General features: G+C 42.9%; 1 protein-coding gene across 1 annotated transcript; it reads left to right on the plus strand.

Moving 5' to 3' along the window:
* The first annotated feature begins 4,758 nt into the window (after positions 1-4,758).
* Positions 4,759-211,486, plus strand: CEP192 (centrosomal protein 192). Its single transcript, XM_073329624.2, has 58 exons — positions 4,759-5,129; positions 7,631-7,681; positions 9,560-9,706; positions 11,359-11,570; positions 13,785-13,883; positions 15,291-15,431; positions 15,797-15,954; positions 16,767-16,917; positions 20,179-20,365; positions 26,455-26,686; positions 27,803-27,878; positions 29,851-30,039; positions 32,833-32,958; positions 40,674-40,831; positions 49,376-49,425; positions 50,514-50,646; positions 57,796-57,950; positions 69,841-69,987; positions 70,267-70,411; positions 82,198-82,388; positions 85,633-85,990; positions 86,657-86,821; positions 89,789-89,853; positions 89,947-90,150; positions 91,447-91,567; positions 92,380-92,507; positions 102,570-102,630; positions 102,779-103,008; positions 108,035-109,124; positions 109,223-109,349; positions 111,271-111,445; positions 114,790-115,690; positions 118,359-118,507; positions 120,830-121,060; positions 124,104-124,229; positions 124,673-124,816; positions 125,415-125,478; positions 125,838-125,977; positions 126,088-126,180; positions 139,246-139,364; positions 143,360-143,536; positions 148,026-148,116; positions 148,618-148,794; positions 150,019-150,279; positions 150,538-150,659; positions 155,078-155,187; positions 164,544-164,694; positions 178,256-178,428; positions 178,809-178,932; positions 186,736-186,841; positions 193,558-193,759; positions 196,611-196,690; positions 197,339-197,434; positions 200,550-200,669; positions 207,604-207,725; positions 209,496-209,619; positions 210,224-210,282; positions 211,069-211,486. Exons 1-58 carry the CDS (start codon positions 5,019-5,021, stop codon positions 211,292-211,294), a joined length of 10,071 nt encoding a protein of 3,356 aa, XP_073185725.2. The 5' UTR covers positions 4,759-5,018; the 3' UTR covers positions 211,295-211,486.
* The last annotated feature ends 26,983 nt before the right edge of the window (positions 211,487-238,469 follow it).

The raw sequence follows: 238,469 nt of genomic DNA on the forward strand, positions 1-238,469 counted from the left end.
AACGACGGAACCACACTTCTGAAGGACAACAAAGCCATCAATTCTCGCTGGAAAGAACATTTTGAAGATCTCCTTAACTGTAATTCTATGGTTGCAGATGAAGTCCTTGAGCAAATCCCTCAACGGCCATTTTGGGATGAGCTCAGAGACCCTCCCAATTTGTATGAGGTACACAATGCCACCAAGCAGATGAAGAACAACAAGGCAGCAGGTCTAGATGGGATCCCCGCTGAAATCTTTAAAGACGGTGGACCAGAGCTAATTTGGCAGCTTTACCTGCTTATCCTTCTCATGATCTAGACTAGAGCACAATATTACCATGGGCTGATGAGACAATCACCATCACAGAGCATACAGAAGTCACAGCAGAATCAAGCCAGTGGTCCAACAGGGCCAGACAATATGAAACCTAAAGAGAAAACAAAAGTGAATTATAAACTGATGCACTGAGAATTCCTCTTAACCTGCTTATTAGGTACATTAAATATGCATTGCCATAACAGAGTGTTTTGTAGATTGAATTTTGTCAATAATCACCTACTGGCATCTAGTGTTATATAATATCCACATATAATTTATATTTTATAAATATAATTAAAGTTACCTTTTAATGTTTTAAATAGGCCTGTATAAAAACACAAAGGGTGATATTCCCCTGGTGCAGAAGACAAGACGATAAATGTACAGCTTTCAGTATTGTCAGGAAAACATCCCAGATTTCCCATGAAATTCTATCCTGGTATTTAAACAGAATGGAATACTGTTTTTTTCTAATCTAACTTTGAGTCATTAATGTGAGTAGATTCAGTTAGACATTATTTGGTATTCATTATTTTGTGCTTTTGTATGATCCATTCATAATTTTATACAGCTGTTGGTTTGTCTGTGTGCAGTTGTGAAACTCAATCAGCAACATCCATTGACATCTTTTTTTTTTGTAAAGATATTTCTGTGGGGAAGGGTGTAGGCTTTTTTAGGTTCAGGAGAGGCCTATAAGATGCAACAGAACAGATCCAAACTTGGAGCAGTCCATTTGTCCAGAACCATCAAAAAGGTTGTTTAAATCTATAGCATGGTTGAAAAATTACTGGTTATAACTAGGGGACTGGACACTTGGTGGCTTATTTAGTCTGAATTTATTGCACACACCAGGAGCTCCTTCCATTCCTCCATAAAGTTTGCAGATTACACAAAAATTGGGAGAAGCGTTAAAAAATGAAAAGGATATATCACTGATTCAGAGCAGTGTGGATCGCTTGGTAAACTGGGTGCAAGCAAACAATATGCATTTTAATATGGCTAAATGTGAATCTATATATATATAGGAATTAAGAATATAGGCCATAATTACAGGATGGGGGACCCTATCTTGGGAAGCAGCAACTCTGAAAAAGATTTGGGGATCATGGCGAATAATCATCTGAACATGAGCTGACAATGTGACACTGGCCAACAGAGCAAATGTGATCCTGAGACGCATAAAACAGGGGAATTTCAAATAGGAGTAGAGGGGTTATTTTACCTCTGTATTTGGCATTGGTGCTACTGCTGCTGGAATACTGTATCCAGTTCTAGTGCCCACAGTTCAAGAAAGATGTTGATAAATTGTAGAGGGTTCAGAGAAGAGCTAGAAGTATGATAAATGGATTAGAAAATATGCCTTATAGTGATAAACCTAAGGAGCTCAATCTATTTAGCTTAATAGACAGTTAAGGGTGACTTAATTACAGTTGATAAGTACCTATATGGGGAACAATTATTTAATAATGGGTTCTTCAGTCTAGCAATTAAAGGTATAATACCATCTAATGGCTAGGAAGTGAAGCTAGACAATTCAGACTGGAAATAAGGTGTACACTTCTGTCAGTGAGGGTAATTAACCATTTGAACAACTTACCGAGGGTCATGGTGGAATCTCCATTACAGGAAATTTTGAAATTAAGATTGTATGTTTTTCTAAATTGATGTGTGTACGAATTCTTTTGGGATAGTTACAGCTTGTGTTACATAGGTCAGGCCAGATGATTACAATTGTCACTTCTGGTCTTGGACTATAGGAACATCATTCACCCCAAGCTCCATGTGCCACCCTCCCATCCTCCTTTATTTTGGGGGCTCTCTGCAACTTGTCCCACCCCCTTCCTCAAGACTTGGGCTTTGTGTGGCCCCCATTTTTCCCTCCCCTTATAGCAGAATCCCCCATTCTTCCCATCCTATCAATGGTTGTGTGCATATCCACATTACTCCTAAACCATTATTCTGCTTTCTGTCAGGTGATAAATAATTCAGCATGTCAGCATATGAAACTCTGTTGTGAGGATGAGAAGATATGAGGAGTTATGCTAGAAAACAGTAACTGGTGTTCTCAACCTGTTCTTTGAGCTAGACTATTGCAAGTGCTTAAATCCTGTTGTGCTAATTCAGGGGTTCTCAAACTGGGGGTTGGGACCCCTCAGGGGTCACAAGGTTATTACATGTGGGGTCGTGAGCTGTCAGCCTCCACCCCAAACCCCACTTTGCCTCCAGCATTTATAATGGTGTTAAATATGTAAAGAAATGTTTTTAATTGAAAAGGGGAGTCACACTCAGAGTCTTGCTATGTGAAAGGAGTCACCAGTACAAAAGCTTGAGAACCACTGTGCTAATCAGAGGGCAGGGGCTCCATGTGTCCACCACTTTTCCCCTTTCAGTTTTCCAGTGGCCCCCCAAATCAATGGGATTCTGACCATTGATACTTTGAACAATCCCTGACCATTTGGAATTGGTCAGATGTGGTGCTAAAAAGTCACCGCATTACAGACAATTACTGCGGAGTCTAAGGCCTTCGGGAGCTAGGCCACTTATGTTAACAATAAGCTTTGAGATGGAAGATGCATCCTTGGGCTGGTGCCTGGGCAAGGGTCAGTGGCGACACAACCCTGGTGTGAATGTAATGGGCCACATCCACCCTGATTGAATTGGCCTCATTAGCCCTACAAAAAGCAATTTTCCCTCTATTGATATTCACCCCTTCTTGTCAGCTGTTGGGAACGGGCCACATCAACCCTGATTGAACTGGCCTCAACCCCCCACACTTGGTAAGGCAACTCCTATCTTTTCATGTGCTGTATATTTATACCTGCCTACTGTATTTTTCATTCCATGCATCTGATGAAGTGAGTTATAGCCAGTGGTGCAAGCAGAAATCATTTCTTGCTGGTACTGCACTCATGGGAGGAACACGGTGGGGGACACGTGACCCTCCATGTGACTGCTTCCCACCCCGGGGCCCTCACGCTCTCCCTGTCCCCTCCGACATGCCTTACCTGTCTAAAATTTTAACAGATGCAGTTGTAAAATGATGCTTTGGGCCCCTGGAGCCATCGGTACTTCCTGGATTTGATGGAAAAGAGGCATAGAACAGTGTGTGCCATATGCATCTTGACAGAACTTTAGCCAAATTGTTTTTTTATTTTCCTCAACATGATATACAGGAGGGGCAATCAAAATCAGCCTGGCAGAATGCGCATGAGAACTGTCTCTTCAGGACAAATCTTGTTCCCATTGAAATAAAAAAAAAGTTTTGCTGTTGAGTTCAATGGGAACAGGCTTTGACATTTGGAGAGGAAAGAACAAAACCACACAAGCAAGGGCTATGTTGCTTATACCACAGATCTCAAAGGCTGCTGACTTATATGAGAAAATCAGACGATATCTGATCTTTGTCCATTGCAAGGGACAAATCAGCAATCAATGAGGCTAGAACAGTCTGTGTACCTATCAAACTCGTAAGTCCATCTGCAAAGGATCAAGGAAATATGAAGGCTCCAGATTACCTTGAAGTCCTCAGTCCCTTGGTTAGAATGCTTCCATCAGTCTATGTTAATAGTCCCAAGCAGGTGTGGACAAGCTGTGGCTCCAGAGCCACATGCAGCTCTTCAGAAGATAATACGCGTCTCCTTGTACAGGCACCAATTCCAGGGCTAGAGCTACAGGCACCAACTTTCCAATGTGCTGTGGGGGGGGGGGGGCGGTGCTCACTGCTCAACCCCTAGCTCTGCCCCAGGCCCTGCCCCCACTCCACCCCTTCCCACCCCCTCCTCTGAGCCTGCCATGCCCTTGCTCCTCCCCCTCCGTGGCCCCCCCCCAGCCTCCTGCACCCCAGGAAACAAGTGATTGGGAGGCAGGGGGAGGCGCTGATTGGCGGGGCTGCCCGTGAGTGGGAAGCGCTAGGAGAGGGGTGGGGAGGGGAGCTGCTGACATATTACTGTGGCTCTTCGGCAATGTACATTGGTAAATTCTGGTTCCTTCTCAGGCAAAGGGTGGCCACCCCTGGTCCAGAGGCTTGAGCAGGAATCAAAACCTGCCTTTTAAACACCTTCCGTCCCCGCACGGCTTCTCTCGAGGACTCCTGGCCACTTTAACAGCACAATACATACGCTAACAAACTTTAAAAAAGGGTTCAAGCTTGTTAGCATATGTAGTGTGCCGTGAAACCCATATAAAGAATGAATGCCCTCCCTAGCCACATTCTGCTCCTCTAAAGACTGAGTGCAGCTCCGGCCCCCGCGGGGGCTAGCCTCTCCCAGTCCTTCCAGTACCCCGTACCCGCTAAAACCCTCTTGCTGGTACTGCATACCGGAGGGTACCCCCCACCCGCACTCCTGGTGCTCGCCCACGAACGCTTGGGCCCAAATAAATGTGTTAGTCCCTAAGGTGCCACAAGGCCTCCTCGTGGTGTTCGCCTTAGACCCGCGCAGCCGCAGTAGGAGGCGGCGGGGCAGGGCCACGCTGCGCTCGCGCAGATTCCCAAGGGCTTGGCAACAGCCTTCCCGGCGCCGCGCGCGACGCCTCGGCTCGCCCCTGGTGGAGCGCGAGGGACGCTCCCTGGTGCGCACGCGCTGGGAGCAGATGCACGCGCGAGCCACCCTCGCTCTGGCGCGGGGCTGAGAGCGAGGCGCGCTTGCCCCGCGCCAGGGGAAGCCGTAGCGGCGCGCTCGGAGGGAAGCTGCCGCCGTCGCCGCCGCCCAGGCTGGGGGATGTTCGTGGCGCGCAGCATCGCGGCCGATCACCGCGACCTCATCCACGATGTCTCCTTCGACTTCCACGGGCGGCGCATGGCGACCTGCTCCAGCGACCAGAGCGTCAAGGTGCGGGGGCCCCGCCGCTGCGTTCCTGCCGGGCGTCAGGGCGCGCCAGCCGCTCAGTCCCGGGGAGGGCGGGAAGCGGGGTCCCGGGCGGCGGGCGGGAAGCACCAGGCTCAGCCGTGCCGTGGGAGCTCCCGCTCCCCCCCGCACCCGCCGTGTGCGGCCCTGAGGCGCGGCCAGGACTGGGCCGCCACGCGTTCCCAGTGCGGCGAGATCGCCTCTGCCGCCCTGGGCCGGGCCTGCCGCTCCCCGCCACGGCCTCCGCGGGGAGGTGCCCAGCGTTGATGTTTTGTTCGTCTCCGCCTGGCAGCTCCCTCAGAGCCACGGTGAGGGGGGCAGCCAGCCAGCCTTTAACCCCCGGCACGTGTGTCGCGCACCAACTAACTAGCGAGCCCTTAGTCCTGGTCAAAGCGTCAAAGGCAGCCGGTGTGAGAGTCTGCGGGCAAAAGAAAGGTAGTGTCCGAGCACCTTACTGCGTTATTAGCAGAGCAGTGAGGAGGAAGCCACAGTGAGGAAGGTTTTGTTGTATTTACTGTAATAAGTAAACGTACGAATTGTCAATTGTTAAAACTAAGAAATCAAACACACAAGTCAAGAAATGGCAAGTAGTCAGGGTTCTCCTGCCCAGGTTTAACCACAGTGCACTATGATGCTGTATTCTATTTGCGATTTTCTACCTTGCCCTAATATATTATGAATGATACATATTATTACACATACCCTAAAATATACACTATAAAAAGACTAAGTTTTACACTTTGCAGAGGAAACAAGAATAGAAAATATTTTGCATGTTGTTGTGTTCATATTGCTTTTGGAACTGTCAACTTTTGGCATTTCCTGACTTGCAAATACATGATTTTTCAGGCTTTCTTTTATATAGTTAAGATTAACATATTGCATTTACCTTTATTCTTCTTAAAGAAAAGAAAATGTTAACAGGTTCCTGTAGAGGATGGATGTGACAGTAAACTTAACTTTTCTATATTGTTTGGAAGATTTAATAGTACTACTATATGTGATTTAAAATTAAGCTGAGGTAACATAAAATAATGAGTTAAATGTTCTATCATGTATGCTCAGACAGGTACTTTTATAATTCCCACAATTTTAAAAAAATACTCAACTTTCACATTTAATTTGCTTTTTCCTCCCTAAGTGAGGATTAAAATCATGGCAAATTGGAAATGTATAGTATCAGTTGCTTTTAAGTTATGTGAAGTTAATGGAATGCTGGTCAAAGTCTTGAAGTCATATGCTTTTGCTGCTCAAAAATAACTTGACCAGTTTACCTCAAACTTAAAAAAACAACCAACCTTTGATCTGAGAACAAGTTTGTAAAACTTCTGCCTGAAGAAAATGCGCTTGAGGAAGTTACAGGTGATTGATAAAAGTGGGAAATATGCTTGAGAATAGAACAGGGTTCTCAGGGTTCACTAAGAGGGTGGTGAAACACTGGAATGTGTTACCTAGGGAGGTGGTAGAATCTCCTTCCTTAGAGGTTTTTTAAGGTCAGGCTTGACAAAGCCCTGGCTGGGATGATTTAACTGGGAATTGGTCCTGCTTCGAGCAGGGGGTTGGACTAGATGACCTTCTGGGGTCCCTTCCAACCCTGATATTCTATGATTCTATGAAACCGTGGGTCGGGATCCCTCAGGGGTCGCAAGGGTTATTACATGGGGGGTCATGAACTGTCAGCCTCCAACCCAAACCCTGCTTTGTCTCCAGCATTTATAATGGTGTTGAATATATTTTAAAATGTTTTTAATTTATTAAGGGGGGGGCCGCACTCAGAGGCTTGCTATGTGAAAAGGGTCACCAGTACAAAAGTTTGAGAACCACTGGAATAGAAGATTTAGCTCTAGAGTTCATTGCGTGAACACTAAAATACTACTTTCCATTTATAATAGTACCTCTTTATCAATGTTAAGCTACAACTTTCAGCACTGTATTTGGAATGCTAAGATTTTGCCATTTTAAAGTTTTGTTTACAGTTATATAGTTATCTTTCTGCTTGGACACAGTGGAACATTTTGGATTTTTCTTTGCACAAAGTAGCCTTACAGTAGTAACCTTTAATTATAATATAATTTTACACACATGAAGGCAGTCATAATTTCACATCTTAGTAGTTATAAGCTTTTTACCCTGAGTGTAACAGTGTGTGAAACTAAGATTTTTTGGAATTCTCATGCTCTTCTCAGATTAAGATGAAGTGAGCAGGCTGTGTACCTTTATTAATAAATTCTTTTATACAAAAATAAATAAGGCTCCTATTTTTCAAATGGCTTTTATGACCTTAGTCCTGCAACTGCCTCCATGTAGATGCAAGGGTATGTAGGAATGGGCAGGGTTTTCAGGGGGAAAAGGTTACTACCTGGTATATGTGGATTGTGCCTCTGTGTACAAGGACTGTCTTGTAAGCTTTGCTTACTTTCCATTTCTTGCAGGAAGAAAATGCTTAGATTAACAAAGTAGATGTTTGCATTTTGGTTTCTTAATAGGTTTGGGACAAAAGTGAAAATGGGGATTGGCACTGTACTGCCAGCTGGAAGGTAAGCATTATTATTTCAGTATAACTATGAATGTTTATGCCAGTATTTTGTCAGTAAATCATTTTACTGAAGTATTTGCTGGCTCATAGTTTTGTACAGTAGAAACTCCCTGATTATCATCTTGCTAATCTGCAAATCCAGTTGTTCTCATTTTAAAAAGTCCACCAGTCTCACCTCACTTCTCAAAGTTTTAAAGAGCAGAAGCTGTAGTGAGGTCTTTTACTATAGACTTTATTACATTTACAGATATGTTTAGTAAATGTGCAGTACCTTCAGGAGCCAGAAGGGAGAAAATACAATAGAGAGTTTTGGTTATTGTTGCTCAGACTTTGCAGTGTGTCGCTGGGACTGTTTTCTAGTTCAGGGGAGGGCAAACTATGGCCTGCGGGCCGGATTGCCAGTCCTTTGGCGCATCAGGGCTCAGGCAGGCTCCCTGGCCCCACGCCGCTCCTGGAAGCGACCGGCACCATGTCCCTGTGGTCCCTGGGGCCGGAGGGGGTTGGGGGCAGAGGGTTCAGCGCGCTGCCCTCGCCTGCAGGTACTGCCCCCTGCAGCTCCCATTGGCTGGGAACGGGGAACCGTGGCCACTGGGAGCTTTGGGGGAGGTACCTGCAGGTGAGGGCAGTGCATGGAGCCCTCTGGCCACCTGCCTGGGCTGTAGGGATGTGGTGCTGGCCACTTCTGGGAGCGGCGGGGGGCTAGGGCAGGCAGGGAGCCTGCCTTAGCCCTGTTGTGCGCCGCTGCCACCCTGCAGCTGCTCAGGGTAAGTGATGCTGGGTCGGAGGCCGCACCCTGAGCCCTCTGCCACACCCTGCACCCCTCCTGCATCCCAACCCCCTGCCCTGAGCCCCCACCTGGACCCCCTCCCGCACCTCTACCCCAGCCCTATATTCATGGCCCTGCATGCAATTTTCCCACCCAGATGTGGCCCTTAGGCCAAAAAGTTTGCCTACCCCTGTTCTAGTCTCATTATGGGTCATGAAAATGAAAGTGGCAAAAAGTCATTTTATCAACTCTTATCTCTTATAGGTAGAGAGCCCTGCGGAGATACAAAATTTATCTCCACATCCAATCTGCAAAAATGGTCTGCGGGTGTCCGCATCCACAGATGTATTGCAGATATCCATGGATTTGAAGGAGTCTAGTATTAGGACATGACTTTTCCGTATTTTTTTTCTGAGAAGAGCTTCTCAGTGAGGCCAATCCACATAGTTACACAAGAGTACTGAGGTGGTCAACTTTTGAGTTGTACTGTAGTTTGTATAATAGGAATTAGTGTATCAAAATCTTGTAATTCTAAAGTTGGAAATCCAAGTGAAGCTTTTGGAGTCCTTTCCTCTTAAGAAAAGAAGTAGGCAGTCAGAGAGACTTGAAAAAGGAGCAGCACGCAGGCAGTAAAATCAGCTGTATTCAGTATGGACTTTGGAGAAGTGCCCATGAAGTCAGAGATGATGGCAGCAGCATATGGCAGTTTAAAATATAGCTTTAATTTCTATGTTAAGACATATTCTTTAGCTTCTTAACCACTTCTTCAAATTTAGGGATATAGTAGTAATTTCTAAACTTGAGAAATAAACCCATATACCTTATTGGTTAACTTATAGTAGTTAATCTTTCCAGATATTAAGGAATTTTGAACATGGTTTTCAATAAGTAGTGTAGCTGATGTAGAATTTGGAGCCTTGTCAGTGAGGATTCACTTCAAAGAAGTACTCTAAAAGCCTTTTAGATTTGTTACTTTTTGCTTTTATAGCTGTAATTTCTTACCTCCCTAGAAAACTTGATATACTTAAAAATAAGATATTAACTTTAAATTTCCCATGATTGCAAGTGAAATACGCATTCTGTAGGCTACAATGTTTTTTTTTTATTTCCCAGACACACAGTGGGTCCGTGTGGCGTGTGACATGGGCTCATCCTGAGTTTGGACAGGTCCTGGCCTCCTGCTCTTTTGACAGAACTGCTGTAGTGTGGGAAGAGATAGTGGGAGAGTCGAATGATAAACTTCGAGGGCAGAGTCACTGGGTGAGACCTGAAATGTTGTTGTTAGTTTTGAGATGCACATACTTTAATTCTCCTATATTTTATGCCTCATCTATTGATTGTTAAGTATTAAGGACCACAGATTTCAGCTGCTAAAACTCCAGAATTAAATAGAGGACTGAACTTGGCTAAATTAGAAATTGTTCCAAACTGCAAGTTATTGTAATCTGGTGGGAGTTTTCTTTTCTTCAACCCATTTTTGATTCCCAAATAGAGCTAGAGAAAGTTTGTCCTTTTCTATGGAGCTTTTCTGTTAATATAAAATAGTAGTCATTTATTTGACAGTTTCCCTTGTTAATTTAGGATTGTACTTTGTCTAGGCTCGTTTTAAATGACTGGCATGGTTTTCAGCATGCAACCTGACAAATAGATGTCGCTATTAAGTGTTTCCTAACATCAAGCGAAAATGTTTCCTTTTGTCAGCTTCGTTATAGAGTGATGTCTGCAGCTCTAAATTTGGAATCTTTTTATATTATACATTTTACTTTGGTATCCCGTCTCTCTGTTCAAAAAATATCCACTGAGGAAAAAGTGTTTACCTCAAAATTCTAATGTTCTGTATTGCACAATAGACCCTTTCTATGCAGCAGGAATCCCAGAATTATGTAGGACTGTTCCCACCTACCCCCACAGTCAGTGCAGCATGTAACAATAAGTATGGTATCCTTTATTATGATATTCAGCCCATTTTAGGCTGTTACCAATTTTATCGTGCAAAATTTTTGTATTGAAAATGTATAATTACACTAAATATGATGGGCGGGGATAAAGTTGAAGGTTTGACTTCTGCATAGGGGATATTTATGGCTTTTGGCACTCAAAAACAGGGGTGGAAGCTGATTTTGGTGGTTTTTTGGTGCACAGGAAACAGGCTTTGATACAGGTGAGGAAATGTATCTCTGTGTGCATGCATATGCTCTCTCACCTTTTTGGCAGAAGGGGTGATTACTCTAAATATGGGGGAAGGAATTGAAATTTCTCATCCCAATAAACCTTAACAAATTATCTGCCCCACTGTAGCTACCTGAAACTATCTCCAAGAACAAAGTAGTATATTATCTTGATGTTTCTGCTGAAATGATCAACAGTGAAATAGTTAACAATATTGATATTTGAAAGCATCATCATTAGACCTCAGAGTCAACATATGAACAGAGCATTTCACGTCTCCCGGACATATGGTTTCAAGATGTCTGCAAATTCAGGCATATATACTTGTCAGTGCACATTTGTTCCACATTTTCAAGATTGTTTCCAAACTTAGAGCTTGACGGTATTTGCTGGCCTACATACATAGTTCATACACTGATTTAACTATTTGGTTAGAAACTGGTTTTGGTAAACTTGCCAAATCAAGCTATATCAATATTAACACTTTTATATGGATATAACTGTGCCTACAATAGATTTGACTAATTTAACTGTATATGTTTCTTAACCAGTATAGTTACACTGGTGCTGAAGGTGTCTGTAGGCAAGCCATTAGGGTTTTTTAAGATTAAACTCTAGACCTTGGAGCACTAGTATATGACAATTTATATGGCCACATAATTGCATCCTAAACTGGTGACTAAATAATTGATGGACGCTCAGAAGCATTTTTTTTCTTTAACGATTACTGCATTTACTTTCAGGTAAAAAGGACCACTCTGGTAGACAGTAGGACATCTGTTACAGATGTGAAGTTTGCTCCCAAGCATATGGGTCTTATGTTAGCAACCTGTTCGGCAGATGGCGTAGTGAGGATATATGAAGCTCCAGATGTTATGAATCTCAGTCAGTGGTCACTGCAGCATGAAATCTCATGTAAGCTAAGCTGCAGTTGCATTTCTTGGAATCCATCAAGGTAAGTTATACAGTATCACTTAAACAGGTTTAAAGAATGAATGGAAGAAAAGTCCAAAGATTAGTTTGTCTAAAACTTATTAATGCAGAAAAAATACAAAAGATTTTGTCAGGTCTAGAAGAAAACTTTACTAAAGACTTTGACCTAGTTTGGTTGGATCAAATCATAAGTGTCTGAGAGTTTGAGAATGAATGATAATTGTGGGGTTGGGGGTGTAGTGACCCCTACATTAAGCTTGCCTAATTTTGTTATAAAGGATTCTTGAGAGCTTTCTTTGAGAAACTCTCCTTTGTTGTTTTCAGCAGGCTGTTGATATTTAACAGGAGGAATCTGTTTGGGCTACAGAAGTCTTTTCTTTGTTTCATGAAACAGCATTCAGATTTGCCTGAGATACAGTGTTAAATATTACCATTTCCTTTCTGTCACTTGTATTCTTCAGGAAAATGTTATAAGACTTCCCAAGTCACTGAACATTGAGGCCAGGTTGATGCTACTGCTAAAGCAGTAACACATGCTGAACAGGGAATACCCAGTGACCTGTCAAAGCCGCCTTTGGGGAACGAGGGGAACTTAAAAGAGACGTGGTCTGGGCTCACTCCGTAAACCCTATATAGTTTATATAGTTTCCCATGGGGGAAGCGGCTCCTCCATCTCTTAGGGAGGGACGGAATGGAAGACAGGATGGGTCCCTACCAGTCTACTCCTAGACCCAGTGCATGACACCAGTCTCCTCTATGGGGGGGAAACACTTGGGACAAGAGTTCCCCCAACACCAGGAATGGGGCAAGGGGACACAGACAGGGCTACAGTTCCTTGGATTTTTCACCTTTGGACCTGGCAACCCACCCCTTCTTTTGAAACAATAGTCTTCTCCTGGAGACAGCGAATGTGTTTAGCTCACATAGTAGTAATCTGTGCTTCAGTACTGAAGGTTCAGGTTCAGACATTCCTGATTCATTATGTGAGGTGGAAGCTGTTAAAAGTTATACAGTTTATTTTACCTTTGACTTTACTTAAAAACACTAAGAAATTACACATCAAATTAGTAGTTAAAAATGTTATTTAGGTTGCAAAGACAAACACTTGCAAGTTAGGAAATGCCCAATTTATGATTACAACCCCAATTCTATCTCCATGTTTATATGCATTTGTCATAAATATAAAGGGAAGGGTAACCACCTTTCTGTATACAGTGCTATAAAATCCCTCCTGGCCAGACGCAAAACCCATTCACCTGTAAAGGGTTAAGAAGCTAAGGTAACCTCACTGACCCAAAATGACCAATGAGGGGACAAGATACTTTCAAATCTTGAGTGGGGGGTGGAACAAAGGATCTATCTGGTGATGCTTTTGCCTGGAACAGATTAGAAATGCAGCCTTTCAACTCCTGTTTAGTAAGTAAGTAATCTAGCTAGAACATGCCTTAGATTTCCTTTCGTTTAATGGCTGGTAGAATAAGCTGTGCTGGATGGAATGTATATTCCTGTTTGTGTCTTTTTGTAACTTAAGGTTTTGCCTAGAGGGATTCTCTATGTTTTGAATCTGATTACCCTGTAAGGTGTTTACCATCCTGATTTTACAGAGGTGATTCTTTTATCTTTTCTTTAATTAAAATTCTTCTTTTAAGAACCTGATTGATTTTTCGTTGTTCTTAAGATCCAAGGGTTTGGGTCTGTGTTCACCTGTACAAATTGGTGAGGATTCTTATCAAGCGTTCCCCAGGAAGGGGAGTGTAGGGCTTGGGGGTATATTTTGCGGGAAGACGTCTCCAAGTGGGCTCTTTCCCTGTTCTTTGTTTAAAACGCTTGGTGGTGGCAGCATACGGTTCAAGGACAGGGCAAAGTTTGTACCTTGGGGAAGCTATTTAACCTAAGCTGGTAAGAATAAGCTTAGGGGGTCTTTCATGCAGGTCCCCACATCTGTACCCTAGAGTTCAGAGTGGGGAAGGAACCTTGACAGCATTATATGATAGTCTTCAGTTTCATGCTGTTTTTTCCACAGTCTCATTCACTGAGGAGGATGGTCATTCTGGGGGACGGAATGATGGTTGCACGGCCAGCTGAAAATCTTGCCATTTCTTAACTTTCGAGTGCTTGACTTTGCAATCTAATTAACATTTTTAATTTTTTAAATCTGTAATACTTAAAATAGCTTAAATTGTGTTACACATGATAGTAATTTGTAAATGTAATGGCACTTATTTTTCACTTGCAGCTCTCGAGCTCATTCTCCGATGATAGCTGTAGGAAGTGATGACAACAGTCCAAATATACTGGCTAAGGTTCAGATTTATGAATACAATGAAAACACCAGGTAAACTAAGGAATTAACCAATACAGTAGTACTTCAGAGTTACAAACCGACCAGTCAACCACACACGTCCTTTGGTACCAGAGGTACAGGATCAGGCAGCAGCAGAAACCAAAAGAGAAAAAAAGCAAATACAGTACTGTTAAAAGTAAACTACTAATAAAATGGAAAGCTTTTTTCTTCTGTATTGTAGAGTTTCAAAGCTGTATTAAGTTAATGTTCAGTTGCAAACTTTTGAAAGAACGACCATAACGCTTTGTTTAGAGTTACAACACATTTATGAACGGCCTCCATTCCCAAGGTGTTCGTAACTCTGAGGTTGTACTGTATAATCTTTATAATGGGTTTAGAATGGCTATTTGCTGGTTTATAACAACATGGTGATTAAATAATTCTTACTATTGTGCATGGATAGAAGTATAAAATATACTTTTGAGTAATAAAACATGTACATTGTGAGAAGTTTGAAATGATGTTTGAAATACTGCCTCATTGTAGTTGCTGCATATATTCCTGTATCATGGAATGGGTAGAAGGAGAAGAATCTCAGAATGTTGGCTGAGGTTGCATCTCATGGTTATGGACCATGGCTAGTGGTGCCATTCCGAACACACAAACCCAATGAGTGTCGCTAGGATTTTCACGCAGAGATCTGAGGACCCAGTCCCATGGCCCCAATCCTGCAAAGATTTACTTAATGTGCTTAAAGTTAAGCATATATATATATATATAACTCTTAGCAGGATTGGGGCCAAGGTTGGTACAGTCCAGTGTTCATTGTGCTTGAATACCATTTTTTAAATGCTAATATGAACAATGATTGTTACTCCATGACCTTTTAAAAAATTTATTTACCTGTAAAATATTTTCAAAGTTGATGGTAGAAAATCCTGTGAATCATCAGCATTCTTTGAAATCTATTAAGAAAGCATTAGATTTGTTAAATTTATGCACTCCAGTAAGAAAATGCACAGATGTGCGTATGAAACCTTAATTTTATGATAAACTATTTAATTATGTGATCAGATAAGAATCCTGCTTTATTCAGTGTGCCTGTTGAATAGTGCATGAGGCAGGAAAATCCTGAGGATTCATACCTCATTCTGGGCCAGATTCTGTCTGCAATGACAGTAGAGCAAATCTAATATAATTTACTCTGATAAAGCAGAATTGGACTATAGTACAAAAGATGCTTATTATATAGCAAAGGAGGCAGACAATTGAACACAGATTACATGAATTAAAAGATATTATTTTGTAACTATAAAATTAATAATTTTTCTTTTTAATTTATATTTGATTGCTGGACCCTTCTCTGTACAGTAATTCCCTCTGTCTACTCCATTTATTTGCATCACTGGCTATGATGTCGGCACTCATCAAACGAATAACCTGTCTGTTGCTCCTCAGGAAGTATGCAAAAGCAGAAACTCTTATGACAGTCACTGATCCTGTACATGATATTGCATTTGCTCCGAACCTGGGAAGATCCTTCCATATTTTAGCTGTAGCTACCAAAGATGTACGAATTTTCACACTGAAACCCGTAAGGTGAGCTTTTGAAGCAGATTTCTTAACATGAAACCATATAGTTGTGTAGTTTTATGCTAATATGCTCTGGAGATAAAACAAAACATTATCAGTGCTTAATACTTTAATAAGCCTATCCAGAAAGGGTTGCTCTTAGCAGCCTATTAAAGGCAACCAATGAACTAGCACAACAAAATTTTCTTTCACCATCATTTACTATTAGTTGTTTGAGAAAATACTGTCACAAACCTTCTTGGAAAACATAGCTCCCCTTTGTTGTTGCACATTCAAGACAATTTGTATTTTCTTTGGTCAGAATTAGTAATGTTTGTTGTCTTCAAATACAGATGCATGTAGAAATTTTACCTGCTTTTTTTTCTTAACAGGAAAGAATTGACTTCTTCTGGAGGACTAACAAAATTTGAAATTCAGATAGTAGCTCAGTTTGATAATCACAATTCCCAGGTCTGGCGAGTGAGTTGGAACATTACAGGCACAGTGCTTGCATCATCTGGTGATGATGGCTGTGTTAGACTATGGAAAGGTAAGAGTTCTGTGGGGCACACATTAAGCTATTTTAGGTTGCTCTGTCAATGCTGAAAGATTAAAGATTGACCTGTACTTACGGGAAAACTTAATTGTTTTCTGGAATGCAAGTTCCTTTGAATTGGTTCGTGGACTGTAAGACTTTCTGTTGCTGCATGCGTTTGGAAAAGAAAAGAAATCTTTTGTTTGCTGGCCCTCAGAGGGCACTTGCTTTGTTTGATTTAGAATACAGTAATAGCCAACAGAACTTGTCTTCTGAATTGTTCAGTTTGTTCTAACTAAGGTAGTAGAAGTTAATGTGACCTTTTCTCATGAACATGTCTACTGCAGTCAGGAATAAATGTGAGATGTACACAAAACTCTAAAATACCAAAGTTACAATTTCTGTCTTCGCCTCATGGCAGAAGAGTGAAAAATCTACAATCCCCAGATCCTGCTCAGGGAACAGTACAGATACTTACTTAATCTTTAATGTGTCCAACTAATACTTTGTAATGTTATCAGTACTAACATTTTTGTACGTAATTACTTACAGGAAGGTTGAACTTTACAACTTTGTATTTTACTGATTTACTGTACAGTGAAGTTTTCAAGCTTAATAAAGAGGAAATTGCAAAAAATAGTGTGGGAAGAGAATGTCAACAGTTAAAGAGCAAGATCCTCAGCTGTCTGAAATTGTCTCCTTTGACTTTGGTGGCATTTCACTGACTTATACCAGCTGAGAATCTGTCCAAAATGTTGTAACCTTATCAAATGTTCTTGGAGATTAGGGATGGAAATAAAAACTATTTTTTTTTGGTAATTTTGCAGCTAATTACATGGACAACTGGAAGTGTACTGGTATACTGAAAGGTAATGGGAGTCCAGTCAATGGTAGTGCTCAGCAGGGAATGTTTAATGCTTCTCTAGGTTCAGCCAATACAAGCCTACAGAATTCATTAAATGGATCAGCTGTTGGCAGGTAGGCTAATTTATACATAGTGTATTCAAAATTCCTAGAGTCTATCTTTTGTGTACCTATTTCACTCTTAGTTTCACTCAGTTCTGATGCGTCTCTTATGGTTTTTAGGTGTGGTAATATTTGTTTTTTATTATTGCACTAGTGTTTTTTCCTGTTATGCTAAAATTTAGAAAAGTGCTTACTAAATTCTTCAATTTTGCATTTGTAAGGCAATCATAGATTCCAGCATATAGCAGGTACCCTTTTTCAGGGCTCTGTGTACTCTGCAGCACAATGGGACCAAATTCCACAGCAGAAATTTCCAAATTCTTCAGCAAACATTATTTTATACTATCATTGTGAAATAACTTTCATTTCCATTCTTAAGCAAATACAACTGTGGTTCATAGTTCAAAATATTCATTCACATAAAATTCAGTAATTATTTTTATGGCGATTATTTTTGAGGATGGGTATCTTTCCTGTGCTCTCCAGGTGGCCTGGCTCCACAACCCAAGCCTTGGCTCCCGCGATGTTGTCCAGGAGGCCCAGCTCAGAAGCTCCTTCCCTTGTGTGTACGAGGGAAGGGGGAAGCTTGTAGCCGGCTTCAGCCGGTTATCTCCCTGATTTCCCAAGTGTCGGCTGCTACTCTGCTATCCTGGCAGCCCAGCTGGCCAGCCTATGCTTCTGGCTCCTCCTTCTCTTGGCTGTAAGCTGAACTCCAGCTCTGGCCCTCAATGGAACAGTGCAGGGATCATGCACTATAACCTAATTAACTCTCCTTTGTGGGGAAAGCTAGAGAGCCAAGAGGCAGCTGCAGACCAAATCCCAGGAGGACAGGAAGACAAAAGTCAGCTGGTTGCAGCAAAAATGTTGAACTCGATATCATCTTGCAAAAATGCTGTATTCTACAGCTGTGGAATTGTAGACGCCACAGGGCCCTGACTGTGATGGATGGGACAGTTTACACCTCTTAGAGCTATTGTTTCAGGCTCTCGGCAGACTCAGGCAGCCACCACTTCATTGATGTATGTTTCCAAGGTTATCTCCACAATTCTAAGGACTAGAAACATACTTTTAAAAAAAGAGAAATGTAAGATACTTGTTCACAATTCTGCAGCAGGGGTGAATTCCACTGTGAAGTCTTCGGCCATGGAATCTCTGACTATACTGGGTCCTGTCCTTTATGATAGAGCCTTACTGTGTGAGAAAGTATTTACCTACCTATTTTGCTTTGTGATTACATTGGTTTGAAAGTTAGTGTAAAAATCATAGCTATAATGTGCTTTAGTGGATTTTAAGTTTAAAACAAAGCTTCTATTAACTATTGACCAAATAGGATTGGACCACCATTAGATTGCTTTTTAGGCTGATGTTCAATGCATTGTACATTTAAGCAGCTAAGGGACAATTAAACTATAATAAGATTTCAATCTTTGGAAAATCAAATTTATCAGAATAAGTACATCATACCACTTATGCTTTCCAAACTGTGGGTTAGTGATAAAAATAGTTTTGGAATGATTGAAACATGAAAATAAATAACTAGAAACACTCAGTAGTGCTGTGTTCTTATTGTGCTGATAACCACGTGTGCCTAGATTTGTGATGCATTTTCCCTTCTCCATTTGTATTATGTCCTTTTTAACAGAAAACAGAGCTGATATCAACCTAACTGGAGTAACTTTGCTGTTTTGCTGCTTGTTGCATGCACACAGGAATGGAAAGAGAACTTTTTTCCCCTCCCCAACGCCGTTTGACCTCTCCCAAGACACCAGCAGCTTGATAACTACTAAACGCAATTCAAAAGGCCTTTTAAAAAATACACTGTATACCTTTTTGTACTAGCCATTGCAGTTCGACACTGTTGGAACTTCTGAAAGAAGGATAACTGGAGAGGGTTCTTGTTGAGACAGATTTCCACAAAAATAGGTTCTCTCCCTCCCCTCCCTCCCAGAAAGCTCATGAAACTAATGGACTAGTATATGGGTTAAGAGGATTTGTTGTCCTTAGCTGGGGTGTGAGGAGGGAAAAGACTGCTTAATGACCATTAAAGTCAATTAATTTTCATTAAAATTGTTTTGAGTGTTGATTTGTTTTCCATTTTGTAGTGTTCAAATATATAATTGATTCCTAAACATTACAGCTTTGTAATTACTTTGTAATATACTGAAACTGTTAATCTTAAAGGAATAAGAGAACAGTGTGATTTGACAACTGTACAGATAATAGCTTTAACTTAGTGTGGTGTTACAAAACATTTCTTTGAAATGAAGCAAGTGCTGTCATTCTTTCTTCTGATATGTGCTTGTATGTTCCTGTGGTGTAATTCCAGGGAGTAGTTATGATTCCCTCTGAGCACAACATTCTGAAATTGACAGTAATCTAGAAAACACACAAATTCAGATAAACATGCATCTTTAAATATGGATTGTCCCAGGATTTTATTAATTACTTGGCCATGCCATTCTGTAAATATTCTCAGAGCAAAAAGTAAGATAGATAATGTCTACAAATATTTTAATAGTTCTATTAAAATGCATAAATGTTACGGGTAAGTCTTAATAGAAGTTGGCAAAACAATTACATGAAATGGCATACTCTGAGCATTGTGTTGAACAGAAATCTTAAGCTTGTTCTGAGGTTTCTGCAGAAATATGTAAATACATACAAAGATTGTATTTAATTGAAAAGAGTAGTCCTTCCTTGTAAATGTATATTGTGATATCTAAATATTATAAAAACAATCTCATGTTTTTACATCTGATCTAGAAACTTGCAGTAAAATTGATCTGAGTTGGATGCAAATGCTGCATGTGTACTTGCATAATATTTAATGTCTGCCTGGTGTTGCAAATGAAGCATTATTAAAGTCTCTGTTAATAAGTTGCATGAAATTCTAGGAGAACTGTGTGAATCAAAGATGTTGATAGCTGTGTTAGAAAATCCTTTTAATTTACAAAGTAACTTGTTTCTGTGTAAAATGCATATTAGGAATGTATTTATAATCTTTTTTATGAGGCTTTCAGTGGAAAAGAGTATACTTTTTTTCCTTAAAGAACAGTTTCCAGACTTGTTCAATCAATCTTGTTTTCAATGAGGGCCTTGATTTCTGCTGTTATGTTTCATTGGTTTTGGCATGGATATACTGAAGCTTTTTTTTTCCAGCATGTCTTTTCTCCCCTTTGGTTCTCCTTGTATTTACTACTTTTCTCTTTTTCTTCTGTTTTTTTTTTGTTTGTTTTTTGTTTTGGTGTTTTGTTCCTGTCTTAATTGTTTCAGGTATTTCTTTCCCCCTCTGGATTCCCCACGGGCTGGATCGAGATGGTCCAGTTATGCCCAGCTCCTACCTCCTCCTCCTCTGATAGAGCACTCTTGCGATGCTGACACTGCCAACCACCAGTATCCTCACCCAAGCAGACGATATATCTCTCAGCCTCTTAACCTTTTACCTGAGAACGAAGGGGTTTAATATACGTATTTAAAATAAATCCTAAAGGGCCTTACTCAGATGATTGTAAATGCTTCAGTTTTTGGCTGCTTTCATTTTTCACTTTTCCTCCAAAAGATTTTCAAAAATCAGGGCTTTCTTGCATGTTTTGCAAACACCACAGTATTTGGAACCTAATGTTTGTGCTTGTGCATCAAAGGGATATTCGCTCTACTGTTTTGTATCCTTTGACGAACTGTGACTACACACAAGCAGCATTAACTGTGAGCTCTCTCTCTATATGTATATATATATAGAGAGAGAGAGGGTTGACTTTAAAGTGCCTATCTAAAAGTTGGGGGTTTTTTGTATTCTGTTTATTGTGGTGGTGAGTTTGTTATACAGTATATCACATCGATAAATGTGTCATCAAAGTTCAACATGCCTTCAAGAAACTGTTCTAGAGCTCTAACAGATAATTGGAATTGACATCTAAAATAAAAGAAAATATTCCTGTATATACTACAGTAGAAGTTTAATTAGGCATGTTTGGTCACGTAGAATTTTCCACCTCATTGCATAAAATAAATTTTATAATTAGGTAGATCAATTAAACTTATTTTAAAAGATTTGTATTTGCTTTTTTTATCAAAAGGAATACTATTATGATGATAGAGCCTTTCTGATGCAAATGTCTAATCTAATACACACTTACAGTAGGGCACATGGGGGTGAATTAAGCAACTTTTTCTTCAGAAGGCTTAAAACTCAAATTTAGTGTATTGTTTCCTTTGAATACATACTAACAGTCAAATCTTGTTTAAAAATAAGACAGCTTGCTGATTGTGACTTCTATAGTTGAGTGACCACGAAAAGTCTTATCTGGTACACTGTTACTGGCTTACGATATATAAAGACTGAAAGTAAGTTTTTTTTTTTCCCCCTCCATTTTTAAATTGGAAGTACAGGTTTTGTATGAAATTACATCAAAAGGGGCCAAATGTTTGAAAGGTAAGGAAGTGAGAGGGGAACTTTTTAAAATGATTGTCACTGACTTTTGTATACTCAGTGATAAGCATTTTACATCACAGATGTCTTAAGATTCAATGCCTCCTGCCCTTTCAGTTGAGGTGCAAGGCATTGATACACATTCTCAGAGCCCCTGCTGTGTTCACGAGCAAAAGAACAGCAGAGCCTGGTGTTGCCATTCCCCATATCGAAAATTTTTTAAAAAGCAGAAAAAAAAGTTAGACCTTTGTGCTAAATACCAAAAATGGTCCAAGCCCAATTGCTCAAAAATCAATAACAGATTATCTTTAAGACTGCAAAACAGTTGCTGTTCTACCCCTTATTTTAACATACTACAACTTTACGCAAGATTTGAATTGAAATTTCCCAATATTCTGCAACACTCAAGCACATGCTTTAACAGTGTGAGAGTATTCCCATTCACTTCAGAGGGTCTGCTCCCCTTTTAAAGTTAACCACGTGCAGGAGTGTTGGTAGAATTGAGAACTGCTTGAAGTTGACTCCTTGCTGTTCTATTTTAAGTTACAGCTTCTGGTTACTGGCCTGAGAGTGAGGAGTAAAAAGCTTGTGCCGTGTGCAGTTGGGAAAAACAAACAAAACCCCAAAGCATTTCTCTTTGCCCAACCAGTATACAGTGTTACATCTTCATGATAACTGAAATGCCTGAATGTCAGAGTTTAAAGTGTGGTATGTAAGTTAACCTTTATGATTATTTTTAAAATAAAGTATAAACATTTGAAATTGCAGGACTAAAAATATGCATTAGCATAACATTTTCTGTTATCTCATACTTTCACTGTAGATGTGTATGCACAGGTGCTTGTGCAGCTATTTGGTATAATGAATTTACAAGCTCAGCTGCTGAACCAAGAGAAGATTGTTCCACATGGCATGCGTTGTTTAAAAAAGAATTTCTGCACGAACAAATGCAGAATAACTGTAGTTGAAGAGTGAATCCAGATGATTTGTGGTGGTTGTGGATCATTGTATCCAGGTGACTCTGGGTATTTTTTAAATACATAGCCCATGGTGAAGGGGCTCCAATCCAAATGCATTTATGGGGAAGGGACACTGCCACTTTTCCCCTATGCAGCAGCAGGAAGCCATATTGTAGCAGGACAGTCCCCTCCACGTGCAAGGTTTATGCTTAGGGGAATTTTGTGCCCTACAATGAAAAATTCTACACACACTATTTAAAAATTAGTACACTATAATCATGGTGTTACTGTTATTTTGGGAATTTATTTCAAAATACCTGTCAGCAAGTATATAACAATACAAAGTCAATTAAGGTTTTCTGACAAGGTTTCTTACTAGGCATACTAATACAGAACTCTGCATAGTTCATTTAAACTACACTCCAGAAACTTATTTCCGTTACCCCTCAGAAGCAGTGCAAAGGCTTGGGGGAGTTGGGGATAATGGAGTAGCTGAGGAAGAGGGAAGTTATTGCTAGGAAAGAGCCTGGGAGTGAACCTGGAGGGCTGTTAGGTGTGGACAGGAGAACTAGGGAACTGGGTTTTTTTGGGGGAGAAGGCTTGTTAAGGACGGGGGGAGCCTCCCCTAGGCCGTGCCCCTGGCTGACCCCTAGTCTCTCCCATTCAGTCAGGCACATCTGCCTGTGTCCCCATGTGCCCCTGCTCCCCCACTCAACCACCTCTCCTTCCTGTCCCAGTGTGTCCCTGCACCTCCCTTTCCCCATGTGTTTGTGCACCCGCACTTAGCCACCCTTCTCCCCCTATCCTCATGTGTTGCTGCACCCCCATGTACCTGCCCATCTCCCTGTATCCTTGCAGTCCTACACCTGTGGCTTAATGCTGTCATCCTTCTAGCTGCTGTGCCCCCACCCCAGACTGACCACCCAGCAGACCTGTGTGCCCCATCTTCCTGGTAACCCATGCCTCCTAACCTGGCCCCAAAAGCAGGGTGCAGTGAGGAAAGCAGCCTCTCCATGGCTGGCTGCTCGGGCCCAGAGCAGACTGCCGTCTTTTCTGGTACCACAGCAGCCCCTGGTGGTCAAAAGGTGTAATTGCGGCACATCCCAGGCAGAATGTATTTCCAGGGGACCTTAATTCTCTGTGTGTGCAGTGTCCAGGAGTAAAGTTGCTACCGCTATCAGCACAGGTGCAATGGCCACATCACCTCAGTGCTACAGTATGGGGCTGTGGCTATGGCCTCTAGCAGGGGTGGGCAAACTTTTTGGCCCAAGGGCCACATCAGGGTATGGAAATTGTGTGGTGGGCCATGAATGCTCATGAAATTGGGGGTTGGGGTGCGGTGGGGGGTGAGGGTACTGGAGATGAAGGGTTGGGGAAGCAGGAGCATGTTCTGGGCTGGGACCGAGGGGTTTAGAGGGCAGGAGGGGGATCAGAGCTGGGGCAGGGGTGCAGGCTCTGGGCGGTGCTTACCTCCAGCAGCTCCCAGGAGCAGCAGCATGTTTCCTCTCTGGCTCTGAAGCGGAGGCACAGCCAGGCAGCTGTGCTTGCTGTCCCCTCTGCTGGCACTGCCCCTACAGCTCCCATTGGCTGCGGTTCCTGGCCAATGGGAGCTGCGCGGGTGGTGCTTCGGGCAGGGGCAGCATGCAGAGTCCCCTGGCTGCCCCTACGCGTAAGAGCTGGAGGGGGGGACATGCTTCTGCTTCCAGGAGCCCTGCGGAGTGGAGCAAGTCCCCAGCTGGTGCATCGGAGGGAGCAAGCCCTGGTCCCTTCTCCCCAGTGGATCTTGAGGGCTGGATTAATATGTCTGGAGGGACAGATGCGGCCCCTGGGCCGTAGTTTGCCCACCCTGACTTATAGTGTGTAAGAGCAGAAGGGGTGAGTGTGAGTAAGGTAGTCAATAGCGGAGACTGTGCTCTTCCAAAACTATAGTAACTTCCAAGGATAAGATTTCTTTTTCTGTTGTTCTAAATAGTATTTCGCTTGCTCTTCATACGTAATGGCTGCAGACGCTGCTTCTTATGTGCGTTGCACCTTCTCTTCTCAGTTCTCTTAGTGTTGCTTAATTTTTGAGTGTTTTCTATTAATTTAGTCCTAAAAATACAATATTCAGGTTACTAATCTAGTCCAAGAAGCACTTTCTGGTGGTACACAGAAAATTGGCTGCTCACAGGGTGCTGGCTCTTGTTTTCAGCTAAGAGAAATTAAAGTAGAAGGAGGGGGAAATGAAATGACCAAAAGTAAACAGTGAGGTTTATTTTCTTTAAAAAAAAGACAAAACACATGGAACTGAGACAAATAAAAATATGGTAAGTACTTTTGAAGTACTATTTTTCTATGTAATTGCTGTAGCAGCCAGCCAGACGTTATGTCCTTATGAAGAGGGGGGAAATGTCCGGGAATGGAAAACTAGAGTCAAAGTGTTCGTGAAAAAATTGGTCTAGTAACATAGGGTGTGCATTATGAAAAAGTTGGGGAACCACTCAACTAATAGCATCTACCTACCTAACAGCTCCATGATCTGTTATTCTAGTATAGATTCTCAACCTGTTCCAGACTGTAACCCCAAGAACATTTGGAATTACCCTCCCTTCTAGCCCTCAAGAAAAGGACAGTGGATGGGACATCCCATGCCCCCCAATCCAGTTTTGTAAATGTGTTCTTGTGTGTTTGTACTATTACTGCCCAGTACTGGAGGGAAGGCCAGGCTTATGATTGTACAGTCATGTTGCCCATTAAAGCATGTGGCTTATGGAAGATAAGCTCTAACTATAGTACTACCACACAAACATAAATCAGTCATGGCAAAATAGGTGCTGAGAGGAACCTACAAAACAGAATTCAAAACCTGACATGAAATTTTCCTTTAAAATATAACTTTGGGAAGAGAAAAGCCTTAATCTAAAACAGGAATGCTAAAGGAAAGACTTCAACTAGTATTTTTCTGACAAAAAAGAGAACGTGTTGACGATTGTGCTTCTGGGATTCACTACCTATGTATGGTAGCCACTGAACTAGTAGCAATTTTTCATTATCTTGGGTATTTTTTAGAGCTTCTACGGTTTTATTTAGGCACTTGTCCAAAAGTCATCTTATTTTCCTACCTATAGGAGGAAGTACTGCTATTCCGTATTTTCCATTAACAATCCACCAGTCACACTTTTTCCTCAAAAGAAGTTGTATTTATAGCTCTCCAGCATGAAAGTCACTATTCTATCCAATGAATAATGTATGTTAGAAATATCTCCTTTAAAAGCCTTGGAAGTTTAATATCTGTATTTTGATAGTAATGAAAAGTTTATGTGTACACAATAAGATATTTGAAACATTTATCCCATAACTTTTTTTTACTGTTAATTCAGTGTTAATGCAAAATAAACGTATTGCAGGCTCAGGGTCTCAGATAAGATGTTTTTGCGTGGTTGTTCTATGTATATTGTTGAATTGTGTGTGGAAATTTGGGTTTTTTAACTTTTAGATAACAGTCAGGTATGCCAGTTAGCCATCTGCAGTGTGTGTGAATTCTGGCCCATCTCATGATTCACACTGTATCTATGACAGGTTTCAGAGTAGCAGCCGTGTTAGTCTGTGTCGGCAAAAGAAAAGGAGTATTTGTGGCACCTTAGAGACTAACAAATTTATCTCACCATAAGTGTGCTCAGGAAAGCTTATGCTCAAATAAATTTGTTAGTCTCTAAGGTGCCACAAGTCCTCCTTGTTGCTGTATCTGTGGTATCCCAAAACAGCTATTTCACACAACTGGGTCACTAATGCAGCAGGTGCAGCTAGCCAGCTCTAGAAGTGTATTTAATTAAGTACCATGTGTCATAACAACTGCTCCCAGCAGGAACTCAGAGGCTGTCCATAGGGCAACCTGCCTTATGCTTCGCATGCTAGGCTCTCAGGGAACGCAGTGTGGTAGGGCCCCCTGCTTGACCTCAGCCTTCACAGGAAGGCGCACATTGCTTCTGAGGAGCCCTTGCGAGCGAAGGTGGGAGGGCCCAAGTCTCCCCCTCCCTGCCTCCCTCCCACCGCCCCGACGGGTTGGGCTGGGTGTCACTCATAGCAGCCGGGGGCGGGGTTAGTGACGTCACGCCCCTCTCCCCCCAATCACAAACCCAGTCCCGGCTTTTATTTTTATCCTGAGCGGCCTAATGCTGCTGGCCAGCTCCCGCTTTTTTTTTTATTTTTTATTTTCCCGGTTCCTTTGGCCTAGCCCCCAGACTAGCACGCGCAGCCTTGCGCTGCGAATGCGCGCCCCCCGAAGGGAGAGAAAGCGTCGCAGGGCTTGGTGGGAGCGTGCGCGCGCGCGCCCTGGGCGGGTCTCGCGCTACAGCCATTCTCGCGCACAAATCCGGCGGAGCGGTGGCCGCCCCCGCGTTCTGCGCTGGGGCTGGTGAGTGAACTAGGGAGCGCGGCGCCTGCGGGAGGAGGCGGGGGGAAGCGGAGCGACGGTTTGAAGTTGTGGCGGTTGGGTGGCCGGGCTGCTCCTGTCTCCGTTTCTGTCCGTGCGGGGGGAGGTGCCGGTGTCGGGTCCCGGCTGCTTCCTGCTCCCCCGCCCCAGGCACACGCGGCAGGGCCGGGCACTCAGGTGCGTGGGGGGAGGAGGATGGGGAGTGAGGCTCGCTCTCTGCCCCGCTCCCCAGCCGTCCGGGGGAAGCTGTGCCCCGGGCCCCGCGAGGCGCCCCCGCAGGGAGGCTCCCGTCCCAGCTCCGCAGAACTCCCGTGTCCCTGCCCCACTGCCCCTGCCCCGCTGCCCGCGGCTGTCTCTGGGGCTGGCGGCGTGAGGGAGGGGTGGAAGGCCGGACTCGGTTGTAGCTTGTGGCTGGCTGTTGAATGGGCAAAGTGATAGGAACTAACCCCAGGAAAGGGCGCCCTTATTCTGGAGTGAGCGTGTCCGCACTCTAGCTCAAAGGTAGGCAAACATTTTGGCTCAAGGGCCACATCTGGGTATGGAAATTGTATGGTGGGCCGTGAACGCTCATGACATTGGGGTTGGGGTGCAGGAGGGGGTGAGGGCTCTGGCGGGGGGTGCAGGCTCTGGGTGGCATTTACCTCAAGCAGCTTCTGGAAGCAGCAGCATGTTCTGGCTTTGGCTCCTATGCAGAGGTGTGGCCAGGTGGCTCTGTGCACGGTCTTGCCTGCAGGTGCTGCCTTTGCAGCTTCCATTGGCCAGGAACTGCAGGCAATGGGAGCTGCAGCAGTGTTCTGCAGAGCCAGTTGGCTGTGCCTCTGTGTAGGAGCAGGATGGGGGGACATGCCACTGATTCTGGGAGCCGTGCAGAGCGGCCCCTGGCCCCACTCCCCAGCTGGAGCGCAGCAAGCCCCAGTACCCGGTGGGAACTTGAGGGCTTGATTAAATAGGCTGGCGGGCTGAATGTGGCCTGCGGCCGTAGTTTGCCCTCCCCTGCTCCATACCCTACCCCGTCCCCTGTGCAAGGAGCCTCTGATTCAGCCGGTTTAATGACCTCTAATGAAGGTGATGCTTTACATAGGTTTTTGTTTTTTTTAGGCTCCATCGAGTGCTTGAGGTCTGTAGAAACAGGAAGATGCTGTCTGCTCCAAGCAACTTTACAAGCTAAATACAGGTCAGGCACTTGAGGGCTCTAACTTTTAATGTCTCTTAAAAAAAAAAAAAAGTCTTGATCTGTGCCTTCTTGCTCAAAATACTGAGGAAGAAGTTTAAATGAGTTTGTAGATATAGTTGTGCTTATGTCAGTAAAGGATATGGTCAGTGTATTGTCTATTTTTTTTTATGGGAACCAACAGGGAGCTGTAACAAATTACTTATGTTATTGTAAATGCAGTTGATTTGCTCTTGTATTCAGATGTTCCTTTATCAGGATGAGTTCTGCTGTCAAACAGTCTCTTCTGCGGCACCTGTCACAGTCAAGTAAATTTACTATCTGTTGCTCTTGACGTTTTGAGATCATCCTACTTGGAAAGTACAAGCTGACTTCTTGTCCCACCGTGCTGCTTTTTGGTAGTAGTAAAATTGATGTTTAGTGGCTTCCTTATTAAACTTCAGTACCTATTCCAGTGCCAGAATGTGATCCTGTTGGGTGATAGTTATTTTCTTACCTTAAATAACAGGGGCTGGTTGTACAACTGAGGGTGTTTTCTCTGTGCACCTTGAAAAAAATCACCAGTCTTGCACTCTTCTATTGATTTTTTTTTTTTAAAGACGTTATTAATATGGTGTTGAAGATCTTGGATGGAGTGTGGTGAACAGTGAAGGAGATAGAAGCACAAGGAAACTAGCTTTTTACTTTAATTGGGTATTCTGAATTTTTTTTAGTGGATGTGAATCTGAAAATTTTTGAAATTGAGTTTAAATCTCCCAAACGCTTAGATAAAGCACACTTTAAATAACATGCCTGAAACTTGAAGGTGAATGTTTACGGCTCCCTTGTTGAATTTTTATGAGGGGCTTTTCTGCATAGGAGACATTGATTATAAAAAGTAATAGTGAAACTGATTATATTCAGAGCTGTGAAATGCATGTTTTCACTAGCATTCTGTAACTCCTTTCAGTTCTGATATTGTTGTGTATTAACGACAGTAGGTATAAAATTTAAACAAATGTGACTTTTTAAAAACAGTGGTTTGATTTGGATTTGGAAGTAAATTGGCTTGAAGACTAACAAATGGATAAAATGTCAGTTGCTTTTTTTGGTGAAAGCCAAAGAAGGAAGCATACTGTCAGCTCTTAGACTTTTCTGATTTTATTTTGAGTGAGTGTTAGAACATTTGGACTCAACCACTGGTTTAAAGAATACATTTTTTTGCTATACATGCAATATTTTAGCCAACTGTATATCTATGCTAGATTTTTTAAAAAATATATGAAGAGTACTGTTGCAGTTGGCAGTCAGCAAAACCACCTCTAGACCTTGTGTGTACTGGTGATTTTAGGGAAATCTAGCACTGTTTAGCCCCCAGTGGTGCTAGTAATAGTGTGGTCTGGTTACCAGTGATTTTGTCATTATTTAACTTTGTGGTATAGATGACATTTTGGAGTAACACTGCTGACTTTATATGCTTAAGCTAATGCTGTTAAAGTAACTACTGTTAGTAGTAAGAAAAGGAGTACTTGTGGCACCTTAGAGACTAACCAATTTATTTGAGCATAAGCTTTTGTGAGCTACAGCTCTGCTCAAATAAATTTGTTAGTCTCTAAGGTGCCACAAGTACTCCCTTTTCTTTTTGCGAATACAGACTAACACGCTGTTACTCTGAATACTGTTAGTAGTGCTGGTGAAGCTTCAGTGCTAGTACAATGGAGGTAGATGGCTCTAAAATTGTTGCTTTTTAGGTCATGCATAATTATGAACTGTAGTACATAATTCAGAATGAGGACTACTTTTGTGAAAGTCATGTAACTGGACTTGGAGTCCTTCCATCCTGGTCTGTGAAAATAAAATCTTTCTATATCTGCAGTGTGAAGCATCTGGCTATGTTGTTTCCAATGGGAGTTTACATGACTTTAGTGACCAGTGAATTCTTTGAGTATCATCTTGTTTGTTATGCTGAAATGACTTATTTCAATTCATTTTTAAGCAGTGTTCTGTTGTATGGCAGCATGGAAGACTTTCGAAATATTGCAGATGAGACGTTTCCCAGCTTTTTGGCTAACTCACTGAACAGTAATACCAGTGGGATTTTGGAAAATGTCACCATTTCATCAAACCTTGGCTTACCTGTTGCAGCTTCAACTGTTGCCAGGAATAAAACCAGTTGTGACAACAGGTAAGACTGTCCTCATAATAGTCTTTCATAGCCTAAAATACACTTGCGTTATGGGGAAGAGTGGAGGTGTCTGATCTCCTCCAGAAGGATTCCTCTTACATGCTGTATGCTCAGAAAGCTGAAACTGGTTATTCGGATACGTCTGTAACGTGGTGTGAATTCGTGATGTGCTGAAAAAGTCAGTGTGCTGCTGAATGATCTTCTGATGATTGCTACAAAATGAGTGACAAGGTAGATGAGGTAATACTTTTTCTTGGACCAACTTCTGATGGTGAAAGAGACAAGTTTTAAAGCTACACAGAGCTCTTTTTCCATCTGGGAAAGGTATTCAGTGTGTCAAGTGGGCAGTTAACACCTCTGCAGTCATAGGACAAAAAAGGGGGGTTTTTAAGGTTACAGATTGTTGTAATAATAAGCCATACATCCGGTGTCTTTAAGACCAATATTAAGTCTCTAATGAAGTTATGGATTTAAGCTCCTTGGCTTGTCCTTTGAAGGCGTTTTGTACTTTTCCCAGACTTAAGAGCTCTGTGTATCCCAAAAGCTTGTCTCTTTCACAACAGAAGTTAGTTCCATAAAAGATATTACCTCATCTACCTTGTGCCTCTAATATCCAGGAATTAACGCAGGTACAACACTGCATGCTATAAAATAAAGCATTTTGTCAAAGAAAACTTAAGTTGCCAGGCTTCGTTACAAAATGTTAACTTGGGATTTAGACTGGAGTTTTAAAAGTATACTGAGTCAATATCCTTTGACATGAACAGTAATCTAACTGGAGCATCCTATATTTCTTGCACATAACATCAATAGTTACTAAATTTAGTAGTTATTCAGAGAATAATGGTTCTGTAGTACTTTTCTTGAAACCAGAAAGATTAATTATGTACAGTTAACTTACAGTAGTTTGAACCGATACTATAGTGGGAAAACAGGAGATACTTAAGCTACTGTTGTATTTTTGGTCACAATTATTGTTTTTTGTTCAAGGTGACTATTACACTATACTGACTCAGTGGTTGGAACAAATTTTGGTACCAAAGATAAAACCTGTGTAGTTGTGAATAAAGCATATGATCCAACCTTAAAATTTAGCCAAATGGCACATAGTATCTGTTGCCCCCTCTATGGATGTAAAGTCAAACTGGGTTTGGGATCATTGGGCATTACCGCTTCCAGGAGAGTGTGATGTAGAGTCTGCAGAATTAAATTGTGTAGTTTTCCCATAATTCTCTTCTCCTGCAGTCTTTGTGTTGGTCTATAATATCGTACTCCAGCCCAGTCTTGTCTGGCTCTTGGCTTCTGGCACCATCTGTTTTTTTTTTTTTTTTTTTTACCAGTGGGTTTATCTGAGATGTCAGACATTTGAGCTACATTACATTCCTTAAAAAGAAAAGGAGTACTTGTGGCACCTTAGAGACTAACCAATTTATTTGAGCATAAGCTTTCGTGAGCTACAGCTCACTTCATCGGATGCATTCAGTGGAAAATACAGTGGGGAGATTTATATACACGCAGAACATGAAAAAATGGGTGTTGTCATACACACTGCAATGAGAGTGATCACTTAAGGTGAGCTATTGCCAGCGGGGGGGTGCGGGGGGAACCTTTTATAGTGATAGTCAAGTTGGGCCATTTCCAGCAGTTGACAAGAACCTCTGAGGAATGGGGGTTGGGTGTGTGTGTAAACATGGGGAAATAGTTTTACTTTGTGTAATGACCCATCCACTCCTAGTCTTTATTCAAGCCTAAGGTATTTGTATCCAGTTTGCAAGTGTCTCATTGGAGTCTGTTTTTGCAGTTTTTTTGTTGAAGAATTGCAACTTTTAGGTCTGTAATAGAGTGACCAAAGAGATTGAACTGTTCTCCGGCTGGTTTTTGAGTGTTCTAATTCTCAACGTCTGATTTGTGTCCATTTATTCTTTTATGTAGAGACTGTCCAGTTTGACCAATGTACATGGCAGAGGGGCGTTGCAATGTATATAAATCTCCCCACTGTATTTTCCACTGAATGCATCCGATGAAGTGAGCTGTAGCTCATGAAAGCTTGTGCTCAGATAAATTGGTTAGTCTCTAAGGTGCCACAAGTACTCCTTTTGTTTTTGCGAATACAGACTAACACGATTGCTACTCTGAAACCTAACATTACATTCCTTGCAACTATATGTGATAGCTTATGGACAGAATGCAAGTTCTTGTAGTATATTGACCCATTCCACCAGCTGTTCATTGGCTGTGCAGCTGGCCATAATGATGAAGTATAAGAATTGTTAGTCTAGTGACTGAGAATTATCTGTAACTGGTTAATTGATTCCTATATCAGCCAGATATCTAGGTTGGCTCAAGAAGGTTATTTGAGAACACTTCTATCGCAGTTTTATTTTCTTTAAACTACCAGAGTTGCTCATAGTTGCTTATAGTGAACAGTTCTTTGTTGATCATTACAAGCCAATAACCGTCTAATAAAATTAATTTTTTTGAGTTTAAATTTATAAAATGCAAAAATAAAAACTAAAAGGCTACACAGCATGAATTATGGATGGACTTGTATTAAATGAAACCACTTGTTTTTCTTTCCAAATAAGTACTCAGAGAAAATCAGAGTAGCCATTTAGCCTGATGAACCCCTGACTAAGCTGGAAATCCCTTTTGCCATCCCTTTTTATATGAGATTGAATTCCTACAATCCTTTTGTGGTACTCAAGTAGTATTCAGATACTCTACAAAAAACAAGTTACGAGTTGAAAAGATGCAAATTTGAGCAGTTAAAATGATTGGGCTTTTTTCCAACAGGCTTTCTGATATTCAAGCTTCTTATCTAGAAGAAGGGAGATTTTCACCGCCATCAGCATCTTGTCATAGTGGTCAGTCTGCTTCGGAGCCAAGGGGGAAGTTAGCTCTTAGCTTTCAGGGTGACTTGTAAGTGATATTGCTGTTTAATCCTTTAAAAAAGATTGGAAAAATTACTTATAGCAAATTCTGTGTTATAATTGTACATATCAATGACTTTACTCTGAATTTTTTCTTTATGAAATAACGGGATTGGCTGCCGTTAAATGCTTTATTTTGCTCCCACCTACTTGTCAATAAAATTTGTAGAGTTTTTGATGATTCATTAGAATTTGTTGCTTAAATCCAAGATCTGAAGAATATATTTTCTTTAAAAGGAATGTCTGAAGACAGTGAAGTTATTAGAGCTTAATTCTAGCTCAGTGGTTCTTTAAACTTTTTTCATTTGCTGGATAACTTCATAAGGAGAACGAGAAGTTCCTCCAGTTTTGTCACTTGTGCCCATTTCAAAACAGTTTTTGCTCTGGAGATATTTCCTTCCTTATAGTTTGTGCAAATAGTTCAATTTATTCTTCTGTAGTCTTGCTACAGGATTCTATAAGCTTTCTAGGTAGAGCTCCAGTGCCATGCATGTGAGGTTCATAGAGTAGTTTGTGAATTGGTAATCACAATTAAGTCATAAGTGCAAGCACATATAGCTTTTACAGGTTTTCAAACTGTGTGAAGTGACTTCAGAAGAAATAGCTTACGAGTATCTTATCTAACGGTCAATATTCTGCAGAACACAGGGAAGTGGGAGATCACTGCTTTTTGATACCTTAACAAGAATTTACATGGGTTGTGAGCAGATTATAAAAGCCTCAATAGCAACTCCATGGTTGAGATGGAGTTTTTCACTTAAAGCAGGGATTCAACCTCTTAAGTGTGAAGAGTGTAATTTTGAAGAATACATAATTTACTTTGAATACAGAATAAATTTTCTGAGAATTCCAAGTAAATCTCTTATTTAGTTTAAGAAATAAAATTAAAAATAGGCCTCTTGAGAAATCTGGTACTTTTGTGTCAGACCTCTTTTTGCCCCGAATAATTGCAGTAACAGAATAATACAAATGCTACAGCTGTAGTGTAGACGCTTTTCACAGCGATGGAAAAACCTCTTGCATCACCATAATTAATCCACTCCTCCAACAGGTGGTAGTTAGGTTGGCTTTACCTTCTCTGACAGATGTGAAATTTTCACATCTCTGAGTGATGGAGCTAGATTAACTTAAATTTTAGGTGTAGATCAGGCATGAATTCTCTAAAATCCATATGGTTACTCAGATTGCCTTGAAATGTGGTGTGTCTCATGGGGAGGTAGGGTTTGATTTATGACCCAAATTTGAGGCTGTTTGATCAAGGGGTTCCTCAGAGACAGCCTCATGGGGGTGGGGGGAAACACCTAGCTTTTCTTTAAAGTTGATATATTTTGGCAACTCTTGGATGTACAGGGATCGCACTAGGGTGTCGGTTGCTTGAGAGTTACCCCACCACTAGCTCTTTGGGGGAAATCAGATTAAAATATTGTTAGCAAAAGTTTGGTCCCCCAGTCCTAAAGCTCTTGCCCCAAACCAATTAGACTGTACATGTGCAGAGAGGCTAAGGGTAAATCTAGTTATGATTTACAGGAGCTGAGTAGCTCCAGGAGGAATGTTTCACCCATGGAACCTCAGCAACATCCAGGCACTGAGAGTTCAAATCCAACCCTATGTGTAGAAATCTGAAGGGTGGGGAAAAATCAGAGGCAGATAGTAGCAATATGGGATTTTTGTATTTTGGGGAATTGTATTCTGAGGACAGCAGAATATATAGAAGGAGCTGAAACTGCTTTTGAAAAGAACAATTTGCACATGCAAATGCTTGTTGGAAGAGGACAGTGATTGGAGGTGGAAGAGTAAGTGGGAATAGGAGGAGATGGGTTTAGGGTACAGTGCGGGGATGGGGGATAAATGGTGATGGGTGGATAGGAGAGGCTTGCGGGGGGGTCAGGTGATGGAGGGGATGGGGCTAAGTGAAGTGGGAGGACACCTGAGGAGAGGAAAAGAGGGTGAGTTTTAGGGGGACTGGGAGAATAGAGGCAGGGGTCCCTGACAGTAAACATTACAGTCCTCTCCCATTTTGTGCTGGGATCTGGAAGTGGGGAGGAGAGCAAGGGGACTGCCTGTCTCTCTGTCTTTGTGCATGTGCCAGGCCCTGGGGGGCTGGGTGTCTAATCCCCCCATTGGCATTCCCTCTCAAATGAGCTGATATATGGGGGACTCTCCCTTCCAGGGGTATCTGATCCCCTTTCCTTGCCTTGTGTATGGCAGGATTTTTAGAGGCCCCTGCCCATCTACAGGTGTCTGACCCCCTGGCAACTAGGGTCCTTACCTACCATATGGGCCTGGGTCAGGAGAAGCCCTGCCATTTGGGTGTAAAGCTGAGAACTGGCATAAGTACCAAGAACACACTGCTGACACTGAGGCAAAGAGTTGAGAATAGGCATGCTTGATCCATATCACAGGCTCTGCAGCATTGGGTGAGGAGGGAATGGGAACACCTACTGACATGAATAGAACACTTTACACATATTAGGGCTGTTGTTTCAGGTGTATCCATCTACATCCAATGGTCTCACTCAGCTGAGATTAGCTTATTGAGATGAATGGGCCACTTAACACGGCTCAGAGCTTCTTATATTTTCAGGATTATCCTTTGCTGGGGAATCTGCACACAGCAAAGGAGTTATTAATAATTAATTTTAATATATGTTATGGCTAAGGCCCTACTTAATTTGTGATACTGTGGAAATTACAGATCCCGCAATATTAAGCATCCTCTACAATTTTGTCAGCTGGGTGGCTGGTGGCCCGAGTCCCGCTGCTGGACTTGGGCGGCTGGTGTCATGAATCCTGCTGCTGACCCCAGGCATTAATGACTGTAATATAGTTGCAGCAAAATGTCTGGGTATCTCCTCCCCCCCAAAAAAAAAATAAATAAAAAAAATTAGCAGGCATAACATGATGCTTGAGTGTTTAAATTGTTCCAGCAAGTTTTTCGTAAGCAAATAGGTCTTCTCTGGCTTTTCCACATTTCTGTAGAACCTCAGAATTATGAACACTTCGGGATAGTTCCTAACTCTACAATGTTTGTAATTGAACAAAATATTATGGTTGTGCTTTCAGAAGTTTACAACTGAATATTGACTTAATACAGCTTTGAAACTTTACTATGCAGAAGAATAATGCTGCTTTTAACTGTCTTAATTTAAATGAAACAGACACAGAAACATTTTCCTTACCATGTCAAATCTTTTTTTAAATTTTCCTTTCCTTTTTTTATTAGTTTACATTTAACACAGTACTGTACTGTATCTGCTTTTTGGGGGGTGGGGGTGGGTCGTCTCTGCTGCTGCTTGATTGCGTACTTCCGGTTCCAAATTAAGTGTGTGATTGACTGGTCAGTTCATAATATTGGTAAGTGTAACTCTGAAGTTCTACTGTAATAAATAACTGTTATTACTTTTCCATGATTTTCCATGTCTTGTCTGCAACTCAGCTGCAATTATATGACAATCATCCCACAATTCAAGTAGTGCCATAATTATGGTAGAATGCCAGCTCTGCTACTCTTAAGATTGAGAAGTTTTTTTTCTGTTGAAAGGACGACGTTTCTAAATATTCCAAAATTCTAAGATGTATCCGAGTTGTCTTGAAATTTGCTGTGCCTTTGTTAGTTAGTGATGCAAATTTGGGATCATTTGAGCAAGAGGTTCCTGAGATGCAGGAACAGTGTTTTTTGTTTGTTTGTTGTTTTTAAGTTCACAGATTCTCCAGACTTGCTTTGTGAATACCTGGCTTCTAAGATGCTAATTACTTAATGAGACAGGAACAGGAGGATGAGCTGGAAATGAAGTTGGTGTGTGTTTTGAGGGAAATAGTGGGAGGAGAGACCAGTCTTCCTTAGTATACTTAGTTGCTGTAACCATGAGGTAATAAAACTGTCCCGTTCTTGGGATGTAGACTATGTCTGAGACTTCTCTTATTGGCTCTGTTAGCAGTTACAGACTCCAAAAATTTTAAAGCCTGACTGTCACCTCCATTTCAGTACAACAGAGCATACAGAGATAGGGGGAATCACATAACAGGATGGCCTACTGAAGAGAACAATCAAAGAAACCTGGGCTCTATTTCTGGCTCTGCCATTGTACTTCTGGGTAACTTTGGCCAAGTCATTTCACCTCTGTGCCTCAGTTTCCCCATGTCTAAGGGGAAAGTTTCCTTTTTTTGAGATCTACTGATGAAAGACTGCATTGTAAGAACTAGATATTATCATTACTTGTCCACAGGACCATCTGATCTGTACACCTAGGTGATAATTATAACTGCCTAGATTACCACCAACTACTCCCAATAACCGTTCTTCCTGTTTTGTTTTGTTTTTGTTTTTAACATAACCAAACCTTAGTAATTCACCCTTATGGTTGCCTGGTGATAGCTCATTCCTTTCCCGAACATAAAATTCAGCAAGACTCAAAAGTTGTGAAAAACAGGGAATATAAAGTTAATGTATGCTCCCACAAAACTTTAACTGCCTTCTTTTGAGCAGTGTCCTAATATGTCTATAACACATACTTGCTCTCTGCCTTTGTTCTCTCCTGAGCAGGAGCCCCTTACACTCATACCTCCTTGCAGTCCTACACATCTATTGCATTTTACAATTCCATCAATCCCTCTTACAACCATATGATTCCCAGTGGCTATTGCTAGTTGCGAGAGGGGGCATAGCCTGGGCATGTTCTGTAACTCTGTATTTCCTTGGTTTCACAAGTTTATTTTGATAAACTCTGCAAAGAGCACAAGCTATCACCAGTCAACTTTAACTTGGCATTCACAAATGTTTTTGCCATTTAATAAAAACTTGCTCAGATGTTGTGCATAGGTTACGTTTGAGTAGTTTTCTACAAGGTTTTAATGGTCGTTTTCTCCCCTCACCCCTTCAGGTTTTAACTGAAGAAGAATTAACTCTGCTCTGTAGTGACACCATGCCAAAACAAATGATGATGATTAAAGCATTTTAGTGTTTGTGGAGTCAAAATAGATGAAGTAGCTTTTCAAAGACAAAGCAGACACCAACATTTTTTGATTCATGGTTTTGTGGTACGGCAGGATTAAGCCTTCTGCTGAAGGAAAAAAGACCATTAATCCTTGTAAAGAAAAGAAAATCAAATGTATCCTATTCATAAGATTTCAGTGAGTTTTAAGAGTATATGGGAAGCTTGAAGAATCTGACATGGTGGAGTTTTGGGTGCCCTAATTGCATTTTCATACATTAACATGTTTGGATTTCTTTTAAGTTCCCTGATTTTATAATGGTTTGCTTTGTGAGAACTACAATATCCCTGTTTATGTAGCATCACATAAGTTATTAACTCTCCAACCTTAACTCCATTTTAGCAATGATTGACTGAGACTATTAATAGTACCTTAAATAAGGTCACAAACGTAAGCGTGGTGTAAACAGTTGTACCAATTTAACTAAACTTGTGTCTTAAGCTAGTTCTATTGGTTTAACTCACATTGGTTCAGAGTTAAACTGCTGTAAATCAGGCTCACACAGGTGGTAGGATTTGCACTGGTTTAAAATCTATCTGTAGAGAAGGCCATACATTGTTACAATTTTCAGTTTCATCGTAAGTACAGTTAATTGCCTAGGAAGTATCTCAAATAGGTTTTTCTATACTCTGACAAAAATAATGCGTGTAATGTTTCATCAGTACAACAGGTGTAGTGCCATTACTGGTAGAAATAGCGGAAGCAGTAGCATAGGTGGGTATCGTATATGTACCAACTCATTTTATAATCTTGCTCAGAGTATTATTAAATACAACTGTGGTAAAAATGCAGAGACCTATCTGTGCTACAGCTTCTACTGTTTACTCCTGGGGGAAATTCTGAGTGACTGCGTCTGTAGAATATGCCCACCTCCCCCACATACTTACTGTGATTCTGTGCAGAAAATGGCAGGGAAGCAAAGGGAAACCGCATGGGTGGGGGGCCGGAGCGGGACGACTACGGACACAGTTTTTTGGGGCGGATTGTTCCCCCAAACAGAGGTGAGGCATGGGGGGGGGGCTCATGGGGTTATGTGCCGCTGGGCTCCCACTCCCCGCCCATTTCTGCAAGCGCAGAGCTGCCCAGCTGAAGGAGGCTGTGTCTGGGCTCCACTGACTCTGCAGCTGAACGCCGCCTCCTGGGTCGTAGTGCCAGTCCAGTTCCCCTTCTGCGTGCTGGGAGCCTTCCTGTTTTCTGTGCAAAAGTGAGTGCCCGCAGTGGGAGAAATGAGGAAAGGAGATGTGGGGGGAAGAGGCAGTGGGGAAGGAAGTGGGGTGGAACAGGGCAAGGGGAGGAGAAAGTGGGAGTAAACGGAGGGGGATGGACATGAAAAGGGAATAGGGGAATCGCAGGGAGGAAGCGGGAGCTCAGCATGCAATGTCGTTTTGGCAGCAGCTGGAGCTCCCCCATTAAGCAGGTCTATCAAGCCTTCACCCTGACAAGCTCTATCCCCTATACCTGGACCCCTCTGAGCCCCCCCCACCAAGACCCCTATCCCACTGATCTCTCAATCAGCTGCACCCAGACCTCCACCCCATCAAACCCCACTCCCCCAGCACCCTGACCCCCCACTGAGCCCCCCAAACCCATACCTCCCCACTGAGCCCATCTTCCCACACCCAGAACCCCTTGCTGAGTACCAACCACCTTCACCTGGATCCCCCTGCAGAGTCCCATTGCGTCTGCACCTGGAACCCCCAACGAGCCCCTATGCATTCAGAGCTACCTGCACTGAGCCGCCCGCACCCAGATTGCACCACACAGAAACCTCTCACTCCATATCTGGATCCCCCCACACTTGGATCCTGCTGGGCTGAGCCTGCCCACCCACACCTGGTGTGCCTGGCACAGAGGGGCAGGGCCCTGGTGTGTTTCTGGAGCAGGCCCAGCCTTTGCACAGGGTCAGGTGCAGCCTCACTGCCAAGTCCCTGTACTGGAGGGAAGTGGGGGCTTGAGGGTGATCGCCCACATAAATACAGCCAGTGGCCTATGCTCCCCACTGCCATGTTGGAGCCACATTTATTTGACAAACAAAATTTGCAGAACTTTAAAATGTGTGCATGTTTTTTATTTTTTTGCATATAATTTTTAGTGTTTTGGTGCAGAATTCCCTCAGGAGTAACCGTTGATGCCACTGGTGGAGGTGCAGTAGTGGTGATTTTTGTGTACTTTGACTGGTGTAGACAAGACCTAGGCCTAAAGGCTTCTACCTGACAACCAGAAGCAAGAGGGTAATTTGAAACTGGGGTAGGAGAATGTTATTTAAAACTTAGATTAAAACCTAATACTATATCTGAAAGACTAAAGGAATAAATACCTCTTTATTTTAATTATTTTAAGCATTTAACAGTGTTTTGTATAGCCAGTCTTTTCACACAGCTACAGTAAAGAGAAACGCATGTAATACATTTTCCTATTTGTCAAAACCACAGATGATTAGCGGGAACTCGGTGACAAGTAGTACCTTGAACTACTTCTTTGGAAGTGATTAGATTTTTAAAGTTGAGTATTCTTTTAATAAGTAGCAGATATTTCTTGCCATTTTAGAATAATCTGTAAATCTATCAGGACTAGGATAGTCAGCAGTGTTCGTACTCGGGGTATAAAGGAAATAAAGACATACTTATATGTCCACAAAGTAAGAGAAACTGTATACTGATTGTGATCAAACTTTGGCTTAAGTAAAGTGTCACTAAAATTATTTTTTTCTAGGGGAGTTACTACACTAATTACAGAAGCTCATCCTGTTTCTGATGGCTTGAAAGAGTCCAACTTAATACAGAGAGGGCACAACCAGAATGCCATCGCTGAGTGTTCAAGTCTCAGTCAAGATACTTCGTTTGACATATTACCAATTGAATACTTGGAAGGTATTTAACTTTTAGAAACTCTTGTACTTAGTGGTCCAGTGTACTTGCATCTTTGTTATGGTGTATTTTGTTTTGGTATAACGTAAATAAGAATAGCTCTTCTCTACTGGCAATCTTTAAGTGACTTGTAGAGAATGGAAATTGAAGTAGTCTTTGGTCTGGGACTTGTTATATTAAGTCTAAATCTGTGGTAAAAAGACAAAGTAACTCTAGGGAGCCAGTGACAAATCTAAGGTCTGATGTCTTACAAACAATGAACTAGAAACAAATCCTGAACACTACTGGGGAAAATTGTGGGTTTCAGTATTCCAGTGGTATAGGTCACTTATTTATCAGGTATGAAACCACAAAATCATATATTTTTATTAGCATGTTTCCTTTTTCCTCTTCCACTCTGACCTGAATTCAGTGACCATTACCTTCAGTTGCACTGACTTCGGGATCTTGCTTTATATCGTCTAAAAACATTTAGTGTAGTTCTTCTTTGAGTGATTGCTCATGTGTATTCTACAATAGGTGTGTGTGCTCACCATGTGCACCGGTGCTGGAAGTTTTCCCCCTAGCAGTACCTGTATGGAGAGCACCCCAGCGACCCCTGGAGTGGCGCTGGCCTGGCGCGCTATAAGGGGAGCTGCGTGCTCCCCTCCCCCTCAGTTCCTTCTTGCCGCCAGTGAAGGTGCGTCAGAACTACTCTGCTCCAGCTTTGCTGTAGCTCATCCCCAGAACTGTTCGTTCATTCAGAGTTAGTACCTGTAGTTAGTTAGCTGTTTAGTTAGTCAGTGAGCCCGGGCCGGGGTATGCCCCGCGCCCCAGGGTTTAAGTCATGTGGCTCTTGTAGGCATTCTATGCCAAGAAGTGACCCGCACGCAGACTGTGCTGTTCGGGAGAAACCCATATCAGCGAAAGGTGCAAGATTTGCAAGTCGTTTAAGCCTCTGACCAAAACAGAAAGGGACATTAGGCTCTGGGCCATCCTGATGGAGTCGGCGCTGACCCCGACTCCGGCACGCTGCTCCGAACTGGTACCCAGCTCTGCAGCGTCGGTACACAGTGACCCTCTGATGCCATCAACCAGTCAGCCCTGCTCCCCGTCCACAGGGCACACCAAGAGGGCCAGGAAGACTCCCTCTTTGCAGTGGCACTGAGGGAAGTCTGGGACAGAGGCTAGGCCCATGTTGGGCAGTCCTTGATCCCCACCGGGCCCCAGACCTCCGACTCACGTTGAGTGGAGTAGCCCAGCCCCTTCAGAACAGGCCTCTCCAGATGTCTGGACGCCATCCACGCCTGAAGCCTCCCAGGCGGCCCGGGACGTTATGTTCATGTTGGTGCCCGGAGCGCTGCCGATGTTGGCCCCACGCTCCAGAGGCAAGCTGCCGCTGGGATCTACGCAGTCGCCTCCGGCCCAGTACCGGCCTCGGTCGAGGGTTCCTGACGCCGTTCACCGCCCAGCGACCGTTCAGGGCAGAGTCCGTGTGGATTGCCCTCGATGCCGACCAGACTGTCTGTCTGGGTTCCATCCATCCAGCACTCTCGGCATCGATCGTCCTCAAAAGGCGAATATTGACGGGACCACAGCAGGTGTCACCAATGGTCCTAGCCTCAGAGAGGGTACCGCAGTTGGTCTCGGCAGTTGTCAATGCCATTCCTGCTCGGATTCCCGCCCCAAGTCTCCACCAAGACATCGCAGCCCTGGGTGTCAATTGCCAGCATCTTGCTGTTGCGGGTCCGCCCATCAAGGCCATATGCGGAGCAGTGGTTACCGTAGGTACTGGTCCTCCATGTCGAGATTGCGGTCCCGTGGCCCATGTGGATCCTGGCACCGCTGCTCCTCCTGGTCCAGAAACAGCAGCAGATCTTACGCCAGCCCAACTTCCATTCATAGCTGTCCTTCAATTGGCCAGGCCAGCCAACCAGAACAGCTGGTGCCAAGGCAGGTGCAGTGGCACTGAGCATTGTGGCTGGCCCAATGGTACCAGTGGGCACCGTGGCCTCTGGCGCAGCCCCCGGTGGGAGCTCGCTTGGCAGCCGGAGCTTCAGAAGCACCGTCGGCCTCCCTCTCCAGACCCCTGAGAAAGGAGTCAGTGGGACGTACGTCCTCTGCACCGTGCTTGGAGTCTGACCAGGTGGTGGACTCTCCGGTGCTGGCCGATACCCAGAGCACAGCATTGACCTCCTTGCCCCATCCGAAGGAGGTGATTGTAGCTCCCCCCCCTCCGCCCCGCAGGAGGACTTCAGGGCCCATCAAGAACTCTTAAAGAGGGTGGCAGCAAGGCTCCACCTCCAGGCAGTGGAGATGGAGGAGCCTTCAGACTTCCTGTTCAATGTGCTATCCCCATCAGCACTGGGTAGGGTGGCCTTGCCTCCCCATGAGGGGGTGGCTAAGATTTCAAATGCCCTGTGGCAAATACCGGCCTCGTTGGCCCCCATCTCTAAGAAGGCGCAATGCAAGTACTTTATATCCACTAAGGGGCATGAGTACTTGTATACCCACCCGGCACCCAACTCCCTTGTGGTTGAGTTGGTCAACCACAGGGAATGGCAGGGTCAGCCATACCTGACCCCAAGAACAAAGACTCTCGGAGACTGGACTCTTTCAGAAGGAAAATTTATTCGGCTTCGAGCTTCCAGTTACGAATGGCAAACCATCAGGCTCTCCTGGGCTGGTATGAATTCAATCTGTGGGGCTCCCTGCCCAAGTTTGAGGACTCCCTCCAGGAGCATGGTAGGAAGGAATTCAAGGTGCTAGGGTGTCCCTGCAGGCAGCCTCGGATGCTGCAGGCACAGCCGCCCGATCCATGGCCTCCACGGTGTGCATGAGATGGGCATCATGGCTCCTGCTCTCTGGACTGTCAAGTGAGGCGCAGTCTTCCATGCAGGATCTCCCATTTGATGGGAAAGCTCTGTTTGCAGCAGAAATGGATACAAGGCTGCATGGCATGAAAGACTCCCGCATGACCCTCCAGACTCTGGGCCTCTCTGTCCTGGCTCTGGCAAAACCTAAGTTCAAGCCGCAGCGGACTCCTGCCCAGGCCGCCCTCCCGAAGTACGAGGCCTCCCATAAGAAGCTGCGGGACTACAAGAGACGCTCTCAGAGGCAGTCTTGGTCTGACCCCCAGCCTGGGTCCCCCAAGGGCAAGCAGGAGGGGAAAAGGCGCTTTTGATGGGACGTTTGTGGGCACCACGGTGGTCCTCATCAGGGATCCACCCCCAATAAAAACTCCCCTTCTCCAACTGGTTGTGTGCTTTCCTCCCAGAATGGTCACAACTACTCTCAGACCGATGGGTCCTCAACACCATTTCCTGGGGTTTCATTCTCCATTTTACTTCCTCCCTGCCCAACTATCCTCGTCTCTCTTGGGGGACCCCTCGCACGAAGCTCTGCTCGAGCAGGAGGTGGGGCAGCTCCTAGGACTAGGAGCGATAGAAGCGGTGCCTGAGGTTCATGGGCAAGGGGTATTACTCCAGTTATTTCCTTATCCCAAAGGCCAAAGGGAGGCCCAGGCCCATCCTGGACCTGTGAGGTCTGAACCAGTACATGGTGAAACTCAAGTTCCACATGGTTTCCCTGGCCTCCATCATCCCCTCCCTGGATCCCGGGGACTGGTACGCTACCCTCGATCTACAGGATGCATACTTCCACATCCATATATTCGAGGGGCCCAGGTGCTTCCTCCATTTTGTGGCAGGATAGAATCACTACCAATTCACAGTCCTCCCATTAGGTCTGTCCCCTGCCCCCAGGGTGTTTACAAAATGCCTGTCAGTGGTAGCGGCCTACCTCAGACGGCGGCGGTTCCAGATATTTCCCTATCTGGACAATTGGCTTGTCAAGGGCACCTCCTGGTTGCAGGTGAGGGATCATGTAGCGCTCCTCCTGTCCACGTGCACCGCCTTGGCCTGTTGGTAAACAACACCAAGTCCATGTTAGTCCCGGTCCAAAGCATAGACTTTATCGGGGCGCTCCTGGACACAGCGTTGGCCAGGGCCTCTCTCCAGACAGATTTGAGACCCTGAAAGGTCTCATCGACTCGATCATAAGGTTCCCCGTGACAACTGCCAGGGTTTTTCTGCAGCTCTTGGGTCACATGTCAGCGTGCATGTACGTGGTCTGTCATGCCAGACTCAGGATGAGGCCCCTCCAGCTCTGGTTGGCCTCGAAGTTTTCCCAGGCCACGGACAGGATGGACAAGGGCCTCACCATGCCGGACTCTGTGATCACCTCCATATGGTGGTGGTCCGCCCCAAACAACATGCTCCAAAGGGTCCTGTTCAGGGATAGGGCCCCGTCGTTGGAGTTGGTGTCTGATGCGTTGGACCTGGCTTGGGGGGCCCATGTGGCGAACTTTCAGACCCAAGGCCTGTGGTTGGCTCAAGACCTGACCCTACATATAAATGTCAAGGAGCTCAGGGTGGTGCGGCTGGCGTGTATGGCCTTCCGCTAGCACCTGGAAGGCAAGGTAGTCAGGGTCCTCACGGGCAACATGGCCTTGATGTTCTATATCAACAGGCAAGGTGGGGCCTGATCCTCTGCCCTCTGCCACGAAGCCCTGAGGCTGTGGGACTTCTGTATAGCCCACAACATCCACCTGAAGGCCTTCCACCTGCTGGGCACCCGGAACAAGAGGGCGGATGCTTGAGCAGGAACTTTTTCTTGCAACACGAGTGGTCCCTCCACCTGGAAGTGTCCCACCAGCTCTTGCAAAGGTGGGGAACTCCCCAGCTGCACCTATTTGCGACTCGGCAGAACCAGTGATGCCCCTGATTCTGCTCCAGGTGGGACCTGGGGAGGGGAGCTATCTCTGATTCCTTTATCCTGTCCTGGTCAGGCTGGCTTTTCTACACCTTTCCCCTGTTCCCTCTAATCAGCAGAGTCCTGGAGAAGATAAAGACGGACAAGGCCCGGGTCCTCCTGATTGCCCTGGTGTGGCCCAGGCAGCATTGGTATGGGACCCTAATGGGCCTGGCGGTAGCTCTGTCATGGCTGTTGCCGCTCTGCGTGGACCTTCTTTCTCAGGACCAGGGCTGCCTCCTCCATCCCAACCTAGCGGCTCTTCACCTCACGGTGTGGCTGCTTAGTGGTTAGGTGGAGAGGAAAGGATGTGCTCAGAACAGGTTCAGCACGTCCTCCTCGATAGTAGACAGCCCTCCACTCACCGTGCTTATTTGGCAAAGTGGTCCCGGTTTTCTAGGTGGGCAGCGGACCAGGGTATCTCCCCTGTGGCCACCCCGATCCAGCTTATCCTTGATTACCTCCTCCACCTGAGGGCCCAGGGCCTGGTGCCCTCGTCACTCAAGATGCACTTGGCAGCCATATCTGCCTTCCATCCGCCGGTGCAAGGGCACACAGTATTTTCCCATGCTATGACTGGCCAGTTCCTTAAGGGTTTGGTTTGTCTTTTTCTGTATTCTAGACTCGCGGTCCCACAGTGGGACCTAAACCTGGTGTTGGCTCGTCTCATGGGGCCCCCGTTTGAACCACTGGCCACATGCTCCTAGTCTCACCTCTCGTGGAAGGTGGCCTTCCTGGTTGCAATCACGTCAGCCAGGCGAGTCTTGGAGCTCAGGGCCCTGATCTCCGAGCCGCCGTACACGGTCTTTCATAAGGACAAGGTCCAGCTCCGCCCACACCCTGCGTTCCTACTGAAGGTGGTCTCCACCTACCACATGGGTCGGGACATTTTTCTACTGTTCCTCTGCCTCAAGCCTCCTGTGTCCAGTGCGGAGCGCTGTCTCCACACGCTCGATGTGCAGTGCGCTCTGGCTTTCTACCTCGAGCGGACTAAGCCATTCAGAAAGTCCTTGCAACTGTTTGTCGTCTCGGCTGAGCGCGCAAGGGGCCAGCCGATTTCCACTCAGTGGCTTTCCAGTTGGATCATTTCGTGCATCCGTTCCTGTTATGAGCAGGTGGGTGTTCCCTCGCCACCCATTGTGAGGGCACACTCGACTCAGGTGCTGGCCTCTTCGGCTGCCTTCGTGGCCCACGTCCCCATCCAGGACATTTGTAGGGCTGCCATGTGGTCTTTGGTTCACACGTTCACCTAGCACTGTGTGATTGTCCCTCAAACCAGGGATGATGCCAGGTTTGGTAGGGCTGTCCTCCGTGCTGGAAACTTGTGAACACCTACCCACCTTCAACAGATACAGCTTGGAATCACCTATTGTGGAATACACATGAGCAATCACTTGAAGAAAAGACAGTTACCTTTTCCGTAACTGGTGTTCTTTGAGATGTGTTGCTCATGTCTATTCCACACCCCGCCCTCCTTCCCCTCTGTCGGAGTTGTCTGGCAAGAAGGAACTGAAGGTGGGGGTAGCGTGCAGCTCTCCTTATACCATGCCAGGCAGGCGCCACTCCAGGGGTCGCCGGGGGTGCTCCCCCCACTACGTGTACGTGCTAGGGGAAAAACTTCCAGCACCAGTGCACGTGGCGAGCATGCACACCTATTGTGGAATAGACATGAGCAACACATCTCGAAAAACACCAGTTACGGAAAAGGTAACTTTTTTTTTTCAAATGACATGATACATTAATACCTAAATCCTGTGGTTTGAAATACCAGCTGCTAAAATCATGCTGCCTTGAAATAAGAATAGAGAGTTAAGGGAAGTAAGATAGTAATAAGTAACCTGATCTTAAACTGTTGTCAGTATTTTATTAAACTAGCTTTCCAGTAGTTGAGTGCAAATATTAGGAAACCCCAGGGACTCCATAAAATGCTCTCTATTTGTACTTTGGTTCCCCGTCCAAATCCCCCCCTCCCCCCCACCAAACAAAAACCCACAAAAAAAACTGCAAGGAAATTTGCATTCCTCATAGCTGCTGAAGTTCTGTGGGGTAGAAAGGGGTAAGTTTAAATTGGTAGAAGTAAGGTAATTTTATTTTATAAACTACTAAAAATATTTAGTTTAGAACAGCAAGAAATGGTAGGCCAGCTCTTATTAGGAGCACTTTATCCCTATATTTTATGGTTTGATAAGGAGCTTCAGTGTTACTTCTTTGAAGTCCTTTTTGTGATTTCAGTTGGTCTTTACAGTTAAAACTCCCATCAAATATTCTATATAAAGCAACTGTTACAACAACCAAGCTTACATCCATTTTTCAATACCTAGTGTAAAAGAAATTGGCCCAAAAGTTAAAAGCAAGATAGTTTAAACTACAGACTTTTTTGAATTTATATAAACCCTTTTAGAGGTAAGTAGGGAAATTTTAGGGAAATCTTAGAGAAATTTGCTTGTTCTTGGACAGAAAGGAGAAACCTCCTGCAATTTCTTTAATCAGTCTGAACGTTTTCTAACGTAACTAGAATATACACAGATATTGTTATATTTTCAGTAGGGCTGTCAAATGATTAAAAAAATTAATCATGATTAATTGCACTGTAAAACAATATTAATATTTTTAATAAATATTATTTTATGCATCAATAGTGAGATCTCGTTCCTATATTCCTGTTTCTCCATTCAATGGGAAATAGTAGCTAGTTGCTGTTCAAAAGAATATCAGACTGGAAAAGATGCATCCACTTTAGTGGCCTAATGAAATTAGAAAATAGTTCCTCTTGAACATAAAACACATTTCTTGAGATTTCAGCAGTAGTTGTGGACTAAAATACCCATTCGTATTTTATAGGGAGACGTAACCATTGCAAAAATGCCAAGACAAATTTAACTTGTGTGGTTTTTTGTTTTTGGAACCGGGAAGCTTGCAAAGTTAACTGTCCAGTATTCTTGAATTATTATATTAGGTGATACTAATGCTTTCCGGTAGCATCTCATGATCCACTAGGGCTTGAAACATTTTTGTAGACCAATAAGAATAAATTCTGGATTAGTGAATTTCATGTCAAGTTGTTGGTGGGTGTTTTTTGTTTTTGTTTTTGTTTTCTATTGCAGTGGTACCTAGAGAGCCCACTTGGGGTTCAGGGCTCTAATGTGCTAGGTACTGTACAAAGACAAAAAGAAAGAACCCTCTGCTCACTAAGAGCTTAAAATACAGCAATTGAAACAATGTGCGGGTAATGTATGGAGGAAACACAAGGTAATTGTAAGTGATGAAAGAAATAGTGTGGCTCAGTGGCTAGAACACAGCACTAAGACTCAAAAGACCTGTTATTTCAGTGTCTGCCACTGACACTCTGTGATCTTCAGCACGTCACTTCAGCCCTCTGTTTCCCTCCCATCCTATCTTGTCTAAGTAGATTCTAAGACCTTGGAACAGACATTCTCTTGTTCACTTTGTGCACTGCCACCCACTATGAAGCCCCAATTTCTACTGGGGTATCTTGATATTGGTGTAATAAGAATAATGATCAGAAATACATAATCCCATAAATGTGGATTTTGTCTTTACAGTACCATAAAATAAGCTACTTTAAGTGTGCATAATACTTGACAAACTAAATAACAAGTCCTTGGCCAAAGAAGCTTAGCCTGTTGTAGTTATAATTATTCCTTGTTCGCAAAGAAAGTGTGAATATACAAATTAAGTAGCCTAATATAGGAACAAATTCAAGGTGCTGTTAAATAACACACTTCTTTGTTACAGACTTGTCCACTGGAATATGTTCACTGCCACAAAGTAAAAAGGAAAACCAGGTAAATCTGTTCCATGTGCTGGGAAACAAAAGAACTGATTTTATAAAAAACAAACAAAAAAACACCCCCAAAAAACTGTATTAACGTAAATAAGGGGATAAGTTTTCTGTAGAGCGAAACAAACTCTACTGGCTTAGTGTTTTACCTTCTGTGTCCCTTAAATTTGTAACATCCTCCACATTGCAACATAATGCAGAGTACGAAAGGCAGAAATAACTTGCTACTGTCATTTTGCAGCTTTGCCAAATAATGGCTTGATGGCTTTCCCCTTGACCCCTGGAAAAAGGGATATTGATCTTGCAATGAGTTACCCAGATAATTTTATTTTTGTCCTAGGTGGTTTAATCTTTCATTTTAGAGGGGACTACTAATTGCCTTTAAACTCCTAAAAATTGATTCCTTATTCATAAGCCCTATTTGAATTGCATCCAAGAAGTTTTGTCATTTCTGTGTGTTGATAGTCTTACAAGTGAAATTAGAATGAATCATCTGCTTGTTATGGTGGTGGTGTTATCATGTAAATGTATGTGTGTATGTAGATCTCAAAGGTATAGAATTTTTAAAATATTTTTAGTTAACTGGATTCAGCTGAAACAAAATTTCAAAACTAACATTTCAATAATTGTGTGAAGTTCCTCACATGCAACAATTTCAATTGGCTTGGTGTATAAGGCCCACAGGGGCTGGAGTTTGGCTTTAACAGGTCATGAGCCTTGTTCAAGCGAGTCCTTCTGCATGCTTCAATGTAGGATATGGGAGTAACGGATCTTTTTCACATGGAAAACTTCAAGTGCTTAGCTTTCCCTCTAAAAATCTTTAAATATGGTTGAGTCAGCCTTTTCCTCTCTACTTTCCAAGCTCCTGTCTTCCTTGTACCTGTCTCTATTACTCTTTCTGGGAATGGCTGCAAGGAGAACACATGGTGCCTCACAACCAGAACTCATGGTGAGGGAATGCAAAGAGAAGGAAGAGTTGTGGTCAAATTACTAAAGAAAGTGACTAACATATGAAGAAGCTGTTTTCACTACTGATTTATTATACAGTAGTTGGGAACTCTTAAGCACTTAGATGTTTTAATTTTTTCATAGATTGGTGCACCTGAACCTGGAGAAAAAATTTCACCTTCCACCAACTTAAGTGACCATTTCAGCACAAGTCTTTCAGGTTTCTTAGAAAATGAGAAACTGCTCTCTCTTGCAAGCCTAGAAGGAAACTCAACTGGTACAGTATATTATTTAACTTGTAGCGTGTTTTCATGTATATTGGTTCCAGCAGAACTTTTTTAATGACATGAATCCACTATCACTACTAATCCTGCATGAGAGGAGCATAAACTTGGATGGAAATGAAGTACCTCTAAAATTTAGAAGGCCAGATTTTTCTGAAGTCGTGCTTAAAATGAGTAACTAAACTTCTACAATTAAAGGTACCTTCCCCGAGACACCCTATAGTTGTTAAAATATTGGTGCATAGAGAATTCAATGCTGAACTTGGTATTAATTGACATGATCTTAGCTAGTTAGAAATTAAAAGCTGAACTGTACTCTGTCAGTGCTGTGAAACAAATAGAAGTTTAAGGAGAAAAGCAGTCAACTTATGTAGAGACTAGCAACTCTGGGTAGGGAATACAACTAAAATTAGTTGTCTGTCGTGACAGAACAACTGAACATTTAAGCCTGAGTTGTAGACTTAGAAGTGTACACTTGAAACCTTCTAGTTCTTTATTTCTGTTTGTGTGACTTCTAACCTTATTTGTATATTGCATTAAAAAAAAAGTTAAAAGAAAGTTACTTAAATTGCAGTGTCAGGAGTTTTAAATTTGCAAAAGTTCAGTCAACCTTAATTCTATCGTCTGTTCTGATATGCAATTAAAGACTTGCTTCATCTCAGCATCTCCCACAGTTCTTGAGGTGTGGGCTGGTCTCTTCTCTCTGAAGTTCATGGAGGCAAATCAGAGTTTTGGAGTAGTATCGTCTGGCCACAGCTCCTGCTTGCTTCCAGTTTCTCTGCCTCTGGCAGCGTGCAGAAGGTGATTTTTACAGCTTTCATCTTCATATCTGCTGGCTCCCCTGCACTTCCAGGTATGGCAGAGCAGCCTAAAAAGCACTAAGTGAAATCCAAACAGTGCTCCATTTGTAAGACTGCCCTCCCAGACTTGGCAGATGGTGAGTTGTGCCCAGCCTACACCCAGCATTCTGTCCCTGACTCTGTTCGGTCCCTTGCCTATTAGTCAGACTGGCACACGGGATCCTGTAAATGTAGAAGCAGCCACAACTCCGACACAGGAAAGACGGACCGGAAGTCTAGAGCCTCTCCCTGCTCTGGCCAAGGATGAGGAGGACCATGGTCTGCCAACTCAAGAGGAAAGTTCCAAGGAGCCACTGGAGAACACAGATGGCACATATGAGGGGTCACAATCCCCCTTTCCTCTCTCCCCCCGCCCAGTCCTAAAATGGTTCCTGAGCACTCTTGGAAAAGCAGGGTTCATCAGCTCTCCTCTCCTTCCCAATTTGGCCAGGAGGGTTCTGGAAGTGTTTCCCTCCCTCCCTGGGAATTGGGCAAATGGTTGCCTGCGGTGGATATTCTTCACATTAACTTCCTTGAACTCAGAACAGTCAGAAATGCTTGCGCTCACTTCCTTCCATTGATCAGAGGTATACAAACAAAAGTCATGACAGACAACACCATGTGCACGTACTACATAAATTGTTGGGAGCGCCAGATCATCAGCCCTCTGTGCAGAAGTGCTAAAGCTTTGGAAAGGATGTATTTCCCAAATGTTCTAATATCAGTGACCTATCTACCAGGAGTGCAGAACACAACAACAGTCCATTTGAGTCGCAAGTTCTCATACAACCACAGGTGGGAAATGAACCCAGCAGTACTTGACAACATATTCTGTCAATGGGGGATACAGATGATAGGCTTGTTTGCCACTTATCTGAACAAGAAATGCCTATGCTACTGTTCCAGGGCAGGCCTTTGACAGCACTCATTTGGGGATCCTCTCCTCCTTCCATGGAACGAGGTCCTTCTACATGCCTTTCCCCCGTTCCCTCTGCTGTTGAAGGACCTCTTAAAAATAAAAAGAGAAAAAGCAAATGTCATACTGACTGCGTCCACCTGGCACAGCTGGCGGTGTCCACGGATCCCTTTTCAACCCACTCCTTACCTCCTCTTGCGGAACGAAGAACGCACTCTTCATCCCAACCTGCAGATACTCCGGCTCAAGGCCTGATTCCAACACAGCTCCTGCTCTGAGGAGGTACAAGAAGTGTTACTACACAGTAGGAAATCAGCTACCTGTCAAATTTACCGACAAAAGTGGACCAGGTTTCAAGTTTGGTGCAATTCCCAGTCAAATTACCCTGGCATCTGCTACTCTCCCCATGGTTTTAGACAACAAACTGACTCACGAAATCAGGATTATCTCTCCATTCACTCAGTGTACGTCTGATAGCCATCTACAAATAAAGAGATACTATGTTTTCTCTCACTCAACTACAAAGAGGTTGCTCAAGAGCACAGCAAACCTCTTTCCCCAACCCAGACATCCTACTCCAACATGGGACCTGAACTTAATTTTAAAGAGCCTGACTAGATCCTCCTTTGAACCTATGATCACTTGTTCACTCACACCCCTGTCAATGAAAACAGCATTTCTGGTCGCCATCACTTTGATGAGGAGAATAGGGGAGATAGCGGCACTTATTGTGCACCTCTGTTTTCATTTTCTTTAATGACAAGGTTACTCTCAGGCCACACCCAAAGTTCATATCCTAGATGACCTCATCTTTTCACATAAACTAACCAGTTCACCTCCTGACCTTTTATCCTAAAGCTCACTGTGATAAGAAGCCATACTACACATGCTCGGTGTTAGGAGAGCCCTGGCCTTCTGGATAAAAGGCTTTTAGGAAATCTCCTAAGCTCTTCCTTTCCATTGCAGATCCGACTAAAAGTACGGCAATATCAGCCAGAGGCTTTCCAAATGGGTCTCTTAGCGTATTAAACACTGCTATCAGGTTCGCAGTGTAGTATCTCCATCTGGAACTGCACACACTCAAGGAGATTGGTTGCCTCCTCGGTTGCCTTCCTCAAGCATGTCCCAACTTGAAAATCTGCAGAGCAGCCACTTGGGTGTCCATGCAGACCTTTGCATAACACAATGCAGTTACTGGGAACTCTGCTTCTTACACTAGTTTTAGCTGTTCAGTATTATCCAAACAGTCTCAACTCTGAAGCCCCAAACTCCTATCTGGGTACTGCTCAGGAGTCACCTACACTGGAGCACCCATAGGTATGTGTACCACTGGTTGAGAACTACTGGTGTACATCACCATGGTCTCCAAAGCTTGCAAACATTCGCTTATCTTGATGGTTACCTTGTGAGATAGATCATTATTCCCAAATGTGTACAAATAGGGAATTGAGACTTAGGGAGACCGAGGCCAGATTATGCGAATGTAACCACTAATTGGAGGTCCTAAGTTGAGACACCTAGTGCCTGACTTTTCAAAGTACTTCAGCATTATATAGCACTAATGTTCAAAGTACTATACAAATATTAATTAATGGGTTAGTACAGGGTTCAGCAACCTATGGCATGCATGCCAAAGATGGCATGCAAACCTATTTTTAATGGCACGCTGCTGCCTGCTGGGTCCCAACCACCAGCCCTGCTCAGGCCAGGACCCCGGCAGGCAGCAGTGTTCCATTAAAAATCTTTCCTGCCCCAGCCTGCTCTTCTCCATGCCTCTGCCCCCCCCCCCCCCCTCGCAGGGTGAAGAAGCTTGCTCCTGCCAGCTGCTGCTGCAGGGCAAGCAAGCTCCCCCCTCCCCCGCCTCTTCCCCCAGCGTGCTGGGTTCCTGCTCCTGCTCCTCTTCCTCCCTGCCACCGATCAGCTGATGGCCCTTACATAGGAGGGGGAGAAGCGGAGCCGCAGCGTGCTTGCTGCTCTGGGGAGGAGGCAGAGAAGAGGTTGGGACGGGATCTTGGGGAAGCGGGGTGGAATCAGGGCATATTTTCTCCAGCCCCCTGCTGTGAGCCGCTCTGGACAGGGGATTGGGAGCACCTCCCCAACTATAGACCCCCAGCCCCCTGCCCTGACCCCTGCATCTCCCCCACACTCCCAGCCCTCTACCCTGACCCTTGCACCCCCCCACACTCCATGCCCTGACTCCTGCACCCTCCTCACACACCGCAGCCCCCTGCCCTGACTCTTGCACTCCCCACATTCCCACCCCCTCCCTGAGCACCAAATGGGAGCTCCTGCACACCCCCCCACCCATAAATTCTCATCTGCACTTCTCGCACCAAATGGGAGCTGCCCAGGTAAGCACTCCATACCCAAATCTCTTGCCCCAACCCTTAGCCCTCTCCCTCATTCTAGCTCCTGACCAGATCCTGCACCCTAACCCTCAGCCTGCTCCTTCACCCACAGCCCTGTGCTCAGTGCACTCCCACCCTTAGCTCAGTGCAGAGAGAGGAAGAGAATGGGCTAGAACCAGGGAGAAGGTAGGTACCTGCTCTATGTGGGCAGGGCCGGGATCCCAGACAGCAGCAGGCTGAGAGGGGCCGGCAGATGGGACTGCAGGCTGAGAGGGGCCAGCAGCTGGCTGGCCGGAGCCAGCGTATGGAACCCCAGACCGGCAGCGGGCTGAGCCACTCAGCCCACTGCCAGTCTGGGGTTCTGGCTGCCAGCCCCTTGCCAGCTGGGGTACCAGCCACAGGCCTTGCTCAGCCTCCTGGTGGCCTAGGTGAATGGAACCTCAGGCTGGCAGCGGGCTGAGCGGGCCAGTGGCGTAAGATCAGCATTTTAATTTAATTTTAAATGAAGCTTCTTAAACATTTTAAAAACGTTATTACTTTACATACAACAATAGTTTAGTTATATAGACTTTTAGAGAGACCTTCTAAAAAAGGTTAAAATGTATTACTGGCATGCGAAACCTTAAATTAAAGTGAATAAATGAAGACTCGGCACACCACTTCTGAAAGGTTGCCGACCCCTGGGTTAGTATACCCCATTTTACAGATTGAGCGGGAATTGACAAAGGCAGTATGAACTTCCCCAGAGCCACACAGGAGAGTCTGTGGCAGAGTGATTATTAGGACTTTGGACCTCTTGGCTCTTAACTCTAGGCTCATTCGTCTAGGCAATGTTGCTTTACTACCAAAGTTGCTGAGCATTCACATTTTGCATTTGACTTCATTTGCTGGTGTTTAGTGCTCAGCATTTCTGTGGATCAGGCCCCAGGTGTCTCAAGTTGGCCATCCAGAAACAGAGAATTAGAGGCCAACTGTGAAAAGCTTGGTTTAAGTGACTTGTCCAGCTTTTTAGAAGTAAGGATAGAATACAATTCTCCAAGGAGGCATTCTACTGCTTATACATGAGACCATACTTTATTATCCTGCAATCCTTTGTCTTATTCACAGCACACTTTCCAACTTCTGCAGCAGATAAAACGGGGGTCCACAGGCCAAGGCCTCCTTTGACCAAAAGAGCTAATGTGGTCTTTAGATATATAAATAGGGAAATCTTGAGTAGGAATAGAGAGGTTATTTTACCTCAGTATTTGGCACTGCTGCTGGAATACTGTGTTCAATTCGGTGTCCACAATTCAAGAAGGATATTGATAAAATGGAGATGGCCCAGAGAAGAGCCACGAGAATGACTGAAGGGTTAGAAAACATAACTTTTAGTGACAAACAGATTGAGCTCTTTCAGCCTAACTTAACTAAGAAGGTTGAGGTGATTATGATTAGTCTTCAAGCATATACATGGGGAATAAATATTTGATAATGGGCTCTTCAATAAACTGTTGTGATGGTCTCCATCGCTGACTACTTTTAAATCAAGATTGGATGCCCTTCTAAAAGATATGCTTTAGAAATTATTTTGTAAGTTCTGTGGCCTGTTATACAGGAGGTCAAACAAGATCATAATGACTCTTCTGACCTCAGAATCTATTAAGCTGTGTGACTACCCTGAGGACTGTCCATTCTGTTCACTGAACGAGAATGGCTCTGTGGGGAGTTTGGGGTGGGTGTGGAATGTAAGTAATGAGTAAAGACTAATGCATACCCACAAAGGGGCAGAGTTGGTTGTACGGCATTCCTAACTGTTTCCATTGTGAAGATAATTTTGCCAGAAAATCTCCAAAGTGTCCAAATCAATTTGAAGACAAACTTTCTTTCGTCTGAAAACAAACTCTTTGCTTAATATCTGTATGCAACTCCTTTAGGAGACTATCTTCTTAAGCATTTTTAGAAAAAATATAGTGTAGCATAAAATGTTCTCATGACTGCAATGAAATAAGAGCAAATCTTAGTGTTAATTTAATACTTAAAATATATTTTGCAACAGTTCTGAAAGTTGTACCTTTGTCATGCCCTAAGATACTGAGTTGCAGTTAGAGTAGCAGACTATATTATCAGCTGTCTAGTAGGAGACCACCCAAGTGTAAAGGGCGTGGGTCTCTTAGGGTATGTCTGCACTGCAATTACAAACATATGGCTGGCCTGTGCCAGCTGACTCAGGCTTACGGGGCTTGGGCTGTTTAATTGCAGTGTAGCCATTCAGGCTGGGGCTGCAGCCCAAGTTCTGAGACCTTTCCATCTTGCAGGGTCCTAGAGCCCAGGTTCCAGCTCAAGCCCAAACGTCTATACTGGAACTAAACAACTCCTTAGCATAGGCTTTTTGGTTTGTGAGAGCATTTGAAATTTTAATTTTTCATCCTGATTCAGGAATAGGAAGAATTTCCAAAATTTTTATGAGATAGGAAAACAGTCTCTTAAATTGACAGATGTGCGGCTGTTGATCAACTTTACTAGGTTTCAATTTTGACCATTTTTATTTAAAAAAAGGCTTTGTACTATAATTAGCTTACATTTCAAAATACTGTAAAAGTTTATAATTCATTTTGTTTAGAAAATGTTAAAACATCTTGTTGAAACAACTTTGAAACTTTTTTCAAATTTTTTGAGTTGAGAATCTGATAACCAATCCCTTCCTGCAAAATTTTTGTTTTGAGTAATTGGCATTTTTCAATGAAAAGACATTTTATAAAAAAAAAAAAAAATCCTGATTAGCTGTACTTTGCAGATCCAGGTCCAGTTGCTTGCTTCACCAGTTTTCTTGTGTAACATTTGGGTAAGTCATAGTCTCTTTGCCTCAGTTCTCTGTTGATAACATGGGGACAATAATAATTCCCTGCCTCATTATGGTGTTGTGATTTTCAGTACATTGGGTATTATGAGGTGCACCGATGCTATGGTAATGGGGGTAATTTTTATCGCGTGCGCGCGTTCTCCTTTAATATATCTATAGCAATGCAAACTTTAAATGCATTTTCTCTATATCAATAGATGATGATATTGATGATGAAGAGTTCTGTGACAACCAACTAGAAGCCTATTTCAAGCAGCTGGTGCCACCAGAAGTGCCAAGAGGTGATTGTGAAAGACAGCAACTTTCAGAATATAGTACAGCATTGAAGCTGTCTGAAAATAGATTAAAACAGGTAAGCCAAAGGCATAATTCCAGGCTCCATATGCTTAAAGGCTTTTTAAATCTGTGTGGTAATTGACTGTTAGTGCTCTTTTTAGCACATGTTAGGTTTTCACCTCTTCCAGCAGACCAGACTTTTTCAGAAATAGTCCTTCAGTAAAAGGAGGATTTGTCTTCAGTATATTAATGTAAAGGCCTAATACAAAAATATAAATTAATAGTTTTGTTCTAAATTTATGTCTTGTTTCCGCCTCCATTTAGGTTTCCCTTCAAGAGAAAAAGATACAAAAGGGGCAAGCAGCCTGCTAGTCAGACTCTCCTGCTTCGCTTGCTTGCTTTCTCTTCCTAGTGCATAGAGCTAAGAGCAGATGCAGTAGTCAGTTATACTAGTTCCTCTATGTACAGGATTGTGGCAGGGAAGGGGAGTTCACTCAGGCTATGGCTACACTAGAGAGCTTACAGCAGCGCAGCTGTACCAATGCAGCTGTGCCACTGTAGTTCTCTAGTGTAGCTGCTGAGTCAATGGGAGAAGCTCTCCTGCTGACATAGCGCTGTCCACTTTGGAGCTTGTGTGATAAATGAAGTGTGGGGCGGGAAGGGGTGGGGTAGCTCCCTTTGATGGACAGCCAGCCAGTTAGCTGAGAGATCTTTCTTGGTAGCTGTTCTCTACTTGCTTTACCTGTAAAGGGTTAAAAACTCCCGCAGGTTTAAAAAAAAAAAAAAAAAGTGTGGGCACCTGACCAAAAGAGCCAATGGGAAGGCTAGAACTTCTTAAAATTGGGAAAGAAACTTTTCCCTTTGTCTGTTGTTCTCTCTGGGCTGAAGAGACAGGGTAGCAGGAATGCTGTGTAAAGTTTAAACCAGATATGAAAATAATCAGATCATATCTAGAACTAATTTTAACAACCCAAATATGTAAGTAAATTAGGAATGTTTCGGAAGACGCGATTAGGTTTATTTCTGTTTGTTTTTTAAGGATTGTGAACTCCTTTGTGCTAACCCCGAGTGTTTTTGTTTGCTTGTAACGTTTAAGCTAACTCCAAAGAAAGCTATTTTGGGTGCTTAATTTTTGGAATTGCTCTTTTAAAATAGAGCAAAAGCCTAAGTTCCAGATATATTTTCTTCCTTTTTGTTTTTAATAAAATTTACCTTTTTTAAGAACAGGATTGGATTTTCCTAAGAGGCTTGTGCATGTTGTTTGATTTGCTGGTAGCGACAGCTAATGCTTCTTTGAGTGCTTGCTCATCTCAATTCCAGTTGTGTGTGTGAGTGCGCCGCGTGCACGGCTGTCTGAAGTTTTTGCCTCGCAGCTACCTGTTGGACCGGCTATGGACCCCCCTGAAGTGGTGCCAGTATGGCGCTCTATGTACAACCTGCCGGCCCGACCCCCCCTTCAGTTCCTTCTTACCGCCAGTGACGGTTGTTGGAACAGTGGCTTCTTGCTTTGCAAGTGTCCGACTAATCCCTAGCTCCTCTGTTATCTTCTGTAAATAGTTCTCTTTAATTGTTAATCGTTAGTGGTTAGTCTTGCTATTTAGCAGGTTGGCATATTTAGCATCCAGCACACGCCCCACTGGGGATTCAGGGCATGCGTCTCAGGGCTTCAAACTCTGTAGTTGCTGTGCGAAGCCTATGCCCATGGGTGACCCCCACGACTCCTATCTGTGGACAAGTGTAAGATCTGCAAGGCTTTCAAACCTCGCACCAGGAAGGAGAGGGGCATTCCTCTGAAGCAACTCCTAATGGAGTCAGTCCTCCATCCTCAGCAGGACCTGGCCCCGAGTGCCTCGGTGAAGAGCACTCCCCCTGCAGTCCCATCTATGGTGCTGAGAAAGGACCCGGCGTGCCAACCCAGGAGCCGCTGCTTCCCCCAGGCTCCAGAAGTGTTCTCGCTGGCACCGCTTTCATTCCCTGGCTGCCTGCAAGAAACAGGCAAAGGGGAAATACTCCCCTCGGGTTGTTACCACAACTGTACCCCTGGAAGCGAACAGTGCAGGGGACAGGCCTATGGCTGGCAGACCATCGGGCCGCATACAGCCAGCGCGGGTCCCATCTCTCCAGAGAGTCCTATTTTCCTGGACTCCCAATGGCTGCATGTGGGGGAAGTTACGATGCCTTCCACCCTGGAAACCTTTGAAGCCACTAGGGACCTCATTGAGATGGCAGCACCTAAGTCTCCAACTATGAGGGACAAGCCTCCACTCGCTCGGAGCATGGCACCATCCAGAGGCAAGCCTGCCATGTTCATAGAATCATAGACATTGAGGTCAGAAGGGACCATTATGATCATCTAGTCTGATCTCCTGTGCAACGCAGGCCACAGAATCTCACCCACCCACTCCTGTAACAAACCTCTAACCTATGTCTGAGCTATTGAAGTCCTCAAATCGTGGTTTAAAGACTTCAAGGTGCAGAGAATCCTCCAGCAAGTGACCCGTGCCTTACGCTGCAGAGGAAGACGAAACCCCCCCCCCAGGGCCTCTGCCAATCTGCCCTGGAGGAAACTTCCTTCCCGACCCCAAATATGGCAATCAGCTAAACCCTGAGCATGTGGGCAAGACTCACCAGCCAGACACCCTGGAAAGAATTCTCTATAATAACTCGGATCCCACCACATTGAACGTCCCATCACAGGCCATTGGGCATATCCACTGCTAATAGTCGAAGATCAGTTTAATTGCCAACATTAGGCTATCCCATCGTATGATCCCTTCCATAAACTTATCAACTTTTCTCTTGAAGCCAGATATGTCTTTTGCCCCACTGCTTCCCTTGAAAGGCTGTTCCAGAACTCTACTCCTCTGATGGTTAGAAACCTTCGTCTAAATTGAAGTGTAAACTTCCTGATGGCCAGTTGATATCCATTTGTTCTCATGTCTACGTTGCTACTGAGCTTAAATAATTCTTCTCCCTCCGTGGTATTTATTCCTCTGATATATTTATAGAGAGCAATCCTGTCTCCTCTCAGCCTTCTTTGGGTTAGGCTAAAGAAGCCAAGCTCTTTGAGTCTCCTTTCATAAGACAGGTTTTCCATTCCTCGGATCATCCTAGTAGCCCTTCTCTGTGCCTGTTCCGGTTTGAATTCATCTTTCTTAAACATGGGAGACCAGAACTGCACCCACTATTCTAGATGAGGTCTTACCAGTGCCTTGTATAACGGTACTGACACCTCCTTATCTCTACTTGAAATACCTCGCCTGATGCATCCCAAAATCGCGTTAAGTTTTTGCACGGCCATATCGCATTGGCGGCTCAGTCATCCTGTGATCAACCAATACTCGGAGGTCCTTCTCCTCCTCTGTTACTTCCAAGTTATGCGTCCCCAGTTTATAACAGAATTCTTGTTGTTAATCCCTAAATGCATGACCTTGCACTTTTCACTATTAAATTTCATCCTATTACTATTACTCCAGTTTACAAGGTCATCCAGATCTTCCTGTATGATATCCCGATCCTTCTCTGTATTGGCAATACCTCCCAGCTTTGTGTTATCCGCAAACTTTATTAGCACATTCCCACTTTTTGTGCCAAGGTCAGTAATAAAAAGATTGGTCCCAAAGCCGATCCCTGAGGAACTCCACTAGTAACCTCCTTCCAGTCTGACAGTTCACCTTTCGGTGTGACCCGTTGTAGTCTCCCCTTTAACCAATTCCTTATCCACCTTTCAATTTTCATATTGATCCCCATCTTTTCCAATTTAGCTAATAATTCCCCATGTGGAAACATATCAAATGCCTTACTGAAATTGAGGTAAATTAGATCCACTTCATTTCCTTTGTCTAAAAAATCTGTTACTTTCTCAAAGAAGGAGATCAGGTTGGTTTGACACGATCTACCTTTTGTAAAACCATGTTGTATTTTGTCCCAATTACCATTGACCTCAATGTCCTTAACTACTTTCTCCTTCAAAAATTTTTCCAAGACCTTGCATCCTACAGCTGTCAAACTAACAGGCCTGTAGTTACCCAGGTCACTTTTTTTACCTTTCTTAAAAATAGGAACAATGTTAGCAATTCTCCAGTCATATGGTACAACCCCTGAGTTTAAAGAATGATTAAAATTTTTTTGCTAATGGACTTGCAATTTCATGTGCCAGTTCTTTTAATATTCTTGGATGAAGATTATCTGGGCCCCCCCAATTTAGTCCCGTTAAGATGTTCTGATATCAATAAGGTAGCTTTCCTTGCTAATCCCTCCTGTTTCCCACTCCTTGTAGGCTTTCTGCTTTTTCTTAATCACCTTTCTAAGGTGCTTGCTCATCCATCTTGGTCTACAATTCCTGCCTATGAATTTTTTCCTCTTTCTTGAGTTGCAGGCTTCTGATAGTTTCTGCAACTTTGACCTGAAGTAATTCCAGGTCTCCTCCGCCTTTAGATCTACAAGTTCTTCAGTCCAATTCACTTCCCTAATTAATTTCCTTAATTTTTAAAGTTAGCTCTTTTGAAATCAAAAACCCAGTCACAGATCTATTTTTGTTTATCCTTCCATTTAGTTTAAACTGAATTAGCTCATGATCGCTCGAACCAAGGTTGTCCCCTACAACCATTTCTTCTGTGAGGTTGTCACTACTCGCCAAAACCAAATCTAAAATGACATCCCCTCTTGTCGGTTCGGCAACTACGTGGTGAAGGAATCCATCAGCTGTTGCATCCAGGAAAATCTGAGCCCTATTATTATTACTAGCACTCGTCCTCTAGTCTATATCTGGGAAGTTATTCTCCCATGATCACACAATTCCCATTAGTATTTGCTTAATTCAAAAACATTAAAGAGGGCTCTATCCATATCCAGATCGGATCCTGGCAGTCAATAGCACACCCCAAGCACTTTCCCAGGGGAGGCTTTAGTATCTTTTTCTTCCCCAATGTGATTTTTGCCCAGACAGACTTTCTTATCCATTCCATCACTTTTATTTCTTTACAGTCTACCTCATCATTGATATACAATGCTACTCCACCACCTTTGCCTTTATTTCTGTGTTTCCTGAACAGCACATACCCTTCAATACCTGTGTCCAGTCATGACTACTATTCCACCATGTTTCTGTTATCCCTATAATATCTGGTTTCGCTTCTTGCACCAGTAGCTCTAGTTCCTCCATTTTGTTACCTAAGCTCCTCACATTAGTGTACAAACACCTTAATTTTTGCTGTTTGGCCTCGCTCACATTCTTCACCCAATTAGACACAGACATTCTACTGCCAGCATCACCTATTAGACTGGTATGTACACTACCCTTCCTCCTTATATACATTCTCCTACCCATGGCTGTATCCTTTCTTTCTTCATTTTCTTCTCTCTCGATGTTAAAATCTGGCTTGGAGATTACCTGGACATCTCCTAACCATCTCCCCATCAGCCATATGCTCTGAGTCCTGGTGCCGGTCGAGGTGGTCGTCAGCATACAGGTCATGGTCCCATTCGAGATCCAGGTCTTGTTCTGTGACCTCGCAGCACCACTCCTGGCACCGGCCCCAGTCTGCACGCCGCTCAGCTTCCAGGCATCGCATGGCTGACTGGCACCGCTGTACATTGCGGCGCCATTCTTGATCGCAGCATTGTTCCACACTGCGGCACCACTCTACATTGTGGCATGACTATGGCTCACGGCACCCATCCCGTCCATCGAACAGCCGCCACTCGCCCTCTCAGGAGGGTGCATCTCCGGTGCAGTCTTGCGCTGCTCCCCCTTGGCTGTCCCACTCAAGGTTGTCCTTTTGCTCAGGCAGGACATCGGGGGCATCTGAGGCACCCAGATCAGCGGGGAGTTTAAGGCAGGACCCCAGTGGAGGACTTCAGCACCCCAATGGCCACCACAATGGCAGTTTTGGATCCCATGGACGTACCATCAGTCCCAGGGCGTCCCACCCGGAATCCTTCCACCACCCCAATCAGGACCTTGCCTCCCAGAGGCAACTCTGAGCTGCCCACCCCAGGATCTTTTGCAAAACCCGGCTCCAGCACCACATTCACCGACCACGGCTGCACCCAGTACCCATGAGGACCCAACCCTTAATGAACAAGTGGTCACTATGGAGCGACCCTGCTGGCGGTTTCCTCATCGTCGTCCCCTGATGAGGCAGTGGCAAGCACCTCAACATCTGGGTCACCACCCATGGATTATAGGGTGCTGCAGGACCTCCTCTGTCAAGTATCCCTAAATATGAACCTTTAGGTGGAGGAAGTGGTAGAACAGGAGGATCCAGTGGTGGACATCTTGGCACCAGAGGGTCCCTCTAGGGTAGCTTTACTCCTCATAAAGACCATCCAGTCCAATGCAAAGTCCATATGGCAAACTCCCGATACTTCCTCGTTCCCAAAGCGAAGGGGGCCTCAGGCCCATTCTGGACCTGCGAAAACTCAACAAGTTCATAGTCAGCTTGAAGTTCTGCATGGTCTCCCTGAGCACAATCATCCCTTCCCTAGACCCAGGAGATTGGTACGCCACCCTCGATATGAAGGACGCCTATTTTCACATATCCATCATGCCCGCTCACAGACGGTTCCTTTGCTTTGTAGCGAACAAGGTGCACTGCCAGTTCACAGTCCTTCCACAGCACCTTGTGTCTTCACCAAGTGCATGGCAGTTGTAGCAGCTTTTCTCTGTCGCCGCCACAGACGTGACTGGCTCCTCTATGGCTGCTCCTGTCAGCGGGTGGAGAAACAGGTGAATATAGTGAGACACATTCTCCCAACTAGGTCTCATAATCGGTATCAGCAAATCTGTGCTCGCTCCAACTCAAAGAATCGAGTTCATTTGAGCTGTCCTGGACATGACTCAAGCGAGAGCATTCCTGCCAGAGTTGCACCACCTGTCCCCCTCACAAATAATCAGCCTTTCCAGCTTTCCCACCGCTACAGCGAGGCAGTCTCAGCCTGCTAAGCCATATGGTGGCCTGTACATATGTGGTTCAACACGCCAGGCTGTCACTCAGACCCTTGCAAGTATGGCTCGCGTCAGTGAATCGCCTGGGCTGCAACAGTCTGGACACAGTGTTAATTATCCCTCGGCATACCCTCGATTGGCTACAGTGGTGGCTGAATCCTCACGCAGTAGGCGCTGGAGTTTTTTCCACCCCCCAACCCACCCTGACCTGAGTTACAGAAGCTTCTGTGTTGGGCTGGGGAGTGCATTTCGGGAGCTTAACAACTTGGGGCTTGTGGCAAGTAGAGGAACTGGCCCTAAATATCAACATCAAAGAACTCAGGGTGATCTGCCTACCCTGCCAGGCATTCTTGCCTCATTTGCAGGGCCACTGCATAGCGGTGATGATGGACAACACCACGGCTATGTTTTATATAAACAAGCAAGGTGGAGCCCGCTCGTCTCCTCTCTGTCAGAACAACCGCCGATACGGCTACCACTCCTTTCCGACCTCATTATGCAGGACCATGGTCTCCTGCTTCACCCAGACCTTCAGTCCCTCCATCTCACGCCCTGGAGAATCCGTGGCTAAATCAGGCAGAGCTTGCCTGCTCGGATCAGGCAGGTACTTCTGGAAAGCTGCACACCGTCTACTAGGGCCACATACAGGGTGAAACAGAAAAGATTCTCCAGCTCATAGGTGTGCTCATAGGCAGGTTCTCCCATCCCAGTCCAGTATAGAAAGAACGGGGGCTTATCTCATGTACCTAAAGGACCAGCGTCTTGTATTTTAGTTCTCTCAAAAGTCCACTTCTTGGCCTCACATCCAGGCGATTCTGGTTGTTCAGTGTTCGCTAATCCCATTGTGGGATGTTTCTTGATACATCCCCCGATAAAGCACCCCATCCCGGCTTGGGACCTTAACCTAGTCCTCTCCCACTCATGGATCCTCCCTTTGAGCCCATAGCTTCCTGTCCACTCCTTTACCTCTATTGGAAAAGAGCTTTTCTGGTGGCTATCACCTTGGTCCAACATGTGTCTGAGCTGCGGGCCCTCATCTCAGAGCCCCCGTACATGTCTTTTCATAAAGACAAGGTGCAACTTAGACCTCATCCAGCTTTCCTTCTCAAGGTGGTGTCCCGTTTTCATATTAGCCAGGACATATTCCTGCCTGTCTTTTACCCAAAGCTGCACAACAGATCTCAGGAACAAAAACTGCACTCGCTGGATGTCAGGAGAGCGCTCACTTTCTACATCGAGTGAACAAGGCCGTTCCGAAAGACAACTCAGTTGTTTGTTTGCAATAGCAGAACAGATGAAGGGATTACCGTTCTCTTCCCAGCAGATCTCCTCTTGGATCACCTGTTATGACTTGGCAGAAGTTCCTCCACTTGCTATTACAGCTCATTCCACGAGGGCACAGGCCTCGTTGGCAGCCTTTCTAGCCCAAGTACCTCTCCAGGAAATCTGCAGGGCTGCAACATGGTATTCTGTGTGTACTTTCACGTCTCACTACGCCGTCGTTCACCAATTCAGAAATGATGCAGTCTTCGGTAGAGCGGTACTACGGTCAGCAATTTCTCGATTCTGACCCCACCTCCTAGGTAAGGCTTGGGAGTCACCTAACTGGAATTGATATGAGCAAGCACTCGAAGAAGAAGAAAAGGCGGTTACTCACCTTTGTAACTGTTGTTCTTCAAGATCTGTTTCTCATACCTATTCCTTTCCCCACACCTTCCCCTCTGTCGGAGTATCCGGCAAGAAGAAACTGAAGGGGAGTCGGGTCGTATATAGAGCACCATACTGGTGCCACTCCAGGGCTTCATCACCAGCCTGATGGGTAGCTGCTAGGGCAGAAACTTTTGACAGCTGTGCACGCAGTGCGCGTGCATACCTGACCGGAATAGATATGAGCAACACATCTCAAAGAACAACAGTTACAAAGGTGAGTAGCCGTCTTTTTCCTTTGTTTTCTTTCTCAGCTCTTCCTCAGAGGGAGTGTGTGAGAAAGGGCTTGAGGGTACCCCATAAGGAGGAATTCCCAAGTGCTGCTTCCTGGATCCAAGTGGGTTTTTTGCGTTTGGGTGGTGGCAGAGTTACCAAGCCAAGGTCAGAGAAAAGCTGTAACCTTGGGAGTTTAATACAAGCCTGGAGTGGCACGTATTAATTCTTAAAATTTTTGCAGGCCTCCACCTTCTGTACTCAAAGTGACAGAGTGGGGATTCAGCCTTGACAACTTAGGTCAGTGTAACTTTTATGTCGCTTGGGGGGTGGCTTATTCACACCCCTGAGTGACATAAGTTATACTGACATAAGTGACAGTGGTGTAGACACAGCCTTTCAGGGTTATGGGAAATAGGTTGGGATAACTGGTGAGACATAAGCATGTCATTTCCAACAGGGTAGGGCACTGTCTTGGAGTGTAGGCTTTGCTTTGTTCATTTTTTTTCTTTTATGTCATTCCTTCCTCTCTCTCCTTTTGTGCATTTTCCTAGCATTCTTCTTACCACTGGTGGCAGAGAAGCCTGTGGGTTCAGTTCTGTTACTGCTGCTGTGTCTCCTAAAGAACAAAACTATAAGCATCCATGTCTAGGTCTTTTTTCTCCTGTGGGATGGCTTGGAGCTTATAATCGGGGAAGGGGTTGTTCTCTGATTGACTTTTGCAAAAAAGTGATGTTAGTAGAAAATAAGCCTTTCCACCAGACTGTCTGAGCCTTCTAAATTTGCCTTTGCGATATGGACCAAGAATTAAGACTTCCTCAAAACAAAGTCCTTTGTTTAAATGAAAGGACTACATTTCTGAACAGCCCAGGACGAAGTCTTTAAAGGCTTAATTTTTATACTAGGATATGATTATATGAAATTGGATCATCTTGGTTAGCTTGATCTAATGCATTCTGAAATGTTACTGAGAACAGGGCAAGTTTTTAGTTTCGCTAAACTGGACAAATTGAAGCCAACTTGCCAGTTCAGCATGTGCAGAAGTACAACTTGCGTTGGCTATAGCAGTGTTTTAAATAGATTTTAGATTGACCAAGCCAGCTAAGGTGATCTAACATCATACCTTTTTGAGGCATTGTCTTGACTAGGATTTAGAGACTCAGTTTAGAGAGAGGTGTAACCATTTTTCTGTCTATTATAGTCTTCTCTACAAATTCCTCATCCCATCCCAAATGCCTGTTTCAAGATAGTGAGATATTTTTTAGGCTAAGGGTTCAGGGTCCTCTGAAGACTTCTGGAAGAAGGAGCTCTTCAACTGTGACTAAGCAAATTTATAGTGGACTGTCAACTCTACTGTAGTTAAGGTTCAGACCAGCTTTCTGTTTAAAGCTCAATTCCTAGGTCCTTTAAAATCTACATGGTTGCTTGAATTGCCTTGAAATTTGATGTGCCCCATGGGGCCTGCAGGATAGAGGTAATGATCCAAATAATTTCATCAGGGGATTCCGAAGATACAGCCGCCTGAAAAAAAAAAAAAAGGCTTTTTTGAAGGCTCATGGTTTTTACCAACATATTTTTTTAAGAAGATAAGATTCAAACCAGAGCTGTGATCATTGCATCAGAGTCTCAGTTGCTTGAGAGTTGACCCCTAAGACTGCATGCCACCTAGTAGCCCTTTGGAGAAGCAAAATTCACATGATTAGCAAAAGTTTAAGCACACCTAACACTTTTGAACTAAACTGAGTATGTTGAGCATGCATAGAGGCACAAGAGTGTTTGTAGCCTTGAAAGCTTCACAGAAGCTGGGGAGAGCTCAAGGGTCCTTTGTGTCAATAGTGTGGCACAGAGCTGGCCTTGCTAATGGGATTGTCAGCAGTGAGGTGTGGCATGAGAGCAGTCTGTGAATGACAGGTTAGTGGAAGTATAATGTTAAATGGAATCCTATAAGGGTGGGGGGCTGTAAGATTTAACAAGTGTGCAGTTGTTTCTGGGGAGAAAGCTTAGTGTTTTGAGTCTAGAACAGGTGTAGGCAGCTCCTGTTCAGTACAGCTTACCTAAAAATGGTAAAATAACTATCACTTTTAATCCCAGGAGTCTCTGGGGACTGTATGCCATTCAAACTAACATTGGGGAAATCAATCAGGGCTTGTCTGATTTTTCTGAATGCAGAGGAAAATTTCCCTTACAGGAAGCTATCCTTCCTCTGAAACTACCTATTACCCACGAATTACTTGCCTTTATGACCTTAGTTTTTAATTTAACAGTCCCTACAATGTCTCTTGTCTCATAGTAGTGGTTAAGCCTGTTTCCTATTCTTTCCATTTTCATCTTAGACAAAGTCTCCCATTCCATTTTTCCACATTTACCTTGGCTTGATATTTAAAGGTCTTTGAAGTAACTTAAGAACATTTTCATATTCTAAAAGGCTTTGAATCATTTGTTCAGTATATTGGGGGGCACAGGAAGGCCATTACAGTCTCCAAGTGCACATCTTCATGTTGTTTAAGGCAGTATTTTGGACATCTCTCTACCCCCAGAAAGAGAAATCCCTTCTTGGGGGAATTAAAGGCTGCTCCAGGGAAGGGTGTGCACACTACCTTACAGTAACTACAGAACAGTCAACTGGCCCTATTTCATGTTTCATTATGTTGAATGTTGCTGCACTTGCTGATTCAGCATTTAGAATGACATTACTGTTAAATAGCTCTACTTAGGGTTCTGTGAGGATGGAATGAGAATATTTGAAGAAACTCAATTAGCAGACAAGCAAAAACCTTGCTGATCTACCAAGCCTTGTTCCACTGCTTTTCTAAAGTTTAAGGAAATGCATGTTTGTTTGTTTTTTGCACAGTATTTTCGTAATATTTACCACATTAATCTGCAAGACCCTTAGCTAAAGAATCTTGTAATATTTGTCTGCAGAAACTATTGTAGTTGTAATATCAGATTATCATCGGGGATTATAACACAAAAGTGAACAGTGTACTTCTGGTCAAAGGAGGTACTTTGATTCACACAATTCAATATTATGGAGGCAGTGACTGTTTAAGAATAATCAAATGTTACTAGAGCTGAATTCTAAATGTTAATGTGTTAGGAGAATTTCCAAATGCCTCACATTCACCAAGCTGCCTCAGGAATGGATTCTGCAACTGCTAGTGATGAAGATTCACATGAATTGGAGGAAGCTGGATATCATGTACAAAGAGAACCATTCTTCTTGCCAAAAATGGTAAGACAACTGGTATGTACGACTGTTTGACGACTAAATCTTATTAAACTGTCTTCTTTGGTATCTAAATAACCTCCTTTGGAACCGAAGTCTGAAAGTAAGTTTGAAAGCTGATAAGTGACTAAGCTAACAGAGGGATAGTACTTTTCCTCATCAGAAAGTTTATTAAAATTGAATAACTCTTAATCTTAAATATTTGCACAACAGATGTTGTTTTGTAAATGGTTTACTGTTAACTTGAACAACTCTGTAGATGTACCTGTTGTAGCTCTGCACCTATTTCTTCAACAGATAAGCGAAACTGACAAGCCAAGTTTTAGACCTGGACTAGAAGGCAGTAGTTCTGATGAGACTTCTGATGGAACAGTCGCCAATAATTCCAAAATAGAATACAGTCAGTCTGCAGAGGATCAGGTTATTGGTTTACCGGTAACAGGTATGTGTATTTCATAGTTGTGTACTTCTTTTTGGTAAGTTTGGAGCTTATGTTCATAAATTGCTAATGCGTACTACTTGAAAACTTTGTCACAGGGAAGACACTAAAATATAGTTGAGATTTCACTTCCTTTTCAACCTCCTTTTTAAAAAAAAAAAAAAGGCTAGGCAACTCTCCCCGAAAAATGAATACAGAAAATTAGTGTGACTACCTAAATCAAAATAAAAATGGATTGACCTCAATGTTACTCCATGTGTCTTGTAATTTAGAATCTTCCCAAAACAGTATTTTTACTAATTTAAAATGATAAACAGTTATGGTTCCAGAACTTCTCTGGTGACTAAGTACTCAGCTGTGTCCATCCACTTTTTGAGGCTGGGGAAAACAAAGCCCACAATGAGTAAACTTAGCAAACTGGGACAGTGATAGAGCACTCTTAAAGGTTGTTCATCCAAGAAATCAAGTTATATAGAAGGTTTTGGAATTCAATTGGTGCTGGGCATTCTTGCTGGGAAGGAGATGGGGGTAAAAAAGCACAAAATACACATTTTCTTAAGGTTAGCTCTCAATAGTTCAGTTCCTATCCCTCACCTCAATCTTGTCTGGCAAAGTTTTTAGTTAGCAATTTAAGAACATTCAGATCCTGAATCTGAGGAATTATATCCCTTCCATAACTCGCTTGTTTTAGGGCCTGATTCAAAACACTCCTGTTAACTTAATGGGCTTTGGATCAGAACAGAGTCCATTCATGGGTGGAGCAGCCATTTCTGCTGAGCTAATCCACTAAATCATTTTGGATGCCTGATAAGTGAAGGACTATTGGGCTGATCCGATGAAGGATACAATGTTCATCTGGCCAAAGATGTCCGGTTTGATGCTGCTGTCAAGACAGTGGACTGATTTTTGGGGATCATTTCCTTTTCTTTCGTCCTTTTGGCAACTCCTTTCTTTTTTTGAGGCTGCACAGAGTGCAGTTACTACTGACCAATGAGTCTTAAAAGTTATCTAGAAGGGACATGCAAGTCAACTCCTCTGCCATCTCCTGTCTCTCTTCAGGGACCCCTCTCAGAATTGCCTGCTGCGTTCAGAGGGACTCTTTTTTTTCTGTTGGGTGCAGAGGAGATGATGCCTCAAGTTCTGCAGCAAGGGATTCTATTCCCATTACTTCATTATTCAGAAGAAGAAAGGAGGATGTTATCCTGTTCATTTGTCACTTCAGGTGTCCGATGTTCATCCTTTCTTCTATAATCCCCACTTTAGATCCCATGAATTTTCATGAATTTTCAGTTTGTAGATACTTCCATGTGTGCATTCGTTCAGCTAACAAATATCTGTTCTTCATGGTCAATGACCTTCACTATCCGTTCAGAATCTGACTATTTGGACTGTCAACATCTCCAAGGGTTTTTACCAAATCTCTCTTGGTGGTAGCAACTCACCTGAGGAGACAAGGCCTTTACTTGTACCCATATCTTGATAACAGGTTGATTCGGGGGCCACTGATCGCAGCAGGTCACAAAAGGAGGTTCAAATAGTTGTCCATCTATTCTCTTGGCTAGGCCTGAGGCTTAATACAGCCAAAATCCACCTTCATCCCAACCATTTTATAGTTTATATGGGTAGTGGTGGATGCCATAGCTGTAAAAGCGTACCTTCCTCAAGGAAAGTTTTGCGCATTGTCATTTCACTTCACACCACTCTTCTCTGCCAAAAATCTCAGTGAAGAGTCTGCCTCAGTTTGCTGTGACACATGTTTTTGTGACTCTGTGTGCAAGGAGGAGTCTCTACCCTCTTTAAGGATGGGTGAAATCTGTTTACCAGCTGATCAGGCACAGCATGGACTTACCTGTAGAGGTCCCACAAAAGTGCTGGAATCTCTGCTGTGGTGGACAGACCTTTAAAATGTCTGCTATGGTGTAATGTTTTAATTCTCTCCCCCGCCCCTCAAACCCTTGTTACAGACTCATTCAAACAGGGCTGAGGCATCTAGACAACCTTTAAGTATAGGTCCTGTGGTCCCGGGAGGAGCATGTTGCACATAATCATACTAGAATTCAGGGTTATCCCTCATGCAGGGCATCACAACCCAAATCCTGATGAACAGTAGTGTGTTACAGAAACAGATGGAGTGAGATTGTCTCCCTTAAATCAGGAAGTGGTATTGGTCCATCCTTCTTCATCTTCATCCTAATGGTCTTTCACTTACCAGGCATCCAAAACGATTTAGTGGATTAGCTCAGCAGAAATGGCTGCGCCACCTATAAATGGAATCTTGGAACTGCATCCTTGATCAGAACTTCCTAGAGTGGTGGGTCCCCACCACCACAGATCTTTTTGTGTTGACTTCGGTAGCATAGTGTCCTATATTTTTGCTTCTGGGGAGAAGTCTGAGTTCTCTGGCAAATACATTCCTGATTCAGTCAGAGGAGAACTCCTATATGTTTACTCCCATCTTGTTAAATCCCAGAATCCCGAGGAAAGTATGACAGGACAGGGGCCAGCTGATATTTCTGGCATTGGTGCATCAGTTCCGGTACTCCAGTGGGATACTCCTGACACTCTCCCCCACTTCCAAACTTTCCAGGCATCATTTCTCAGAACCAGGGTTGTATTTGGACCAGGCAACTCAGTATCTAACAGCATGAAGACTAGCTGGCTAGCTGTTGACAGGAGCTGTTCCAAGCCAGTAAAGGACATTTTGACACAGTACAGGAAGGGTTCTAAAAGACTGACGCAGAGCTAAGTGGAGGTTTTTTTCAGTGTGGTCAATTAAAAGATCTCTTCAACCCATGGATTCCTCTTTCCTTGGACAATCTACTGTCTTTGAAGCACTCAGGTCTGTCTGTTAGCTCTGTTGCAGTGCACTTACTGTCACCACATCATCCACCTTTTGAGGATCATTCAGTTTTTCCTGCCCCACTGTATTAGGGTTTCAGGTGGGTCTGCTTCATATGTTTCCACCAGTCAATGGGTCCTTTCTTACCTAAGACTTGAATGTGGTGCTTCTATCATTGATATAACCTCTTTATTTAACCTATGTCATGTTCATTGTACCACCTTTCCATTAAGGCAGTGTTTTTGGTGGCTATTAATTTGGCTCACTGTGTATGAAATCCAGCTGTTGGTAGGAGGCCCTGTATACACCATATTTCCCAAGGACAGTGTTGTTGTTCTACTGTGTCTGAAACTTTTACCAGAAGTGGTTTCAGATTTTTCTTATTTAGCAATTTATATACTTACCTGTGTTTTTGTTCCTAATTCTCATAGTTGTTCTGCATTGGCTATGTTCGGACACTGAATGTTCTTAGATTGTCTTTTTGACTGTGAACAGCACAGACATTTTGTAAATAGGCGCTTTGTGACTTTTGAAAATCAATCTGAGGCAAACTGTTTCCTCTCAGACTCTTGAAGTGGGTCTCAAACAGTAGTAGGGTCTCCAATGTGTTGAACAAACAACCTCCTCTCATGTTAGGTTGTCGTCTGTGAAGGAACATTAATCCACACCATGTAGAGTCGAGCACAGGAGTTTATTACACACAGCGCTGGCGGAGTGTCACTTTCCTTATTAGGCTCAGAGACGCTGCAGAACAGTTAATTACAATAGATTATATTGGGTGCTCGTTGGGAGGAGAGAAGCGACAGCTATGGGTTTTCCCAAGCCCCTGGATTGGTTCTAGCAGCAAGACAAGATAAGCACAATAAGCCAATGGTCTAAAAGATTACATAATGGCTCTACCCTAGACTAAAATTAACATATTGCTGACACATAAGTAATTGCCCCCAAACTGTGTCTATTAAAGTGTACAGGTTAAATCAAAATTTTGGGGTCCAGGGGAATGAGGTAGCAGCTCTCCTGGTTGACCAACAGGTACATTCCTGGAGATTCAAAGCACAAAAGCAGTAATTAGTACTTAACAATAACAATTGTTTATAAGTTTATCCTTGCATTTCTGTGGGCTAGGATTGGCATACATCTGAGAGAGAGGAGGGTATCATAACTCGTGTCAGTCATATTAGGCCTCTCCCCAAACTCTGTCTGGGATCTGAGGGGTATTGTACCACTATCTCCTCCCTGCATTAGGGAGTAACCATGAGGCCTTTCTCAGCGCTTCATGTGTCTTTACCTCGTGGTAAGGACGCCCAGTTACACTCTGAGTTATGCTGACTCCGCGTACTGACTTGAAACACAGAAGGTTATCTGTTTACCCCAGCTTTCTCTTAGCCATGTATTGCTCTCTGTTAGCCAGCCCCCATGGCCCAGGCCAAGCTGTGGACTCCGGGTCTGTATGAAAAGTTCTGAGCAGAAACTGTAGTTAAGATCTTACATCCACAGCAAATGGATTTTGGCCCTTCAGTCTGCTAAAGGTCAGGTAACCTCAGTAGTAGCATGCTTCCATGGGATTCCCTCTTTCAGAAATTTATAGGTAAGCTACTTGGGGTTTGTCATACGTTCACTAATCGTTACTTCATTGTTCAGCCTGTAGAAGAGACCCAGTTTGGCAAGCTGCCCTACAGTTATTTAGATAGGACTCCTATCACTTTCCTCCTCTAGGAGGTAAATTGATGGGATCCATGTAGAAAATACTAAAAGAGAAGACCATTATTTACGTTACAGCAGCTGTTTCTTCAAGATGCTTTTGGCCAGATAGATCCCACAACCTATCCTCCTCCTCTGTTGACACAGAGCACGGTATAGTTTTGGTGAGGGTCCTGACTGGTGGTTGGGAGACTCTGCCTTGTATATCTTCGCTAGAAGTGGCGCAAATGTGGATGTGCAGCTACTGCAAATGCTGCTGGCCAAAAGGATTCTATGTCCATTTGCATAGGATGTATGCACTGCAGTAGGATACGTGTGGACAAGAGCATCCTGAACAACAGTTACTGTAAGGTAACTATTTATTTTTTCTCTTATGTCCTAAAACTAAGTTGGGGAAAAAATGGATTGTCTCCCTTTGCTTTATTTAGTATTAAATATCTTTCCTTCTGTGAAAAATCAATTACTATCACTACTGTCAGTACTTAAATGTTTATCTTTTATATTGTCCTCATAGGAATTTTGTAGCTCCTTTCTGTGTAAATGGATCTAATGTCCAGCTCTTTGAGTGCCTGCACGTCGATTGCACTTCAGTTGTATGCACACCCAATGCCACAGAGTCAAAGATTTTTTTTCCCTTAGCTGTAGCTGTCAGTGTGGTACACATGTTCTCTATTGCCTTCTGCTGCTGTATGATGGTTTAAAGGGGGGAGCAGCCCCAGACCTCACCTCAGTTCTTTCTTACTGCCCTGATCAGTAGTCGGAGTGCTTTGTCTTGCTTTTGAGAGTTTTTCCCCTTACAGGGAATTTTATCTTCTTTCAGTAAATAGTTTGTGGTATTTATTAAATTAGTATAGGTTTTCTTTATTTTTCTTTATTTCTCGCAGTGTTGGTTCTCTCATTTACCAGGTGACTGATGCCTGGTACCAGGTTATGCCTTTGTCTCCAGGGTTTAAGTCTTGTGTAGGATGCAAGAAATCTGTGCTGGTGAGTGACCCTCATTCCAGCTGCCTAAAGTACCTCAGCATGGGTAGCATTAGAGACCACTGCCAAATTTGCAGGGATTTCAAATCCCAAACAAAAAAGGACAGAGGTGAAACTGACACCTCCTCATAGAGCCCACTCTGTGTCCATCTTCTGAACCTTCTCACTTGGGGCACACACTGAGTTCTTCAGTATCGATGAGTTGTGTCCCTCCAGACACTGCGTCAGAATCTCGGCAATAATCCCCTTTCCTGGTGCCAAGAAAGAAGCACCAACCTCTTTGCATCAGAAGTTGTTGACTCCAGTACTGGTGCCCTGGCTGTTGAGACCAACTTCCACGCATGGTACTGTCTGTTTCTATGCAACATCATCTGCACCAGAAAAATCTTTTGGTACCAATGCTGCTGAAGGCCTATGCAGCAGGAAAAGACCTACTTTGCCTTTTGGTGCTGGACTCCCCAATGGTACCAACACAGCTTGGGCAGTACTGGTGTATCCTCAGGCTCCAGTTATGGACTTAACCTCTGGGTCTTGATCGGGCCTTGGTACAATGGGCGGCTAAAGCCTCAGGGCATCTGGTGTCGTCTTGAATGGTGCAGTCCAGGGGTAAATCCATCATCATGTCCCTAGTAGCGATATCTCTAGTGTGATGTCCCCAGACCTTCACACCACCTGGCACAGTACCACAGTGGTTGGGCTATTCAGGGTTCATCTGGGAGTGTGAGCTGGGCTCATATGCCTCTCCTTCCTGAGACAGACAGCGGCACTCCCATTCTTCTTTATTGAGGGTGTTTTGTTATTGGTACCCACTGGATGTCTAGAGACAGGAACCTTTGTTTCCAGTAAAGCCCAGGGTATGGCATAACTGCTGCAATCTTCGCGGGTTCCTCAGACTTTTAGATCTCCTAGCAGGAGGGATGCTAGTTCACATGAGGAGGTCCAGGACGCTTTTGTTGCTACCTATGTCAGTTCCAAGCAAAACCCTCATGGCTTGCAAATTTCAGAACCTCCATCCTGTGCAGTGCAGGAGTATCAACCTCTGTCTCCTTTGTGTTCTTCCTCGTCACCAAATGATACCATAGGTCCTTGGGGTACCGCAACTGTCCACGATGTCTACAGGGCTTACCAAGATCTTTTAAAGAGAGTAGCTACGTATCTTGATATCCCTGTTAAGGTGGTCCAGGAGATTTCTCATAGACTTGTGGATGTTCTGGGTTCGGCAGGCAGAACTATGCTAGAAGGCCATATTAATGACAACATACTAGAGCCTGCCAAATCCTTGTGGCAGATGCCATCTTCTCTGCATCCGACAGCTAAAAGAACAGAGAGGATGTACCATGTCTGTTTTCAAGGATATGAGCATTATACCCATATAATATATATATATATATATATATATATATATATATATATATATATATATATATATATATATACATATATATACATATATATACATATACCCATCCTTCTCAAGGTTCCGTAGTTCTTTCAGCAGTGGATGAAAGAGTGCGTCAGGGTTGTCCCTCTTCTGACCCAAAGGACAAAGAGGTAACGAAGTTGCACCTGTTTGGTAGAAAAATTTATTCTGCATCTTGTCTACAATTCCACATTGCTAATCCACAAGCATTATTGAATAGATACATCTCCCTCTCGGACAATATGCTTAAGTTCTCAGACCAGTTGCCAGAGGATGCCAGACAGGAATTCCAGGCTCAGTTAGATGAGTGCAAGATGATTGCTCGCACCTCTCTGCAATCATCCTTAGGTGGGGCAGATTCAGGGGCCGGAGCCCTGGCATCTGCAATATGTGCAGATGTTCATGGCTTCAATCCTCAGGCTGTCAGTGGGAGGTCTAGCAGCCTGTGCATGATCTCCTTTTTGAAGGTTCTATCTTTTTTTCGCAGAAATTGGATGAGATGTTCCACGGTCTCAAAGATTCAAAAGCCTTGTTGAAATTGTTGAGAATTGGCACGCCTTTCCCTAAAAGAAAGCAATTCTGGCTTAATCTCTGCAGAGATACCTACCTTTCCCACTGAGACAGCCTGATTAATATAGAAAACAAGATGAAACTGGAGAAGATGAACTCTTTCACTTCAGCTGGTTCTCCCCGACTGTTAGGAAATCCCCAATAGTCTGTGTGCCTGCTTTGTCAAAGTACCAGATTGCAATGTACCAGTTTCTCAATCCCTTTTTCTTTTGTAGAAGATTACCCATTTCCTATGTGCTTGGTCCCATATTACCACAGTTTGATAAATCCTAAGTCCTGTGAAACAGGGATACACCTTGCAGTTTATTTCTTCTCCACACACCATGTTCCTCTTTAGGGACCACTCATGAAGATGTCTTCATCTGAAAAGTGCGGTCTCTTTTCAGTTTGAGAGCTACTGAAGAGGTTCCCACTCTTAAGCGAAAGAGAGGTTTCTATTCACGCTATTTCCTGATTCCAAAGGCAAAAGGAGGTCTTGGCACCAGCCTTGACTGGAAAAATTTGAACAAATGTTTTGCATGGTCACCCTAGACTTCGTTATCTCCCTCACTGGGTCCCGGCAAATGGTACGCTACCCTCAACTTGAAGGATGGATATTTTCATGTGGCAATCCATCAAAGCTGCAGGAGAGTCCTAAGATTTCTGGTCATCAGCACCCATTATCAGTTTACCTTTGGCCTGTCTGCTGCCCCACAAGTGTTTACAAAATGCATGGTGGTAGCTGTGTTCCTAAGGAAAGCAGGGGTGCAAGTATTTCCTTACCTAGATGACTGGCTGATACAAGGTCAATCCAAGCTCCAAGGAGTAGACAGTGTGTTCAAGATCCAACACAACGTCAGTGTTCTGGGGCTGATTAATGAAGATAAGTCAGCCTTCTACCCAGTTCAGAAATTAGAATTTATAGGAGTGATCCTGGATTCTATAGTAACCAGAGTGTTTGTACATCAAGCCAGATTCTAGACCTTGTTAAACATTTCTATAGATCTCCAAGCCCATCTATTTACAACAATAAGAAACTGCCTCAGACTACTGGGCACGTGGCCTACTTACATGTATGTGGTTTGGTATGGCAGACTTCGTCTCAAAGTTGCAGTTGCAAGGCTGGTTGAAGTTATGTACTTTCTGGCTAGTCACCCATTGGGCATGCTGATTTGAGTGTCTGCAGGAGTGCTGTACACGTTGGACTGGCGGCTGGATCTGGCCAAAATATGTATGGGAGTTCCATCTGCCCTGCCCTTTTATCCATGTTGACTCTGTTCACAGATGCTTTTCTAGGTTGGAGAGCTCACTAGGAAACCTACCAACTCAGGGTCTATGGTTTCATCAAGGTTTGGCTCTCCACATAAATGTGCGGGAGTTGCAGGCAATGCATCTGGCCTGTCAGGATTTTCGTCCTCACAGAGGCCACTGTTGAAGTTCTGTGTGAACAGAGGGAGGGGCCACATCAGACCACGTTTGTCAGAAGGCAATACATCTTTGGAAGTTTTGTATGTCCAAAGTAAATCACGTAAAGGCTTCCTACCTTTCTGGTGTTCAGAACAGCTTGGTGGATCACCTGAGCAGATCACTGGGACTGGGGGGAAATCATGAATGGTCCCTTAGCTCAGATATTGTGAGATTCACTTTTCAAAGATGGGGTATTCCTCACTTAGACTTGTTTTTGCTCCTTGGTTGGTTAACCTTTTAAAAAATAAATAAATAAATTGAGGAATCAATTCCTTGAAGCTAGACAGGTCATTGGGTTCTCTTCTTAGGGATTCCTACCACTTGAACATTCCTTGATCTCATCTAATTCTTCTAGGTTTTTTCTGTCTGTAAAGACAGTTTTTGAGGTTAGTGTCACTGTTTTTTTTTACAACTTCTGTGTGATCTATTGCTAACTCTAATCTCATATTTATTAGATATGGTCTCTGTTATCTAATCATAATTTAGATTTTTGTAATGAACATACTTCATGATACAGTTATAAATCAAAAGAATCCAATACATTTTTATTTGCTTCCCGTGCTTTATGCCCTTCTATTTTAAGATGGTTTAGGCGTATTTTGCTATAGCCTTGAGACAATGACTTAAAGAAATGTCCCTCTACTTTCTCTCTTCCCTTTCTAACTAACTAACTTTTATGCATATTTGTAACACTTTTTTGTTTGACAAATTTTCAATTTTCTATAGCATATTAGGATTTTTCTCTTTTTGGCTGGGCACTTAATTGGGTAGTTCTAATGTGTCCTTTTCTCAGTGCTAGGGCCTTTCTTAGTTTCTAATTTTTAATTGCTTAACTTTGTCAGATTACTTTGCATGAAACTTATCAAGGGTTTTGACCCAGAAGTAGCTTTTTATAGAAATCTTTGTGACTGAGATACTCATGTAACTTTAATTCAACCACTTCCTGATTAGAGTGTTTAACTGTAGCTGTTGGTGTGGTTATAAACATGACTTCAAAAATTTACCCAACACCTACTAGCCCAAGTAATAAGTCTGCTTGCTATGTCAAAGTATGTGGGTGCCTTGAGTTACACCTCTTCTGCTTAGTCTTTTGTTGACTAGGTTGGGCCTGAACAGTAGTCTCCTGGTAGCTTAAGTCTTGACGCGTTCCCCCAGTAATGTTGCCCCCTCCATATACCAATCAGTTAATGGTGGGCCACCCTAATAACTAATCCTGGGCTGCCTCCCCTCAATAGGGCTAACTTTGGTAGGCTCTGCCCAGAGCCTTCCTCTGGATGGGGAAGGGCAGAGGTGTCTCCTTCTTGGAACATACCCCCAGCCTGCCCAAATACAGGGAACAACAGACTGAGGAACAGAATCCACAGCCATCCAAAAACCAGCAGTGGTGGGTACCCTGCCTTTCATTGTAGCAGGGCCCTCTTTTCTAAGGAGTTGGCCCTGTTAACAGCACCCTAATAGACAGAAGAGTCTTAAGGTTTAAGGGAGTCCCTACCATACTAGCTAAGATTTCTGCATGTGGGGCTCTGAGGGAGGCAGAAGTAAGTGCAGTGAGATACAGTCATCTGCTGGGGTGGTGGTGTGTCATTAAGGGGCTCCCACATGCGCACAGACCTTGGATGGGGTAGGTTGGATCCCTAAGGCCCTCTACTACAATGGTGAGCATCCATCTAGTACACCTTACTCTGGCTGCTCTACCCTTAGCTCCTCTAATAGTGGCAGTACTGGCTGTCTCTGCATACTTAGTAAGACATTACTGCATTAGTTGCATTCAGTTCATGTTCCATAACAGCATAAAGCTTGAGCAGTTTTTTAAATAAATTAAACTGCAGAAGGTGATGATGCTTGCCTGGCAAAAATGTCTACTTGTCAGTTCTGCTTATAATGCATGCTTTAGACTCATTTACAGACTGTAAATTTTAATAGAATCACTTGATTTGCACCTGCAAATAGCTTGTTTGAGCAACTTGCCTAGTAACCTAACCTTCAAAAATCATACTCTTGCAAATAGTTCCAACTTCAGGATTATTTCCTTAGTAGACAGAATGGACAGAGAAACGGCAACCATTGTTCAGACTGAGACTCAAAAGCAGTAAACTAAAAGGCAAATTGCCATTCCCTACTGATATTCAAATAGCACTGAAACAGATAAATTATGGCATACAGAGGAAAATGGGAAACATCAGAGAGGAGGCCTTGAAATGGCTTATGGACCTACAACTGCATCCGTAGGATGTTGCTCTGCAGATGCCATAAGCGAGAGAGAGAGATGGCATGTTGTATTCACAATGATCTCTACATCAAGGAGAGAATTCCAGTAGAAAGTAATTATACAATTTTGGACTGTTCATTAGCTGCTAATGAATTGAACATAACCAGACCTAACTTCTGTTAGAATATGAGAAAGTAACTCATGGCACATTTTCTGGAACCGCTGTTACACAAATGTTTTAATGTGTCATGTACATAAAATATTAGAGAAATCCTTTGACATATATTGATTTTTTTTTTATTCCATGTCACAATCCCTAATCTATTGACTCCTCTTTTGTAATATTAATACCAGCAAGGAGCAAACCATCACCTGTCCATATCGGTCAAGTAAAAACCCTACACTTTTATGTTTTGCTTAGCAACGTAAGATATAACACTCCAGTTCAGATTAGACCACTCAAAAATCAGTTTTTAAAATCATTGGACGTTAGTCAGTGAGTTACAAGAGAGCCAAAATTACCTCATGGTAAGTCTTTCCAAAGTGAACTACTTTGTGGGTGTTCTCACAGCAGAAAACTTAAATTAATACTAGTAAACCACTTTATTTCTCTCATGCTGCAGGAAATGGTTGTGGCTTTGGAGATCTTGGTAGTGGAAATGAAGAAGCAGCTTTGGTACCATTATTTCCCCCTAACATGCAGAGTTTTGATACAGGGGGAATTGGAAGAAATATAACTGGAGAAAAAAATGAAGTCTTAGTCCAGGCTTCTTCCAAATATATAACTCTTGATGATATTCCTACTCACAATGAGGTAATAAAAGTTTGAGGAACTGCTTGTTGTACAACAAAGAAAAAATTCAAACTTTTTTGTGGTTGAATGCTTCCAATAAGTCTGTATTAAAATTTCGGTCTTAATTTTCTGAGGACTTATGTATTACTGATGTGTGGGGTCTTTTGCAATGCGTCTGTAACTCCAGGTGTCAATAAACATAGTATTTGGCTCTGTAGTGGGATGTGAAGCAGAAGGGCTATTGCTCCTCTAGCGACGAGCAGGGAGGAGATCTGTACGAAGTGTATACGAACTCTTTCTTTCCCCCTCCTCCAAGACCGTGCCGAATGGGCTGATGTGCACAGATTTCTGAAACTGTACTTCTGGAGTCTTGTCTCTGCTCTAAGGACTGACGCAGAAGAGGGGAAGCAGAGTTGGTTGAGATGGGTCCTCTTTTGGTGGCCATATAATAGACTAGTATATCTCCTACTCCTGAGGGCATTCTATGCCAAAAAATTAAAAATCTGCACACAAAAAATAAAAAGTTCTGCGCACAATATTTTAAAATTCTGCAAATGTTGTTTGTCCAATAAATGTGGAGGCTCCAGTGTGGCATTGGGGAGCACAGGCCACTGCCTGCACAGAGGTGGAAGATGTCTGTGCAGTTTCCCTAGCACGTGAACTCAGTGGTGAGGCTGCATCCAACCCTGACACAGTGCAATAAATGGGCCTGCCCCAGAAACACCCAGGACCCTCCCCCTCTGTGCCAGGTGCACCAGGGTGGGCTGGCAGGGTCAGCAAGGAAGGATCAAAGTATGGAGGGGCTTAGTGTGGAGGGATCCAGATGTGGGTTGAGAGACTTCTGTGTGGGGCAGTTTGGTGCGTGTGGCTCAGTGGGGAATCTGGGTGCAGTGGGTGGGTCTGGATGCATAGGAGCTTGTTGGGGGGTTCTAAGTGCAACTGTAATGGGACTCCGCAGAGGGGTCCAGGTGAAGGTGGTTGGCGCTCAGTGGTGGGTAGGGAGTATCTGGTGTGTGGGAGGATAGAGCTTGGCGGAGGTGAGGGGGGTTGGGTGTGGAGTGCTCATGGGGTGGGGGGTTTCAGGTCCTGGGAGAGTGGGGCTCAGTGGTGTGGTGATTCAGGTGCAGCTGGTTGGGGCTTGGTGGGGTGGGATGGGGATCCTGGTGCGGGTGGCTTGTCGGGGTGGTTCAGGTACAAGGGGAGTGGTGCTGATCAGGGAGGGTTCTGAGTGCATGGGTGGGGTGAGGCTCAGTGAGAGGGTCTCAGTATGAGGGGGTCGGATGCCTCGGGGTTGGGTAAATGGGGGAGCAGCTCCCTGTACAGGGATCCTTCCCCCTGAAGCTGAGGAGTGATGGGTTCAGGAAGCAGGGAGCAGGTGTGTGTGTTTTTGCAGAGCTTCCTGTAGCTGGGGGAGAAATCTGGGGGTGGGTCTGACCCGGCCCCAGGTGCCCTGCAGGGGAAGAGGAAGTCCCATCCTCCCCAGCCCAGTTGGAACTAGCAGTTGAGCCCGTCACAGGGTCGGAGCCATCAACTGGGTCTTCCCCAATCCCACCCCCTGCCCCATAGCGATTTACCTCTCTGCTGGCTGCCCTGGGCACCCGAAACATACTGGTGGGGCGGGTCGTATGACCACTCTTGTGGGTTCCCTTTGCTTCCCTGTCAGTCATGTTTCTGCAGGGAAGCAAAGAGGTCTGCAGGGACATAAATTCTGTGCATGCGCAGTGGTGCAAAATTCCCCCAGGAGTAATCTTCCTGGAGAATTTCAGGGTGGTTTCACAATAGCTTTCCTAGAGTTTTTGTGGGCTCAAGCCCATTTCATCAGATGCATGTACTGGAAAACACAGTCAGAAGATAGATACACACACACACACACACACACAACATGAAAATATGGGGGTTGCCATACCAACTATTAACGAGACCAATTGATTAAGGTGGGCTATTAGCAGGAGGAGGGGAAAAAACCTTTTGTAGTGATAATCAGGATGGCCCATTTCAAACAGTTTACAGGAAGGTGTGAGTAACAGTAGGGGGAAAATTAGCATGGGGAAATAGTTTTTAGTTGGTGTAATGACTCATCCATTTCAGTCTTTATTCAAGCCTAATTTAATGGTGTCCAGTTTGCAAATTAATTCCAATTCTTCAGTTTCTCATTGGAGTCTATTTTTGAAGTTTTTTTTGTTGAATAATTCCGACTTTTAGGTCTGTAATTGAGTGTCCAGGGAGGCTGAAGTGTTCTCTGACTGGTTTTTGAATGTTATAATTTTTGATGTCTGATTTGTGTCCATTTATTCTTTTAAGTAGAGATTGTCCAGTTTGGCCAGTGTACGTGGCACAGGGGCATTGTTGGCACATGATGGCATATATCACATTGGTAGAAGTGCAGGTAAACGAGCCTCTGATGGTGTGGCTGATGTGATTAGGTCCTATGATGGTGTCCCTTGAATAGATATGTGGATATAGTTGGCAGCGGGCTTTATTGCAAGGATAGGTTCCTGGGTTAGTGTTTTTGTTGTTTGGTGTGTGGTTGCTGGTGAGTATTTGCTTCAGGTTGGGGGGCTGTCTGTAAGTGAGGACTGGCCTGTCTCACAAGATCTGTGAGAGTGAGGGATCGTCCTTCAGGATTGGTTGTAGATCTTTGATGTTGCGCTGGAGAGGTTTTAGTTGGGGGCTAAGGGTTGGCTAGTGGCGTTCTGTTACTTTCTTTGTTGGGCCTCTTCTGGCTCTGTCCACCTGTTTCTTCACTTCAGCAGGTGGGTAGTCTTGAATAAAGACTGGGTGTGGATGAGTCATTACACTAACTAAAAACTATTTCCCCATGGTAATTTTCCCCCTACTGTTACTTGCACCTTCTTGTCAGCTGTTTGAAATGGGCCATCCTGATCATCACTACAAAAGTTTTTTTTTCTTCTGCTGATGATAATCCACCTTAATGGATTGGACTTGTTAAGGGTTGGTATGGCAACCCCATTTTTTCATGTTCTATGTGTGTGTGCGTGTACATATATCTATCTTCCTATTGTATTTTCCACTGCTTGTATCTGACGAAGTGGGCTTCAGCCCACGAAAGCTTATGCTCAAATAAATTTGTTAGTCTCTAAGGTGCCACAAGTACTTCTCGCTTTCTGCTGATACAGACTAACACAGCTACTACTCTGAGACCTAATCTGTGTAAACTGGACTAGAATCTAACTAGAAACACTTGCTAGTTTTGTTTGTGTACAAAGTGCGAACTACTTAGTTAATTTTTTTTTTTGTTCTTAAGGATGCCATAAATGGTGAAGATGTACTAGATTCCATCAGTCTTGCTGAATTCAAACTAGATTCATTATACCTTCAGCACATGGGCATCAATAAGACGGTGGCTGATCTCTCCAATGCCATTTTAGAGCAGAGAACACAATCCTCTAACTTGTGTCATGCTTTTTCATCTGAGGCTGAAGTATTGCACTTGACAGATGGAGTATTTGTGTATGACACAGGTCCTCAAAGTCCTGTTAATGAAAATGCAGTTGTGATTGATACAAATCCAGCTGATGATTGTGAACTTGGTCTGGCTGATACTTACCTGTCTCCAACTGCTGGTGGTAGAGCAAATGAATATCAAGATACAACAGAGGAAGGTCAGTTGCTGTAGAAATAGCCCATTAGGGCAAATGAGACAAGATTAGTTTGTGTGGCGAGGGAACTAAAAGTGCAAGTTAAGCTTTTTTCTAAATATACCAGAAGCTTGTAAGAAAAGATCTAAGGGTACGTCTAGACGGGCGGGTTGTGATCCATCTATCAGGAATCAATTTTATCGTGTCCAGTGTAAATAAATTGCGATAAATCGATCCGTGATCGCTCTGCCGTCGACTCCTGTACTCCTCTGCAGTGACAGACAGAAGTAGAGTTGATGGGGGAGTGGCGGCAGTCAATCCCATGCTGTGAGGTAAGTCAACCTAAGATACGTCGACTTCAGGTACGCTATTCTTGTAGCTGAAGTTGTGTATCTTAGGTCGCTCTCCCTCCCCCCAGCCCCCAGTGTAGACCAGGCCTAAGTCTAACTTAACTAGAAGAAATTTCTAGTTCAGTTCTGAATACCGTTGTTTATTGATATTTAATATATTAAATCACACAGTAAAGCTTAAATTGTGGAGTTGTACATTGTCTGTACAGTTCATAAAAATGTCATTTCAATGAAGGTAACTAATATAAATTACAAGTTACAAAATGTAGCTAACCAGCAAACAAATTGCTAAAATTTAAGAGACTACTTTTTTTTTGTACCCCTTTATCTTGATCTAAAGTAAATTCAGTATTTTATGGCCTGGATGACCCACCACACAGTGTTGTCTATCAAAATGAAGAGGGAAAATGGGTGACTGATCTGGCATATTATACCTCATTTGATAAAGAGCAAGACTTAAATCTGCCTGCAGACAATAAAATAAGCGAAGACTTCATAACCGCATGTAAGTAACCTTTTTTTCTTCTTCTATTGACGACTCAGTTGCATATAATTAAGACTGCTTTCTTTCCGATACATGAACATAGGAATGATTGGTGCTAACATGACCCCTGGCGTCAAGTATAAGCCTCTGGTCCTGGGAATTTATGGATTTTCCAAGAATGGATCATATGGTTAAGACTATGTTTGTCATGGAGGTCACGGAAGCCACAGAATCCGTGACTTCCAGAGACCTCCGTGACATTCTCTGCTTTAGTCCCAGGGGCTGGAGGACTCTGGAGGTAACAGTAGGGTGACCAAATAGTAAGTGTGGAAAATTGGGACGGGGTGGGGGGGGGTAATTGGCACCTATATAAGAAAAGCCCCAAATATCGGGACTGTCCCTATAAAATTGGGACATCTGGTCACCCTAGGTGACAGCCAGTGGGGCCATGGCTGGGGTCCGGTGACAGCAGCGACAAGTGACAGGGGCCCCCTGCAAAGTTTCAGAGACAGGTGACAGCCTGAAGGGGTACTCCTCAGGGTTCTAGTGATGGGTGACAGCCTCATGTGGAGGGAGGGGGATGCCTCAGCGATCAGCTGGGGTGTCCCGTTTTCTCTTCGGGAAATATGCTCACCCTGCAGCTCCCAGATGCCCTAGGTGGAAGGCGGAACCCCACAGATCCCAGCCACCATTGTGATGGGAGAAACTATGGAGTTACAGCAGCAAAAGTCAGACAGGTCACGGCTTCCGTGAATTTTTGTTTGTTGCCTGTGACCTGGCCATGACTTCTACTAAAAATAACCAAGACAAAATCTTAGCCTTAGATATAGCTAATGGTTCTTTCCCATGTCTTCTCCCTCCATCCTCCAGTGAGGATTGTGGTTTAAAGGATCTATTCACTCTCTCACAGATGTCTGATTACTGTTGTGTAAGTGAACTGAGACAGGATGTCCCAATGGTACAGGAGTGTAGAACAAAATTGCTTTTGGAAATTGGTCACTGCCACCCTATGATCCCACAGAGAGGCTATTATAGTCATTCTGTATCACCCTGTGGATATGGAAGTCTCCCAAAACCAGAGGAAACTCTCTTGCAAAATGTTTCTTCTCCCTTTTAACGTCCGTAGTTCTACAGGAAGCTGCATTTTCTGAACTGTATATATTCTAATTTCTTACTAAATGCTTTATTAAATACTTAAAGGTTGCAAAGTCAATTTCTAAGTTAGGAAAAAACCTTAATTGCTTTCCTTTTTGAGTGTGCGTGCATTCAGATGGTCTTAGTTCTATGAGTCCTTTTTCACAGGACACAACCCTTACTCACTTCCTGGGATATATGGTGCTCAGCAAATGAGGCTGACATTCACTGCTGCATCCTTATTCAGTGGATGGTCATATTTACTACGTGCCAGTCAAATGTTGAACTGAATGTGGAATATTTTATTTCTGCACGGGTATTCTTATTTTGGTCACCAGCAGAGTGAATGTCTCACAAACCATTTATTTTTTTATCATCACTTTGGTAATTAATAGAAGTAATATCCTTATTTTGCAGCCAGGAACAGAGTACAAACAGACTTGGGCAGAATTGTAAGCATTCATTAACTTTGGGTGCACAACTTGACCTCTAGGGGATGCTTTTTCCAAAGGTACTGGGCATTTGCAACTCCTATAAACTTCAGGGCTGAATGCTTAGCATTTCCGAAAGCAAGGTCCTAGATGTCTAAGTGTTGCGCACAGAATTGTAGGAACACAAAACTAACTAGAATCTTCAAAAGTAGTTGCTATAGTGACTTAATTTTTAGAAGTCTGTGGCAGAGCAAGGATAGGAATTATCCTAGTTGCCAGTTCTGTACTTAACCACCAGATCATCTCTCCCTCCCCCCCCCCCTCCCCCGTACTACCTGGTGTTCCCCTTGTTCATTTACTAAACACCTTTCAACTTCTGCTTCAAATGAGTCAAGGGTCATGTGGAAAACAGCCTTACTTCACAACACAGCCCTGTAACATTCTCAATTCATTCTGTACGCTGAATGAACAGGGTTGTTACAGTCTCTAATTCTATGATCACACAATGTATCATAATGAACATGTACTAGGAGACAAGTAAGCTTGCATGGTAACCTTACGATAGACCTATGTTCTCAGTCACAACTGCTTATTGTAGGGACCAACGCATTTATTATTTTGTAATAATAGTAATGCAGTGCAATTCAAGCATGTACATCTGAAAAATAAAGCTGTGTTAAATTTACCATATTGGTTATTGTATATGGGTGTTGCAAAAACTGGTACACTACAACTCTGAAATCCTTTAATTCATGGGAGGCATTTTAAAAGTTTGAAAAATTTTCATGGAGGATACATGGGTTTGAAAGTCAAAAGCTAGTTCAGAGGCCTGTTTGAGATAGTCTTCAACACTGTAGGGCCTATTTCTACAGACACTGTACCAAAAAAGTATTCGCAAAAAGAAAAGGAGTACTTGTGGCACCTTAAAGACTAACAAATTTATTTGAGCATAAGCTTTTGTGAGCTATAGCTCACTTCATTGGATGCTCAGGAAAGCTTATGCTCAAATTTGTTAGTCTCTAAGGTGTCACAAGTACTCTTTTTCTTTTTGCGAATACAGATCAACATGGCTGCTACTCTGAAACCTGTCAAAAAAAGTATTGACAGCTATGGCTTTTTTAGCTGCCAGGACGACTAAATTACATCTAAAATGAAAGCTTAATTTTTTTACACTTAAGGAGTAGGGACTATATTTACAAAGGTATTCAAAGCAGGGGCTTTTGTAAATCTCGCACTTGCATCTTTGTGTGTCTATATACCTTTGTAAATCTGGCCCTTGCTGCCTTGTATGCATAGTTACACATGCTTTAGTATAAAGCATCTGTCATTGACTTGGAAAAATGCTGCAAACTTAGAAATTTTAATTTCAAATCGGTTTTATATCAATGGCTATGTTGTAGTTAATTATTTTCATTTTTTAAAGCTGAAGCAATAGCTAAGATTGCACAAGATCAAGAAGAATTTGAGAGGGATCACAGGTTTTTGCAGGTTAGTGACTTTATAAAAAGTTAACTTTCTGAGAACTGCAGAAGGGTGATCTATTTATTTTGAACAACTTTCAAAATGATTTTTTATTCACAGGAAGAGAAAATAGACACGCACAATACATCTGAAATAGAGGATACATCATGGAAATCTGCCAATAGCTATAACCTGCTGAGAGCGTCCCATACAACATCTGATCTTAGTAAAGATGCTAGCTACTTACGTTTGTCTTTGGGGGAGTTCTTTGGTCAGAGATCAGAAGCTCTTGGCTGTCTTGGCGGAGGCACTGATGTGAGAAGGGTATGTGGCTGACTAGCATTTTCATGCAAAGAACTGAAGGAAAGGACAAGAGGACCATAGCTGGAACTCTTATTCTTCTGTTGCATTGGTAACTAATGCTTCCAGAAGAGTCTGATCTTCTAGATACTCTGTTCTAGCATGTGAGAGATATTGGATGAGTTTTGTTTCCCAGGTTGGGAGTTATTAGAGAGCGGGTATAGGGTATGCCTTGTGTTTATTTAAGGGGCCACTTTGACTACCAGTGGGTTTCAATTTCCACCTTTTGAAGAAGTGATATTGTACATTGGGCTATAGCAGCGGTGGGCAAAATACGTTCCCACGGTTCGCATCTGGCCCATCTAACATTTCTGTCCGGCCTCCTCTGCCCCCTCGCAATTTCAGAGTCTGGGCCACTAAAAGTCTCACTACGCAGCGGGGTGCTCAAGCAGGCTACCTGCCTGTCACGGCCTCACGCCGCTCCCAGAAGTGGCTGGCTGCTGCTGACATAACTCTGCGTGTCCCTGGCGGGTGGGGAGGCTGCTCCGCTCACTACCCCTGCCCTCAGCACTGTCCTCACAGCTCCCATTGGCCAGAAACTGGCCAATGGGAGCTGTGAGGGCGGTGCTTGCGGGTATGGGCAGTGCATGGAGACCTGCTGCTCCACTTTCCCCCTGAGAGGTGTGCAGAAATGCTTCTGGGAATGATTTGGGGCCACGGCATGCACGCAGCCTGCCTGAACCCTGCTATGCCATAGGCTGGGAGCCTCCTGTGGTAAGTGCCTCCCAGCCAGAGCCTGCACCTTGCAACCCCTCCTGCACCCAAACTCCCTCCCAGACACTGCAACTCCTCCTGCACCCCAACCCCCCGCCTGGAGCCCCCTCCTGCACCCAACTCCCTCCGAGAACCCACACCCTTCACCTTCTCCTGCACCGCAAAACTTTGTACCAGCCTGGAGCTCCCTCCTGCACCCAAACTCCCTCCCAGACCCGGCACCCCCTCCATTAATAAAGTAGAAATGTGCGGCCTCTGATAACTTCCCAAAATTTGTGGAGTGGCCCTCCTGTGAAAATTATTGCCCACTCCTGGGCTATAGTATGTAGTAAAAGTAGGCCAGATACAGAGGATTATTGGAGGTCTGTGGCGATTATCCTCTTTTGGGGTAGAGTGAGAAAAATCTGTTTAACTAAACAAAAATGTTTTAACGATAAGAAAAATTACGTAGTGTGGTTTTTTTTGTATGCTACCTAAGCACTCTACAGACAATTTTTAGGGTGTTACAATACTTGAGGAAAAAAATCACTGACTTATTTTTTACAGCCATCTTTTGGTTACCATATTACATCTCCAGAGAAAAGGCAACCTGTAGCTTTGTTGAGGCGGTCTGATGCATCAAGAGGCAACTCTGAGCGTTCACAGACTTCTGGTACGTTTTTTCCAGGTACTATAAAATGGGTAAAATAGCAGGATCAATTTAGAGAATTGGTAGCTATATGTGAATATTCCTAACCATTAAAATTAGTGAAGACTGTTATGAATGAATTGTCAAAGGGGGCAATCACTGAAATGTTTTTCACCAATAGTTATTTTCTTTTCTAAGATTAAAGAACATAAAATCTTTATAAGGACTACATAAGGTTCTAATGCCTGAGAGAAAATTGATTTGTTCTGGCCATGTCAGCATCTGTCATGAACACTGGAAAATTGCAGGAAATTACATTTTCAAGTCTTGCGGATCACTTTGGGACACTTAGCACTTATTTAGCCTATTACTAGTTAAATACTATTTACACAACATCTAGATGTCTACTTTTGTACAGGAATACAAGACTAGGTCCCTACCTGGAGAGACAGTAGACATTGGGTGGGCAAGGTAAGGGTGAGGGTCATAACCTAGAACTTGCAGTAATTTGTTTACTTCAATTTTTTGAAGTGGTGGGAAGAACAAGCTTTTGCTTGTGAGTAGAGGGTAAATGTTGTGGGTGTGGGACATTTCTGTGAACCTACTTTGGACATCACCCTTAAAGGAAAAAATCCCATAATTCAGTTATCTAATAAAATAGATAATTGTCTGGGGAGCAGAGTGGGGAGTCAGGCATCCTCAGGTTCCCTCCTCACTGCAGAATTAAGGTCCCAGAGACCTACGCTGTTAGAGCTCAGGGGAGGAAAAGCCTCCAGAATCTTCAAGAAGTTTCATACTCTTTTTTGTCATGGTGCAGCACTCAAACTTCCTCTTAATACTTCCCTCTGCAGCCCCTTTCACCAGGAGCAGCACAATGTCAGCCAAAAACATATCTCCTCTCAGGAAGACAATACCCTTTTGGAATCCCACCATAAAGCTGAGGAACCCAATAAACAACACGCCCACACTCTCCGAAATTGCTTGAGAAAATGACCAGGAGAATCATAGTAGCTATTGAAATGATGAAAGTGAATCAAAACTAAAGAAAACTATTGTGGACTTTATTATTCCCTTCCATGCTTCATTGGAATAAGTCTTATAGGAAGAGAGGAAAATTCTAAGTGAAGGAAAGAGACTGCCAAAAAGCCCTGAAATTTGAACTTATCCAGGAATAAACTCCATATTGTTGGTGGCATCTGTTTTTGTCATTCACAAGATATGGCAGTCTCCCATGCAGCAGTTACTAACCCAAAGAACCTCTGACCAAAAGATCAAGAGCACACTATAAAAGGACTTGAAAGCATCCTCTATCTCTCTCGAAGCAGTGCTGGCTACAGTACTCTTTGGGAGGTCCACTAACAGGGCCTCTGTTCTGGTGCGTTGACCTCAAAACCCATGGACGTGTGCACCAATGAAAAGCTCCAATATCAGACTTTTCGACAACATGAATTTTTTTTGATGATGGTTCTAAGGATGTCATGCTCTCTGCAACAAGAGCTGTGGTCCCCAGTACCATCATCAAGTGACAGCTCTGGCTTCCACGTTGGAGAGCAAACAACTATTCTAAACTAATTCTGTAACTCATATAGGAGGGCCGTTTGAGGGAAAACTGGCAAAAATACACATCTAGAGTCCACCAGCTTGAATTAATAAATTTCAACTGCCCTAAATTACCAGGTTCAGAAACCTACCACTGACTTCTTTAAAGTGCCCTTATGGGGATTTAGCATGTGTGTTATAATGAAGTAAACTTTGTAGCAATTAGGCCTACTTTACGGCAACACATCCTGTTACTTGCTGTTTAGGGTTGGAAATAAATTAAGTACCATACATTAATATCTCCACCCCCAAACAACTCTGATTTCCTCTTAATCCACAAGGCCTAGTACTGTGAGCTGTCAGCCAGCGAACATGAGTAACAACATGATTCACTAATCTAAAACCTTCATCACTTCTCTTTTTTCAGTGATACTTACTTTCTGTTGCACAGTTTCTCTCATTCATTCATTGTGCTAATGCTGTGACCTGTGGAATTGTGGTCCAATGTTGTTTTTGGAGGCTTCAGGACTAAGTTCTGCCCTTCAGTTCAGGAACCCAGATTTTCTGTTCTGGCAGTGGAACAAGTTGGTCAGTTTCTCCTGACCATTTTGTTCTAAAATTTTTATTTTTGTTACATGAAGTTGTGATTTACAATCTTCCTTCTCCTCCTCCTTTTTCTGGATTGGATAAATAGTATGTGCATCGGATCTGCTGCTGCGGTGCCTCCCTGCTGGACTCCTTTGTGCTCATTCAGGCATGGCAGCGCTGTCCTGCAAACACCTGGCTTAAATTCAAGTGGTATTCCTATGTGAAACAGCATTTACAGGTTCTACAATGGGTGAATTATGCCCTGCCTGTTACCTGCCAGCCAAACACTGGTATAGGGCTAAGTTGGACTGGCACATTGTGGGCCCACCCTGGCCTGAAGAACTGCAACTCCAACACAAAAAAGGTGTTCCCTGACTGGATGAAGTTCTTGCTTCAAGTTCTACAGGTACAGTGTGGATTCTTGGGTATCTAGCAAGCACAAAACACCTTCTGGGCCAGTGGAGAACTAGGAGGAGGACTTGAACTCCCTCTTTTTTGTATCCTGTATGTGAACTGTCTTGAAAGTTAGTTTTCTCTACCCAGGACTTTATTTCCATGGTCACAGAAAAGTTTTGACTTGCTATTTCTTGCTTTTGGAATGGATATAAATACTTAAGCCTCAATTATAAGCCAACCTCCAATGGGAGATAAGAAGGAGTCTTCCTCTGTGAGTATTGTAATTTCTCACTCTGATTTCTTGCACCTTCTACTGATGCAGTTAGTACTGATCACTGTCAGACAGAACAATGGACTTGATGAACCACTAGCCATGCTTTTATTTTAATTTTTTTAAGTGAGAGACTGATGTGTTGAAATGAACTAAAATGATGTATACTATGAATCTGAGCCTTGGTGACTTTTCAGGAATTAGTGAGGCAGGTTGTGCCTTCTCTTTTTCCTCCTTCCTTGTTGATGGCAGGAGAGGAAGTAGCCTGGTCCAGGCCCAACATACACACCTTCTCAATCAAAGGACTATTGGGTCAGATAAACACATTCTTAAACACCAATACGGACAATGATTGAAGCCCCAGCTGGCTACTGCCCAGAAGGCTCTTCAACAGCAGGAAAAGTAGCTAAAATTCTCACTCTTTTCAAATGCAAAGGCTAAAACCAACCTTCCTTTTTTCCTGGACAGTAGCAGGATTTTTAATATGCTTTCCTGGCTATACATCTAGGTGAAAGGATCATCAGGAAGATCTGACAAGACAAAGCTCATGGGACATTAATAGCTTTAACTTGAATGTCCTTTTTAATTCTCCCTTTGTCATGGTTTCAGTACCTCCAGTTTGGCTTCCAATTCTACCAGATGATTTTGCTCTTAGAAACAATTTATTCTGTGGTTCGATCTGAAACCACTGTAGTGGCGTGCACAGTGATTTGAGTTTAGGCATTGAGTCACCTTAGGAAGTTCAAGATAATTCTTTTGCATAGTTAAAAGCCTTCAATAACAAAAATCTTTAGGTGCAACTTTTTTATTGCAGATGTTCTGTTGATTTCCATAGTTCCTTTCATTTTGGTTTTACTCAGTTTGGTTGTCTTTCAATGCTGTTTCAAGCATGTCTGAATATTGGCTTTTCAGTTGGAGCTGTACCCGTCTCTCTCTAGTGCATGGTTCTTCCATCTTTTTACTACTCCTTTTATGGAGAGAGATTTTTGAATGATCTTTTCTTGTGAACCAGCACCTTCTTGGGACACAGACTTGGAAACCAAACAACTGCCTTTGAGCTGTTAGCTAATAAAAGTGTTTTCCTATGCTTTTAAAAAAATTGTATTCTTAGAGTAGAGGTTTGAGAAGGAATTTGAAGGTAGATAATGTAGCTTTGTGGATGTTTACAGGACGTAAACACAAGTGTGTGGGGTAGCATGGGAGAAAGCAGGAAGCTGCTTGTTTGTAGGAGGCTGCATCATGGACTGATCAGAAGCGAGCATTGACAGTTTGATAGCAAATGAGAGATATGGTGGGGATTGACTGTGAAGGGCCTAGAAAATGAATACAAGTAGCTTGTGTTTGATGTGATATGGAAATAAGGGAAGGGAGTGGAGGGATTCAAGAGGGGTGGAATAGTCAAAGCACCAGGTTAGGAAAATGATCTTTGTTGCAGCGTTCTGAATGGATATGAGATGGGTAAGATTGGATTTGTCATGTTCATGGAGAAGGACATTTTAGTAATCAAGATGCAAGATAAGAATTTGGGTAAGAGCTATTTAGTTGTGTAGATAGATAAGAAAGGCCATGTCTAAAGGATTTTACTCAGAATTGGCAAGATACAGAAAGGACACAGGACTTAGAGAGACGTCAGTTGAAGATGGCAATGTCTGAGTAATAGGCAGGATGATGGTGTCCACAGTGATCGAGAGGAGGTAACAGGCAGGGTTTTGGGGACAAGATTAGGAGCTGTTTTAGTGCAATGTTGAGCTTAAGCTGGCAGTTAGGAATCCAGGAGGAGATGTCTGAGAGACCGACCAAGAATTATATTGTGCAGAAGGTGACAGATCTGAAGCAGTGAGTCAGATCAGTGAATTGTCCACACAGGAATGGTAATTGAACTTGTGGTTGCAATATTACTCAAAGGTAAGATGTAGAGTAAGAAGAGAAGGTGACCGTGGACAGAGTCCTGTGAAACCTCCAAGGAAAGCTGGAGCATGAGGAGGGTCATCCAAAGCACATGCTAAGGAGCGATTGGAGAGAGGGAGAACCAGGACAAAGATTTCAAGAAGAGTATGATGAGTGTTGTTGAAGGCAGCTGACAGGTCAGCGAGGATGAAGAACTGGTTCTGAGCTTTAGCTAGGAAGAGGTCATTAGTGATTTTTGGTAAGTGGTTTCTGTGGAGTGCAGGAAGTGGAGGCTGGATTGGAGAACGTCTACGATGGAACTGCAAGAGAGCAGCTCCAGATAGTGATTGTAGATTCCATATTCAATGAGCTTAGATACCAAAGGAAGATGTGGTGGTAGTTGGAGAGGCAAGTGGAGTCCAAGGTGGGATTTTAAGATGAGAGAGACTAGAACATGCCTGTATTATGAGGGGAAAGAGCCAGGGGAAAACAAGAGCTTAAGGAGAACAGTAAGGGAGTGGATATGAGAGGGCACAAGGGAGATCTAGAGATGGGGTGAGGTCACTGCAGGAAGTGAAGGGGTTAGGGTAGGGGAGCAGACTGACTTCTGCATCCATGATGGGAGAAGAGAGAGTTGGAGGAGGAGAAGGAAAGGCAAGCAGAGGAGAGGGAGGAATGTTTTTTGTCAGTTTTCTTTTGGAAGATATACGTGAGATCCTGTTAGGAGAGAAAAGTGCAAGCAGGAGGAGTAGAGGGTCTGAAGAGGGAGTCAAAAGGTGGCTGCGTGTGCTGTTTCTCAGGGTACCAAAGAGTGAGATTCACTTTGTTGCCACCTGCCTACAGTGTGAGGTGTTGTCTCTGTAACACAACCAGACTGTCAGCCACTCAAGCACTCTCCTCTGGGCTATAAGAGCCCTGCCTTTACCCTGCAGATTAAGAGTAGATGCACCCTTGTGGACACTACTTAAGTGTTCCTCTGTGATATTCAGCCCCGATCACTGGATAGTCACAGAAATCCCATACTTCCATTCCTAAAGTCCCTTAGTCCAGTGCTGCTTGGTCTCACACACCAGTTGAGTTCAATTTTAGTAAAACAAAAGAACAGTTATTTGAGAAAGAATAGAGATTAAGTGAAAGCAAGTGTGAATGATGGAAACAGTGTTATGTACAAAACAAAATCATAAAACTAGGGCCTATACTTATTAATAGTTACCTTTCCTATCTCCTAAAGTAGATTCTCACCCCAAAGTTCAGTCTTTTGCAATGTTTGCTAGCTCAAAGGAGCTAGGAGCACAGCTTCTTTCATGAAGCACCCTGGCGTTAGCAAGATACCTTCTCGGTGAGTGGCTCCAGGGGGTCTTTCTCCATCCTATGATATATTGAGTCAGTGTTCTGTCTTCATTCACAGACAGGGCAGTCCCCTTGCTGTCATATCACTTTCATGTCATTTTCATTTCCAAGTGGTTTTGATGTTTATGGTTTGTCTTTGATGGTTTTCCATTGACTTTTCTGGGTTGGTGAAAAGGTAAACAATTGAACACCACATTATGTAATCAGATAGTCAGGGAGGGTTGACAATTCCCTCCTACCTGAATGGGCCCTCAACAAGACTTCTTATTCCCTGATGACTTACTTTCACTCAGTATTATAGGGCGTAACTTTCAACATAGTTATATTATTGTATACACATCTCACAATGATGAGTATCAGTAAGTTACAAAACTTCAGTAGAGACCTCACATGCTGCCCTTTATAGATGAATACCATGACAGTGGTGCTTTGGGTGTAGTGAGTTTGTCAGGTCTGAGATAGGAGTTACTTCCAAAGAACAGTGAACCCTTTGCCAGTTGGCACCAATGGGCCTCTGTGCCAAACTGGTATTGTGTGGTAAGATTCAATTAAATTGGGGAAAGAGTTGTTTAGCAGGGAAGATAGCAGAACTGAGGGAGGAGAGAACAAATTTGTAGTGTAAGTCAGTTGGATGTTGGGATGCTCTGCAGTGTGAGAGCAGGATCATAGGAAGCAGATGGGGGTGAGCTAGTATTGGGGATTGGCAGGTTTGCATCTTGTGATGCGGGAGAGGGGCAAGAGTCAGGGGTGGAGGAGAGAAGCATACAGAGACTCAACAATCGTGTTAAGGGAGGAGAGAGCTGAGAGCAGACACAAGAAAGTAATCAATACTGGTGGACTGGAAATCATGGAAAGGCCGAGTGACAGGTTGTGAGGAGGGGATGGGGCTGATGAGCAATGCTGAACGAGACCAAGTGATGGTCAGAAAAGGTAAATTCTGTAGCAGAGAGAGCGCACAATGGTTGGTGAAGAACCAGCCAAGTGAACAGCCTTCTTAGTGAGCATGGGAATTGAATGAGGATTGCAGGTTGAATGGAGAGATGAGGGTGAGAAAGTGAGTAGCGGAGGGGTTGAATGGAAGTTGGTGTCCCTGAGGGTTACTATGGGAGATCGGAGAGGAAAAGAGAGCCAGGTGTTAATCAGAGGATGGATGATGTGGAGAAGTTGGATGGATGGTAGATGAGAGCAAAATGGAGGGTGAGAGGAGTTGTACTTTTTCAAAAGAGGAGAAAGAATGAGAAGGGAAAGGAGTTGGGGGGGAGGTGTTGGACTTGGATTGGAAGAGAAGCCCAGCACCCCCACCACAGCCTGATCTGGGGTGCAAGGGGGAGAGAAAGGAATGTGGTGCTTCCCAGGAGTATCTAGGGTTGTGAGGCATCTCGCCACCAGCCACAGGCAATACAAGCAGCCCCTCTAGGTCTATGCAGGCCCTGCTCTCTCTCTCTCGCCAGGTTAGTGATAGGCACACTCTAACCACCAAGCTCTCCAAGTATCTCCCTAGAGCAGGGGTCCCCAACGCAGTGCCCGCGGGCGCCATGGCACCTGTTGGAGCATTGTTGTGCACCCGCAGGACACCCCGCTGCCAAAGTGCCGCCAAGAAGCGTTGCTGTTTCTTGGCAGCATTTTGGTGGCGATGCTTCTTATCACTGCTGCTTGCTTGTGGCAGCATTTCAGCAGCGGGATGTTTGGTGCCTGCCAGAGTCTTTTGGGAATAGCAATATGCTATTGCTATTGCTATATGCAAGAAAGGTTGGGGACCACTGCCCAAGAGTGTCTGGCCCCTGTTCCACTGGATACTCTCAATATTTACCAATTCACTGCTTCCAAAGAAGCTGTAAAAACCAGTTTACAGGTTACACCTCAGATCACAGCTCCACAAAACTTTGATGTGTTTGTAGTGAAAACAAATAAGCTTATTAACAAAGTATAGAGATTCCTGTGATGGCAAGTAGAAAGGGTTACATGTAAAATGGAAACAAAGGGTTACGTGTAAAATGAAATCACTCTCATTCTGGTGCCTAGACTGTATTAGACATGAGAGTATCTTATTAATTAAGTATTGCTCTCCAGTGCTTTTCAGCCAGGCAGGCTGTGTGATCATTTTTTTTATGAAACAAGGCATAGAATCAGAAGTGTAGGACTGGAAGGGACCTCAATAGGTCATCTAGTCTGGCTCCCTGCACTCAAAGCAGGACTACATAATAACTAGACCATTCCTGATAGGTGTTTGTCTAACCTCTGTTCTTAAAAACCCCCCAGTGACAGAGATTCTACAATGTCCCTAGGCAATTTGTTCCAGTTCTTAACTACCCTTACAGTTAGCAAGCTTTTCCTAATGTCCAAACTAACCCTCCCTGCTGCAATTTAAGCCAATTGCTTCTTGTCCTATCTTCAGAGGTTAACAAGAACTATTTTTCACCCTCTTCCTTGTTACAACCTTTTATATTACTAAAACTGTTATGTCCTCAGTCTTCTCCATACCAAACAAACCCAATTTTTTTTTATCTTTCCTCATATGTCATGTTTTCTAGACCTTTAATTATTTTTGTTGCTGTCCTTTGGACTTTGTCCTATTTGTCCATATCTTTCCTGAATTGTAGCACCCAGAGGTGGACACAGTACTCCAGCTGAGGCTTTATCAGCATGGAGAAGAGCGAAAGAATTACTTCTCGGGTCTTGCTTACAACACTCCTGCTAATACATCCCAGAATATTTGCTTTTTTTTTTTTTTTTTTTTTTGCAACTGTTGACTCATATTTAGCTTGTGGTCCAGTACGACCCCCAGATCCCTTTCCGCAGTACTCCTTCCTAGGCAATCATTTCCCATTTTGTATGTGTGCAACCGATTGTTCCATCCTAAGTAGATTACTTCGCATTTGTCCTTTGTGAATTTCATCCTGTTTACTTCAGACCATTTCTTCAATTTGTCCAGATCATTTTGAATTTTAATGCTATCTTCCAAAGCACTTGCAACGCCACGCCGCTTGGTATTGTCCGCAAACTTTATAAGTGTACTCTCTGCCATTATTATTATTACTCTCTGAATCATTTATTAAAATATTGAGCAGAACCAGGACCGATCCCAGTGGGACTGCACTTGATATGTCCTCCTAGCTTGAGTGTGAGCCACTAGTATCTAGTCTCTGGAAGTGGTTTTCCAACCAGTTATGCTCCCAGTTTTATAGTAGCACCATCTAGGCTGTATTTCCCTAGTTTTGTTTATGAGATGGTCATGCAAGACAATATCAAACACCTTACTAAAGTCAAGATATATTTCAACTACCGCTTCCCCCCACCCAAAAGGCTTGTTATCCTGTCAAAAAACACTATTAGGTTGGTTTGATATTTCTTCTTGATAAATCCATGTTGACTGTTACGTATCTTATTATCTTCTAGGTGTTTGCAAATTGATTGCTTGATTATTTGCTCCATTATCTTTCCGGGTACTGAAGTTAAGCGGACTGGTCTGTAATTCTCTGGGTTGTCCTTATTCCCCTTATGATAGATGGGCACTGTATTTGCCCTCTTGTAGTCCTCTGGAATCTCTTCTGTATTCCATGAGTTTTTGAAGATAATTCCTAATGGCTCAGATATCTTCTCGGTTGGTTCCTTGAGTATTCTAGGATGTATTTCATCAGGCCTTGCTGGCTTGAAGACATCTAATTTGTCTAGGTAATTTTTAACTTGTTCTTTCCCTATTTTAGCCTCAGATCCTACCTCATTTTCACTGGTGTTCAGTAGGTTAGCTGTCCAGTCATTACTAACCTTTTTGGTGAAAACTGAAACAAAAAAGTCATTTAGCATTTCTGCCACTTCCACATTTTTCTGTTATTGTTTCCCCTTCCAATTGCGTAAATGGCCTGTCCTGTCGTTGGTTTTCCTCTTGCTTCTAATGTTTCTAGAATGTTTCCTTGTTACCCTTTGTCTTTAGCAAGTTTAATCTCATTTTGTGCCTTGGTCTTTCCAATTTTGTCCCTACATGCTTGTGGTGTTTATATTCATCCTTCATAATTTGATCTCGTTTCTACTTTCTGTATGACTTTCTTTTGAGTTTCAAATTGAACATCTCCTGGTTAAGCCAGGGTGGTCTCTTGCCATACTTCCTGTCTTTCGTACACAGTGGGATAGTTTGCTCTTGTGCCATTAATAATGTCTCTTTAAAAAACTGCTAGTTCTCTTGAGCTGTTTTTTCCCTTAGACTTGCTTCCCATGGGATCTTACCTACCAACTCCCCAAGTTTGCTGAAGTCTGCTTTCTTGAAATCCATTATCTGCATCATTCTGTTTTTCTTCCTACCATTCGTTAGAATCATGAATTCTATCATTTCATGATCACTTTGACCCAAGCTGCCTTCCACTTTCAAGTTCTCAACTAGCTCCTCCTATTTGTCAAAATCAAATCTAAAAGAGCCTCCCCCACCCCCTCCCAGTTGCTTTCTGCACCTTCTGAAATAAAAAAATTTCCAGTGGACTCCAAGAACTTGTTGGATAATCTGTGTCCTGCCATCAGCTTGTTTCCTAGGTGAAAGAAGCTGTTTCCTTGTGTTACCTGATATACCAGACCAATCCTTTGATCTTACCCATAAAGAGAATACCCTTGTGCTGATTTTCCTATAGGTTTCCTTGTAGATTTCACCATCTGGCACCTGGTATCTGGCTTGGTATGCAAATAGGCATCTATTGTATGTCATACAATACACACCTGACCAGACAAATAACTGCAAAAGAAGTGTAGAGGGATGGGTGTGAAGCTAGGGATGGTGGCATCGGAGGGGTGGAGGTTTTGGTGAGAATGGTTGTGGCAGGGCGAGAGGATGGGGATGGAGGGAAGGGCGGGGTTGGGACAAATGGCTCCAAAGGTGAGGAGAAGGCAGAAGAGTGTGGATGTAAGCTCTGGATTAATGCTGGTGGAAGGAAGGGTTGATGCTATGGGGGGAGTGGCAAATGGGTGAGAGGAAAAAAATAAATTTGATAAATGCTGTGTAAGTTATGTTTTTGTAACCCCCGTCAGGAAGTTTGGTGCCTTTCCCTTCTGAGGAGGAGGAAAAGTGAGCAGCAGAGTTCTGGCATTGGTACATTGTGGGCGGGGGGGGGGGGCCAGGAGTGCTTTTGCAGCCCCCTAATGAAACTGGAGTTTGTAAAAAGGGCTGTTGCCCCAACAGGCCTCACTGTTTGGATTTGCAAAGGAAGACACAAGGTCCTAATGATCACTGCTTTTAGCAGAACTTGAGGGGTGGGGTGGGCACATCCCAAGAATATGGGTATTTAAACAGTTTATCAGTAACTGCTACTTAACCCTCTTTTTCTCTGTTTTTATAGAAGTCATAGAAGTGCACACAAAGGAACACCCAGACTCTGTGTCAGCCACATTCACTGTTGATGAAATGGAGACTACAGCGGGAATAAATAAAAGCATAAATATGCAAACTGCTACTGAAAGTAAAATAGAGGTATCTCCATGTATTTATAATATGAAAGTATAAGAAAAACTCAGTTCATCTGAGCTGTGACTATTAATTAAAATTAATAAGGTATCAAATGTGAACTTTCACAACGAGCCATTGCATTTTTTCTTTCTGTAAAGTAGATCATGTCAGATGATGCTGATCTGCTCTAGAACAGCAACAATCTCTGACTCTGTTCAGGATCCTTTCATACTAAAGAAGCTGCCTCTTGATCGCCATCTTATTTTTCTCCCACTCCCGAACTATCTGAGATTTCTTAATATGTTGACTCTTTGGTGGATGGGGAAACAGTCTTTAGTCTCTGCTATCTAGAGCTTGAGTTTCAAAATTGAAAGGCATGTCTTGCCTCAAATACATTTTCTAAAGAAAACTTTGGTCGTTAGCAGCTCAACAAAGTTGTTTTGGCATTTAGCAATGAAAAACCAAAATAAGTTTGATCTTGAAAATAGCTAACTTTGTATTTCTTAATCTCGGGGCTCTTACCTTTTAATCTGGTGAGGCAAGATTTATCCCCCCTGTACATAGAAACGGTCACTTGGTGGAATTGGTGTATTAGGAATTAAATCGTCCTGTTGGCAACTTACCTTCCGAGAGTTCAGGGTGTGTTGGCGGACACTTTCAGCAGGCATTTCACCATTGATCATGAGTGGGAGCTGCATGATTTGGTAGGGACCTCCCTTTGCTCAGTAGGGACCTCCCTTCTGGGTTCTATTAGTCTCCCAAATGAATAGGAAATGCAACAACTACTGTTCCAGGGAAGCTCTAGGTCTAAACTCTCAAGGCAATGCTCTCCTTCTTCCCTGGTCAGGACAGCTGAAATAGGCCTCTCTTCCCTTACTGCTCCTATTCAGTTCTATAGAAATTTGACAGAACAGGGACAAGTCATCCTCATCACTCAGTTGTCCCAGACAATTTTGATTCCCAGTTCTCCTTTTAATATCATTTCATCCTTCAATCAGCATCCAGTCCTTTTGCAATCTCTTGATGCGGGGAAGAACAGGATCAGACAGCCTGACCCTAGAACGTTTAATCTCATGGCTTGGTTTTTGAATGGGTATCAACCTTAGAATATTCCAGCTCTGAAGCTGTATAAAGGTAGAAAAGATTCCAATAGGAAATGCTGTTCAGCTGAGTGGAAGTGGGCACAGCTGAAACGTGCATCTCCTGAGTCAGCAGATAGCACAAAGTAAGGTGAATATGTTTTCTCTCAAGATGACTGGGCTGTCCTTCAGTTCTGTATGAGTCCACCTGGCAGCAATCAGGGTGTGCTGCCCACCATGTAATGGAGTTGCACCCAGTCCAGTAAGGGGTTGTCACTGACTGCCCTGTAACGATGAGTGCTTCTGTGCTATGCAGATTTGGCGTAGATCCCTGGCACCAGCAGTCTGCTGACCGTACAGTGACCTCACTTCGGCTTCCATCAGGCTTTTTATTTCTTGCAGAGTGACACCAATAGTCCTTCCAGTCCTGATTCTCGCCAAAATCATCTCCCCTTTAGTATCCAGTCCTTCACTGGACCCTCACAGAAGTTATCCAGTTTACTGTTTCCAAAGAGACAGAATGTATTATGCATCCATTCCTGTTAATTTGGCTGCAGACCCACAATTTGGTTTAATACACAGCACTGAGATGGCTTTATAATAAAACAAAAATAAGTGTATTAACAAAGAACGTAGGTTTAAGTGATTACAAGGAAGAGTGAAAGAGGGAGGAAAGGTTACAAGTGAAACAAAACATGTTTTCTAGTGACTAAATCTTAATTCTAGCAAGTTACAATACTTAAGCAGTTTCCTTACTTATATTGTTATCAGCATCCCTCCTACTCTAGACCAGAGGACCCAACTTTCATTGATATGAAGGATGCTGCACCCTTCATCCCTTCAGTGATGGATGACAAAATGGCTTTTTGCCTTTGCTGATACCTTCCCAGATCATTGACCCTGTTTCAAGAGATAAGAAGGCTTCCTGGGGGTGCAGTCTCCATCCCCCATTGATATTAAGTGGTCATCTTCCCCCACTTGTTTACCTGGTGGCTTTGTTGACCTTGCATGTAAATCTGCTTTTCATGGTCTCTGGTCACACTTTGCTTAATTTACATTGGAGACAGTCAAACCTGCCAAACAACATTCCTTTGTCTGGGATAGGCTAGGCTTAGGCATTGCCTGTCAAATACTTTAAGACCATATTTCCAGCTCACAGCTATAATTCTTTATACACTGCCTATATATACATAACACAGTATTAATAATGACTAGCATATTATCAGTTTGCATATGAAACATTACATGACACCTTTTTAGGTACAGATTATGAGAGCAGTGAGTTGGGGCAATGAGTGTATCAGGCCTGCTTCAAGTTATGTTGTGGTGTGCCCTTTGCCAGTTTGCAGAGGGGCTACCTGCGTCACATACTTATCAATGAAAGTTGCATTCCTTTTGGCCTCACCACAGCCAGAAGTATAGGTGAGCCTGGAACTCTAATGATGGATTCACCATCCATTCGATTAGGACAAAATCTCATTATGACTACATCTGAATTTCGCCCCCAATCTACTTTCGGAGTTCTGCTTAAACCAGTCAGTCCACTTACCTGTGTCTTTTTTCTGAAACCAGATGGATCTGAGGAGGAGAAGAGACTTTCATTTCCTCCTGAAGTAATGTAATGAGCATTGACTTTTTACCTAAACAGGTCAGAATCAATCAGAAAATCACCTAGACAGTTTTGTGCCATAGCAGAACAACTCTAAGGTCAAGCTGTATCTTCCCAGAGGCTATTTAAATGGATATCTGGCTATTTCTTACTTTGCTGCAAGCTGTGACATCTTTCTCCCCTTATCTGGTAAGGGCTCATTCTATAAGAGCAGAAGCAACATCAGGGTCATTGCTTCAGGATATAGCTTCTTGATGATTTCAAGGCAGCTATGTGGAGTTCCATCCACACATTCATAAGACATTATGCTCTTGTACTGGACTTCTATATTGACTCCTCCTTTGGGACAGCAGTCTGTCAAAAAGTTCTGCTGCCTGCATCCTGCCACCCTTCTGCTACTTTAAAACTGCTTCAGCCACCCACAGTGTAATTATACATAGGAAACAGCACTCAAAGAAGAGAAAGGTGCTTACCTTATAGTAACTGGAGATTCTTCGAGATGTGTGGTCCCTGTCTGTATTCCACTACCCACCCTCCTTCCCCTATGCCTCCAATCATTCTTGAATTCACTGTAGAGAAGGTACTGGAGGAGGCAGTTGGTCTACTCTGCCCTTTATACTTTGTTTGAAGCATGAGGAGAGCAAGGGTGCACCTGTGGACCAATGGACACTGCTTGCAAGAATTCTCTGTTTCCAGGTACTTGAAGTGAATATGCACCTACAATCAAATACAGACAATGATCACCCACTTCCCAAGAACCTCCAGTAAGGTAAGTAACTTTCTTTCAGGCAGGACAAGAGGTATAAAGAGGCCTGATGGTGAGCAGTATGTATTCAGAAATTGGCTTCAGTTAGGGCTCTCTCTTTATCCAGAGATTATCTCTCTTTATCATGGCTGTAGCCTCTCCTCTCTTCCTTGTAAACTGGCATGTTTCTGTCCCAGTCTCCATTATCTTAGTACCGGTTTCTTATGTTGAATTCATAGGAGGCACAGGGAGGATGTTCTTCAACTGTGGTGGCTTCTGTACTAATTCTTATAAAATTTGCCGGCTTGTTGCTTTCATTAGCTCTTTTCTAGACACTTTCTGAAACTCTTGTGAAGTATGGATCTAACTTCTTATGGTATTGATTTTTATAAACAAACTAAATGATGTTTGTGCCTTATAATATATTCCAAGTCATTTACAAGTCACTTGCAAAATTTAACACTCCTGTAGGCAGTGATGAGCTTCCAAAATCTTAACAACGGGTTCCCTTCTCACCCCACGAGAGGGCTGTTGCCCACCCCTGTCCCCCAGGATCCCTGCCCCATCCACCCCCCTCCCCTGTCCCCTGACTGCCCCCAGAACTGGGCAGGAGGGTCTTGTGGGCCACCGTAGTGGGTGCCCACCCCTAAGAGCCAGAGGCACCTACTGGGGGGCGAGGTGGGGAGTCCCGGAGGTGCAAACCTGGGGCAGCTCCCAGAAAGCATCCGGCAGGTCACTCTGGTTCCTAGGGGTGGGGGAGCATAGCTGTGGGGGAGCAGGGGGAGTGGCCACTCCCCCACTGATCATATCAAAAGTGGCGCCTTAGGCACCGACTCCATGGGTGCTCCAGCCCTGGAGCACCCAAGGGGAAAATTTGGTGGGTACAGAGCACCCCGCGCCCAGCCCCAGCTCACCTCCACTCCGCCTCCTCTGCCTCCCCTGAATGCACCACCCTGCTCTGCTTCTCCCCCCCGCCCCCATTCCCGCAAATCAGCTGCTCGGCGGGAAGCCGGGGAGGGCTGAGAAGCAGGTGGCGGCTTCCTGCTGAGGCTGGCGGAGGTGAGCTGGAGTGGGGAGTGGTTCCCCTGCCTCCCTCTCCCCCCCCGCCCCGGTTACCTGCTGCGGTGCTGGCGGCCCTCCTCCCGCCCCCCTGCCCCAGCTCATCTCTGCCTCCCTGGGCCTGAGCTGGAAGCCGCGACCTGCTTCTCAGCCTGCCCTGACTTTGTGTGTGCGAACAACTGATTTGCGGGAAGCCTGGCGGGGGCGGAGAAGCAGAGTGGGGCAGCGTGTTCAGGAGAGCAGGCGGAGGCAAGCTGGGGCCGGGGGTAGGGTGGGGAGCTGCTGGTGGGTGCTCTGCACCCACCAAATTTTCCCCTTGGGTGCTCCATGGCTGGAGCAGCCATGGAGTCGACGCCTAAGGCGCCACTTTTGGCCGGTTAAATTTAGAAGCCCTTTTAGAACCGGTTGCCCCTCGTGGAACAACCGGTTCTAAAAGGGCTTCTAAATTTAACTACCAGTTCTAACTAACCGGTGCGACTGTGCCTGTAGGAGGCTAAGGCTGAGTTATTTTTAACTAAAATTTGGGTTAAGCTTGTATTTAACTTTATTTCATTTTAGGAAAGACTTGATAAGAGCAAATTTGAAGACAAGCTGCCTGATTACACAGATCCTATCCTGAGCATAAGCACAATTGCTTCAGCTATTGCTAATGCATCTGCTAGTGCTGATCCTTTCCAATTAGCTGCTATGATAATGGCGCTTTCAAATAAAAGTAGAGAGAAACCCTTGCTTCCTGAAGCTGATAAAGATACAGACTTCTCCTTTATTAATCAGCCTTTATCCAGCAATAAAGAAAAGCATAATGCTTTTAATATAGAGAAATATCTTAAAAAGACTGAAGCGACTGGGCATGAAAGTGACCCTGAAAACTTTACAAGATCTGATGTATCTGTCCATGACCTTATTTGGGATAGCTCTTTACCGTATACACATAAAAGTCAAGATACTCAGGCAGCAGACTTGCTAGATAGTAATCTTCTTATGAAGCAACAAGGAGGGAAATGGTTTCTGGACTTTACAGAAAGCTTTTATGAAGAAAATGGCACCCAGGATTCCTCTTGTGCATCTAACTTTCCTGAGAATAGGAAGAAAACTGTAAACAGGGCTGAGCATTCAGAAAAATCATCTGATTTGATAACTGGTAAACATCCACAGCCAAAGAGAACTAGCCTTACTTCAAATGTACTAGATACAGAAAAGATATCTAGTGAAAATGAGACACAAGGATTTTTGAAAGTTCCTGCAACAGAAAAGGAGATGGTGTATATAGGCAAAGGTGCTTCATTAAAGCAATTTGCTAGCCAAACGAATAGCCTCACAAACTCACATATTAACTATTCCAGTGAAAATAAAGAAACAGCTCATCTGGTGATGAACAACATTGTTCCTAGATCAAGTAATGACTCAGTGAAGAGAGCAACTACAGAAAGCACAGTGTCAACCAACAGCTTAAAACTTGTCCAGCAGCCTACTATGCCATTACCTATAAGTCATACCAAAGCAAAATCTACACAGAAACTGAGCAAAGATGAAGAGAGACAAGGTGGAAACATGCAAAAAAGAATCAGGGAGGCTAGTGCTACTTGCAATAATTTTGTAAAACACGTGACTTTTGAAAAGCCTTCTGTGACTTCCCCAAAAAGTATTGGTAAGTAAATGTATAGCTTCCATCCATTTCCTGAATGGCCTGTTTTGAAAATAATCTTGTTATTTTAATTGTGCTTCAAGGGATTATTCTGTTAACAGATCAGAAACCCACGTCTTCTGAATGTGATTTACAATCTTCAGAGGATGAACAATATAGCTTCAGACCCTCAACTTCACCACTAATTCATTCTTCTCCCAGCGAAGCTTCTGGAACAACTCTTTCAGGGTAAACTTTTTTGATGGGGGAGTGGAGAACTAACATTTCTATATACCCCTATTTATGCTATATTTTGAGATGCCTACCTGAAAAGGTAATGCCTGAACTCAATTTATTGTAGGCTCTTGTTTCAGTAATGTCTAACTCTAGTATCCCTCAGTTATAAGTATCGGTAGTTTTTTTTTTTCAAATATGCAAGTGACAGGAGCCTTGAGCAATAGTTGGCTTCATGTATTTCCCTGCTGGTTTGAGCAGAAGATCTCTGCTTCAGATACCAGCTTTAATTGTTTTGTGGCATTGAGATGAATGTGGCAGTTCACACTTCTCACAGGTATTTTTTTCCAGGCTAACTCAAGCAGACATAGAATCATAGAATCATAGAATATCAGGGTTGGAAGGGACCTCAGGAGGTCATCTAGTCCAACCTCCTGCTCAAAGCAGGACCAATCCCCAACTAAATCATCCCAGCCAGGGCTTTGTCAAGCCTGACCTTAAAAATATCTAAGGAAAGAGATTCCACCACCTCCCTAGGTAACGCATTCCAGTGTTTCACCACCCACATAGTGACAAAGTTTTTCCTAATATCCAACCTAAACCTCCTCCACTGCAACTTGAGACCATTACTCCTTGTTCTGTCATCTGCTACCACTGAGAACAGTCTAGAGCCATCCTCTTTCGAACCCCCTTTCAGATAGTTGAAAGCAGCTATCAAATCCCCCCTCATTCTTCTCTTCCGCAGACTAAACAATCCCAGTTCCCTCAGCCTCTCCTCATAAGTCATGTGTTCCAGTCCCCTCATCATTTAACATCACTGGATTGGTTGTAGTTTGTGGGCTTTTAAAGTTTTATTTGCAACCATAAGGGCTGGAAGTTTTTTTTTTTAAATGACAGCTCCAGGTTCTAACAATTGTGAAATTTAATTGGGATTGTAGGCCTGGACCTGTAATACCAATGTTTAATTTGGCCCTGGTGAATATATAGTCGTAAATTAATATCCTGACTCATACCTCATGATGATAAATGGAACATGGCCCCCTCAACAAAACAAGTATGACACCCTTACCCTAATTTTCATGTTTTCAGTTACTCTTAAACAGTAACTTTTGTTTAGAATTAAAATGTTGTACATGCTGTTAATTTTCAGAATTATGGGGCATGCAGCTTTCTTCCAGAAGCTAGTACACAATTTTGGATGAATAATCTATTTTATGCTGCTTATGTATTACAAGATGTAAAATGTATAGCTTTGGGGTATCTTGATAAATAATAGTATGATAAAATTATAGGTGACTCCTTTATATAAAAGCTTTCATAGTTGCCCCTCCCTAGAACTCTGGAAGGGTGTTCTCCATGCAGAAAATGTACATTTTGGGTGTGAAGTAAAAAGAGATGTTGGATGCTCTTTGGGAAAAATATCTACTCCTGTTGATCTGGATGTTGAGAAACGCCATATGGTGTTAAACATAACTGAAGAAATACAAACCTGCTTACAGTGAAGCCCTCTTCATGCCATAGCAGTTTACTTTTTAGTTTTAGATGCTTAGACCATTTCCATAACCATAGTATCAGTGCGCCCAAGCTTCAGTTTTATGGCTCAAGATGTGTCCTTGGCACCCCAAATGTAGATCCTATTGAAATTGGGGAATTGTGCATGCATATCCAAGGACAGATTTTGGTCTGTTAACAGAAATCATAAGAAACAGAAGTTTTACTATTTAGAATCCTAGTGTTGATTTAGGTATCTTTTGGTGGTTGACCTATCCAGTTATTTTTCAGCAGTAAATAGTCTACAGATTGAATTGAACAAAGCAGCTAATTAAGATAATTGAATACCTAAAAAAGTGGTTTCTAACATTTAAATTTTGATTTTGGTGGGGATGAAGTGTGAACATACAAGTTAATATTGACATACTTTGCATTTCCTCCTCAGATCTGAAGCGGATTCTCCTTGCACAGCACCTTCTTTTCAGACATCTGCCTGTAATGATAGTACCTTAACTCAGTCAGTATGCTCAAATCCTAGCATGAGTCGACTGACGTATGTCTCTGCAACTGACAATACCCTTAAGAATATAGCCATCATACCTAGTGCAGCGAGATGTGAGGTAAGATAGTCTTGATCTCTATCATGTATGTACAAGTATTTCTAAAAAAAAAAAAATCATTAAATTGTCTTTGAAATACTGAACATTTTTGACTGTCTGCAGTTTAACGTTTGACAGGGGCTTTAAAATATAACTTGAATGAAAAGTTTGTGGCAATTTTTATTTAAGTGAGTAGTTACCTTTTCCGGAATCAATTTATCTTTAAAATTGACTTGTTGAAAGAGTTACCCTTTTTTTGCCTCTACATTCATTAAAGGAAGCATGAGGCTTTTCCAGTTTTTTTTTTTTTTTTTTTTTTTTTTTTACACTGGGGAAATATCAGGTCTTGACTTACCTGTTGGGTGCCCTTCTGAGAGTGGAAAACATGAGAAGAGCTCAAAAGACTAAAACCTGAGCAGTTAAATGCGGAAGGTATTTTAGTTATTGTCTGAAATTGTTTTTGCTAATATCTATTTAATTCAAACTCTTACAAACACTTTGGGTAGATGGACACTGCGGTAAACCCCATGACACTGAGTCTCTGAGCCCAGGTCAGATGATTCAGACGCCTGGGGCTCAGGCTGCAGGGCTAGACAATTACAGTGTAGACATTTGGGCTTGGGCTGCAGCCTGGGCTCTGAAACCCTACCCCCTCGTGGGGTCTCCAGAGCCTAGACTCTAGCTTGAGCCTGAAAGTCTACACTGTAATTTTACAGCCACCATGAGCCTCTCTCAGCTGATCTGGGCCAGCTGTGGCCATGCTGCTGGGCCTTGATTGTAGTGTAAACATACCTATAGAAGAGAAGTTCAGAGATTTAACACCCCGGATTTTTCAGTTGAAGACTGAGGATGCTCCAACTATAGTTTTCCAATCCTTTGAAAAAAATCTGTCAAAACCAGAAGAAAATTCTCGTTTTTTAAAGTTAAAAAACATTAAACAGCTTTTTAAAAATAAAACCAAAACACAACAAAAAATCAGATTTTCATATGAGTTATAAAGGCAAAACACACTTCCCCATTTGCCGGTTAACTTTGATACAGTTTCTTATTTCTTGAGTCTTTGAGCCTCTGTATGTGGGAACTACATTGAGCGAACGATGCATTGGCAGTGTTTCACAGCACAGTTTTGATTTATGTTAGACAATTTTTCTCTTAAATGTAAACTCTCTTCCATGTGTTTCCATAATTCTATTCCTTAAACCACTGTTCGGTAAAATCAGCTCATCTTGTCTGTGAGCAAGCATGCTTTTCAAGTGACTGCCCCAACAAAATATGAGTTATTTTGGTCCTTACCTCCTGGACTCCTGAAAGTATCAAAGTATTCAGTCAACACTGTGGTGTGAGAAACATTGATTTTGGTTGTAATTATGATTTTTTATCTAGTGTTCATCATGCTAAAGTCCACAGATATGCAACAATGGGTACTTCACCCTGTTCATAGCATGGGAGCAGAACCAGCCAGACATCAGAGGAATGCCTCACCTCCTGAAATTTTTGCCACTTTTATTTGTCTCCAAGGCAGGCTTATCCAATCCTCTCAGCTATAGAGCGTTTCTGATAGATGCCAGACGTTGACTTCAAATTTCTAGCTAACAATTCAGCTAATTTGTAATCATGTCCCAGGCCTGTACTTGGCTCTTAGGAAGTTTTTCCTCCCTGCTCAGTTCTCTCTTCTCAGGTCCTTCCCTGGCTGGTGCTGCTTCAGGGTGAGAGCTAAGCTGAGAGCCACAGATAAAAGGAAAAGTCTGTGTCCCCTTGCTCTTTCTCTTCTTAAGTGTCTTGAAGCTTGGCCTTCTCTGTGGGCAAAATATAGTTTCCATTTAGAAGCCTGGTTTAGGCAGGGTCACTCTAACCCCATCTCCTGGCCAAGAAGGGAGTTCGGCAGGGTTAGAAAAGCCAACTTCAGTGCAAGCAGCGCCTTCGCCCCATCTTTGAAGGGATTGATGCCAAAGGGCAGCACACCAGATGGAAGATTGCAAAATCCCTGGAGCCCACACCAGCAGTCATGCTCTTGATTGCAAAGCTCAATTGCCTCCTCCCCTCTCTTATCAGGCTGCGGTGGACAACAGTGGACGCAGCATGAGCACTGCCAGCACCAGAAAGTACAGTAAGGGATTTTTGGGTCCAGCTATCTACTTGCTGACACCTCTGTCAGAAGTCTCCCAAGGGTCCCTACTCATATTCCAAGATGGGGGCTTAATATTCAGTTAAGGTGGAAGTGGCCTATACTCAACAGTTGACAAAAAGGGGAGAAGAACTTGAATATTCACCCCTTCTTATCAACTGTTGAGAATAGGCCACTTACACCTTAATTGAATTGGCCTTGATAGCACTGACCCCACCGCACCACTTAGTAAGGCAACTCCATCTTTTCATGTGCTGTAATATTTATACTGCTTACTGTTAGTGTCTAAGGTGCCACAAGGAACGAGTTGTTTTTGCTGATACAGATTAACATGGGCTACCCCTCTGAAAAGTGATCATCCAGAGTCAGATAAAAAACTGACATTTAAAGATTCAGGTTTATTTAGTTAGGGGAACCTATCCCTTGCTCTACAGTAGAAGAAACTTTGGGATATTTATTTATTTATTTTTATTTAATTAATTTAGAAATGCAGTTAGCACAATATATACTTGAGGAAAGTGGGATGGAGTTACACTAGCCATGGAAGCTAACTTAACTGGTGGGAACTTGAGGAAGTGGGGCATTCCTCAGCAACTTACAGGTGTAGTTTTGTCCCCAAGTTCGAAGCAGGTGGAAGCACCTACTGTAATTGATCTGTGGACCTTATTACTAGAAGAAAGGCAACTTTCAGAAATTTGGTTAAACCTTATTATGTCAAATGGCCCTGTAGATCCTTCCAAGCAAAGATTCCTGATCCACTTTTTGGTATGTACCAATGTAAACCCTAATTGTTTTCCTATAATTAGGTTAGGCAGAATTCAATGTTTACTTTTTATAATTTTGATAGTTAATATTAATGGTTACTTTAAGCTTTTCCTCTCCCCCTCAATTTTTATCTATTTTTAAATTTTCATAGTGGCAGGAAATTATGGTGAGGATATCAGACAACTATTTAATAACAGTAGATGATATTCAAAGTCAGCTTTATAACAGTTAAAACAGTGTCAACATCATATGTCAAAATATATAAAGTAAATATCCTTATACTCTAGTTTTCAAGCAGCATTTTTCTTTCTATGCCTATCCGTAAATTTTGATTTAGGGATGGAAATATTTTTTTCATCAGTTTATGTACAGTGAAATTAACATTTACTGACCTTTACGGATAAAAATCTCATCCTTCCAAGCCTGCCTATAACTTGTAATATTAATGTGTGATATTTAACAACTTCTGTTCTAGAGTAATAATGCTAGTGAGTTGAGCACAACAATAATTCGAGCCAGTCCAACTCCATTAGTAGAACAGACTACTGAAAAACCTGAAGACTTCTCATGGCAAAGAAATAGAAGAGGAACATCATTAAACACTAGTCAGAGAAACGTGAATAAGAAATCAGAAGCAAGTGATTCTACAGGTACTAGCAACAAACTTGAAGATTCAGTACCTAACCATAAATTGTCCAGAGAGTGTTTGCCAAGAAGTGAAAATGAGTTTACATCTAGTCTTCCAAACACAACATCCAGTCAGAACGAAATGGGACATGTTAATCCAGCTTTACCAAGCAAGTCATGTGTCCTTCAGCCATTATCTGTTAATGTCGATACACCTGTAGCTTGGCAGAATCATACAAACAAAACAAAGAAGCCAGGTTTATCCTCTTCAAATATGGTACCCGCATACAGTGCATTAGGTGTTTATATTCCATTAAATCAAAACACGTGTGGTGAACAGTATATTCCTATTTCAAGTTTCAAATCCCATGGATCTGCCTCCGAGACTCAGACAGTGTCTTCTGCAATTCCCACACTACTTACTGGACGCTCACTTACAACAGCAGCATTTGCTCAACAATACCTGGGAAACATGCAATCAAGTGGAAGTGTTGCTTTGCCTCAGTATGGTGGCAGCTGCACCGGTTGTTGTCTTCCAGCAGGACTTCCTTTTTCTAGCATCCCAGCAGGACACATTCAGAATTCAGTTACAGTAGGAATTCCTTTAGGTCCGAGTGTTGGGCCTGGATTGTTGGGTACATCTTCCCTTTGTAATCCACACTCTGGTTCCTGGAACCCGAATATTTTAAGTACAGAATCGTATATTGGGCAATCTAATGGAAGTAAACGGTGGGAGCCATGTGGGTTTGGTAAGTTTTTTTTTTTCTTTTCTAAATGTCGTAATTTTGTTTAAAATACTGTTACTGATCAAAACAGTTTAAAATGGTAAATCAAACTTAATTTACCCCAAGAAATAGAAACTTTCTGTGTTTCACTGGTATACAGCTACAGCTGTCATCTGGTTTGTTTCATATACACTGGTTTTATTCTTTCCATCTTTATTTAATTTTTGTATTAAATCAACATTTACTTAAATAGTATCCTTGAGACTCATACACTGTTTTAGTCATTAGAAATACTAGGTCCTAGCATTCTTCTTTCTAGAGGATTTGGTAGGATCTTTAGGGAATGTAAGTAGTGACATGATGCAAGAAACCTGTACTGCAGTTCTTCCTGTTTCCAGTTGAGTGATTCGGAGATGGTAAGTCACACGCCACCTAAAATCCAAGACTCTGCATCCTGTTCTTCTCCCACAGGACATTAAAAGTCCTGTAGTTCTTAGTTTTACCCTCGCTTGCTGTCACTGCTCACCTCAGCCAAATATTTTCCTCTCCCTCAAGCAAAAAATAAAGTCCTGACATCCCCTTTGAAGAAGAAAAAACTTTTGTCTTTCACTGTACTTTTCTCCTTTGCTATTGAAAGCAGGAAATGGGAGCTCCTGACTGTTTTTGCATACCTTCTGTTTTCTTGTTTCTGACTTGGCTCCTCTCTTAAAGAGCATTAGAGGCACATGAACACTCAACACTGAGGATATTTTAATCTCAAGCTCTTCCATTGTTTCTGTACGTCTTTTTCTGGTTATGTGCTTTCTGAGATGAGATGACCGAAACTAAACCCGGTACTCAAGGTCAGGATGTGCCATTGATTTACCTCTGGCTCTGCAACCCTTGCAGTATTGTTTACTTTAATACAGGCTAACAGTGACACTTTTGACTGTTGCTCCTGAATTGAGTAAATATCTTAATTGAGCTTGTTCACAATCCCTTGGTCACCTTCCTGAATAGTTAGTTAAACTTACTAGCCATTGATATAACTAGTTCAGTCCGTTCCTTCCAAAGTCCATTATGTAAGTCTTAGGCAGATGCACAAAGTGTTGATACATTCTGTTGTCCAGATTCCTGTCATTGTGAGGCTCTTTTAAAGCTATTCTACTCTGGTATGGAATTGGCTCACCTAAATTTTAACATCTCCGTAGTCACTCCCTTTTTCCATGAATTTAATTCGTTTATACTGATCTTAGTATAGACCTCTACCTTAATGTTACATTAATGGTGCTCATTTAATTTAATTTTCCTTTTAAGAATGGGAGAATAAGGTTAGATGGCTTCTAAATACAAGCATGTATTTCAGCTAAGGTAGCCCTAAAATAAAATTTATGGTTGTTGCAGGCATACAAAAAATGGCGATTTCAAACTATTTCAAACCTACTCGACTCGTAAACAGCTTTAGTGTTAAGTTCTGTTGTAATAGGAGAGGTTTTTCAATTTAATGACACAAACCAGTTTTTAATTTATGTAGTATTCCAGAACTTAGTTTAAAGAGTAGAAACCTAAAGTCAGCAGTCAGTTTTGTAATAAGTTATGACTTAAAGTAAATGAGCCTGTAAAGGAGCGGACTCACCCCTGCGGTGCCTCCTGCTGGTTGTTGGGAATTAGCTCTTTTTTCCAACCTGGAGCTCCCTCTACAGGCCGGTGATCCACCCAGCTCTGGCCCTCGTGTCCTTCACAGACCCTAGTGCCCCTTTCTCTGGGGTTCTGCCCCCTGGCAGTACTCCCACACTCTGCCTCTGGGTCTCCCCTTCCTGGGGAACCCAAACCCACTATCCCCACCTTGCCTAAGTCTGGGCTACTGTCAGTCATCACCAAGCCCCCGCTCCCTGGGGCAGACTGCAGTATAAAGGCCACTCATCATAGGCAAGGGGGTTGGGACCTGTTGCCTTCCTCTGCCTCCCAGTACCTCTATGGGCCTTGGACCAGGCCCTACAGCCTGGGGAGTTGCCAACCTGGAGCGCCCCCGCTCAGCCTGCTCCTTCCCCAACACTGCACCACCTTCAGTACCCTGTCAGGCAAGCAGCCAGGCCCTGCTCTCTCCCAGCCTGGAGAGAGACTGCTTGGGCCTCTGGCTCACAGCCTTTTTATACAGGCCAGTGGGGGCCTGATTGGGGCGTGGCCCAGCTGCTGCTGCTGCTTCCCCAATCAGCCAGCCACAGCCCTCTCTAGGGCTGCTTTTAACCCCTTTTATTTTAGTAGCAGGGTAGCCACCATGCTACAGAGCCTAATGAGTATTGTGATGCTGGATGCTTACAGAAACACCGCATTTCCTATAAGGTGTAGATAATGAACCCCTAATTACTATTTGATGCAAAACCTTAAACTGCATAGAGTTCAGCTAGTACTGTTTTTTTTGTTGGCTCAAATAACTGTATTTGGTGCAGTTCTCTTAAACATCCTCATTTTTAAGAACACTAGAATCTTGAACGCTTAACTAAAATGCTCAAATTCGAGTTTATGGGGAAACATTCCCAGGAAATATCAGACCAGTGTTAGTAATGCTTGAAATGAGGGTGTATTTGTCAAGCCAGGTCATGAACTATTTTAACTCCATGACCAATTTGATAGTCTGGTTTAGTTACTTTTATCAGGGTGCTCATGATAAAAATTGTAGATACATATATTAATAGATGGTTTTCTTTCATAGGACATGTGAGAGTACCAGAAGAGCTGAAGTTCCCTCATGCTTGTTGTGTAGGAATTGCATCACAAACTAATCTTGGTATTTTTAATCCAACTGAACGATGGTTGCAGGTCAGCATTGGAATATTCAGTATTTCAATTAATGGAGAAAAGGTAAGATTTTTCAGTATAGCTTTTAGTGTACAGTACAATATTTAAAGTGCTAGGGACAGTGACTATAGAGTCCTATGAACTCTTAAACTCTTTCTAAACTCGTCCCCTCCTGCAGTTTTAATGCATCAAAAACTTAAACTCCATTCCTTTCCTGCTATTATGACACAAATTCCAGTGGGAAAAAAAGTTTTGTGGTTGGCTTCTTCCACACTAGTTGGTGCTTATTTTTTTTCCTTCTCTTAGCATGTAGCCTCTACTACCTTAGTAGCTTCTTATCAGCTCTGAACTCATGATCCCAACTTAAATCCCTGCATGGTAGGTGGTGCAAACATCTACCTACCAAACTCACCAGAAATTTGTTGTTGCCACGTCTACAAATGTTGATATCTCTGGGGTGAAACTTCCAAAACATCTCACTGATGCATACTTTAAGAAGAGGCTGCGTAAGCTCAAATATCAAGAAGGTGAGATCTTTGACACCGAGAGAGAAAAATGTGAGATAACAACAACACAAGGCAGATCAGAAGACAGTGGACTCGCAAATCCTGCCAATAATCAAGAAGGTGCCTCAGCTCCGTGGCTACCTGCATTCTGTATTTTCTCTCTCCAATGGAGTTTAGCCTCACAAATTGGTGTTCTAAATTTTCTGAAAACACATTAAAATTGGGGAAAAAACTGGAGGGCGAAAAAAAACAAAACAAAGAACAAAAGCTGGCTGATACTTAGTACAGCTTTAGCATTTGAAACCAGAACTGGTAAATATTTACATTAAGTTTTATGTAGCAGCTTACTCTTCTTGTGTACTCTGCTCTGGAACAGCCTTAAGATTTTTTTACTGTGTAAGCTATATTACTTCATTTTGTAAAACTAGTTTTTCATATACAAAGTTTATAGGAGTAGTGGAGAACAAACACAAATATGTTCATGTTGCAGGAAACTGAGGATGTAAAACTTTCCTTCTTCTACAGTAACTCCTCTCTTAATGTTGTAGTTATGTTCCTGAAAAATGTGACTTTAAGCGAAACAATGTTAAACGAATCCAGTTTCCCTATGAGAATTAATGTAAATAGGGGGGTTAGGTTCCAGGGAAATTTTTTTCACCAGACAAAAAACGATATTTTTTTATATATATAATACACATACACAGTATAAGTTTCAAACAATTTAATACTATACACAGCAATGATTGTGAAGCTTGGTTGAGGTGGTGAAGTAAGAGGGTGGAATATTTCCCAGGTAAGACCTTACTGCTAAATGATGAACTGGCATTCGGCTGAGCCCTCAAAGGTTAACACGTTGTTAATGTAGCCTCACACTCTACAAGGCAGCACAAATGGAGGGAGGGGAGACAGCATGGCAGACAGACACACACCCTATGTGTGTGGGGGGGCGGCGGGGGAATGTGCATTGCCCTTTTAAGTACGCTGACACAACATTCTAAGTACATTGCCTTTAAAAAGATCAGGAAGGTGAGATAGCAGCTGCGGCCAGCTCTCTCTGTCCTGAGCTCTGTTGTGTCTCCCTCCTGCTCTATATGGAGAAGGGGTAAGCTGGGGTGGGGTGGGGGGGGAGCAGTAGGGGGGAGGGGGGACACCCTCACATTAGTCCCCCTCTTCCCCCCTCCCCTGTACAGCAAGCAGGAGGCTCCCAGGAGCAGCTCCAAGGCAGAGGGCAGGAGCAGCACATGGCCATGTGGGGAGGAACAGCTGAACTGCTGGCAATTGGTAGCCTGCTGGGCGGCTGCTGCACAGGCAACTTAGGGGAACGGGGAGCTGATGCAGGGCTGCCGGTCCACCCTGGTTCCAAGCCCCCACCAGCTAGCTCCAACGGGCTGCTCTTCCTGCAAGCAGTGGACAAAGCAGGTGGCTGCCAAACAACATAAGGGAGCATTGCACAACTTTAAATGAGCATGTTCCCTAATTGATCAGCAACGTAACAATGAAACAACTTTAACTGGGACGACTTTAAGTGAGTAGTTACTGTACTTGTTCTGTACAGTCTTGTGTATATTACAATAAGCTACAGGCCCTGAGCAGGCCAGTGATCTTGGTTCTGTACAAACTGAGGGAAGGATTTTTCCAAAAACTGAAAATATAAAATTCAAATGATGCAACAGTTGGATGAGACAGACACATGCGGAAACGGGCAGGAGAAGGTAACATTAAAACGATTAAGCAAAAACATGATCAACAAGTATCAGTTTACCGCCTACCAAGCCGTTGTTAGATAGCTTTGTGGGCATCATCTTAGAGGTAAGTCTTAAGGGTGGAATACTTTGCCTTCTTTTACTTTTGCAGAAACTAACAAGGCTTATTTTTTTAGATGGATCCTCTGAAATATCAGTGTCTAGTGTTCAAGAACAAAACCATCATAGGACCTCATTCTACAGAAGAGCTGAAAATACTTTTCTTACCTTGTCATCCTGGAATCTTCCAGTGTGTCCTCAGTATTTCATCTTGGCCAGTTTCTGCAGATACTGAGACAATAGTCCAGGCAGAAGCTTTGGCAACTAGGGTAGTTTTGACAGCAGTTGCTGAAAATCCTAATCTCAAGGTAAGAAGCAGTTTGTTATATTGAACTGGTATATTCTTATGTGTTTGCTTTTTCTAAATAGTTAAAAACTATTTGGAGAGCTCAAGATTACTTTATTTTGAAAGGAGATGAGGATACTTCATGTAAATGACAAGGTACCCGAGGTATAAATTTTAACACAAAATACTTAGCAAAATTTATTTGCGGAAGGGCCCCTATATGGGGCATTGGAGACTACTGCTTCATGGGTAATTGGCATTTTGCCTATGCTAAGGGATGGTGCACAGTTCCTCATTTCATTTAGTCTTAATAGTTGGGTGGCTAAAATATGAGGAATAAGTAAGTTTTCTTATTTGAGTAATTGTACACAGAGATCCTCCTTTGGTGCACATACTCTTTTTGTGAGATTGGATTTTTTTGGCCGTGTGTGTGTGTGTGTGTGTGTGTGTGTGTGTGTGTGAGAGAGAGAGAAAGAGAGAACCATTCTTGTGCCGTAGATGCTCATATGTTCCCTCACTTGGGCCCTTTACCCTTCATCAAGCTGGTGGGTGGTTTCTCCTAACTTCTGAAGAAAACACTTGATCTAACCATTCATTCCTGTCTGTTTAATGCTGGGTTAAAACAAGGAGGCAAGCCTGGTTTTGAAAACAGAAAAACCTATTCTGAAGTCTCAATTGTGGCAAATTCTTGCTGTCTCAGGAGCTGATCAGTTTGTCCTCGGTTCTACTCTGTCACTGAAGTGTTCCTGTTGGAGTCTTTGTGAATTTGAGTGAGCAAGTCAGTTCCTTGACCCAGTTAAATTGTCACAAAATGGGTGACGTTTCTGGTTCTGTGATTCCAGTCCTAATGCCATGGGCATGCTTTCAAATATAGCTGCTCTAGCTTCGTATACTTGCCAGTTGGTCATGCTGCTCAAAGCTCTCTTGCCTGTCTCTGGAGTTACTAGTTCTCTTTTCCTCACCTGTTGCTTGGAAAGTAAGTTTGTAACCAGGAATAGTCTTTGGTTGCCACCATCACTCAGATTGGAGGGTAGTCATGACTAATTTGTTGCTTGGGGTACAATTCCAATGTGGCATAACTATGCTGATCAGGAGAATGTTCTGCTGCTTACTAGGAGTCATTTGTTAGTATACAACTTGCATCTTAAACTACGGAGAAGCCAAACACTGTCATATATTAATCAGGAACCAAAGAGCAGGGGATAGCGACAGAGGCTTGTTTAGTACTTTGTAAGCAAAGATCTGTTTTTTGTTTCTCTGAGCCAACTTTTCTGCCGAGGTTTTGAAATCCAGGATACAAGCAGCTGAGCTGTGGCTAGTACCACCTGGAAAAATGTGAAAAGATACAACTTCAGCACTTTCCTGTCTTTCTGCAGTGGGGAACTTCAAGGTGGATAAAAGCTTTCAAGTAAAATGTGGAGAGGATGGGGTGAGAATGAGAGGCAAGCTGCAGACTTTGCTGGCCCCTGAAAAACCTCTAATTCCCTCCTTGACTTTGACTTCCTGTGTTTGCCTTCAAAGATAAAGTGTGAATAGAATCATCCTGTGCTAACCCTAGATACCCACAAAGGGCCTTGCTTTGCTGGAAATGCTAAATCTCTATGGATACAAACTTGCCCTTTCTGGTCTTCCCATCCTCTCCAGCTATACCTTTTTTATGTCATCAAAAAGATAGAAATCACTTAAGCAAAAAGATAATTCTTGATGTTGAGAAATTTTGAGCAGGTTTTTACTGTGCTCATAGATAGGAAGTCTAAAACTGCATATTTCATTCTTGGTAACCTTCAGAATCTGGTGAATAGATTCAAGTACCACATTGAAGATTATTGTTTTACAGGATTGTATGGATAAAGGCTTAGGGTCCAAGTGGCAATGCACGTTCCTCAAAGGGCCTGAAGCAGAGCTTTATGTTCTGAGTCGTCATTCAGAAGTGACTTATCTTGCGAAGTGTACACTCTGGTCTCCTTTGGTCATGCATTCTAGTTCTTAAATCATCCTGTCATGTTCTCTTTGAACGCTTGAGAGATTATCCGATGTCTGCTTCATTCATGTCTATTTGCTTAATCAGAGTGGGGAGTTACAAACACTCTACCTATGCCATCAAGATGGGGAACATGTTTGATCACTATTTCATTTCCAGGTAGTACTTTTCAAAATATTCACAAATGTGAGCATTGTCAGTCTCATTCATTAGAGAGCTTTTCTTTATCCTGTCTGCACCTGCTGATTGGAAGACTTCTTACCATGATCTGTACTGCACAGAATGACTCTAAGGAATTCTGTTGAAATAGAAATTATTTCTTATGTATCTCTTCAGCTTCTCAGAGATGGATAGCATCTCTTTATTGAAATAAAGGTTTTAAGGTCACTAATGGGTAGCTATTCAAAATGTAAGATTACATTAATAAGTTAATAAAAATCAAAATTTGCTCTTCTGTGAATACCTCAGTGCAGCATGTAACTTGGTTCAGTTCTTGATATTACCAGTACGTGAACATTATATGTATCCTTTCATTCCTGTTTAACAATCTTTTTAGCAGCCTATGAACAAATGTTCTTAGTGTAGTTCTCAGAAGGTTCAATTTTTGTTTCTTCCCTCAAACTGTCCTCCTGAGATCTCAACTGTAAATCAAGTGAGTCTTGAAGAAAGGATAATACTAAGTTTTTGATTATTTAAAGCTGATTTCATGAAGTGTTTATATCAAACATAACACACTTCTAAAATTAAACATCAGGTTTGTGTTCTCCGTGAGATGTGAATTCTGCATTTTTACTGAGCTGCTTCCACAATGCTGCTGTTAAATTCCTGTGTCCTGATGCCCAGCCTGTTCCACTACTGCTGGCCTTGTGTGCTTTACCCTGCCTACCCCATAGAAATAGATTCAGGCTCAAAGTGTGGGAGACAGTCCATCGGATGGTGCTGCTTGTTGGTGTCAAAGCCAACTTCTCACTTCTGACAGCAGGGGAACTGCACTGTATTGCTGGGTGCAGGGAAGCAGAGAGGTAACGTAGAAAAGCATGGTCCTTCCCTCAAATTTATAAAGGCTATATCTGTCTAATACCAGGTGGAAACAGGAAAGACAGATGGTTTAGATTTTGGTGACCTGTCATCTGGCAGCTGGAAGGCTCTCCCACTAAAACTAATCAACAAGACACATGCTTCTGTGCCCATCAGACTTATTATCAAAGCAGTAAGTACATTAAGTTATATATATCTAAAGGTGGAATCAGAGGACTGGAAGGGACCTCGAGAGGTCATCTAGTCCAATGCCCTGCACTCATGGCAGGACTAAGTGTTATCTAGACCATCCTGACAGGTGTTTGTCTAACCTGCTCTTAAAAATCTCCAATGATGGAATAAACTTTTCTGTAACACTGATTCTAGTGATCAGTGTTGATAAGGATGAACTTGTCATGGGAGAATCATATTTTTAATGTATCTGTTATGGCTTTTTTCCTGTATTGCTAGGATATGTTTTCACAGAAGGGTAATTTTGAATGATCAATTCTGTGACACCCTCAAAGGCTATACCCATACCTAGAGATGTATCCTCAAAACTTCCATGTCTATAAATTACTTTTGAAAATATGGATCTTAATAATTTATTTTTAAAAAGCGGTTTCATTATGACAGAATGCTGTAGCGTGGCGTTGCTTCACATTTTCCAAGGAACCAGTTAATACTTCTATTGAATGTTCACCTCAAACTGATGCAATCTCTCAGCTAGCAGCTCCATCAGTTGTAAACCATGTGATACATGCAAGTTATGATGGACAAGTAAGTAGCTCATAGCAATATTAGTTTTTGCAATTGTTTCTCTAAAATGATTCTGGTTACAGATAACTGAATTCACATTAACTGTTTGTAAGAAGGGTAGTGATGTGATCAATATTGTTTTCTTGTTGAGTTCATTTTGGTTTTGGTAGTGGGAGTGATCAGCCAGTAGTTTAACTGTAAGAGTGTTTTTGGGTGGTGGAGAGGGTAGGTAACTTTTATCTTCATAATTTAAAATATTAACTAAAAATCAAACTACTGGGATTTTCCAAGAAAGCAGATTCAAGATTATTCAGAGGTTTTACTTTACTGTTTAATTCCCTCTTACACTCCAGGTATACTAAGGGAAACCTGGATAGCTTCTCTGTATATTAGCTCACTTTAACTAAGAAACTATTTTTTTTGTAACCTATAAAAGGAGCCTTCATAGTAAAACGCTCTTTGGTTGTTTTGTCTTAGAAACACTGCTTTTCCGGATTTGAGTCTAGACATTTAAAGCTTCAGTATAATGAATGTCTTGTTCACACTGTCTATTGGACAGCTTAAAAGTTGAAATTTTCAGTAGATGTGTATAAAGTATCAAATATATTCCTTTTTTCAGGATCCTGAAAGCTTAGTAGTGTGGGTCCTGTTCCATGCACCAAAGAAGCAAATCTCTCTTTCAGGTATAGTAGTTTGACTTCCATTGTAACTACTTTTGTGTGTTACAAGTTTCCTTTAGGACTAAAAGGATAAGTCACTAATGTAGATGAAACATTTCAGTAGCTTTTTTGCTTTGGTGCCCTAATCTGTGTACGTCCATCCTGGCATTGACAGATCCGTTTTAATACTTGAATATTGTGAAATTAAATACTCAAAATAAAAGTACAGTTCTAACTTAAGTAATTAAGGCCCCTATTACCATAATAACCACTTCAAAATAAAATACTGAGCTTCAAGTTGGTTTTTAGTGCAGGCATCAAACTTTAAGAATTTTGCAGGTAAAAAATGCTTGACACTCTTGTTGAATTTAAAATCCTTCTAGATATCTTGGGTCCGGCAGATGAGTTCTTAGCAAGAGTTGATGTAGAGGTTGACAGTCCAGGGCCTACTAGTGTGATAAAAAGTATTCCCCTCAGAGCAAGAGCTGGAACAGCTAGGATACATGCTCCGAAGGACTTACAGGTATGCTACAAAAAATTATAAATTAAGTATACTTTAGCTTCTTTGCTTTTGGTAGTTCTGCATTCTTTGTTGTAAAATGCAACCACTTTTTTTGTTTGTTTTTTTTTAAGGCCATGTGTTTGTCTGCTAGTGTGGGTTCTTCAGCCAAGCAGCAACTGCCTTTAAAGAATGCTGGAAATATTGAAGTCTATTTAAAAATTAAGGTAGGGAGACTTCTTACTTTTCTAAATAGTGGTCTTAAAATCATTGGTTTTGTGCTGCCCACATTGCATTGAAATTAGAGCTGGCCTCTGGAAGCCCCACAAACCTTGCAGTCCGGCTGTGTCTCTGGTTTTTTGGAGGGACTGTAGCTGGCAAGGGTGTCCTCCATACTATTATTTTTTTAAGTAAAGTTTCCTGCTGCTTTGTTAGAAGAAGCCTTGAAAATTAAATCATTCACTAGGGTTGGAAGTTTATTGTAGTGGTTTTTGTTCCCTGAAAGTCATAGGCTATTCAGTCACTTCTATAATTGCGTATGTGTGGCTTTGTGAGTATGTCAGTACTAAATAGCAAATTTTGTGAGTTTGCAGCTGTAGGTGGTACAGCTCTGCAGGTGGTACAGAGGCTCTGCGTGTCCAGTGTAGGGTTGATTCACTGCATCACACAATCAGGACTCTGAGTTGGGCCAGGCAACCACAATTAGGGACTCCAGCCCTCTGGTTGGAGCGGAGCAAGTGAAAAGTCTGTAGCTCTTAGCCTCCTGACTGGGGCTGACCATAACATGGCCCTCGGGCGAGGCAGAGCAAACAAAAACTTATATCAGCGATCCCTGACGGTAATGCGTAGTTGCAAGTGCAGGGTGGGGATAAGGGCAGGGCAACCTGGTCCAACCCAGGGCCCTAAGAAGCCGATGATCACCTTATTAAGGGTCAAGTGGCGGCTCCCAATGTGTTCCCTGCATCACTTCCTACCCTTAAGTCTCTTGCAGGGTTGTCCTCCACAGGCTGTGGCTTGGCATCTCTGTTTGCCTCTGTCAATAGGGGATCTCCCATAGTGTAGTCAGGGATACCCTACTTTGCAGTCTGGAGATCTGACAGTACTTCAGAAGGAGTTGGCAGTGCATGTCCATTCTCCTCCTCAGCCAGCTCAGAATGGAGAGAGCTGCTTCCTTTTTATACACTTCCTCCACCAGAATCATGTGCAGCAATGTTGAGGGTCATGGCCCCTTGGGCCTACAGTGAGTGATGAACTCCTGCTTGCCCAGTCCAGGATTGATACATTCTGTCATACCACTCACACTATGCTTCAAGTTTCTTGCCCAGTTAATTTCTGCAAGTGAGTCTGCTTTTTGTGCTCAGCACCCAGTATAGTCTCTCAGTATAGAAGGTGGGTTATCTACAGGAGTTACATGAAACAGTGTGGAGTAAATGTGGGATTGAACAAAGGTTTCCTTCATTCTAATTCATATTCAAATATTGACTTTTATGGTGTCAAGGTTCCTCCCCCACTCTGAACTCTAGGGTACAGATGTGGGGACCTGCATGAAAACCTCCTAAGCTTACTTTTACCAGCTTAGGTTAAAACTTCCCCAAGGTACAAATTAATTTTATCCTTTGTTCTTGGAATAACCACTGCCACCACCAAACTCTAACTGGGTTTACTGGGAAACGCAGTTTGGACACGTCTTTCCCCCAAAAATCTTCCCAACCCTTGCACCCCACTTCCTGGGCAAGGTTTGGTAAAAATCCTCACCAATTTGCATAGGTGACCACAGACCCAAACCCTTGGATCTGAGAACAATGAAAAAGCATTCAGTTTTCTTACAAGAAGACTTTTAATAGAAATAGAAGTAGATAGAAGTAAAGGAATCACCCCTGTAAAATCAGGATGATAGATACCTTACAGGGTCATTAGATTCAAAACATAGAGAATCCCTCTAGGCAAAACCTTAAGTTACAAAAAAGACACACAGGAATAGTCATTCTATTCAGCACAATTCTTTTCTCAGCCATTTAAGGAAATCATAATCTAACACATACGTAGCTAGATTACTTACTAAAGTTCTGAGACTCCATTCCTGGTCTATCCCCAGCAAAAGCAGCATACCGACAGACACAGACGCTTTGTTTCTCTCCCTCCTCCCAGCTTTTGAAAGTATCTTGTCTCCTCATTGGTCATTTTGGTCAGGTGCCAGCGAGGTTACCTTTAGCTTCTTAACCCTTTGCAGGTGAGAGGATTTTTCCTCTGGCCAGGAGGGATTTTAAAGGGTTTTACCCTTCCCTTTATATTTATGACATATGGCTTTGATCAAATCATTTAAGTTTTCTCTATCTCAAGTACAAGGGATAATAGCTTTATTGGAGAGTTATTTGGATGACTAGTTAATGTGGAGTGGATATCTCTTTGGAGATGAGAGCTTGGGGAGAAAACATAAGGGCAGAACGAAAGTGGATTCAGGAAAGGAAAAACAGTAATACTAGAGCAAGCTAAGAGTTGGACCATCTAGTATGGGATGAATATGAAAGAATAAGGGAATGGGGATGTTGATCTAAAAGAGAATAGAAGCAATAGGCAATGGAATATTGACATAGAGGCAGAATGAGTGACATGGAAGAGAGAATTTTAAATAAAAAACAACAAAACCCACCATAAAATTGTTTGTGCTTTCCTGGTAGATGTCCAATATCTCCTTTCTGAAAGAAAGGGGTGGAATGTCTATCTTGAGCACACTACTATTTTTATTTCAGTTTATGTACATTAACACACGTATTTAAATATCCCAAGGTGGTGGTATAGCAAGAGATGGCTACCTTCATATGATCCAAAGATAATCAGACCTTCATGTAGATCCAGAGATAATCAGACCTCTTTAAAGCCGATGTGTGCCAAGTAATCTTTCAGGCTCAACAGAAGGATTGAATAAGACCCCTTTTTGTAGTAAGAACAGCTGTATGCTATGGAGCTACCACTCAAGGCACTAGGCAACATAGCAGGTCAGAGCTAAGCTATATGGAGTGAGTCGTTTTCTCAGTTAGACACGGTCTAGAAGATTTAATTGCACTGCATATGTTTTGGAGTCAGAAAAGCATGTAGAAGGAGTTGAGCATGATGCTGAGAGGAATTGGAGAGAGAGAGCTTTGTGGGTGCAGAACTTGCTGGAGCGGTAAACTTGGATTACTGAGCAAGAAAGCTGCCTGCTAGGTTTTTTTCCTACTTCACTGAAGGAGACCGAACTTTGTATATATTTTTTGTAAATGAGCAAGTTTGCAGTAAGAATATATCTGTCTCATATCACTGATGTATTCTTATAATAGAAATAATCCTAAATATTAGCCAGCTTTGTGGGTCGAAAAGGCAACACTGTACTAGATTGTTAAATTAGTTGTCACGTTAAAATTGTTAATATTACTAGCTACACAAGATTATGGTTAAACTGCAGAAAGACTTGATAAATCGCCGAAAATAAGCCTGCACACATCTCTCCAGAAAACAGGAATTCTGTAGCCCTCAGACTATGAGCTTACTTGGAGAATTACTCTTTGAAATGTTTTCAGCATTTTGGCAATTATCTATAAAGCTATAGGGTTCCAATTCTACACTAAACACCCGCTGGCAGCAAAAAGTCGGTCTTCCCTTCTTTCCTGTTACGAGTCAGTTGATGATGCATTTGGATGTACCTCAAATAATTACTTCAGATTTTTTATTAAAATCCTGAGGCGGTCCTGGACAGGCATTGGTGGTTTTGTGTGGGGAAAGTTTTTATAGACCAATCCTACATATCAAGACCACTGGACCTAGTAGAAATGCTGCTGGGATACAGATTTTTAGTGTTCCCAGCGTGCTAAAGCCCAGGCTGAAAAAGGTTACAAACAAAGCCTTGTGTTCTCTGTAGCAAGCTGTGATGAGCTTTTTAGGTTCTGTGACATGGTCTTGCAGAAGACAGAAAATTTTCATTTAATTGCAGGAAAAATAGTAAAAATGTAACTGAATAATCATCCCCCTATTTGTTATAGCTTTCAGCTGAACAGTCCTTTAAGATTAATGGAGTGGGTTCATGTCTTTTACAGCTATTTTTTCAGGCTGTCTACAAACTCAAGAAGACAGCACTGCATTAACTTAAATTTGGTTCAGGTTTTCTTCAGCAATGGTTAGAAACATTTTTTTTTCTTTTTAAATGGAAACATGATTTCTGGAACACAGCTTTGTGATGAGGTAGTTCTGTGGCAAATTGTGTGGCCCTGGAACTTCAGAATGCATGGGTCTCTGATTAGAACACTTGCTGTCAACTGTTGATAAATAACTTTTAAAACAAATCTGCCAAGAAATAGAATACTTGACTAGTTAATATACTGACCAATCTAGATAAAAAAGCTAAAATGAAGGCCCAGAGAAATTAATCGCTACTTAACCTAACATTTCTAACTTGTAGATATTCTTCCAACTCGGTACAATTGAGTTGTCTTTGATATACACTGGAGGCAGCTGAAAATGTATCTATGGGGGTATGAGTTTGGCTGTGCCTCAAACGGTCTCAGACCATATTCCCTGCCTCCAACCAGCTAAACAAAGCAGTGTGTCTGCTCTCTTACTTGCACTCGTCCTGGTTCTTAAAGCCATTCTAAAGCTGTAGTAATGAATCCAGTTCTCTTCTCCTAGCCTTCCTTTCCTTGGTTCTCTGGAGACCAATTTAAAACAACAAAGATCTTTCCCAGAATAAGACATCTATTATGTTCCCCGTTTTTCGTGCTTTCCTATCCCATGGCAGAGCTGGTCAAATAGAGCAGGCAAATGGCCAGAGGATTCTCTCCATGTGATAAAGATCCTCTGAGGAGCCACAAAAGGGGAGCTGTGCCACATCTGCTCCTAGCCTGTGAACCCTGGCTCTGCCAGGTGAAAGGTTTAGAGCCTATACAATTTTGGGGGCTCCTACATTTCCCCATATTGGTTGTTCCAGCAGGACTTCTGCAAGGATAGATTGGTTCTTCTCAACAGACAGCCAGGACCATGTTTCTAAATTAGGGATTCATCAGAGGTGAATGTTCCCCTTCTCTGAGCAGTACTGGCTTCATCACGTCACAAGGGTTCCTTGTCAAATCTTGGAGAGTAATAGTCTCTTGACAAAAAGACTAGAATCCCTGATGACTCCCATTCCTCCCAGAGGATGGTTTGGACTCCCTCAGGGATGTGCTCCTTGCATGTAATTTTTAGAAAACTCATCGGACAAGGAGCATAGGCATTTAAGGCCCCTCTACACAGGCTAAAACTCAAAAATAGCACTATCTAGGAAGAGGGACTGAATCTCAGCTGGGAGACAGACTCTTCCCTTTAACTCACATAAGGCTGGAAATCGAAGAAGGAGAAGTTATTTCAGATCTTCATCCTCTATAATTAGCTTCAATTCTTTCCCGAAAAAGTTTTCAGATTACAATAACCCTAAACTTGACAAGTATCATAGAATATCAGGGTTGGAAGGGACCTCAGGAGGTCATCTAGTCCAACTCCCTGCTCAAAGCAGGACCAATTCCCAACTAAATCATCCCAGCCAGGGCTTTGTCAAGCCTGACCTTAAAAATTCCTAAGGAAGGAGATTCCACCACTTCCCTAGGTAACGCATTCCAGTGTTTCACCACCCTCCCAGTGAAAAAGTTTTCCCTAATATCCAACCTAACCTCCCCCACTGCAACTTGAGACCATTACTCCTTTTTCTGTCATCTGCTACCACTGAGAAGATTCTAGATCCATCCTCTTTGGAACCCCCTTTCAGGTAGTTGAAAGCAGCTATCAAATCCCTCCTCATTCTTCTCTTCCATAGACTAAACAATCCCAGTTCCCTCAGCCTCTCCTCATAAGTCATGTGTTCCAGTCCCCTAATCATTTTTGTTGCCCTCCGCTGGACTCTTTCCAATTTTTCCACATCCTTCTGGTAGTGTGGGGCCCAGAACTGGACACAGTACTCCAGATGAGGCCTCGCCAGTGTCAAATAGAGGGGAACGATCACGTCCCTTGATTTGCTGGCAATGCCCCTACTTATACATCCCAAAATGCCATTGGCCTTCTTGGCAGCAAGGGCACACTGTTGACTCCTATCCAGCTTCTCGTCCACTGTAACCCGTAGGTCCTTTTCTGCCGAACTGCTGCCGAGCCATTTGGTCCCTAGTCTGTAGTGGTGCATGGGATTTTTCCATCCGAAGTGCAGGACTCTGCGCTTGTCCTTGTTGAACCTCATCAGATGGCTTTTGGCCCAATCCTCTAATTTGTGTAGGGCCCTCTGTATCCTATCCCTCCCCTCCAGCGTATCTACCTCTTCTCCCAGTTTAGTGTCATCTGCAAACTTGCTGAGGGTCCACACCATCCTCCAGATCATTAATGAAGTTATTGAACAAAACCGGCCCGAGGACCGACCCTTGGGGCACTCCACTTGATACCGGCTGCCAGCTAGACATGGAGCCATTGATCACTACCCGTTGAGCCCGATAATCTAGACAACTTTCTATCCACCTTGTAGTGCATCCATCCAGCCCATACTTCTTTAACTTGCTGGCAAGAATACTGTGGGAGACCGTGTCAAAAGCTTTGCTAAAGTCAAGGAACAACACGTCCACCGCTTTTCCCTCATCCACAGAGCCAGTTATCTCGTCATAGAAGGCGATTAGATTAGTCAGGCATGATTTTCCCTTGGTGAATCCATGCTGACTGTTCCTGATCACTTTCCTCTCCTCTAAGTGCTTCAGAATTGATTCCTTGAGGACCTGCTCCATGATTTTTCCAGGGATTGAGTTGAGGCTGACTGGCCTGAAGTTCCACGGATCCTCCTCCTTCCCTTTTTTAAAGATGGGCACTACATTAGCCTTTTTCCAGTCGTCCGGGACTTCTCCCGATCGCCATGAGTTTTCAAAGATAATGGCCAATGGTTATGCAATCACATCCGCCAACTCCTTTAGCACTCTCGGATGCAGCGCATCCGGCCTCATGGACTTGTGCTCATCCAGCTTTTCTAAATAGTCCCGAACCACTTCTTTCTCCACAGAGGGCTGGTCATCTCCTCCCCATGCTGTGCTGCCCAGTGCCGTAGTCTGAGAGCTGACCTTGTTTGTGAAGACAGAGGCAAAAAAAGCATTGCGTACATTAGCTTTTTCCACATCCTCTGTCACTAGGTTGCCTCCCTCATTCAGTAAGGGGCCCACACTTTCCTTGGCTTTCTTCTTGTTGCCAACATACCTGAAGAAACCCTTCTTGTTACTCTTAACGTCTGTTGCTAGCTGCAACTCCAGGTGTGATTTGGCCTTCCTAATTTCACTCGTGCATGTTTGAACAGTATTTTTATACTCTTTCCTGGTCATTTGTCCAATCTTCCACTTCTTGTAAGCTTCTTTTTTGTGTTTAAGATCAGCAAGGATTTCGCTGTTAAGCCAAGCTGGTCGTCTGCCATATTTACTATTCTTTCTACACATCGGGATGGTTTGTCCCTGTAACCTCAATAAAGATTCTTTAAAAAGAAGAGAGGTGGTTCTTTGAGTGATTGCTCATATCAATTCCAGTTAGGGGTGTGTGTACTGCATGCATACTGGAAGGTTTTTCGCCAACAGTACCCGTTGGGTTGGTCTGGGCGCCCCCTGGGGTCACACCTTCATGGTGCTGAATATAAGGCCCTGCCAACCTGCCACCACTTCAGTTCCTTCTTACAGCCTGTGATGGTTAGCAGAAATGCTCGTAGCTCTTGCTTTGCAAGTGCAACTTCTCCAGTAGTTCGAACTTTTGTCCTGTGAATAGGTAGGTTTATAGCAGTATAGTTTAGAATAGTGCTAGATAAGTTTCAGTAGGGGGTAACCCCCCCCCCTTACCCCTTTTTCCCTGGTACCAGGGAATGCCTCGATCCGCAGTGTGTGGCAAGTCTATGCCAAGAAGTGACCCCCCCACTTCCTGCTTTAAGTGTATGTGGGAAAGCCACCAGAAAGAATGCTGCAAGATCTGCAGAGGATTTCGTCTGAGAGGGATCAGTGCCTCAAGATCCTGCTAATGGAGGCTGCTCTACATCCTCACTTGGACCCTAGCTCAGTAGAGCTGACGCCGAGCACCTCAGCATCTGTGCACAGTGTGCCAGCACTGACAAGGCATGAGTCGGTGCCGAGGAAGGACTCTGCCAGAGACCTTTGGCACCGGCAGAGTTCCACACAGGGCAGTGGGCAGCACCATTCTCAATCCCCTGTGCCCCACAGGAAGAGGACACCCAAAAGGGGCCGCTCCCTCAAGCCCAGACTGGTGCAGGAGCCCACCACCATGAGATCTGTGTTGGGCCACGGGCGTTCGGCTCCACTGACTAAGGTCACATTGACTCCTGCCCCAGCACAGGAACAGTCGAGTCCAGGCTCCCAGCACTCCCCTCTCTGGGAGGACCACGATCTCCAGCTGCCTTCCACGCCGGAGGCAGTCGAGGCCGCCAACAACCTCATTGCCTCTTCAGCACCACCTTCCCCTCCTAGATGAGACAGGACACTGAACTTGGTTTCAGCGGCACCCATGAGATCCTCTGTGCTGTCCAGAAGCAAACCTGCAATGGTACTGCACCAGTTGCCATCTCCTTGGTACCAGTCACCTGTACAATCCACCAGTGGATCAGTAGGGGAGTGGCACTAGTCTCAAAGTTCCAGGCACCACTCCCCGGCACTGCAGGGCATCGCTCCTCTGTGATCCTTGTATAGTGAGTGCTTAGAGTTGGAAGCAGACTCCCACAGGTCCAGGAGGAGCAGTTGATCCAGGTCTGACAGATGCGAGCAACAGGAGTCTCATCCAGTGCCGCGGCCTGTCAGTGGCAGGCCCCTAATAAGTGGCCATTCTGGACCGCCTGGACATTCCACCAGGGCTGGAGCCAGAGGTCCTACTCTAGGTCAGTGCCGGCGGCCTTAGCTTCATAGGTGCCTCTGGCACCTATCCAGGGGCAGGACCTAGCGTTGGCTGCACCAACACCTCCGGCACCCACTGCACCACTACCAACATCAACCACGCCGGAATACTAGGTGCTGCATGATCCCCTTGGTGCCATGGGCAGGGAACAGGACCTGGAGGAGAGTGGGGTGTGCCAACAGCTGCTGAGGAGGGTGGCGCAGAACCTGGGGGTCCAGGTGGAGGTCGTCATTGAGATATCAGACCCCATGGTGGACTTTCTTGCCCCTTCTGGTCCCTCCCAAATTGCCTTGCCATTTATCAAAACAATTCAAGGTACCACCAAGTCGATGTGGCAAACCCCTGCTTCTTTACCACCATTAGCAAAGAGGAACAAACAGAAATACTTCCTTCCCTCTAAGGGGTTCGAGCACCTTATCACATGTCTCCCGCTAGACACCTTAGTCGTATCAGTGGCTAATTAACGGGAGCTCCAAGGCTATCAGAGACCCTTCCTGAAAAACCGGGAGGCCGAAAAGCTGGACTTCTTTGGAAGAAAATCTATTCACCGGGGAGACTCCAACTCCAAATTTCTATTCACCAGGCTGTTCTCAGTAGGTAACAGCTACAAGTCCTGTGGAACAATGGCAAAATTTATGGAGCTGTTGCCGCAAGACTCCAGGGTAGAGCTCTCCTCCTTGGTAGAGGAGGGCAAGCTCATTGCCTGGGCTTCGCTGCATGGCCTTTGCTCGATGTGGTGGATTCGTCCACTCACGCTATGGCCTCTGGGGTACCTATGAGAAGGAACTCCTGGCTGCAGGTCTCAGGTGTACCATTTGAGGTCCAACAAACCATCCAGGACCTCCATTTTGGGAGCTCGACCCTCTTTTTCAGAAAAAACGGACTTGCAGCTTCACAGCCTCAAGGATTCGAGGGCCACCTTCAAATCCGTTGGCCTGCACGCTCCTGCTACCTAATGGAGGCATTTCAAACCGTAGCCCCCACCTTGTTTTTACCACCCTCAGAACAGGCAGGACTTTTCTTGGAGGCAGAATAGAAAGAACAGGAAAAGACCTCACTCTTCCTCAGCCCAGGGCTGTGGGCAGGTGAAACAATCCTCTGGTCAGAAGAACTTTTGAAGGTGCGACTGGGGGCGACGCACCAGTCCGAACTGCAGATCCATCCCACCTCTCCTTTTTGTGCCGATTGTCCCGTTTCTGCCATACCTGGGCCTGCATTACATCAGATCGCTGGGTACTTCGCACGGTAGAAAGGGGGTACGCCCTCCAGTTCTCCCTGCCTTCCAACCCCTTCCCTGTCCCTCTTCAGGGACCCTTCTCACGAGCAACTCCTTGTGCAGGAGGTGCACTTGCTCCTAACTGGAGGCAGCGGAAAAGGTTCCTCAGGAGCTGAAGGGGAAGGGTTTCTTTTCACGGTATTTCCTAATACCAAAAGCCAAAGGCGGTCTAAGGCCCATCCTAGACCTGTGAAATCTCAACAAGTTCATGAAGAAACTGAAGTTCTGCATGGTCTCTTTGGCCTCTGTTATCCCTTTCTTGGATCTGGGGGACTGGTATGCCACCCTCGATTTGAAGGACGCTTACACAGAAAGTACCTCAGGTTCATGGTGAATCACACTCAACAGTTCATTGTTCTACTGTTCGGCCTGTCAGTGGCTCCTTGAGTGTTTACCAAGTGCATTGCAGTCATGGCTGTGTTCCTACGCAAGTGCCAGGGGCAGGTGTTCCCATACCTCTACAACTGGCTAATCAAGGGCTGCTACAGGGTGCAAGTGGAGACACAAGTGAGCATCATGCGGTCTACTTTCGATGACCGGGGCCTTCTACTGAAGGTACAGAAGTCAATTCTGTCCCCCGTTCAGCGGATGGTTTATAGGGGCGGTATTGGACTCTAAACAGGGGAGAGCGTATCTCCCAGAGTCGCACTTCCGGTCCCTGTGCAACATACGAAGTCTCAGGTAGTTCCTCATTAGAAATTACTTGTTTTTCCAAGGCCACAGAATCTTGAGAGACAAGGATTTGTTGTGACTTATTTGCTGTCCATCTTCAACCTCCTCAAAATATTTAACAACTTAAGTCATGACTGAAGAAAGTGTCTTTAACCATTGTTTATGAAATCCAGGAGGCTGTTGGTAAGAGCCATGGTAGCAAATTCAGTGGCTAGTTTTAAATCAAATCCTGGGGAGAGCATAATTAAAACAAATCCGTGTCTGAGAAGGCTGTAGGCAAATCTTATTAATGGGGAAGTTTCATAGGTAGTAGTTGAAAATATGGACAAGACAAAATATTTGCTCGCTACTCCTGACAAGCTTAAAAATTAAAAGCCCTCATACAGGAGCAAAAGATTAATACTCTCAGCAATAGGTGCGTGAGAGATGAGATGTAAGCATGGAACTCCAGAGGGAAACAGATCATGAAATGAGCCCAATTTTGTCAGTAAGTGTATACAGTCAGTCTAACAGCAATCAAGCTTGCCCCCACCCGGAAATAGATCTAGCCTACAATTCATAGACTGTACCAAACTCAGCAAGTAGGTACAGGAGAGTGTAGTGGGATTATTCTGGAATTTCAGGCTCCTCCACGTCTGATCTTAATTTCCCTTCCAAACTTTAGGTATTCAGAGAAGCATCAAACTATTGTGAAATAAGTTACACGCCACCTGAAATGAGGGAAATACAGACTGCCCTTCAATGTGAAAGATACTCAGGACTGTATCGCTAGCATTACCAAAAATCTCAGTTAGGAATTGGCCCCATATACTGGCCACTGAAAAAGCACCAGAAAGACACAATCCCTGATTTGAGGGGCTTAAAATCTCAAGACTCCATATTTTTCATAAAATAAAGATCTGAGGAATGCAAGCGGTCATACACTAAATAGGTCAAAGGCAACAAAATGTAAGGAGACTGTAGCTTCCAGAACTATTACAATCTTTCCAGGAGACTTCCTGATATTAGATCTGGTAGAAACTTCTCCATATACCTGCCATATTTTACTACCAGAACTTACTTCAGTTTGTCTTTGGAAGTAGCTGCTAGCAATACAAAATGCTGCTCTTCAGCCTGTCTGCTTCCCTCTTTTCCCTCAGTGTTCATGAAGGTATTGGTAATAGGCTGAAGAGTATAGGGAATTCTAAATGCTCATTCCTATCTTACATTCTGTCAAGCATCACTAGAAATGTTAGATGAGGTGACTTGAAAGACACTTTCTGTGCTTTAAGCACAGGGGATTATGGTGAATTTTTAAAAAGTTCCAGAGCAAATCGTACTTTACAGATAAAACAGAGGGAGGGTCAATCTTCCTGAAACAACAGAAATTTGTTAAGATCTGGACAGTAATTTCCATGATGTCTGTCCTCCATCCAGTCCTGGCTGTAGTTCCGAGGTAACTTCTGTAAGATTACTCCATGGACGGGGGGCCTCCTAGATATTTCTTGAAGGCTCAGAACTGCGCTGTAAAAGATGCTGAAGAAAGAGAGGGCAATTTCCACTGTCTAGTCACCTGGTTGGTTGAAGCATGAAGCCAACCTTCTAGTAGATCTTCCCTTCACAGACTGGTTTCCAAAAAATACTGACCATAAATGCTTAGCTTTCTGGGTTGGAAATGTACTTGGTGCACCATAAGTTACAGGGAATGTGATCAGGGTCAGAGATTTCAGCATACTGCTGTCTGAGATGAGCAGTCAGACCGGCTTTTCTGGTCTTTCAGGATCACCCGAGAGGATTATGATTCTGGTCCAACTGGGAAAACAAATTGGAAGGAGGCACAAGAAGCTCAAGTCTAAACAGAGCAATGCATTCTCTCCTAGCTTCTATCTGGGTAATCCATATTAAAGTGCCACTGAAAATGAGAGCAGCCTAGTTGAGCTTTCAGACACCTTGGAATGGTCCCTGAACCAGGAGTGTTTTCTGGCTGATATCACAGGAACTAAGCCACTCTATCTGCAACCAATCAAAATGCTCACCTTTCCCCCACTGCTTATGTTTCCATATTGCTTGCTATGTTCCAATCCTATATGAGTGGACAGAAGTCTGGATCCGTGAAGTAAAACTTACCTGACGTCATTTTGTGGAGTTACTTCTTCCCAATCGACTCCACCCAAAATGTTCTCTGGGTTCCTCTACAGTGGCCTCTTCATTGTCTGTGTATGTCATTAGCGTAGTTGAATAAGAAATTTCTATTTAAGAAGTTTATATTTAGTTCGCTAACGTAGGGTTTCTGCACAGTGTTGGAACTATTATTTAGTGCAGGATTCTTGGCCGTTTTGGGAATTTCCCACGTATGTGTCTAGGCTGCCTCTGATATATGTACTGAAAGAGAGGCATAACACATCATATCAGACTGGAGGGGATTACTCCTAAAAAAGTAAATTTGTTTTTGTATCTTTAGACATCAGGTCAAGACAACTACATTTCTGTTGAACCTGAGGATCTCTTCCTTATGCCTGGAGAAGAGCAAGAAGTGGCAGTCCTATTTTCTCCAAAGGATTTAAAAACCAGTAGTGAAAGGTAAGGTATAATCTGCTTGATGATCAGTTATTTAAAAAAGAGGTTCTCAATCTGGGGGTTGTGAACAGATGTTAAAGGGTCCCACATAATTTCATATAATTCAGAGTAAGGGATTTTTATCAGGATTTCCCAGCCTCCCAAGTATCTTGTATTTATTGCAATTTTTCTTTTTGTCATTTAGCTTCTTAGGTGTTCAAGGATTGATTCTAAGCATTTTAAATGTGTCGTCTAGACTGGGAGCAGAGGGTGGGGGAGAAATAGTGTGATCCTCTTTTCTCCTGGTTTTATTTCCTGAATGCAAAGATATTTGCTCTCGAGTTAGTTCTCCAGTTCCTTTGGAAAGTTTGATTCCTGGTAATTTTTTTACAAGTGTCCACTGTATATACCCACTGCTGGGCACGTCAACTGGTGCAGTGTGGATGGTGGAATCTTCTGGTGGCAGCGCTTGTTGGAGCGTTCATGCACCCCTTCCACTCTTTCCTGTCAGCGGTGTAGCATGTTTTGAGGGCAAGGCCAAAGAAGGGGGCATGGCACCAGTTGCCTCCTCGGTGACTTGCAGCCACCACAACAAAAGGAAATGTTCCCCTCCAAATTACAAGGATTGATAGCTAAAACTAGTGCCTTCTATTTTTGTAGATTAGTTTTCAGATGTTAGTTTAGCTAAGATAGTTAGATATTTACCTGGCATAATATTGTGGCAGAACTGAACTTGAAAAAGCCTGGATTTAAAAGGTGTACATCATGCTCAGCGGTCTTCCCAACATCCTATAATCATGTCCAGTGCCTGAAATCTTAGGAGAAAAACATTCTCCTTCACATTATGCTATTTACAGCATATTTACTTCTCGGGCCCATAAAGAGAGACAGAAAAGACTTCCATGTGCTTTTGTTATAAGAGGCTTTGTCAGCCAAACCTCTGGGGCCATATATAGCTATAGAATGCGAGGGTAAGGCTAGGACATTTGTAGGGACAAAATCAGGAAAGCCAAGGCAAAGCATGAGTTACAGTTGGCAAAGAAATGCTAGAGACAACAGGAAGGGGTTCTTCAAATATGTCAGACAAAAAAGAAAGATCAGGGACATTGTGGGTCCACTGCTCAATGGAGATGAGCTGGTAACGGAAGATGATAGTAAGGTAGAGCGGCTCAATGAATGTCTACTTTGCTTCAGTCTTCTTTTTAAAAAAAAAAAAAAAAAAAGTGACCAGATGACTAGCAAAATTACCATAGACAGTAAAGGAGAAGAGATGCAGATTGGGATAAGTAAAGAACACATCAGAGATCTTCTGACCAATCTAAATTAATTCAGATCAGTGGGCCAGATGCTATTCACCTGAGGGTACTGAAGGAATTAGCTGAGGAAATCTCAGAGCCACTGGTAATAATTTGTACAAACTCATGCAGGACAGGAGAGATCCCGGAAGATGAGAAGGGCTAACTTTAAAAAGGGGAAAAAGGAGGAGCTGGGAAACTATAGGTCAGCCTAACTTTGATACCTGGGAAGCTACTAGAGCAGAGGCGAGCAAACTACGGCTTGCGGGACTGTTCTGCCTGGCCCCTAAGCTCCTGGCCTGGGAGGAACATGTCCTCTTAGAGGGGTGCGCCCCACTTTTTTGGCAAAACTGGGCCTTGATCATCAGTTGGCAAGAGCAATCCAAACAAATGCCCAGTTTTGCCAAAAAACTCAGGATGACCAGGACAGGGCATAAAAAGGGGACTGTCCTGGCCAAATGGGACATATGATAACCGTACTCAGCAGGTAAACAATAGGTATTCTACAATATATGAGTGCTTTGAGCTTCCCCCTTGAGTGTCCAGCCCCTGTTACACTGGACAATTGCAGAATTCACAGATAAGGTGTTCCCAAAAGAACATAATTTTTAGTATGTATACATGACTCTTTACGTATTATCCATACATACATTTCACAATGGTTGATATTCACTTGGACATAAGCTTTCATTAGAGATCCTACATGACATCTTTTGACAAACTGTTATGTAGGGTCCAAACCCAAGAGATCCCTCTAAACCCTCTTTGCGCCTGTGCAGTGTGCTAGTTGGCACCAACAGGTCCCTGGATCACGATGGCTTATTACGTATCACCTAAGAAATCTGTGGCAGAGGAAGGTATACAATCTACTTCTTCAGTGGAGAATTCAGCTGTCTTAACCATAAAACCATCTTTTCTCTTTCTGCACTTCGCTGCCCTGTTCACTACACACCTTCCAATTTGAGCAACAAATGAGGCAGGTGTCCTACCGACAACAGCCTACTTCACAACACAGCCCTCATTTCATCCCTGGACTACTGTTCATCTTGTTCATAGAATGAAGCAGAGGTCCAGGAGGGAAAGGGGGGGGGGGGAAGTATGTGGTCATGGAATTAGACTGTATAATAATGCATATGCACAAGAGAGCTGAATTAAGGTAGTGTAGACAACCATAATTTTAACACTTCCAAAGTGCTTGACTTTGCAATCTTACAGTTCTTTGAATGTAGGGTTTTGTGTGTAATTTCCATGGTGTTTAAAAAAGCAAACATAATAACTACATTTCATCATGTGATATATTGAGACCCACATGGTTCATCAGCAGGGTTGGATTTAGATCCGTGCTATAGACTCCTGCCACTTGAGCTAATGGAATTAATTATAGGAATAGTAAATTGTGATTTTCTGTGGACCAACACTAGAGGGAGATGGGACACTGTGCCAGTGTGTTTCCCAGATGCTATTTGCTGACAGCAGAGGAATGGTGAGACTGGGGAATCTTGAGTTTCATTCCAGGCTTTGGATGGGAGTGTGCTCTAGTAGTCACAGACACCTTCTGTGTCGTCCCCTCCGTCCCCGTCCCCCCCCAAAGAGCTTGACCCTTCTGCCCATGTCCTTCACTGTGCCCCTGATCCAGTCCTTTCTGTTCCCTATCTCTGGCTCTTCCTCCCAGCCTCAACTGAGGCTTCCTATCCAGTAATTCATAGTCTCACTCCTCTGGACTCCTCACTAGTCTCCCCATCCCCCAGCTCCTTGTTCCCAGTATTGGTTAGGATGTCGGGGGAGAACTGGCATTGCCTGCTGTTTATGTAATCTGTCTTCCCCCCACCAATTGGTTTCCAATCCCAGTCTATTTGCCCAACTAGTCCAAGGCTTCCCCCAGCTCCTTGTCCTGTATCTTCCCCCCCCCATGGCTCCCACTCCTTGTTTCCTTGACCAGCTAGTTCCAGTTCCTTCACCCCAACCAGTTTTAAATGCTTCTCTCTTCGGTCCCAGATCCTTGTCCCAGTCTACTACCTCTGCTGTGCTCAGCCCAACGTCCAGGTCTTGTCATTTTTATATTCAAATAAGGCAGTTTTCTCCTCCATGCTGCCTGGGCCAAAGTGCGTGGACGGTTAGTGAGAGCACAGGAGAGAAAGGGTCTCAGTTCTAGTGCCTTGGCCCACAGCAGTAATTGCTGGGAAAGTCCTGCTCAGCCCTGGGCTTTCCAAACATGGACAGAATCTTAGGGAAATCTAACTGTGGAGCTCCAGCAGGTCTTTACTGGGTATGTGCAAGTTAGTTTGTTTTTGTTTTTTGAAGGCTTGTAACTTGGCCAAATTTGAGTGGATTTTCACGTGGATGATACAAAGCGTATCCCTAACATGCTGTACACCCCCTGGATAAATTTGAAGTCTGATTCAAAGCATGGGGTACTAGTGTCTCTCAAAGAAAAGGTTGCCAAAAATTTTAGATGCACAAAACAGTATTTTCCCCAACATTGTTTTGGAAATGGCACATTTGTTTGAAATTTTCCATGATGAGGGTGTCTCAAACAATTTAAAGTTTGGTGATTGAAAATAGGGTCTTAAATTGGGAGTTGTTACCCAACACTTTTTGGATGGAGCAACTTGCCTTGCCTAAAATAAATACTGTGGGTAATGTTATATACAACTAATTTACGTGACCGTTTGCATGATGAAATCCCATGCTTATCAGCTGACTTCCAGGATTTTCTGCTTGTAGTATCTTGAAAATCCTTGTGTTGCCATCTGGACCTCAGTATGAAGTGGTGATAAAAGGTGAGGTGAATATTTTGGGAAACAGACCACTGGCAACGACTTCCTGCTACTCAGACGTTCCACCCATTCTCTCCAATAAGCAGTTCATGGCATGGGGAGGGGTTACACTCGGAAGAACAGTGTAAGTACCAGCAGTTCAGTTCTTCACATTTAATGTCCCATTAATATTGAAATGCACTTCTTTGCAGATTAAATTTTTTTGCTATGCTTTCATTTAGAGACTGAAAATGCAATGTTAGACTGGTTTTATTAAATGTCTTCCTAAGTTCATGTACCTAATGTTGAGCATACATTACATATATAAACCTTTTACTTTTTGTGCAGGAAATCTTTGGAGACTCGAACTGTAATCTTAACTTTCTGATGGCAGTGACTGGAAAAATATATTCTTTTCTCTAAAACTAGTTCAGGAAACTAGTTCAAACAGTTCTATAGTATTAGGAACACATCCAAAGTATCTTGTTGGAAAATTGTGAATGTATACATTGTTTTGATATCAAGCAGCCACCAGTAGTAATAGTTTGCTATAAATATGGATCATTTTAAAAGCCCTGTTTTTTAGATTTTAAGACCAGAAGGAACTACTGTGAATGTCTAGTATGATCTGTATGACACAAGCCATAGGAACTAACCTGAATCAATTCCAATCTTGACGTTAAAATTTCTATTGATGGTGAATCCATCACAACCTTTAGGAAGTTGTTCCAATGGCTAATTACTCTTATGATTAAAAACTTGTGCCTTATTTCTAATTTGAATTTGTGTAGCTTCAAATTCCAGCCATTAGATCTTATTATACCTATGTCTTCTAGTTTTGAAGAGCCCTCCGTTTCCAAATTTCTTTTCCCCACTTAGATACTTATAGACTGTGATCAAATCACACCATGACATTCTGTTTAGGCTTGCTGGGTGAGATCTACTCCAATTCAGGATTAAATGTTTCTTTTAGCTTTTATTATGCTTGTTTTATCACCTATTAATTATACATGTATGCAATAACAGATTCAGCAGGAAAAGTAAATGATCAAGTTACTTTCCTGAGGGACAGGGCAACTCTTTTCACATCTCTGATCTCTGCAGTGTTCCGTTATTCTTCCCCTATATCTTCTCCACTCTTATTGTCAATCCTCTACCTTTTATCCTCTGTTCTGTACCTTTATGCAGCTACCTCATCTGTGTTCTAATGAAAACATTTTCATGCATAAATTCCAATAACTAACCTAACCTACAACATTTTTGCTTATTCTACTGAATTTTACTTTGTTCTCTCTGGTTCCCAAAAATTTGTCCTTGCTATCACCCCCATTGGCTCCATCCAGTTCTTATCTTACAATAGTTGTTTTTACTGGTCTGTTTTTGTGGCCTGGGATTTTTACTTGTTAGCTTTTCTTGTTGGGAAAGTGTGCGCACATGATTTATTGCAAAGCTAATAGCTCTCTCTTGACTCTCTGCTTTACCTTGCTATCTGCATAGCCAAGATTTTACAAATAAGGCACACAAACCACTTTTCTGATTTAAAAACACTCTTAGCAAAATCTGAAATGCTATGTCAGTAGAAACATTCAAAAAGCAAAAAAATTTTCTTATTTACAAATTCATTTCTCTAACATTGAATATATATTTGACTAACATGATTCATTACACAGTTCTCTAACGAGCTAATAAGATTGATATTCTTGAGTCTGTTACTATAAGGCTTGTCTTCCGATCCTTTAATCAGTCTCATGGCTCTTCTCTGAGCTCTCCCTCTAGTTTTTTGATACCCTTGAATTTTGGACCCCAGAACTGGACACCCATTGCTGAATACAAAGGTAAACTAACTTTCCTACTAGATATTGCCCTGTTAATACATCCCTGGATCACATTAGTCCTATAGCTACGGTGTCACACTGGGAACTCATGGTCAGCTGATTATCCACCATAATGCCCAACTTCTCTTCAGTGCCACCACTTACTAGGATATTCTCCCAACGTGTAAATATGGCCTATGTTCTTTGTTCTTAGATGCATGACTACATTTGGCTATATTGAAGCGCATATTGCTTGCATGTACCCTGCTTATCAAGCAGTCCAAAGCACTCTATATCAGTGACTTGTCCTTTTCATTATTTACTGCTCCCCTAGTCTGTATCAGCTCCAAAGTTTATCCATGACTTTTATTTTCTTCCTGGTTAAATGATAAAAATGTTAAGTAGATGTAGGACCAAGAGCCAGTCCCTCCAGGACCACACTAGAAACACCCACTTGATTTCAATTTCCAATTACGTTTTGAGACTATCAGGCAATTGTTAATCCATGTTATGTGTGCCAGATTGATTTTGTATCGTTGTTTTCTTAATCAAAGTGTTGGTACAGTATCAAGTCAGAGAATTTAGAGGTTGAAGTATATTACATAACCATACTTGTAATCTCATTTTTAAAAAAGGCAAGTTAATTTGTTAAGGTCTATTTTCTATAACAACATGCCGGATTGGCATAATGTTAGCCTCTTTTAGCTCTCTATTAATATAGAGTTATGCATCAGCTGACACTTTTGCATGGGATCAATGTCAGGCGTATAATTTCCTGTATCGTCCCGTTTTCTTTTTTTTTTTAATATTGGTACAACATTAGCTTTCTTCCAGTATTCCCAGACTGATTGAAAATTGACATTAATGGTCCAGCTAGCTCTTTTAAAACTCTCTGAAAGTTATCCACGCCTGATGATTGTAAAACTGTCTGTCTTCAATAGCTGATGTTCAATATCATCCCAAATTATCGTTTAAATGGAAAGTATTTCATCACTATATGATATGAAAACATTATCTGCCTTGTTTCCAAATATAGAACAAAAACTTACCAAACTCTTATGCCTTCTTTGAATTATTGACCATTCTGTAGTTTCCATCTAGACCGACATGGTTAGGATTCCTTTTGTTCCTAATAAACTTAAATTGCTGTTGGCCAAAGATTTCTCAGTGTCGTCTTTGGCTTCCCTTATCATTTTTCTATATTTCCTAGCTTCTAGTTTATATTCATTGCTATCAACTTCCTATTTTTTCTATTTGTTAATATATTGCTTTTTTAACTTTTATAGCTGCTTTCACTACCCTTCAAAATCAGACTGATTTTTTGAAACCAGGGTAGCCCTCTTTCTCTATTGTGGGATCGTAGCTTTATGAGCATCTAGTAAAATGTTCTTAAATAGTTTCCAATTATCATTTTAAAGTGATCCATATCTATTGCAAAATATTAATGCTGATGGCTTTTTTCCTAGAAAAAATATTTTATTTTGCTTTTTTGTTTTAATTTCCAGTTAGGGTAACTTTTAAATATATTAGTTGGTGAATATGTATAGTTCTTTTTAGAAAAGTCTGTTTTCAGGTTCTTCATTGCTGATGTTTATACACACACACACACTCTAAACTACTGTATTACCCTGATGTGAATCAAGTAAAAAACTTTATAATGTCTTAAAAAAATGAGCTTTATGAAAGGAGTCATGTGGTCGGCTATGAAATATTGCAGTTGTGCAGGTATCTAGTGCTGATTCACAGGCTAGAAATATAGTTCACCATTTAAAGTTTTATAATTGCCTCTTTCAAGTATTAGACACTAACATGGTGATTCTTATATAAAATGTTTGTTTAGATGAAAGGTAAAACTAGTAGAGAGCTCTTTTGAAGGTTATTACAGCATTTACATGTTAGCATATGTTTTAAGCTCTCATAACTTAAAAAGCAACCCTTCTCGTATTCCTTCTTGAAATTTGTCTTTTTGGCAATGTGTAGTCTAGGATTTAAAAGTGTGATGTTAATATATATTGGGATGGAGATAGCCTTGTAATATAGATCTTGTATTCTACTCAAGGCAGGTTCTTGGACGGACTCCTTGTTTTCAATCACTCAACTTCATTTTCTGGGAAATATCACAAATCCTGTGAAATAATATCACAAATGCAATGGACATGTTAAGAACATAAGAATGGCCATACTTGGTCAGACCAATTGCTCATTTAGGCCAGTATCCTGTATTCCAGCAGTGGCCAGTGCCAAGTTCTTGTGGAGGAATGAACAGAACAGGGCAGTTATTGAATGATCCATCCTCTATCATCCAGGTCCTGCTTCTGGGAGTCACAGGTTTTGAGGATGGACCATTCCTCCAATGTTAACTGCTAATTGTCTAATCTGAGGCCTTGAACCAGGTCAATTTAAATTGGTTGTTTAACTGATGCATAAAATGTGTGTTTTAAATTTACATAAGCCTGGTTTAAGGTGAAAGTGTCCGTTCAGCCTCTTGCACCCCATTTCACTTCAATCTGTTTAAATAACACCTTTTGTTAAAGAGGTAAAGACACCAGCCCCCAATTATGCCCTTTGGAGAGGAAGCAGTAATGTAACAACTTTCTCCAAAAGAATGTAGCAGGGTGTAAATAAAAAGTGTAACAAAGAGGAATGCTATTTGTATCTAATTGGCATGCAGATGGCAGTCACCTCTGCAGCAGGTAGAACTTCAGTCCCTCTTGCTTGGTTTGAGGGATGAGGGTCAGAACCACTATTATCCCTTTAACACGAATAAACATGTATTTAAATAAATCCTGTGTCACTGAAACTATCCTAAATATTTTTCAGTCAACAGAAACTAACTCTAAGAAATAGCTCTCCATCTGCAACTCAGCATTTACGACTTTTGATAAGAGGTCAAGATCAGAACTGCTTTCAGGTTAGCGTAATGCAAACTTCTTTAACACTTTTAATCGACTTTGTAAGAAAAGTCTTTATTTTAGTAAAACTCCAAAACTCTGTTTGTCTAATATTTAAGCTTGATATGGCATTTTATCTAAAAATGTTTGCTCACACAGGTAGCCTCATTAGAGAATCTGAATTTACATTAAGGGATCATATTTCAAGAGTCATATGTGAATCAGTTTCAGTAAAAACAGTAATATTTTGAGTTCATTCTAAAACAGCAGGCTGATCCATCTCCATTTTAGAGGATGGTTAAGTCCTTTCAATTCTCTTTAGTGCCGGTCTCTCTGAAATAGTCAGTTTGACATACTGTAAGACAGATGTTAGAGGCTGCAATCTCAAGTGTCTGCCTTCCACTGTCAATTTCAGGTTTAGTTAGCTTGAAACTCAGTTTAACTTCATAAACTTTTTTGAATTAATAGTGAAATATTGTTGCTGGTTTTTATTGCACTCAATCATTTTATTTTTTTTATAGCTGAGAAATACGTTTGGTACAGAAGAGCGGTTGACTAGTAATCAGGAGCTCAAAATCCGCCCAAGAGACGATACCAATATCTTCTTGATGTTTTCACCCACACATGTAGCTTGCATGTTAGCAAAACTTGAAATCAAACAGTTGGGGATTCAGTCACAACCAGGAGTTAAATTTACTGTAAGAGTCCTGACTTAATTTCTGATATTTCTAGTGAGTGAGCTCCTGGCTTCTCCCTTCCTGGGGAGGTAGAGGGTGGCAGGCAGCAGCAGTGGGTGTGTGGGAGGCTTGTGTGCGGGAGTGCTGCGGGGAGGCCGAGGAGGTGAGTGGGCTCCTGTCACCCCTTCCTCACCTCTCAGGGAGTGTAACGGGCCTCACTCACCCTTCTATGTGAACCCCTGAGAGGCGGGGGGTGCGGGCAAGCACTCTTCCCAGGTGTGTGGGGAGACGGTGTGGAGCTAGCAGGAGCTGGTGTGGAGAAGGGAGAGTGTGTGGGGGGAGGCTGCATGGGGGTGGGGGAGGCTGAATGCTGAAAGGAAGGGTACATGGCCAAAGGGAGTGTGGGTGGGGGGCTTTGGGGTGACTTGCCTCTTGCCTCCTTGAAGTCCAGGTGAAGTGATGTTTTTTTATGATTTTAGCGGCTGGAGCCTGGGCTCTAGGACCCTGCAGGACCTGGGACCCTCCTATCCTGCAGGGTCCTGAAGCTCTGGCTCTAGCCCAAGCCCAGAGGTCTACACAGCAATGAAACCTCTCCTCAAGCCCGAGTTAACTGGCCAGCCACAGGTTTTTCTTTGATGTGTAGACATCAAAAGGCCTGAGGTCTCACAATATGCAACTGAAAAGACGATGCGTGTTGTCCCCACTTATCTACATGGTAGGGTAACGTGCACCATAGGGGTGTAATTTCTGAAGCATGCTAATGTGTTGTGTAGGTATTGTTCTGTTTAGACCCTACCAGTGCTCCTTAAAAGTTCCTTAATGGGCTTTAACATAGTTTTCTGCTATATTAAAATGCACCAGGAAACACTCAGTTTTAGCAGGGTTTACACAGACTGCTGGATATGCTTTACACAGGTTTATATTGTACCAACATGTTAGTGCACTTCAGAAATCACATCCCCATACTGCACATTACCCCACCATGTAGGCAAGCCCTCAGATGTTCTTGCAACTGTTAGAAGGGTGTTAACAGAATTTTAAACAGTCTGAGGTAAAATACAATAAAATTAATTTAAACTTAATGTCACTTTGAAAAGGTCTGTTTTCAGTGTATCACATTTAAAGCTTTTTCATGGGTCTGTCCCTTAACTATTTGGATTCTTTGCACACCTTTGTCTCTAACAAAACAGTTTTATGAAAGCTACTTTCTTAAAATGTTAGCTGAATTACTATTTTTATTTTCAGATACCTTTGTCTGGATATGGGGGAACAAGCAATGTAATTTTAGAAAACGTTAAAAAACTGTCTGAGAGTTACATGGTAACACTGAATGAATTATTGCCTGATAAATTTAGAGAAGTTTCTTTCCTCATAAGAAATATGGGCTCTCGAGCTGCCTATGTTAAAGCACTATGCTTTAGGGACCTTCAGTCAAAAGCTGTCATGGATCCTAAAGCGATGATAGTTTCTCCAGAGAAATTTGTACTTAAGGAAGGAACACAAGAGGTAAGTGTAAAAGCACAATTCAACACAAGTTGTATTCATGTAAATGAAGCTGACATATTCAACTAATGTATATGATCTGTAAAATGTGTGTAAATTCTCCAATTGAACTGTATTCAAGTTTATGAAATCCAGAAGACTAAACTAACTTGGTGTTACAGTACATTTTATTGACCCTCACTTTATTTTACCAAACTTAATACTAATTTCAAGGAAAAAAACTTTGAAAATTCAAGTATTTAAAGACTTTCTTTCAATCAGGTGGTTACAGTAACATGTAATTGTGTGGAAAGGGAAGAAATGTTACATAAAACAAGCACATCGTTATTATCTACAATATGCTTCTTTTGTGGAGATGAAGTTTCCAGGCAACAGTATCGCAGGTAGAGTTGAATTTACTACTCTGAAATAGTCAGCTGTTTTATTACAAGTATGTGAAAAGTCAAATGTGAAGTACCACGTGGTTTCTACAGCTGCTAGAAGGATAACATTAATATCCTTGCTGATAGAACAGAAGAATGAAATGTTCTCTTCGGCAACTTACACTTTCTAAAATTATGAAGCCTCATTAAGTCTTCCACTAGCATACTTTGAATTTGTGTTACTCTAGTATCAGAAAAGAGATTCTACCTTTTTATTCCTAATATGCTTTGCTCTTAATTTTATGTAGCTTTTACTTAAATTTAAAAAAAATTAAGAACTCTTGAGAGGAAGAGTCTAGATGTTACATTTTTTTATATTAGTCTTCAATGAGATCCTCACCTTGGCTTGCTCATGTGTACTCTTACGTGTGGAAAGGGTTAGGGATGTGTGCATATGCAGAAATGAAATCCTCTAGGATATTTAGGCATTCACACTTCAGAGGTTATTCAAGTGTGCGCAATGGATCTGAGGTATAAATATTTAATTGTAATAAGATGAAAAATTAACCAGCCACTCTACTTTTAATAAGCTAAGTTTAAGGAGCACTTTTGCTGTATCTAGCACAAGTGATCTGATCATATATTGAAGTTGCAAAATAAGTATCAAAACACCCAAACCATTTGTCACTCAGAACATTCAATCCAACTTTTCCAAAAATGGATTCCAAAATTAGTGAGTATAGACTTCTTATGGGGGAGTTGGCTGGGCTTTAGGTTGACTGACTGATATTCACCCACGCCTTGCAAAGTTCTGGAAGACATAGCTCATTGAAATAAATGATCCTTACGTAAATCAACTTTGTTTCAAAAGCTGAGTTTTCCTGTTTGTGCACCAGCTATTGGAGGCCATAGGGCAGTTCTATGGAACACCACTACACAGGTCAGAGTTGCTGCTTACATTTACCCCAGGACTCATCAGGTCTGGGACCCTGACCTGGAGGGAGGAAATATACAAAGCAAACAGTTTTTCCAATTTTAATATTTTATTAATGAAACTAAGTAAACATCATCATAAAATAAAATACATATAAACTTTTGATTAAGATTATATCAAACCAATCAAACAGTACCAAATAAACCAGCAGTTCCTTGTAAGTTTCTATGTAATAACTTAGCTTATCAAGACTGCCCCCAAAGTAACAGGGCATGATCAGTCTCACTGTTGATACAGTTATAGAGCATCAAATCGCTTCCAGGTTGAAGCTAATGTTGAGACTACAGCTCTGATGCCAGTTAATGTAGCCTTCCCAAATTATATAGATGGTTAGGTAACGATTAATATACTCTCTTCCCCAAACATAGAGGCTTACATGCAACATTCCAATACAATTTAAAATGACACAGCAGGTTATATTTGGAAATTCAAATAAATTTAGGTGAAAACATGATTTTTCCTGATTGAACATACACCATCTAACCCATGAAATAGATGCATGTGTGATCTTTTAGACAGCAAGGCAGTTTAACTTAGGAACTATTTGAAAGGCACTCTTCTCAGATGAATTCTGTTGGTTCTAGCCATCCACACACGCTCACTACCAGCCATCTGCCAGAGTTAAAAACAAGTGCAGGAATGTTGAAGTAGAGGCGTCCCTCTACTGATACTTAGAAAACAAAATAAATTTGAAAAGTTGATACTTAGAAAGGATGGTTTTTTTACACTAGTGGCTACATTCAGCTTCAGGAAACTGGTACATGGTTGAAAAGATCAGTTGGCACTTTCGTTGGCTTAGATGTTGTAATGTGAATGGACTTACCGGCTAGCTGGAGGCTGCTTGCTTGTAGATGTCAAACCTCAAATGTTGCCTGTTGATAGTCTAATCCCTTGGTAGCCAGCCAGCAGGGTGGCGGAAGCACAGGGTCTCTGTTGTGCATGGTGGCATTGCTTAGCCAGAGGCCGGAAGTCAATGACTGCAGCAGTAGCCACTGGAGGCATGTAAGCAAGCTAACAAGTAAAGTAGTCTTCCTTTCATTCAGTTTTTGAAGATGGTGGCCTAACTTGGTTCTCATGCTTGGAGCTACTCCTCAGGAGTCCCGTAGCGAATCAGAATGGGGGACTCCCTTGATGTCATTGACATGGGGGCTTCATTAATTCACATGTATGTAAACCAAGAACTTTCCCATTCTAGTAATTTCATGCTCAAAGTCCATGAATCCAAAAATATATCCAGTCAGCAGGTCTTTAGTTTTTTGTGACATTTGAGTTTTAGGTCAATCAGCCTACCAAAGTCCTGAATTAAAATAATTAAATTTAAAACTAGTAAATATTCCTAAGCCATGCTCATATAGGTACATTTACTAGTCTATAGACAGATAACTTCCCCATGTGTTTTGGTACTCAGTGACTCAACTTTAAATAATATTTTTGACGCACAAAGGTTGGGTGAAAGGTTAGACTTTTAACTCAGAGCAAAATCTCTCTTCCTCCTAAAATCACAGTTTTGAGGTTCAGTTTTTATATGCAAGCCTAAATCCATATTGGTATCCCTAGGTAACTAAATAGGTGGTCTAACTTTCAAAAGTGACTTCAGAAGGACTTGTTAGCACTTGTCAAAATCAGATTGAATCAGTTAAGCCTCATGGCTACAGCACTTGCCGATGAAGGACTGCCACTGGAAACACCTTCAGAGAATGAGGCGATAAATGGCTAACTAACATTACATCTACTTTGAAGACACTATTTGTGAAACTCTGACTCTGTAGAAATCCAGGGAAAAATTAACATTTTAGAATAGACTTATAAATTCCTGAAGCCCAGATTGTAACAACCATGTGAATCCCCTTCAGACTTCAGATTTTTGGAGTGCTAACATCATACTCACTCTGAAGATGAAAACGTTGTGTGGTACCAGAGACGACTTATTTAAAATTAAAACAGTGTGGGAGTGGGCAAGTTGTTCAGAAATTCATTTAACTGAACCAGCAGTGAAAATAAAAAATATCAGACTGTCTCAGTGCACTAATTCCTACATCATGGAGCAGTAGAACAGATATTTCTTGGATGAGGTATGCTCATAAAAACTGTCACATCACTGAAGAAAGTTACAGGTTTGGTGTATTCAAGAAAGAGAGTCAAGGTTGTTTTGGTGGTAGACTTCTTTTTTCCATCCCACTGAGGTGTACTTTTTGTGACTGGTTGGGACTGAGACTACCTCTGAGCCTGTTTTCCCTGGCAGCTTGGGACTTCAGTACTCTTTCTTGTTGAGCTAGACATGCTAGCCTGATGCAAACACAGACCCAGGTCTGAACCAAGTCCCCCCAAAAGCTGCAGGCTTCATTGAAAACAGCTTAAGAAGTGCTCTTATCTCCAACACCCAAACACCCAGCTCCCAGTCATGTCCAAACCCCAAATAAATCAGTTTTACTCTGTATAAAGCTTATACAGGGTAAAGTCATAAATTGCGTGATTTCTATAACACTGATAGAGAGAGGTGCACAGCTCTTTGCTCTCCCAGGAATTAATTACTTACTCTGGGTTAATTTCTAAGCAAAAAGTCGTTTTATTAAGTATAAAAAGTAGGATTTAAGTGGTTCCAAGTAATGAGAGAACACAAAGTAAATTACCAAGCAAAATAAAACAAAAACACGCAAGTCTAAGCCAAATACAGTAGGAAACCAAATGCAGGTAAATCTCACCCTCAGGGATGTTCCAATAAGCTTCTTTGATAGACTAGTCTCCTTCCTAGTCTGGGTTCAGCAGTCACTCGTTCCCCTGTAGTTACTGTCCTTTGTTCCAGTTTCTTTCAGGCATCTCTTTGGGGTGGAGAAGCTGTCTTTTTGAGCCATCTGAAGACAAAATGGAGGGGTTTCCAGGGCCTTATATCATCTTTCTCTTGTGGCTGGAAACCCCTTTGTTCTCCTGTGTAAAATCCCCTCAACAGGATGGAGTTTTCAGTCACCTGAGCAAGTCACATGCCTATGAATGATTCAGCTTTTTGCAGGCCGATGCCATTGTTTACATGTTAGTTTGAACGTTCCCAGAAAAGCTCAGATGTGGATTGGCGTCTCCCAAAGTCCATTATCAGTTAAGTATGTGTTGACTGGGCACTTACTGAGAATAGTCCTTTTTTCAAGAAGCCCACCAAACGCTTCACTGAGGCTACTTAGAATCAAACAAATACATAGCCAATATTCATAACTTCAAATACAAAAATGATACACACATACAGACAGCATAATCATAACCAGCAAACTATAACCTTCCCATAGACACCCCACTTGGACTCCTCTGTATAAGAACTGGTGCAACCATAGGACCCTGGTTGCAACAATGATCTGTACGGTCACAGTTTGTCAATAACGTCACACTTTTGTCTTAGCCTAAGTGGTAAAAATGACTGGGGATCCCAAATATGTTTTTCTGATATTTCTCTTAACAGAGCTGTGCTGTATAAACCAGAGGCAGCAAAACAAATACTCCCTGAAAACAGCATGCTGAGAAACATTACATTTGATGAAGAATTTCAAGGGGAACAGCTAGTGACTGAAGGTAAACATGTAACTTCTGAGAAAGTACCATTACAAACATTTATTCCTTAAATGTTTGTTCTATACATCACTCCTAATAAAAATATTTCTGTGCCATATTCGGTAAATACAGAATAGAAATCCTGATTTGCACAAAATTTACCTCCTGTTATTCCTACCCAGACCTGCTTATTTTTGTGTACCCATTATGTGGGTTTTTTGGTTGCAAGCTCTTTGTGGCAAGCACTGTTATTTGTTGAGCTTGTACAGTAAGCTTATGGCAAAACAGGACTCTGACTTGGTTGACCATGAGGCAGTATTGCATTATAAATGTTAAATAATTGTTTCAGTAGCTTCTTCCTCTCATTGCTGCTTCAAAAATATTATGTTCAGACACTTCTTCAATGCAAATTTGTCAGTTAATTTTACAAAGATCAGAATAAATTCACTTTAAGAAGTGACCATTTTATAGTTTCTAAGGAACATCTTTTTGAAGTAGTGCAAAAATTACTTTTCCCAAACAAGAAGTATTTCAAGCAGTGCCTTTTCTTCCTCTCCTTTGTACCATGAAGGAATTTATTATCTAGATTATTAAGTAAGCCTACTTCTGCCTCTGAGGCTGTCCTTTTTTTGTGAGTTGGTGAAAACCCTCAATATCTTATATGAACAAAGAAAAATTTCATATTGAATGCCAAAAACTTACTTATTTACTTACTGAGCACTGAAAGTGTTAAATAGTATTCAGGCACACAAAGAAATTATGTTGCTTAAGGATTTACAAGTGAATATAATCTAGACTGATTCTTTCCCCGTGTATTCTTTTCTATAAAATGTTTGCTTTGTCTTTACAACAACAAAAGATGATGTGAGGCTTAAAAGCTTGTCTCTCTCACCCCATCAGAGGTTAGTCCAATACAGATATTACCTCATCCACCTTGTTTCTCTAATATCCTGGGACCAACAAGCCAAAAACAATGTAATATTGGTGAAGCATTCATGGTATGTTGAGCACCTTAGAAAAATTCATGACGAAATTAATTATTATTAAGGCTGTCAAGTGATTAAAAATTAATTGCGGTTAATTGCTTGATTAAAAAAATTAATTGTGATTAATTGTGCTGTTAATAGAATACCATTTATTTAAATATTTTTGGGTATTTTCTACGTTTTCAAATATATGGGTTTCAATTACAGCACAGAATATCAAGTGTATAATGCTCACTTTATTTTTTATTACAAGTATTTGCACTGTAGAAAAACCAAAAGAAATAGTACTTTTCATTCACCTAATACAAGTTCTGTAGTGCAGTCTCTTTATCGTGAAAGTTGAACTTACAGATGTAGAATTATATACAAAAAAACTGCATCCAAAAATAAAACAATGTAAAACTTTAGAGCCTGCAAGTTCACTCTGTCCTACTTCTTATTCAGCCAATCGCTCAGACAAACAAGTTGGTTTACATTTGCAGGAGATAACGCTGCCCACTTCTTATTTACAATGTCACGTGAAAGTGAGAACAGGCATTCACATGGCACTGTTGTAGCCGGCATTGCAAGATATTTATGTGCCAGATGTGCTAAAGATTCATATGTCCCTTCATGCTTCAACCACTGTTCCAGAGGACATGCGTCGCTGCTCATGATGGGTTCTGCTTGATAACAATCCAAAGCAGTGCAGACTTTTGTTTGTTTTCATTCTCTGAGTCAGATGCCACTAGCAGAAGGTTGATTTTCTTTTTTGGTGGTTCGGGTTCTGTAGTTTCTGCATCGGAGTGTTGCTCTTCTAAGACTACTGAAAGCATGCTCCACACCTTGTCCCTCTCAGTTTGGAAGGCATGTCAGATTCTTAAACTTTCTGTTGAGTGCTGTAGTTATCTTTAGAAATCTCATATTGGTACCTTCTTTGCGTTTTGTGAAATCTGCAGGGAAAGTATTCTTAAAATGAACAATGTGTGCTGGGTCATCATCCGAGACTGCTATAACATGAAATATATGGCACAATGTGGGTAAAACAGAACAGGGGATATATACGATTCTCCCCACAGGAGTTCAGTCACAAATTTAATTAACGCATTCTTTTTTTGTAATGAGCGTCATCAGCATGGAAGCATGTCCTCTGGATTGGTGGCCGAAGCATGAAGGGGCAACGAATGTTGAGCATATCTGGCACATAAATACCTTACAATGCCAGCTTCAAAAGTGCCCTGCATGTGCCTGTTCTCACTTTCTGGTGATCTTGTAAATAAGAGGGCAGCATTATCTGCTGTAAATGTAAACAAACTTGTTTGCTTTAAAACTGGCTGGACAAGAAATAGGACTGAGTGAACTTGTTGGTGTGAAGTTTTACGTTGTTTTGGTTTTGAGTGCAGTTATGTAACAAACAAAATCTACATTTATCAATTGCACTTTCATGACCGAGATTGCACTACAGTACTGTACTTTTATAAGGTGAATTGAAAAATACTATTCCTTTTATCATTTTTACAGTGCAAATATTTGTAATAAAAATAATATATACTTTGATTTCAATTACAACACAGAATACAATATATATGAAAATGTAGGAGAAACATCCAAAATATTTAATAAATTTCAATTGGTGTTCTGTTTAACATTGCAATTAAAACTGTGATTAATCGCAATTAATTTTTTTTTCACAATTACTTTTTTTAGTTAATTGCGTGAGTTAACTGCAGTTAATCGACAGCCCTAATTATTATATATTTAGTGCAGGGGTTGGATGGTGTGCAGTAAATAAAGCCAGTGGCTACATATTCAATGAGGAGAATAAAAACAAATTCTGAATAGCTAGTCATTTGGTAACTATAGTCCATTTGTGCACTGAATGAGGCAGAGGTCCTGTGGAAAAAATAGTGTGATCATGTAATTAGAGAATGTGTCATTGTGCGGATGTACAATGGGAGCAAACTAAGGTTGCCTGGACATCCTTAGTTCTACCTTTTTCTAACTTTTTGATGCTTTACTAAACCTCTTCTAACATAGTTTTCTGTAAGTAATTATTACATACATGGACTTATTAAATCTGTAACTTCTCCAAGGTGCAATACTAGCACTTTTGAGACACTATCTAGTAGTCCCATTTAAATGGCATTTCTTGTTCCGAAAGATTCCCAACTGCTTTATGAAATGTGTACGTACTACATACTGGATCTTTAGAGGCATTAGGTGGCAAGGGAAGGCTGTGCTTCCTGACTACTATAAATAGATATTTTAAAATTCAGTGGTTTTCAACTTGTGGTCCATGGAGTCCTAGGGGTCTGCAGACTGTCTAAGGGGTCCACAAAGTATTGTCGGTACCATAGAACAGTGGATTTCAACCTGTGGTCTGCAGACCCCAGGGGTCTTCAGACAAAGCTGAAGATTTCCAAAGGGGTCTGTACCTCCATTAAAAATTTTTTAGGGGTGAAATGAAAAAACATTGAAAACCATTGTTTTAGTTGGTTTGTGTGTGTCAGGTAAAATTGACATTTACCAACAACGAACAAATTAGATCAATACCTGCCAAGCCTAACACCACCAATTAAATATCAGCATTAACTAGTTAAGTGGTGATCACTTCAGCAAATAAAAATGGGGAAGAGTGAAGAAGTGACACCTACTGTATGGGAGGGATGGGTTTGGAACTGAGATTTTTGCAGGTAGAAAAATGCAGCAGGAGGGAGATGTCAGGAAAGAGTGAGAAATAAAAGGGAGAATAGGATGAAGGGGGGTAGAAATAGTGTTATTTCTAAGACTGACCATATTTTCTGGCTAAGTGGTGCTAAATATGCCAGCTGCAGAACAAATAGCACAATTCAGTTAGCATAAAAGCCACATTCTGCCCTTGATCGTTTTATAAACTTTCCGTTGACATCAGTGAGTTACATGATGAGCTGGAAATCCAAATTAAATTTGATACTCCACAGAATGTGTGGCACTCTTGATCCAAGTATTCTTAATCTGAAGCGTAGGTGCTATACAAACAGTAATAATCATCCTTTCTAGCTACTATGCAGCAGAGCCAATAATATACATTGGCCTGTGTTGTTTATAGTAAGAAAGTACATATCCTGTGAGAAGTTTCTGTTCATTTTCTTCTTTGAGTGATGATCCCTATTTCCTACATGAATACCCGTGTGCACATTGTCCCTCCTTTTGGAGATTTTTAGTAAGCACTGTCCATTGGTGCAGACATGCGTTGTTGTCCTTGTGCTCCAAACAGAAGGTATGGACTGATGGCTCTCTGGTTTCCAGTCTTCCATGCCAGTTGATCCCTCATACTGGTGCTACTGGGGACCTTGGGATCCTACCCTAGGCATTTGGAATGGGTACATGAGCCTTATTTACCATCTCCTTGCCAACCCTGACTGGTCCCATCAGAGGATGAAGGTGAAATGGAGCTGATGGTTCTGACTGCTTTGGGAGAGGTTTCATCATCTTGCCCTGGATGAGGTGGTTACCCCTTCTTCACCTGACAATTTCAGGCACTGTGTCAGAAACTCTTACATGGAGTGGTGCCTCAGCTGCAGATACAGTTTGAAGTTCAGGAGCTCCAACATAGATTGCTGGACATTTTGCAGCCCTCAGCCTTTTGGATCTAGCAAAAAAACTGTGGCACATTCCCACTTCTTGTGCTCCCACCCTGAAGAAGGCTGAGAAGCGCTATTTTGCCCCATCCAAGGGGGGAGAGTTTCTATTCTCGCACCCACTGCCTAACTCCTTGGTGGTACAAGTGGCCACTGAGCGGTGAAGGCTGCAACACTCCAAAACTGTTTCCTCAGACGAAGGTCCAAATGGCTTGGTCTCCTGAGAAGAAAGGTTGTCTTCACCTCACTCCAATTCAGTATTTCAGATTACGTGACTCTTCTAGCTCAATATGATTTCACCAGTTATACTAAGTTTTTAAGTTTTAAAGACAAGCTTCCTCGGGAAAATAGACCCTGCTTCCATTTCTTAATTGATGAGGGCAAATTGGTGGCCAAGGCTTACCTTCAAGTGTTCTTCCATTTGGGCTAGCTACAGCACAGAGAGTCTTTACAAAAGTGTTGGGTTTTTTTCAGTGATGGCAGCTTGGATGAAAAGAAATGGGTTTACAGTCTTCCCATATCTTGATGACTGGCTTCTAATGAGCAGGTCATATGAGGAAGTCCAGTTGGCAATCTGTTTCTGATTTGCCTCTTTACTTCTATAGGAGTTTAACCATGAGAAGTCTGCTTTGAGCCCCCACAAGGTCCATAAACTTCATAGGAGTGAACTTGGACTCAGCTACAGCAAGAGGCGAACTATCTATGGAGAGATTCCATGCCATGCAGGCTTTCATAAACCAGGTCACCCTCAGGCCCCAGACTTCAGTTAGAACATGCCTGTTTCTCCTAGGCCACATAGCCTCATGCACACATGTGATGCTGTTTGCCAGGCTCCATTTCCGTTGTCTGAAAACCTAGCTTCTGTCTGTCTACTCACTAGAGGAGTGCAATATCCATGCCATACTGATAGTTCAATCCAAGGTTCTGGACTCTTTCAGCTGGTGGACAAAGCCGAAGACTGTTTGAGTGGGGATCCTTTTCCTCACATAGACACCCAAGGCAGGCATCTTTACTGATGTCTGCCTGTTAGGTTGAGTAGCTCATATGGATGATTGTTCTGCACAAGGCATCTGGACCCCCTCGGGAGTCCAGAATACATATCAATTTACTAGAAGTGAGCAGTCTGTTGGGCCTGCAATGGCTTCTTCCCACTTATCCAATCCTGGCATATCCAAATAATGCTGTAAAAAATGACCACTCTCTTCAGTATAAAGAAGCAGGAGGGAACAAGATTCCTCCCTCTTTGTATGGAGTCAGTCAACCTTTGGACCTGTAGTATCCACCATGACATAAACCTTTCAGCAGCATATTTACCAGGTGTGTAGAACTGCTTAGTAGACATTCTCAGTAGGCATTTTTCCACAGATCATGAATGGGAGATTGACAATTCAGTCCTGGATGAGGTCTTCACCCAGTCTTGGGACCTTTTTGCCTCACAGCTTAACAGGCAACTTCCTCTATACTGCTTGAGAGGAGCTCTAGACAAAGGCTCAAATGCCCTTCTGCTAACGTGGAAGGATCACCTCAGGTATGCCTTCCTTCCCATCCCATTAATAGCACAGGTCCTACAGAAAATTTATGACAGAGCTTGAGTCATCCTTACACCCAACTGGCCAAGACAGTTCTGGTTCATGTATTTACTGTAGTTCTTGAAGTGATTGCACATGTGTTTTCAGGTTATAATATGAGCGTGCCCGTGCACAATCATCAGAAATTTTTCCCTTAGTAATATCTGTTGGGGTGAGGCTTGAGCACCTTCTGCTACTGCACATCCCTGTGTGCCAGTGTGACAAAGTGGGACTGTTCTTAATGTTCTCTCTGATTACTGTGTGAGTGCCTCAGTTTCCCGTATGCATTTCTTAAGTATCTCTGTGGTGGGATAAGGGTGTGAGAGTGTTGCAGGCCCTAGAGGGCCAGTGTCTGTACAGAGAATGGCCGACACCCTGTCTCCTGGCAACTGATGGTTTGGGCCCCTCCCCTGTAAGGTGCCAACTGACAGTGTTGGAGAACCAAGAGATCAGGTGGCCTCCTGGCCCAGGAAAGAGACAAAGGCCAGAGGACAGGTGGGAGAGTTTGTTTGGCGCTGGCTGGGGAAGTGGAGGGAGGCCCAACCTGTACCTAAAAACTCTGCTTTAGACTGTGTTCCTGTCATCTAATAAACCTTTTGTTTAACTGGCTGGCTGAGAGTCACGTCTGACTGCGGAATTGAGAGCCCCGCCTGTGTGGACTTGTTTTGGGAAGCGCACGGTGGGCCAGGGGATGCTGAATGCTCTGAGGTCAGACCCAGGAAGGTCAAAGCTGTGGAAGCTTCTTGCCCTGGAGACAGTCTGCTCTGAGAGAGGAGGCTCCCCCAGTCCTGACTGGCTTTGTATTGAGTAGTTCCCGAGCATCGCCCGGTGATTCCATGACAGCCAGTATAAAGGGCTCCGCTGCCCCTAAACTCACTCAGTTCCTTCTTATCACCTGTGATGGTTGTTGAAATTTCTTGGCTTGCCTTAACAAGTGCTCTCTTTGTTCATAGAACTGTTGTTTGAGATGTGTTGCACATGTCCATTCCACAGCCCTCCCTCCTACACCTCTGCATTTGGAGTTGTCTGGCAAGAAGGAACTGAGGAGCCTTGGGGGGCTGGGCCCTTTATATCCATGCATGCGGCAACAGGGGTGCTCGAGCTGCCCAATATGTACCACTGAGAAAAATTTCCAATGACTGTGTGCCCTCATACTCACACCAAAGGTGGAATGGACATGTGCAACACATTTCAAAGAAAACATTTAGGGAAAATTAGTAACTTTTTTCTCAGCTTGTCCGCCCATAAGCATTCACCCATTTCCAGACCACCCAACGCAAGCAAACCTTCAGACATCTCAGCCCAGAATCACTGCATCTCAGGAACTAGTATTTGGATGGGCATCAGATGGAGAGTGTTAATGTTCCAAAACGGTGCAATCCATTGTCAATCAAAGTAAGAGAGAGTCTACCAGAAGATGTTCTTCAGCTAAATGGAAGTATTTCTTCTCTTGGGCTCAATGACACCAGTTATTTCCAGAATCTGCTGGGATCCTTGCTGTTCTGGAATATATACTTACTGTTAAGACACTGAGTCTCTTTTAGTTCCCTTTTGGGTTCATTTGGCAGCAGTCAGTGCTTTTCCTTCCCCCTGCTGACAACCACAGTATTTTTTACTCATCCTGCAACAACTAAATTTTTGAATGACCGCCTTCAATCCTTCCCACCTTTTGGTGGTGAAGCTCACATCCCAGTGGGACCTTCGTTCTTTTGTCTCATCAGACCTCCCTTCAAGCCTTCTGTACCCCGTATTTCAATGAAAGTTGCTTTCCTATTCACCATAACCTCAGAGGTTTATTGCAAGAGTGGGCGGATGAGATTCTGTGGCCTGCATTGTGCAGGAGGTCAGACTAGATGATCATAATGGTCCCTTCTGAACTTAATATCTAGGTACCTGTGTATCAGCCAGAAGAGCCAGTGAGCTGGGAACACTCATGACAGACACCCCCCCCCCCCCCACATACCACCTTCCAAAAAGAAAAGGTTTCATTGTGCCCTGACCTGAAACTCATCTTTAAGGTACCTTTAGAGTTTCACATCCACTTACAATTTTTCTTCTGAAACTATACTTCTGATGAAGAGAGGAGGCTTCATTCTCTGGGCATCTGAAGGGCACTGGCCTTTTATTTACAAAACAAAGGTGATTAGAAAGACACCTAAACTGTTTGTTTCCATAGCAGCGAGGTCATGTGGTCAACCTATATCTGCGCAGAAACTTTTTGTAATGGATCTCTGGTGATATCTTTTGCTACTAACTAGTTCACATCCCTCCACCAGAGCACAGGCAAGATCTACTAGAGATATGTACAGCAGCTGTCTAGAGCTCCTTGCATGCTTCAAGAGACATTACACTTGGGTCTAGCTGTCTTCTACATATATACCTGTGCAGACAGCAGTATTACAGTCAGCTATCACTTCTGTGTCTTCGTACTCACCTCCTGTTTGACAACTGCTTGCTAATCTCCATGTGGAATACACATAGGGTCCATCACTAAATGGAACTGGAGGTTCTTTGAGATGTGTGGTCTTTTATCTGTATTCCACTACCCTCCCTCCATACCCTCTGCTTCAGATTATAATCTGGATTTGCAGTAAAATAAGGACCTGAGAAGCGCTGGTATACATTGCCCTTTATACCCTTGGTTTGGAGCATGAGGAGAATAGTTGTGCAAACATGTACCAACAGACACAGCTTAGTAAAAATCTCTAGACTCAGGTTAATGGTGAGCGGGTGTAGCCTCGAGTGGAATACTAATAAGGACCTCACATCTCGAAGACCTCCAGTTATGAGTAAGTAACCTCTATTTCATACATCATTTTACCTTTTACCTGCCAAAACTATTTTATTGTGACTGTTGAGCCTAAAATCATAGCATTGTAGCATTTGCATAAAAATGTAGAAGAAACTTAAATATTCTTAATACAGCTTGTCAATCCAAATATGCAGAAGCACTAAACTTACTGTATGGTAAGGCTCTCATTAGGTCCTCAGTTCATGTTAGCTCATGTCTGCAAGTTGGAAGCCAACCAAGACTTATTTTCCAAAAACGAGTCTATTTTAGGTTCAGTAATGCAAACTATATTAGGTTACACAATCCATTTATTAGTTTATTATGGATATCTTTTCTGAAACTTCTAGCCGATCAATTCAGTTACAATGCGTTATTGTTGTATGTTATCCTTTTTAGATTTTTTTCCTTTTAATCCTTCAAAATATCTTTTTAGTGTATGACCTACCGCAAAGGACAAATGACATTGAGCTTTTTTATGGAAATATGCGTAAAGTTATTCTTTCTGTGGTTGGAGATGCTGGAGAGTCCAGTTTTAAGAGGAATTGTCTTCAGCAGTCTCCAGGACATAGCTTGGAATCAGACAGGTAAAGTGAACATTAGGTTTAATACATATAAAAATAATTATGATTTACTGCTAATTGAGGGGGTCATATTACCTTTCACATTAAAAGCTTGATAAGGCTTTTTAGAGGTAGTGGTGCTTGGGACAGTGACATTGTCAGTGACAAAAACTAGATCAAAAAGTTCAGCTGTCTTTTCTTTGTACTTACACTCCCTCATTTCTCCATGTATTAGGAAGGGTTTCGGCAGTACTCTGAAAATGCTGTTTTCTGGGTTGACTATTACAATGAATCTTGTTTTTGCGTTTTGATGTACATTCTGATAGAACCGTGATAACTAAAATTCTAAACTGATAAAAAGCTGCTGATGCACCTCTGCCTGCAATTTATGGATCTCTTCTGCTGCATTCTGTCAACTTGCAAAGAGAATGTATTTTTTCAAAATAAAGTATGCCCCTTATCTGAGAGATTAAGGCTTGTTTGGGGGTAGCAGGGAGAAGCTAGCTGAAGTTTTGATGCCTCTGTGAGTAGAATAAACTTATTATGCGGAACTGATCAGCTATTACACTGACCTATCCACCACACAAAGCCCTCAAAGATTGTGGAACCCATATTGCTTCCTTAAAGGAATAATATCAATCCAGAAGTTAACTTTCCCTCAAACTGCTAGTGTTCCAGTTCAGGGATCAGTTCTGTGAGGACTATGGAGCAGTTCTGTGGAATGCTATTTTATATGTCAAAGTACATTTGTCCCTGTTTTCCTTCTCTCATGCCCAACAGTTAGCGACTGACAAACATTGTGGCACCACCTACCAGAAGCAATGAGGCAAAATATTTATCAGTCAAGTCTGATATGTGTCAGTGTTCTCTTTGCTCTGCCTCCTAACCTGGAAGCATACCTTATACTTCAGTTCTCAACTGTTGTTCTGTCCTTCCTAACCTCCTATTCCACCTTCTGAACTTAATAGGGAAGAAAAGGGAAAAATCCAGTGAGTGTAGGAGTCTTCTGCTGCTGAGATCTGCTTCAAAGTTTTCTAGCCAGACAGGAGCCCTACAGGAGAGGGCAGAATATCATCCACTCTCTTCCTCCCTGTCTTCCTCAAAGGCTCTGAACCCCTGGGGACGGAGTGCTCTTAAGATTCAGCTCTGTCTCCAAGAAGTGATGCTTGTCTTGTCTTCATGGCCTGGAAGCCAACTTTAGAGCTCCTGGTGCAGGTAAAGCTACTTGGGAGTATCAGTCCAAATTTACAGACCCCTGGCAGGCTGCATTACACCAGGATAAACCCAATTGTTCAGGCCCTTCTTTACTTTCAGAAATTTTGTGCTTCATTGACCTGGGTCGATCTTATTGGGTAAAATCTACACCCTTCTTCTGCTAAATGTTTGTGCCCCATCTCTCCCCCCCCCCCCCCAAATCTCTGCTTCTTTGAGTGTTGATCCCTCAGTGTATTTCATTGTGGGTATGCATGTGCTCCATGTGCTTCAGACTGGAAGACTTCTGCTAATGATGTCTGTTTGTCCATGGTTGCAACCTCTCATGGTCTGAATTGAGGATTTAAGGAGTGGTATAGACTGAGTGCCCCTCCAGTTCCATTCTACTGCTGTGTGGTCTGAGAGGGACTCCTCCATTGTCCACAGAGCTGATCCTGTAACTTCGAACCTGTAAACATTTCACAAGAAATTTTATTACCTAGATATTAGTTCTGGTTAGTTTTGTTGGTTTTTAGGGACTTCTTCCACTCATGGGCTGCCCCAGCCTGGATGGGACTCACATTATGCCCAGGTTCCCAGGCTTTGTGATGCATCTGTGGCAGGAGACAGTTCTTGGTCAGCAACAACCATCAAAGGTGCCTGTACTGCCTTGGAGAAGCTCATATTTTTACTGGGTACAGTATCTGCCAGTCTTTTCCAAGCAGAACCTGGCAAGCATGGGAATTCAAACTTAGGATGCTCCACAAGGAGTATATTTTTATGAGGCCTCAGTCTGATCCAAAGTGGGCAGACCCCCTCTTCTCATCATGCAGAGCTGTTAAGGAATGTTCCATCTAGCACTGTCACGTCTGACACGTGGGTGAGCAAAGTTAGAGCTAAGAAGACCTCTTCCCCAACTCACCATGAGGCTAGAAAGCCCTCTTAAAAAGCCTAAAGAAAAATCCGCTTCCAGAGCCATGTAAATGAAAAGGGGTACTTCCCTGATATCCTTCTCAGCTGAGTGACTCTTCATGCTCTGTTCTGAGGTTCAAGAGCCTATAAAGGACACAGTACCAACCCACAGGTTTTGAGGAGTCAGAGAGCCTTTGCATCGGCACCATTGACAGAGGAAGGACTGTCAATACCAAGAACGGAGTGTAACAAGCCAAGACCGGTACAACCACCCCTACCATCAAAGGATACATGAGAACTTCATGGACTGTTGGTACTGACACGAGCGCATAAGGAAACACCAGTGTCCAAAGAACAGACAAATATACCACTCCTGAGGATATTTTTTGTCATTCTGAACCCAGAATCCCCCCTTCTAATGGACCTGGTCTTTACAAGGATAATTTTAACACTAGCAGTCTGCAAACGCTACAAGAGAAACTGATTCCTCATTCTAACTATAGTTACATTAGTGCTACATAGACTGTACCAAGGGCACCACAAATGGAAGTGGAACTTTCATTTTCCTCTTCAGGGGAATCTCTGACATGGAGATGGGACTGACATCACCACACCAACAGCTATAAGCCCAGACAGAGAAGTTAGAATATCCTGGGCTCTGCCACAGCCTCATAATATGGGGTTCCCTTCCCTCACCCCAGGACTGTTGGTATCCTCTATGCCAGGGGTTCTCAAACTTAATTGCACTGCAACCCCCTTCTTACAACAAAAATTATTTCATGCCCCCAGGCGGGGGGATGGAAGCCTGAGCCCACCCAAGTCCTACTGCCCTTGGTGGTCCCCCAAACCCCACAGCTCCAGGCAGGGGGGCCAAAGCTGAAGCTTAAGCATTTCAACCCCGGGCAGGAGGCCTGCAACCTGAGTCCTGCCACCCAGGGATGAAGCCCTCATGTTTTGGCTTTGGCCCTGGGCAGTTGGATTCGGGCTTCAGCACTGAGCTCAGCAAGTCTAAGCCAGTCCTACTGACCTCATTCAGGGTCCCGACCCATAGTTTGAGAACTGCTGCTTTATGCCTTGGAGCCCTTCTCAACCTATGTTGGATCCCTCTCATTGGCTGTACTGGGGACTGTGGATAATATTTTGCATTATCCGGAATTGGTACGTGCTCATCAAGAGCCATCCATCCATCCATCCATTCTCTGCCCTTCCCACCCAAGAGATCAGCCAGAGCGCTCTCAGGAAGTTGAGGAAAAGGTAGAGCCAGTTCCAGTGGTACTGCCAGTTCCAACAGGAGTATCTTCATCTCCTGATGAGGTGCTTGCCTCGTCGTCTCTGCCAGTTGACCATAGACAGTTTCAAGATTTATTGAGGAGAGTTGCAGATGAGCTCTGGATTCCTCTGAAGGAAATTGAGGAGACACCCCACAAACTCCTGGATGTTAGAGTATGGGACCTAGTAGAGTCACACTCTGTTAACAAGGCCATCTTGAAGCCTGCCAAGATGAAGTGACATACTCCAGAGACATGTGCACTGAGCCCCAAGAGGGCAGACAAGAGGAGCTTTGTTCCAGCCAAGGGAGCAAAGTTTATATTTACTCCTCTTGCCTTGAAATCGTTTTGGTTCAGACAGCCACTGACAGGATTAGGCAACCACTCCCAGGTCCATTCCTTCAGATGAAGAGGCCAAATGTGTACATACCTTCTTTGGAAGGAGAGTATTTGTGTCTTCCAGCTCTGCATTCTGAATAGCTAATTACCAGGTCTTGCTAGTGAGAGATGATTTTGTCAACTCTTTGAAAATTTCGGAATTTCAGGCCCTTATTGATGAGAATAGTCTGGCCAGAACATCTTTACAATTTTCATTCAGCACAATCCATACAGCTGATGGCTTTTGGGATGCATTGTGAATCCTGGCTGCATTCTGCAGGATCCCTAGGGAGGTTCAATCAACTGTAGAAGGTATGCCCTTTGATGGAAAATAACTTATTTAATGAAAAAAGTGAGTCTTTACACTCATTAAAGGACTCGAGCAACCGTATGCTCCCTAGGTTCATACACAGTCACTGAAGAGGATGTAGCATAGCCATATAAACTGACACAATTACCACAAGTCGTCTGCCACCAGAGGGGCTATGATGCAACAAAGGGTGCAGACAGACTACCATAACGCTCCCCTTTCCTCTTTCTCCCTCATCTTCCTTTCAACCACAATCTCCAGCAAGAAGATTCTTTTGATGGGATTTCCAAGAGTTGCAAATCAGTTCAGATGCTATCTCATTGTAACCCAGACATCCAGTTTGGTGGCTGCCTAACTCAGTTTTCCCATATTTTATGGATGATAACTACGGACAAATGGGTCTTTGATATAATCCAGTTCAGCTACACCATACCATTCATTTCCCATTCATTTTTCAAGGAACATTCACAAGAAGATATTCATTCAAGAGGTAGACACCCTGCTTTAGTGGGAGCCATAGAACTGATGCCACCCTCGCAAGACTTCAACTTTCCTGTCTAAAAGCTTGTCTCAGGATAGTATACATTATGACATTTTGGAGTTAACCAGCTTGTTGCCACCTGCCCCGCCAACGCTGTGTGCCTTACATGTTATGCTGCTGTGGCTCACAGCCCTGACCCCAATATCCAGAATACAAGCATGCAGGTCACATTCTGGCTTCCACTTTTTCCAGTTACTTTTTTCAGGATGACCCCAACTCCCACCAGTCCCGCATTTTCCCCATAACCATCTGCCCTGTAGTGTGCAGCCCTTTGCTGAAGGCTTACAGAAATTGTTTGCTGCTCCCTTAAAAAGACAGTGCCCCACAGCTCATTACCTTAACTACATTAACAAACACTATTTTAATTGAAGCACTGAATTGCTTTATAGTAAAAGTAACCGAATAAAAAAAGGCGATAGGTTTAAGTGATATCAAGTATAAGGAATAAAGATTGAAAGTGTTAAAGGAAACATAAGTAAAAATACAATTCTAAGACTAAAACTTGATTTCAGCAAGTTAGTCTTTGCCAAAGCATGTTCATCACCTATACTCAACTCCCAGAGACTTCAGTACCCTTGGTAAAAGGATCCAGCTTTCTGTGATTTCAAGAGCTCTGACCCCTTCAGTCCATCAAGTGATGGATGCCAAAATGTCTTTTTCTCTCTCCTTATATCTTACCAAAGTCCACAGACCCTTCAAGAGACAGGAAGGCTTCCTGGTGGTGCAGTTTCCATCCCCCATTGAAATTTTTAAACAATTGTCTGTCTTCATTTGCTCTTCTGATGAGCTTTTTTTTAATCTTGCATGTAAATTTGTTTAATTTATATCGGACACACATTCAGACAGGTGGAACCACATCCTTTTATCTGGAGCTAACATAACTTAGGCATTGCTTGCCAAATACATTTTAAGAACATATTTTCAGACCATATCTATATAAAACCCTTTGTTTACTGGATATACATTCCCACAAGAATATTAGTGATCAATGATTTATTAGTTTTCTAGTGATATATTACATGCCACCTTTTGGGTATGTATCATGACAACAGCGTGCCAAATGGAACTAGTGTGTTCTTAGAGTTACAACATGCCAAATACACACACTATGGACAAGCTAATCACACTTCACCCTGGAGCGAGGGACTCCTTGGGTTGGTGGTAGTGCAGGGACAAGGTGTGCATAGTTCCCTTCATCCCACCCTCACCACAGAAGACATGGATTAGATGCCTCCCTCATAGTATGCCCACAAGGAACATGGACACCCTAGGAGCCCAGGATGCATATAAATCTCCTAGAAGTGAGAGCTGTTCAAGAGGCCTGTGTGCAATGCTTATTGCTTATACAATCCCAATATTTTCAGGTGATGTCAGACAAAATAAGTGTTTTACATTAGTAAGCGAGGGGGAGCAAGATCCATTCTCCTCTGCATAGAGTTGGTCAATCTGTGGAATCAAGGTGATTTGGTGATGAATACACCATCAGCGGTACACCACCTGGGGAATACAGAGTACATTAGCAGACAGCCTCAGCAGACACTTGTTGAGCAACCACAAATGAGAGATACCCTACTCTGTGGTAAAGACTATATTCAGGCAATGTCACAAGAAAACAGGAAATCCGATATATTGTTCCAGAGGAGTGTAGGACTGGGACTCCGAAAGGAATTCCTTCCTAATCTTAATGTTCACACACCACCACCCCCAAGTTCCTCTCTTAACTCATGTCCTCATGATGAGGCAATGATCATTATCCTCATTGCTCCCAGATGGCCTGAACAGTTCCTCAACCTTCTCCAGCTGTCAGAACAACCATACATCAGTCTCACACCTTTCCCAGATCTCTTGATACCAGATATGGGCCAAGATCAGACATCCCAATTCAGTGCCTTTTCATCTTGTGGGGTGATATTTGTATGGGCATTAAATGGGCACAGGCATGTTTTGTTAATGGTTCAGGTCATCCTTAGCAGCCAGAAGGAATCCACCAGAATATGCTATTCAGCTAAGTGGAAGCATTTTTCTGTTTTAGACCCAGAATCACCAGATGTCCCCCGAAGAATCAGACATTTCCAGTATCTTAGACTGCCTGCTCATTCTGAAGACTCTGGTCTTTCCCTTAGCTCCCTTTGAGTGCACTTGGTGGCAATTAGCCCCTGCTCCCCTCTGCAATAGACAACCATTCTATTTTTACCCACATCAGAACTGTGTAGTGAAAACCTTTACTCCAGTAAATAAACTTGGTCCAACGTGGGACTTTCATTCGGTCCTCTCAGCATTAACCAAGCCGCTGTTTGAACCTTTAGTGACATGCTTCATCTCCCATCTCTCTACAAAGGTCACCTTTTTGGTAGCTAGCACATCAACTAGAAAGGTCGGTGAATTGGGTGCCCTTATGAATGAACCACGATACGTTATTTTCTATGCTGACAAATGTATGTTGAGATTACCCCCGAAGTTCACCCCCAAAATCCACTTGGATTTTCACCTAAACCAGGCTATATGTTATCATAGATCCAAAAGATCAGCACTGTGTTTCCAACTTTGGAATAGTCTCTTAAAGGAATCCTTGTGATGTGCCAGATTCCCCAAGGGGAGCGGGTGGGGTCTCTCTTCCTTCAGGGTAAGCCATGCAGCCTTATTGCTTCTAATGACTGAACTGCTAAGTCTTCAACTCCTGCTTCACACTGTGAGCTCTGCTCAGCGAGCACAACTGAGAGACTCCTGGCAGAGATGTGTACATTCTTCAGGGACTAATGCACCCCAGCCAGTATTTGTAATGACTCCCCAAACAGTGTTTTCAAAACAGAATAGGATTTATTAGTCAAGAAGAACACAGCTTTGAAAATCCTTAGGTCAGCATAGAGAAATGAAAGTTAAAGCATTCTGGTCAGCTCAGAGTAATTCACCAGCCAAGCTGTAGTGAGCTCCATTTTCAGGCTGTCTCTCACTGACACTCTGACTTCCTTCCTTAGTCAGTTCCTAAGTGAGAGAGGTCCCAGCCTCTTCTAGAAGCCAATACTTATTCCCTCCACCTCACATTTTGTCCTTTGTTCTCGAGCTGGAGTCTTTGCTCATCTTTTCTGCTGAGTGTTTCAATCCATGAGTCATTGGAGCTTGCACTGTCTCTCTGGACACAGTGTTGATCTGGATTGGTTTCTGCCAGGTCCTTAGACTATGTTTACACAAGCACTTTTGTTGGTATAATTTATGTTGCTCAGGGGTGTCAAAAAAAAAAATCCCTCTAAGCGACGTAAGTTACACCGACAGAAGCACCGGTGTAGACAGTGCTACGTTGCCAGGACATGGGCTCTCCCGCTACTGCCATTCGGTGTGGTGGTTTAATTAGGTCAACAGAGAGCTCTCTCCTCGGCATAGAACAGCTAAATGATCAATCTTATAGTAGCACAGCTGCATCGGTACAGCTGTGCTGCTGTAAGTTCGCTAGTGTAGACATGTCCTTAATAAGTCTGTTCATTCCACCCAAACTGGTGGTTTTCATTTTTTCCCTAGTCTAGGCCATTCTTTGGAATAAATTCAAAAAGAAATAATAATCATAGACTTTAAGGTCAGAAGGGACCATTATGATCGTCTAGTCTGATCTCCTGCACAATGCAGGGCACAGAATCTCACTCCACCCACTCCTGTAACAAACCTCTAACCTATGTCTGAGTATTTAAGTCCTCAAATCGTGGTTTAAAGACTTCGAGGTGCTGAGAATCCTCCAGCAAGTAACCCATGCCCCATGCTGCAGAGGAAGGCGAAAACCTCCAGGGCCTCTGACAATCTGCCATGGAGGAGAATTCCTTCCCAACCCCAGATATCGCGATCTGCTAAACCTTGAGCATGTGGGCAAGACTCACCAGCCAGACACCCAGGAAAGAATTTTCTATAGTAACTCAGATCCCATCCCATCACAGGCCATTGGGCATATCTACCGCTAATAGTCGAAGATCAATTAATTGCCAAAATTAGGCTATCCCATTATATCATCTCCTCCATAAACTTATCAAGTTTTCTCTTGAAGCCAGATATGTCTTTTGCCCCCACCACTTCCCTTGAAAGGCTGTTCCAGAACTTCACTCTTCTGATGGTTAGAAACCTTCGAGTGTAAACTTCCTTAGAATAGAATATCAGGGTTGGAAGGGACCTCAGGAGGTCATCTAGTCCAACCCTCTGCTCAAAGCAGGACCAGTCCCCAACTAAATCATCCCAGCCAGGGCTTTGTCAAGCCTGACCTTAAAAATATCTAAGGAAGGAGATTCCACCATCTCCCTAGGTATGGCCGGTTGATATCCGTTTGTTCTTGTGTCCACATTGGTACTGAGCTTAAATAATTCTTCTCCCTCCGTGGTATTTATCCCTCTGATATATTTATAGAGAGCAATCATATCTCGTCTCAGCCTTATTTTGGTTAGGCTAAACAAGCTAAGCTCTTTGAGTCTCCTTTCATAAGACAGGTTTTCCATTCCTCGGATCATCCTAGTAGCCCTTCTCTGTACCTGTTCCAGTTTGAATTCATCTTTCTTAAACATGGGAGACCAGAACTGCACACGCTATTCGAGATGAGGTCTCACCAGTGCCTAGTATAACGGTACTGACACCTCTTTATCTCTACTGGAAATACCTCGCCTGATGCATCCCAAAACCGCATTAGCTTTTTTCATGGTCATATCGCATTGGCGGCTCATAGTCATCCTGTGATCAACCAATACTCCGAGGTCCTTCTCCTCTTCTCTTCTGTTACTTCCAAGTGATGCATCCCCAGTTTATAACAAAAATTCTTGTTGTTAATCCCTAAATGCATGACCTTGCACTTTTCACTATTAAATTTCATCCTATTGCTATTACTCCAGTTTCATCGTGTATGATATCCTGGTCCTCTGTATTGGCAATACCTCCCAGCTTTGTGTCATCCGCAAACTTTATTAGCACATTCCCGCTTTTTGTGCCAAGGTCAGTAATAAAAAGATTAATCCCAAAACCGATCCGTGAGGAGCTCCACTGGTAACCTCCTTCCAGCCTGACAGTTCACCTTTCAGTGTGACCCGTTGTAGTCTCCCCTTTAACCAGTTCCTTTTCTACCTTTATTTTCATATTGATCCCCATCTTTTCCAATTTAGCTAATAATTCCCCATGTGGAACCATATCAAATGCCTTACTGAAATCAAGGTAAATTAGATCCACTGCATTTCCTTTGTCTAAAAAATCTGTTACCTTGTCAAAGAAGATCAGGTTGGTTTGACACGATCTACCTTTTGTAAAACCATGTTGTATTTTGTCCCAATTACCATTGACCTCAATGTCCTTAACTACTTCCTCCTTCAAAAATTTTTCCAAGACCTTGCATACTACAGCTGTCAAACTAACAGGCCTGTAGTTAGCCGGGTCACTTTTTTTACCTTTCTTAAAAATAGGAACTATGTTAGCAATTCTCCAGTCATACGGTACAACCCCTGAGTTTACAGATTCATGAAATTTTTTTGCTAATGGGCTTGCAATTTCATGTGCCAGTTCCTTTAATATTCTTGGATGAAGATTATCTGGGACCCACGATTGAGTCCCGTTAAGATGTTTAAGTTTGGCTTCTACCTCGGATGTGGTAATATCTACCTCCATATCCTCCTTCCCATTTGTTGTCCTACCATTATCCCTAAACTCCTCATTGCCTCAGTCTTTAATGAGGCTAAAGTATTTGTTTAGATATTGGGCCATGCCTAGATTATCCTTAACCTCCACTCCGTCCTCAATGTTTAGCAGTCTCACTTCTTCTTTCTTTGTTTTCTTCTTCTTTATATGGCTATAGAACCTTTTACTATTGCTTTTAATTCCCTTTGCAAGGTCCAACTCTACGTGGCTTTTGGCCTTTCTCACTTTATCCCTACATGTTCTGACCTCAATAAGGTAGCTTTCCTCGCTAATCCCTCCCATCTTCCACTCCTTGTAGGCTTTCTGCTTTTTTTTAATCACCTCTCTAAGGTGCCTGCTCATCCATCTTGGATAACAATTCCTAAGAATTTTTTCCCCTTTCTTGATGCAGGTTCTGATAGTTTCTGCAACTTTGACTTGGAGTAATTCCAGGCCTCCTCCGCCTTTAGATCCACAAGTTCTTCAGTCCAATCCACTTCCCTAACTAATTTCCTTAATTTTTAAAGTTAGCTCTTTTGAAATCAAAAACCCTAGTCACAGATCTATTTTTGTTTATCCTTTCATTTAGTTTGAACTGAATTAGCTCATGATCGCTCGAACCAAGGTTGTCCCCTACAACCATTTCTTCTGTGAGGTCCTCACTATTCACCAAAACCAAATCTAAAATGGCATCCCCTCTTGTCGGTTCAGCAACTACTTGGTGAAGGAATCCATCAGCTATCGCATCCAAGAAAATCTGAGCCCTATTATTATAATTACTAGCACTCGTTGTCCAGTCTATATCTGGGAAGTTATTCTCCCATGATCACACAATTCCCATTAGTATTTACTTAATTAAAAACATTAAAGAAGGTTCTATCCATATCCAGATCGGATCCCGGAAATCTATAGCACACCCCAAGCACTGTCCCAGGGGAGGCTCTAGTAGTTTTTTCCTCAGTGTGATTTTTGCGGAGACACTTTCATTCCATCACTTCTTATTTCTTTACAGTCTACCGCATCATTGATATACAATGCTACCCCACCACCTTTGCCTTTATTTCTGTGTTTCCTAAACAGCACATACCCTTCAATACCTGTGTCCAGTCATGACGACTATTCCACCATGTTTCTGTTATCCCTATAATACCTGGTTTCACTTCCTGCACCAGTAGCTCTAGTTCCTCCATTTTGTTACTAGGCTCCTCACATTAGTATAGAAACATCTTAATTTTTGCCTTTTGTCCTTGCTCACATTCTACCACCAGTATCATCTATTAGACTGGTATTTACCCTACCCTTCCTCCTTATGTCCATTCTCCTACCCATGGCTGTATCCTTTCTTACTTCATTTTCTTCCCTCTCAATGTTAAATCCGGTGTGGAGTTTACCTGGACATCTCCCCCGAATTCCTAGTTTAAAGCTCTCTTGATCAGTTGTGCCATCTGCAATCCTAGAAGTCTATTTCCCTCCTTACTCAGGTGAAGTCCATCCTGAGAGAACAGTCCTCTATCCATGAATGCTTCCCAGTCGCCATACATCCCAAAGACCTCCTTATAGCACCAGTGCCTGAGCCATCTGTTGAGCATCATAATCTTGTCACGCCTTTGTTGCTCTTCTCTAGCAACAGGCAGAATCCCACTGAAGATCACCTGAGCCTCAATTTCCTTAAGCGTCTTCCCCAGCCTGGCATAGTCTCCCTTGATACATTCCAGTGAGAATCTAGTCGTATCATTTGTTCCCACATGAAAGACAATCAGTGGATTCTTTCCCGCTCCCGTTAGGATCCTCTTTAGCCTCAGGTCCACATCCCGTATCTTAGCACCCAGCAGACAGCACACCCTTCTGTTCTCTGGATCAGCTCTTGTTACAGGCCTGTCTATCCTTCTCAGTAAGGAGTCCTCAGTCACGTAGACCTGCCTTTTCCTGGCGATGGTGTGAATTCTCCAGTCTATCCCCTGTTCCCTCTGGCCGCAAGTCCTCTCGATTCCTATTGTTCCTTGCAATCCTCTCCAACCCATCCCATAACCTGGGGCTCATATTTGGTGGTGTTATCTCCATTGACTCTTGCCCTCTTCCAATAGGACTAGCTGCTCTTCTCTTTTTCGTTGCCCTCTCACCTTCAGTGACCACCTGCTGTGCCCCTTCTTCATTTTCCAACTCCACAAACTGTTCCTGAGCTCTGTTTCTCCTTCACTAGCCTGTCTATTCCTCTGCCTGGCTCTTAGTCATATGCTTCCACTGACCACACAGTCTCCCCTGAGGGTCTTTGAATCAAAGATGAGTTCCGTGTTAACTAGCCTGTTTTATCTCCAGTGTCGCCATCTTTTGTTGTATCGGAGAAGGAATCTTTTTGGGAGTCAAGCAAACTATCTTACAGAAAGATTTAGAAGAGTTGTGGGTTTTTTTAAAGATCATAACAAGAGACAGATGACAATCAAATCCAAAATAACTAGGTGGTTTAAAAATTGCATCCAAAAGCAAGCTAATCAGCTGCATCCAAAATCGTTATACCTTTTTGTAATGGGCATGACAACTCTCTAGGACCAAAGGATAGAAGTATCTTTTTTAAAAATGTTTTAATCGCCTGATTACTTCCTCACACATTCATCTGGCAATGCCAACTATTTTTTTTTGTGAACTTCTCTGCTGACATTTGTTGACCATGCTCCAAGCACAACTTTGAAGTATACCCAAATCATCTGGTTCCCTGCTTGCGACTTCTGCTATCAGAAATTTTTTCTGGGTGGGAAGTAAGATACATTAAGGGAAAATTACTTGCAAGTTGTATTTGTTTGTAGTTGTCCTCTTCTATCCTCTGTCTCTCTCTCCTGCCTTACCTCAGAGTGTTGTGTGGAGTTATGACCTCATTATCTAATACTTTGCTCTGGAAACGTCAAACTAGGGCCGGGGGGAGAAGTAGTAAGTTCAAAAGTTGACTTACTTCTGGTAGGAAGAGCTATTATGCTGTCAACAATTTATGTTGCTGGGCAAGATGTCAGGAGACTACTATGAAATTTGGAATTACCAACAAGTAATTTTCCCTCACCAATTGCTAAAATGCAGCCTTCTCTCAGAATATCATTTGATACTTTTCATACTTTATGTAAACTAAACTACCCACTGTCATATGCCAATTATATATGGCTACTGAATGGTTTCCTATTAATGGAAACTTCAATTGAAATTGAGGCCCTGGTAAACTGAGAATATGTATTAGTTTCAGATGCTAAAATCAGAAAATCAAATTAGTGCTCAAAAGAAAAACAAAATGTTGCCATGGTTAACTAACTTTGCATAAAGAAATTACTTTTGTTTGCAGTAAAAGCTTTTTCTTATTTCATTATTTCATTTCAGACTTGGAAGCTCTGAGACACATACCAACACAACTTTGGATGTTCTTCCAGTTAAAGGACCTCAGGGTCCCCCATTATCTTTAAATATTGATGACCCTGTTCAGAATAAATTGATTTCTCGAGAGACATGGGCTGTTCAGCCTGAACACTTAATTTTGACATCTCCTTCTATTAGTGAGTATTTTTTTAAGTTTGGATAAGTAAAATAACTGGTCTAACTAGTGAATGTTCCTAACCTACTGTAGTATGTAAGTTTGGCTTTGGTGATATCTTTACTATAGTTCTATTGAATTTCCTCACCAAATAGTTTGAGCTGTGGTTTTGGTTTGTCAGTGGAAGTTGCTTTCAGAATACCTTGAGTTGCCAGAATGTGTCCTGAAACAGAGATTCTGAGATTAATTAATTTCTAAAATACACTCCATTGCCAGCAAGAAGAACCACCAAGGTGCGAAGCATGACAGAGGGGCGTTAAATAGCAAACAGTTTCCTTCTTAATCATGGAGCTGTCAGTTTTTGGTCTGCTGAACTAAAACATGTTTTGTATTGTACAATAGGTGGAACAACAGAAACTGGACATATACAAATTATGAACAATTGTAATAGGTCATTGAAATTTGAACTTTCTTGGCCAGCTCATTGTCTTACAATAACACCTCAACATGGAGTAATTGAGCCAGAGTAAGTCTCTTTTCATTGTTCTTTTTCTACTATGAAAGTAAGTGGATTTTTGCAGATGGTAGTGGATTTTTTGCTCTTCATTGAATCTGGTAAACGTGTGATCTTTCATGAATATACACACCACATAGGCCCTAATATTAGATATTTTACTGTTATTTTTGGTGTTTGAACAATTATAATTGGAAATTAAAATTGGATATGATTTATCTAAAAGTCTTAGAGATCAGTTATATAATTTCTCACTAAGCACATACCACTATAGCTATGCCAGTATAACTCCACATGTGAACACACTTCTCGAATAAATGTGACTTTTATTTCGAGTATAATTGTATGGAGTAATTATACTAGAGTAAAGTCACTTATTCCAGAACAGTGTCCACACAATAAGTTACACCAACATAGATATATTGGTATATTATATTGCTATAGTTCTGCTGGTCAGTTTTCCAGTGTAAAAAGCCTCTCATGAAGGATCTTATCACTGGGTAGGATTGGGAAAGAAGGGTGCCTACTCATTAATGAGGCCATTCTGGACCCAGCTAGAACCACTTGGCAAATCCCAGCATTGATATTACCTACCTACAAGCGGATGGATAAAAATTATTATGTCCCAGCATGGGAGAGTGTGATCATCTTCTGCCACCTTCCACCCAACTCCATCATGATGGATGCTGTTAATTCCTGCGGCTGACAACACCAGATGAGGTCCACCCCTTACAACAGGGACTAGAAGTGTTTGGACCTTTTCAGGAGGAAGGCGTACTCCTCAGCCATCCTTCAGTTTCAAATTGCCAACTACCAAGCCCTGATGACTAAATACGGCTACATAAACCATTAGAAACTGAGCAATTTTGTTGAGAAGTCACCTGAATCACATTGCGACCAATTCAAGGCCATTGTTCAGGAGGGACAGTTAGTAGCAAAACAACGCTACAGTCTGCCCTTGACACAGCAGCCAGGTCCATCTCCGGCAGTGGTGATGCGACATGCATCATGGTTCCATCTCTTGGGCTTCATGAAGGAGGTACAGTCAACCATCAAAGACATAACCTTTGAAAGCACTAATCTCTTTGTGGAAAAGACTGATGCCTCTCTTCACACACTGAAAGATTCTCAAGCCACTCTCCGTTCTCTTGGCATCTATATGCTGGGACAAAAGAGGAAGTTTAGTCCACAGCCCCAGCACAAACCATGCACCTCCCATTATCTGGCTCAATGCTAATATGACCCACAGGGGAAGAAGAAGAAAAATTTTGAGGTGTAAACAATCTGGCCTGCAACCTTCCTCATCCCAGCCATCCACATCCAAGCACTAATTTTGATGTGTTGGTTGAGACATTGATAGACCCTCCCCCCCGTTTGCTACAACCGACCACTGCCATCCACCCATTTGGCCTCCAGCCAGTAGAATTCTATGGCAGAATTCCACAGCACCTGGGAAAGCATAACATTGGACCAATGGGTCCTAGCGATCACTCGCAATGGGTACTGTGTCCATTTTGCCTCCCTGTCACCTCCATAACACCTTTCCCATCCCTCTTCAAGGACTCTTATCATAAAAGTTTACTATGGAAGAGGTAGGTAGTCTCCTCCAGTTAAGGAGCTATAGAACCAGTACCTCAACATCTATAGTGCAAAGGATTCTATTCGCTATTTCCTAATACCCAAGAGGAAGGGAGGTTGGAGACCCATACTAGACCTCAGAGCTCTCAAGTTTGTCAAAGCTCAAAAATTCAAGATGGTCACTAGCAATGATCGTTCCAGCATTGGAATAGGGAGACTGGTTTTCAACCTTCAAGACACATACTTTCATGTTTCAGTCCAACCAACTCTCAGACGATTTCTCAGATTCTCTCTGGGACAAGACAACTACCAGTACTCCCCTTGGGGCTATCATTGGCCCCTAGAGTATTTTCAAGGTTCTTTCAGTAGTGGGGGCACACTTATGCTCCCAAGGGATCATGATTTACCCTTACCTGGATGATTACCTCCTTAGAGCCTGGTCTCTCCAGGAGACTCACCGAGTCATCAAAAAGCTGCAAGATGCTTGTTTACGGACCTGGACTTACAGATCAATGACCAAAAATGAACCCTCATTCCAGTGCAACACTTGGAATTCATAGGAGCCGACCTCGACTCATTACAGGCCAGAGCTCTCCTACCTCATCACAGATTTCTCTCCAGGGCCACACTTGGAGATCATTCGAAGTAGCCTGCAAATATCAACGAGACAGTGCCTCCAACTCTTGGGGCATATGGCAGCAACCACAACAATAATACCACATGCCAGGCTTCACATTTGATGCCTCCAGATGTGGTTCAGCTCAGTTTGCAGACCAAAGAGGGACAGACTAGACAAACCCCTGTTACAACCCACCAGAATCAAGAACTCCTTAGACTGGTGGAAAGACCCAGCCACCATTTGCAAGGGGATCCCCTTCTCCCAAACCCCCCTGTCGTTGTTTCTTTGATAGGGTGGAGTGCACATCTAAACAACCTCAAGACACAAGACAAGTGGTCACCCACAGGCATCTCTTCACACCAAACTCCTCAAACTAAGGGCATCAGGAATGCCTCGCCCACTTCCTCACACTGACCAAAGGATCGCACACAAAAGTCCTAACAGACAATGTAGCCTGTATGTACTACATAAATCAACAAGGGGGAGTCAGGTCGCCCCTCCCTCGGTGAGGAGGTGATGAGACTATGGAACTGGTGTATCTCCCATGACATTACACTGTCAGCAGCCTAGCCCCCGAGCACACAAAATTCAATAGCAGACAGTCTCAGTTGCAAATTCCCACACGACCATGAGTGGGAGCTAGAACCAATAGTACTACACTATCTATTCAGGTGATAGGGGATGCTGAACACAGACCTGTTTGCCACTTACCTGAACAAGAAATGTCCACACTACTGTTCCAGAGCAGAGATAGGACAACGCTGCCTGGGCGATGCTCTCATCTCCACTGGGACAGAAACCTTCTCTGTCTTTCCTCCATTTCCCCTACTGTTGAAGTCCTGCTGAAAATAAGGAGATGGAGCATGTCATATACCCTTACCTGTCACAGCTCGCGATATGCCTGCCAATCTCTCCCAGCCACTCCGTACCTCTTCTTGCAGAACAAATGATGTTCTCTTCATCCCAACCTGAGGATTCTCTGCCTCAAAGCATTGTTTCTTCTTAATTTCCAACATCTAGAAAGCTCCTGTTTGAAGGAGGCACAAGAGGGGTTACTACACAGTAGAAAGTCCTCAACACAACACTAACCTGCAGAAATGGTCCAGGTTTTGGATTTGGTGTACTTCCCAACAAATTTCCCCGACTTCTGCAACTCTTCCACATATCTTAAATTATGCAGTGACCCTAAAAAGACTGGGGCTCTCTCTGAGTCCACCTAGCAGCTATAGCAGCCTTCCACCAACCAGTAGAGGGATACTCAGTACTGTCACACCCAACTTCTAAAAGGTTCCTCGAGAATATAGTAAACCTTTTCCCACAACCTCGAGTGCCTTCTCCCACTTGAGACCTAAACGTGGTACAGTAACTCCTCACTTAAAGTCGTCCCGGTTAACGTTGTTACGTTGCTGAATTGTTAGGGAACATGCTCATTTAAAGTTGCACAGTGCTCCCTTATAACGTTGTTTGGCAGCCGCCTGCTTTGTCCACTGCTTGCAGGAAGAGCAGCCCATTGGAGCTAGATGGTGGGGGCTTGGAATCAGGGTGGCCCGGCAGCCCGTCTATCAGCTCCCTGCTCCCCTAAGTTCCGTGTGCAGCAGCCACCCAGCAGGCTATTAATTGTTGGCAGTTCAGCTGTCCCTCCCCTCACTGCCATGTGCTGCTCCTGCCCTCTGCCTTGGAGCTTCTCCCAGGAGCATTCTGCTTGCTGTGCATGGGGAGGAAGAGAGGGGCAGGAGGACACCCTGACATTATCCCTCAACTTATGCCATTTCCATAGAGCAGGGGGGACATGACAGGGCTCAGGAGAGAGAGAGCGTGCTGGCAGCAGGGGCTGTCTCAACTGGCTGATCTACTTAAAAAGGCACTGCACTTTGAGTGGAGTCAGCGTACTTAAAGGGGCAATGAACGTCTCTCTCTCACACACACAGGGTGTGTGTGTCTCTGTCTGCCATTCTGTCTCCCCTCCCTCCATTTGTGCTGCCTCATAGAGTGTGAGGCTACATTAACAATGTGTTAACCTTTGAGGGCTCAGCTGTTCTAGTTCATCATTTAACAGTAAGGAATTCCCTGGGAAATATTCCACCCTCTGCCTTCACCACCTCAACCAAGCTTCACAACCATCATTGCTGTGTACAGTATTAAATTGTTTAAAATGTATAGTTAGTGTGTGTGTGTGTGTGTATATGTGTGTGTATATATATATATATATATATATATATATATATATAAAAACCTTGTCCCAAAATATAATTCTTTTGTCTGGTGAGAAAAATTTCCCGGGAACCTAAACCCCACTGTTTTACATTAATTCTTAGTCACATTTTTCAGGAACATAACTACAACATTAAGCAAGGAGTTACTGTATTGAAAAGACTGACTTGGCCTCCCTTCAAACCCATGGCCACATGTTTATTTACATACATCTCAGTGAAAATGGCCTTCCTGATAGCAATCACCTTGGCAAGGAGAATAGAAGAAATACAGCTCCGATGGCACATTCCCTCCTACACCCCACTATTCTTTTGGGACAAGGTTACACTCAGACCACATCCAAAATTCATCCCTAAGGTAACCTCCCCATTCCACATGAACCCATTGATCACCTTCCAATCTTCTACCCAAAGCCATACTGTGACAACAGGGAGGCTATATTACACACACTAGATGTCAGGAGAGCCCTAGCCTTTTACCTGGATAGAAGAAGGCTTTCCTGAAGTCACCTAAGCTTTTCCTTTTTGTTGTAGCAAGATCTAAAGGTTCAGCAACATCACCCCAGAAGCTCTCCAAATGGGTCTCAAACTGCATTAGACAATGTTATCAGGTTCACAACATGACCCCTCCAGATAGTATTTGCACGCACTCCACAAGGTCTATCTCCTGATATGTCGCCGCCTTAGAAATCTGTTGAGCAGTGACATGGGCATCAGTCCACATCTTTGCAGAACAGTGTGCGATCACCCAGGACTCTGCCTCCAATACCATCTTTGGCTCCACAGTACTGTCATCTGTAACTGACCTGACTCCCAAGTCCCAGCCCTCCAGTGAGCATACTGTTCAGGAGTCGCCTACTGTGGAGAGCCCATAGGGATACTACTCGAAGGAGTTACTCACCTTGCGCAATAGCCATAGTTCTTCGAGATGTGTCCTCCTATAGGTGCTCCACAACCCACATTCCTCCCCTCTACTTCAGAGTTCTTGTCAACGACTCAGATAGAGAAGAAATTGAGGGGGGTTAGCCTGCATGCGCTGACTAGCCTTGTGGCAGGGCAGAAGGAGAGGCAGCACATGTGTGGGCCTAGCAGACGCTGCTACAGAAGTTCTTCAATCAGCAGCGCAGGGATGCAAGCACTCCTACAGTGGCGCAACCACAGGGGACACCTCTCTAAGAACCATTGTTACTGCATAAGGTGAATAACTTCTTCACCTTAGAGAGAGATTAAAAGATACAGATAGTAGAAAATAATATACTGGTGTTAGTGGGAGGCAACCAGAGGGTAGACAGTGTGTACATGGAAGAAATTAGGGAAAAGATGAATTTGGGAGTTTCAGCAATAGGCTGGAGAGGGTGTGTTTGAGGTGGGCTTGATGTGACAAGAATGGGAAAAGAATCGCCAGCACCAAAAGCATGGGAGGAAGCGGACTGCAAGAAAGGATGTGGAAGACTGAGGATATGATGGAAAGGCTCTGTCAAGACAAGTTTGAAAAGAAAAGGACTGGAACCCATGCCATCAACTGGGAGTGACAAAGAATCATGGGCACCTTCAACTTCCTGTAAACAAGGTGAAGTACCTTTGAATTGAAGTTTCTCACATAAAAAGATCAAATTGTGGCAGACTTTAGTTTTAATTTTCAGACTCACATGACTGATTTGTTTCTATATTAAATTCTTCAAACATGAAACACTGCTAGAGCATCCCAAAATTAATTTCTGTGGGTTGGGTTTGGGGTTGTCCCAAAATGAACCATTCTGCCAGTTTTTTTCTTAGTTCCATTTTTATCCCAACAAAGGCTTGCTCTACAAACTAGATGTCAAAGATCATAGACCCAAACTGGTTACAGACTTTAGACTGTCCACTCAGCTATTAGCTTAATACCAACAAAATCTGTCTTCAAGACAGATTGTATTTCTCTTTGTTTGTATTCTGGCAGGGGAGGTCATACATCTCATGCAGGATATTTGTAAAACAGCCACAAGTAATTCTCCACATTCATTAATCAAGCATTTTGGCATTTGCCTTGGGTCTTGTGTTGTAGGTGTGTGAGATATTTCTGTATTACAAAATGTGATCAATTTCTTCAGCATCTAGGGAGGAAGGAAGACCAGCCATTCAGGCTCATCCATTTAATTGTGTTCTGCTGCATTGACATGGCGTGAAATTGTCTGCTGTTTCATTCTCCTGGGAGTTAGCCACCAAATGCGGGGCGGTGCCTACTTACAAATGTCTCCTGAACACTTAAGATATGTGAGACTGCCTCTAAAGTCCTCCTTGAGACACTCTAGAAAGATTTCCATAAGTCCAAATCAAGACCAGCCTGGAGTGCTTCAAAGGGTAAACTCTAAAAGTAATGGCCTGATTTCACCATGGCTACTGAGTCCCAAGACTCTGTCAGCACTGCAAGCATTGGAGCAAATCCAGAATTCCCTGTGTAATTTCATCTCCAAAATGCCTGATACACTCATGCTCAAAGTAGAAAGGTTCCTCAGATTTCAGATGCACTTGAAGCCTCAGCACTTTGTCAGTAGTACAGAGTTCTGGAGCATCTGATGAGGTGGAGTCTTCCAAAGAAGAGGTCAAGACTCAAAAGAATTGAAAAAGAGAGCACTTCTGACATATCGGTGCTCCTAACTTACTGCAGCTTTGTAACAAGATCTTTTTAATTCCAGTGTACTCCCTTTGTAACCTCTCTATGCATGTTCATAGTATAGAAAGTTAAATCGGAGTATCCGTGTGCTCTCTGATTTAGCCAAACTTTGTGTTGTTCTGAGGCCATGAAGTCCTCAATAGACTTCACGGTATCTGGCCCTGCATTAGGATTGGTGGGAACCCTCCGTGCAATTGGAATGCTTTTATTTTCACCATAATCAGTGGCAACTGCAAGGAAAAGAAGAGGAAAGCTGGCTTTTATGTTGACTGGTTTAAAGGGTGCCTTAAATATTCCTTACCCAGGTCACTTTGCCCCAACAGTACAAACTAGAGCCCACAAGTCCTTAAGTCCTATTTTCAATGAGTATGACAAAACTATCTTTTCTAAGGATTCTGGAACATATAGCCAGCTTCCTGCTTTCTCCAAAGCAGAAAGGGACAACTTTTACAACCATTGGCACTTACATTTAAGTGGAGTGTACATATATGCAGTTATCAAGGTTTTGAAACATACAGAGACCATAAATTGCAGTAATACATAGGATATAAATTTAGTACTAGGAATTATGTTTACCCACTGCATTAAGATCTAGAACTTTAAAGTCCTATATCTAACGTTCGCTCTTACTTAGATGGCGTTCAGTGATTTTTATATGTCATGAGTTATGATGTGCAAAGAGAATTAACGGTATAGATTTTCAGTTTTGTATGTAGATACTATAGTTTTTACTGGCTTTTTTATCCTTTGTTTAGGACCAGTGTCTTAATTCTTGTGAGTCCTAATCCGTCACTTGCCACAAAGCCTTCAGTATTTCCTTGGAGTGGTCTAATTTATATACATTGTGACAATGGACAAAAGGTAAAAGTGGTTTTCTTAAAGACTCCATGAAGTCTTAAGATAATTGTTGGTTACCATATTGCTAAAAGTCAGTTTAATTTTGGGACACTAATTCATTACTTTACCATTCCACTAAACTTACTTTTCCCATGAAAGTCTGTTCTATAAGCCTGTAAAGATAATTTTAAAACCCTTTGGGGATAAAACTATTCAAGTAGGAGTTCATTGAAATGTAAAAATAGGTTACTCATACTTAATGGGGAATATTTCATTTCATTGAATAGGTTAAAGCTATTGTTTTGGGATCCAAAGGTTCTCGGTTTGATAGGGGTTGTCAGTCTTTGAAGAAGAATGGTGGGCTCCTAAAATAGACTGAGTTATATCTAAAATTGCCACACACCTGTTAAGCACTTACACTTTTCTGTACTTTAATTTAGTATGTCAGTGAGTAGGAGATCTATAGTAGTTTGTTGCTAGACAAAGGTGGTGAGCACTTGCTTGTTTGGGGCCTGATTCAGCAAAACATATCTAGCTTTCTGAAGCCTGCAGAACTGTAAAAAGCAATAGACTAGGTGTGTGGCAAGGAATATACAAACACCAGTCTTTTCTCGTCTACCTGCTTCTGTCCAAACATGTTTTTTTCTGGCAATATCTGTTTTGAATTAAGGCATTTAAATGCAGAAATATTACTAAGGGAACAAAGTTTGCATTCCACTGATTTGTTAGTCTCTAAGGTGCCACAAGTACTCCTTTTCTTTTTGCGGATACAGACTAACACGGCTGCTACTCTGAAACCTACCACTGATTTAGTGTATTTAAAAGGTGCAAGGTCTCTTGTGAATCTCAGTCAAAGATACTGACATCAGTCAGTACTACACCATTGAATTGGTTTGAGAGATTCCTGGAATATTTTATATAAATATGAAACAACACAAGAAAACTTCATGCGCTAATATTAATTAGGGAAGGCAAAAGTCCCTTGCATTATCCAGTTTATCCTCCTGCCAAATATAGGATGGTTCCCTGTGTGGTGGTCTTTCTAGTGTTCTCCCAACTTGTTTAACAGTACCAAGTGATGGGGGTTATGCTTCCTGTGGGAAGGTATTCTGCAATAGGAGTTCACTGTTTAATGTTTACAATGTAGAGTTTGGTGTACAACAGATATGAACTCAAACCATTTAAAATTCTGATTGTAACGTTACAATTTAATAAATCCGATCAATGACAATATTTCCATAGAAATATCTTGTATATGCTAATTAAAACTCTATCACTCATAAAATGAACCAGTCTCTTCAGGTATTACCACCTTTAGCTAACAAAAGTAATCAGATTTTGGATGTTTCTAAAAGCTTTGTCATGAGCTAGGGCCAGCTGATCACTAATGCCAAAACAATTTTTTTTATATACTTCCAAAAACAATTCATGGGTGCCCATCAAGTGCTTTGGCACTAAACTAAAATACACAACAGAAAGAGTTAAAGTACTTCCTCAGGAAGTCACTTCTCTAAGAAATCATATACTAATTGAATTGAATTGACAACCTGTACCTCAGATTCTGAATAAAAGTTTGTGAAATAAAGATTTGACTACATTCTCAGTGCCCAATATAATGTAGGACCTTTTATGATGTATTTGTCCAAAGAGGCAAGGTAAAGTTACTAAGATTAAACTAGTGCAGTGCTGTTTCCTTAAAATCTGCAGACACACCGCTGACTGTAGCATTTCTACAAGCTGCAAGAGAGCTTTGTCAGATTTCACTGCTGTCTTTCAAATCCCTGTGGTCAGCAGTAAAACTTGAAAGAATCAGTTAAATTTCATCATGCTACATCATGGGAAAGCTAGAAGGAACAGCAGAGACAGCTACTGGAACTGTTTGTTGCAGAAGGAGACTGAAAAATGAAGGCTGTGGAAAGAGTAGTAGCAGAAACTTCACCTTGCAGCAGCCCGTGGGCTCTGCAAAGGAAAACAGAATAATGTTGTTCTCCCTTCCAGCTGCCAGACATGGCTAGCTAGGCAGAGCTTCAGATTCTTCCCCTACTAGCTGGAAACTGCTAGGAATTGTAGCAGCTGAAGGTGGGTTGGGTGTTGGCTTCTTGCTTTGGGCACTGCCTCTCAATGGCGGGGTACCCCATCTTTCATAGCTCTCTGTAGAGCTATGTCCTCCAGCTATTCAGTATCTAGTAAAATTTCCAAATCAGTATTTTGGGTCCCTGGCTGAGGATGGGCAAGAGAAAAGTACAATTTAGAGACATTTTGGGAGGAGAAGAAAGGTCGTCAGTGGGGTAAGATGAGGAAGTGGGTACCACAGAAATCAGCTCAAGATCTGCTATACTCTCCTGTCTTCACCTCAGTTTTTTCTACAGTGAAGTTATAACAGAAACAATGGATGTAGCAAATAGGGTTTGCCCGTTCAACTAACTTTAACTATATGGAAATTTGTTAATTTGCTTAAACACTATTTTGTGGCGTTTGACCTGCCAAACATGATTAAGCAAATAAATAATAGATTAATACTTGTGGAATTCAAATATAGTTTATGAATACTTTGTTATTTGACCAGCACTTACTACTATAGTGGGCCCATTTGAAGTTCATTCCAATTTTAGAGGTATTACCATTTCCAGCTACATTCCCCATTTTAAGTGTAGAGAAATATCACTGTAATCAGTAGAACCTCTAACCAGACTATACTTAAAGAATATTCAGAAGGCTGCATTGTTTGTTTGTTTTTTAAAAAAAAACTACTATTGGTTAGAGGAAGGGGCACAGTCTCTTTGAAGTGGCATCATGTCACCAGTATTTTTCATCTTGCCTGCTAAGCTTAGTTCTCAGGCTAGTAGGTTTGAGGTAAAAGCTTCCATCCTTGTTTGCGAAACATTCAGTTTACAATGCATACACCATTTTAAACTTTAAAAATGAGACCACATATCTTCAGAATTGTTTCTGGGCATCTGAAAGTGTTTCTGTCTCAAGTAAAAGGGTCCTTGTTACTTTTAGGGAGGAAGAATATAATCTGGTAAACTATGTAGGGAGCCACCTGATTGAAAATACTAGTATTTTGACACTGTAGTGGAATCATTTGTTTTCTAATATAAACCTTTCTACAGTCAAAAAACAAATACACATTAGAATTATCTTTCCTTCAAACTATTTTTCTTTAATGATTTACTTAGAGAAGATTTTTGAAACCAAGGATAAAGGATAGGATGGCGTATTCACTGACATGGGAAATACAAAATCAAATTAACCAGATTAAAAAAAGTATAGCAGTGTCATCTCTAGAGAGAGAGAGGAAGAATGTGACTAAAAAGCTTTCCAAATTTATATTATTCTGCTCTTGTGACCGTGCTCACTCAAGAATTTTCAGTTGAGAGTTGACAATTTTAGTCCCTACATTAGTAGAAGAAACGTAATGATTCTGTGAGTGCTTGCATATGTCCATTACACAGTAGGTGTAGGTGTGTGTGTCTCATACATCAAAGTAGGAGAGTTTTCCCTAATGATACCCATAGACTCTTTGTCTCCTCTTGCTCTGTATCGAGTGTATAAAGGGTGGAGTCATTGCGCCCCGACTTCGGTTCCTTCTTACTGCTTTTGGTCTGTAGTCAGGGTTCTGGGCTTACAGGTTGTTTAAAAGCTAAGTATCTTTCCTAATGGTTTCCTGGTCCTTCGGACATATATTTTTATTTTCTTAGAAATCTCATTTTTGTTTTGCTTAGTTTAGGCTCAGTTGGGCCTCTGGGCCTTGCTGGGTACCAGCTGACTTAGTCATAGTCCCTCAGCTTTAAATCTCATTCTGTTGCTGGAAACCCAGGCCATCAGTAACATTCATTCATGCTTTCTAAAATATTGGTGCAGGGCGCATTTGAGACAGGTGTTCCATCTGCAGGGGCATTAAAACCAGAAGAAAAAAACAGACAGAAATTACTTCAGTGTCTCTCATGGGGGCTGCCTTAAGACTTGCGTCTGAGCCCCCTCGTTGTTTAGAAGGGGCTTTGAAGACTTTTTCCCAAAGCCCTCCCCCTACTTTGTCTACCACGAGAGGTAGAAGCTCACCATTGCTGGGTCTTTCTGAGAGACCCAGGGCTTCAGAGCAGTCTCACTCTGAAGAGGAAGTCAGAATCAGGTTAGTCAATGTCTCAAAGAATGCAATCCTCTGAAACCCACTCCAGTATCTATGCTAAAGTGCATCCTTCCGGCTGCTCCCCAGTGCGGGCTTATATGGTCTCTCCTGACCCTGAACCATTAACTCCAGTGCCCTCTCAAGGGGCAATCAAGTCTGGCTCTTGCTGCAGCTGAGGCACTGGATTGTTCTTTACTGATCTTAGCAGAACCACTACAGTTCTCAATACTGTGGTTAGAACCAATGCTGTGGTTAGAAATCTGTATCTCTCAGTGCTCAGTGGCAGTCCAGGATGTCCTGCTTAATAGCAGGAAGCCCTTTACAAAGGCTGCTTGCATGAGTAAGTGGAAACAGTTCTCTTTCTAGGCAGCTTCCTGGAATCTGTCATCTTCCCTACATTGATTTAAGACATTTTAGTCTCTCTCTCTCACATCAATCAATTTATTCTATCCTTCAGCTCTCTTAAAGTTCCTTTGGCCACAATTTCAGCATTTCATCCTAAAATCAGTGGTAAAACTGAGTTCACCAATCCTGTCATGGCCAGATTACTTAACAGTCTAGAAAGATCAGAGGTGGGCAAACTACTGTCCGGCTGGCCCCAGCCCCTCCCTTGCTGTTCCCCCTCCCCTTGTAACCTCAGCTGACTGTGCCACCAGCGCAATGCTCCAGGCAGCGGGGCTGCGAGCTCCTGGGGCAGCGCAGCTGCAGAGCCCAGCCTGACCCGCTGCTCTGTGCTGCGCAGTGGCATGGTTGGTTCCAGCCGGGCAGCGCGGCTGTAGCGCCACCATCCACCGGTGCTCCAGGCAGCGTGGTAAGGGGGCAGGGAGTGGGGGGGTTGGATAGAGGGCAGGGGAGTTTGGGGGGAGTGGTCAGGGGTCAGGGCAGTCAGAGGGTGGGGAACAGGGGTGTTGAATGGGGGCAGAGGTCCCGGGGAGGCAGTCAGGAAGGGAGGGGGGGTTGGATGGGGTAGCCGGGGGCAGTCAGGGGACAGGGAGAAGGGGTGGTTGGATGGGGCAGGAGTCCTGGGGGGGCAGTCAGGAATGAGAGGAGGGGTTGGATGGGGCAGCGGGGGGTAGTCAGGGCAGTCAGGCTACAGAGAGTGGGGGGGTGGGTGGGGAAGGGGTCCGGGTGGGGGCCGTCAGGGAACAGGGGGGGTTAGATGGAGCAGGTGTCCCAGGGGGTGGGTATCGGGGCAAGAAGCGGGGGCTGGGCCACGCCTGGTGAGGCACAGCCTCCCCTAACGGGCCCTCCATACAATTTCCAAAACCTGATGCGGCCCTCAGGCCAAAAAGTTTGCCCTCCCCGAGATAGATTATACCCTCCTGTTTGTGGCCCAGTGCCCATTTGAGACTTCACATTTAGTGTTGTCTGTTCTTATGAGTTCCCCATTTCAAACCCTTAGCATCTCTTTTTGTTTCTGCATCTTTCACTGAAGTAGGCTTTCTGGTGGTCATTGCTTCAGCCAGGAGAGAGAGGGAATTGCAGGCACTTGTCACGGATCCCCAGTACTGTTTTTTATATGGACAAAGTTCAGCTCAGACCTCATCCAAAATTTCTGTCAAAGGTGGTTTCAGATTTCCACCTTAATCTCTATGCTTACCTGTTTTTTTCCTTTCAAAGCCACATCTTCACAAGGATGAAGAAAAGCTGCACACCCTAAATGTGCATTGAGCTTTTGTCATTTTACCTGGACAGAACAAACCTTTCAGGGTCTACACCTAGTTGTTTGTTTCCTATGCAGAACACATGAAGGGACATCCAGTTACGATTCAGACTCTCAAAATGGATTACCAGTTGCATCTTTTTTACGTTGCAATGGACAGGATGCTACCTGAAAAGTTGATGGCACGCACTACCAGGACATATGCAGCCTTGGCAGCATTAGTGGTACATGTCCCTATTATGGATATTTGGAGACTAGTGATGTCGTCTTCTGTCCACACATTTATTGGTCACTGTGGTCTTAGGACTGCATCAGGAGGTGACACAAAGGTGGGAAAAGCAGTCTTGAAGTCCTTCCAATGAGCCTCTGAGACCCAACACGTTTGATAAGAGCTTCGTAATCACCTACAATGTAATGGATATAACCAAGCACTCAAAGAAGAAAAGTTTACTCACCTTCTCATAACTTCTTCAAAATGTGTTGCATATGTCCATTACATGACCCACTCTCCTTCCCCAACACACTGGAGTCTACCTTTGGTTTTCGGTGCTAAGAAACTGAAGGGTGGGGTATGATAACATCACCCTTTATAACCTGGACATGGAGCACAAGGAGACAAGATAGGACAAAGCCACCCTGACAGATAGTGCGAGGGAATACTCGCTGTTGATGCATGAGACGCATGCACAACTGCAGAGTAATGGACATGTGCAATATATATCTCTAAGAACAACAGTTCTGAGAAGGTGAGTAACCATTTTTTCTATTTGTTAAAGTCATTGATACATGGTTACTGCTTTTGTACCATTGAGACATGGTTTTGAGACGAAGGGCATGAGCAGAGCCTGTTGTTGGGATGTGTGTGGCTCAAAGTAAATAAGAACTAGCCATTTGGATTGACTTGTAATATAACATTGTTCTTTTTTTTACCCCAAAATTGTGCAAAAGTTCATTAAAGTTCAGATTCGAGAAGACATTGCCCAGGATGTATCTTCAACCGGCTCAATATCTAAAAAACTTGATGTCCTTATGCCAGCATCTGAGTCTGTCATTCATATGATAAAACCACTTCCAAAGCTACCTTCAACAAACGTTGAAATAAAGAACAGAACTATTATTTTTCCTGAAACAGGATTTGGTGAAAGCTCAGGTAATATCAATTATTCATAAAATTACCACTTCCACTAGCGTCAAATGTTCAGCCTTTAAGTTTGCTACGTTGCAAGAATGAAAATAACTTATTTATCATTTTTATTCCTTTAGTTACTAGTATGACTAGTCAAACCCACTCTTTTGATGTAATTTCATGTAATGACAGTTTTGTCTGCAGAGCTCTTAATTTTTTTGAACACAATATAGCCACATAAATTTCTGATAGATTGTGTACAAACACCCCAATGTTGAGAAGTTTTGTAGATAATGTTTCTCTAAGAGGGCATTTGTGATAAATGAAGGGATGGGAGGGGGATAGCTCCCTTTTATGGACGCCCAGCCAGCAATTAGCTATAAAATTCCTCTAAGTACCTGTTCTCTACTTGCTTTACCTGTAAAGGGTTAACAAGCCCACAGGTAAAAGGAAAGGAGTGGGCACCTGACCAAAAGAGCCAGTGGGTTCCCTTTGTCTGTGTGTTGTGGTTCTCTGGGGAAGAGCGGAACAGGGCAACAGTTATGCTGTGAGAAGCTTTAAGCCAGGTATGAAAAACCATCAGATCATACCTAGAGATTGCTTATCTGAAACCCCAGATATGTAAGTAAATTAGGGAATGTCTAGGAAGATGGGATTAGGTTTATTTCTTATTGGCTTGTGGACTCCTTTATGGTAACCCCAAATGCTTTTTGTTTTGCTTGTAACCTTTGAGCTGGACCTCAAGAAGGTTATTCTTGATGTTTAATTTTTGTAAGTGGCTTTTTAAATCTAGCAAAAGCCTAAATTCCAGATGTATTTTTTTCTTTTGGTTTTTAATAAACTTTACTATTTTTAAGAACAGGATTGGATTTTTGGTGTTCTAAGAGGTTTGTGCATACGTTGTTTAATTAGCTGGTGGCAACAGCTGATTTCCTCTTTCTTTCTCAGCTCTTCCCTGGAGGGGGACACGGGGGGTGAAAGGGCTTGAGGGTACCCCACAGGGAGGAATTCCCAAATGTGCCTTCCTGGGTCCCAATGGTGTCTTTTGGGGTTTGTTTTTTTTTTGTTTTGTTTTTTGTTCTGTGGGGGTTTTTTTGTTTTCGTTTTTTTTTGCACTTGGGTGGTGGCAGCATCTACCCATCCAAGAGAAACTGTGACCATGGGAGTTTAATATCAGCCTGGAGTGGCCAGTATTAATTTTTAGAATCCTTGTGGGCCCCCACCTTCTGCACTTGAAGTACCAGAGTGGGGAATCAGCCTTGACAATATTGTTGGTAATAAAGTAGATCTGTGAACCCTCAGTCCATTTCTGTAAGTCCAAGAATGCTCAAAACTACTGTATTAAATTGCCTCACCATAGGTATCTACTGAATTTTCATCAGTATCAGCCATTTGTTACAGCTAATAGATCAGGAGTTACATAGTGATGCATTAGCTTTATAGTTTACTGAATCATAATATTCCAAGAATTTTTTAGGCTTATTTGATCAATTCATTTTTTCCTATTATATTATTTTGAGGGAAAGCTATGTTGTTTGTGAAACTGAGATGGGTGTTCTCTTCCCATTCCTCACCCTGTAATGTCTGCCTAGTTTAATATAAGCAGTTTAACTCCTTAAAGTGCTACCTGACGCAGAAGTGATTTTGAAGGTATTGTTATGAGTAATAGGTTTATTTGCCTGGGAAAGGTTCATGATATTTCAAGGTATGAAATGTGTTCCAAGATGTAACTTTGACCCGTCAGCTCCTGAGAATACCATCAGGTGATTATTCTTGACCTACTTCAGGTCAAAGCTAATGTTATTGTTTAATGGTCCACATTGAGTTTTCACCATGTTTGGCATTAGGGCTGTGTTGGAGACTTGGATACAGGTTTCACTCAGATAGCCCCAAAGTGAAGCTTCAGCAGTCACTATGTGCAGTGAGCATCAAAGCTTCAATAGTTAAAATGCCAGTGCTGGAAGTTTTGATTCTGTTTTTCCCATGGTCTGGATTTACTAGAAAAGGCATCAGATGTCCAGGAGAAAATGGTAGGGTCAGACCTGACGAAGATATAGAGAATGAGTTTGTAGTATTTATCACCAACTATGGCGGTGTCGTACCTTGGACAGTCAAATGCCATTGTTTGGGAAGGGGTCAGAAGTGCTTCTCTACTTGTGGGTTTTTTGGATCAGCGTATCCAGTAATATGTGGAGACATCTGCCCAGGTCTCAGTGCACTGAGTTTGGATTGTCTACATCTTGGTGAGCTGGTAAACCTAGCTGCCATTCACCATGCTGAGTTCTGTCTATAGCTACAGGTTTTCTAGCACAAACTAGCCACTGACTTACCTAGCATCAGCCAAGTCTTGCATCAGCCAAGGTGCAAAGTCTGTAGATGCCAGATCTTCTTCATCTGATGAGCTAGATGCTTGAGTTGTCCCTTGCCAATGATTTATACTCTGAAGATGGAGCTCATTAATTTACCATGAGAGGGTAGCTTGTGCCATTCAGATTCAATTGAGAAATGCTAGGGATGTCAAGGACAACTTTAGTTTGAGGCTTTAGGTCTTGTAGATGTGTCCATATGATCCTTCATTAGATGATGAAGAATAATAGGCTTAAATCCACATTCCAGGTTAAACACAGCAGGCTGTTCAACCCCCAAGAATTTTGTAATAGAGGTTGATAAAATGTACAAAGTGGAATCGAGCAAAGCACGTTATTTGGCACTGAGATATGAAGATTGTTCATGAGTTGTTACTACTCTTGTCAACAACACAAATATTTACTCTTCTTCACTCTTTATTTAAAGATATAAAGACTCAAAAAGAGTTATAAAACACATATACTAAATTTCTCACTTCATATTTACTAATCTGAGGCTTTTCTTTTAGAAAACTACCTAGAGATTGAAAATCATGGGAATGAAGATGTGAAGTGGCACTTATCATCTTTTGCCCCACCATATGTCAAGGTGAGTAAACATTTGTATTGGAAATAGTGTGTGTGTGTGAGATTTTCAACAGGCGCATTTTTAAAGGAGGTGATACCTATTAACTTACTCTTCAGATAATATTTCTCCTAGCTTAAAAAATCTCTGTGTTAGGAAAAATTTTACTTGGGTAGCTAGATGACTTATTCATTGCTGTTCTTCTCTAGTTCAGTGGTCCCCAAACTCTGTGTGTGGACAAGAAGTTGTCCATGAGACACTACTGGATTTGTAGAGAGCTGGATGGTCACATGATGTTGACTCTCATAGTCTCCCGCAGCTAGATTGCATTAAGAAATCAAACATGTTATTTTCCTAATATTTTCTATGGTCAATTGCTGTGGATGTGAGGGATAACATTTGATTGCCAGTGCGTGGGGGCTAGACCCATGCAATCATGAACTGGAGAGAAGGTGGTCCATGAGGCAATCTTAGATGTGACCCACACTATGAAAATACTTGAGAACCCCTACTTCTAGCTAATGTACCACTTTTTCTATTATAAGTCATTAGACCATGATAGTTTTGTAAATATTTATAGAATGTTCTTCATTTGCTTGGATGCTTCTAGAACACTTTTTATGAAGCAGATTATTATATTTGATTTATGAAAACTTAATTACCCATTTGTAGGGCGTAGATGAAAGTGGAGATGTTTACAGGGCTACCTACACAGCTTTCAGATGTTCCCGTGTGTCTGGTACACTTGGAGCTCACGGAAAAGAAAAAGTAAGCTTTTTTTAGTGTTACGATGAATTTAAGCAGATGAATGCTGTCTTAACTGTAATGTAACTACTTACATGAAGCATACGCACTCTATGAAATATAACCTCTTTTCAGCTGGACTTCTTCAAATTTGGAAATAGTTTAAACTGATCTAAACATCTATTTAAATGGTAATGATAAAACACTGGCCATCCAAAATAGGGCCAGATGTACTTCATTTTCAGATGTATGAGAAAGGTCATTAGCATCCGCTCATCAATATGTCTCTTCATGTAAACTCAATTGACAATACTAGAAAAATCCCTACAATACATACATTATATTTTGCATCTATGAAGCTATTTTCTTAGGAGAGCAAATTTTTTTAACACTTTTTGAAGATGAAACATGTATAAGGACAGGTTTCAGAGTAACAGCCGTGTTGGTCTGTATTCGCAAAAAGAAAAGGAGTACTTGTGGCACCTTAGAGACTAACCAATTTATTTGAGCATGAGCTTTCGTGAGCTACAGCTCACTTCATCTGATGAAGTGAGCTGTAGCTCACGAAAGCTCATGTATAAGGAATCACTGAATATTTGTAAATTTTTTTTTTTAGCTTTAGACCTACTCATCAGTTGTAGTTTGTGGAGCTTTTTGAATAACATGTGTGCAGTGATGCAGTTTTATAAAGCCTATGCTAAAAATTATTTTGATCTTTAAGTGTTGCAACTGTTAATATAATGGAATAGAGCAGTGGTTTTCAACCAGGGGTCCGGGACCCCCTCGGGGGGCTGTGAGCAGGTTGCAGGGGGTCTGCCGTGCATGGGGCCCCGTTGCGCAGGACTACAACCCGGGGCCCCAAGCCACCACCCGGGGCTAAAGTTGAAGCCTGAGCAATTTAACTTCGCCCCTGTGTGGAATGGGGCACTGAGCAGTTGCCCTGCTTACTACCCCCTAACACCAATCCTAGCTTTTCTATGCAGAAAAACAGTTGTGGCACAGCTGGGCCATGGAGTTTTTATAGCATATTGTGGTGGCCTCAGAAAGAAAAAGGTTGAGAACGCTTCAAAGAAAGAATGCTTTCAGGCTTCCCGATGATAGAAGCTATTGCAAATGTATGTGGTGAACTTAAAAGAATATATGCTTTGTACTGCTGGAAAGCTTATTGCTAGTCTGCTAGCACTGAAAGCTAACATTTCAGGGGAATACCATTCTAAATGCAGAAGTTTCACCAGTTCAGCCTGAGCTTCGTTTTAAATAGACTTCATAAAACTCATGCAGAAGACTGTGTGGATGCTTGCTTCAGTTAAAACCAGACTTATTTTGGTTTTACTTAAGTTAAATTGACTTGTGCACCAGTTTAACAAATTCGTGTTAAAATGATTGTCAAACTAGTTCACTTTTGACCTTGTCTTCACACAAACTTCCACCGATTTAGTTAAACCAAAATGAATGTCTACACAGTTGTTTACAGTTTAAGTGTCTTATTTTGGTTCAGCTTTAACTTGTTTGACTTAAGCTAAACTAAAACAAGTTACACTTACAGTGCACTAGGAACTTCTAGTTCTCAGTAGCTGAGTCTATGCAGTCCGTTAGTATTTGCAGGCTAGTGCATTTTACCTTCATACCCCAGTTTGCTGTGTACACAAGTCCTTAGACTACGAGTACTCATACAGGGGTTTGCACCAGGTTAACTAAGTCTGTTTTAAATTAATGCTTTAGTTAAACTGATGCACTCTTCCACAGAGACTAGCCCTTTCTCATGTAGACAAGGTCTAAGGCTGTTCAAATGAAGTTGACTCGTACCCAATTCATTGTAATGCAGATTTAAATTACCTCTAACAAGTGTAGCACATTCACTCACAAGCAAGTTTGGAATTTAGGGAAGCTGAGCCAGTGTAACTTGGTGTGACAGGGTCCCTGGGTGCAACCTGGACTGCTGAGCCCTCTGTCCCACCAACCTGGGGTATCCTTCTCACACTGTGATGCTGTGGCAAGCCGCAAATCTCTGATAGGTACTGCACTTACGCACAGATGTCCACGGGTAGGGACACTACCCAACTGAGTTACATGAATGCTTTCCCAGCCTTACATGAACCATCAATAGCTCCAGCCAATTTTCTCCAGCTCCCCAGTACTATACCATCTTGCACTGGTCAGAAGCCTGGCCAGTTCAAATTCATTACCCACTCTGCCCTTCCCTTGATGTGGTGAGGACACACACTAGCCTTTGTAAACTGAGCTGAGATTTCCCAAGTACTTCAACCAAAACACACTGTTTTAGGTAAAATATAAAACAGATTAACTACAGAAAGCTAGATTTTAAGTGATTATAAGTAGCAGGCATAGAGATCAGAGTTTGTAACTTAAGGAACAAAAATAAATTCACAGTTTAAATTCTATAAACTATACAGGATTTGAATCAATAAATGTCTCACCTTGGCAGATGGTACAAACAGGTCACAGATCCTCAATACACAGACTGCGATTCTCTCAGCCTGGGACCACCCTCTGCCAGTTCCAAGTCTTTGTCCTCCAGATGTGTTTCCAGGTTTTGAGTTGTGGCAGGGAGTGACTCTAAGTGGTGATGTCACTTTCCCTCTTTTTATAGTTTCTTCCAGCTTGCTGGAAAGATCTTTGCTGTGAGGTGGGTAGTCTGCCCTCATTGGTCAAGCAGTCTCCATTGTCTGTGTTCTCTCTGAGATAGTGGATTCTTTCCTTGATGGGTGTTGATGAGCCATTAACTGCTGTCTGGCTACTCCATTGTTGTACGTGAAAGGCTAGTTGTGGGTGTTCCCAACCTCAAAACATATTTCAGTCACACACACATAGCAAGACTTCATAATTTCACATACAGTGATAGGACATACAATCCAACAGGATAATAATCTTCAACAGATCAAGACTTTTAAAATGATACAAGGCATACTTCGTCGGAAACATATCATTACATGATGACGGTAAGAATGGAAGTTCCAGGGTGCTGCTTTGAGGTACAGTGTGTCACACTTAGTTTGTGAATTTAAACTGATATAGTTAAACCAGTACAAAATACTGCAATTTTTTCATGTAGACAAGGTTGTAGTGGTATATAAACATCTAAGTAAACTTTCACTAACACTTTACCCTACCCTGGTAGGTTGCTATCATCTTTTTACCTAGGGATAGAGGAGACTATGCTCAATTTTGGGACCTTGAGTGTCACCCACTTGCAGAACCTCACATGAAACATAAACTAAGATTTCAACTTTCTGGAGTGGTAAGTATCTGAACACCATAAGCTAATGTTCAGTATTTGTCCACATCACTTGCTAAAGTGGGATAAAATATATACATATATATCACACTTCAAGACTGTGCTATTTGTCCAAAACATATTATTAAGCACATAATTAAATTTTAGAGTAAATCTTTAATTGCAGGTAGTCTCAATTCTATTTTTCATAATCATTATTTTAAAAAGATATTACACACTTCTTGATCAACATAGCAATTTGAAGGTTTATATAACCAAAATGTTACCTTACCCTTACTCTAGCATCTTATTTTGCATTTACTGTTTTGAAGGGAATTATGAAATACTTATCCCTTCTGGTAACTACCTGTTTAGTGACAGATTTACCTCTTTTGTGGGGCTTTAAATCCATGGACTTGTATTAAATCAGTCATAACTCCTGCAAAATAAGATTGTCTTAAAAAAAAAATAATAATAATAATGATACGCGTAAAAAATTGCATTAATTCAATATTATGGTTAATATTTAAAGATTCTAAGATCAGGAAAATGTGTGGCAGGCTAGTGCGCTATACATTCACACCCCAGTACGCGCCACCTTTTGTGCATGCATACTTTGTTGTCTGTGATAATCCCCATAACATTAAGCAAAATGACAACACAGATTCTTAAATTTTCCAACTACAGTATTATAGCTGTGGAAGAAAAGTAGGGGTATGTGCTAAATGCATCGCATGGTCAGATCATAAACATAATTTGATGTTTCATAATTTTCTGTTAATCCCACTCTAGCATTGGTGCTCTGTTCTTGTTAGCCTTGGAAACATAACAAAGCAGTAAAATATTTAGGGGCACTTGCCAGTTGACCCGTGGATCCAAATATTCTAACTCTGATTTACATAAAGGTCCAATCCTTCCGTCAAATTTAAGTTCTTATCCACTTGCCCATGAAGTGAGTCATGGACTAGTTCATCTGTCAGCATTTTTTTGACACATTTGGTTTACTTAATTTAACTTGGTGAAAAAAATGTATTTAAATTATTTAAATTTTAGACCTCTTTGATCTGTTTCCAGTATGAATGGTATGGAGAGGGTCAGGATTTAAGAGATGTACAGTCTGTGACCATAAGCTTTAGATTCAACTGTATGTATAGAGATTTAATCATTTCTCTGAACCAATAGCGTCTGGATCTGAGGGTCACCTATCTGACTCCAACTGCAGGGCAAGCCTTTTATATTGGAGGCTGCTTTGTTCTTCTGTGAGAAAACGGAGAATCATCAGCTCAGTTTCTTTCTGGAACCGAATATTTCTCTGAGCAATAGACTCAATTCTCTGGTAGTGTAAGGTGTAAGTTAGAGCTATTGCTCAATTCGAATATGCCGGGATTCGGGCAGTGTGAGATCGGGAAGCTGCAAACAGCATTCTTATGGCCTGTCCATCCCCCAGTTTGAGCTCATTCTACTGCATCCAATTGGACTTTGGGTAGGGTGGAGGATCCTACCTGTGGGTTCAGTTGCAAAGGAGAAGGGTGTAGCCAGAGAACAGCTTGATACTTTAAAACGTGCCATGTATATATATAAAAAATATGTAGCATTGGCTGTTGTACTTAAAAGGTTCTATGCTTTGGACCTTTTCTAGGACATGTAAACAAAGTTTTGGGACCTTCCTTTTAAGGGACAGGACTGCTTCAGTGCTAAGATACCTTTCCTAGAAAAAGTTATGGCAATGCAAACCAAGTCAGCAATCTGGATTTCTCCTAGCTTATGTTAAAAGGTGGACCCATTAATTCCAGAGAAATGCAGTTCAGCCTAATACTGCTTTGTGCTGAAAAGATATTCAGACTCAGTCACCATAAATAATTAAGTGCCATAGACTTTTCCCTGAAGTACTCATGGACTGATTCAGAGCTCTCAACCTTCAAGATATCCTACATCCATATCTCCAAAAGGAAATCGTGTGAGTGTAGAAACAAGTTGGGCGTGTACCTTTATCAATGCAAGGACTTGATGCGTAATTTAACTGGATCTCATGGATTTTAACTACTGTGCAGCTACCACAGCCAGTGTTCATTGTCTGGAGCTAGTATCTGTACTTGGTACATTTGTTCATAAAGGCCCCTAATTTGTTCATTAGGATCTTTCATGTTTTCTATTCCCTTCTGAAATATCTGTGTCTCAAGTGGACAAGTTAAACTTCATTTTTCAGGCTATATGAGCTGACTTTAGTAGGGTGTAACTTTAGGCTCAAAGGGTAGTTCAGCTTTTCTTCAAGATAAATCTGCATTTACAAATTTATATCATGATTGTCATACATCACCAAGAAAATCCAGTTAAGAATTGTTTTAGAATACCGTGATGGTGTATATACGTACCACTGTTTCTTGTGCTAGGCATAAGACAAGCACAGTGTCACTGGTAAGCAGTTATTGTCCAGTTGTTCATTCTAAATATACTAGCTCTTCCCCAAGTAGTTTGGGAAACATTGATGCAATGGCTGATTCCATCCATCATTTGAAGAATTCCTTTATAAGGTGCCCCTGCCCCCAAACTTCTGTGATATAAAGATGCCATTACAGAAAAATAAACACATCTAGTTCAAAGCTTGTAGAAATCAAGAAAAGCCAAATTCCATAAAAGTGATCTAGAGCCTTGAGCAATTCCTTCAACTCTCAGAGCGTTATTAGTGGTCAATAAAGCTGTTAGCCTTTATGAGCAACATAGCAGCCATGTATTATTACTGCTTATAAAGCAGTAAGGTGGGGCTTGTTCCCCTCAGTTTTCAAAGCAATCTGCCTCTGGGAAATAGTGTATTCACAACCAGATCTTTCCATTAACTCTCCACCTCGCTCGGAAAGAACATTCTTAGCAGAAAACATGAGGTGTGTCAAGACCACTTTGAAAAGATCTATGAAAGAGCTTAAAGTAGAATGGCTGTTTAATCAAATAGGGTCATTAGCCGTACATCTGTTTGCACCACGGTCAACACAATTTCTGCTTCAGCTATTGAAGATCTTCCTTTTCTAGCAGATGTCTTTTTAATTAGGAAGAGAAGGCAAATGCAAGATCATATCTAGGAAAATAGAACACAGGTCACTTTTAAGATGAGGACTGTATCCTGAAATACAGTGACTCAGAAAAGGGCTTAGGGGCTATGGTAGATATACAGCTAAATGTGAGTTCACAGCACAGTGCAATGACCAAGAGGGCTAAAGCGATCCTTGGATATATGAAGGGGGGAATAAAAGGTGGAAGTACAGAGTACATCTCTGCATAGGGCATTAGTGGGACCATTACGGAAATAGTGTTCAGTTCAGATATCAGCACTTCAAAAACGTTGAAAAAACATATATAAATGTAAACCTACCCAAATGTATACCCATTCTTGGACAACATCCCAATCAGAGCCAGCACCGCTTCCAGCAGCTCTCATTGTCCTGGAGCAGCGAACCGTGGCCAGTGGGAGCCGCGATCGGCCAAACCTGCGGACGCGGCAGGTAAACAAACCAGCCGGCCCGCCAGGGGCTTTCCCTGCACAAGCGGCGGAACAAGTTTGGGAACCACTGTTCTAGAACAAACATTATATGTATACCTTTATTTAGATGCCAGGCCATAAATGTACATTATGGTTTTAGAAATTAAAAGACATGGTCCTTGCCCCAAACACCTTACAACTTAAACTGAGTAGGCAAACATACAGAAATCACAAGGGAGTGGAGAAAGGAGATGAGAATTCAGATATTTAAACCTTCTCCCCCAACACAAAGAGAAAAGATGTACAGCCATTTAGATGCCTGCTGCCTACCTAGCATAAGTGCATTAAAAATATTTTTTTTCTTTTTAGAATTGCCATGTGTTCGTGTAATTTCATTTTTCTTTTCTTTAGTAACTGTTCAGTCTTGAATAATATTCACAGTTAAATGTTACCCTAACATTGCTAAAAAAGTAATGTACTTTTCATTTTTTAAAACTACATTTCAATGTTTTGCATTTTTGAGAAAAAATAACTCAGTTAAGTAATGTTTTTTTTGTAACTAGCCATAAGTATTTAAGGCTATTGGGGACTATAAAGTCTCTTTTTATTATTATTATTATTATTTTATTACTACTCTTGTCCTAATAAATTAGTGCTTTAAAATAGTTTACCAGTCAATTGACCAATTACTTTTTAGACCCATCAGAAGTAAGCTCTGTGGGGCAGGGACAGTGCCTTGGTTCATTTGGTCAGGTTTTTTGGCTTTCATTTCTGATTGGATGGTAAATAAAAATCCCAAAGATTAGTGATTTCAGCTACACTAGAGTTTCTCTAGGATGGTTTGGAGGGACAGTCTTATCACTAAGTACCCCAAAAAAATAGTTACCAGTCTCTAGTGTCACTTGTTATGCAGATACATCAGATTCCTTGGACTGACTATCCCCAAGATTTAGCAGAATGCCTGGATTAGACAAACCTGTGGTGAATCCTACCTCCTTGCAATGATATTTACCAGTGCCCTTGTGGCACATTTCAAAATGACTGCACATAATTCTTTTTGTATTTGTCAGTCACGTCCTGCTTTTCTGGTAGTTACTTCTGAAAGACTGATGAGCAACTATATTAACAGAAGTCAGTTCTGCTTCTATGAGGACAATTTTGTCCTCACATCTTGAGAAACACTTCTGCCAAAGGTGTATGCATCTTTTTAATCTTCCCAGGAGATGAATACCATCATTTTTTCTATCTTCAGTATCCTTAGAAAAATTGTCATAACAAGATGGTCGTAGAACTCTAGAAGATGTATTGATCATATGGAGTACATGCATCTATCATATTACTCCTGGGGGAATTCTGCACCACTGCGGATGCACAGAATTTGTCCCGTGCAGATTTCTTTGTTTCCCCGCAGAAAAATGACTTTGACAGGGAAGCAAAGGGAAGCCAAAAGAGCCGTCATGCGACCCTCCCCAGCAGTATGTTTTGGGTGCCCAGGGCAGCTAGCAGAGAGGTAAATTACTGTGGGGCAGGGGGTGGGACTGGGGAAGACCCAACTGGTGGGTCCTACCCTGCACCAGGCTCAGCTGCTAGTCTTGGGTGGGCTGGGGAGGACGGGACTTACTCTTCCCCTGCGCAACATCCGGGGTCAGACCCACTCCCAGATTTCTCCTCCAGCTTCAGGAAGCTCTGCAAACCTCCAGCCCATGCGCTTCCTGTACCCATCGCTCCTCAGCTGCAGGGGAAGGGATCCCTGTACAGGGAGCTGTTCTCCCATCCATCCAGACCCTCTTGCCGAGCCACTCCTCTTCCCCCCGATAAACTCCCCCTGCACCTGGACCACCCTGATGAGACACCTGCACTCAGATCCTCACCCCACCAAGCTCCAGCTAACTGGATCCCCAACCCACTGAGCACCATTCCCCCAGCATCTGGACCACCCATTGAGCCCTCCACATCTGGACCCCCCTGACAAGCTCTATTTCTCCACACCCAGGCCCCCCGTGCTGAGCCCCAACCACCTTCACCTGGACCCCCCTGAAGAATCCCATTACTGTTACACCCAGAACCCCCCAACAAGCCCCTGTGCATCCAGTTCCCCCTGCACCCTGATCCACCACTGAGGTGCCTGCACCCAGATTGCCCCACACAGAACCCTCTCAACCCACATCTGGATCCCTCCACACTAAGCCCCTCTACATTTGGATCCTGCCTTGCTGAGCCTGCCAGATGCAGGCAAGCACACGGGGACAGAAGCCTGGGGTGTTTCTGAAGCAGGCCCAGTCCTTGGGCTTCAGAGTAGCTGCTGACAAGGTATATGCCAAGCAATGCAGAACTTAACACCCGGAAAACCATTCCTTTGAGGGAGTCTAGGCTCCACATGCAAGGTCCCAGGAGGAATTGTGGGCCAGAAATATTTTTATGTCAGAGAATTTTCATAACCATGCCGTGATCCTCATACAGTTCATTATCAAACTCTGCAAAATAGGTTTCTGTTCCTCTATGAAGACGACCTCTTACTGGAAAATGCTATATGGTTATGGCTTGCTTTCCAAATTAGAAATCTCTCACGTTATGTAAGAATGCATATTTCTATCTATCATACTGTAATAATGTTGGCTTTATCCTTTCCATCCCTGCTGCTTTGTTTCATTGATCACTGTTTGCCATTTGTAGAGTATGAGGGGAGAAACTGCAGCAGAATAGAAAATTCTTAGCACAGTCTCCTCTGTTAGCAGCTTCTCTCTTCATTCTAACCACGCAGGTGGCTTGTTGCAGGACCAGAATGATAACTTGTAATATTTGGAAATTTTTGCTCTAAAGGGCAAATCATACACATGTTGCGTTAACGTTAATACAATTTCAGGTTCTTGGTTTTGTATTAACCAACTGTTCTTTCAATGCTGTAAAGACACTAACTTTTCTGGTGGCCAGACTTGAGGGGTGGGACTTCATGGAACAACTTCTGAATTCCATAGGGAAAAGTCATGGCCTATTTATAGCGAATGAGGAAAGTTGCTCACAAAGAATTAATGTTAAGAAATCCATTCATTTACTGCAACCCTCATAATTTGCCTGGAGAGGTAAAATTTCATGTCGTGGCTAAGATGATAAATAGTTCATCGAGAGGCTGAAGCTTCTTAAGAAGTAATCTCATTTGTACTCCATGATGAGACGTTCCACAGGGAAACCTACTGTCTAAATGGATCCGTTACCGACAATCTTGGAATAGTTTACTGCTGTGAAGTAGTTTAAGAGGCATGCAAGCATGGAATATGATTCCCGCAGAGGCAATGTATTTCAAAGAACAATAAATAAATTCCCTTCTTCTAAAATATTGTAAAACTGCGGCACAAACCATGAGCTAATATTTTCAATAAAGCAAAAACACTATTCAGGTTGAGCAATATTTTGGGAACGATGTAAATGTTGTCACCTAATGTTTAACTTTATTCCAAATATTAACTGTAGGGTTTTTCTTACCAATAGGGTGCTAAAACAGAAAATGAAGCTGTAAATGCAAAACTTTCCACATGTGCCCTAATAAAAACTGAAATTCCAGTTATGCCGAGAAGAAGAGCTGGCTCTGAAGCTTCTGCGCTTAAAACTGGGTAAGTATATTTTTAGTTTAAAAAAAAAAAAAAAAGTAAATAGTTGAGAACACTTGTGTGGCAGACCTTTTCTGTGATTCTTAGCATTTCACCACTCATAAGCAAACTTGCCATATTTTCATTAGTTCAAAACTAGTTATATGTGTGGTTGTGATTTGCTACTATGGGACAACTGGTGCAGGCATTTGATGTTGCGGTTCAGTGATGAGACAGAACACAGCTTTATGCAAGCAAACAGGCTGGTCAGCGGAGATGGGCTGTTCTGCCCCCCCTGCCTTCCACCTTCTCCTTTTATTATATTTCTCCCCCTAAGCATTACACACTGCTACACAAAGGAATGTATGACGTTGATTCATATGCTTAGTTACCATCCTCTATCTACTACAATCCTGGTTCTCAGGCCTTGAGCCCAGGCTAAAGAAACCTCCCACAGTTGCTGTCCAAACAATCAAGTTCTCAGGGTTCATATCTAGCCCTTGTCCTTGGATAGAGCAATGTGTGCATTGCTTCTAGGAAACAGTCAGGGTGTGCCCCGCCTGCTTCCAGGTGGAATAGCTAGACATTAACCCTTCAATTTGAACCGCTTTGAAGTGTGAAACCTTTTAATGCACTCTTTGCCAGCACCATCATTATCTAGTGATTTCTAATAAGATGAGTTTTCGCAATATTTGTCTAGCTTTCTTCTTTGTTTCTTTCCCTTTTTGCCAATTGGGGCTTGTCTACATGGTGCATTAATCCTAACTAGATGGGTGTAAATTATAGTGGGCACTAATGTGTTGCATGCTAAGTGGCTCGTGTGGGCCCTGCTGGCACACACTAAATGTTCCCTAGTGCACATTAATGTACTTCTGTTTGAAATGGACCACACGGGCCAGTTAGCGCACAACATTCTAGTGCATGCTACCATTTATATCCCTCTATTTTGGATTAATTCACCATGTTGATGAGCCCTCTGTGTTTGTTCTCCCTCTTTAGTTTTCCCAGGCTCTTGGAAGTATTTCTGTTCCTATTCTCATCTGGAGTTAGTTACAAGAGCCCAGGATGTTTCCAAAACCCTTCACATATTTAGATAAGTGCAAATCTTCACCAATGGAATCCAGTTGCCCTTGGTTTGCTGTTCCAGAGCAGTCCCTCCATTTGTGATCTGCATGTCTGGTTTGAGCTTGGTGCAGTTTTGCTGCTTTTCTCAGTCAATTACCCAGAGTTGAAAGTAGCATTTGACCCCTAATTGGGTTTTAGGCCTGGACGTATTTCTCACACAGGCCTTTCCCTCAAAAATATGATTTTCCCCAAGATCACTGTACTAATTTTTCCCTGCCATCGTCCAACCTTCAAAGATTGAAATGTAGATGTGAAACACTTCCTTTTTATGGGAGTGAACTGATCCCTGGTGCACATATGGAAAGGTTCATCTCCTAGGTCTCCAGTGAAGCATATGGGCACAACTCAAGGCTGTGAAAGTATAAAGTAAATTATTCTGATTACTACTTCACCACAGTACTCCTCTAAATTGTAATCTCTTAATTAACTGAAAGTGCCAAATAATAGCCCAAAAAGCCCTTAGAGTGGCACAGTACTGCTTTAAAACTGACGGAATCTTACAGCCCAATATCTTATAAGAACAAATTACCTTTGACTTTCCAGTGGTTCTGAATGTATTTCTATTTTGGAACTGCTTTTCAAACCATTTGATAGGAAACTGTCGGTACATCCAGACCATGTAATATAAATAGGGAACTTAATGATTTAAACCTATTGTTTGAAAAACAGGCAAAATGAAGTAATTCGAGGAGTGTATGCCCGAGAAGATCAATATACGTTTCTACCAACCAGAGTTGGGGAATCAAGCACCTTAAAAGTCAATTTGCGAAATAATACTTTTATTACTCATATGGTAAGTTTTTGACACTTTAACTTTAAATGTTTTGAATTTTGTAAATAAAGTGCACTTTATTTTGTAAATGAAGTGCACTTAAAAATTGCACTTAATTGCTTGAACAATATCTAACCATTTTCTTTTCTGATGTTTTCGTTAACCTTTGATACTAAGAATTTTGTTTTAAGATGGTCTAATGCTCGGTGCATTAATAGAAACTATTGGTTCCAAACTTCATACTCTAAATCTTTAAATATTCAAAGAAAGTTCACTTTTATAGGCTTCTTACAACTTTTTAGTTTTTCTTTTGCTTGTTGACTCTTAATTATCAAGAGTTTTAAGGATCAAGAGTTTTCTTAATAGCATACTTAAACTATCACCTCTTTTAGCTGTTTTATAGGGTTGTGGTTGTAGTCTAATTTTTAAAACTAATTTAATCTCAAGTCCTGCAGTGTGATTTTTAACTTATTCATTATATATAAACCTGGGTATATTCCATTCTTAAATCTTGGCTTTTTCTTTAAAGTTATATCTAAGTCATGAGTTGTATTGAAGTATGTGCTAAAATTATGATAGTAGTGCTTGCCTGTTGTTTTTTAAAGTGTTTCATATTAAATTGCAGCTGAAGTTTGTAAATCCCAGAGAGCCTTTCTACATCAAGCACTCAAAATATTCTTTGAGGTGAGTTAAGTGTGTACTAAAATTTTACTCAGAAACATTAGAGGTTTCAAAATAAATCCAAGCTATTTTGTTAGGTAAAGCTCTATAACTAGTAAGGATATATCATGCTGAAATATAGACTTACAGTCCACTTTTGGACTTTAGAGTAACTTCAACATTTTGACCTTCTAGTTAAAATGTATATTTTTGCACAAATCTTAACCAGTCTCCCCATCTTAAAGATGAAAAAAGTGAGGCATAAAGCAACATCAGAGACAGTGGAACAGCCTGATTAAACCCAGGTCTCCTGACACCTAGTCCAACATCCTATCCTCTGATCCATGCTATAACACCAGATTGTACACCACCTTGTTTTTTTTCTTGGCGGTTTTTTATCAAAATAGTGACCAGGACCAAACCTGTATAGCTAATGAGATCTGACAAGCTCAGTCTGAAGTGGTAAAACTGTAGGCAAAAAAAAGGATGATTTAATAGCTCTTCAGAAAGACGACCATGACCACCTCAGAGATCTACTTAAGTAGCTCAGAAACACCATAAAGTACATTGTCAGAAAGCTATTCATTGTATTTGCTGTAATATACTGAGGATCAGATGCACTCTTACTTAAAGCAAAGATATAGACATGGTGTTTAAAGGTGGTAGAAAAACTTTTAACTCATGAATTGCATTTATTTTATTCTTTTGTTCAATAACCTCCTAGAAGCTTAGTTTTCCAACCAATTTTGATGCTTTTCCATTTGCAAATATTGTCTTTTTGTCTGAGTTTCTAGTTTTTCTTATTTACAGCATAAGTCAGCATAACTCTTTGGAAGAACCCTGCAAAAGAGTTTCTGAGCAAAAGCATTGCAGAACTTATTCTGGCTTAGGGTATGTCTACACTACAAAATTAAGTCGATTTTATAGAAGTCAATTTTTAGAAATCGATTTTATACAGTCCATGGTGTATGTCCCCCCTAAGTGCATTAAGTCGGCAGAGTGCATCCTCACTACCGTGGCTAGCATCGACTCATGAAGCGGTGTACTGTGGGAAGCTATCCCACAGTTCCCGCAGTCTCCGCTGCCCATTGGAATTCTGGGTTAAGCTCCCAATCCCTGATGGGGCAAAAACATTGTAGCGGGTGGTTTTGGGTACATGTCATCAGTCTCCCCTGCCTCCCTGAAAGCAACTGCAGACAACTATTTCATGCCTTTTTTCCTGGGTTACCCACTGCTCAGCTCACTGCTGCTGTTGCGAGCATTGTAAACATCTCGCACTTTATACTGCAGTATGTGCAGAACCTGGCTAAGAGACAGCAGCACGAGGACAATTGTGAGGAGGACATGGACAAAGACGTTCCTGAAAGCACGGGAGGTGGCAGTTGAGACATCATGGTGGCAGTGGGGCTGATTCTGGGCCTGGCAAACAAGCACAGCCTGGTGGGACCGCATAGTCTTGCAGGTGTGGGGTGATTCCCAGTGGCTGTGAAAGTTTCACATGCGTAAGGCCACTTTCCTGGAGCTCTGAGTAGCTTTCCCCTGCCGTGACGTGCAGGAATACCAAGATGAGAGCTGCCCTGACAGTTGAGAAGCGATTGGTGATAGCCCTGTGGACGCTTGCAACACCTGCCTGCTACCGGTCAGTCGGAAATCAATTTGGAGTGGGCAAATCTACTGTGGGGACTGCTGTGATTCAAGCAGCCAATGCAATCACTGATGATCTGCTATCAAGGGAGTGACTCTGGGAAATGTGCAAGTCATAGTGGATGGCTTTACTGCAGTGGGTTCTCCTCACTGTGGTGGGGCGATAGACGGAACGCATATCCCTATCTTGGCACCGGACCACCTTGCCAACCAGTACATAAACCGCAAGGGGTACTTCTCAATGGAGCTGCAAGCACTGGTGGATCACAAGGGACATTTCACCGACATCAACGTGGGATGGCCGGGTAAGGTGCATAGGGCTTGCATCTTCAGGAACTCCAGGCTGTTTGAGTAGCTGCAAGAAGGGACTTACTTCCCAGACCAGAAAATTACTGTTTGGGATGTTGAAATGCCAATCGTTATCCCTGGAGACCCAGCCTACCCCATGCTCCCATGGCTCATGAAGCTATACACAGGCAGCCTGGACAGTAGTAAGGAGCAGTTCAACTGTAGGCTGAGCAAGTGCAGAATGGTGGTAGAATGTGTCTTTGGACATTTAAAAGCTCATTGGCGCTGTTTGCTGACTAGATTAGACCACCGCGCAACCAATATTCCCATTGTTATTTACTGCTTGCTGTGTGCTTTATAATATCTGTGAAAGTAAGGGGAAGACGTTTATGGCAGGGTGGGAGGTTGAGGCAAATTGCCTGACTGCCAATTTTGAACAGCCAGACACCAGGGCGATTAGAAGACCACAGGTAGGCGCGCTGCACATCAGAGAGGCTTTGAAAACCAGTTTTATGACTGGCCAGGCTACGGTGTGACAGTTGTGTGTTTCTCCTTGATGCAAACCCGCCCCCTTTGTTGATTTTAATTCCCTGTAAGCCAACCACCCTCTCCCCTTCTATCACAGCTGGCAAAGGAAATAAAGTCACTATTGTTTTGAAACCATGCATTCTTTATTAATTTAAAAAAAAAAAAGGAGATAACGGATAAGGTAGCCCAGGTGGGGTACGGTGGGGTGGGGGAGGAGGGAAGGACAAGGGCACATTGCTTATTGTAGCCACACTACAAATCAAAACTGTTTGACAGCCTTCTGTTGCTTGGATCATCCTCTGGAGTGGAGTGGCTGGGTGCCCAGAGCCTCCCCCTCCTCGCATTCTTGGGTGTCTGGGTGAGGAGGATATGGAACTTGGGGAGGAGGGTAGGTGGTTGTACAATGAATGCAGCAGCAGTCCTGTGCTCTTGTTGCCTGTCAGATGCCTGAGCATGTCCATTTGCTCCCGTTAGCCTCAGCATTGCATCCTGCCTCTTCTCATCGCACTCACTTAATGCTTTCCTGGACTCTGCCGCTGACAGCCTCTATGCATTCAGCTGTACACTATCCGTGCAGGAGGACTGCATGAGCTCAGAAAACACATCACAAGTGCATTTTTTTCGCCTTCTAATCTGCGAAAACCTCAGGGACAAAGATGATATGGGGAGCATAGAAACATTTGCATCTGCAGGGGGATAAAAAGGGAAAGTAAAATTTAAGATGATACATTTCTGAGAACAAAAGGGAGACTCTTTCACAGTAAATCAAGCAATTCACAGCAGACAGCACATGTGCTTTAGGTACAAGGTTGCATTTTGCCTTTTATATTGAGCGCCTGCCAGTATTGTGACACATCACACTCGGCTGGGCAACAGAATTTGGTTTCCAGGCGGCCATGGTAAGCCAAAGGGTAGACGGGTTTGGCTTCTAATGCCTTCATAACATGTGGGAATGTTTTCAATCTGCAGCGTCGTCCTTTCCCATAGCAAGCAATGCCGGTTGGGTTTGCCATTTAAAAGGAGGGGCTGTGGTTTTTGGGTGGATGTGCAGCACACACGTCCCCCCACTTCTCCACGTGGCTGTTTGGGATGATCCCTTCGCCCCTCACCCCACTGCTTAGCCTTGGGATGATCCCTTTTAGCCAAGTGCAAACTGCCCAGCATGAACGGGGTCCTTTTACTGTTCCCTTACAAAAATTCCCCTATTTCAACCAGGTGACCATGAATGATATCACTCTCTGCTGAGGCTAACACAGAAAGATAAAGACCAAAAGTTGCTTGAATGCGACCAAAACCCAGGACTATTTGCTGCCATGCTTTGTGCTGCAATGATTCCAGACTACTGCTACTGGCTTGGCATGGTAAAGTGTCCTACCGTGGAGGACGAAATAAGGCAGCGCTCCCCAGAAACCTTCTGCAAAGGCTTTAAGTACTTCCAGGAGAGCTTCATGGAGATGTTCCTAGAGGATCCCCACTCCATCCCCAGTTAACAGACTTTTCCAGTAGCTGTACTGGCCGCGAATGCATCCCAAGTCTTCACGGCAAATCAAACATTAAACACTATTGCTTTTAAACCCTGTACTGTAGTTACAAATGTGCACTCACCAGAGGTGCCTTTTCCACCTTCAGGGTTGGGGATCTCCCCTTGGGAGGGTATTGGCTCCAGGGTGATGAAAAGGTCCTGGCTGCCGGGGAGAACATATTCACCGCTTTCCTGCTGTGCATTCGCCGCCTCCTTCTCCTCATCCACAAAATCCTCCTCCATGTTACGTGAGACTCTCCCCCCCCCCCCCTTGCAGGTGTCCATGGACAGTGGTGGGGCAGTGGTAAGGTTCCCCCCCAGAATGCCATGCAGCTGATCATAGAAGCAGCATGTATGGAGCTCTGACCCAGAGCGACCGTTTGCCTCCTTTGTCTTTTGGTAGGCTTGCCTGCGCGTGTGTCCCTGTTGTAGCCTCTGTCCATCATGCCCTGTGCAATTTTGGCATATGTATATATAATATTAACATTTCTTCTTTTTGATCGGAGTTCGGCCTGCACAAATTCTTCTCCCCATACAGCAATCAGATCCAGTGTCTCCTGTTAGCTCCATGCTGGAGCTTGTTTGTAATTCTGGGGGGACTGCATGGTCACCTGTGCTGCTGAGCTTGCCACGCTGACCAAACAGGAAATGAAATTCAAAAGGTCCCAGGGCTTTTCCTGTGTACCTGGCTAGTGCATCGGAGTTGAAAGTGTTGTCCAGAGCGGTCACATTGGAGCACTCTGGGATAGCTCCTGGAGGCCAATAACGTTGATTTGCATCCGCACTACCCCAAATTTCACCCAGCAAGGTAGATTTTAGCACTACTCTCCTCGCCGGAGGGAGTACAGAAGTCGATCTTAAGAGCCCTTTAGGTCGACGGAACGGGGTTGCTTGTGTAGATGCATCCATTATAAAATCGACCTAATGCAGCTAAATTTGACCTAATCCTGTAGTGTAGACCAGAGTATGGATGCCCTTTTTAAAAAAAAATACTTGTAGGAAAATCCTTAATTGTCCCATAAACCTTTTTTTAATAGAAAGCAAAGTTAATATTTTATTTAGAGTTGGCTTATATGTTTTAAGTGCTTCTGTATGGAAGCTAGTCAGTTAAATTAGATTACTTCCCAGTACCATATCCAATTAATGTTAAATGGTAATTGCATAGCAAACTGCATTTGCTGAAAATGGGACTGTAAGGCTTGATTAAGAAAATATAATAGAATGTGTTCTTAGATCTACTCTTCAGACCAAGAAGTGTCACACTGTGAAACAATCATACATTGTAGTGATATGATTTTTTTTAAAGAACAATTTGTAGAAGCAACAGTGTATCCTATGTGAACAGTCTTTCAAATGTTAAATATGGCAACAAAATTTCAGGGTTTTGTTTAACGTACCAGTGTTTGATTTTTCCGGGTGCAGTTGTGAGCTTGGTTTTCTTCAACTGGCCATGTGTGTGCACATAGAAAAAGTTCAGCTGTACTGATCTTTACTACACTCAGTCTAATTTAAGTTAGCTACCAATGTCATCCAAATGCAAAATCTTGGTATAAAACTGCAATGAGAAGAGAGGCAATTTTTATTCTTTTCACCCAAACAAGGCAGAGCACGAATTTTTTTAATTGACTGTAGGGTATTCATTTGGCTAATAGAGGATGTAAGAACTGATGAGGAAAGGAATGAAGAACCTCTGACCAGAAATTAAATTCATAAGAAGAAATTTCAAGACGGGGCTCACAAATATCTTAGATCTATGCTGCAAAATGAATATTTTGAAGATCCCCTTGAGGTCATCTTGTTAAACATTTGGATAGCATAGTAAAGCATTAACTTGCCTCCTTTTATTGGTTAGATAATTCTCAAGTGTAAAATAACAAGGATCTTTTAATTGTCCATGATTTTCACATTTGACCGTTGTATTTAAATTTTATTCCTAGAGGTATGGAGTATGATGGTTTGCTGGGCAGTAGACACACATTTAATAGGAGAAACCAACTTATGCTCATGAACTAGTTTAATCCTTTATTTTTGTGTTCCAATGTTGCTTACTGTGAAAAGTGTCTGTATCAGTTATCACAATTACAACAACATTGCATAGTTATCACTCTTGGTGTTCTGAGTATTCTTGGTATTCTGAATACTCCTGGTATTCTGAGCAGAGTGTCACTATACCCTGCCATCTAGAACATTATTCCTCAATGTAAAGGGGTTCACAGGTGTACCTCCTGGTGGCCAGGTGTGGCATAGCAGCTGTCTTTCCCTCTGGCACCCCCTGCTGATAGTCCTTCTGGAGCTGCGGTGGTCACTCTTCCATAACTCTGTCCTTTGGCCAGGTCATGATATTTATGTCTGTCCCTTTCAATGTAACAAAGTTCAACAAACAAAAGTCCAATAGATAATTCCAAGACCTTGTGTCAGATCTCTGGCACCTGACTCTGGGCTCGTGCCACTTTGCCAGCTGCTGGTAGGGGGAACCTAGGCACTCCGTACACACTGGGTTCCAGCCCAGGGACCCTATAGTGAGCAGCCAGGGTCTGCACAGTTCCACCCCTTACTGCTGTTTCCCTGGTCTTCCTCCTTTCCAGCCTCTCTTGCCTGCAACTTCTCTCGTTTGACCCTGGGGGGTAGGAAACCAGGGCTTATTCACCCCTCTGGGTTTCCTCCTTTTCACCTCGCTGTTCCCAGAGAATGACTGCAGACTCTGTCCCTATAGCCTTCTTATACTAACTAGCCTGCTCCTGCCCAGCTGGGCTTCTTGTTCCAATTGTTTCCTAACAAAAAAGGAGTCAGGAGCATGGAGACCCATCCCGGATCTGAGATCAACTGATTAGTCTCAAAATAAATTCCAAGTGATATCTGACTAATTCTACCTCTTTAGAAAAGCTGTGTGTGCAGGACCTTAAGGATGCTTGCATTCATTATGGTGCAGTAGTAGTATACCTGAATTTCATCAAACTTGCACTCTAACAAAAAAAACCTTAACATGATCTTGACCTTGGCAGAGTTGAAGCACAATAACTTTGCAAATGCATGAAATATGTGACAGATCTGCTTATAATGGATTTAAAAGCATGAGGTGTTACTGTTACGTTTTTTGAGTTAAAGCATGAGTTTGAAGTTGGGGTATCTATTCCTTTTGGATATCTGGAGATGAAAGTGAAAACCTTATGGAGGGTTGTAGTGTGTTACTGATAGTGTTGTAGGCAATGTGAAGGTGGAAAGAAATGCACAAGTCTTTCCCCTTATTTTCAGCCTTTTAAGGTTTTGTGTGTATGGAGTGTTTCCAGCTGCAATTTCAATTGTCAGTAAATGTAGTTGGTTGGCTAACATAAGACTAAATCACAGCTGTGAGAAGTAATACATAGTGCTAATACTCTTATCTGTAGATCTAAAAGCATTTTACAAATGCTGATGAAGTATCTTCACCTGGATCGGTAAACTGAAGCACAAAGGTTGACTTGCTGAAGGTTGTATAATAAATCTGTGTCAAAGGTGGGGAATAGAACCCAGATCTATGCTCTAATCACACAGTTCAGTGAAAAGAAAAGGAGTACTTGTGGCACCTTAGAGACTAACCAATTTATTTGAGCATGAGCTTTCGTGAGCTACAGCTCACTTCATCAGATGTTTACCGTGGAAACTGCAGCAGACTTTATATACACACAGAAATCATGAAACAATACCTCCTCCCACCCCACTGTCCTGCTGGTAATAGCTTATCTAAAGTGATCAACAGGTGGGCCATTTCCAGCACAAATCCAGGTTTTCTCACCCTCCACCCCCCCACACAAATTCACTCTCCTGCTGGTGCTAGCCCATCCAAAGTGACAACTCTTTACATAATCAAGTCGGGCTATTTCCTGCATAGATCAAGGTTTTCTCACATCCCCCCACCCCCATACACACACAAACTCACTCTCCTGCTGGTAATAGCTCATCTAAACTGACCATTCTCCAGGTTTAAATCCAAGTTAAACCAGAACATCGGGGGGGGGGGGGGGGGGGTTAGGAAAAAACAAGAGGAAACAGGCTACCTTGCATAATGACTTAGCCACTCCCAGTCTCTATTTAAGCCTAAATTAATAGTATCCAATTTGCAAATGAATTCCAATTCAGCAGTTTCTCGCTGGAGTCTGGATTTGAAGTTTTTTTGTTTTAAGATAGCGACCTTCATGTCTGTGATTGCATGACCAGAGAGATTGAAGTGTTCTCCGACTGGTTTATGAATGTTATAATTCTTGACATCTGAAGCACTGCTATGGGTACCCGCATGGCCCCACAGTATGCCAACATTTTTATGGCTGATTTAGAACAACGCTTCCTCAGCTCTCGTCCCCTAAAGCCCCTACTCTACTTGCGCTATATTGATGACATCTTCATCATCTGGACCCATGGAAAAGAAGCCCTTGAGGAATTCCACCATGATTTCAACAATTTCCATCCCACCACCAACCTCAGCCTGGTCCAGTCCACACAAGAGATCCACTTCCTGGACACTACAGTGCTAATAAACAATGGCCACATAAACACCACCCTATACCGGAAACCTACTGACCGCTATTCCTACCTGCATGCCTCCAGCTTTCACCCTGACCACACCACACGATCCATCGTCTACAGCCAAGCTCTGCGATACAACCGCATTTGCTCCAACCCCTCAGACAGAGACAAACACCTACAAGATCTCTGTCAAGCTTTCTTACAACTACAATACCCACCTGCAGAAGTAAAGAAACAGATTGATAGAGCCAGAAGAGTTCCCAGAAGTTACCTACTACAGGACAGGCCTAACAAAGAAAATAACAGAACGCCACTAGCCGTCACCTTCAGCCCCCAACTAAAACCCCTCCAACGCATTATTAAGGATCTACAACCTATCCTAAAGGATGACCCAACACTCTCACAAGTCTTGGGAGACAGGCCAGTCCTTGCCTACAGACAGCCCCGCAACCTGAAGCAAATACTCACCAACAACCACATACCACACAACAGAACCACTAACCCAGGAACTTATCCTTGCAACAAAGCCCGTTGCCAATTGTGCCCACATATCTATTCAGGGGACACCATCACAGGGCCTAATAACATCAGCCACACTATCAGAGGCTCGTTCACCTGCACATCCACCAATGTGATCTATGCCATCATGTGCCAGCAATGCCCCTCTGCCATGTACATTGGTCAAACTGGACAGTCTCTACGTAAAAGAATAAATGGACACAAATCAGATGTCAAGAATTATAACATTCATAAACCAGTCGGAGAACACTTCAATCTCTCTGGTCATGCAATCACAGACATGAAGGTCGCTATCTTAAAACAAAAAAACTTCAAATCCAGACTCCAGCGAGAAACTGCTGAATTGGAATTCATTTGCAAATTGGATACTATTAATTTAGGCTTAAATAGAGACTGGGAGTGGCTAAGTCATTATGCAAGGTAGCCTGTTTCCTCTTGTTTTTTCCTAACCCCCCCCCCCCCCCAGATGTTCTGGTTTAACTTGGATTTAAACCTGGAGAATGGTCAGTTTAGATGAGCTATTACCAGCAGGAGAGTGAGTTTGTGTGTGTATGGGGGTGGGGGGATGTGAGAAAACCTTGATCTATGCAGGAAATAGCCCGACTTGATTATGTAAAGAGTTGTCACTTTGGATGGGCTAGCACCAGCAGGAGAGTGAATTTGTGTGGGGGGGTGGAGGGTGAGAAAACCTGGATTTGTGCTGGAAATGGCCCACCTGTTGATCACTTTAGATAAGCTATTACCAGCAGGACAGTGGGGTGGGAGGAGGTATTGTTTCATGATTTCTGTGTGTATATAAAGTCTGCTGCAGTTTCCACGGTAAACATCTGATGAAGTGAGCTGTAGCTCACGAAAGCTCATGCTCAAATAAATTGGTTAGTCTCTAAGGTGCCACAAGTACTCCTTTTCTTTTTGCGAATACAGACTAACACGGCTGTTCCTCTGAAACAGTTCAGTGAATCAAGTGTTTTTTGTTTTGTTTGTAAACTGGGGTTATACCAAAACGTACTTGTAGCGGCAGATGTAGGCAGAAAGGGTATTTGGACTCTTTTAGGACAATTAACTGATGAACAGAGATTCTCTAGAGGGGATCAAAATATTTCAGCAATAGGATGCTAAAATCATTAGTGTTCTGTAGCATCCTAACTAGAGAGGGGGAAATATAGCTTGAACAAGAGCAGCATAAGAGCTTCCATGCAAAGGGAAAGATTGAATTGGTAGAGAAGAAGGTAGGTGAAAGGTGAGAATAAGGAAGAAATGGGTTTAGACTGACATAGGATTAAGTGGATGAGAGCACAGACAGCTGTGGGGGTGTATGAGGGGAGAAAACTGCACAGATGATAGAGATGAAACTCAAGAGAGTAAAGAATGGTCTATACTGCTAGATGGTGACTTTGTGAATTTAATCTTTTAAGAGTTTTACATCAAACTGCTACATTCAAGTTCTGATTCCTCATTTTTTTTCAAGATCCCTATTGCTTTGCTTATGTTATGTAGTAAACCAGGTCTTGATGATGATGCAAAATGTCTAATTATGTGAATTGCTTCTACATGATGCCTTTTAAATTAAATTTTCTGTTTTAGTGATCAATTGACGTACATATGAAGTTTGTTTGCAAAATTCTTTCTAAACTAAAAGCAGGCAATATTATTACTTTTTAATAAGGCTTCCAAACTGTCAATAATATAGCAGAGATAGAGAACAGTTTTTCTTCAGATAAGCCAGCAACAGTAGCTACCCAAGTATTGTAGTATTTTGACTGGCTGATAGGACAGCTGTAACTTCATATTTCTAACACTTAACACCAGTAGTGTGAACTTTAAAAAAGATAACTCAAGGCTATCTCCAGGTCTCTTCTCAGAAAGCATAATAAACTGGAAAAATATTTGTATGCCTAGCAAGATTTGGTTTGTAGCATTAATGACATTAATAACTAATCTCCTTTTTACAGATCCCAGCATTATATCAACCTGCCAGTCCAGTTCAAGCCAAAGTCAGCAGGCAGATTTGAAGGTCTGTTGGTTGTGCACATAGACAAATATGGCAGTCTTGGTATTCGATTACTTGGTGAAGCTCATGCAAAAGAGTAATTGGACAGCAGCTTTATTAATAATCCAGACTAAATTATTGAAGTATTGGTGTAATATTTTCCTTACTAATTTACTAATTTTTTGTACATTATGATGCTACTTTTATGTAAAATCTTTTGTAAGTTAAATTGAGGTGCTTGTGAAAACAAAGATTCATTGTTAAACATTCTAAAATGAGGATAAATCACTTTGTATGCTTAAATTTATCATGTTCTAGCTTATATTTCTGCACCTTTTTATAAGGGAGAAAGATGTTCTATTTTTTTCATTAATTATGATTTGCTAAATACAGATTATTTTAAATTTAGTTAATTCAGAAATAAATTTGTAATTCATACTTTTTAATAAACTTATTTTTCACGTGAATTATGTTAATGTCTTGAGTTTTTTAGAGTGCCCATCACTGTACTTTCCAAATATTATATAGCTTAAATCCAAAATTGTCATTAAATCCCACAGCAATTTCACTTATATTGATATTGGCTCCTTCATAAGATACTTACACAAACATACAAAATCTCAAATTGAGGGGGACTCCCATCTATATGCAGTTTAAGGGCGAGCAAATATCAACAATTGGGGACTAAAAATTTGGAATATGAAAAAAAACCTCTGAAGATATCTAGTACAGTGCCCCTTAACAGCTCTAGTACAATTATATCCCAGGTATGCAGTTCCCTTAAGCATCATAAAGATATTATTAAACCTAAATACCCCTGCTGGGCTATACAGGATTAATTACATGGCACTCAAACTCAGGAATATAAATCTGTCAAAGGTTTTGATGTACTATCCTTTTGGGAGCTGTACTATAAAATCTGGAGGGAAAACCAAAACAAATTATTTGTTATGAAGGCTAGATTATTTTTTCCTGACCTGGTGGTGAGTCACTGTACAGCAATGTAATATTTCAGTTGCTTAGAACACTTACATAACAGTACATCAAAACAATCTGTATACATGTTTTATAAGGGTCTGGCTAAAATATTTACGAATAAATAATACCTTGCTGCTTCGGTGCAATTTGGTTTTGCTATTGATGCTAAATTGGCACCCTATAGAATGAAGTTCTCTAGCCACAGAAATAGCATGGCATATGCAGTAATGTGTTCAAGTTTCTTCATGCTGCCCTTCAGCTGTGCCTCAACCTTGAGCTGACTAATTACCTCTTAAAGGCTTTGTTTACACCTTTTTTCCTCATAGAATTTCCCACCACTGCTACAACTAATTCAGCTCTGCCCATAGGAGTTTTAAGATGACACGGTGGCTACTGGTAACTTAATAGGGTGGAACAACAGTACTTAAAATGCCAGTAGGCCTTTGGAGCCCTGTTTATATAAGCAGTCCCTCTGGTTGATCTTCAGTGGTAGGAAGCTTTTATTTATGGAAAAACACTATTGTAGCCACAGCTTTGGGGTGCGAGGACAACTCACTCTTTTGTCTTGTAGGTCCCTATGCCTGAAGAAATACGGCAACAGAATGTTGGCTTTGACCTTTTAGAGCTGGTGGCTGGACTCAACAGCAGTCCTGAGTTTTGCAAGCAGTCTTAAATGTTTTGATTGCAACCCTTGGATGAGACGTTGAGATCCAGTCTGGCTGAACAGATTCCATCTACAAAAGTTACTTCGCATAAGCACTGCAGCTGCATTAGTTGAGCTGGGGGTCCTAACTCCATTTTATAATACAGTGCCTTATATTGGGATATCTCCCAAAAGCCCCTTCTCCAAGCAACTGTGATGGGCATCATGGGAAATGTGCTTGAGGGATTCAGAATACAATGCTGCAACCATATTTGTAAGACTTATCAAAATGATTCTGTTCTTCAAGTACTTGCTTGAAGTGTTCGTTCCACTATAGGTGTGTGCTCGCCCCAAACACAGTCGCTGGAAATTTTTCCCTCATCGGTACTCGTCAAGGCTGCTCGAATGCCATCTAGTGCTGTGCATTCATAGTACCAGTATAAAAGCCTAGCCTAGCCCAGCCCACCCCACAATCATCAGTTTTTTTCTTACTGCCCGTGAGAGTCGCTGGAACTGTTCCCTTGCTACGGCAAGCTTCTCAATGGTCTTTGTTTTTCTCCATTGTTATAGTTAGTAGTTCTAAATAGATTTTTAGTTCTTTCAGTCAGTATAGTTTATATATCTCTCTGTTAATTAACAGAGTTTTGTCTGCCTCCAGTGCTGAGGCATGCTTTGGTCACCAGGCTTCCATTCCTGTACCTCCTTCAACAAGGCCATGCTTCTGAGTGACCCACACTGCAGCTTCCTGAAGTGTTTGGATGAGGCTTACGTAAGGGACCACTGCCAGATTTGCAGGGATTTTAAGCCACATATGAAGGAGGACCGGGAGGCCAAGCTAAAGTTTTTGCTTATGGAGGCGGCACTGTGACCTTCCTCTGAGCTGAGCTGGTCGGACTCTACACTGAGTACCTCTGCATTGGTAAGGAGCATGTCTCCTATTGTATGAGAATTCTGGCACTGTTTGCCATCCCCAGTGCCAAGGAAGCGGCACAAGAAGCAGTTGCCCAAGAGGGGATGTTCCCCGAATGCCAAAAAGAGCCAGGAATGGGGAGCAGAGTAGGGTGTGACCTAAGTCAGGCCACTCCTCTGTCTCGACATCGCAGCAATCAGCACCGTTGACTGTGGCCCGTACACAGGCACTGTTGAATCCAGTACCAGACGAGCTGTTGGCCCGTGAGGGACAACATGGTACCAGTGATATTGCGGGGCCATCCACGTAAGAGGCGTTTGCTGCTGCTGGAGATCTGCTTTTGCTGTCGATCATTGGCAGTACAGAAGGCGGTGACATTAGTGCCAGCAGGCAGGAGGGAGCACGTGGCCCCCTGTTACCGTTTGGTTTCAGGCTCCACGGTACCATTGAAGGGGAAACTGCCCATGCCACAAGCTTCCCACCTCAGCACCAGTCTCTGGCACTGGTGGGAAGCATGCCTCCATGGTCAACGGAGAGAGGCCTCCTCATCTGAATTGGAGGTTGGGTTGTACTCTGTCATCTGAGGAGTTGACCCTGCTACTCCTCCAGTCATCCCTATCCAGCCGTGGACCCAGGCACAGGAATGGCATTGAGTGCTTGGCGTAATGGTCACTGGCCTATGCCAATGCAATGGCCCTTTTGGAACCAGTGAGGGTTTCCCCCAATTCCGGGGCCCCATTTTAGATGCTCCTATTAGTTGGCTTCTGAGAGAAAGGCACCTCTGTCTCATTGGGCAGCACCCAATCTGGACTTTGGTACAAAGCCCAGTGCCGAGTTTCAGGAACCAGCTCTGTGGGATCCTGTTGCCTCAGAAGGAGAGGAGGAGTTCCCTCAGCGGGTGCCAGCCTCCTCTTCCTCCCTGAACGAGGCTGTCCAAGGCAGGCGTGTCACACTTGTATATAAGCACTTATGCACGTTGTCAATATTTGGTTGCTTGCCTTCGTATGTTATTTTTAAATGGGACCACTGTTTAGTTCAGGGGTTCTCGCAACAAATTTTTGGGTGGCCTCAGAGTGCAACCACCAACTCTTTCTGGTGGCTGCTCTGACAGTTTTTCCTAAAATACTTAATTAGCTTTAGGAAAAACCAATAAATATGCACATATCCATGTCCAAATTATTGTAACTAATTTATGTAGGGTTTTTTTGCAGACTCAATTAAAAATAATGTACAGCTGTCTCTATTCTTTACTGGACCTAAACAGAATAGAAACACAAATAAGGTGCTTTGCATGTTTTCCTTCAGTATCACTTTTCACAACAGACTTAATTTGCCCCCCAGCTCGCCAGGACTGAGTAAGCCTGGATGGGGAGGTGGCTGGGGACCGAGGCGGCAGGGGAGATGGGGGAGGGGAGCCTAGGGCCCTGGTGCACAGATGGGGACTGGAGGAGGTAGCGGGGGCCGGGGGCAACGTACAAGGGGTGAGACTGGGCCCCTGTGGCTGGGGGATGGAGCCAGTTGCCACACGACAGGGCTGAAGCCTGAGCCCCGCTGGCCCCAGGAAGGTGGAGAACTCAAGTTGGCCACCTACTCTGACAGTGTTTGTAGCTCCAGAAGGGGACAGGGACCAGACCTGGCCATAGTGGAGGGTTACTTCCCACCCATCATCACCTAGGAGGCTCTGGCCACAAGAAAAGAGCCTGGTTCCCGCATTTGTGAAACACTGGTTTAGTTTGGCTGTTCCTCACTAGCTCTTATGTGTATTTTATCAATTTCTTTCCTGTCCTCTTTATTATGATATAGAGTTCCCCCTTTAATAAACTCATGCCTAAGGCACATCTCTGTCTGAACCGTGTGCTCCTCCACACCTGTTGGCTTTCCCCCAGTCCTTAGGCATCCTCTACAACCTTTTTAATTTTACATGCCAATAGTCTGGTTCTACTTTGGTTTAGATGAAGTTTATCCATTATAGGCCACTCCTTCCACAAAAGTTCCCCAGTTCCTAATAAACCTAAATCCCTCCTCCCTATACCATTTCATCCACTTAGGGTGACCAGATGTCCCAATTTTATAGGGACAGTCCTGATTTTTGGGTCTTTTTCTTATATCGGCTCCTATTACCCCCCCAGCCCTGTCCTGACTTTTCACACTTGCTGTCTGGTCACCCTACATCCACTCGTAGTTCTGCCTGCCTCACTGCTCCTACCCCCAGAACTGGAAGCACTTCTGAGAATGCTACCATGGGGATCCTGGACTTTAATCTCTTACCTAGCAGCCTAAACGTGGCCTCTGGGACCTCTCTCCTACTTTTCCATATGTCATTGGTACTTATGTGTTCCACATCATCAGCTCCACCCCAGCACTGCCTAGACATCTTGTGAGATCCATTACCTTTGTACCCAACAGGCAGTTTACTATATGCAATTCTACCAGTCATCACAAACTCCACTACCTATATTTCTAATAATTAAATCCCTCTCCCACTATTTCCTGTCTCTTCTGGGTACCTGCTCCCAGAGCACTAGCCTCAGTGCGAGGGGATATCATGACATTATTGGGAAGGAAGGTCCCAACTATGGGATCACTTTCCTCCACTCCAGTTTGATATTCTCCTGTTCTGAGACTTTCATCCTCAACAGCTAAGGAGCTGTCGGACAGGAAGGGGGATCACTCCAGTATGTCCTTGAAAGTCTCTTCTATGTTCCCTTTGCTCTGCAAATTCCGCAGCTCTGGCCTCCAGATCCCATACTCTTGTCTCTGAGGGCCGAGAGTTGTTTGCACCATAAGGACACATGGCACCTATCCATGAAGCAAATAAGTACATATTACACTCAGTGCAACAAACTGGGTAGCTGATCTTCTCCATGCATTTTTACTCTTGGGGCTTTTTTATTTAGCCTAAGTTTAGGGTATGTATATTTGGTGTACTGATTACTTGAGTTCTGGCCTCTCCAAGCTATTCTTTTCATCAAGGAGTATCACTAATGAGCGACACAGTGCCTAGCACCTCCAAAGGGATTTTAGTCACTGGTGCAGCCTCTCTGATGACCAGGCTTGGAAGTTAAGGTTTAGATCTGGATAAGCCTTTAGATTTTAAATGAAGACTTTAAAATGGTTGGCCTATAAGATGATAAGCTCCTACATATTTAATGTCATTTTTTTCTTTCCTTTATCTAAAGAATATTTTTCTTCCCTATTGCTGGGTGAAACTCAAACTGAGAAGACTGACTACACAAAGTGCTGTCAAACCATATCAAGTAGACACAGTGGATAAAATCTTTCCCCTCTAATCTCGTTATTTATAGTAACCTTGGTATTACTTGTAAAATATTAGGTGAAAAGTAAAGAAATGCATTTTTTTTAAAGCTGACTACCTCACTAATTCTGAGGCTGTATCTTTGCTCTAGGTCCATCTAATCAGAACACTGGTATATCATCATTATTCAACATTGGAACATTTTCACATCATTGACTGCAAATCAATACATTACACATACCTCCTTCAGTGTGTTTTGGAGATTGTGTTGCCCTGGCATCTGAAACCAATTAATGTTGAAGACATGGTAAAGATGCATATCAAGACCTGGATCTCCAGAAAAACAGGTGTAATTTTATGGAGAATTAAATTACAGCTTTGTGTTTCTCTCTCTCTAGGTATAAATCTGGCAAATGAAATAGGTTGGTTCTTTGCCTCATAGTAGACGCAGAGTGCCATTTCTGAGCTGTGACGGGTTAGGATGTGAGAGGCTGATGCTTTGCTGTGAATGTTTGGGGAGACCTAAAAGAATGTTTGTGGCTCACATGAGGCAATCAGGAGATGGTTTTTATATCTCTACATGCAATATGTGAGGGGTTGTAGCAACTATTGTAGATGTAGGTAAGGTTTGAATTGAATAGTAGAGTTCTTTGAGTGCTTGCTCATGTCCATTCCACATGTACCAGTGCTAGAAGTTTTTCCCTCAGCAGTATCCATAGGGGAGCAGCTCTGGCACCCTCTGGAGTGGCACCTGCATGGCACGGTATAAGGGGAGCCGCCAGCTACCCCCACCCTCATTTCCTTCTTGCCGCCAGTGATGGTGCATGGAACGTTCGCTGCTCTTACTAGCATTGTTTAGGTTTCGTTCATACAAACTAGAGTTCTTGTAAAGTTAGTGTACGTAGTAGCAGTAGTTAGAGTTTTGTTAGTCTCACTGGGGACTTAGCCAGGGGATGGGGCATGCCCCGGATCCCCAGGCTTTAAGCCCTGTGATCACTGCAAACGGCCTGTAGCAAATTGCTGACTCACTGGCGCAGTGCCTACTGCTGGTCGTCCGGGAATTGGCGCTCTCAGCCCTGGAGCGCCCTCTTCGGGTCAGTGTCTCGCCCTCTGTTGCCTACCCCTCTGCAGTCCCTTTATCTCCACCACATATAGGCCCCACATCCCCCCAGATCACGGTGCCCCTTACCTCGGCGTGTTCCCACTCCCCTGAGCTAACCTCGCCTCAGGGACCCGCTGCCAGTCTTCAACTAACCCCTTTTACTCAGGGACAAACTGCACTCATCATTGGCTAGGGGGTTGGACCTGCTGCCTTTCCCTGCAGCCCCAGTACCTCCTTCAAGCTTCCTGTCAGGCCTCAGTCTGGGAGGTCGCCAAGCCTGAGCTCCTCAGCACTGCGCTGTTTAAGGTACCCTGTGCTCCCAGGCAGCCGGGTCCTTCCCACCCCAAGGCTGGAGTGAGACTCTGTCTCCTAGCTCACAGACCTTTTTATACCAGCCCTATTGGGCCTGGATTGGCTGCTATCTGCCTTCCCCTGATTAGTTTCTTGGGGCAGCCCTTTCTTCCCGCAGCGGGGTGCTCACCCCGCTACACGGCCCTTGCCTGTGAGCAATCGGCACAGCAGCTGTCTCAGGTGACTACGACTTTAATATGTGGCCGCGGCCAAGTTCGAGAATGTCCTGCCAGAAGGTTCCTGTAAAGAATTCTGGGCGATCCTCAACGAGGGCACGGCCGCTGCCAGAGCGGCCCTTAAAGCAGCATCGGACGCTGCAGACTCCACCACCTGCACCATGGCATCCACCATCTCCATGCAGCAAGCGTCCTGGCTGCTCCTATCTGGGTTGTCCTCTGAGGCTCAGCAGTCGATTCAGGCCCGGTTTGTGGGCAGACTGACAAGAAGTTACGCGGGCTGAAGGACTCCCAAACCACCCTAAAAACGCTGGGGCTCTATGTTCTGGGCCCAGCACATAAGCAGTTCAAACTGCAACTTCCCCAGGGGCAAGGGAGCCAGCCCCAGCAGGACCAGCCGCACAAAAAGCCCAAGGGCTACAGACGGCGCACAAGACACCTGCCCCAACCCTCTGCCTAGTCGGACTCGACCCGCTCCAAGCAAAGAGCTAAAAAGTCATTCTGAAGGTGCAGCTGGGGGAGATCTACCAGTCTGTGTCCTGGATCCAATTGTCCCACATTTTTGCAACTGCCTTTCCTTTTTCCTTGCAGCATGGTCGGCAATAACAGGACCGCTGGGTCGTCAGTACCATAGCGCATGGCTACACCCTCCAATTTATTTCCACTCCCCTCTCCCTATCCCTCTTCAGGGACCCTTCTCACAAGAAACTTCTCAAGCAGGAGGTTCAGGGGATCTTGCAGCTGGGAGGAGGTCCCAACTTCTTACTGGAACAAGTGTTTCTATTCCCGGTATTTTCTGATCCCAAAGGCCCCGGGTGGTCTGCGTCCCATCCTGGACCTGCGAGACCTCAACAGATATCTAAGGAAGCTAAACTTTCGCATGGTCTCCCTGGCCTCCATTATCCCCTCCCTGGATCCGGGAGACTGATATGCCGCCCTCGACCTGAAAGATGCATACTTTCATGTAGCAATCTTCCCAGGGCACAGATGCTTTCTCTGTTTTACGGTTGGCTCAGCCCACTACCAGTTTGCAGTCCTTCCATTTGGCCTGGCTACAGCACCAAGGGTGTTCACCAAGTGTATGGCGGTAGTCGCGGCCTACCTCAGGCATTGGGGTATCCAGATTTACCTGTACCTCGACGACTGACTGGTCAAAGGCAGCTCCAAGGCTCAGGTTCCAACACGACGTCACTATACTGCAAGCCACATGCCGCTCCTTGGAACTACTGATCAACCAAGAAAAGTCCACATTAGTTCCAGTTCAAAGGATGGAATTCATTGTGGCTGTGCTTGACTTGACCCGGGCGAGAGCATTTCTGCTGTTAGACCGGTTTCAGGCCCTCACAGACCTCATCGTAGAAGTGTTTGCGTTTCCCTTGACAAAGGCCGGAGTGTGCCTGCACCTGCTGGGCCACGTGGCAGCTTGTACATATGTGGTCCGCCATGCCAGGCTCCCCATGCAGCCCCTGCAGCAATGGCTGGCATCGACCTATTCCCAATGCAGGGACCACTGGGAAAAGATAGTAACCATTCCTCCAGCAGTTCTCTCCTTGCTGTGGTGGTGGATCGATCGTGAGAATGTCCTGGAAGGCGTCCCATTCAACAGTCCTGCTCCATCTGCCGAGCTAGTGTCAGATGCTTCAGACCTCGGTTGGAGGGGGTGCATCTCGGACATCTCCAGACCAGAGAATGTGGACCCCAGAGAAGACAATGTTACACATAAACATAAAGGAGCTCAGAACAGTCCGGTTGGCCTGCGGGGTCTTCCTGCCGTACCTGTTGGGCACAGTGGTGAGAGTCTTGACAGACAATACGGCCTCTATGTTCTACATCAACAGGGAAGGAGGACCACACTCGTCAGCTCTCTGTCAAGAGGCACTCCATCTCTGGGACTTCTGCATTGACCACGGCATCCATCTGGAATCTGGTCACCTCCCCGGCATCAGGAATGCCCTAGCAGATCATCTCAGCAGGGACTTCTTTCCCCACAAGTGGTCGCTCCATCCGGATGTAGCCTGCATGACCTTCCAGAGGTGGGGAAGTCCCCAGGTAGGTCTGTTTGCCACCAACCAAAACAGAAAGTGCCATCGGTTTTTCTCCCGGCAGAGCCTGAGCAAGGGCTCCCTCTCCGATGGCTTCCTCCTGTCGTGAGCCGAGGGTCTGATGTACGCGTTCCCTCTGATCCCCCTGGTCAGTCAGGCCCTCCTAGTAAAGACCAAGAGGGACAAGGCACACGTTATCGTAATCACTCCTTTGTGACCTCGTCAGCACTGGTTTGGCATGGTCATGAACATGCTGGTGGCCCCTCCCTGGCCCCTTCTCTACCACCCGAACCTGCTGTCACAGGATCACAGTCGGCTCCTACACCCCAACTTTGAGTCTCTACCCCTCTCTGCGTGGATGCTTCATGGTTGAACCTGGAGGAGCATACCTGCTTGGAGGCAATCCAGATTTACGGAAAGGCTTGGTACGCTCCTCCTTGGAAGTAGGAAGCCATCCATGAGACTAACTTACCTGGCTAAGTGGACAAGGTTTTCCCATTGGGTGTCGGAGGGCAGCATTTCTCCCTCACGTTCTTCAGTGCAGTCCATCTTGGACTACTTACTACAGCTCAGGAACCAGGGTCTGGTGCATTCTTCCGTTAGAGTGCATCTTGCGGCCATCTCTGCATTCCACCAGCCGATCCAAGGTCAGACGGTCTTTTCTCACGACATGACTGTCAGGTTCCTGAAGGGCCTCAAGAGGCTTTACCCACAGGTACAGGCCCCTGTCCCGCAGTGGGATCTTAACCCAGTCCTCTCCAGGCTCACCAGCCTGCCTTTTGAGCTGCTGGGCTCCTGCTCCCATTCCTACTTGTCCTGGAAGGTCGCTTTCCTGGTTGTTGTGACGTCAGCAAGATGAGTCTCAGAGATTAAGGCCTTGACATTGCATCTGCCTTATACAAAGTTTTGTAAGGACAAGGTTCAGCTGCGGCCCCACCCAGCCTTCCTACCGAAGGTGGTATCTTCCTTCCATGTGAGCCAGGATGAATTCCTGACTGTATTCCAAGCCACACAAGAGTGCTGAGGAGAGGCGTCTGCACACACTGGATGTCTGGAGGGCCTTGGCTTTTTTATTTGGAGCGTACCAAGCCTTTCCGTAAATCGACCCAGCTCTTCATCACTAGGGCGGATAGGATGAAGGGCCTTCTGGTTTCTTTGCAGAGGATTTCCAACTGGATCACCTCTTCCATAAAAACCTGTTATGAGCTGGCAAAGGTCCTGCTCATCATCGGCCAGAGCACAGGCGTCTCCAGCAGCCGCCTTTGGCACACATTCCCATCAAGGACATCTGTAGAGCCTCAACATGGTCCTCTGTCCACACGTTCATGTCTCATTATACCATCACTCAGCAGGCCAGAGAGGATGCTGGGTTTTGCAGAGCTGTATTACAATCCGCGTAGCTGTGAACTTCTACCCGCTCCATGGGAACTGTTGGGAGTCACCTAATGTGGAATGGACATGAGCAAGGACTCTAAGAAAAGACAGTTACCTTTTCCATAACTGGTGTTCTTTGAGATGTGTTGCTTGAGTCCATTCCACAACCCGTCATCCTCCCCACTGTCAGAGTTTCCGGCAAGAAGGAACTGAGGGTGGGGGGAGCCAGTGGTGCCCCTTATACCACTCCCCTACGGATACTGCTGAGGGAAAAACGTCCGGCACCGGTGCATGTGGTGAGCACACACACCTGATGAGGGATGACATGAGCAACACATCTCGAAGATCACCAGTTATGGAAAGGTAACTGTCTTTTTCTGGTGGATATGAAAATGGTCAGACGTTTGATACAGAGTCAGAGCTGTTCCTGGAACCTTAACTGAATATTCTGGTTTTCAAAAACAGCTACGTTGTTCTAAAGTTTTAAATTAAACTCAGAGTAATAAGGCAGAGCAGAGTTCATGGCCTACTTACTCCCCTGTCTGTGTAAATATGGTGTATGTCTTTAAATCTTTATGTAAGATGCTGAATATTTGGGAGTACTGCCCATTTGCTTATGGTGATGTCTAATATGTTTTGTGTAAAGTCCTGGTGAGGCAACAGTAAGTGACTAAAAATCTCATTGTGGAGGTTAGTGCTGGTCTTGCTGACTTCCAAACCACATTTGCAAGTTAACAAGTAAAGATATGTTTATTCTAATTAGCAGCCTGTAAACTCAGTTTGGGATTGAAAAGTAGGTCTGGGTTCTTCCAAGCTTTCACATCATCTTAATAAAGATTCTGATATCAGAATATAGCAACAAATCTGTTGATGCATGATCCACAACAGAGTGCAGTTCACTATTCCATAGCAGAGTTGGCTGTATAGTACTATATACATATATACATATATACATATATATATATAAAATGTACATATTACTTGCAGCATGCACTAGGACTGCATAGAGTTAAAAGGAGAGAAAAGGTAGGTGAGGTAATATCTTTTATTGGACCAACTTCTGTTGGTGGAAGGTACAAGCTTTCAAGCTTCAAAGAGCCCTCCTTCAAGTCTGGGCAAGGAAATCAGTGTGTCCAAGAGCTTGTCTACATTTGGAACACTACAGTGATACAGTTTCAGCTGCACCGCTGTCACTCTTCAGTGTAGACACGACCTACACCAATGGGAGAAGTTCGTTTGTCAGTGGAGGTAATCCACCTTCTTGAGAAGCGGTAGCTAAGTTGACGGACGAAAATTAGTCAACCTAGCACACTCTGTGTAGGAATTGAGATTGGCTTTTTCACACCCCTGAATGAGGTAGCTGGGTTGATCTAATTTTCTATTGTAGACCAGCCCTAAGATAAATACAAGTTGAGGTACATGGTTAAACACAAGGGGTTTACAGCGCTGTAAGAGACCACTAAAAAAGGAGTTGGCAATTAAGGGTTAGCTGGCAGTGCAGTGAGTTACAAATCGTTGTAACAAGCCATAAAGCCAGTGTCTAAGTCAAGTCCATTGTTTTTAGCTTCTAGCAGAGTTATGAATGTAAGTTCCCAGGCTTGTCTTCTGAAGGTGTGCCGGTTCCCTTTAAGGATAAGGTGCATTTTTACACAGGCATTTTTTATTTTAACTATTCCTTAAGGATTTCACAAGCTTAATGTAATGCCGTGCTGAATTCCATAATACTAGCTTGAGCACCTTCAGTATTGCCAACCGCAAATGTTCAAAAATCATGAGCTTGGCTTTAAAATCATGAGATTAAGTACATGTAATAATTTTGGTGGTCTTTTTGTTTGCCTTATATTTTTTGAGACTTTAGGGTGCATTGGTGTCACATTTTGAAGCTTTCTCCACAGCTATGAGGGCTAGAAATTTACTTTTTCTTTAAGAATGAAGGCTGAAATCATCACATCTCCACTTGACTCTAGGACTTGGGGCTTTAAGGAAAACAATTCTCATGAGAAAATCATGAAACTTGACAACACTGCACCTTACATGCAGCAGAAGAATTTCAATAACATACAGTAGAACCTCAGAGTTAGGAACTGACCAGGCAACCACACACCCCGTTTGGAACCGGAAGCATGCAATCAGGCAGCAGCAGATACCCCCGCAAAAAAACAAATACTGTACAGTACCATGTTAAACATAAACAACTTAAAAAAAAATTAAAAAAAGATTTGACAAGGTGAGGAAACTGTTTCTGTGCTTGTTTCATTTAAATTAAGATAGTTAAAAGCAGCATTTTTCTTCTGTCTACTAAAGTTTCAAAGCTGTATTAAGTCAAAGTCCCAGTGGTAGGTAAGTAAACCCAGGCCTGTCCTCTACTCTGGGTTCCAGCCCAGGGATCCTACAACATGCAGCCAAGGTCTGCTTAGTCCCCCACCCCAAACCTTGCTGCTTACTCCCTGGGCTGCTTCCTACCCTGGCCCTCCCCCATCTCTGGGGTTTGCTGGCCTCTGTACTCCCTTTTCGCAGGAAGCAACCATGGTCTGCTTCTCCCTATAGCCCTCAAAAATGCCTCTCTTCTCCCAGGCAAACTCCCTGCATCCCCCTTTCTGTTGTCAGCTCCCTGGCTTTATTAGAAACCCCGACTCTTCCACTGAATGCATCCGATAAAGTGAGCTGTAGCTCACGAAAGCTTATGCTCAAATAAATTTGTTAGTCTCTAAGGTGCCACAAGTCCTCCTGTTCTTATTCCCACACAGGCAGACTTCCCCTAATCCGGGCTTTCCTCTCAGTCTTCAGCCTAATAGGTTAATTGGCCCATCTGGCCTCCATTAACCCCTTCAGGGCAAGTATTGGGTGGACACCCATAACAGAGGCAGAGACAGCAGAAACGTGGGTTTTTTTAAAAAAAATTGAACCTGTCTGGCTTCTGCTATGCTCCACAGTGCAGAGCAAGAAAAATTCCAGGATGCACACTGCTCAACAGGGAAGCGAAGGACCACGGGATCCTCTTAGCGAAGGCCACATGCTTAGTACACGGCAAACCCCTGCCATGTGTACATAATTATGTAAATTGAAAGAGGCACAGTTATCCCTTGTGTATGCTATTAGTGCGGCTTATATACTGCGAGTTAAATAATGTGCTTCTAATCAATCCAGTTTAAACCCCCATGTAAAAAAGCCCTTACTCACTTTTACTCTCTATAGGCTGAGTTGTGATATGCTGACTCATGTTGCATAACGCCTTACTCCACCTGTAGTCCTGCTGATTTCAAGGAGACTTCTTGTGAAGCAAGTAGCTATGCAACATGAGTAAGGGTGTCAGTCTACCATTTAAGTAGTACCTTCTTCCATCAGTAGTCCCGCTCAAATCAGTGGGCCTATTCATGGAGTAAGGCACGACTCACAGTGAGTAAGGCTAGCAGAATCTGGCCTATAACTTGTTTTTCAGTATTTTTTTCCTCTCAAGATCTAATTTGAAGAAAAACTTTGCAAAGAAGCTTTCATAAGATGTGCTTCAGTGTAGCACTAATATTCTTCCGGGGTTTTATAATCGTTCCTAACACATTCCTGGCAGTACATTTAAACTTTCTGAAAAGGGTTGTATTCCACTGTAAATGGTTATCTGGTATTCACAACACAAAATAAGCATTTGAATATTTATTGTGAGCAGGTTGCATTTTGCAGAGAACACACAAAGATCTCTTACCACAATTATCTTGTTTCAGCTTTAATATATTAGCTGTCAACTCTTTAACGGATCTTGTGAGAAAGGAAAGTTTCTTTCTTTTACTCTTTTTCCCCCTGAACGCAATTACCACCTCATTCACAGCTCTTTGTGTCCACCTAATCTCTCTGATTGTGTCTCTGACACCATCACAATACTACATGACTGACATACCTGACAGCTCTGACTAGCGACAGAACACTCACAATGAAAACCAGCTCTAGGCAGGATGAGTGTTACCTACCGCTAGCCTTGCAGAACAAACATGGAAGGAAGGTAAAAAAGGGGTGGAGGCATTTCAAGACTAGTCTAACCCCAACTGATTTTTTTTTTCCCTTTTAATGTTAGAGCCAAATAGCATTGACGAGAACAGTCTTTGTACATACCTACCTAATGAACACATTGTTGAATGAACACAAAGAATGCCCATTAGTATTTTAATTTTGAATTCATAGAGTGGAAAATGCATGTTTGGAGATCTGACTTACAATTAGGCCTTGATGAACCATTTTGTCTTCCCCCTGGCCCTTTTACGTTCCTACATGACAACTCCCAGCTGGAGCTCAACTGCCAGGTTTAGGCAGGTGGTAACGCTTACAGCCTGTAAAGAATGCTGCACCTGAGTACACCATTCTGCGATAGCAGACTGTCCCGCCGTGCAGTTTCGGTTGAAAAGAACGGTTTCAGAATGCGGCCAATCTGAGTTATAAATAAATATAAAATGGCTGTAATAAAGAGCTCGCTAACAAAGTAACACATACTAATGAGGAACAAATATAAAGAGACAAAGCACAAAACACTTTGTAAAATATTCTAAACAAGTTTTGTCCTTTCTAATCCATCCACCGCTTGCGCCAGTAAAAGAAATTCAAACAAATCTGACTTAGTCAATGGTCAAAATTTTCAAATGTAGATATCTAAAGGTTAGTCTCCTACACCTATATTTAGGGCTCCAGGATTTAGAGATTCTCAGCACCTTTTAAAATCATGCTACATCTCAAATATAAATTTAAAAGCCTAACTTTTGACTCCCACATATAATAATTTACATACATGTTAAATTACAAATTTCACAACTGTCCATTTAAGAACTCCTCAGGCACTCAAAAACAAAATAAAATCCACAACCTTTAAAAAAAAAATACCCTGATGACAACTCTGTGACTGAAATGTTGGCTACTGACAGCTCTCCTGCTCATGTGTTACAGTAGAACCTCAGATTACGAACACCTCGGGAATGGAGGTGGTTTGTACCTCTGAAATATTTGTAACTCTGAACAAAACGTTATGGTTGTTCTTTCAAAAATTTACAAAAATTTTAGAAGTGCCACTGGTGGGGCAGTAAAAAGGAAGATTGCTAAGGTCACTGTGGGAGTGACAGAGAACGTGAAGGACTGTACCCTGGAAAGGGGGAACGCTGAGTGACCTGGTCAGAGGGCTGAGTCATGAAGAGGATGCTGCAGTTCCTGGAGTGAGAGACGGGCTGCAGACCCAAAGGAGAGAGGGAGTGAGGGCATGGGAAGAGGCGTTTACCTTGTGGATCTAATCCCTAGAGCGGCCAGGAGGAGACACCAGACTAGTGGCGCGTGGATCACCCCATCACAGCCCCAGGCTTCCTCTCTGGGCAGGCTAGCACCATTTGCAAATTGCTGTCGACCAACATGCATAGGTGACTACTCCGTGGGTGCTCTGCACCCACCGGCAGCCAAGCTCTCCTCCCCTTCCCCCCCCCCCCGCTTCACCTCACTTCTGCCACCTCTCCTGAGCACGCTGCATCCCTGCTTCTCCCCCTAGCTCCAAGCGCTTGCTGCTGCTAAACAGCTGTTTTGTGGTGTAACAATATGGGGTCGGGAGGGAGGAGCGGGAACACAGTGCACCCAGGGGAGGAGGCAAGGCTGGGGCAGAGATTTGGGGAAGGAGTCCAATAAGGGCAGGGAGGTGGCGGAGTTGGGGCGGGGAATTTGGGGAAGGGGTTGGAATGGGGGCAGGGCGGAGCGGGGGGAAAAGGGGGTTCAGCATCCTCCAGCACCAGTAGAAGTTGGCGCCTATGCCAACATGAACGGAACAATGCTCCGTGCCACTGGGTTGGCAATTGAAAATACACAGAGGCTGTTTGGGCTGTATTTCATCCCTCAAAGCTGGTCAATTTGGTTTTGGACTTTGCCTGCTGACCAGAGGATGTGGCAACAAAAGCAGCTCTTCCAGTGGCAGAAGGGTCTTCAGCCACAGGGCTGGAGCACAGATGGAAAAATATTGGTGTGTGCTTAGCACCCGCTGGCAGCCAGTTCCCCCCTCCCCTGCTGTTACCTTCTGTCTGCTGGCGGCCCCGCTGACCAACTCCTCCTCCTCCCTCCCAGCGCCTCCCGCCCACTGCAGATCAGATGTTCTGCGGTGTGCAGTGGGGGAGGTGGAAGAGTGGGGATGGGACACTCTGGGGGGAGGGGGCGGGATGAGGAGGGGGCGGGGCAGGGGTGTGGACTTGGGGGAAGGGGTGGAGTGGGGGCAGAGCCTGGGGTGGAGCGGGAGTGGGGCCTTGGGGGAAGGGGTGGAGTGGGGTTGGGGCTGAGCAGGGGTTGAGCACCCCTGGGGCAAGGAGGAAGCCGGCATCTGTGCCTGCAGCAGTAGGAGAGGAAGTGGAACAAGTATAGGTAAGAGGACACTGAGAAACTGATA

The sequence above is a fragment of the Lepidochelys kempii genome, chromosome 2 (genome assembly GCF_965140285.1).
Source record: "Lepidochelys kempii isolate rLepKem1 chromosome 2, rLepKem1.hap1, whole genome shotgun sequence".
NCBI classification, from domain to species: Eukaryota; Metazoa; Chordata; order Testudines; family Cheloniidae; genus Lepidochelys; species Lepidochelys kempii.

Excerpts from the sequence above, each read along its gene's own strand:
- CEP192 (XM_073329624.2), top strand. The coding sequence starts at position 5,019 with ATGTTCGTGGCGCGCAGCATCGCGGCCGATCACCGCGACCTCATCCAC. Across the intron at positions 178,429-178,808 it reads TTTGACATCTCCTTCTATTA|GTGGAACAACAGAAACTGGA; the intron begins GTGAGTATTTTT and ends ATTGTACAATAG. Across the intron at positions 210,283-211,068 it reads CACTCAAAATATTCTTTGAG|CATAAGTCAGCATAACTCTT; the intron begins GTGAGTTAAGTG and ends TCTTATTTACAG.